Here is a 236,919-nt window from a genome sequence, read left to right as displayed (position 1 = left end):
GATGTGTCGAACTTTAACTGGTTTTTTTTTTAAATGAAACGTTCATATAAATGTGCTGAAACCAGGTTCCTTCTAGCTCTAGGTCTCTGATCCAGTCCCTATTACCTACGCATATTTTTCTAAACTATGATCTAAATAAAGCCCGGCTTCATTATCAAAGTAACTAGAGTGGCTAACAGACTAGATTTTGCCAGTCCTTAAAGCCATTAAAAATAATAATAATAAAACAGGTTGCTTTGCCAGATCCTGTTCTGAACAAAAGACAGGCTAGCAGATGTGTTTCATAATGAATTATTGGTTGACATTGGTTATTTAAGCTACTAAACAAGAAACCATTTCTTTCCATTTGCACATTTCATAAATGAGTGCTAACCTTAGAAGTAACTGAAATTTTAGCATTTGGTTTCAGCACGTTTGTATAACTATTTAATTTAAAAAAAACAGTTAAGTTCAACACATATCTAAGTTCAATATTCCTTACATTTTCTATTGGTAGGTAAGGTAAATATATAGATAATCAGATAGAAAGAGAGGGAGAGGGACAGAGTGGGAGACAGAGAAATTCTAGAAATAGGATTCTACATTTACTCTGTATTTTACAGATCTGGAAATAAGATGCTTTTGTGGAATTTTGCTACAGTGTTGTCAAGCAATTAAATACATTTTCCCCAGCCATTATATTCCAAATTAAATCTGTGGCTTACAAAAGTGAAATGTATGACAGGACAGGTGACCAGCCAATTACAAAAACATGGATTGCTCAATGCTGCCATCTATAGGGAAATTTGATATAACACAATATACTATTCAATCATCTATCTAATCGTGTCATTTTAAAGCTAAAAGCCAATCCAACCTTTATAAAAGGAATTAAAAAAAAAACCCATAGGTGAAGCAGATCATCATTAAGTCTTTCTTGCTGCTTGGTCCTTCTCTAAATTGTGTTCCAGTTCTTGCAACCAGTCACTGTTTCTCAAATACTATGACCACACTGCCATGTTCTATTTCCACCCTAATAGCTAGCTCCATTTCTTATTCCTTTATATCCAAATCCTTGCCTTTGGCACTATGACCCGTTCCTTAGTTCCTCTGGAGCTGAAGCACTCCCTTGTCTTTGCCAGGTCTCTTAGAGACTAGACCCCTGCCCCAAGCCACAGCTTCTGTCACTGTTCCACAGAAGTCTCTGGAACCTTCCAAGACCTCACTAATTGCCTACCACCAGACTACGTTGGTCAGCAAATGGACGGAATGAATGAATGAAGCATTTATTAAATCCTTAATATATGCGAAGCTTTGTATTTTGAGATCTTTCAAATCTGCTGCAGTCTTGGACCTGGGCATTTTGTGATGTCTATTCACTGTTGAGATCCTTTCAGATTACTGGTCCTACCCCTGCCCTTGCAGTTTGGGTATTGCAGATGACCCATACCATCACCCAAGTCACAGGCCTGACAATGTGAAGACTGGGATCATGAAGGATAGAGCAGAACTACTCTAACTCTCAAGCTAGAGGACTCTTGAAATGGAGGTCCTTATGGCCTTCTTCACCATCTTGCCATGTAGGACTCTGATTTCACTGTAGGACTAAGCCTTTAAGTAGGCACATTTGCCTGGTCAAGGTAGCAGTCTATAGGATCTAGAGTTGGAAGGCAGGTAAGATATTATATATTTAGAGCTGGAAGGGTCACAGCCCATCCAATCCAAACCTTTCATTTTACGGGTGGAGCAACCTAGGCACAGGGAGGTCAAGTGTCAAACTGGTATAAGCATCAGAGGTGGGATCTGAGCCCAGGTTCCCCTGCCTCCACAATCAGTGATCTTGCAGCACACCGAGATCATCTAATTTAATCTTTTTCATTTTTAACATTGAGGGAGACTGAGGCTCAGAGACACAAAATGACTTCCTGGTGTTACTAAGGAAGTAAGTAAGAACTGAGCATTGAGCCCAGGTCTTTTTACTCTACATTCAGTGCTCTTTCTATTACACCATGAGGGAGTCTGACAAACCATTAGAAGGCTACTGCTTAGCCCTACTCTAGTGTCTGGATCCAACCCTAGATCCTAAAGGCCCATAGACCAAATCATTCTTGCTTCTAGTACAGAAGTGATCTCACATGTTGCCTTTTTTTTTTAATACAATCAAGTTTAAGGGACTTGCCCAGCATCACACAGCTAGTAAGTGTCTGAGGCTGGTTTTGAACTCAGGTCCTCTTGACTCCAGGGCTGGTACTCTACCCACTGCACTGCTTACCTGCCCTGTTGCCTTTTGATTTTAAAGCAACCAAGCACAAGAACCACTTGTAGTAATTGGCTCACTCCCGTCCCCTGAATACCCTCATTTTCCCCTTGCCATTTAAATCCTTTATCCTTTAATAATAATTATTATACTTTTTTAAAGCTAGTAAAAGGAAGGGAATTAAAATTGAGTTGAGTTAAAACCCAATTGGAAAGCCAGATTTGGCACTGAGAATATGTTAAATTGTTGAAGATTAATTATAAAGCCTAATAAAATTATGATGTGGAATAGAAATGAGTTAATTTGGAGACTTATTTGGTAATATGGACATGAAAAGATAGCACCAACAAAAATCCCACTTAAGGAAGGCATAATTATTCTTTGTTCCCATGTTTGAGATAATAGATACCAAATCATTCTGACAAATATCACGAGGAGTTGTTTTAACTCCTTAAAAATTAACTATAAGCTTAAGCTACAAAAATGTATTTAATTAGGTACAGTTGTGGCTGGCAACACAGTTGTGAGGCCAACCTCACCTGATTAACTAAACTTTCAAATCTGGGCTGTTACTTATATTCATGACAAAAAAACACTGGGCATCATTGCCACATGTAGTGTGGGCCACAGTAGTAGCAGACTAGGGTTCCCTCCTTGAAAACTATTGGTAGCTCAAGTTTTTTTCTTTGTTTTTTTGTTTTTGGTAGCTCAAGTTTGAGGGTGATAACAATGTGGTTCCTTAATTGCCACCCCTCACTTCCTTCACTTTCCCATATGACCTTAGAGTTCTGCTTTCTTTCCCAATTTGTCCTCTAGTTTCAGTGTCTGAACCTCTTTCCTGTGATCTGGACAACTGGAAATGTGGAGCTAGACATCTCTACCTCAGTGTACCTTAAGCACTTTAAATTGAATACCCAAAATCAAATCCATCTTTCTCCTAAAATCTGCCTCTTCACTTGACTTCTCAATTTATGTTAATGACACCACCATTCTCTCATTAACTCAGGCTCCACATGTGAGTCATCTCTGAGTTCTTCTCCTTCTCGAAATATAATTTTATTAGTTTTCAAGTCCTATCAATACTGTCTTCATCATTGTTCTTTGATCTCCATCCTTTCAATTCCTTGGAGCTAGCACCCTGGTCCAGGTCCTCATCCCCTCTCATCTGACTTGTACTGATCTCTCAATCTAAACAGTCTTCCCAGCTCTAATCCCCCTCCTACCTCATTGCCAGGTTAATCTTCCTGATGAGAAAATGTGATATTCTTACTACACTACTCCAGAATCTTCCACAGTTGCCTTTTACTTACTCAAAAAAATCCATATTCATAAAAATACAAGTCATTCTCCAAATGATAAATGGTCAAAGGATATGAACAAGCAGTTTTCAGACAAAGAAATCAAAAGTTATCCATAGTCATATGAAAAAATGCTCTAAATCATTATTGATTAGAGAAATGCAAATTAAAACAACTCCAAGGTGCCACTTTACACCTATCAGATTGGCTAATATAACAAAGAAAAGGGAGAAAATGTTGGATGTTGGAGAGGATGTGGGGTAACTGGGACACTAATGCATTATTGGTAGAGTTGTGAACTGATCCAACCATTCTGGAGAGCAATTTGGAATTATGCCGAAAGGGCTATACAACTGTACATACCTTTTGGTCTAGCAATACCACTGCTAGGTCTATATCCCAAAGACATCTAAAAAAGGGAAAAGGACCTATTTGTACAAAAAATGTTTATAGCAGCTCTTCTTGTGGTGGCTAAGAATTGGAAATCAAAGGGATGCCCATCAATCGAGGAATGGTTGAACAAGTTGTGGTTTAATGTAATTGTAATGGAATATTATTGTGCTATAAGAAATGACAAGAGGAAAAAAATTTTAAAAATGGCAAGCAGGATGATTTCAGAAAAACCTGGAAAGACTTACATGAACTGATACACAATGGAGTGAATAGAACGAGGAGAACGTTCAGTGAAGAACTGTGAATGGCTTAGCTATTCGCCACAATACAACTATCCAAGGCAATCCCAAAAGACTAATGATTAAGTGTACTATCTGCCTCCAGAGAAAGAACTGATAATGATTGAGAACATACTGAAGCATGCTATTTTTCACTTTCTTTCATTTTTTTCTTTTATTCAAATCTTCTTGTATGAAATGACGGATATGGAAATGTTTTATATAATTGTACATGTATGATTGCTTACCATCTCAGGGAGGGGGGAGGAAGGGAGGGAAGGAGGGATAGAATTTGGTTAAATGACTTATCCAGGATAACAAAGGGAGTAAATTTCAGAGGTGGGATTTTATTCCAGGTTTGTTAAGTCCAGTACTCTATCCAATACTCCCTGTGATATTCCTATGACATTTTGGTGGTTGTTGCTACCATTATTAACATATAAATATTTTTGTTGTTGTTGCTCAGTCATTTCAGTTACATCCGACTCATTGTGACCCCATTTGGGGTTTTCTTGGCAGGGATACTAGAGTGGTTTGCCATTTCCTTCTCCAGTTCATTTTATAGATGAGGAAACTGAGGCAAACAGGATGAAGTGACTTGTCTGGGATAACACAGCTAGTAAGGGCCAGATTTGAACTCAGGAAGATGAGTCATTCTGACTTCAGGATCAGCACTCTATCCGCTGTACCACCTAGCTGTCCTAACATATAAATATATTATAATAGAAATAATGAATAGTCTTGTTTTTCTCATCTTTTTGGATGGAGTTGAAGATAGAAACAGCCCTACAAAGACAAGTTGTTATCCTGAAATTATTCTTTTACTATTTCATGGTTGCACAGGTGGATAAAATAACCTGTTTTTTATAAATAAGTAAAAATATTTGGAAGTAAGATTATTTTCAGTCAGCTCACTGAAAGTTGTTGTTGTTGTATTTGTCCTTCGTTCTAGAAGAGAACCATGACATTAGGGAAATGATGACGTGACTTGCAGTTGACTTTGATTTGAGTGAGGGAGGGCTGTGCAAGGTCACTAGCCTCACTTTCTCCTCCAGAGCCAACTGGGTCCAGTGTCAAGTTATGAGGCAGGATGACTAGAGATGGCCCCCATTGTGCTATGAGACATGCTGAAGGGAATAGTTTCAAAGAAATATGAGAAGACATGTATGAATTGATGCAAAGTGAAGGGAGCAGAACTAGGAAAACAATTTATGACAATAGCAACAATATTGTAAAGACAAACAACTTTGAAATACTTAGGAACTCTAATTAATCAATAAACATTTGTTAAACACCTACTATGTTATAGAAAGGAACTGTGTCAAATAATGAGTTTTTATTCTAAAAGCTTAGATCTTTGGGTTTATCACATAATAGATTACTATGGTAATTTACTATAATATAATTTATACCTAATCTATTCCATGGGTTCACCACTCTATTTCTTAGCCAGTACCAGATTGTTTTGATAATTACCATTTTATAATACAGTTTGAGATCTGTTACAGATAGATCACCTACTTTTGCATTTTTTTCATTGATTACCTTGATATCCTTGAGCTTTTGTTCTTCCAGATGAATTTTTTAAAAAATTTTTCTACCTCTATAAAATAATTTTTTGATAGTTTGATTGGTATGGCACTGAACAGATTAATTTAGGTAGAACCATCATTTTTATTATTATATTGGCTCAGTCTACTCATGAACAATTAATATTTTTCAGTTGTTTAGATGTGACTTTATTTGTGTGAAAAGAGTCTTACAGTTGTGCAGATAGTGTTCATATAGTCCCTGAATTTGTTTTGGCAGGAAGACTCCCAAGTATTTTATATTGTCTACAGTTATTTTAAGTGGAATTTCCCTTTCTGTCTCTTGCTTTTGGATTTTGTTGATAATATATAGAAATGCTGATGATTTGTGTGGATTTAATTTGTATCCTGCAATTTTACTGAAGTTGTTAATAATTTCAAATAGTTTTTTAATTGATTCTCTAGGATTTTCTAAGTGTAATATCATATCATCTGCAAAGAATGATAGTTTCATTTCCTAATTGACTATTCTAATTCCTTTAATTTATTTTTCTTCTCTTGTGGCTATAGCTAACATTTCTATTACATTGGAGATTTTAAATTTGTTCTTTTTCAATTTTTTTTAGTTGCATGCCCAATTCAAAGATCTGTTTTTTCTCTATTTTATTGGTGTAAGCAATTAGAGACATAAATTTTCCCATAAGTATTGCTTTGGCTGCATCACATAAATTTTGGTATGTTGTCTCATTGTTATCATTTTTTTAATGAAATTATTGATTGTTTCTATGATTTGTTCTTTGACCACTTGTTTTTAGGATTAGATTACTTAATTTCCAATTTCTAAAATCTCTCTTTCTATTGTTGATTACTGAATGTAATTTTTATTGCATTATTATCTGAAAAGGATTTCTGCTTTTCTACATTTGGTTGTGAGGTTTTTATGGCCAAATATATGGTCAGTTTTTGTGTAGGTGCCAGGTATTTCTGAGAAAAAAAATGCTTATTGCTTTCTATTTCCATTCATTTTTCTCCAGAGATCTAGCATATCTAACTTTTCCAGAATTTCTTTCACCTCCTTAACTTCTTGCTTGTTTATTTTTTTGGTTAAATTTATCTAGTTCTGAGAGGGGAAAGTGGAAGTCCCCCTCTACTATAGTTTTACTATCTGTTTCCTCCTGTAACTCATTCAACTTCTCCTTCAAAAATTTTAGATGCTATACCATTTAGCGCATATATGTTTACTATTGATATGACTTCATTGTCTATGGAAACTTTCAGCAAGATATAGTTTCTTTCCTTATGTCTTTTAATTAGATCTATTTTTTGCTTTGAGATCAGGATTGCTACCAATGTTTACTTTGCCTCAGATGAAGCATAATAGATTCTGCTCCAGCCCCTTACCTTTACCCCGTATCTCTGTGCTTTAAAATTTCTCGTAAACATTATTGTAGGATTCTTGTTTATAATTCATTCTGCCATCCTCTTATATTTTGTGGGTGAGTTCATTCCATTTACATTTATACTTCTGATAACTGTGTATTTCCCTTCATGCTATTTTCCCCTTGTTTATCCCCTTCTCTTTCTTAGTCCTCACACTTTTCCTCCTCACAAGTGTTTTACTTCTGATCACCACCTTCCCCAATTTACCCTAACTTTTATCAGTAATCCCTCCTCCTTCTATTATCCATGTTCCTTTTTATTTATAATAATAAAGTAAAATAGATTTCTGTATACTACTGAGTGTGTATGTTATTGCCTCTTTGAGGCAATTTTGATGTGAGTAAGGTTTCAGCTTTGCCTGCCATGCCCCTTCATTTCCCCCTCCATTATAATAGCTCTCTCATGCCTCTTTTATGTGGGATAATTTATTCCATTAAATCCCATCCCTCCTCTTCTAGTACAGTTTTCTTTCTCACTCCTTTATTTTGTTTTTTTGGGGCATCCTCTTATCAAAGTCACCTTATATCTACCTCTATCTACATGTTTTCCTAAATGCTTTTATAGTAACTTAAGAATTACAAATATTGGGCAGAGCCAAGATGGCAGTTGGAAAGCAGGGACTTGCCTAAAGCTCTCCCCAGGCCATGGAAGAGCTCAAAAAGGATTTGGAAAAGCAAGTAAGAGAAGTAGAGGAAAAATTGGGGAGAGAAATGAGAGTGATGTGAGAAAACCATCAAAAACAAGTCTTGCTAAAGGAGACCCAAAAAATACCGAAGAAAACAACACCTTAAAAAAATAGACTAACTCAAATGGCGAAAGAGCTCCAAAAAACCAATGAGGAGAAGAATGCCTTGAGAGGCAGAATTAGCCAAATGGAAAAGGAAGTCCAAAAGACCACTGAAGAAAATACTACCTCAAAAATTAGATTGGAGCAAGTGGAAGCTGGTGACTTTATGAGAAATCAAGATATTATAAAACAGAACCAAAGGAATGAAAAAAATGGAAGATGATGTGAACTATCTCATTGGAAAGACCACTGACCTGGAAAATAGATCCAGGAGAGATAATTTAAAAATTACTGGACTACATGAAAGCCATGACCAAAAAAAGAGCCTAGTTATCATCTTTCAAGAAGTTATCAAGGAAAGCTGCCCTGATATTCTAGAGCCAGAGAGTAAAATAGAAATTGAAAGAATCCATCAATTGCCTCCTGAAAAAGATCCCAAAAAGAAAATTCCTAGGAATATTGTCACCAAATTCCAGAGCTCCCAGATCAAGGAGAAAATACTGCAAGAAGCCAGGAAGAAACAATTTGAGTATTGTGGAAACACAATCAGGATAACACAAGATCTAGCAGCTTCTACATTAAGGGATCGAAGGGCTTGGAATAGGATATTCTGGAGGTCAATGGAGCTAGGATTAAAACCAAGAATCACCTTCCCAGAAAAACTGAGTATAATGCTCCAAGGCAAAATATGGATTTTCAATAAAATAGAAGACTTTCAAACTTTCTCAGTGAAAAGACCAGAGCTGAATAGAAAATTTGACTTTCAAACAAAAGAATCAAGAGAAGCATGAAAAGGTAAACAAGAAAGAGAAATCACAAGGGACTTACTAAAGTTGAACTGTTTTGTTTACATTCCTACATGGAATGATGATGTGTATGATTCATGACACCTCAGTATTAGGGTAGCTGAAGGGAATATACATGCATACACACACACACGCACTCACACACACACACATACATACACACACACACAGTGGGCACAGGGTGAGTTGAACATGAAGGGATGATATCTAAAAAAAAATCAAATTAAGGGATGAGAGAGGAACATATTGAGAGAGGGAAAAAGGGAGAGATAGAATAGGGTAAATTATTTCACATAAAAGTGGCAAGAAAAAGCAGTTCTGTTGGAAGAGAAGAGAAAGCAGGTGATGGGGAATGAGTGAATCTTGCTCTCATCAGAACTGACCCGTGGAGGGAATAGCATACACACTCAATTGGGTATCTTACCCCACAGGAAAGAAGGAGGAAGGAGATAAAAAGGGGGATGACAGAAGGGAGGGCAAATAAGGGGAGGAAGTAATCAAAAGTAAACACATTTGAAAAGGGACAGGGTCAAGGGAGAAAAATAAAGGTGGATAGAATAGGAAGGAGCAAAATATAGTTAGTCTTTCACAACATGAGTATTGTGGAAGGATTTTACATAATGATACACATGTGCCCTATGATGAATTGCTTGCCTTCTTAGGGAGGGTGGTTGGGGAGGGAAGAGGGGAGAGAATTTGGAACTCAAAGTTTTAAAAGCAGATGTTCAAAAAAAAAGGTTTTGCACACAACTAGGAAATAAGATATACAGGCAATGGGGCATAGAAATCTCTCTTGCCCTACAAGAAAGTAGGGGAAAAGGGGATGTGGGGGAGTGGGGTGATGGAAGGGAGGGCTGACTGGGGAACAGGGCAATCAGAATATATGTCATCTTGAAGTGGGGGGAGGGTAGAAATGGGGAGAAAATTTGTAATTCAAACTCTTGTGGAAATCAATGCTGAAAACCAAAAATATTAAATAAATAACTAAATAAATAATGATTTTTTTTTAAGAAAAATTACAAATATTATCTTGCCATACGGAAATATAAACAGTTTATCCTTATTGAATTTCTTACGTTCTCTCTTTCTTGTTTCTTTTTTACCTTTTTATGTTTCCCTTGCGTCTTGTATTTGGAAGTCAAATTTTTTAATGAGCTCTGGTCTTTTAATTAGGAAATCTTAAAAGTCCTCTATTTCATTAAGTATCCATTTTTCTCCCTGAAACATTATATTCAGTTTTACTGGGTAGGTGATTCTTGGTTGTAATCCTAACTTTTTTTGTCTTCTGGTATATCACATTTCAGTCCCTCCTCTTCTTTAATGTAGAAGCTGCCAAATACTGTGTAATCCTGACTCTAATGTATCTGAATTCTTTTTGATGGCTTGCAGTACTTTCTCCTTGTCTGTGAGCTGTGAAATTTGGCTATGATGTTTTGGGAATTTTTGTTTTGGGATCTCTTTCAGACAGTGATTGGTGGAGTCTTTCAATTTCTATTTTGCCCTCTGGTTCTAATATATCAGGGCAGTTTTCTTTGATAATTTCCTGAAAGTTGTTGTCCAGGTCTTTTTAAAAAAATTTGTGATCATAGCTTTCAGGTAGTCCAGTAATTCTTATGTTATCTCTCCTGTATCTGTTTTTTAGATCATTTGTTTTTCCAATGAGAAATTTCACATTTTCTTCTTCTTTTAACTTTTTTGATTTTGTTTTATTGTACCTTAATATCTCATAGAGCCATTAGCTTCCACTTGCTAAATTATGATTTTTAAGTAATTATTTCTTCAGTGAGCTTTTGTACTTCCTTTTCCATTTGTCCAATTCTACTTTTAGGAAGTTAATTTCCTCAGTAAATTTTTGTAAATTTTTCACCATGCTATTGACTCTTTTTTCATGCTTCTCTTGCATTACTCTCATTTCTTTTCCCAATTTTTCTTCTACTTCTCTAATTTGCTTTTTAAAATCCTTTTTTAAGCTACCTTCCAGGAATTCTTTTTGGGCCTGAAACCAAATTACACTTTTCTTTAAGGCTTCACATGTCATTTTGATGCTATTGCCCTCTTCTAAGTTTATGCCTTAATAGTAACTTTCTATAGTCAAGTTTTTTTTTGGTTGGGGGTGGGGTTTGTTCACTTTTTCTGCCTTTTTTATGACTTGGTGTTTTTGTGTGAGAGCTGGGCTCTGGTTTTGCACTGTCCCAAGTTTTTTATGCTGGGACTCAGGGCCTTACTGCGGGCTTTACTGGACTTCAGGTCTTAACTGCTAGCTTTCACTGGAGGCTAGGCTTCTCTCCTGGCTTATACTGGGGGATGGAACCTCTCTGTTGGCCTGCCCAGGGGTGGGGCCCTGATGCTTGGTTGCTATGGAAACATCCTCTTTGCTAGCAGGCCCTAGAGTAGAGCTTCTTAAACTTTTTCCACTTGTGACCCCTCCAGTGCTTCTTAACTTGTGGGTTGAGACCCCATGTATGGGGTTGTGACCCACAGTTTAAGAAGTTCTACCTAGAGGAATAATCTTGGTGCTAGTCTGGGTTGCTATGGAAACAGGGTCTCTCTGCTGGCAGGCTTCAAGGGTGGGGTCTTGATGTTGGCCAGCCCTGGGGTGAGGCTTCACTACTGGTCAGAAATGGGGTCAAGGCCTAGCTGGTGACTTGTGCTGGGGGTGGGGCCTTGCTGTGCTGCACAGACTGCTCACTTGCCTAGGGGGCTGCTGGTTTGCAGGAGGGCCTTGCTGGTGGATTGTCCCAGGCTTGGAGCCTGCTGTGAGGCTGGTGGCAGCTGCTCTTGGACCTTGCTCCCCTCCCACCCTAGTGAGGCAGACCTTTCCTGCCAGGCTGGAAAGCTGCTTCCCTGCTCCTAGATCAATTCTCAGGCAGTTTTCTAGTTGTTTGGAGGGGAATTTAGGAGGGCTTCAGAGGGTTCCTTCATCATTGTCTATTTTGGCATCAGAAGTGACATCTTCTATTCACTTTTTAAAATGCTTCATTGACCTCTTTTTTTTTTTTACTTTTTTGGGATGAAGCAACCTACTGTTAACCCTCCTATCTCTATGACCCCCACCCATTAAAAAAAAAGATAAAACACTTGAAACAAATATGCATAGTCAAGCAAGACACATTTCCACATTGGCAGTGTCTAAAAATGCATGTCTCATTCCATACCTAGAATCTATCACTTCTCTGTCAGGACATGCTTAGACTGTGTCATTATCAGCCCTCTGGAATGAATGTCGGTCACGACAGTGGTCAGAATCCTTAAGTCTTTGAACTGCTCCATGTTCTGGATTGTCTTTTACGTTATAATGTTAGCTCCTTGAAGGCAGGAACTGTTTCTGACTTTTATATGTTTCCCCAGCACACTGCTTGGCACACAGTAGGCACTTAATAGTGTGGTTTTTTTTTATTCATTCAATGTTGTTGTTACCAGATAAATTGTTCTCCTGGTTCTGTTTTCTTCCCATTGTATCAATTCATAGAAGTCTTCCCAGGTTTCTCTGAAACCATCCCTTTCATCATTTCTTATGGTATCATAATATCCTTTTTATTTATTTTTGTGGGCTGAGTCTTACTCAGGATAGTCTCCTGATAGTTTAGGCCCAAAATGGGAATAAAATAAGGCACTAGCAATCCATCAAACAATGAACAAAAGGAGGGTTCAAAACAGGGGAAGGACATTCAGAGCAGAGAAGGGGTAGTCATAAGGAATTGATTCAATTAAGCCCAGCCTCCCAGGATAGTTTATATCACTGGTCTGTGATCACAAGCCTAAGTGGGGGCATGGGGAAGAATTTGTGTTCTGTTGTTATCTTTATAACCAAATTACCACAATGACCCAAGCCTTAATCCACTAAGTCAATATTTTTGAGGATAGTTCCATTACAGGGCAGGCAGGCTGTACATTGGGCCTGGAATCAGGAAGGTTCATCTTCCTGAGTTCAAATCTGGTCTCAAACCCTTCCAGCTGTGAGACCCAGGGCAAGTCACTTAACCCTGTTCCTTATCTGTAAAATGAGCTGGAGAAGGAAATGGCAAAACCACTCCAATATCTCTGCCAAGAAAACCCCAAACGGGGTCAAAAAGAGTCGAACATGACTGAACAAATAGTTACAATACCTTTTAGGGAAAACCTAGCCTTATTTGTACAGGGGAGGGGCCATGAGTATTTTGCTCCCATCACAATATAATGCAGCATGTTAAGCCATTCCCCAGATGATAGGCACCCCCTTAGTTTCCAGTTCTTTGCTAGAACAAAAAAACAAAGAATATGAATATTATTGTACATATATATCTGTGATAGGCTTTTACCAGGCCCTACTGCAACCCCCAACAGAAACCCATTTGCTGTATATAGATGAGTACTCTGAGGGACGTGGGCATATTAAGAATCTAACCAGATGGAATCAGTTAAACAGGACTAAAGCTGGGAAGGAAGTCCAGAAAAACAAGGTTGTAAAATAAAAAGGGGAGGGGTGGGAGTCCTGTAGAACCTGTTTCGGCTGTCACCCATGTGAACCACCTGCTGATGTGATCTGAAGGAACAAAAACAGTCCCAAGGAGAAGGATCATTATTCTTCCAAACGACTGACAGCCTCACCGCATGCTGGCTCTTGCTTTTGGGATGTGGGATAAACCTCTCTGCAGGGAACAGAGCAAGGCACAGGGAGTCAATCTGTTGACTCCTGTGATTATAGGCCCAATTCTGCATCATACATCCTACCTTTCTATGTCTTCTTACCTATATCTTATCAGTCATTTGTGACATCCCAAAACCTGGGGTCAGGATACTTTCCTGTGCGTAGGACAGGATTTATTTCCTCTTTCTTTGATTCATTTAGGCTTTAGGCCTACTATTGGTGTTTCTGGTTCAAAGGGTATGCACAGTTTACTGATTTTTAGGGCATAGTTTCAAATTGCCGTGCAGAAGAGCTGGAACATTTCATAGCCCCTTCAACAATTGTCACTTTCCTTTTTTGTCATCTTTGCCATCTGTTAGGTAGAGGTAGAACCTAAGAGGTATTTTGATTTTCATTTCCTCTAATTATTAGGATCTGGATCATCTTTCTCCTCATTTGTTCACTGATAGCTTAGATTTCTTTTTTTTTTTTTTTGAGAACTGCCTATTCATTTCCCTTGATCACTTATCTATTGGGAAATGGCTCTCATTCTTACATATTTGAATAAATTCCTTATTATAGGTCTTGGCTATCAGCTGTTATCAGAAACTTTCTGCATAGATTTTTTTTCCCCAATTAACAATTTCCCTTTTAATTTTAAATTCACTGGTTTTGTTTGTGTAGGACGTTTTTATTTTATGTAATCAAAATTGTCCATCTTATCTGCTGTGATCCTCTCTTTCCTTTGTTTGGTTGTGAAGTTTTCCCTTATCATAGTTACAAAAGATTTCCTTCCTTGCTCCTCTAATTTTCTATGATATAATCTTTTATTACTAAGTCATGTATCCATTTGGAGCCTATCTTGGTCTCCTTCATCCACTGGTTCGATTTGATCTCTGGAATCAAGTTTGAAGTCTTCAGTCTCTATTTTTTCTTGGCATACATTAAGAATCTTACACTTAATGAAATCAAATTACATTTTTTAAAAAATCAATGGGGAATGAGTCCATTAGCTGTAGCTGTTTAACATAGTTTTTTGGGGGGACTGTATGACTGATGTCATCTATGCATGCCAAGTGACCAATAAGATGTTTTGTCCTAACTCCCTCTTTTGGGTGAAAGCAATACTTCATTGTATTTAGGAGAGATCAGATTAGTTTTAAGGCAAAGTAGAACCATAATGGGCTTCAGCTGTCTTCTTCAGTGACATCAGATTTTGTATCAATTGTCCTTAATAGTTTATGGTCATAGGATCATATACTGAGAGCTGGACCCAACCCCCTCATTTTGTTGATGCGGTACTAAAGCCAAAAAAGGTTAAGTGGCTTATTCAAGATCATACTGCTAGTAAGTATCTGAGGCTGAATTTAAACCCAGGTCTTCCTGTCTCCACATTGAATGTTATTCCATTCATTATTTATTAATTAATTATCAATCCATTAATTAATCTATCATTAATCCATTCATTATGCCATGTGTTTCAACAGTTTGGATAACAGCTGCTGTGGGGGTGAAAAACCAACAACAACCAGCTCACAGAACTCTGCAAGCCCAGGCTCTTTTGATCTGCTTTACTAAGGAAAGCAATGTTAAGGGGTTAACAATCTTACTTTAATCCAGCATACAAATATCATTCACTTAGTTCAGGGGAAAAGCCAGAACCCTGAACTTAAGAGCAAATACAAACAAATTACAAACATACATTTATGAACAGACCAAATATAATTCATAGTTACCACCATCTGAGTTCAGCCGGGAGCTTGACAAGGGCTGGCCCAGAGTCATGCAATACTCCTGCTGTGAGTCAGAGCTCTGAAAAAAGAAAGCCAACCCCTGGTTTTATATCTTTTTCAGGGTCAAGGGTGAGTCACACATGCAACTCACCCACATAACCTAAAATCGTCACAAAAATGCGACTTAAACCCACGTGGTCTAAAAGCCTCTGATGTCACGAACTAGGCTTTCCCTGGAGGCAAGGAGGTCATCAAGGAGTCCTAATTTAATCAAGGAAATAAAGGCCAAACTCTTCAAGGAGTTGAATTAAGTGCTAAAAGCCCATTTTGATTGCCAATACACCATGCTAGCTCATCATTGTGTTTATGGAGTATTTTAAAAAGATAACAGTTTTTGACATGGATGTTGAATACTCCCCATCATACTTAGGTCAGTTTTGTGTGTTTGTAGTATATAAACAAGCAATGAGTACAAAACTCAATCAAAAGCTTTATGATGATAAATGCAATGTAAATATTATAAGGCATATTATATTATATTATATTTAATATTTTTATTTATTTATTGTATTCTTTTATTTTATTTAATATTTATTTATTTTATTTAATTAATATTATATTTTGGGGAACTATGTTTAATTGTACCAAATTGATAATACATTTCTTTTTACTCCCCTGGGATTTTTTTGATGTATCTTTTATGGTCCATAGTCAATATATTGTTTTTATAATAAATATTTTTAGATTTTATATATGGGAGGGGGTGATGTGGAGTGAGTTGGGGGAGAGGGGACTTTGTTTAAGGTACATAAATGTGAGTTAAAATCCAGCCTCAGACACTTACTAGCCGTGTGACCTTGAGCAAGTCACTTAACCTCTGACTCAATTCACTGGAGAAGGAAATGGCAAACCATTCCAGTATCTTTGCTGAGAAAACCCCATGGACAGGAGTGGCATGCTATGGTCCGCAGATTCACCAAGAGTTAAATACAACTAAACAAGTGAACAACAGCAAATATGTCTTAGAATCATAGAATTATAGGTTTTGGGCAAGAAGGAACCTCAGAGGTCGTCTGTCCCACATTTTATAGATAAGACTGAGCACCAGAAAGATGATGATTCAACCACGAGCCTGAATCCCTGAATTCCTTTTCAACAACTTACTATATTGACTTTAAAGGATGTGATTCAGTGACTAACACTGAGTGTGATCAGACAAAAGTGTTTAGAATAGATGCCACGGATCAATCAATACCTGTCTGCCCACTATGACCAGCTAATGCCTCACAGTGCCCAAGATCCAGCTTCTCTGGAGGGTCTCTGAGGTCAGACAGGACCTATGATTTGGGGTTAGTCTTCTAGCCACACAAAGCTAGGTTCAAACAATATGAATAAATAACAACGTACTTCTCCATACTTCTTGCTATCAAACACAAAAAGGGATTTTTTTGGAGGGGGGTAGGCAGAACAGTTGGGGTTAAGTAACTTGCCCAAGGTAACACAGCTAGTAAGTGTGTCAAATGTCTGAGGCCAGATTTGAACACAGGTCCTCCTGACTCCAGGGCCGGTGCTCTACTCACTGTGCCACCTAGCTACCCCTCAAAAAGGGATTTTTGAATTCCTAAATATAGTCATCTCCTTTTCAAAATTATCTGAGATTTTTTTTAAAAAACAATATTTTGTTTTAGATAAAATTGCTAGAGTTGTGAAAATTTCCACTTGCCTCAGAATCTTTAACTTTTCCTACTTCAGAATTTAGTAACTTTTCCATTTTATTTTTTATTTCATCTAATCTAGGCTTAGAGATGAAGTCACTTTTTACAATTATCCTGTACTTGTCAACAATACATTGTTGTGACACCTCAAGCTTAGGGTACCACGAACAAGAAAATAGTGAGAAGATTTGTCTATAATTGTTTAGATCTATTTCCAATTTTGTTATGTTATAGTACTAACACCTAAGGAAAGTATTGTTTTCCATCCATTTCATATGAACTCTTGTTTTATACATTTTAGTGGTCATCACCATTTGCATGGAGACATTTTCAGTAGGTGGGTATTGGTATTTCTGATTCATTCAGGTTTAGCTTGCTTTCTTGTGGTACCGAGATAGGAAGGAGCACTCCTCATTCTCCTCTCCTCTGTGACAAACTGAAGATCATAATGATTTCATGTAGGGCTTGCAGTTCCAATTCTAGGCCACCCCATCTCAAAGGAGCAGTAGCATCTCACTAGCTGGGGTGCTAACTCAATGTGAGCAAAAAGAGGACCCACAGTCATTTTGACATCTTGAAGGACTAATCCCCCCACCACCTAGTGGCCTCACAACTGAAAGTTCTCAATCACTATCGAATAAGAAATAATATGGAAGGAAATAGTAAAACAGATGGTCATCCATTGTCGAAATAGCTATTTGTTGTCCTTCGATAAGAGGGGCTTGCAGCCTTGTTCACAGGGTCACCTCGACACTGCCGTTTTGCCTAAATGGACTTCTTTAATGACCACAAAAGTATTTGGTTATCTCCCCTTGAATTCTGCCCTTGAACTGGGAATGTTTTCTCATTCTGACTGCAAACCCTGACCGCAGCATGGCAAATCTGACTCTGAAATTTCAATTCATTGTCAAACTACCAAAAAAATTATTTTACGGAGCTGAATAGAATAATAACAAAATTCATATAGAAGAACAAAAGGTCCAGCATATCAAGGGAATTAATGCAAAGAAATGCTAGGGAAGGTGGCCTAGCCATATCAGATATTAAACTGTACTATAAAGCAGCAGTCATCAAAACTACTTGGTACTGGCTAAGAAACAGAGGAGTAGAATGAGTGGAATAGGTTAGGTACACAAGACGGAGTAGGCAATGACTATAGTAATGTACTCTTTGATAAACCCAAGAGTGCAGTTTCTGGGTTAAGAATTCACTATTTCACAAAAACTGCTTGGAAAACCGTATGGCAGAAACTGGGCAGAAATCAATATCTTACACCATATACCAAAATAAAGTTAAAAATGGGTTCATGATTTAGGTATAAAGGCTGATAACTATAAGCAATTTGAGAGAGCAAGGAATAGTTTACCTGTCAGATTTATGGAGAAGGGAAGAATTTATGACCAAACAAGAGATAGAGAGTCTTACAAAATGCAAAATGGTAATTTTGATTATGTTAAATTGAAAAGTTTTTGTACAAACAAAGCCAATGCAACAAAGATTAGGAGGGAAGCAGAAAATTACGAAAGAATTTTTATAATCAGTGTCTCTGAGAAAGGCCTCATCTCTAAAATATACAGGGAACTGAGTCAAATTTATAGGAATACAAGTCATTCCCCAATTGATAAATGGTCAAAGGATAAAAACAGGCAGTTTTCAGAGGTAGTAATTAAAAATATCTATAGTAATATGAAAAAATGCTCTAAATCACTATTGATTAGAGAAATGCAAATCAAAACAACTCTTTGGTACCATATCTCTCCTGTCAGATTGGCCAACATGACAAAACAGGAAAATCATAAATGCTGGAGAGGATGTGGGAAAATTGGAACACTGTTACATTGCTGGTGAAGTTGCAAACTGATCCAGCCATTCTGGAGAGCAATTTGGAACTATGCCCAAAGAGCTATTAAAAAAACGTGCATATCCTTTGACCCAGCAATACCACTTCTATGCCTGTATCCCAAAGAGATCGCCTAAGTGGGAAAGGGACCCGTATGTACAAAGAATTGGAAATCAAGGGGATGCCCATCAATTGGGAATAGCTAAACAAGTTGTGGCATATGAATGTAATGGAATACTATTGTGCTACAAGAAATGGGGAGCAGACGAACTTCATAATAACCTGGAAAGACTTACGTGATCTGATGCTAAGTGAGGGGAGCAGAACCAGGAGAACATTATACACTGTTACTGATGACTAACTTTGATAGATTTGGCTCTTCTCAGCAATACAGGGCTCAAAGACAGCTCCAAAGGACTCATGATGGAGAGAGCTATCTACATCCAGAGAAAGCACTATGGAGTCTGAATGCAGATTCAGGCAAACTATTTGCTCTCTCTTTTTTTTCTTTTCTTCTTTTTTGCTTTTGTTTCTTCTTTCTCATGATTCATTCCACTGGTTGTAATTCTTCTTTACAACTTGACTATTGTGTAAATAATTTTAATGTGAAGGTATATGTAGAACCTATATCAGACTGCATGCCATCTTGGCGGGGGGAAGGGGGAGGAGAGGGAGAGGGAGAAAATTTGTAACTCAAAAACTTGTGGAACCGAGGGTTGTAAACTAAAAATAAAAAAGAAATAAAAAAAAAAGAAATTTCAATTCATTGGCCCTAATTCTGCCTTCTGGAGCCAAACAGAACAAGTCTGGTCTCTCTTCTCCGGGTTTCTGTTCTTGCTCCCTAATTCTACCTGCTAATCAATCTGATTAAGTTTTCTATGTGATCCCATTAGATCAGTCTTCCTCCAGGAAGATTCATCTGTGACTAATAAGCAGATATCCTTTTAGTTACCTCAAGATGTATATTTGGCTGGCATAATCTCAAGCAAGAATCTTTGGGAGAAAGATATGATTTTTTTTGAAGATTTTGAAGAAAATGCGATCATTGTTCAGGGAGTAATACAATCATTTTTAACCCAAAATAGATTTTGGTGAAACTGTAAGGCTATGAATAACTTAGTCATTTAAATTTCTGGCTATACCAATGTTTTACCTACAAACTCTTAAATTCTTCCCATCACAGCTAACATTTGCTAAATTTTGTTTTTCTTGAAGCAAATGGAATTTAACATAAACTATTATATATCCTACCCATCCGTCTCATAATATTTCATTTTAATGAATTGGATCATTGTGGGGCAAGGATGATGTGCAAAGAAAAGACCCTCATTTAGTTTTTCATTTAGATTAAAATTTGAAGCTTAAGTTTGAATGAATGAATTCTCCATATTCTTAAAAATCAAGAGCCATTTAGGGGTAAAAATGGTTTTATTACCTACAGAAAAATGATTCCATTTTCCACAAAAGATGTTTGCTGCCAGCTGTCCTGGAGTGGCTTGGAGAGTCTCAGACTATTAGGCAAAAGTAGGTCTTTCTGGATCTCATACCTCAAATTCTGTCTGGAAGTAGTACAGGGAACTGCTTGTGCTTAAGTAAACTTGGCTTTTTTTACCTCAAAAAATTTGAGCAACAAATGTAAATGATAGCTTTACTCATTTTTAGTTGAAGAAAGCTACAGAAATGAATATGACTTACAGAGTGAGAGAATGACCCCATGATCAGAGGCTGTGGACACATTTTTTTAAAAAAATCTAACAACTCCCCCCAAAAAGAACCACCCAGCCCTAATTTAATTTTTTTTTTGCCCTATGTCTTCCAATTCTTACCCCAAGTCATTTTTTTCCTTGTACATTGATTAAAATTTAAAATCATTTGGGGATGAAATCATTTTTCTATAATTTTTATACTACATACCCAAATTATTATTCTTGAAAGTTTCCTGAATACCAAATAGTAATTTTTGTATTTTTTTATATTGTGAATGAATTTAAAAGAAATTACTACATTCAAAGGACAAATATTGCCAACCTCAGTTTTGAATGGGTCAATTACAAATAAGCCTTCTGAAAACTCAATGCTTACATGTAATCATGTCAAATAACAAAAAAATGCCTTCATAACAAATACGAAATGTCGAGTTATTCTCAGAAGATAATTCTCACATCCAAATGCCCATGGCCTTAGTGAATTTTCCACCAAATGAGGAATTCATGAGGGAAAAGATGGTCCTGGTGTTGTTGGACAACATGCATTCAAAAGAGCCACTGCCTGTCCAGTAAAACAGAATGAATCCATTTATCTGGAATCCTCTGGGAATGAGTCATTCTAGATAATCAAATTTTCTGGATACATGAGTGTTTACCAAGAAAACCCTTGAAGAACTCTTTTTAAAATGTATTACTTCTTGCCTTCTTAAAGAACATAATGTCATCTTTTCTTGATGATTCAGTCATCATGGTGAATCAATTACTATATTGAACTGTAAATTCAGTGATATAAGTCCTTGGAGGCTGTTGAAGCCAATAAGAACTCAGACTGCTGAGCATTTTCAGTTCTTGTGTCCGCTTTTTTGTTTGTTTATTTTCTTGTCTTTTTTTCTTTCTGAAATAATAACATCTGGATTTTATGTAGAACTTTAAGTTTTGCAAAGCAGTTTGTCAATATTATCTCCTTTGGTCCTCACAACAACCCTAGGAGATAGGTGCTGTGATTATTCTCATTTTACAGAAGAAGAAACTGAGGCTGAGAGAGGTAAAGTGACTCACCCAGGGCCACACAGCTAGTTTATGAGGCAGGATTTGAACTCAGATCTTTCCGACTCCAGATTCAGCATCCTATCTGCTATGCCGCCTGGTGGCCACCTGACAGCAAGTCCACTAGCTATCACTTTTTGATGTCTTTAGAATATTTGCTTACAACAACCCTCTCAGCCTTTCTAATCTGCTGCTTCTAATTTCCTATGGCCTTAGAAGACAACTAAACATATTTATTAAAGCTGTAAATGGATGATGAGTGAGGACTTAAAGACCTCTCCTAAGAATAAAGTGTTTTATTTTGCAAATGATATCTCCTCCATATAATCTCAGGGCATTCCTCTTATGCATTTATCAAATTATAATTTCTATTGTAGTTACCCATCAGTTCCTTATTACTCATACTAGACTGTAAATATTTTGAAAGCAGCAATCATATTCTATTTATCTTTTTATCCTCCACAGTAACTATCATGATATAGGCATGTAGTAAGTAGCTGATATATATTTGTTAAAGAGGTGAATAAATGAATGAACTTTATGGCCCCTCAACGTTTTTCTTCTTTTCTCAGTTTATTGACTGTGTTTCAGGTAGGTGAAGTTACTAGATGTTGAAGGTGAGCCTAACTCAGGCCAGCTCCCTCTCAGTTCAGGTTCAATGTTAGAAGAGTTGGCAGTTTACAACAGGAGAGTTACTTAGCTAGCATAGAAAGGATATTCGACAAAGATGTAGCAGCATTCAGAGTGAGTAGATGCAGGCCCATCCTTGTTTCCACATAGATATAGACGGTCGACAGGACAAGGTATGGTGACTTCCAAGGTCTTGGGACACCAAGGACCCTCTCTCCATGTGTATGGACCTTTTTATGCCCTTATGTGAAAAGTCATGATGGTAATATCATAGGTTACCTGGAAGCTGCATGAAGGGAGATACAGCTTGAGTCTTGGGCCCCTTGGGCCAATCAAGTCTCAAGGCAAGCTCAACTTTGTCATCTTTCAGAGAAAAACTAGGCTAATTGGCATGGGGGAAGAGGTTAAGATATTGTTCTTATCATAGTCCACTCCTTAATACACGATCCTTCAAGTTTTCGAGAGAACCTTCTACCACCTAAATTACTTTAGGCCTGTTACTAGCCAACCTTGATTTCTTGTATTTAAGAAACTCTATATAGGAGGAAAAGACAATCTAAATTGGAAACATAGCAAAAACAGAATAAAGCAAAACAATGTAATAGCTCCCTGAAGGAATAATTGAATCCAGGAGATCCCTGGAAGGCCATAGTCCCAGTTGCATGAGATCAGTGATGCCAAATCTGTGCAGTTTGCAGTGGGTCTCTCAATGGAAAAATGTGGTTGTAAGTAGAAGCATCCCAGGAAGCATCAGGAGTATGGCCAAGATGATGATACTTATTGTAAAGTCAACAGTCATGATCGAAAGTCAGGGAGAATTTGCCAGTAAGACCATAGAGAAAACCCGTCCCAGCTGGGAGCCCCATGGTATGGGAGAGGCAGGTGTAAAGTGGACAGGGAATATAAAATCTTCATTAGAGGCCTGTCAAGGACTGCTCCCCCTTCTTCCATGGGGGCTGGCTAGACACCTTCACCGCCTCTTTGCTGCCAGAAATTAAGCCCCTCCCAATATCACCCCACCATCCTCCAATTTTGAGAGGGGTGGGTTTACAATGATCAATGGGTATTATATTGGCAGTGATGTGAGGGGCCTGATCAGTTTTATATTACAGTAAGCAATGGGCTGCCATGGGTCTTCATTTTGCCACTGTACATGCCAGTGCCCACTCTTCTGCCTCTAGGAACTGCTCCCCTATCTACCCTTTCTGGGGCCCACACCTCTGCCCACTAACCCAGCCACCACTGCTGTGGCCTACATCTGTGCCACTCTCCTCTAGTCAACACTACTGGGGCTTGTATCTTTGTTTGCTGCCTTCTCTGCCAGGGTCAGCTGCTGCCCCATGTGCCCAGGCAGGATAACGGCTACTCTTAGGGCCTTACCAGGGGACACAACGCTGTCCAAGGCTTGAATGCTTCTGTTGCTTTTACATTAGGACCTGACTCCACCCTATGGCAAGCCCAACTTTGGCTGTACTTCAGAAGGTAGCTAAGAGCCTGTGCTGCCACTGCCCTCTTGTGCTCAGTAGGAACACAGTGGGAGTTCCTATTGCTGGGGCCTGACTGCCCTTCAGTACTTGGGGGAGTGTGCCTCACACCTGAGTTCTGCAATGGTGTCGCCCTCTGGTTCATAATCTAGGGATGAGAGTAGAAACTTTTTAAACTGATGCAGTTCCCTCCCCTATCCTTAGCAAATTGATGGAGGTATAATTGTCATATTGGTTTATATTCCAACACTGCTTCTTGGGGGAATTAAGCATTATCCTTTCAACTGCTTTTCCAAATGACTTGCACAAAGGAATCACAACAAATTCCATGGGGCAGAATTCCTTTAGATCTATCAAATAATAATAATAATAAAACAGATTTCAAACAACTTTTTCAGAACAGCTGTTAGACAATCCTAAAACTCTGGGGATCTGCCTTGATTTGTTAGGGTCCCTCATGACACCCCTCAATGCTTAGCTATGTTTATATACAGTTGTAGTCCTGATAACTGCTTTTTTTCCAGTTACATTGCTATTTCCAAAAAGCCACTCAAAATGAAACAGTTCTTTCCCTATTCATACTCACACACACACACACACACACACACACACACACACACACACACACACACACACACAACTCCCTTTAATGGGGAGGAGTCTTCTTTCAATAAGCTTTTTCTAAGTGAATTGGGTGATAATTACCATTAGCAGCCAGTCCCAAGAAGGGCAAAGCACAACTCTTCTGAATTTTTCCTTTTCAGGTAAGGATGGTCAACGATGGACCTATCAGGGATGGGGCACCTGTGGCCCTCTAAGTCCTCAAGTGTGACCCTTTTATTTAGTACATCTTAGTACTTTTGTTCAATAATAAAAAGGAGTTATTTTTGCCAGTGGTGCAATGGTGTGCCAGACATTGAACATTGAGTGTGACTGTGGGCAAATGCTTTCACTTGCCAGCAACTTGGTTTCTTTTACTGTGAAATGGGGAGAGTAAACTGGAGGTATTTGTGCTACCTGCTTCACAAGGTTGTTGTAAATCTCCAAGCACTACAGAAATATGAGCCATTATCATTCCCCTCTGTTTGTCAGTGGTTTAGAACACAAAGGCAGCTTTCATAATGTTTCTTAACAGTAGTCCCATGAAAGCCTGAAAACCTGGGATAAACATAATGAAAATTTTAATAACTACCATTAAAACAGTAGTGATGAAAATCCTTGTAATTAATATTTCCCCCAAATAATCAATGATTCTCCTGGGATAATCCCCAAACCAGATAAAAATGTAATTGGGAAATATGTAACAAAATAAATAAAAATACAATAGAGACAATGTTGATACTTGCTTTTCTAAGTCAACATGAAGCTCACAGGGACCCTTATATACAGTTTAGCAGCCTGGTTTCTTTTTGACTTTGACAACACTGCTATGGAGCCCCAAGAGGTTGTGCAATTTGCCCAAGGTCACACTGTCAGCATGTGTCTGTCTCTTGTACCAGTGGGCTGTATATACCCTGATAATGCTAATTCTTTCTTTTGGAGGGGCAGGATGTTTCAGCAGCACTCCAGAGATTTTTATCTATGCTTCTTTAAATCCTTTGAAAATATATCCTTGCTAGATTATAAGTTCCATGAAGGTAGAGTCTATGTCATCTAAATTTAATATCTTCCCTAGAACAATGCTCTAGACAGAGTAGGTGTTTAATAAATGTTTGCTGAATTAATTAATATCACTTCTTAGTTATTCGACAACCTCAAGCCTCTCTTCCCTAAATTGTAGTGTGGGACAAGATGGAGAAGGGAGTACTTTACCTGAGGTTAAGTAGACATCATGCATAGATTTCAAAGGGTCTGTGAACTTGAATGGGGGAAAATTTGCATATTTTTCTCTAACCACTAACTGAAATTTACATTTCCTTCAATTATTTTAGAACATTCTTGAGATATAAAAGGACACCCCCAATCCACCCACCTCTTCATGGAGGTAGGAGGTCCACAGGTTTTGCACATTGCAAGTTTCCAAGATTTTTTCATTTTTTCGATCAGTTGCATTTCTTTTGTTTTCTTTCTTTTTTTGTCTTGAAAAATAATATTGTTATAAGGAATGACTCTCCAGGAGGATGGGGAAGGATACTGGGAAAACTATGATGATGTAAAAGTGGAAGAAGTCAATAAAAACTTATTTATTAAAAAAAAAGACATTCTTCTAAGAAGAGGTCCAAAGATTTCACCAGACTGCCAAAGGGCTCTATCTCACACACACACACACACACACACACACACACACACACACAAGTTAAAAACTCCTCAACTAGATAATCACTAAGGTTTCATTCTCCTCTAAACTCTATGATCCTATGATCTAGTTAATAACAAAGACCCTTTTAAAAATTTTGTATTTTATAAATTAAGGCCTAGGAAGGCCTTCCTAGGTCATCACATATAGTAATTAAGGATCATGTATAGTAAAGACTTAGAAAAAGCCATAGATAAAAAGCAGATATTCCATTTTCTAGGTCACTTCTATAATCAGAAGGTATTCTCTATATTCCCTCCCCAAGGTTCACAACATACTGTAGAAAAATCATGCAATTCAAGAACTGTCATTATGGTTAGTATTTGATAAAGCTAAAGGTTTTCTTTTTTTCAATACTCATAGGAGATAGTAGACTTTAAATATTTCCCATCTATTCCTTAGTATATTTGCCATATAAATTTAACTCTGAGCTACTTACCTTTTTTACTATATTATTCTTCAGAAGTGAAAATGAAGGTCAACACTTTGGTTGGAAGGTATGGAAGGGGAGGGAAAAGATAGAGGACAATTACAGTTTAAAAACCCATTCTTGCAAGAATCGTCAGCCCTCTGTGTTACCACAGTCTGCATAATCATGCTGATGACCCAGCTACTGGCTTACAGGTAGGGTTACATGTGTCAAAGCAGACCAGTTTAATCTGAGAGGTGAATTCAATCATGGAATGCTGACTTGCAGTCTGTAGTGCCTCTGATTAAGGGTCATCACATCTGGTACCTGATTTTATGTCAGGAGCTGACCTCTTTTTCACCTTATTCCCTGAGGATCTCCTAACTCAGTATTCCTAAAGATATTATACTGTGTCATCTTGCTGACCTCGACTAGGCAGTGACAAATTTGATGTTGCCTCACCTCTGCTAAGAGTAAATTCAAGACCCATTGCTGTGTCTGGAAGCCCAAGGTCTTATTTGAATATTCTAAAGGAAGGGTCTCATTGCATTAGTCAGAACTGTATGCAAATGATAAGAAAGAAAGGACAAGATGAGACGAGGACTTTTACTGTTCCAGGTTGTAAAAATTTTGACCAGAATTAGAGGAGAATGGAGGCTATGACCCTGCACAATTATTGCTAGGGAGGAGAATCATAACCTAAAAGAATCAGGGGAATGCACAAAAGACAAAATAGACAATCTCGATTATATAAAATTAACAATGATTTTTTAATACACAAAATCAATGCAGCTGGAATAAGAAGAGAAATGAATAAGTGGTAAAAATGATCTCTATAAAGTATCTCTGACTTTATAGTCTAATATCTATATCTAAGAAAGAAACTGATATACATACATACACACACACACATACACACACACACACACACACATATATATATATATATATATATATATATATATATATATATATATATATATATATGTATATTTATTTATTTATGACAAATATATGAGACCAGGAACCATTCCTAGATAGACTAAATGGTTAAAGGATATGAACAATTTTCTAAAGAAAAACATGCAAATAATCAACAACTACATGAAAGACTCTTTCACGTCACTAATTGGCATATAAATCAATGAACAAGCATTTATTAATTGCCTATGATTTGCCAAGCACAATGCCAGATAGCATAGTAGGCAGAAGGCTACCCTTGCAATCAGGAAGACCTTAGTTCAACATTGGCACATATTAGGTGTATAACCCCAGGCAAATCCCTGAACCTCCCTGTGATCCTAGTCAACTGTACAACTATAAATTGCAAAAGAGTTGTCGATCTGCATGGGTAGAGGGTGTTCCTTACATTAATGAAATAGAAGGTCTGGAATTACAACAACCACCTTAAAGTTTCACCTTAGGTTCCCTCAAAGTGACAAATATGACAAAAGTTCTAACTACAGCTAGGTCCCAATTAGTGCCGCCAAAGCAAAGAATCCCCATGAAGTGGTTGCATTATTTGAATTCCCACTGCGTATTTCCACTGGGCTAGAACCAGTGATCCCTTTTTACATAATTATCACTTGGAAGAGTATTTGAATACATGGGAGAATTTCTGGGGATTCATTATTTGTACAGTACAAAGTAGAGGTGCTATAGAAAGACAAACATACCAATACGGTGCTACTGTGGGAACTCATTCTGTCATCAGCAGGCTGAACCAATCTATGACTTAGTAGTTAAGTCCTAAGCAGTTGTCTGAAGCACAAAGAGTGAAGTTACTTGCCCAAGGTCACATATACAGTATATGTCCAAGGCAGTATTTTGGCCCAGGTCTTCCTGACTCCAAAGCCAGCATGCTGCCTCTATGTGAATTATACACATACAATTATTCCTATTAGAAAACTGATTTTACTTAGAAATCTTAGAACTTTTGCTTTACACAGTGTCACAAGCTCATCTTCTCCCTATAAAATTAATCAATATATTTTCATTATTTAATGAAGTTTTTTATCTTTTCTTTCCAGATGCCTATTTGGTATGACTAGGGAGAGAGGTGATAAAAAGATTAGATCTCTATGAGCCTATTAGTTTAGTTAGGTATTTAGAATAACTACTCCATAATAAGAATATCTCAATATGTTTCAGGCTGTGCCTACAGATGTGCTCTCATTTTAGGAAAATCTTATATAATTTTGAACTTAATAAACAGATAAATTAGAATTATTTTCATTTTGAAGGATCCTTTATGATAGTTTTTTATTATAACATTCTCTAATATATTGAAAATATGATGTGATCCTTTTAAATTGGACACATTCAATTTTTCAGGAACACCTTGATTTCCACCTAGCTAACATGCATTCCATTGTAAAATGAGTGATTTGGACTAGAGAGTCTCTCAGGTCTTTTGAGCTCTAAAATCCTGTGAATCAGACAGATGTGATCTCCAATTTTTATAGCTGCCTCTAGTCTCTTCTTCTTTCCAACTCATCCTACATATGGTTGCCAAAATAATCTTCCTAACATACAGATATTAGCATATCTCGTACTTAAAAACCTCCAATGACTCCCTTTTGACTCTACTATAAAATTGAAACTCCTTAGCCTGGCATTTAAGCCCATCTGCAATCTGGCTCCAGACTACCTTCCCTGCCTTACTTCACATTTCTCCCCTTCATACTCTCTACATTGCAGCCAAACTGAACCACCAGCTGTTCCCTAAACTTGGCATTTCATCTTCAGCCTCTGCATTTACACAGGCTACCCACCTATGCCTGCAATGAACTCTGTCCTCATTTTTGCCCTTTATGATTGATCCTCTCCTACCTCAGGATTAATCTTTCTTCAAAAGGGCTACCTCCTCTGTTTTGTATTGATTCTGTTTGTATTTATTCTGTATATTTTATATGTGGACTTGTCTTCCACATTAAAATGAGACGTCCTTGTCAGCCAAAATTATTTCATTCATTGTATTTGTATCCTCAGTGCCTAGCACATAGTAGGTACATAATAAATGCTTGCTGATTGTGGTTGCTGCACAATTTTCCTACAGTACTCTGGTCCTCTCTTTCACTCACAACAAAATCTATTTTTTGTTACATTTATCCATGCACATGCTATTGTCCTCCTAATTAGATTATAGGTAACCTTGAAAGCAGAGACTATGTCATTTGTTATCTTTGGATCAATGCTTTTTTAAATCATATATCTAGTACACTGCCTTAACACATAGTAAATATTTAATAAATGTTTTTTCATTCAGTCATTCATTCAACAGCAAACATATAATAAGCATGTACTATATGCCAGCCACTACTAGACAATGGGGATGTAGAAATTAAAAATGGCATCAGAGAACATATCATCTAATTAGGGGGTGTTATATCTTTTCACGTTTATACACACAGGATAAATCGTGATAAGGGGAAAGAAGAGAAGCAGATGAAGTGCTATAAGGAGATTTAAGGAGGAAAAAGACCACTGTGGTTTTAATAAAGTATTGCTTGTAGGCTGCTAAGTGGGAGCTACTGGAGCATAGGAATTTTGAGATCTCTTCTAGCATCGTGGCCACCTAGATTCATTTCTTCTCCCTTATACACAGGCCCCTTGTTCAGGAAACATCATGAAGCAGCATTGAATCAAAACCATAGTTGATGAGCCTCTACCAACATATTTCTTTTGTCAGCTAATCAAAAAATTATTTAAAGTAAAAGATACTTAATTAAGTAACATAGCAAAATAAATGATGATGATGATTCCCACCCTCCACACCCCTGAATGCACACAATACACATAGAAGTATATACTCTTTGGCAGGTTATCAGTGCATTAGAAGGACAAGAATGACAGAGAACTCTCTGGGAATTCGTGGCTCTGATACTTTTGCTTGTTCCCCTGAAGAGTTGCTAATGTCCTTTGGTAAAGGTATCAGGTAAACTACTTTCTTTCTTGATCTGAGGTCCTTTGCTCATCTCCTGGTATTTCCCATGAGCTGCTCTCTACGGAGTATTTCTAAGTTATTGCTACTCTCTACTGCCATCTTTTGGTCTTCAGCTGCCATGTAGCCTTTTCTTTCTTCCTTCAGGGGAAAGGGCACATCAGCTCTTTTTGCTCACAGCCCCAGGGGTTATTTCAGCACCTTTGTGTTGTAAACTTCAGACATATAGCTGCACCAGGTTTTGTATCTAGAAAACCCTTAGGTACTGTAGTCTATACTTTTTGAACTGAAGTCTTCTGCTGCTATTTAATATATTTGAATTATGATCAGTAAGAAGACTGGAAAGGTGGCAAGGGATCAAGGTATGAAGAGTTTTGAATGCCTTAAAGAGGTCCCCATTTGACCCTAGAAATGATACAGAGCAACTGGGGTTTATTGGCAGGGCAAGAGAAGGGAGAGTTGACATGAAATATTTTTTTAGAAAAATCACCCTAGCATTTGAAGAGGGAGGGACTGGAGTGGGGACAGACTTGAAGCACGGAAGGGGTGTTGTGGGAACCAAAAGAGAAAGTTGTGGTGAATTGTATTAAGAATCAATTACCAGGCTCAGATTCAATTTAATTCAGTAGGTTGAATCTGGCCACTTGTGGAAACAGGTGTTACAAAGGGTGGGATTTCTTAAGACAACCCATTATGGTGAATCCCTAATAAACTTTGTCTTTTCCCTTGGCTGAGAAAAAAAAAAAGAATCAATTACCAGATAGAATGATTTTGTCCCCTCAGTGGAGGTCCAGTTGAACTGGCATTCTTAAGATTAGCCACAAAAGGAAGGAAGGCCAGTGGAACAAGCATTGGTGGCCACTAGTGCCAAGCACTTTGCAAATATTATCTCATTGCTCTGTGATGTAAGTGCTTTTTTTTTTTTACAGTTGAGGAAATTGAGGCAGACAGAGATTAAGTGACTTGCTGAGGATCACACAGCCAGTAAGCAACTCGGATCTTCCTGACTCCAGGCCCAGCAGTCTAGTCACTGCACTACTACCTGGCTACCTCCAGCTGTGAGCTAGAGGGGAAGGATAACTTTCAAGAACTATCCGATCCTTGGCTCATCTCAGCAATGCAAGGTTCTGAGACCACTCCAAAAGGCTCATGATGGAAAATGCTGTCCACATCCAGAGAAAGAATTGCGGAGTCTGCATGCAGATCGAAGCATACAATTTGCTCTCTCTCCTTTTTGTTTTGTTTCTTCTTTCTCGTGATTCATTCCATTGGTTATAATAATTCTTTACATCATAACTAATGTGGTAATGTGTTTAATATGAATGTATATGTAGATAGAGCCTATGTCAGATTACATGCAGTCTTGGGGAGGGGGAAAATTTGAAACTCAAAAGCTTGTGGAACTGAATGTTCTAAACTAAAAATAAATAAATTAACTAAAATTTTTTTAAAAAGAAAAATACCTTTTGACTGCTATCCTACTCCAGTCATCCTGACCTGTGTCCTGCCACTGGACTCAGATGACTTTGGAGGAGAGAGTGAGGCCGATGACTTTGAACAGCCCTGCCTCACTTAAATCCAATTCACTTGCAAGTCAAGACATCACCCTCTTGATGCCATTGGTCCTCTTCGAGAATGAAGGACAAACAACAACAACTCATGGCTGCCAAACTTGGTCCTTGAAAAATCATCCTGAGAGTTCTATTCAGCAAATCTACAAAGGAACAGAGTAGAGTCTTGCTGAGAAGATTCTTTTGAAGCCTGATGATACCCCATCTATGTTCAATAAAATTATCTTGGGAGCAAGACCAAAAGTTTGGGTGGAGCTAGTAAAGCTAGTAACCTTTGCCCTGCTTTCCCCTAGCAACCAAATTTTTCCATTACAGATCTGGCAACCTTTGTCCTACTCCCCCCAAGAAGCCAAAATCACTGTATTTCCTGCCCAAGTCCTTATGATTTGTTAGAGTCTAAGAATGCCAGCAAAAAGGGAACAGCTGTGCATTGAAGGTAATGGAGTTGCACAGCTGCTCACAGCTGCCTGTATGTTCTGGGCCTATGCAGAAAGCATCACAATATACCTAGGCACTGGTGCAAGAGGCATGGTAGGAGAAACTAGCCCTTGGGTGTGTGAAAGAAGAGTCTTAATGTAACTATCAAAATGACTGAACCAGTGTGGTGGATGAGTGGGGGAGAGAGCAGTATCATGAAGCAGGGGGATCAAAGTCAAATATAAATGGGGGCCGCTAAATCAGAAGGGTCATTCTTGTCCCTCCTATGGTCTGATAACCTGGCAAAGGATATTTATATATACAGTGTGTGTATCATCATTGTTTATTTTGCTATGCTCTTTAATAAAATATCTTTCACTTTAAACTGTTTTTCTTACACATAATTCTTTTCTTTGGGCTGCATATTGGCTTGTTTTAAAATGTAATATTATCTATGTTCTGTTGTATTTTTATTTATTTTGTTAAATACTTCCCAATTACATTGAAATCTGTTTCCCACAGCACTTGGGAGTGTTGAAGACCACAATGCAGCCTGTGGCCACCTGTTTCTCACCTTAATGTAAAGCATAGCTATTTTAGCATGTGCAAAAGAGTGTTGAAAACCCTGGCAGTTGGTGGGGGGTGGGGGTGGGGAGGTGGTGTTAAGTAGAATGAGTAAATTTGTGTTCATAATAAGGAGAGTGTGTGGATGAGAAGTAAACTTATGTGCATGTAAAAAAAAAAAAGAATTGAGACTAGCAGTGATGTGGGTTATGGTTAAGGTCTGCATCTCTAGGAGGGTTGGAGGGAGCCAGTACAAGTGTGGGTGTGTATGGCAAGTGGGCTGCCTTCTTTGTCCTGGTGCTTCCTCTATACCTCAGTACCATTACTGTGAAGCTGTGACAAGAAGCCTGGTGAGATGCTGTATCACACAGTATATCTGAATAACAACTTTCTGAGTTACCAGTCATCTCCACATGGGGAGAGTGTGCCAAGAGAGTCACAAAGGGAAATGACAGCATGGGGTGGGAGTGAGAACAGGGCTACTGAATGACGGATCCCTAACAATGATCGTGACTTTTGTCTTTTTTTATTACCTTAGAGGCTATTTTAAACTCAATTTGTTTTGAGAATTATTTGATCACAAAGACTGACATTTCATGTTCAGACTTGTTTTACCCAGCTCCCCTGGGGTGCCTATACTACAGTTCTTGGGCAGAATCCAGCCTAATTCAGCTAAAGAATAGCCCAGTGCCCATTAATTAAGCAAAAATCTAACTCAAGTTTCTACAAGGGCTACACAAAGTGCCAAGTTGATGTGAAGCAGATCCAGCATTTTGGGATATTGGGGGGGGGAATAATTTGCAGAGAATGTTATTTTACAGGAAAGAAAGATGATTCTGTTACCAGGAAAAGTCATCAAAAAATAAAGTTGTTGTTTTCAATTAAAAGATGACTGGTATTTTTTAAAAGTCTATTTTATATTTTAAAAAATAGCAAATCTTACAAAAGAGCCTAATAAAGAGCAAACCACAAATTGTTGTCATCTTACAGAAAATATTGATACTTCAAATGTTTAATTTGTATCTTTGTATGAAATATCAATAAATGATATGCACTGTTTTTCTACATAGACCAAACAAAACCCAGGAACCAAGAAAGTGATCCAAAAGGTTCTAGATTAGAAAAAATATAGAAGACCTCAATGCTACCTTGTTGACTGGAACACATGGGCAGAACTGGGAATATATGGCAGATAGCCATTGCCCAAAGGTGGTCTAAAAATTCCACCAATTGACAACAAGAGAAATAATTATTACCACTACCTAATGGGGTGAGGGAATGAAGTAAAGGACAAATATCATCAGCAAAGGATAGAGCAGGGTACTGGCCATGGTACTGACAATGCCTGGCATGCAGACATTTACTTATGTGGGATTCTCTGGAAAAGAAGTATACCTAGAACATTTACTACTACCGAGGGCTTCAAGGGCTCTGACTATCCTGGTGGACAATTTGAAGCCAACATGGAGGTCATACCCATTGCCAGTTATTATATATTAGAGCAGTGTGTTTCCTAATCCAAATTATGATGCATCCCCATTAAATATCAAATTCTCTACCTAGAACCCAAAGAGGATCCTAGATTCAGAGTTGGAAGGGAACTCAAAGGCTGTCAAGTTCAACTCCCCCAGCTTAAAGGTGAGATAACTAAAGCTTTGGAAGGTTAAATGGTTTTTTGCTGCCTCGTTTTAGGACAGTTTCAGGGAATAAAGGTGAGAAGTTGACAAAGAGAGAATAGGAATGGTGAGAAAAAATCAGCATAGAGGAAGAAGGAGGTGTCAGATGTTTAAAGTTATAGATTTTAAGAGGACATCTGCTAGTTAAATTTGTATACTAGTAAAATGGGAGAGTAGCTGGATACAAAATATGTATACACATAAGAAGCAATGTATCATTTGAGGAATCATAAGATTTAAAGCTGGAAGGAGCTTCAGAGATCATCTAGTCTGACTTTGTTACTTGACTAATGAAGAAACCGATGCAAAGAGGTTGTGATTTGCTCAAGGTCACATAGGTGGTAGAGGTGGGATTCAAACCCAGGTCCACGAAAATTCTTTCCATTATATACCTCTCTCTCTCTCTCTCTCTCTCTCTCTCTCTCTCTCTCTCTCTCTCTCTCTCTCCCTCTCTTTCTCTCTCTCTCTCTGTCTCTCTCTCCTTCTCTCTCTCCCTCCCCCTTCTCTTCTTTTCTCTTCTCTTCTCTCTCACTCTGCCCCCCTCCCTCTCCCTCTCCCTCTCCCTCTCCTCCCTCCTTCCCTTTCTTTCTCCCTCTCTCCTCCTTCCATTTGTCGATAACATACTGCATCTCACTCAAGAGAAATAAATATATTGCATCTCACTCAAGAGAAATAAATACTTTGAAAGCTAACAGTCATTCTAAACTGCTAATTGAATGGTGGTTCAACTAACAACTAACAAGAACAGGCAAAAACTCTAACTTCTGAAATATATATAGAACAGACCAGCACATACAAACTAACAAAACTCCATGAGGAAACCCTATGGTCCAGAGCACAGAAAAAACAACACTTTGTAGCCTAAGAGTAGAATGTACAGATCTCACAACACTAAGAATGAAAGACTGAATCATGAGACGTTGCTGGGGTAGAAATCTTCAATTGGCAAAATTTCATATTTATGTGTGTATCTTGTATTCTAAAATCAATTCTATATCTCGGAGATCATACTTTTAGCTGATATGTTTGTTACAAAAATCTTTTCCTATACCAAAATTTCTTTTTTTATTTTAATGATACTGATTCCATTCTTCTAAAACTGTTTAGTTTTATATAATCAAAATCGCTTATTTTTTTCTATCTTGTTCTTGGTCAAGAATTTTCCTCTTTGCCATACTTTTGAAGGGAACCTCTTTCCATTCTCCTCTAATTTCTTTATGTAATGATTTTTACACACACACACACACACACACACACACACACACACACACACACCCCAAACTTATGATTTTGAGATTTATTGCAAATATATGGTGCAAAATGCTGAACTAAGCCCATTTTCTGCCAAATTGTTTTCCAATGTTCCCAATAGTTCCTGTTGAATGAAAATTTCTCCCCCTCAGTAGATTATTTTTCTAACTTACTAGACTACTATATTCATTTGCTTCTAGATTTTGTTTATCTATTCTATTACACTGATTTACTCTTCTATTTTCAAACTGCTATCAGGTTGTTTTCTTGAATCCTGCTTTATACTATGATTTGAGGCCCATTTCATCTTTATTTTTGTCTGAATCCATAATTAAGTTGATATGCGGAACTCATGATGAGGAAACATTTTCCCTTCCTGAGATCAATTGTAAATTCCTCTCTATGCTGTTTGAAGACTTTCACAATCTGGCTCCTATCTATATTTTCACATTTATTATACATTACTCTCTTTCATGCATCCTATCATTCAAGCAAACTGGCCTTCTTACTGTTCCTCATTAGTGTCATTCTACATCTCATCTCCATCTCTGTAATGCAATTTTTCCCTCATCTTTTTCTCTTAGAACCACTAATTTCCTTCAAAACTTAGCTCAGACAATGCTTTTGACATGAGGCTTTTTCTGATCCAACTAGCCAGTTTTGTGTGCCTTTCCCATAAAATTACTTTGCACGAATTTTGTGTATACTTATATATGTACATATTATCTCCCCGAAAATGTTTAAAGGTCCTTGAGGGCAGGGATTATTTCTATCTATGCATTCCTAGCACTGAGAACACTAGGTGGCATATAGGTAATTAATAAACAGATGTGTGTTGATTGGCTGAAAGTGAAGACTGACAATTGAACTGCAACTTATAGTCTTGGAGAGCTGTCGGGGATACTCAGAGGTTAAATGACTTGTTCGGGGGCACACAGCCAGTCTTTTTCTTGTCTCCAAGGTCAGCTCACTATTATACCATTCTGCCCTACCTTCTTTTATAGCACATAAATAATAATATGAAATTTGTAGCATCCAGAGGCACCCCATCTAGTCACCCACCCACACGTAACATTTTGTGATCCAATTAAAGCCATTCCAGGTTTGAGGTTGTATTAGCAAGACAATAATCACAATATAGATGATAATTGTAAGTAGGTCTATGTAGTTCTGTATCACAAAATATAAGAGACTCTCCATATAGAAGGTAGAAAAAGTAAACCATTTATTCAGACACAAGAGAACCAGATCCCCAAACCAATAAGTCCAATCCGTCATAACATCATAGCATACATTATCACAGCAGAGAATGACTCCATCTCAAAACCATTCCTGCCCCCTGCTGAGGCCTTGCCACCCACAGACACTCACAGCACAGCTAGCACACATCTGCTCTCTCCCTCACCTCTAATGGCTCTGAGCATTTCTTGCTCTACCCTTTCCTGTTCCTTTTGTTCAGCAAGCCCCTCCCACTACATGTGACTTAGGCTTCCTCTGACATAAGCAGGTCACATGGGCCTATTAATGGGTGGGAAAGATCTTCAAATTTAAATTACCATTACAGAGGTGCAGTGGAAAGTCAATATCTATGCATAACTTACAATTCTTCATCCACATGGTTCTATTACCAGGCATACAAAGTTCACATCATTCCAAAGCAAAGGGCATCAAATTAAATAGCATAACAAAATAAATGACAAGATAAATGATGAATAGCATAGCAAATAAATGACTCCCCCTATATACTCATGGTCCCATTTTTCTATACGTTACCACACCACCAGTGGGAAAGTTCCCAGCGTCCTCTGGTCACATCATAAGGGTACTGAGCTACTTTCATCTTTCAACTTCCAGACTTTCATTATACTGTGTAGCCTCTTCCCACCTAGGAGCTCTTTTAACTCAAAGCCTCAGGGAGTATTTCAGCTCTTTTCTGATTCAGACTCCAGTTGTAATCATTCAGAGCAGTCCTTAGACATTATCTTTTGAACTGAACTCTTATACTGCCACTGGGACTCAAGGAATCATAAAATTTCTAGACTTGGAGGGGATCTCACCTGGCCATTTATTCCAAACCATACCAGAAAGTAATCTCCACTGTCACATACATGAAAATAGGCATCCAGATTCTACTTGAAGACATTCATCAAAGGGAAAAACACTACCTCCAGAGGCCTCCTGTCTCCTTTTTAGGCAACTCTGATGGAAAATTTCACCCCGTGCTCCAGGTCCTCTTTTCTGGGGCCAAATAGGACAAGTTCAATTTCTCCTCCACGTGAGAGCTCTTCAAATACTTGAAGATAGCTACAATGCACTCCCACTGGAGTTTTCTTTTTTGCAGGATAAACATGCCCAATTCCTTCATAACCAATGAATCCCATAACTACATTACTAGATTTAATCTCTGTCCTGAAATCCAGTCCTGCATTTCTAACTGCCTGCTATGTATCTCCACAAGGATGTGCCATTTGGGGGGTGGCGAAAGAAAAGAGGGAGGGAAAAGAGAGAAAGAGGGGGAATAGGAGGAGGAAGAGGAGAAGGAAAATAGTGAGAAACCAGAGAATTTGCATTCCAAGTTGGCAGAACCAAGCCTGGAGGAAAAGTAAACATGTTTATATATCTGATTTGTGTCTTTAAAACTATTGTCATTTACTGTGTTTTCAAAAAATTATCAGATAATAGGTTCATTTGGCTACAGCTAGGTGGCACAGTATATAGAGAGCCAGGCCTGGAGACAGGAAAACTCATCTTCCTGAATTCAAATCCAACCTCAGATACTACTACTTGTGTGACCATGGGCAAGTGACTTAACCCTGTTTGCCTCAGTTTCCTCATCTGTAAAATGAGCTGGAGAGGGAAATGGCAAACCACTCTAGTATCTTTGCCAAGAAAATCCCAAGTAGGGTCACAAAGAGTTAAGCATGACGGAACAAAACCCAGAGATGAGGGTGTTCAACGGAGTCAGATGCATCAGTGAGGTGAAGAACAATGAGAATGGAGGTCATTAGATGTGGCAAATTAAGAAGTACCTGGTGAATTTGAAGAGAGCAGTTTCAGTTCAGGGCTGATGTCAGTAACCAGGCTGCAGAGGGTTTACAAAAGGTATAGAGAAGTGGAAGGAGGCATAGAATGTAATAGATTTTTAAGGAATTTGACTAAGGAAGGATGGAGGAGGGGCAGACAGAAGAATAACCAACAGAGATGGTGAGATCCAATGAGGGATTTTTAAGGATGGGGGAAGGGGGATCTTGGATATGTAGAATCCCATCTAGAATGTCCCCATAAGGATGAAATTATCAAATCAAGAAGCTACACTGCTTTGGAAAAGAAAGTGTTCCAGCAGATGTCTGGATAATTAAAATCTCCTTTAACTACTGTATCATGTTTCTGTGCCAGCCTCATAAGCCGTTTCCTGAACTCATCTAGTTTCTCTCTCTGTACACGTAGCCTGTGATGCATTCCAATGACAAAGGCACTTCTGTTTCTTCCTCCATTGACCCTTTGCCCGCTGTCATGCCGCCTCCCTTTGGTTCCTACATTTCCTCACATTACCGGATCTTCTTAATATACCACGATTACTCTTCCTTTGACCTACCCTGTTCCTTTTGATAAGGCAAACCCAACCAGAGCCATATTTCAATCATAGACTTTATCCTATCAGGCTCAGTTATACCAATGAGGTCAAATTTGCATCCATGTGCTGGGACCTCGGATCTCAACTACTACTTTCCTTCTTTCATTTTTACTACTTTCAGTGGTTTCTTGCTAGGTGGCTATACACAGGCAGTTTTCTCCCCTTTCCTTTTTGTTCTAAAGCCTTTTTGATTAGACTTGAAAGACACCGGGCAAATGCATTCTTACTGGCCTTTGGGGAGTTCATTCCATCCCTGGTTAGAAGTCTGTCATTTTTAGTTGCAATCTAAATTTTAGCTAAGGTGGGAATATTCTTTTTAAGGACTATCATACTTCTTGTTGCCAGTGTGGGTCCTGCAAATCATCCCAGGACCTAACGGAGATGAGTGGAATGTATGAAGCTTGTAATCTTTGTCTTACTTCCCAACCCCCACCCCCAACAACCAAATTGTTGCTCCGTGGTGGCGTTGATGACCTTTGTCCTACTTCATTCAAGGATTGAATTCCCTATTTCCCTATATGTTTGTTGAAGACTTTTCATTATCTGGAATATTCTAGCACAACTTTTCTGTATTATCTTTTCATATTTTATAGAATATTTTTATTATTCTGTGACCATCCAAGTGTACAAATGTAGGTACAAAGGAATATAATTTTATTATTGATAAGGAACTTAGAGATTAGCTAGTTTAGGAGTTCTTAATTTTTTTTTTGGTGTCATGGACCCCTTGGGGTCTCACAATCACGTTTTTAAATGTATAAAATAAGACATTTAGGATTACAAAGGAGACCAATTACATTGAAATAAGATTACCAAAATAATAAAAAAGTTTACAAGCCCTAGGTTAAGAACCCCTGATTCTAATTGAATCCTATCCTGCTACTAATGAAGAAACTGAGACTTGGAAAGGTTAAGTGATTTGCAAAAGATCACAGGGCCAAGAATAATCCTAAAGGCTAGGATTTATACAGTGCTTTAAGGTTTGCCAAGTACTTTACTAATATCATTTCATTTGATCCTCACAACAACCCTGGAAGGTAGGTGCTATATTTTCCATTCTGTAAAAGGGAAAGTTGAGCCAGACTTGAGGTTAAGTGATTTACGTGGCATTTCCGAGGCTAGATTTGAACTCAAGTCTTCTGGATTCGAGGTCCAATACTCTATTCACTGCACCACCCAGCTGCCCACGCAATAAGCAGGGTAGCCCAGCCTAGGACTCAATTCTTCTCATCTTCCCATTACACTGTAGTTCTTCAATGCTGGGGTCCTAAGATGCTTTGATATCCAACTACTTAAAATGGATGGAATGGTAGCAATTTCAGATCAGTAATTCTTTCTTTAAAAAATTGGCAGAAATTAATATTTGTCATAGGTGGACGGCGCATTGGACCTAGAGTCAGAAAGACTCAGTTTCCTGGGTTCAAATCTAGCCTCAGACACACTGAAACCTCTTTGCCTCACTTTCCTCATCTAGAAAATGGGCTGGAGAAGGAAATGGAAAACTACTCTAGTATCTTTGCCAAGAAAACCCCAAATGGGGTCACAAAGAGTTGGACACAATTGAAAAAAAAACAAGAAAATGTTTCATGCTCTGGTATCTACCTAAAATCTGGCATCTCCATGACTTAACAAAAAGTATCACCACTAAATGGTTTAAAAATGTTTTCTACTTGTATATATTTACCACTGGATCATAAATGACATCTAGATCCTTAATTTGTAGTTATTTCTCTATTAGGGAAGCCTCTGGGAATGAAGCTCCTTTTTGTGAAATCATCTGTATTATTGTTTTTATCTGCACAAATCATTCTAAGCAGAGCTATCTGCATTTGTACCTTCAGGACAAAATTCCCTCTGTACCTAGGCTGGTACAACAGAGATAGCACCAACTTGGAGTCAGGAAACTAGGTTCTATGCTAGTTTCCCAGGAAACTATCTCATATATGCTGTTCTTTGACCCTATTGATCTTTTAACCCCTCCCAGTTACATTTAAAAATATGTAGGGAGGGGCCTGATAACCAATCAATTATACTTGGTGGTGTGACTGATCTGCTTTGATAATACATTCTCACATATGTGTTTCAATCAGCCCTTGTCTGTAGCTGATACTCAAAAAAGTGATTTCCTTAGTGGTGGAGCTCTCTCCCCTGCTGCAGATGGTGATGTATCTATAACTGATATTTTTAAGAAATCAGAGGAGTGACTTGTCTATAACTACACAGCAACCATGTGATGGAGACAAGGTTCTAATTCAGATAGTCTTGATTCCAAGTGTATCACTGGTCCCAGTTACTGGAATGTATAAAATGAGATGGTTGGACTAGATGGCTTCCGAGATTTTTCTGGAGTCAAAGGACAGAGGTTCAAATCTTTGTCTCTGCCACTTATTTTCTGCGTGACCTTGAGAAAGTCACTTATCCACCTTGGGCCTCACTTTCCTCAGTTGTAAAATGAGAGGGTTGGACTAAATGACTTTTGAGGCATGGCATACTTGCGATGGAGGTCTTTAATTATCTAGGCATATACTAGAGCTCTCTCTCCCCTAGGAGAGTACCCAACAACTTCTTTACTTACTAATAATTTCATCCTGCAAAACCACCCTTCCCAGAATTTTATTCTGCATCCTATTCTAACTAAGAAGGCAGGGAATAGTGTGTTGTGGTAGGAAAGATGCTAACCTTGAGATATCATCCTAGTGTTTGGGATAGAGGAGAGAAAATATGGGTATAGTATAATTCCTTAGATTTTGAGAAAGTAGATTTCACAGGGCTCAGATTAAAAATTAATCAGATTAAAATTAATTATTTAATATTAATTATTAATTAATCAGATTTTAAAAATCAGATTAAAAAAGATTAAAATAATGTCAGGAAAACTAAAACTTAGAGAGAGGCAAGGCTGACAATATCTATCAAGTTTCTCCCCTGCTTCCCTCCCCCACATGAATTAAGCTAGTTTCCCCTAAAAGCCAACAAATTTGGGACTTGATGGGGAGGGGAGAGGAAGGGGAACTCTATCCCCCTTAATGAAAGCTTTCTGGTAGCCTCTGGCTGTGTTGCTTACTGGTAATATAAGGGCATAAATGGTCACATACATTTACAATAGGCCCTTCAGACTTAAAAGAGATGTTCCAAGATCTTGTGAGTCACCAACCCCTGCCCCGACCAGATGCTTTTCCATATGGAAATGAAGAGAGTAGGGTACTTCTGGCCAAGCTAAGTGCTACTATCCTTCTCTGTGTGATGCAGAGTAAGTCTTTTACCAACTGTTGAATGACTTTTATGACTACCTTATTTCATCTCAACATCAAACCTGAACTAACAAGGTACTGACATCAGGGCTACCCCTAACATTTGTTATGGTCAATAATCAAGATGGCATGGCCTCATGACTCACATCCATGTTGTGGTAGGGGAAAAGCACTACAGAGAAGAAGGTTGGGTGATTGGATAGCTGAATGCAGCCCTGTGGCATCCTATGGCAAATGCCCTTCTGGTGGTATATAGGAAATCTTCTCCATGACACAGGCTCCTGCTCACACAGACTGATAAACTCTTTGGGTGCCAGAGGAGGCTGCCAGGGAAGGTTAAAAAAAAGCCCCAAACACACATCCACACATGCAGAAAACACACACACACACACCTCAAAAGTCAAGCGCTCTCTGGTTAGTGTCGACCATCTTGCAGAAGCCAGACTACAATCATAATATGACTGGAAGGTAATTGGCCCAGTTCATTCAGCAACTGGACATAAACTTCTCAGCTTTGAAGCACCATGTGATGAAGACAAGGGGCATCTAATGGATCTAGAGGCCACACAAATGAAGGGACCTCTTCTGATGGAGGTGGGGACCAACAGGTCACAGCCAAGAGATGGAAGCATTTATAACATGCTTTTCATTTTCCTATGAAATGCAGAGGTTTCACTGAGATCAGAGTGATAATACAGGAGAATAAAAGCAAATTGAGAAAGAGAGTTGGGAACTGTCACCGGTGGTGAGAAAGGAAGGAAGGAAGGAAAGAAGGGAGGGAGGGAGGGGAGAGGGAGGGAGAAAGAAAGAAAGAAAAAAGAAAGAAAGAAAGAAAGAAAGAAAGAAAGAAAGAAAGGGAAGGAAGAAAGAGCTTCACACTTATTATTATTCTGGAGAGAAGGGTGATTTCCTCACTGAGGGAGGAAGGAGTGGGCAGGCCACTGCCAAGGCACTAGTGAGCTTGTAGGAGAAGTTCAAAGAGCAATCTGATGAATCACTGGCAAATTGCCCCTGAGAGCACAGTCTAATGGAGCCAGGGCTGGGACACGCTGCAGGAGAGCTTCAGAGACTTAGGGAGCTCTGAGATATTACTGTTACTGATTCAATAAATCATTTAGAGGCTCCAAATGGGGACTGCCCTTTGACTCTATTTAGGTGGCTGAGATGAGGAGTTACTCATATCTGGCCCCAGAAAGATGAATTCGCATTTTAACTCATTCCATGATGGGGACCTCCTAGAGAAAGGGTGAAGTTCCTGAAGGAAACAGACTTGATAGATTGGATCAATGTGGGGCTGCCACACACATACACCTGCTATATACCCTATGACCAGCATGCTTCATGGGCAATTAGATCCCACCTTCCGGGTGGAATCCTACCCAAAGGGCTTCAGACATCCGCTATAGGTCTCACCTGCCACATAACTATACAAATGTGGGCTGATTAACTGGTGAAATTTGAGCAGGAATTTGGAACAGCTGTTGTGGCTTGGGCAATACTGCTGTCAGTGCAAATAGGCGTTCAGGGAATGAGGGTAGGGGGAGGAATCACACAGCTTATACCCTGCTAAGTGGGCAGAATGTGAGAACACATTCTGTGCATGTGGCTCCTGAAACACAGGTTTGGTAAGAAAGCAAATCTATGGAGGTGATAATAAGACTGTAAAGGGAAATTCAGGAATAGAGATGGTTAGGGTCCTTCAGTCCCACACATATGTCTAAAATATCCCCTAAAATCTCTGCTCCATTTCAACCACTCAGAGAAGGCTACATACAGAGTGTGGAAGGGTTATTGTGGGCTCTAGGTGGTTTCTTTCAGCAACTTCTAAATAAGTTATCATGGGCAGGGCCAAAGAAAAACCCCTGGAGTTGCCTAAATCATCCCATGGATTTAAGAATAAACAATGCTGAGTCACCAGGGTTAGGAGTGGGAGGAGGTGGGGCTGGAAAGATATTTCTTCTCACAAAAAGAAATTAAACAAGCAATAAATGAGCCTCCAAAGCAGGGAAAATGCTGGAACAGATATGTTTACAAAGTGAATTCTAACCAACATACAAAGAACAATAATTTTATTACTATATTATAAGCATTTTTCAATGGTAAGAAAAAAGATACCCTTTCCATTTATTTCTATGCTACAAATATGGTGTTTATACCTGAACCAGGAAGAGAAGAGGCATGGAAAGAAAACTACAGACAAATGTCTTTAATGAATATTAATGCAAAAAATGTAATCACATATTAGTAAGTAAGCTACAACATCATATTAACAAGATTATACACTAGGACCACATTGGGTTTCTACCTGGACTTCAGAGTTGTTTCAACATTAGGAAGACTATAAATATACTAAACCATGTGAATGATATGCAATAAAAACTACATGATCATACCAATAGATGCTGAAAAAACTTCTGACAAAATCCAATACCTCTTTCTATTAAAACTCTAGCAATCATAAGAATAAATGGACCTTCCCTTGATATGATAAATAAATATCTAAAGCTAAGAAAAATATTATTTATTGGAGAAAAGTTAAAGGCTTTTACAGTAAGATCTAATGTAAAGCCAAGATGTCCATTATCATTGCTACTATTTAACAGTGCAAGAAATGTAAACTATAGCAATAAGACAAGAAAAAGAAGCAGAGAGAATATGGATAGGCACCCTATGCTCTATATTATTATAGAGAAAAACAAATTGGAAAGACTTTAGAACTCTGAGCAACAAAATGATAAAACATAAGTCCAAAAGAATAAAGAGAAAAGATGTTATTTCCCTCCTTCCAGAAAAATGATCATGCAGAAAAAGATAAAACATTTCTGGACATGGATATGTTGGGCTTTGTTTTGCTGGACAGGGCATGTATTCATTAAGGGCTTTATTTTTTAGGATTTAAATTAAAAGTTAAAATTAATTTAATTTAATTAATAATTAATATTTATTTAAAATTAACTTTTAAAATTTGCTTGATCGAGTGTAGGGTAAGAGGGAGGGTAATAAGAGAGATGGTAAAAAAAACAAAATAATGTAAAATTTTTAAAGATATTTCTTTTCTAATGATGGAGATGAAGAATGCTTTGTTATGCCAGCTTTCTTTTCAATATTCTATGCTGTCAGTGAGAAAAGCAAGTGGCACCTGGCAGCTTATGGTGGACTACAGGGAACTGAACAGTCATGCCTCTATTACTGTCATTGTAGTTGTTCCTGATGTTCTGACCGCACAAATATCACAGACCAGATATCTCAGACAAAGATGAGTGCAATGGGGTTACTGACCTCCCCAACGCTTTTTTCTCTATCCCAGTGGCTGAGACTAGCCAGGTTCACAAGTATAAGAACAGGAAGGCAGGAATAGATAGTGGTTTTCCTAAAAGATCCTAGGATTTTAGTGGACTGCAAGCACAGTAAGAGACAGAAGCATAACATAGCAGCCAAAAATAACTAATGTGCTCTTCAGCTTGTTTAGAAGGGCTTGTTACTCCTTCTAGAAAATAGGGAGGTGACACTCTCCCTCTATTCTGCTCTTATGAGACTTCAGTGAGAATATCGGGTTTGATTCTAGGCACCGTGATTTAGGACATCGATGAGATGAAGAATGTCCAGAGGAAGACAACCGAAATGGTCAGGCAAGGTGCCTGAGTCCATGACATACGAGGAGCAGTTCAACGAAATGAGGCATGTTTAGTTTGGATAAAAGAAACCTCAGGGAGGACGTGAGAGCTGTCCTCAAGTATCCGAAGGGCTGTCTTGTGGAGGAGTGATAAGGCACGCTCTATTTGGCCCCAGAGGGAAGGACTTAGATGCATGCATGGAACTGGCAAAAAGGTAAATTGGTAAAAAGGTAAAATGTGTTGCCTAGAGAAGAGGGGTGTTCCCTCTCCTCAAAGGTCTTCAAGCAGCGACTGGATTACACTTGCTAGGTACGTTATAATGGGGGCACTCTATCCAGGGAGCCACCCACCTACCCCATCCTTTCATATATAAGATAGGCTAGATGGTCACAGAGGTCCCTTCCAAGTCTCAGATTCTGTGATTCCCTCCTCTCCATCTTTAGATCTTTAAGCCTATGAATATACACCACGATGTAAGGTTTTAAGATTTGAATAGTACTTTCCTCACAGCAATCCTCTGAAGTGGCTACAATAAGTATTATTAATCCCATTTTACAGATGTAGAAATAGAGAAGCGATTTGCCCTAAGGCATATTACTAGCAAATGTTGGAGCCATGTATAAGCCTGATTTCAAGTCTAGCACTCATCATATCCTACATTATCTTGCTGCTTCTGCTCAACAGCCATGTGCCATGGGACAAGTCACTTGGTTGACTCAAGTCTCCTCATCTGCAAAATGAAGGGAATAATTCTTGCTCTACTGACCTCAGGGGACTGTTGTGAGGAAAAAGCTTTATGAACCTCAAATTCAAACATGTATGAGCTGCCAGACGGAGGCTCAATGATACATAGTCACATCTTAAAGTTTTTTTTTATTTTTAAATTAATCAATAGACTCTATACAAGTATCACTATTTCATTAATTTTCTAAATTAAATATTAACACCCAAAAGTCAACTTTTTATGTTAGAATCATTTTAACTGATTCCATGTCATTTAAGGAGCCTATTTTTTCCTTTAGGAAGTTTTTTTTCCTATTAACGATTTTATAAATAGTCTTTTTTTGTCTAGTATTAACTCATGATTTCTAACTAAAACTGGAAGTGCATTTACAGAGGTCCCATTGTTTTGATATTTACAGGGACATGGGGAATTTTTTTCTTTTTATTTGCTTGTTCCTTTGAAGCACTAAACCCTAAATCTGTAGTTTCTTCTTAAAATAAAACTTTCAAATAGCGTTATTTTGACATCCGTGATGCTGCATTTTTAATATCAGCTAAAATGCAGTTGTTTCACAGATTAAAATGTACAATTTTCATTTTAAACTTTACAAACTCATTTCCTAGATGCCATTTAAAGATGCATGCTGGCCTTTCAAACCACAGTTTCTTAAATCTGGCAGAGTGTATTATGAAAGGTGGACACGTCCTACGAAAAAAAAATTATTGAAATAATGAGTTTTAAAAAGCCAGTTGTGAAGGATTCTAGGTGGGTGAGGGGTGCATGGAGAGAGGATACATATAAAAAGATTTTACAAAGAATATGTGAACAAATGCTTTTTATCTCCTCTTGGGAAAATATATTTTAGTTAGCATTAATAACTGTAACTTGTCATTACATTACTCCAGCTATAAATGTCAGCAGTTCAATAAATAACTTTATGCTAGAAGTTTATAGGCCAATGATGTGGGCTAAAACTTGAAAAAGGAATAACCTTGAGATGAGATTTTTCAAAGCAAAAGTCAGCCCATTGAACGCAAAGCATGACAGGAGAGATGGGGAACAATGGATATAGAATAGTCCATATACTGCCAGACACCATTAAAACATTTTCTGATTTTACTGAATTGCTTTTTAAAAAAGTTTTTAATCTGGGAAAGAGATGATCTGAAGTGGCGATGTAAAATTTTTTAAAAGAAGGCAGACAAAGCATTTTTCTGTATTATTTTTATGACAATGCTACTGCATTTTTGTTTTAATCAGATCTAATAATGTAAGACATCTTTTTGTTAACTTGTATAATTTAAACCCCTTTTTTCCAGATAATATAATAAAACTGGTGGTGAGATGCAGAAAAAAATGAAACGTATAGTTGGGAGCTGTTAGGAGAACATTCCATATGGCTAACTAATGGTGTGTTGAATATACCAAGGGCAAACACCTAGGAAAGGCATTCCCAGGGATTATTTTATATAGTGTTACTAGAATAATCTTTCACATGTATAGCTCATCACGCTATGCCTCTACTCAAAAATCTCCCTATTGTCTTCTGGGTAAAAGGTCAAAATCTGTTTCTGGTATTCCAAGGTCTCCACAGTTCATTTCCATCATAACTTTCCAACTGTTTTGGAAGACAGATCTGGACTTTAAACCCAAGAGCCTTGGGAATAGGAATATCCTCCAAGCCACTGGACGTACTTTTGACTTATCTCTGCTAAGTTTTTTTTAAATCTCTTCAGTGAGGTGAAAAACCTGGTGGAGAAGGAGATCACCTTCCTTATCATCACCAGCAACAACTGCCTACCAAGTGCCGCTAACAGGCAGATGAGCATAAGAACCTCAGAAGTGGCAGCCCTCTCAAACCATCTTTATGACTTCTAGCCCTCCCAGTCATCATCTGTGGAGAGGGGGCCAGCTATGCCCACCAATATTCAACCAACTTCCATCCATATAGCAGGCAAGTCAGCCTTGCTGAAGCAGTGGGGCACTCTGAGGGAGAGACAGCTTGGAGCATGAGCCAGCCAAATCAAAAACCACCACTACTACTTTAACCATAATCTCCTCTCGGAGGAGAGATGGTCCAGTGCCTTGACCCCACAAGCCTTTGGGAAAGCAATGCTGCCAGACTCATGCCTGCCGCTATCTTCCTGGAAAGCGACCCTGTGGAAATGTAGCCTGGAAACTGCTCCTTCCTGCCGGTACTGCAGTCACATCTGTTGAAGACCCAGAAAAGAAAATTCTTGCCACCTGAGTCATTGCCACTGCCACTGCCAAATAGTTCAACATCAGAAACTGATGTGATTTTACCGGTGCAAATGACATGAACAAAGAGGTTTGCCATTTGATTTGCTGCTGCACCCTAAGGAGTGTGGGATCTTTTCTGTATGACTTGCAGCTAAAACCTTCCAAATGCCTCATCTTCTCCATTAGAATGTGAGCTCCTTGAGAGCATGGTTTGTCTTTTCTATTTGCATCCTCAAGGCCTAACACAGTTCTTTGCATATAGTAAATGCCTGATATATTCTTCATTCATTAGTTCTCTGTGCCTCTTTGCTTCTTTAACTTCCTTGAAGTCTCAGCTAAAACCTCCCTTTCTGCAAGAAGCCTTTCCTAGTCCTTAATGCTGGCACCTTCCCTATGAGATTACATTCAATTTATCCCGTATATATCTTGTTTGTACATAGTTGTTTGCACTTTGTCTCTCCCGCATTAAACCTTGAGAGCAGGGGCTATTTTATTTTGCCTTTCATTCTTTTTTAAAAAATTTTATTTTTAGTTTTCAACATTCACTTATATAAGATTTTGAGTTCTAATTTTTCCCCCCTTCTCTCCTCTCCTCAAGACAGCATGCAATCTGATATAGGCTATACATGTACTATCATATTAACGTCTTTCCACATTAGTCATGCTCTGAAAGAAGAATCAGAGCAAAAGGGAAAAACCAAGATTAGAAGGGAAGCAGAAAGCTGGGAAACATTTTTTTTTCCTTTCTTTCTAACACTTAGCACAGTGTTTGGCACATAGTAGGCACCTAATAAATACTTGTTGACTCACGCAGTTTTGGAGACAACATTTCAGAAAGGACATTGATAATATGAAGGGCATCCAGAGGCAGGTAACCAGGATGGCAAGAAGAATCAAGACTATGCCAATATGAAGATTAACTGATGGAGCTGTCTATCTTTAGCCTGGGAAGAGAAGATTTGTGGGGGCGGGGAACATCAAGATGTCATTCAAGTGCTTAGAGGAACATCATCTGGAAGTAGAATTAGATTTGTTCCACTTGGTCCAAGTGGGCAAATCTAGAAACCATGAGCAGAAATTACAAAGGAGAACTGGCTTGATAGGAGAAAAACTTGCAAAGACTTAGAGCTATATAAAAGTGCAATGGCCGGTCTGGGTAGGGAGTGGGCCTCCCTTCTCTAGAAGTCTTCAAAGTAAAGCTTGAGGACCAATAGCTGGGGATGTTATAAAGAAGATTATTGTTCAGATAGGAGATGGAATATGGTGTGCCCTCAATTCAGTTTAACAATAAGTTATTCTCTACCTACTACGAAGAAGGCACTGTGAATAAAAAGACAAAAATGAAAAGCAGTCCCTACCCTCAGAAAGCTTGCTTTCTACTTACATTCTTCCAACTGTGAGGTTATTAAATTCTAACTATTATGAAATTTGTTCTCTGACACTTACCAGCTGTTTGACTCTGGGAAAGTCACTTAACTCTGTCTGCCTCAGTTTTCTCATCTGTCAAATGAGCTGGAGAAAGAAATGAGAAACCACTTCAGTATCTTTGCCAAGAAACCCCTAAATAGGGACACAAAGAGTTGGACAGGATTGAAACAACCAAACTATGATCTTACTAAAAAGTAGAGGATGAAATGATTGAAGGATTTCTTTGAATCTGGATCAGCTCCATGACCCTGGCATACCGCGCTACTTCTACCACAGTGGCCTTCTTATGCTGACAGTCTCCACTCCTATAACCTTTTTCTCTGATTGGTAAGTTCTTTCCCAGAATTTCAATTTGAGGAAAGATCACGCATGTGCTACTAAACATTTAAACCCAGAAAAGACAGGACACCCTTTCAAATTTAATCTTCATTATTAACATTTTCTCCTATAACCTCTTCCTCTGATCGGTGAGTTCTTCCCCAGAATTTCTATTTGAGGAAGGACCAAGCATGTGCAAGTAAATATCCCATCCACTTAAAAGTAATTACCTTTGTTAGGTAAGAACACCTGTTGATCAAACCCACCACTCAATTGCTCCCACCAGGTGGGCCTGGGGCCAGAAGCAACTGCAGCTGTAGTTCTGTAGCTGCACCACCCCTGGGGCCGGTGGCCCAACCATGAACTCCTTTCACTCTATCCCCTGCAGTTTTTGCCCACTAACCTTCTCTGTTGTCTTTGGTGTTTGTGGGTTGAGAAACCTAGGGTGGATACGATCTGAAAATTTATATAAAAGGAAGGAGCTTTTTCTATTTTTTTTAATCATTTATTTATTTATTTGATATTTTTAGTTTTCCGCATTGATTTTCACAAGAGTTTGAATTACAAATTTACTCCCCATTTCTACCCTCCCCCCACTCCAAGATGGCATATATTCTGGTTGCCCCATTCCCCAGTCAGCCCTCCCTCCTGTCACCCCACTCCCCACCATCCCCTTTTCCCTTACTTTCTTGTAGGGCAAGATAGATTTCTATGCCCTATTGCCTGTATATCTTATTTCCTAGTTGCATGCAAAAACTTTTTTTTGAACATCTGCTTTTAAAACTTTGAGTTCCAAATTCTCTCCCCTCTTCCCTCCCATCCACCCTCCCTAATGGCAAGCAATTCAACATAGGTCACATGTGTATCATTATGTAAAACCCTTCTACAATACTCATGTTGTCAAAGACTAACTATATTTTGCTCCTTCCTATCCTATCCCCCTTTATTCAATTCTCTCCCTTGACCCTGTCCCTTTTCAAAAGTGTTTGCTTTTGAGTACCTCCTCCCCCTATCTGCCCTCCCTGCTATCATCCTCCCTTTTTTAATCTCCTTCCTCCTTTCCTGTGGGGTAAGATACCCAATTAACTGTGTATGTTATTCCCTCCTCAGGTCAAATACGATGAGAGCAAGATTCACTCATTCCCCCTCACCTGCCCCCTCTTCCCTTCCAATGAACTGCTTTTTCTTGCCAGTTTCATGTGAGATAATTTACCCCATTCTATCTCTCCCTTTCTCCCTCTCTCAATATATTCCTCTCTAATCCCTTAATTTGATTTTTTTTAGATATCATCCCTTCATATTCAACTCACCCTGTGCCTTCTATCTATATATATATGCATATTCCCTTCAGCTACCCTAATACTGATGTCTCATGAATTATACACATCATCTTCCCATGTAGGAATGTAAACAAAACAGTTCAACTTTAGTAAGTCCCTTATGATTTCTCTTTCTTGTTTACCTTTTCATGATTCTCTTGATTCTTGTGTCTGAAAGTCAAATTTTCTATTCAGCTCTGGTCTTTTCACTGAGAAAGCTTGAGAGTGTTCTATTTTATTGAAAATCCATATTTTGCCTTAGAGCATGATACTCAGTTTTGCTGGATAGGTGATTCTTGGTTTTAATCCTAGCTCCATTGACCTCTGGAATATCATATTCCAAGGCCTTTAATCCCTTAAGGTAGAAGCTGTTAGATCTTGTATTATTCTGATTGTGTTTCCACAATACTCAAATTGTTTCTTTCTGGCTGCTTACTATATTTTCTCCTTGATCTGGGAACTCTGGAATTTGGCAACAATATTCCCAGGAGTTTTCTTTTTGGAATCTTTTTCAGTAGGCAATTAGTGGATTCTTTCAATTTCTATTTTACCCTCTGGCTCTAGAATATCAGGGTAGTTCTTTTTGATAATTTCTTGAAAGATGATATCTAGGCTCTTTTTTTGATCATGGCTTTCATGTAGTCCAATAATTTTAAAATTTTCTCTCCTGGAGCTATTCTCCAGGTCAATAGTTTTTCCAATGAGATATTTCACATTGTCTTCCACTTTTTCATTCCTTTGGTTCTGTTTTATAATATCTTGCTTTCTCCTAAAGTCACTAGCTTCCACTTGCTCCAATTTCATTTTTAAGGTGGTATTTTCTTCAGTGGTCTTTTGGACCTCCTTTTCCATTTGGCAAATTCTGCCTTTCAAGGCATTCTTCTCCTCATTGGTTTTTTGGAGCTCTTTTGCCATCTGAGTTTGTCTATTTTTTTAAGGTGTTATTTTCTTCAGTATTTTTGGGTCTCTTTTAGCAAGTCATTGACTTGTTCTTCATGGTTTTCTCACATCACTCTCATTTCTCTTCCCAATTTTTCCTCTACTCCTCTTCCTTGCTTTTCCAAATCCTTTTTGAGCTCTTTCATGGCCTGAGGCCAGTTCATGTTTTTCTTGGAGGCTTTTGATGTAGGCTCTTTGACTTTGCTGACTTCTTCTGTCTGTATGTTTTGGTCTTCTTTATCACCAAAGAAAGTTTCCAGAGTCTGAATCTGAGTCCATTTTCGCTGCCTGGCCATGTTCCCAACCAACTACTTGACCCTTGAGTTGTTTTGTTGGGGGTATGACTGCTTGTAGAGTAGAGAGTACTTTGATCCAAGCTTGAGAGGCTGTGCCATTGTTTTCAGAGCTATTTCAACACAGCAAGCTCTGCCACACCAGCCCTACTCCTCCCCCAAGAACCGCCAACCTGGACCATGACTCAGATCTGAGCAGGCTTTGTAGTCCCCCTCTGATCTGCCACTTAATTCCTCCCACCAGGTGGGCCTGGGGCTGGAAGCAACTGCAGCTGTAGCTCTGTACCTGCATCACCTCTGCTGTCCCCCCTCCCCTGGGGTGGTGGCCAAACTGTGAATTCCTTTCACTCTGTCCCCGAAGGTTTTCCCCAGTAAACTTCTCTGTTGTCTTTGGTGTTTGTGGGTTGAGAAGTCTGGAAACTGCCACAGCTCACTGATTCAGGGTGCTCAGGCCTGTTCTGCCTGACTCTTGGTCTGGTTGGTCCAGGTGCAGCCCACGCTAGGCTCTGTTCCGCTCCCAGCTCCATGCGATAGACATTACCTAGTGATCATACTGGCTGTCCTGGCCTGGAGCCCTGCTTCCCTCTGCTATTTCTTGGGTTCTGCAGTTCTAGAATTTGTTCAGAGCCATTTTTATAGATGTTTGGAGGGTCCTGGGGGACAGCTTTAGGCAAGTCCCTGCTTTCCAGCCGCCATCTTGGCTCTGCCCCCCCCCCCACCCTGGAAGGAGCTTTTGTTGAATTACAGAAAGATTATGAGTCCCAGAAAGTGTAAGGGTTGCTGCATGTGTGGAGTCATGAAACTGCGTAAGGTAAGACTAAACTGTAGCACTGAAGTGATATTTCCCTTTTCCTACCTTCTTTCTCTGCCCAAAGAGATGGCCCATATTGTTTTCTTTTTAAAAAAGAGGAAATCATCAAAAGTGATCAACACGTAAAAAAAAACCACACACTTGATATTATAAACAATATTCTAACACCCATGGAAAGGAGCGGGGAGAGAGGTGTCTTCTTTGAGACCAAGCTTTTTTCTTCATAATTTCACAGTAAGTTTTGAGTGTTTTGTGATTTGTTCTTTCTGATGTTGTCACACTCCATTGTCTTCCTATCTCTACTTACTTCACTTTGCACCAGTTCACGTGAATCATTCCTCAATTCTCTGTATTTAGTCAGTCATCAAGCATTTTTCAAGCGGCTAGTATGTGCCAGGCACTATGCTAAGTGCTGGGATTACAAAAAGAGGCAAAAACCAAACAGTCTATTACAGTCTTGTATCACTATTTGTTTAGCCATTCCCCAATCAAAGGGCATCTCTTTTGTTTTCATTTCTTTCTTATTGCAAAAAACTGCTGATATAAAGATTTTGGTATATATGGGGGCTTTCTTTTTGTTGATGACTCCTTTAGGATATATGACTAATAGTGGCATCTATAGGTCAAGAGGTATGGACGTTTTAGCCACTTTATTTACACAACTTTAAATATCTCTGCCAACTATACATTAGTGTGTCTGCCTGTCCCCAAGCTCTTCAACATTAAATCTTTTGTCAAATCTCTGCCAATTTGCTGGGTGTGAAGTGAAACCTCAAGATTGTTTTGATTTTCATTTTTCTTATTATTAGTGATTTGGAGCATTCTTTCATATGGGTCATAGTTTGTAATTGGTCTTTTGAGAGCTGTTTTTTCATAACCTTTGACTAACCATTATTCCTCTATAATATTCTTATGTATTAGTCTGTCCATTTGTTCTTTGGCATTAATGAACAGGCAAGATGCTGACTGTTCATGATCACAGCATTTAAGATATGTGAGACTCTAAAAGCGATTCAATTGCAAATTTAAATGGTATTTGAACAAGATAGAGTATGTCCGTTTCAACAGTGACTGTAAAAGATCCAGTCTATTCACTGAATGATAGAGTCGAGCAGGTAAGGTCATATAGGACAGCAGACCAATTTTATGGTCTCTAAAATGTGCACGAAATTTTCACTGACATTGCTTCGAGTTGGTCACAATTACCTAAGAATAGAATTTGTTCCTGTCTATAATTAACTTTTGCATGAGGTTCTTTTGTTAAGAATGTATGATTTGTAGTCCTGCTTAAGACCACCTTTGCATTTGATGTATGATGATAAGAATAAGAAAGATGATGCAATTACAAGAAAGGGCAGTGGGTTGTTGAGTTCAGAAGAAAGACGAGATTAGTATTTAATTGAATTGAGGAGTATATTTTTGGGTCAGGAAGAGATCGTGCACACAGGAAATTCCTTGCTTTTGGGGGAGTTGCTCTTTGTTTTCAAAAGAAAATATTTTTAAAGCACCTATTAGCAACCCACACTCTCTGGGAACTTAAACTCATGCCTTCAGCTCATTCCCTGTTTCCCCAACTCCCTTCTCTTCCTAAGTCTCTTGAAGTCAGCAAGGCTTTCTTACCTGGATGTTGCATTTGGAAGAGACTACAATTTTCATGAAGGTTTTATGACAGATATTTGCAATTTGTGGCATACACGGTCAGGAAGACCAGGCAGGCAATTTGCCTCATCTTTGCTCTTTATCTCAGGGTATGTGACCCTAGGCAAGTCACTTGATGCTGTTTGCCTTGGTTTCCCCATCTGTAAAATGAACTGAAGAAGGAAATGACAAACCACTTCAGTATCTTTCCCAAGAAAACCCCAAATGGGGTCACAAAAAGTCAGACAGGACTGAAAAACGACACAACAAAATCAGGGAGGCTCCATTTTTAGCCTTTTTACTCCCTACCATCAAAACCTTTTAAATCACCTTGCCTTTGATGCCTCCTTTCCCTTCCCTTCCCTTCCCTTCCCCCTCCAGTTTTGAGCCCAAGATCAAATAATCTTGCCTTTGTTCTTATGTTGTAGCTTTCCATTAAGATGATGTAAACTCCTGGAGGTCAGGGGTTGCTTTTATCTACTTGTATCCACCAAGCTTAGCACAGAGTTAGCACTTAGTAAATGCTCATCCATTCATCCAAAACAGGCTAAGTTCAACCTCTGACACATACCAACTCTGCAGCCAGGGACGAGTCAAGTTTAATTGGTGTATGCCTGGCAACTCTTTAAGATTCAGTTACCTCCACTTTTCAAAATTCCTCATTGGAAGTTCCTTACACTAATGAAATCACAAGTCAGGATCCAAATTTCAAAAATCTTCACTATAACTCACAAACCTGGGTTATATGCCACATTTATGTATATTTGTACACACACATATATGCACATGAATATATATGATTCATTAACTTCCCATGTGAATTTTTTTAAAATATAAAATTTTTTAACCTGTAAATTTTTTAAAAATAAACTGCTAAATTTGTGTTCCCGAAACACTCGGTACCTTGAATTTTTTAAAATTCAAAGTGCTCAAACTGACATATAGTTGGAGAGAAAATAATTCTAAATGGCTTTGTATCATTTACATTAATCAGAAATTTTCCTGATTCCTTAGTCCAAAATGCCCAAACCCAGGATTCCATGAGTAATGGTTTGAACGACTAGTTACTGAGAAGGCAATCTGGCATAGTAGATGGTGTACATGGTTTAGAGCCAAGAAAACCTGGTTTATTTTTCTAATACACAACAATAAAGATAATTTAAATTCATATGAGAGCAGCATTTGCCTTAGAAAAATAGGCCAATCTCATCAGTGCCAGTAACCTCAATAAATAAAATGGCATAAAACCGATAGCATGTCCTACTAGCATGGGCATTAATCAAATGGGAGTCCTAAGAAAAGGAACATGTTTACCTTCGTCATCTGAATATTGTATCCAACCAGGAGATAACTTTTTGTATTGGAAAATAAATATTGCAGCTGGCACCTACAACTCTATGTAAAATTGGCTACAGGTGAGCATGATTGGAAAGCGAAATTTAAGTGAAAAAAAATAGACATATAGATCAAAAAGCAGGACACCCAGTTCCTTCAAATGGAAACGATAAAAGAGATGAATAAGGTCTCAACCTAGATTGCAAAAGTCTTCAAGGCCACAGGTGATCTTGTCTCTCAAGCATTACCTACAAACTGGGTCAGAGATTAAAAAAAAAAAAAACAAAACCTGTGTCTCCACCGAGTCTGTGGGTACAAAAATCCAAAGTCCATTTCATAAGCTGCCTTAGACTCAAGACACCCCCATCACTGGCAGTCATGCTTCTAGTAATTCCATTTCTTAGAGAAACCACCGGTCAGGAGCCCTTTCTGGGTCCTCTCCCATTCAAAGCAAGGCTGTTCCCCGGGGTCTTATGGGCAGGGAGGGGAGGCCTTTTTCAATGAAAAAAATCCCACGTCGTCTACTTCTGTTTTAGCACCTTCCAAAACAGCCAATGGTTTTCCAGGCTATCAGCCTCTCGGCAAACACACCCTTATAGGCTCATAAAACTTTAGAGGTGGAAGGAACCTGAGAAATTTTCTAGAAGAGATTCGTAACCTGTAGTCCGAGAACTCGCTAGTCAAACACACATATGTGTATAATATATACATGATATATATACACACACATACTCTATCTATCTATCTATATACATACACACCATAGTGCATATATACTGTTGGTTTCCTTTGTGATCCTGCGGATTTTATTTTAAGCATTTAAAAATGCTATTGAGGAGTTCATCGGACTGCAGAGGTTGTCCGTGACAAGTTAAGAGCTCCAGATCTAGATCAACTCCTTCCCCACCCCTGGTTTTTACAGATGGGGAAACTGTGGCCCAGAGAGAAAAAAAGGTCATACGGGTATTTATGGAGCAGAGGCTGGATTCGAGCCGTCCTTTAGAGTAACCCTCCCTTCTCGAAAGCCACGTGTGTTCAGCTGTTTGCGTAAATGGAATCGAATCCAGAGTTATGGGGGCGGGAGAACGTCTATATTGTCCTCGAGCAGTCCCGGTCCTCCGTTCCCCTTTCCCAAGCCCGCCTCCGGCCCTGGCAGAGCTGGAAACTAAAAGGTTGAAAGAGACCAGAGGCTGAAAGCTACAAGCGTAGCCCCAGCAGAGTGCGGGGCTCGGAGCGCAGCGGGCACACTCATTGGCCAGACCCCGGCATTATGGGCGGCTCCCACCGAGCCAGCCACGCCCACTCCCTCGCTTGGGAACAAATGAAAAACGAGGACCTCTCGGAAAGTCCCCAGTGGCGCGGTGATGCAAGCGCGTGTAAGGAGACGTGAGGACGCGCGCATGCGAAAGAGAAAGCGTGAGTTCCTTGTTTCTTTTCCTTCGTTCCCCCCATCGGGACTGTTGTTTCCGCCTTCTCGGTTTTCCGGGACCCTGGGTTTGGGGGCGAGCTAGACGCCCCCCGTGGCGAGGAAGCTCGGGTGTCGGTTGGGAGCTGGAGTCTCCCCCCGGGAGCTTTTGAGATGTGGGAGTTTGCTTCCTAGACCTAATTCTGCTGTCATTCCCTGAAAAATTAGCGCAGGAAAATGTGAGAGACCCCTAGTGCGAAACCTGGCCAAAGCTCAGACGGTGATGGTGCTTAATATTTTAAAATAAATGATACTGCTGAAAGAAGAAAGAATCAGCAGCAGCAAGCTTTCCAGGCCGGCGCGGTCAGCCCTCTTAGAAGGGATGTCGAAACCTCTTCTTTACAACGCAGAGTGTTCACTTTGCCAAAGTACTCTCGATCTCAGAAAAATAACTTAATTATTCACTTCTGTGATGGAGAATCCACAGGCAGTGAGAGATTGTGGAAAGAGAGCTTGGCTTGGAGTCAGCCTTGGTCCTGACTCTGTAGTTCCAGTTTTGCCTCTGAGGCTTAATTAACCCCCCCTGGGTCTCTACTTATCCACTTAGTCTCATGTAAGTCTCTTAAAGACTTATCTGCCATGTCGCATAGGTGGGTTGGGCCTGTAGGTCTAAGAACCCTTCCCTGATGAAATCTCAAATCTCAAGCCTCAGTGGCGTTTTCCAGCCATCTAAAATTTCATTTCATTACCTACTTAAAATATTCGAACCACTTTGAAAGGAAAACTTAAGGGAAAAAAGAATGTAGGCTTCCACGATTGTACTGTCCAAATCTAAATGGAATGCAGAATCTAATTCAGCCTTTTCTTGGTGAACCAGGGTCAGCATGTTGAACTTGAAATGAATTATTTTGTGCACAATACTATGGAACCCTCTGGGCCCTTAACTTGCAAGGATAGGGTTCTTTGTCTCCATGCGCATTGACCAACACTGAAGAGGTACCTAGGGCCTTTAAAATACATATATACATATATATATATCTATATCTATCTATCTATCTATCTATCTATCTATATATATATGTGTGTGTGTGTGTGTGTGTGTGTATATATGTGTGTGTATATATATATGTATATATGTATATATATATATATATATACATATATATATATATATTTTTTTTTTTTTTTGGCAGTTGTTCTGACTGATTTTAATATCTTCTGATTTGCCCCTTCTCTTCTGTGACCTGGGAGTAGAAACATCTCCTGAGTGTAGCTCCTTTTAGGTTTTGTTTTTTTTTTTTTTTTTTTTTTTGAGGAGGGAAGGCAGGGCAGTTAGTAAGGCAACTAGTTAAGTGTGTCAATTGTCTGAGGTCACATTTGAACTCAGGTTCTCCTGACTCCAAGGCCTTTGCTTTACTCACTGTGCCACCTAGCAGCCCCTCCAAAATACTTTGCATACATGAATTGGCATACATTAGACAAGGGTGTCCCAAAAGTTCTAGAGAAGCTTTGTTTTAATAGATTAAAATTCATTAAGAATTTTGGGATGCCATATATTGGATCCCACAGGTATTAGCATTGCCATTTTAATGATGAGGAAAGAGGTTTGAAGAATATATGTGACTTGGGTTAAATACCTTGAAGAGGCATTGTGGTTCAGGGAGGCAGAAGACCATGGGTTTGAATATTGGTTTTATTTTTTTCTCCTTTGCTGCCTGTGTGACATTAACTTCTTTGGACCCTATTTTCTTCATCTAAAACGAGAAGGATGGAGTATGTGACCCCTGAGGTCCCTGACAATTTTATATCCCTAATCCTATCCCCTAATAGCTAGGAGTTACTAGAAGAAGGATTGGAGTCCAGGCCTCCCCTGATTCCACATCTAGGACCTTTTCCACTCCATCATTGTCTCCCAGCTGGGAAGCAATCTTGTTTGACATCTGTGCCCAAAGCTTTTAGCTTTTGCTTTTAGCTGCTTAGAGGCCTTTTTTGGGGTTTGTTTCTGGGTTCTCGCCTGTCACAAATCTTGCTGAACAAATGACCTCCTGATGAAGCTGAGCATGACTGTACACACATACTTCAAAATTATTGTTGACCAATTTTTAAAAATTGGTGGATTTTGTTTATAAGTCACCTTTATTTCCAAATTGAGACTTCTCCTCTCCCCATCTCCTCTACCTATCCAGACATTTCTTGTAACATAGCTTGAGAAAGAAGAAAAATTCAGAAAAATTAATCAACCCATCAGTTGTGTCTGATTTCATATGCAGTGCTCCTTGTCCATAGTCCTTCTTTGTTTGATAAAGGGAGGGAAATGCATTTTTCTTTTCTTTATCTAAAATAAATTTTTCTGATAATTTCTTATTTTTATTGTGGTGGGTGAAAGATGAAATGATGGAGGAAACAAAGGTTTGAGCTTCTGAGTGTATTGATTATTATGCAATGAATGCCAGTTGCCCAACCTACTGGGACCAGTAGCTTTCCTCAGCTTTGGCACTGGACCTGGACACCGGAGAAGACAGACTTGAATACATTAAAAACAATTAATGAAATGAAACTAATTAATTAAAAGAAAACAATCAGGATACATTAGATAATTTGATTTCTAAATGGAGGAATGATTAAGGACTTTCTAAGTTGGGAGGGGGAGAGTGGACAGGTACAATTCCCTGAAATCGGAAAAAGAGGTGTCCCACTCTCCCCCCCCCACCCGCCCCAGTATCTATAAACAGTCAAGGGAATATGAACAATAATCGATTGATTGGTATGGGGACAGTTTTCAGATAAGTCATATGGGTTGCTCGAGATACACAATTGTGAGAAAACTCCTTGCATCAGTCTTTGGATCTGACATAACCTAGGTCCTGAGTTAAGGGTCTCTAAGCAGTACGTAGAGGTAGTCCAGCCTCCCAGCCACACAGGACCAGGTTCAAATAATACAATAAGGTTTTCTTCCAGTTCCCACAATTGAATAAAGTTTTCCTACAAGGTGGAAGTTGGACTAGACCCATAATTAAATAGTAAGGGAACTGAGCTGGTTTTAGAATTGAGTCACGAGATGGAGCTAGCGTGGTTCACCCAATTCCCACAATTAACACTTCTGGTCTAATCTTCCCAATTCCCTCATTATATCACCTACATTTCCTGTAAAATGAAGACTAGAGAGGGGAAAAAGCAACAATTCACCCCAACTGATGCATCAAAAAAATCTGACACATGTAGTTTCACATACATAGGACCCCTCAGTGAAGAAGATGGTAAAGATGCTTCTTTTGGGCCCGCACTTCCTCTACGATCTTACAGCATTCAGGTTACATCAGTGGCATCAAACTCAAATGAACTGTACGTAAGGATCCCTGCAGGCTGCATATTGATTCAAAAAACCACATTGGCATTATCTAAGTTTCTATGGTATTTTTTTATTTATTTTATTAAATATTTCCCAATTACATTTTAAATCTGGTTAGGGCTACATATGTTTAACACCTGTGGTCTAGATTGTCTTATTCTTTCCATTTGCGGTATTGTAAATTTGTATTGTTTTCCTGGTTCTTATTACTCTGTACCACTTATAATAAGTCTTCACGTGTTTCTCTGGCTTCTTCATAGTCAGTCTTATTCCATTATAATTACATATAGCAATTTATTGAGCTACTACCATTGTTAAGGGTAACCAATGATGCAGGTGACCTCATGAAAGAGGATTTTTCCCCCAAAAGTTATCAATGCCTTTCTGCTTTTATAAACTCTATAGGTGTGTAACTGATCGCAAGTAGGAGTGATTGGAAACTTAGCATCATCCAACAGGGGTGGGGAACCTGTGGCCTTCTGACTGAGTCCACATTTTACAGAGCAAATCCTCTTATTAATGGGATTTGTTCTGTGAAGTTTGGATTCAGTCAAAGCGCCGCACTTGAGGACCTAGAGGGCCACATGTGGCCTTGAAGCCACAGGCTCCTCACCCCTGATTCTAACACATGCCACCATATTAGATACTACTACAGTGTCACTAATGGAACTTAATGAGAGAATTTGCTTTGAGCATCCCAAAGCTTTGTGGTCTTGAATTTCAGTTACAATAATATCTCTTGGGTATTATATTCTAAAATGAGCACCTTGCCATCATATAATGTTTATCTTTCAAAAATGTATAATATGGCACTGAAAAAAAATGTTTGTTACCTCCTCCACTAGAATCCCCTCGCTTCCTTCTCCCATTGTCCTGGTTTAAAATAAGGGGCTTGCCATGATTTTAGAAACAGATGAAAGGTCAGAGTTTTACTCGCTGTGAGTGAGACATTTTTTTAAATAAAGGAAGCACACCTTGAAAGGTAAAAGTCCATGTCTGGGAGTTAAATGCCATCGTCACTCCAATCACCAGGATAACAGAGTTGACCCTCACATATTGTTTTGGGAAGTGGATGGGAATCCAAGGTCAGGGAACTTGGTATTTTGAATACCAAATGGAGAATTGACGGGTAGAGAATGGTATCTTAACTCCCAGATGATCAAGGGGGCTTCACTCAAATTTTGTCTGAAATTGGTGTGAATGCTTTGATCAGTGTCAGAAGCTGCTGTTTTCCTCGGTTTTTATTTCTCAGTATGGATGCTAAATAACAGCTTGCACCCTGTTCAGTGTTTCACCAGCAAAAGGAGAATTCTATGCAAATTTATGAGCTCTAATCTAAATTGTTTCCCGTTTTTGTGAATTGTGACAGCTGTGTCATTCTTAAAAGCTATTTAGTATTGCAACTGGCTGCTGCTTAGCATTACAAATGACTCTGGAATAATAATAATAATAATAAAAAACCCATGGACTAGAGGGAAATACAGTACTTGTATTTACTGGTTCCAAGTTTTTTTGTTGTGTGAAAACAGCTGGTTTGCATTCATGTTTTATGATATTTTAAAATAGTTGACTTTTAATTAATAAGCATTTAGCACTTTGTGCTGTCGTAAAGGAAAATACTTTGAAATGCCTGTTATTATTAATTGTTATTATTTCGGGGCTGGCCTTGGAGTTAGGAAGACCTTTGTTCAAGTTTGCCTCTATATATTAGCTGCGTGGCTGTGGATAAATCACTTAGCTTCACAGTGACTCTTGAAAATGTAGATGAGTTGTTCCTCTCCATGAATAGAGGGAGTTTTTACACCAGAACTCCCTATACCTGTGAAATAATAGGTCCAGACTCCTCCAGATTGCTGTTATTGGTGTGGTCATAGTTATAGTCAACTTCCTTTTCTATATTGGGGAGGTTCACTAGGGGATAGCTCAAGTACCCCTTTCTTCTACCAGTTTCATTGGACTCTATTGTGGTAAAGCTAGTTAAAGTCCTATGGGTGATTTTGGTAGTACCCAGCATGTAGTACACATTGGATTGATCATGCTTTTGAGAAACTACCATGTTGTTGGCAGTGAGTCTTTGGATTAAGACAAGTGTCCATACAATGGGGACATTTTTCAACTTGGATGACTCCTGGAAGTCAGTAACAAAGTTTTGGTATTTTGTGTAGGCTGTATTATATATAACATACAATATATTATGTGTTTATATATATATATATATCTATGTATATATATACACACATTTAATATATGATATATTTCAACTTTTCAAGAAACCTATATTTAGCTCCTAATACACACACACACACACACACACACACACACACACACACAGACACGTGTGTATTTGAGGGAGATGTAAGGGTAAAGTAAGATGCTACCCATGATCATGAGGCAGCCTGTTAGGAGAGTAGATAGTACCTGTCTTGGAGTCAGGAAGACCTGAAATTGAATCCTGACCCAGACATTTACTAGCTGGATCCCCCTGGGCAAGTCACCCTCATTGGACTGAAGAAGAGACTGAGGCTAATACCAGCACCTACCTCACAGGATTGTGCTGAGGATCATGTGAGATAATTGTAAAGTGCTTTGCAAGACTTTTAAGAGCTATTTTAAATGTGTATGAAGTCTGTAAAGTAAGGAGATGGATTTCCATCAGCCACGTAAGAGAAATCTTACTGCTTTATTTCAGATGCTACCGTGGAAAGGCACAGATGATGGCTTGTTTGCGTTCTTTAGCAGTGATCATAGCACAGTATCTACTCCAAGGGTGGTTCTCTATCACGTCATGGAGCACTTCAGCAGTCTGGCCTTGCTTGTAGACGTCTTCTTGGAAGACTATTTTAAAATGCAAAAATTATAAAGGAAACCATTTATATTGAATTACAGTTATCAAAATATGTGTAGTTATCAAAATATATATAGTTGTCATATATATAGTTGTCAAATATCTATATAGTTGTCAAATATATATAGTTGTCAAATATATATATGGTTGTCATATATATGGTTGTCATATATATGTGTGGTTGTCAAATATGTATATATGGTTGTCAAATATGTATATGTGGTTGTCAAATATATGTAGTTGTCAAATATCTATATAGTTGTCAAATATATCTATATAGTTGTCAAATGTATATAATTGTCAAATATATATAGTTGTCAAATACATATATATATATATGGTTGTCATATATATGGTTGTCAAATATGTATATGTGGTTGTCAAATATATGTAGTTGTCAAATATCTATATAGTTGTCAAATATATCTATATAGTTGTCAAATATATATAGTTTCAAATGTATATATGGTTGTCAAATATATATATGTGGTTGTCATATATATATAGTTGTCAAATATATATATATGGTTGTCAAATATATATGTGGTTGTCAGATATGTATACATAGTTGTCAAATATATATATAGTTGTCATATATAGTTGTCATATATATATAGCTGTCAAGTATATATTTATATATATATAGTTATCAAAATCTATTTATTAAAAAAAGTTCACAAATCTTAGATTAAGGACCTCTGCTGCAACGAATTACAAGTACCTAGAAATATCAGCAACTATGAATGACTCACAATAAGTTTTATGACATCACCTGCTGAAGATCTGAGCTGGTTGTACTTACATCATGGGACTTCTCTTGCCCCTGTCTCAGGCAACCATTTGAAACATCATCATCATCATGATTTGGCAAATAATCCAAACTTGAAATTTAGGAGACATCACTGTATGCCCTGGTGACTCAGAAGTTTTCCCACATTTGCCGTGATGTATTGCTCTTATGAAAAAACACTGCCCATCCCTATCTTGCTTTGTATGAAGGCTTACCAGGAGAGGACAACTTTAGTTTTTTTACTTGGAGACCTGGTGTTGTCCTTGGTACAGTTTACCAAGGCCTTTTCTGAAATATTTGCTGGGGGAGGATCCCACAATTTCAAAGTTCTATCTTGTGGCCATTGATTAATCAAACCACTTTGGCGAAGATCATTATCTTTAATGAAGCTTGATAGTCCACATCAACTCTTTCAATCCTGAGAAAAAGCACTGGGGGTTTGGACCATGTATATGATTCTTTTCCTTCATTGCTAGAGGTAAGTGTGTTGTTCAGTTATTCAGTTGCACCTGACTCGTTGTGACCCCCGTGCACCATGACACACCAGTACTGTCTGTGGGGTTTTCTTGGCAAATATATTCTGTGTGTGTGTGTCTCTCTCTTTCTGTGTGCGTGTGTCTCTCTCTCTCTGTGTGCGTGTGTCTCTCTGTGTGAGTGTGTCTCTGTGTGTGTCTCTCTGTGTGTGTATGTGTGTGTCTCTGTCTCACTCTGTGTCTGTCTGTCTCTCTCTGTGTGTGTTTCCCTCTGTCTCTCTGTGTATGTGTGTGTGTGTCTGTCTGTCTGTGTGTGTGTGTATTTCTCTGTGTGTGTATTTCTGTGTGTGTGTGTGTCTCCCTCTCTCTCTCTGTCTCCCTCCTTCTCTCTCTCTGTCTCCCTCCCTCTCTGTGTCTCCCTCCCTCTCTGTCCCCCTCCCTCTCTGTCTCCCTCTCTCTCTCTGTCTCCCTCTCACTCTCTGCCTCTCTGTTTCTGTATCTGTCTCTCTCTGTGTCTCTCTCTCTCTTTCTCGCTCTCTCTCGCTGTCTGTGTCCGTCTCGCCGTGTGTGTGTGTGTGTGTGTGTGTGTCTATGTGTCTATCTGTCTGTCTGTCTCTCAATCTCTCAATTCTGGGCTCATCATTAGAGAAATGTGATGGTGCATGTCCCACCAGATCATCTGGTGGTGCTAAATCTTTTTTTAGGAAGTGATGCTTTCCTTCTCCCAGCTCTTGGCTGGTGGCTCTCAGGTTCACCGATAAGCCCTGACTGTCTAGTTTCTTGGCTCTGTTTACCTGGATGAGACATAGGGCATTGTTGGAGTCTTCTGGTTTGAGCTTTCACGTATCGATGGGGATAATGATGTCACTTATCTCACAGGGTGATGTTGAGGATCAAACGATAGAACATATGGAAAGTACTTTGCAAACCCAAACGTGCAGTCTAAGTGCTGGGCGTTAATGTTATGTTATGGAAATCTTTCCATCAGTGAAGGGTACCTGTATCTTAATCCCTTTTTCCTATGGCATCACTTAAAATTTTTGATCTATGTAACCCTTATCCCCAGACCTTCGATCTTTTCTTCTTCAGGCTAAATATTCCTGGTTCCTTCCCTAGCACTTCCTATTGACATGGGCCAGGCCTTTGACAGTTTTTATTGTCCTGCTCCAGACAAAATCAGTCAACAAGAATTTATTAAGCTCTCGATCACTGTGTGAGGCACTGTGGATATAAAGGCCCAAAAAAGGAAACAGTCCCTGCTCTCAAGGACCCTACATTCCTTGAGGGAAGACCCCATGTGCACATTGAATGTCAGAATAGGGATAGAGCCTTGTTAAGTAACCTGCCCAGGGATGTAGGAGGAGAAGTGGGAGAGAAGAGAAGGCAGAATCTGTATCTATGATGAGATCAAAGGCAGACTCAGCTTATCAATATCTGTGGGACCCAGAATGGAACTCAGTTCTCTAGGTATGACCTGACCAGGGTTCTTTGTTGTTCTCCATGTGTAATTTTGTGGGCTCAGGGAACTCATAATAAGGAAATGTCATCCACCAAGGCAGATTTGCAGCTCTTCTGCAATTACAGTCTTAGAGAGTTTTCTTGGGGTCACACAGCCAGCACGTGTTCAAGGCTATGCTTGGACCTGGGCCTTCCTGTCTCAGGACCCAACATTCTCTACATTAGGTTCCTTCTCCACAGGAGGAACATAATCTTCCTACACTTGGAAGCCTCTCAATGGATCCCAAAATTAATTTGTGTTTTTTTTTTGTGGGAGAAGACTTTATCTACAATAACAATAATAGTATTTACATAGCACTTCAAGCAGGTGTTACCTCATCTCATCCGCATCACAGCTCTGGGTGGTAGAGGCTATTGCTGTCCCCGTTTCACAGATGGGGAAACTGAGGAAGGAAGAGGTTAAAGGGCTTGTCTAAGGTTACAAACTGAGTCAACGCCTGACGCAGAAATCGAACTCGATTTCCCTGACGTCAGGGCCGGCTCTCTGTCCGCTGTACCCCTTCCTAGCCTTGTCACACTGTTGTCTCACATTGAACTTCCATTCTGTTCAACACAAATCTATTTAGGCCTTGCTCTGTGCCAGGCACTGTGAAGAGAGCCTTACCATGATGATGTCATTTGATCGTCATAGCAACCCTGGGAGGGTAGGCGCCCTTATGATCCGCATATTACAGATGAGGAAACTGAGGCAAACCGATGAAGTGACTTGTTCAGGGTCACGCAACTAGTAAAGTGTCTGAGGCCTGAGAGAGCAATGCAGTCCTCTAAAAACCCCAGACCTTCAGACTGGCGTATCTAACCAGGCTTCCTCCAACTTGTATCTGTGAAGTGGGGCTTTCTTTGGACACAAGTGTAATAAGACTTTCTATTTAAGTCTGTTTTGTTCAGACTGACTCTCTGTGCCCCCATTTGGAGTTTTCTTGGCAAAGAGACAGGAGTGTTTTGCCATTTCCTTCTCCGGCTCATTTTACAGATGAGGAAGCTGAGGCAAATGGGGTTAAGTGCCTTGCCCAGGGTCACCCAGCCAGTAAGTGTCTGAGGCCGGATTTAAACTTGGGAAGATAAGTCTTCCTGACTTCAAGCCTGGCACTCTATCTGGATGTACCACCTAGCTGCCCCTTAGGGCTGTTAGGTTTCATCTTTTTAGATTCTAGCCCATCTAGAGCTTTTGGGATCTTGGCTGTGCGTACAAACAGCCTTATGTCATTTTCAGATTGTATAAGCATGCCGATTTTTGCCTTTAAATCATTGACAGAAGTGATTAACTGTACGTGGCCAAATACGGATCTTTTGGGTCAATTACAAGTTGAAGTAGAACCGTTTAGGATTGCTCTTTTAGCCTGGCTGCTCAGCCAATTTATTCTCATTCTGTTCCCATCTAGCCCACATCTCCGCCTCTCCACAAAAATAGCCAGAGATGTTGTATCCAATGCTTTGCTTACAACTGCATAAACTACGTCTATGCTACATCTCGCCAGAGTCTACGGTTCCTTCCACCACCCTTTGCCTATTATGTTTCTTTTGAATAAATCATAGCCATTCAGAGCCGAATTCTAGTCAAGGGTTTCCTTTCCCGTAAGGTCAAATTTACCTCCTTGCATCTGGAGTATCGTCTAGATTTTGTGCATTATATCTTTGAGACCACGTCTTCCTCCTTGGATCCTTGTCCCTTGTCAGTTTTGAGCATCTCTGCCGTTGTCTTCCTATGCTGCACCTACTCTCAGGGATCTGGCTTGGTGGATAGACAGAGGCAATTTTCCTCCTTCCCTTCTCTCCCTGGTTGACTAACTTTCCAATTTGTTATCCAGGGCACATTTCTTTCTCCCCCATTCCCTACCCAATCTAGGCTGGTCATAGAGGGGATATTAAACACAACCACTGGGAGGAATGTCACATGCTTTAATAATGCCTTAAGAAATCTTGTCCAGGGGATAATGTGAATGGTGGAGTTGTGTGTTTTCATTGACTTTGGGGAAAGGATATAAGGAAGTTGGGTGCAGGATAAACCTGAGTGCTGAATTTCTTAAATCAGCATGAAGCCCATGATCTAGGGATGTTGCCCTCACTGCTCCCTGTGTGGCTTCAGTGTTAAGGACTGAGAGCCTTGAGGACTGTCACTTTGAAAACTTTAATGAGCGCTCATTACACTAAAACCTGTGTCCTATGAGCAGTAGAGCCAGCTCGAGATTGATACAGGAAATCATTGGTGGTGATGGACAAAAATTGGACTTGGCACTAATTCACCTGGCTGTGGAACAAAATTTGAGATTATCTACAAACTCCACCAGTTACATGTTTCAGTCATTATTTTTCATGTATAAAGGTGATTGTAATAATTTCTGTTAAGCATACGTCACTTTAAAAAAATAGAGGAGGGCATATGAATTTTGGAAAACTGACACCGCTGTTTTTCAAAATGGAGCCTCATTAAATTCCCAAAGAACTTCCAGATAATCCTGACAGCAGCTCTGGTGTGAAAAGTGGGTTTTTTGTGTGTGTGTGTGTGTATGCACAGTTTATTTCAATTAAAAATTAAAATTAAAAATCTCCCCATCCTGCTATGCAGCCTTCATATTATGTGTCCATTTAAAAAAATCACTTAATCCCACCAGTACTAACTTATTTACTTAATATTTATATATGGGATTTGACCGGGGGGTGGAGGGTGGGGTGGGGTGGGGATGGTGATTAGTTGTTATGTTGCAGAAAAAAATTTTAATTATTTAAAAAACTTCAATACTGATAATTATTTTCATTCATTTTCAAGTGGACTGAAAGAATATGATTTCCCCCCAATACTTGACTACACGGTAATATGGCATATTATTTATGATTGGTCATTAGCTCCCTTATCAAAGCAACATTTGCAGTAGAGCAAATTGTGAAATATTACCCAAATAGTCCAAATTTTAAAATTACTTAAGTAAGGAGTTAATATTGATAACCCTTGTTTGCATGTCCTTTACTGTAATGTACGTATTCAGCCTAGATTCTAGACCCTGAAAGGTGTTTCTGTTTTCACATCTTGCTTCTTTTGTTGGCTGTAAACAGATATGGAGTTGCAGTGGTCTCTACTTTGTGAAATCCTTTATCTTTTGATCTTAGAGTAGCCTGGCAGGTAATAAAGCTGCAGTGGATGGCTTTTTTTTTTTTTTTTTGCTTTCCAAGTTGAAAAAAAAATTAAATGTTATTTGAGATGTTTGATTAACAAGAAGCTGTTCTGTGTAAATTAATTGCTGCTTTAATGATGTCACAGCCTTGTCTTTTCTTATTAGCCAGATAATTGACCAGAAGTCTCGAAGCTTATTGTAACTGACAGTCGTCTGACCTTGTAGGCTATGTTCAAATGACACGTGTACAGTGAATGTAAATGTAGCTTGTTCATTGTTTGTATAGTTTGTAGGGCACCTGATCCGGCCTTCTCCGTTTTCACTCTTGCGTTACTTTTCCTTTGAAGTCCGTGGTCAAGAAATGGAATCTTTCACTTATTTCTTACACTAAATAAACTCCAAGACAAGATGAAAGAAAAAAAATTGTTCTGTCAACCAATTTAAACCACTACTGGCCAAGAGAATGCTAGCCTATTTAGGACTTGTAAATAAGGGAGCAGACATAGCAGTGAATGAATGAATAAATGAATTAATGAATGAAAAAGAATTTAAGTTTTTACTTGTGCCAAGCACTTTGCTAAGCACTAGGAAGACACACACACACACACACACACACACACACACACACACACACACACACACACGACTGGCCTTGTTCTCAAGCAGCTTATATTCTAATGGGGGGGGGGCTGTTATATTACAGTCGTATTTTATATGTGTATGTATGTGTATATATATTATATATATGTTTATATAATTATATTTTAATAATAAAGAGGAAGACAGTGTTTTGGTTTGGAAAATCATAGGGATGCTGAGTGGAATCACTGAGAAGTAGGTTGATTCAACCTTTCTAGTAACAATGTCGGTTTGGATTTGACTGTTCTTGAATGTGAAGAGAGGGGAGGAGGAAGAGTACTGGGGAGAACATGGCTGGGATGTAAGGTAAAAGACAGCCAGGGCCGGCTTAGAGCTAGTGGATCTTGGGAGGCACTCTCCAATAAGGATATCATGGTTCCCCGTTCTGGAACTCAAAGATTTAAGTCACTTAGGGCAAAGTCTCTGGTCTGAGGGTTCAACCACTTGAGGGCTGGCAAGAGGATGACTGAGGCATAGTACGTTTTTACATGTTTGCACATCATCTGTAACGTCATCGGTTTGCTTCAAAACAAAGGACAGCAAGAACAATAACGTGTTTGCCTGAGTTGAAGAGGGAGCTATCACAAGGCAAGGTTTCCATATTTAGGTCGCTTGGGGAGGAGGATTCACTGCGTCTCTTATTTTCAAGGGGGCTGTCTTAATAACAAAAGAGAATACCGTCGGTGACCTGAGCTGGGGAAGCATGCTCTCAAGAATAGAGTATGACTTAGGAGAAAGCCCAGCAGAAGTAGGTTGAGTAACTTTCTTTGGGAGGAAGAGAATGAGAGGGAGATCTGTTAAGTGAGGCATGACAGAGAGGCCTAATGAAGACCACTGAAGCAAGAGTTAAAATCCTTACCTTTGAGACGGAGAAAAGGGGAGGAGATTGGTTGAAGAAGTGAAAAGATCAAGTGGCCTTTGGAGGTGACCTCGAAGGTTGACCTGTAGAACGTCAGTCAATGAGAAAGGAGCTTGTGGTGTGGTCAGTTTAATTCAGCAAGTATTTTTGGAGGTTGTGTTCAGGGGTCTGTGATAGATGCTGAGGATTCAGAAACAAGAGTCCCTGTTCTCAAGGAGGTTACATTCTAGTAACCAAATAAACCTAGTCTTTCTGGAAGTCTCCAAGTGGAGGTTGTATGAGTGCTTAGCAGAATTGTTCGAGAGGAGACTCCTGCTGGAGAGTTTTCCACGAGGTAGGCTCTTTCTTTGTGCCTTCTTAGCCCTGAGATTATATCATCCTTTGTACCCAGGTGAGTATATGCAATGTGATTTGAGTAAGGGGGTGGGAGGGGAAAGAGACAAGGGGGGGGGGAAGGAGGGGGAGGGAGAGAGAAATGGAGGCCAAAGGAAAGAGAGGGGGAAGAAGGGGAGAGAGTGTGAGTGTTGGGGGGGCAGGGAATCCAAGGAAGATTGAACAGGAGAGATGGAGGTGAAAGGAGAATACCTTCTAATCATTTGAGGCTGCTTGGGCCAGTCCTGGAAATGGGACATGAGATGTTAAGTTTGGAGAACTGTGAGTCCACTTTGGCCCGAACATATAGTATTTCTAAAGCATTAATGTGAAATCAACATGGTAGGTGGGAGCTGAATTGTAGATGGCCTTAAATGCCAGGCTGAAGATTCTTTATGTAGTCCTAGATATTATGCTAGGGAGCCAGTGAAGTTTTTTTGTTTGTTTTGTTTTTTAAGCAAAGGCGTGGTCTCCTATCCAGGAGAGGCTAGAAGCATGAAGATCAATTAGGAGGCGATGACACTGGTCCAAGTGAGAGGTGATAAAGGCTTGTATAGAGAGGACAAAGATGCAAGAGATGGCATGTGGGAAAACTGCCCTGACTTAGTGACTCATTGGATAAAGGGAGAGAGAGAAAGGAAAAAGAGCAGCATGCCTCTGATGTTAGGAATCTGGATAAATGGGATCATGGGATTGTGGACTTGGAAGTCGGAGGGCCACTAGCTGTCTTAGTCCAGCTTATCTTTTTTTTTTTTCCCTTAACCTGTGAGGATACTGGAACCCAACTAGACCAAGTTCTTTGTAAGTAGCAGAGCCTGGAGGCGAACCCAGAACCTCTAGCTCCAAACCACTTTGTTTAGTTCATTCCCAGTTTTTCTGTAGAGCTGGCCAGTTTCTGAATTAAGGGAGAGTAGTTTTTATTAATAAGAGGAAGGTGAAGATTTGGGAGATCTAATTTTATTTTATTTTGAGGGTTTTTAAATTTATAATTTAATTTTTTTAATTAACCAAAATTTCTTCCTCCCTTCCCCTCCCATCCAGAAAACAAAACAAAACAAAGCCCTTGTAACAAATATTCATTGTTATACAAAACAAATACCCTTGTTGGCCACGTCCAAAGATATGTTCCATTCTGCACCCTGCATTCTGCACCCATCACCTTTCTGTCAGGAGGTGGGTAGCATGCTTCAGCCACTGGTGAAAGGAATCCTATCTATAACATACGAGTCTAGAGCCCCTCCAGCCTCTGTTTGAAGACCTCCAAGGAGGAGGAACCCATTACCCCTGAGGCAGCCCTTTCCACCTGAGGACAGGAAGATTTCCTGACATCAAACCAAAATCTGACCCTTCACAATTTTTACCCAAGGCTCCAGGCTCTACCTTCTGGTCCGAAACTGAACAATTCCAATCCTTCTTCCATGGTAACCCTTCAGCTACTTGAGGACAGCTTTCTGCTCCTCTTCCCTCAACCCCACCTTTGCCTTAAAGCTAAACATCCCTAGTTGCTTCAGTTGATTCCCTTGTGAAATATACTCAAGAGCCTTCACTGTCATGGTTGTCCTTCCTTGACCCTTTCCAACTTATCAATATTCTTCTTAAACTGAGACCTGGGACAAGACTTCAGATGTTGTCTGACTACAAAGGAGAAGTCACTGAATCTGGAGTCAGTAGGACTTGCTGACTCTTACCACGGGTGTGACTGTGGTCAAGTCACCTCAACTACCTGGACCTCACTTTTCTGTAAAGAATTACCTGAACTACATGGCCCCGGAGGTCTTTTTCTACCCTAGATCTGGGAGAATCTACTGTTAGCAGTCCTCTCCTTCTTCCTGCCTCTTCTAATGCAACCCAAGACCCTATAAGCCCTTTTGTCTGACCATCATACTGTTGACTCACACTGAGCATGCATGCCTCCAAGGCGCAGATAAAGTGTTCTGTGCCCCCTGAGATAGGGAAACTGAACTCAGGGTGACTCATGGGAGTGGAGGGTGGAGAAAGGCTGCACAAGAAGGTTCTGGGAGATTAGAAGCAAGATAGAGAAGACCTGAAATCATTGGACCAGCCACACGTGCTCAGTGAACCCCTCCCAGGAGGGTGGTGTAATCATTAAACCTTCACCTACTGTGCTGTATGGAGAGAACCCAGGAAGCGTTTGGCTGGTACCTAAAGAGTAGTTATTGAACAATAACAACAAAGCAACAAAATTTAAGTTTGTTGTGTAGCTAAGATTCAGTAATATCTCCTGAAGGGATATCATGGGATCTCTGAAACAGTATGCCAGTCCATTAAATTAATACTAATGATACTTTGACCATGTTAGATGTATAATACACAAAGTTCAAACACAACATACACCCTTGTGAGATGGGGAGGGTTATTTGAAAGAAAAGGAAACGGAGGTGCAAAGAAATTGTGCCTTATGGTCATTTAACTTTTTAAATGATGGAGCCATAATCTGAAACCGTGACTCCTGTCTCTTCGCTTATGTTCTTCCCACATGGACCTCAGACCCTTAAGATAAGGGCTGGAAGTATTTTTGTCTGATAAGGTTTGTACAGTGCATATAGGCGCCAGTGACCAAAGTGTAGAAGAATAGGAACCAGGAATTTTTATTGAAGACCAGAAAAGTGCCTCCAACAGTGCTCTGTGTTTACCCTTAGTGACCCAAGTGGCATTGGAAGCTACCTCGAAAGAAAGGTGACTGTGCCCATGGACTTTGGTTTAGAAAATGAGTAGGGATACCAGGAGACTTCCATTTATTCTGTTTGTGAAATTTTTGTGAGAGAAGAATGCGTTTCTTTAGTTTAGAGTGGCATCCTCTTCTGTGGGACGGAAGAAAGGTCATTTTTTTTTCTTTTGCCATTTTCACCCATGTAGAGCATGTCTATGCTGATGGGATTTATATGAGGCTTTGTAGGAGGGGGTGACAATCTCTTGATGAAACCACTGATGACAGAGAGGTGATAGACTCGGGCTGCAGAATGACACTTATTTTTTGGACATGGCCAATGTGGAAATTTGTTTGGCTTCACTCTGCATGTTTATTGCAAACCCATGCTGCTGTCCTTTGGTAGGGGGAGTCTCCTCACTGAGAGCTCCTTGTACAGTCAAGTCCAAATGAAAATGCCTTTAACTAATAGCTCTGTGCCTTAGATTATAAATTGCCATAGACTATAAGCTCCTAGAGTAGGGGTAGGAAAATTAGTTTAGGGCCAAGATGCCACTTATTTTTTGTTCTTTGTGAAAGCTAAAAATGGTTTTGGTTTTTTTACATTTTAAAATAAAGTTTTATTGTATTTTAAAATGTAAAAATCATTCTTAGCTTCATGGCAACACACACATACACACACAAATATAGGCTGCTGGCATTCTATGAGCAATTTACAACTATGCCCAAAGGGCCATAAAACCATGAATATATACCCTTTGACCAAGCAACACTACTACTAGGTGTGTATCCCAAAAGAGATTAAAAAAAAAAAACAAAAAGGAAAAGGACCTATATGTATGAAAATATTTATAGCAGCTCTTTTCTGGGGGTAAAGAATTAGAAATTGAGGGGATGCCCATCAATTGGGGGATGACTGAACAAGTTGTGATATGTAATTATGATGGAATAATGTTGTATTTTAAGAAATGATGAGCCAGATGCTCTCAGAAAAACCTGGGAAGACTTGCATGGGCTGATGCAAAGTGAAATGTACTGCGTGCAAAGTAACAGCAATATTGTAAGATGATCAGCTGTGAGTGACTTAGCTCTTCTCAGCAATACAATGATCCAAGGCACTCTGAAGGACTTAGGATGAAAAATGCTTTCCATCCCCAGAGAAAGAACTGATGGTGTCTGAATACAGATTGAAGCTTTTTTTTTAACTTTCTTTATTTTTCTTGAGTTTTTTTCTGTTTTCTTTCACAACATGATTATTATGGGTATGTTTTGCATGTCTACACATGTATAACCTACATGGAATTTTTTGTCTTCTCATTGCAGCTGGAGGGAGGAAGGAAGGGAGAGAATTTGGAACGCAAAGTGTTAAAAGCACATGTTAAAAATTGTTTTTACATGTAACTGGGGAAGAATTAAATACTAAATAAATAAAAATAGGCTGTTGGTAGGATTTTCACCTTCAGGTGTAGTTTGATGATCCTTGCTCTAGAGGACTGAACTGTGCCCATTTCAGTAAGAAATGTAGTATCACCCATAGACTCCATCCTGAGATAAAAGATGGCTGAATTATTTTTGTTCTTGTTTTGTTGTTTGTCCTTTGTTCTCCGAGGACCAATGACATCAGGAGGGTGATGTTGACTTGCAAGTGAATTGGACTTAAGTGAGGCAGAGCTGTGGGAAAAGTCACCAGCCTCACTCTCTCCTCCAGGGTCATCTGAGTCCAGTGGCACGATATAGATCAGGACCATTAGAGATGATTCCAGATGCAGTGGGAGACCTCGGCCTTTTTAAGCTAAAGGCCTTCCCAGGTCTTAATTTGTTTGAGGCAACACCCATTCAGTGATTTAAGGCTAGGTAAGACATGAGGCTTTAAAAGATGACCTACTTGCCTTCTTTAAAAAAAAAAAAATCAAACTGGGAGGGGAAGACCCTCAGGGTTTCTGGCCCGAACAGAAATCCTTGCTATTTACACTCACTCTGAGCTGGCAAAACCCAAACACTGACCAAGTGAGGCTTGGGCTGGGACCCATTGGCCAGTCAGTGAGAGCCAGGGTGATTTGGGTTTAAGGCATGGTCAAGTAGCTCCATTTCAAATGGAATTATAGGCATCTCTTCCAAAATGCCCTTGGAGCTTGAAGTCCAAAGAGCAGTACCAAGCCAGGCCTGGAGATACTGAAAGTTATTTAGATTGTCATTGAGTGGGGAAGCTTCCTGTGTCATGCAGTAGGGTCAGCAATTTTGGTTTTCTGTCTTGTTCTGAACTTAATTAGTAGGGAGTTTCAGGAAAATTTTGGTCATTTCCTCCCTAGATTTTCAATTGGCAAGTGCTTACAGCGTGTAAGGTACTACTAGCTATGTGATGGGAATACACAGACAAAAAACAAACAGCATCTGTCCTCAGGAAGCATGATTATGTTCTATTGGAGTGGGGTGGTGGTAGGAGACAATATAACACTCAAGCAGATGAGTAAATGTGAAGTTATCCTGCATAATTTCAGTTAAGTGGGGAATTGGGAAAGACCCCGTAAAGGAGAGGATGTTTGAACTGTACTTTGAAGGACACTAGGGGTTTTAAGACAAGGTGAAAGGTTAATGCTGAGAACACCTGTGCAATGGAATGAAGATGGCCTTTTCTTTTTAAAAACAGAAATAAAAAATTATTCCATTTATAGGAGACCTTTCTTCCTTCCTCAAAAGCCAGGAATGATAGTTGATCCTCTAAAATGTATTGACACAGATTTTTTTCACATTTGTCCTCGTAGGAAACACCAACATAAGAAAAATGATAGACAGTGCCGGGCTGTTGCTCTGAAATGCTATTCATTTTAAACACAAAGTTCTTTCAGCAATCTCAAACATTCTTCTCCCAGCCTCTACAGCATTTGTTAAAAGGCTAGTGAGATTGGAGACAATGACAAACTTATTCTGTTTTTCATCCATTGATTTCCCAAACATGCCACAACCTCCAAAATGTACAAATTTTCAAACTGGACTTGAAGTAAACATTTGTCTTAAATAGAGCCTGCCACATGGATGCATTTTTTGTCACCTACTCAAAATAAATGGAAAGTTTTAGAGAGTTCCATAAGGGAAATACGTTGGGTTCCCCTATGAAAGCAACAAAGGCTTCCTTAGCATTCCAGGAATTTTGTTTTGGTTTATTTTTTACTCACCCAACGAAGAGCATTTGAAAAGTCTGAACAGAAAAAAATTCTTTTGTAGGCTGAGGAAAAGAAAGACTGCTTCCACTTCTATAGTAAGTTATGGTTAAAGACCTTGCTTCAGTTAATAACTTTCTCTGAAGGATTTTGTTGATGTAACCTATTCCCAGTTCCTTAACTGTTGAGTCTTCCCCTGAAAGCTTGGCAACTTAAGCAGCTGTTTCAAACCCTTTTCTGCTGCCTCTCCTTTTATTGGAGATAACTGACCATTAGCAAAATGGGCCTTTCTGCTGCTATAACCATACAATGGATAGGAAGTCCATAAGATACCTCAGCTGTGAATAATTTGGTGATTGATTTGTGGGATATAAGTGATATAGGAGGAGAGAGCAATGGGGGTTATGTTGGTCTGGAACAGCCTCATTGAGGAGCAGGAATTTGAACTAGGCTTTGAAGGCTGGGTGAGATTTGAATCGGCAGAGAGGAAAAAGGGAAGGTATTCCAGGTAGAGAGACGAGGGAAGAGATGGTGTAAGTGTGGTAATGAGCTTTGGGCAGAGGTCCTATCTTAATTCTCATCTCTCCCAACATCTACTTAGTACATGGTTATGAGAGAATTAATTAATTTTCTAGGGAGATAAAACTAACACTTGGAATAATTTAACTTTCATGAAATGAAGAGGAAGGCTGGCTAGAAGTTCTTAGGAAATGACTTTGGGGTGGCAAGCAGTTGCAAATTTTAAAAATTTGGGGTCCCAAAGGAAGCATTTCAGAAGCATTACCCTTACCCTGTAAGGAACATTCTAAGGTCTCAAACATGTCTACTTCTTTCTGTTCTCATGGCTTCTGCCCCTATCCCCTCCTTGCCAGTCATTTACAGCTGCCTCCAAATGGATATTTCCTGTCTCCAGGCTCATTGTTCCTCCATCCATCATTGAAGATTATTCTTCATTTTGCATAGACCTGATTATGTCACTCATCCACTTAAAACCATTTGCAGGCCTCTTGTTGTTTGGGAAGATAAAATTCAACCTTCTTACCCCCTCTTTCAAGGCCTTCCTCCTTCACCTGATGTCTCCTACCTTCCCAACTTCTCCAGGTGCCTGTACTCCAGTCATATGGAGCTGTTCATTGTCCTTTGGATACATGTAGACCATCCCCATCCCTACCTTTTTAATGTGATGCAATGGGAAGAGTGCTGAGTTTGTAGTCAAGGAACCTGGGTTCAAATCCTGGCTCAAGGCTTGCCCAACTTGGTGCATTCTAGTGGTATAACTTGGGTGATGCGGGCATCTACCCTCTCTGGGTCTCCATTATCTGAAATATAAAAAGTGGAGGAGGGGGAAGAGGTGAACTAGATGTTCTAGAAGGTGTTTTCTTTCTTTAAATCCATGGTTCTGTGAACATTCTCACTAACTGCTTCTCTCCTTACCCCTCCTTCTGCTCTTTGGAATCCTTTATAGTCCTTAAGACTCAGCTCAGTAGGATCCCCTTTAGAATGTTTTCTCTTATTCCTTCAATCAGAAATAATTCTTCCTTCCTCTGTTGCATAGTCTATACCAGTCAGCACTATAGTTATTTGACATATGTAATAATATAAACTCTCGAGGTCATTATCCCAGCTTGGGTCCCCAGAAGGTGGCTAGCTCGGCTTCTCTGTCAGGGTTTTAAGGGCAGCAAGGCTCTTTGGATTGGTTTGCACTCCCTCCTCACCCCCACCCCCATTCTAGTGTGTATTCTCCAATACCAGTCTCAAGTGTGATTTGATATCTCCTTGATATCATTGAAAAGAAATTGATACCAATTAGTTTTTACAAAGAGATATTAATAAAAGAATACAGTGAGGATAGAAGTTACAAAGAATTGCCCCCTTCCTACAAGGGCTTATCATCCCTTTTAATACTTTAGTGTCTAGGGAGAAAAGGCTCACATTGAAAAAAGTTGCCACAAAGCATTTGCCACCACATCACATCCTGGTGGATGGAGCTGTACCCTGGCTTGCTTCTCGGTTTCCAGGCTGATTCACTGCTGGGCTAGATCCCATGATTCTCTCCAGAGGGGAGTTCTACTGGCCCCCTGGCTGGACTGCCTGAAAACTCTGGCATGCAGAAGTCTAGGACCTCTAGGTAGGGGAACTTTCTTCTGACCTTCAGAAGTTTCTAAGATTGTGGCCTAATCCGTTCTGACTCAGCCAACTTTTTCCCCTAAGAATAGGAAAGAATAGACCCACCAGGGACAGAAGCAATATGGCTATGAGTCCACAGGCCCCATGTTGGCCCATGTGGGGAGCATGTATCACTGGCACCTCCTCTCTCTCCTCACTGAAATACATACAACAGTTCTGGCCTTAGTCACAGTGAGGAAAAAGAGCCCAATTTGTCCAGTTATTGCCTTTTGCATGGACCCTCAGTCCTGGCTCAGCAGCCAATCAGAAGGATTTTCTTCATCACACAGTAATCCGACAGAAAACAGTCACAGGCTATCTACATGTGCTGTGGAGTGGAGAGTGGAGCCTTCTCTTCTGATTTTCTAGAAACAGGCTCCCCAAGCATCCAACAGGGTTGTTGTCACCAGACAAAGCACACTGTGCATGATCTGAAGCTGAGAGCTTGTTGTTCAGTCATTTAGTCGTGTACGACTTTTTGTGACCCTGTAGGCCATAGCATACCAATGCTGTACTTGGGGGTTTTCTTGGCAAAGATACTAGAGTATGCCATTTCCTTCTCCAGGGGACTAAGGCAAACAGAGGTTAAGTGACTTGCCTAGGGTCACACACGTAGTAAATGTCTGGGTCTGGATTTGAATCCAGCCCTTCCTGACTCCAGGCCCAGCACTCTATCCACTGAGCCTCCTAGCTATCTCCGAAGTAGAGAGGTAGGCCCCTTCGTTCGGTGTGATCACACCCTTTAAAAAGCAGGTTCAGAACCATGAGGGTCCCCAGAGCGTGCTTCCAGGGTAGGCTTTTCATTGGCCCATTATATATATGTTTTGCGTAATGTGAATTTATGTGTTGTATTCCCTGTGCTATACTAGTGAACCCAACCAGGACAGAGGTCATGTCAGTTTGTGTCTGCTTAATAAAACGGTTGTGAAAGAATAAATTATCTAGGAAAACAGAACACTCAAAATGGTTTAATTTAACAAACTTTTCAGAACCTAGTCTGTATCAGATATTCTACCTAGGTTCAAGAGCGTAAAGATGAAAAGTGATACCGTCCCTGACCTCAAGGAGTTTATAGTTGACCAAGTAGGATAGGGCCTGTATGATAAAATAGGAGAGGGAACCCCGAAGTCAAAAAAACTTTCGATATCAGTGGTACAAACTGCTGCAACTTACAATCATGGATAATTGGCTAGAGCACCGAGCTTGGCCAGGCTCAACGTCCCTACGTGTCTGGGGGAGGACTTATCCCCAGGTCCTCTGAACTTTGAGCTCCGCCCTCTTACCTGGCCACGTTGTCTCTGTTACATGTGCTGTAAGGCAGAATGTGATCAGGACAGTGGAGTGATCCAGACAAAGCACTAAAGAGATCCTTTGAGAAGGGAGGAGCACATAGGAGCAAAGAGAACAAAGAAGGTTTCATGGAACAGGTAAAGTACCTGGCCTGGAACCTGAGGGAAGAAAAAGATTTTATGAGGCTGGAGTGAGGAAGACAAGCATAGGGGATAGCTTTCGTGGATGCATGGGGGCAGTTCGGCTGGACGCTCGAATGTGTGGAAGGGGAGTCAGGTGAATCAAAGCGGAGTCTCTCAAATGCTCTGCTAACAGGCTTGGGTTTTCTCCTATAAGCTACAAAGGCCAACGGTCCAAGACAGTTCATGATGAATGCCAGGCTATCCCATATAAACTACTTTGAATGAATGCCCTCTAAAATCTCACAGTCAAAGACTCTTAGACTTGAGTGTTACAGGGAATCTGGGGGATCCACTCAGAGGAGAGGATGGGTTAGAATAAATAGGAAAAGGTTCATGGAAGTGGTCATTGTTGAGTTGATCCTTGAAGGATAGGTTTGTCTAGTCAGGGGTGGAGAACCTGTGGCCCCGAGCCACATGTAGCCCTCTAGGTCCTCAAGTGCGGCCCTTTGACTGAATCTAAACTTCACAGAACGAATCCCCTTAATAAAAGGATTTGTTCAGTAAAACTTGGGCTCAGTCAAAAGGCTGCACCTGAGGACCTAGAATGCCACATGTGGCCTTGAGGTCACAGGTTCCCCACCTCTGGAGAAGAGGGCATTTCAGACAGGCATGAAGGCCCAGAGGTAATAATGAGATGCCTTATTTGATATACAGAGAGAAGAATTTGTTGGTGATTTATAAGGGGAGTTTGATTAAGGATGATATATACAAAGCACATAGTAGGTGCTTACTGAGGTGCTGCTGCCCGATAAATATGAGAGCCTGCCCTGTGTATGAGAGAGGGACTCAGAGTCAAGACTGCTGGGTTCAGTTCTGGCTCTGACATAAGCAGTGTGACCTTGGACAAGTTGCTAAACCACAATTTTCTTACCTTCACATTGGGATGACACACATTTATTCTCTACCTCAGGATTGTCGTGAAGAAAATGTTTTGTAAGCTTTAAAAGTGTTGTATCAATCAGAGCTCCTATTTCTTATTATTCCTAAGGGTGGGCATTTAGAGGTAAAATTTGCAATTTCTGCTTCAGAGTCAGAAAATATCAGAAACAGTAAGAATGGTAGATTGTTTTAAAGCATTGAGGCTAAGAAAATGAAGTAGGATCATTTTGAAGTAGTAGTCATTTAAAATATCGCTCCGCAACAATTTAGCAGTGAATGTTTTAGGACTTTAAACCATGAGCCCCTTTGGACAGCCCAGGGTATATGTAGGGGAAAGAGTCCATTTTTAAGGATCCACTTCTCATTCAGGATGAACGACTAAAAATAAATGGGGAAAAAAAAGTTTTAGTTGCTTCCAGCGTACCTAGGGTGCAGGAAGACAGAGCACAAGACCTTTGTGTGTTCTCAGGGAGGCGTGGAAATTGTGCCTCCTTTGTTCTAAAATTGTGTCTTTTGGTCCCCCGGAGCCTTAAGTCTTCCTTCAACAAAGGGGCATGACTTGTCACAATAAATACTTGTTTGCTGACCTAGGAAGTGGAATTTCTTGGAATTAAAATGTACAGTTTTTTTTTTAAAGCATGAAATAGCAATGGCTGAACAAGTTGTGGTGTATGATTGTGATGGAATACTACTGGGCTGTAAGAAATAATGAGTTCAGTGATCTTAGAAACATATGGAAAGACTTGCATGAAATAATGAAGAGTGAAATGAGCAGAACCAAGAGAACATTGTGTGCAGTAACAGTTATTTGACTATTATAAATACCCAAATTATGAAGGACATCTCAAGAAAGACAATATCTGCGTCCAGAGAAAGAACTGATAAATAGAAGTATGCATGGAGTAATTTTGCATACACATACATTTGTATCAAATGGTGACCTTCTCTAGGGTGGAGAGTAGGGAGGAAGGAAGGAGAAAAAAAGGAAAAAAAAAGAAATTTGCATGATAGCTTTGTTGTATATTTAAAAAGAATAGCAAGTTGTATAGATTTACAGTTTCATGTGCAATCATCTTTTTATTATACTATGTTATGGAAATGCTTATTTTATTCCATAAATTAATAATAAAATAAACTTTGAAAAAAAGTGTGAAGAATGTGACCAAAGAAATTTATGATAAGGAAAACAATATGTTAATCAGGTATCCAGAATGAGTTCATGACCAGCCCATCTTCACTGATCCATTGGGATGCATACAGTCTGAAGAGGATTCATGGAGTATTGGGAAGACTCGTGGGATAAAAGTGGATGTTGTGATCTGTATTGTGGAAGGAACAGCCATTTTTAGATTCCAATTTCATCTCATTCTGTTCCCATCTAGCCTACATCTCCATTTTTCCACAAAAATAGGCCTTCTACTATAAATCCTAACCATCCTTCACTTTTCTAATGCCACCTTATCATGGTATGGTGGAAAAAAAAATACAAATCACTGTCTCTGGAGACAGATAACCTAGGTTCAGATCATGCATCTACCATATTTCCCAATGTATAAGACACACATTAATTTTGGAGCCTGAAATTTGAAAAAAAAATGTATTACATAAAATTATTGAACTCAAGTTTACTCATCATAAAATTCATACAATAATACACTGAAATTCAAGGATCCATAGCTTTCAGGCATCATCTGGGCAAGTCTGGTGCTTGTATACATGCTTAGTCCATTCTGTTTCATGAATCTGAAGCACCATTTGTGTCCTCCTTTGAAATCAGTAACTTCTTTTTCATCAGTAATTCTAATTGCCTCATGCTGAACCATCTTTGTGGACACAGGAATTCCAGTTGCCCTTTGCTCTTCAATCCATATCTTCAATTCCCTCTGTAAATCAGACCATTTGGCTGACTTTCCTTTCATGGCCTTCTTCCGCCTTGGCATTTTCAGTAGGGTTTCTTCTTCCCGTAGCCAGTCTTGGATTGTTTTCTCAGTTGGAGAAGGACCAAACTTATGTTCAGCAGCACAATTTCCATTCACTTTTGCAAACTGGGTTCACTTTTAACTTGAATTCAGCACTGTATGAAAATCTTTTCTGAGTCATTTCTGGGCAGAATGTGGCAAAACGTAACCTAATATACTGGTAACAAATGTGAAACAATGAGCCCAGAGACAACAAGCGTGAAAAAGTGGGAAATGCGAGTAAAAAAGTCTACAACAATGAGCGCAAAAACAAGTGCGAAAAAGCGAGAAATGCAAGTAAAAAAAATCTACAACCACTGTATAAGACACACCCAGTTTTTAGACCCCAAATTTTTCGAAAAAGGGTGCATCTTATACATGGGGAAATATGGTATAGTGAATGTTATATGGGTAGAGATTAAAAAGTAAAAACAGAAACGAAACTGTTATCATTATATTATGGACCACTTGGATCCACAGAAAGATGCATGGAAAGATGAGGAATGTTGGAAACAGCCTGACATGGTGATGGGAAACTTATTTTGTCATTTGCTGAAACTTTTAGCCCAAAATAGAGGTAATTAATGGACTTGCCTTAATGATAATTCCATCCTTCAGAAAGAAAAGGAAATGAGGAAAATGTCTTGTCTACATCTGGTCCTCACCAAGGAGGAACTGTTTACTGGAGTGAAAATGGGTACCTTGAGAGGGGGAAAAGACCACTCGCTGCTAGAGTTTGTCATCATCGAAGAGAGGAAAACCAGACATAGTCTGACATGCACATTAGTTTTTGGGAAAGCAGATTTCAAAGAGTTCAAAGGGAGGATGTGGTAGGATGACATTGTCTAAACTTCCACAGGCAACACAAGCCCAAGTGGGATGAAAACTCTCAAGAAAGAAATCCCAAAGGCACCTAGACTCAATTCCAATGAATAGGTATGGTGGCTAAAGAGGCAATATTAATGCACAAGGAACTCATCAACCAACTTAGATTTTTAGAAAGACACAGAGAAGATAGAAGTAGGATAGATAAAAGAGACTGAATTTAAAAGCATGTCTCATGAGAAAAGTGTCATTGCTAAAGCTTAGAATGAGCAGATTCTTCTTTGGATGCTGATTGGAAGAGGCAGCCTGGGAGGTTTCCTTCTTGTTCTTAGATCGTGTGATTGTATAATGGGTAACCATGAATACTATGAGAAGAATCTTGAATTTTAGCAGATCTATAGGGGCTATAGTATAAAATCTTAGGATGTTAAAGCAAGAAGAAACCTCGGGTAAGCCAGTCTCATTTTATAGATGAAGAAAAGAGGTTCAGGAAGGTGAATATCTTGGGATCCAAAGCAGAGAAATAATATGAAGAAAAAAAACATTTGAGCGAAGCTAAAACACTAGTCTATAGTGTGGATTATAGGAGGGAGAAACTAGAGTCATTGACAGCCATATTAATCCAGCTGTGAGGTCCTGAGGTCCTACACCAAGGTAGTGGATGGCAGCAGGAAATCACACCTTTTCTATGTAGCCTTTCTTAACTCATTGAGACATGGTGTTGAAGACATCTGTTTCTCTGTCTCTCTCCCCACATAAACCTAAAATTCTTATGATTCATGGGATCATAGGTTCAGTGGTAGAAGATCCTTTAAAAATTTTCTAGTTCAACCCTCTCTTACATATAAGGAAAACAGAAGTCTGTTATACAGACAGTGAGTTGTCCAGAATCATAGAACTAATCATCGGCAACATTGGGACTTGAGATGGGTCCTCTGTCTCCAAATTGCTTGTTCGTGCTACAGCATCACTGACTTTTTGCCCTATGGTTTACCATTGGCCATTCTGCATGTACATCTCAAATGATATTAACATTATTTTTTGACTTAATGATTGTATTTCATTGCTCATTTTCCCATATGTCCTTTATCTCTCATGTCACTGTTGTGTGTCTTAGATGACAGTTTCCAGAAATTAGGGACTGCATCTGTTAACTCTCTTTTTTTCTGAACATTCTTACGACATACCATGTCAAAGGTCAATTAAGTCTTCGTCAGTAGTCTATGGTATAGTCTGTACTTCTTTATTCGAAGAGAAGAGAAGGGAGGGTATAGGGAGTAGGGAGCCTGGTATTTTCTGCAATTCTCTGCTTGATAACCAGGTACTGTAAGAATCTGTCCATCTTGCCTTATGTGGAGGTCTAATATTGGAGTCACCCATAAACCCAGAGTTTGATTTATTTAAACAAAAAAAAATTAAGGGGGGGGTGGTGTTAATGATGACTAGGGGATCTTAGGATTAATGAAAGGCTCAGTGGGGCAGATGGGAGGCCTTCCAGGCAGAAAACAGCTTCCACTGCTCCTGATTTCTTTTGGAGCATAGCCAAAGTTGGAGGTACCTCAATTAATGGGCTGCCTCAATCTCTGAAATGTAATTACTGAAAGCTTTACAGTATTCATAGAAATCCCATGCCCCCTTAACCTCTGACACTCTTGTATCCCAATCTTCATTTCTTATTCATGAAATCTGTTTGCATTCAGTTGATTTCTACCTTTTCATATATTTTTTGCTTTTAGTAGCAGGCAAATAAAACAACAAACCCTGGCCCGATTTCCCTGGGTTTTAACTTTTAATGTAGCTCGTCAGGTCACAGTGGTTTAGGGAGCCAGGAGACCGTTTTTCATGTCATCGCAGAATTATCATGCTTCTGTTAATGGAAACAAGAGGCAATTCCATATTGTACCCCCAGGACTCTCTGCCTAATAACCTTCTTGGGTATATTAGGACTTCTGGGAAATTGAGTGCATTGTGGTGGTATACAGCCACGCTATATGCTGTTACATCAAATGCATTAAATATAATATTTTAAATGTATAATTTCTATAGTATTAATAGGATACATTCCCATAGCTCTCTATATATTTCGTCATTTTTTATGTAGTCTGTGAAGTACCTACAAGCGCCACAAAGCAGTAACTTATGAAGCCCTTAAACATAATTTTGAAATGGTGAGGCAATTTTCTTTGCTAAAATTTAGTTTAAAAACTCATTCATTTTTCACTGAGCTGACACACCCTTTATTGTATACCATTTTCTTCTAAGAAAATTTCACAAGTCTTCATTCTCTATGCAGGGTTCTTTTGGGGGCCCTAAGGAGGGCAGAATGCTCCAGGAAAAATACAAATGCCCTAGAAAAAGTTGTCCTGTGGAAAGGGCAAAGTCTGTTCAAAGCTGCTCTCAACTTGGGCTCAGTGTCAGTTTGGGATGGAAAAACCATGTGGTGCTTAAGGCTCGTTCTCGTGATTGTCGTTTGGTAGAGATTTACAGAGATTCATGAGCCACCTCTGAGTTAAGAAGAAACTGGCTTGAGGTGTCTAATAATAAGGCAGAGAGACATAGAGAGGAGACAGAGAACAGAGACAGACCATCCTGTACTCAGAGTGTATTTTGAATCAGTGAGTAAGTCAGTTAAGTGGCCCTAGACTGTTGTCCAGCTTGTTTGTTTAAGAAGCAAGGGACATTTTGTACCTAATGTAAACCATTGGCCACTTCTTTTTTTTTTTAAGCACTGCTTCTGCTTTTGTTCAGGGTACTTAAAAAGCACCCGTCTTCTTGTTTCCTTCAAAATGAAATGTTTTTCTTTATTGTGTTTACACTGTAATTTGTGTGAGTAAGGACATTCTCAAGCTATTGGAGCCCACTAATGTTCCTTGTATGTGTGTGCCCACCCATCCTATTAGCAGAGTCTAGGGAGTCAGAAACCAAAACTAAAACATCAGCATTCGTGACCCTGGTTAAATCACTCAGATATCTCACATCCTCTGTGTAATGGGAATGAATAATAACTGTAGGACTTATCTCCCGAGATTATCATGAACATTGGATGAGCGAGGAGGATACCTTAAACACTTTATGTTCCTTGAGAGTAGGGCCTGTTTCGTTTCTTTCTTAACTTTTTTTGTATACGTATTCCCACTGTCTGCTAGCACTAGCTAGCACTACACCTGGCAATAAGGAGGGGCTGCAAAAATGCTTGCTGATTTAATTGAGTGATTGTAGAAATTAAAAAGCTATGCATATATCAGTTAGGATTGTCACTTTATGTTAGGGTAATGATGGAGCTCCACTTTTAAAGCATTGTCATCTGTTGGTGACCTGGGCCTTCTCATCCTGGGGCATTCTTTTCCAAAATTCCTGAATAAATAATAGGATTTATTGGCTCTTAAAGTGCATCTAGTACAGTGTCCTCACTCGCTGCCAAAGGTGAAGAAACTGAGGCCCAGAGAGATGAAAGTTCGTCTAGGCAAAGTTAATCTAGATGAGATCTGAAATTGGGTTTTCTGACACTGAATCCTGTGTTCTTTTTGCCATACCCCAGACCAATTCTTCTAATTGAGAATGCCGACGTAGCACTCATTGATCACATTATCATAGCATGTAGAACTAATCAAACCCCCTCATTTTGCAGAGGAAATCCAGCTCCAGAGAGGTTTAATAAGGTTACACAATAAATACCAGATGCAGGATTTGAACTCTTCTTCTGGTCTTTCTAACTGGCATCAGTCATTCCAGTGCTTTCTCCATTTGGGGAGAGGGCAAAATATTTATACTATTTATATTATGATATATAATATATAACTTTTGTTCAGTCATTTTTAGTTGTGTCTGAATCTGTGACCCCATTTGAGGTTTTCTTGACAAAGTTACTGGAGTGTTTTGCCATTTTCTCCTTCAGCTCACTTTATAGATGAGGAACTAAAGCACACAGGACTATGTGGCTTACCCAGGGTCACACAGCTAGCAAGTATCTGGATTGGAACTCAGGAAGATGAGTTTTTCTGACTTCAGACCCAGCACTATATCCAATGGGCCATGTAGCTGTCTTATATATAATATATAAGCATAATCCTATTGCTAATGTTCCCATAATATCATAAAGCATTTATAATAATAATAATAATATTAGCTAGCATTTATATAGCTCTTACTACGTGCCAGGCACTCAGCCAAGTGCTTTACGGTTGTTATATCATTTGATGCTCACTACAACTCTGGGAGGTAGGTGCTATTATTATCCTCATTTTAAACTGAGGAAACTGAGGCAAACAGGGTGAAGTGACTTGCCCAGGGTCACATACTTAGCAAACATCTGAGCCTGGATTTGAATTTGGGTCTTCCTGACCCCAGGGCCGGTATTCTATCTATCCACTGTGCCACCTGGCTGCCCCAGCTTTACTACTTTCCATCTTTATGATCTTTGCCCTCTCGTGTATGAAACGAGGTGTTGGATGAAGTTATCTTTTGTTCCATTTTAATTAGATTCCAATTAGATTTAATTAGATTCCAATCTAATATGATTCCCCTCCCCCAATTAAATCTGTGTGGTTTCTAAACTTTTGAGATGAGTAAGTTACTATGGGACCATAGTGACAATAGAATTCATAACTAAAGAACGTAGCTTCTCTCCTCCAGAGCAAATCACATACCTCACGGCAGGTCAGGAACTTAGTAGATATCTTAAAATATTAGGCTTGGAACTAGCCTGATGGCTCATTTAGCAAGTGTCAGGAAAAAGATTTGAACTCGGGTCTTCTTGGCTTAGAGTAGTAGCCTTCCCAGACATCATTCTGCCTCTCCATAGAATTTTTTTATATATTTATTGATTAATTAGTCTGTATTAGTTTAGGTAAGAGGCAGCGAGGTGGTACAGTGAATTGAGTGCCAGGCTGGGAGTCAGCAAGACCGGAGTTCAAATGTGGCCTCAGATACTTGCTAGCTGTGTGACTCTGGGCAAGTTTCTTAACCCTGTTTGCCTCAGTTTCCTCATCTGTAAAATGAGCAGGAGAAGGAAATGGAAAACCATTCCAATGTATTTGCCAAGAAAAGCCCAAACAGGGTCACAAGAGTAGGACTCAACTGAACAGCAATCTGTTTAGGAACCTTACAGTATGAAAATTCTTTCTACCAATACAATTAGCAGTTCTTCTGTAAAATCTCAGAATCTCTGAATTTGAAAGGACCTCAAAGGCTATCTATTCCAACCCATACCTCAAAAGGAATCCCCCCTGGAACATACTAGATGGTTATCTAGCCCCTACCTAAACCACCAAATTCTAATGAGGAGCGACTGGCTTCCTCCTCAAGAAACCCACTTAACTTTTGAACAGCTAGCTTGTTTGGAAGTTTTCCCTGATATCAATCCCAAATTTGCCCCTTTGCAACTTTCCCCCAGGATTCCAGGCTCTACCCTCTGGGGCCAAACAGAATGAGCCTACTCCCTCTTCTTCATTCCAGCCTTTGAGATGCTTGAAGACAGCCACCATGTTTCCCCTGAAATTGTGTCTTTCCCAGGTTAAACATACCCAGCTCCTTCACCCCATCCTCTTAAGCTGTGTACTGAAGGCCTTTCCCCATCCTGGAATCCTTTCCAGCTTATCAAAGCCCTTCCTTAACTCTGGCCCCAGAACTGACCGTAGTAATTCTGGTGTGACCAGATCAGGGCAGCACAAAGAACTATCATCTCTTTGTCTAAAAGTCTAGAACAATGTTTCCCATCCACTTGAGCCAACTTTTCCCAAAGAATTTTAATCCATGGGGTCCTACTTGTCTTTCTGAACCCTTTGAAATCTATTCCTCCTGAATCTAGGGGCATGTCAGACATTCCCTTGCTTCCTCTGCTCTATTAAAAAACTCTTTAAGAAGGAATAATCACTTCCCACCATGGTCCCCATCATTTCCATCCCAACATTCAATTCCTCCAGAACCGAATTTGTCTTTATTGGTTCCTTCATCTTGTGAATGGTGATCTTACCATTAAGGCAAGTCAAGAGGTTAATAGATTCTCTGTATTTAGTAGAGAAAGCACACCGGCAAATGGCTGAATAACTGTCCCCATCTTTTTTGGACCAGCCAGGCTTATTGCTGTTTTCTGAATTCTTCATCTATTTCTAGTGCTTAGCACAGTCCCTGGCACATAGTAGGTGCGTAATAAACATTGATTTTTTTCATTTCTGCCCAGATGGTCTATACTTTGATGACAGAAATACTTCTGTTCTCCCCCTATAAATCAAACAATCAGGCATTTTTTTGAGTGCCTGCTGTGTGGTTGGTGTTTCAGACATAAAGACCAACAGAATCAGCCCTCACGAATGTTAAGTTCTTTCAGAGGAAACAACATGTATACCTATAAATAAATAATAAACAAAATCAATATGGTCTTCACCCAAATGTTGTCCACCATGCTTCCCCACTTAAGTGGATTTCCTTATGTGAATGAATGTACATTCAACTATAAGGTCCTTGTGAAGGCAGAGACTGTCTTTTGCCCTTGTTTGTATCCCCAGTGCTTAACATAGTGCCTGGCACTTAGTAGTCACTTAATAAATGTTTGACTGACTAACCTTCTTATTATATATTATGACTACCTATCCCCACTTTTCCTTATCTTGTTTCTTTGAATGAAGTCTGTGCATCGAGAGTTATTTGTTGTCATTATGGATTTCATCCCACCAAGTCTCAGTGATACCTCTAAGATCCATGTATTAGAGCCTCTAATAAAAGAATTCTTACTTCTATTAGAAACTCTGTTTTTTCTTGCCTTTCACCCAAATTTTGTGCATTTCTATTTAGATATTTGAGATCATGAATTTTTATTATCATCTGTTTTCATAGATATTGTCACCTGTGAAATCAGGGTCTTTAAATGTCATTCTGTGTGTGTGTGTGTGTGTGTGTAGTTGCTTGGGGGACCTGAAAGGTTAAACGAGTTGCCTATGGTCACACAGCTATGAAGCAGCACTTGAACCCACGTTTTACTGATTCTAAGATGGCCCCCTGTCCCCTATGCCATGGTGTTCTCCTTTTCTAAGGTCTTATAAGTTGGTAAGCTTTCATTCTTACTGGATGTCTGAAATGTGAAAATTGAGATATTTTCATTCTCTTGTTAAATGATAATATTGAAATATTTTTTCTGCTCACAAAGAAGGAGCTGAAAATCCCTCCCATTCATTCCTCTTTCCATTTCTACTTTAGCCTTCTCCCCTGGGACCCATCCAGTTTCCAAGTTATAAACTTCCTTTCTCATGTTGGTTCTAGCCACTTAGATTTTATTACATTCCCGTTTAATTTTTAATTTCTCATTAAAGTAAATATGGCTCATTTTTCCGATCAGTATTCCTAGAAGCTCTCCATTTCTTCCTGACACAATGCTGGCCAGCAAGCATAACTGAAAAGTGAGGCTTTAGCAAGCGAACTCATTCACAGATTCACACAGGGCATTGAGGTTTGTTTCTGTGGTAGGCACCCCATGTTATAGACGCTGCCTGTAGAACTTAGATTTTGGATGTGAGAAAATGATACCCACAGCCTGACTAAAAATCAAGCATTACTTATTGGTTTTCGAAATTTCAAGCAAAATACTTAAGGTTGAAGGAACGTAGCTTTTTATACTTTTTATGTTTTCAGCCAATCCCATTGGGTATCCATCTACAACCACTCACAGTGTGATGAGTGGGGCAGCTAGGTGTTGTGGTGCACACAGTGCCAGGTTTGGAGTCAGGAAGACTCATCTTCCTGAGTTCAAACGTGGCCTCAGACACTTACTAGCTGTGTGACCCTAGACAAGTCACTTAACCCTGTTTGTCTCAGTTTCCTCATCTATAAAACAAGCTGGAGAAGTAAACGGCAAACCACTCCAGCGTCTTTGCCAAGAAAATCCCAAATGGGGTCACAAAGAGTTGGACACAACTGAAAAACAACTGAACAAAGCGTGCCAAGCACTGTGTTATTAGGGGAAGAGCCAAGGAGGTGTTAAAAAGATTTTTAAAGCCCAAATAGTCCTTGCCCTTACGGAGCCTATTATGTACCCAGATAAACAAATATTAAGAAAATCTCAATAACAGAATGATTTAAGAGGGAATGAGCATGAATGAGTTGGGGAAGAAGGAGGTTTAGAGAGCCCATAGGTAGGAGGTGGCACCGGGTGTATGCTTTGAAGCTTTCTGGCCATTCCGCCTCTCTAAGCCTCATTTTTCTGGTCTGCAGATGGGGATAATAACACCTGAATTATGAATTGCCACAGGGTTAAATGATATTGCCTTGTAAGCCATAAAACATTATATATACCCCAGCTGTTATTATTTTTTTTATATATTAACATAGATATCCATTAAAAAAAATCCCTTTGCGTCCTGCTTGGGAGGCAGGGTGGAGAGATGGGGGAGCCTGGGAGTGAAATGGACATCACATAATTTCCCAAAGCACTGACCCTGAGCTACAAACTGTTTGATCGATCGTTACTTTTGTAGTCCTAGCCCAAAAGGGATTATTCTGGCTATCAACCTCTGATTGACTGTTCTACCATCGTTTTTACACACAGCAGTGTTCTCTGAGGATTTTCATGAACTCGACAGGTCAGGCAGAATATTAATTTCACATTCAACGAACATATATTGAGTGCCTTCCTATGTACACAGCAGCACAGTGGCTGGTTAGCCCAGTGGATCAGAGCCCTATACTAATAAAGCTGAAATTGTAGCCTCATGTAAACCATCACGTGGGCCAGGTGCTTTTGCTCTGTCCCCTGATCCTGGACTCGCCGGCTTAGCCGCAAGCAGCCAGCGCATTCCCTTGGTTGTGATGAGGTCTAAGCCTAGAAAGTAGAGATGGAGCTGTGTTAATCCATATTTGATCATGCAAAAAACAATTACCTCCAAATGATGTTCCTCCTGGGCCCTCAGCATCATGTTAGTTGAAAGGTACAGAACTACTAGACTATGAACTTCATGCCATTTTGGAGAAGCTTTCTTCTATTACCTGTATGGAGGAACGATTGAAGTGTGTGTGTGTGTGTGTGTGTGTGTGTGTGTGTGTGTGTGTGTGGAGGGGGGGGAGGGAGGGGGAGAGAGAGAGAGAGAGAGAAAGAGAGAGAGAGAGAGAGAGGGAGACAGAAGGAAGAAGAAGCAGCAGGAGGAGGAAGAGGAGGATTGAATGAGGCTAGATGTCAAAAGGTAGAGGAAAAGTCTAGGATAAGATTGTTGTAAGAAAAGCATTCTGTAAACTATAAGGCTCTCTAGGATTGTTTTTTAGAATGGGATATGGAATGTAAGAGGTCAGAAAATCTGGAAATAAAGATTTGGGAATCTGCCTGCTGGAATTAGTTGTAACTGTGACAGTGAATGAGCGTCCTTGATGAAATGATCAGCCAGCTAGGGGGGATGCCTGCAGTTGAAGATTTAGCCAGGATAGAGCAGTAAAAAGGAGAAAGGGAAAGTGGGCAGAATGATGGGTGGAGAGCTTTCCCAGTGAGAGGACAGACTTTTTTTCCATGTCCAAGTCTATAATGGTATTTGCCTTTTACCTTTTTAAAGAATTGCATTTATTTTTTTTTCAGTTAACAAGCCTGTACCCTCTGTCTTCCCACCTCGCCTTTCCCTTTTCACTCACTAAAAAAAGAGAGAAAAGCAAAACCCTTACAACAAATACTCATAGTCAAAATACATTTCCAAGTTGACAATATCCAAAAAAAATATGTCCTTATCCCTCTCCGTCTCCATCATCTCTTTCTCTCTGTGCATTCTACATTAGTCCTTTGGAATTGTGGGTGGGTATCATGCCGTTCAGAGTTCTGAAGTCTTTCAGAATTCTTTGCCTTTACAGTATCATTGTTGTAGCATACCTTGTTCTGATCCTTCTCACTTCACTTGACATCAGTTTATTTTTATTTTATTTTTATTTTTGGCAGCAATAGGGGTTAAGTGACTTGCTCAGGGTCACACAGCTAGTAAATGTCTGAGGCCACATTTGAACTCAGGTCCTTCTGACTCCAGGGCTGGTGCTTTTATCCACTGCACCATTGGCATCAGTTTAAAATGAAATCCAGTATCACCTATTACCCCCCAGAATTGTTTAAAGTTTTAAATGACAGGGTAATGTATGTAAAATGCTTTGCAAATCTTAAAGCACTATATCAATGCTATTATTATTATTATTATTATTATTATTGTTAATATTAGTATAGCGATTCCCACTCTCCCCTTCCCCATTTGTATAGAATCATTTGTACTTTACCTTTCTTTGACCAGTTTGGATAAAAGTGAGTTTCAAGTGATGATTTCCCCTCCACCCCTTCCTCATTTGTACTTGTTTCTACTTGTACCCCTTTATCATGTGAGACAAGCCCCTCTTCTCTTGCTCCCTTTTTCTCCTTTGTGTGTCCCAACCTTGACCCTTCCTTTCTTCTCTTTTCAAGATCATCAAAACATTACAAAAATCACTCTCAGATCATCCATCTTATATGACTCCCTCTGTGACCCTCGCTGATGTCTTGGTTCTTAGGGGATCCTATCATCCTTCTCTATTAGTATTCAACCACTTTGTTTTTTAAAGTCTTTTCTGATTGCTTACTAATATTTGTTTTCTCTTTTCTTCCATGTTTGTACTTCAAACTTTCTACAAAGCTCCAGGCTCCTTTTTTTTTTTAAATCAGAAATGCTTGGAAGTCCTCTACTTCACTAAAAGTCTTACTTCTCTCCTCTGTAGGATTATACTCAAGTACAGGCCTTCATCACCTCATGCTGGACTATTGGAATAGCCCTGCTGGTTGGTCACCATGACTCAGTTCTTTCCAGTCCATCCTCTCCTCAGCTGTCAGATTTATCTTCCTAAAAAAGCAAGTCTGACTATGTCATACCGCTCTCCCTCCCCCAATTAAATCGATTCTAGCGTCTCCTTATCATCTCCAGGATCCAATATAAAATATTCTGTTTGTTTTTTAAATTATTAGTTTTCAACATTCATTAGTTGTAAATTTTTCCCCACTCCCTTCTCTCCACCCTCCCCAAAGCAGCATGCAATCTGATATGGGTTGTACATGTACAATCATACTAAACATATTTCCACATTAGTCATGCTGTGAAGTAGAATCAGAAAAAAAGGGGAAAACCACAAGAAATTTAAAAAAAAAGAAAGAAAAAATAGTATGTTTCAGTCTGCATTCAGACTCCATATTTCTTTCTCTGGATGCGGATAGCATTTTTCACCATGAGTGTTCTGGAATTGTCTTAGATCATTGCATATTAGAAGAGCTAAGTCTGTCAAAGTTGGTCATCGCACAATGTTGCTGTTACTGTGTATGATGTTCTCCTGGTTCTGCTCAGTTCAGTCCGTATCAGTTCATGTAAGTCTTTCCAGGTTTTTCTGAAGTCCACCTGCTCATCATTTCTTATGGAACAGTAGTATTCCATTACATTCATATACCATGTCTTGTTCAGCCATTCCCCAATTGATGGGCATCCCCTCAATTTCCAATTCTTTGCTATTCTGTTTGCTTTTTAAAGCTCTTCATAACCTGGCCCATTCCTTCCTTTCCAGACTTCTAATACCTTGTGTTTTTCCCCATTTTCCATGAAACAGTGACAATGACTTCCTCGCTACTCCTTGCACAAGACAATCCACCTCCTGACTCCTGGCATTTTCACTGGCTGTCTCCCATGCCTAGAATGCTCTTTGTCCTCTTTTCTGTCTCCTGGCTTTCTTTAAGTTTGCAAGAAGCTTTCTCAAGCCTCCTTAATCTCATTATTCAAGTGATAATCTGTAAAAAAAAAGTGCTTCCGTGCCTTCTTTCTGAGACTACACTGAATTTATCATGTATATATCTTGTTTGCACACATTTTGCATATTTCATATTATCTCCACCACTAGACTCTGAGATCCTTGAGAGCAGAAATTGTTTTTGCTTCTCCTTGAATCCCCAGTACTTAGCACTAGGTGATTAATAAATGTTTGTTGGCTTGACTTTTTGAACCCCCTCCGAACCAGGTGAAAATTGAGTGTGAAGTCAAATCCTTCGCAACTGGACTTTTTTTTTCCCTCATCATCCCAAATACGTTCCCTGCTTGTCTCTGCTACCATTTCAAATTCTAGGACCTCACCCCTTCCTCCACACTCTACTGCTTCCCACTAGGAAAGCTGTTTTCTGTACCAACTGACTATTTTTAGCTGTTATGTAATACCCTGGAACAACCTTCATTAGGAATGCTTTCGCTAGATCTTTTGGTCATCTTACCATCCACTGGGCTTTGTAGCCATTGACACTCCTTTCAATCTACTGTCTCCACAGTAGCCCTTGGCTACTTCTGGGTCACCTGTAACACAGGCTTCTAACTGCTGCTGGTGAGATGTTGTGATTAGCAAGCTTCTTCCTGCCAGAGAAGGCTTCACCTTTCCTTAGCCAATGCTCTTATCCAGTAATTATGAAGCTCTGTTCTTCTCAGGCAGAATTCTCAGCCAGTAGCCATAATGCTTTTTATTTTTATTTTGTAAAATTTCCAGGCAGTGGCTGCACTAGAAGTTAGAAGCTTAGATTTAAAATCAGACCCAATCCGACGAACTCTTCTTAGAACCATTCTATTAAACTGATTTTCTGAACTTCTTTTTATTTCCTTGAGCTCTTCCGGTGTCTATGAGACTCAACTATCACCCCACTCACAATCAGAGAACCAATTTTACTTTCTTAGGTCTTCTGTCTCTCTTCAGGGGTCTATTTTTGTGAAAATGAAAAAAAGATTGAGAAGACACTGGTAATGAAACATCACCCCAGCACCCCTCAGCCCTATGCAAATAGCAACGGGCTGTGTCGGCTAGAGAATCTGAAAGGCTGTTTACTTTTGTCCCACTTCCTTTAAGCAACATATTTGAGCCTCTTTCAAACCTTTCTACAAATATATATTTTTTTCTTCTTAAGGCATATTTTCTGACAACAGTAGTAAACATTATGTTTTTTTAAAGAGGGTTTTACAGCAAAGAATCTGTTGAAGTTTTGTGTTAAAGTTGAAGGATTTTACCACTACTCAAAGTTTGAAAAACAGCTTTAGCCCAGCCCCTTCATTTTACAGTCAGAGAAGTTGAAAGCCTCAGAAACTGTGATTTCCCAAGAAGACCCAGCTAGCTAGGTTAGAGGATAGCAGGAATTAATTAAAATCACCCCCACCTTTGACTGTGACTTAATTTATTAATTGCCTACTTTGTTCAAGGCTCTATTTGATACAAAAGAAACTATCTTTACCCATCCGGAACTTACCTTCTCTTGAGTTGAGTCAACATTTCAATGAAGAAGTACAGAGCACTGGCAGACAAAAAGGTGATCAGGGAAGTCTTCACAAAGCAGGTAGCACCGCACCTGAGCCTTGACCGAACATATGTATTCTGACAGGTAGAGATGGGGAGGAACAAAGTGTATTCCAGGCACGGGGGCTGATAAGTGCTCTTTGAAAATGGCAGAGACTAAAAATAAAGATAAATTCATGACTTACCATCGTAACCATGGGCCTTAGTTTTCTTGTCTGTAAAATCAGGGGATTGGACTACAGGACTTCTAAAGACCCTTCCAGCTCGAAGTCAATCAGTCATTCAATCAAATACTAAACATCCAGCTGGGTGGCCCAGTGGATCGAGCGCCAGGCCTGGAGTCAGGAAGACTCATCTACCTGAGTTCAAATGTGGCCTCAGGTGCTTCCTAGCAGTGTGACGTTGGGCAAGTCACTCAACCTTGTTTGCCTCAGTTGCCTCATCTGTAAAACGAGCTGGAGAGGAAAATGGCAAACCACTGCAGTATCTTTGCCAACAAAACCCCAATTGGGGTCACGAAGAGTTGAACAATGAGCAACAACTAAACATCCACTTTGTGCCAGGAACTAAATTGTGATCTTTTGACCTGATTCTAGTAAACCAGCTTCTCTTAATCCCAACCACAATATTGTCTCACTGTCTTTAACCACTGGTAACATTTCTCTGACTCAATCTTGGACTTTCTAATTTGTACTAGTGAGCACATCTACAACTTCCCTCTCCTCCTTCCTACCTCTCCTTTTTAGGGCTCCCCTCTACCAAATGTTGACTTTGTCTTATCCTCCTGAGTACTATCCATGGTTGGTATGAACTGGAAGATCTGAATTCCTTTCCTGGTCCAGATCTACTACCCCTGGCATTTTCTGGACAGGCAGCTAGCTTAATCTGAGAGCTGTTTGCCCTAGATTCTGGCTCTTACGTTCTCTCTATTGGCCATTTGTAGCATTACCCCAACCTGGTCCACAAGCCAACCCTCTGGGTGTATTTATCTAGGCCTGATATTTGGTTTTGGGTACAGGTCCTGATGGAATAAGGGCTTGGCTTTGTTCATATCGGAAGGGACCCTGGGTGTCATGAAGTCTAACTGTCTTCCCAATGCACGAATCCCTTTTATGGTCCCCTGCCAAGTGAAGACTCAAACCCCTGGATTTCCCAAGTGATACAAACCCTGCCACTTCTCGATGCCTCATCCATTTATACCTCTTTTCATCAGGCAGATTTGTTTGTCAGGTTGCAGTCACCCTGGAAGTTAGAACTTTGCACAGTCTGCTCAACAATTGCCTAACTTATGGGCAGAAAACCCATTTTAGTTTAGTCTGCCAGCCGACCTTCCTAGCCTTTCTGCCCATAATTCCATTTAAGCTTCTCCTTGTTACAGTCAAAAGGGACGCCCAGCCATTTGCCAATATTGTCTTGCTCCTCTGCTTGCACAAACTCTTCTCTGTGATTGGAATCCATTGCTTCCTCATCTCTACCTGTCAGAATCTTTATCTTCCTTCAAGGCTCCACTCTTCAGTGAAGTCATTGGAGATTCTTGCCCTTTACCTCCACTCCGGTTCTCTCCCTCAGATCACCCTATTATATGGGATTTAGAACTGGAAAAGACCTTAGAAACCTAGTGCAACCTTCTCCACATATTTATATGAATTCAAAACAACTTCTCAGACGTAGAATGGGGGAGAAGCACCAAACAGCAATTTATGTAAGGGGAAAAAAAAGTCCAGTTTTAGTTCAATACACTTCAGCAGTGTGGTTTGGCCAGTGACGGCAACTATAGCAATAATAAAGGCTAATCTGATCTTAAGCAGCACGATAGCACTCTGAAAAAAGAGGTAAGAGATAAAAGATAGTCTGGTTTTTACTGGCCATACCTTGAATATGGGTGGCAGTGGATGCTTTGACCTGAAGTCCAAGGAGGTGGATCTACAACCAGAGATGTCAAGGAAACATCTGCTGAGTGCTCGGGATAAAAGTAGGATAGGCCAGCAAAGCACAGCGCACAGAATAATGAGCCCCAGATCCATGGGGTATTTGGAAATAGATGGCGAGTGACAACAAGAAGGGGCTGGAAGGCATTATTCAATGCTTTAGTCTTCTTGTTCCATACAATATACCATATGCTCCGTTACCCTCCACCCCCATGGAAGCTTCTTGAAAGTAGGCATTATTTTGTTTTCAGGTGCTTAATGAATGCTTGTTGGGTTGAACTGAACCAGCCCCCCCCCCTTGATTCTGCCCCTTTATTCTAGTTCTGCCCTCTGGGACTGAACAGGGTATGGCTAATTCTCCTTCCTAAATTCCTTAAATGTTTGAACACAGCTAAGACACGCTGCTGAAATTTTCTCTTTTCCAGCCTGCATATACCCAGCTCCTCCCAGAATGTGCCATCGGGGCTCCTCACCAGCTACACTCCTCCTTCCAGTTTGTCAGCATCTCACTTAAGAGGTGGGCCTACAGTGAAATCTTTCCCAGGATCAAAGATAGAGAGTCAGAATGGAGCTTAGAGATCACTTTTACCAAGGGCCAGAGAATGTGAGCTCCTTGAAGGCAGGGCTTGTCTTTTGCCTCTTTTTGTATCTCTTAACACTTAGCACGGTGCTTGGCATACAGCAGGCATTTAATAAATATTGATTAATCGATTAAGTGATTTGCCCATATATAGATAATAAGTAGCAGGCTGGATTTGAAACCAGCTCCTCCGACTTCACATGTGGGTCCTCTTTGCATCGTGCCACTGCCTCCCTATTTGGCCTTGCAATCTCAAGACTGTAAAATGATGATAAAGATCAGGAAGTTTGAATAATTCCTTCCAGGCACTTCTTGCTCTCACTCATCACCTATTTCCACATACCCTATGGGTCTGGAGTTCATTATTTTGTGTGCTGTGTTTTGCTGCTGCCCCCTATTTTTATTTTATCCCAAGGACTTGGCATATGTTTCCTTGGCATCTTTGGCTGTAGATCCATTTCCTTTGACTTCAGATCAAAGCATCCACTGCTACCCGTATTCAACGCATTACTTCCCCAAAATACATTGTCTCTTTACTTCTGTCTTGTACCTCTCTTGTTCCAAATACTATACTAACATTAGTACGGTCTAAGATCAGCAGCTAGGTTGTGCAGTAGATAATGCCAGACCTGAAGTAAGGAAGGGGAGTCTGAAGTTCAAATGCAGCCTCAGACACTGTCTAGCTATGTGACCCTGGGTGAGCCACTTAACCCTGTTTGCCTCAGTTTCCTCATCTGTAAAATGATCTGGAGAAGGACGTGGAAAACCACTCCAGTGTCTTTGCCAAGAAAACCCCAAATGGGCTCACAAAGAGCAGAACAGGACTAAATGACTGAACAGCCACAAAAATCAACTTAGCTTTTATTGTTATCGCTGTTAAAACCACCTGTTGAAGTGTTTTGAACTAAAACCCAAGTCTCTCCCCCACACACACATAAATTGCTGTCTGACCACTTCTCTCCCATTCACCATTTGAGCAACAGTTTTGAAATGAAGCGTTGAATTTCGGATTTGTCCTGTTAGAGCTGGCTCTTTGAGATCTTTTGGGATCCTGATTCTATCATCGAATGAATATGGTCAGTCTTGTGGTAGACCCCTAGAGGACGTCTCTTTTCAAGTTGGCATCAGTCCATTCGCATGCACTTGTTTAATTGGTAATCACAACTTCTAGCCCACATTTCTGCATCTTGTTCCCAAGGATATTGGAAAAGACCAGCAGATGTCTTAACGAAATCCTCTGTGCTGTATCTATGCCATTGGCCTTTTCTGACCGAATCAGCAGCCAATACCCTTCCTGAGACTATTTCTCATTTATTCTCTATCTACTTAGAGATGGATATGCATGTTGTTTCCCAGACAGACTGCAATCTTCTCGAAGGCAGGGACTATTCCATTTGTGCCTTTTATCCCCAAAAGCTGTTACATAACATTCTGTATTGACTGTATGTTATATTTGTTTCACAGTCGAGTTCATCTTTGGTGTTCAAACCTGTGATTTAATGATATAAGAAACTCTCACTACCCATGTACATTGGTAACTGTGCACATTTTTTTAAGAGAGTTGCTGGAGAGATTAAGTGATTTACACAGGGTCACCTAGGCATCGTGTGTCAGAGAAGGCACGTGAACCCAGGTCATCTGACTCTGAGGTTCTCTATCCACTACGCTATGAAGCTTTGGTGTTATAAGCAGTTTTGTTATATGGTCAAAATGGGAAATGGAATGAGTATGAAGTCTCTCTAATGGCTATGAATCATTCCAGGGGTGTCTCAGGGTATCTGAATGGAGTTAATTCCCTACAGTGGATTAAAGCTTCTTTTAAAGTATTTTTTTCCTATAAAAATACTTTGATGGATCTGTGATCCCTTCAACAGTGCAGATTGCATCCCATCCATTCCCTCTCATCCCATGTGAGATTGTTGGCCATGTTCTCCTGTAAATCCTTCACAGGGGTTCCACTAATACACTGGGGGAACTCCCACCAGTTCCTTTGACACAGGGTAAACAACAATGGATCATGAATACTGCCAGCTTTTCCCTTGTTGTCCCCAGCAAGGACATTTATATTTCTATATTTCTTTGAAAAAATAGTGATCAAAATGACAGTGTACAAGTTGGGTAAACCCAAATTACCTATTTTTACATACATGCTGTACCAAGTGGTAAACTGAAGCAAGATATAAAGAAATACAATATCAAGGCACAGATTACTGCCCTCTTTCTCTAATCTCGTGTGTTTTCACATCACTGATTAACTTATTTTAATTCTTTCACCAAGATAATATAAAAAGACTCTATATATAAATCTTTTCTCATTGTCAATGACTAGGTCTTACTAAAATTTAAACATATAACAAGCTGCTTTTTTCTTCTAAGTTTATTTTCTCTAAGCCAAGTGGCATAGTGAATAGAGAGGCAGACCTGGAGCCAGCAAGACCTTGAGTTCAAAGCTAAACATAGGCACTTACTTGCTCTGGGTGACCCTAGGCAGGTCATTTAAACTCTGTCTACCTCAATTTCTTTCTTTGTGAAAGGGGGATGATAATGATAGCACTGACCTCCTCCCAGGGTTGTTATGAGGATCTAGTGAACTTTTAAAAATGCTTTGAAAAACCTTAAAGTGCTATATAAATGCCACCTGTTTTGATAAACCATTCTATTTGAGAGTTTATGTAGCTTCCTAATCAGAGGCTTGAATTTCACCCAAGAGAATTTTACTTTTTTCTCCAAGAGGCTTCTTTGTACATCCTGTCCCCTGACCTTGCCAGCTCCATTCCTTTACCCCATTCCTTTCTCAGAATCTGGTGCCAAATACCCCCAAATGGAGGGATATTGTGCAAGAGTTCCCCAAAATGTGGATAATTACTGGAAGGCAAAACACCTTGTAACAGACATACATAGCCAAGCAAAACATATTCTCAAACAAGTCATACTGAAGTGTTATCAACAGAAGGTTTTGAAATACTCTAGAAGTGACCCCATCTGCATTGTATAATTTTGCAAAAAGCCTCCATTCTAATGGACTGTTTATTTTTTTATGACATTATTTACTCTTGTAACTAAAATACTTTGTAGCTCTCTACTTGTATTTCTTGATACAAGTAATGGTAAAGCTTTTAATGTGCCCAAAATGTACAAAGGGTCACATTTTTAACCAGGGCTGAAGGACTGATGTGTTTTCCTGACATTGATTATGCTCCATTCGCGCAAAGTCCAATAGAATTCTTCCATATTATGAAATGATAATAAAGTTTATAAATCACTTTGTGTGTTTTCTTATTGAGATCCTTAAAGCAAGGGGTATGGGGTGGGAAATACTGATATTCTCTCCATTTTACAGATAAGGAAACTCTTGAGGTTGGTAATGGTTTTATAGCTAAGTGGGACAGAATTCAAACTTGGGTCCTCTTGACCACAAGATTGAGTACTCCACCTGCCGTGCCAACTAATTGTCTTTATCATTTTCATTTAAAAAGAAATACAATCTTGCTCTTATGTTGAAATTTTCTCATGCAATAGATTTGCAAAGTAAACAGATTTTCTTTAACGTAAGTTTCAAAAAATGTTTTTTTACATGTATAATCAAATGAACATCTTTAATTTCATTTTTGCTTCATCAGCTTTGCTATGTAAAAGAGAAAGATTTTGGTTTCTCAGCTAATTGATAATAAAGGCCTTCAGTGAAGTGGGTAACTCTACTTCCCGTTATATATATCAATCTGTATTATTCCCGCTGTATTAATTAATACATATTAGTTAATCTAGAAGGAGAATCACTTGGATCTTTTTTATATATGATTCCTCAAGCATTGTTTTGACCTTTGCAGTGTCTTCAGGCGGCACCGGTTTATTATGTTGAATGAGACTTTTTACAGTTTACAATTCTCAATTGCTTATTTCAGTAAATGCAAGCCAACTCTTTGACCACAGACATCAGATTTTGCCTCTTCTTATGAAAAGCAGCTAATTTTCTCTGGAAAAAATGTCTTAACAACATAGTCACCATTTATACTTTCAGTGTATTTCAACCTATACACTAAAGCATTTATACAAAGCAAATGTAGTGGCCTTTCCACTTCCAAAATAGCACTTGTGAGTCCCAATGATAAATAGAGTGGATTATATTTTCTGGATTTGGGCTTTTTTCACTTTGTATTTTCATATTTCTGCTATTGAAACTACCTCTCGTCTTTGCTTATATTAGCCTTAGCTCCTCAAGTGGATTTTCTCTTCAAGCCTGCTATTATGTATATATGTATGTATGTATGTATGTATGTGTATTTATCAATCATGAAAGAATATTAACTTTGCTTTAAAAGTCCAAGACAATTAAAACTTGAAGAAATTGAATTTGAGCTTAGTCATCTAAAATACCATGATTATCTATGACCATTCTTGAGTAATTTCAGCTTTTCGAAATTTGCAGGGTTTTGTTTGTTTTTTTGAAAGTGGCTTATAATGTGTGTCACAAAATGAATGACCTATAGAAAGATAACATTATGATGCTTTTTAATTTCTACACAACTACTGTTTAACTTTCAATTTACATATTGCAATGCAGCATGACATTTAGCTGCGTTATGAACCTATGTTGTAGCCGAAAACAGTCAGTAATTTTGGTTGTTGCATCCTGCAACAACCCAATTTTGAAAACTGTACAAAGTGGGCCTTTCTCCTATTATGTGATAGGACATCAGTAGGATTTCAACTCATTGCCAGAATTTGAAACAACTTGTAATTCTTTTTTTTTTAAATGAGCACACACAAAAATAAACATTTCTATATACAATGTGGAACATAAAAAGAGGGTTGGGTATGGCGAAACTGAAGTTCTTTACATAATAAAATTATAGCCTGAGGTCTAGGAGCCCACTGACTTCTGGGGCTACAATTTTGTCACTGAATCTCATCTTCTTCCAGATCCTCCCATTTCCATTCCTCCAAAAAATAAAAATCCATAAGAATAGACATCTATAGAAGGAAGACTTTGGAGTTGGAGGACCTTGCCTCTGATATTTACTGCCTCTGTGGCTTTGGGCAAGCGACCCCTTTGTCCCTCATTTTCCGTATCTGTAAAAGGAGAGCTAAGTGTCCTCTACAGTGCCTTCTAGCTCCAAATCGATAATCCATTGAGAATCCATCAGGCCTCTACTGTTATCAAGTCTTAACAGGAATGGTTCTCCAGTCCTTGGGTACTTGCTTTGTTACTCGTTTTTGCTTACCACAAGTGATGGTATGGATATTTTTCTGCACCTGGTTTCTAACCAAGGGCTTTCCTTGAAGGGGGAACTTACAGAAAATGTATTTCCCATAAGCAGACCTGCTTCCTGCTCTGGTCTGACACTATTCCAGTTTTCATATCTTGTCAGGATATTATATTCTATTTCCATTTCAGGGAGAACCTAATAGTCCAGAGGACATTTTATAGTTTTCCCCCAAAGAACCTTCGCATGCATCATCTTGGGAGAAGAGCCTGGATCGGGAGCCAAGGCTCTGCCAGTGATGAACTATATGACCTTAGATCACTCTTATAGATCATCTTTCTGACCCTCAGACTTCCTCATCTGCAAGATGAAGGGATGGTTATAGAACTCTGATGCTGTGAATTGGTAAGGGTGTGGCGTCAGAGCACAAGATCAAGACAGAAATGCATATTCGATCAGGAAACATTGTTTTGACTTCTATTTCATTTTTATTTCAGATATAATTGCTAGTAGACTCCTTTTGGATTTTGAAAATCCCGTCATATTTCGCTCCCATTGGGTTGGTCTCCTGAACTTTTAGGCACCATGCAGCGGAGGTCAAGAGGAATTCATCAAGGCCTGCTTTTACTTTTTTTTCAAATGATGCACGTTGGGATCACCAATATCCCCCCTGTCACTTTGGCATGTATAGCCCTCAACATCTGGCTTTTCCTCAACCCCATGAAGTCTTCCTACTGGCTTTGCCTAAGTGTGGAATTGTGTTATGAAAGAAAAGATTGGCAGCGCCTGCTGCTTTCCCCTTTCCACCATGCAGATGACTGGCATCTATATTTCAACATGGTGTCCATGCTGTGGAAAGGACTGATGCTGGAAAGAAGACTGGGAAGTATTTGGTTTGCCTACATCATAGCAGTCTTCTCCTTGCTTACTGGTGTGGTATACCTGGTGTTGGAATATACTGTTGCGGAACTTCTGGACCAGCCTGCCTTCAAAATACACTGTGCTATCGGTTTCTCAGGTAAGGCAGGATAACCTTTGGAACAGCATTTATGAAGATCCTCGAGCAGGGGTGATGGATTGTATCCTCTCACTAGGTGTATGTTCTCCATGGGTAATGGCCATTTCATTACTATCTAGGAAGGGCATTGGGAAGGTAGAGAGAACATTCTGAGGAGGGTAACCAGAAATGGTAGAAGTCCTCGAGTCTTGCCCTTATGATGATTGCTCGAAGGAACTGGGTATGGTCAGCCTAATAAAAGTGGCTGGATTCAAGTATTTGAAGGGCTGCCATGGAGAAGAGGGAATTCTTTTTGATCTGCTTATGCCCAGAAGGCAGAACCAGGAACAGAACAGTGAGTAGAAGATGCAGAGAGGCAAATTTGATGTCAGGAAAAATATCCCAACAGTTAGAGGTGTCCAAAAATGAAATGGACTCCCTGGGAAGGGAATGCATGAATGAAAAATATACATTAAGCACCTACTATCTGTCAAGTACTGTGCTAAACACTGAGGATTCAAAGATTAAAAAGAAAAGTAGATAAAGATAATGCATAGAGGTGATCGGGGAGGGGGACTCTAGTTGTAAAATGATAAGGGATAGAGACTGGGCCATAGAGGCAATAGATTGGAAATAGCCCAACTATAAGAGACTAGGTGTCTGGGATAGAAGAGAAGCTGGCCAGGAAGGTAGGAGTGAAGTGCAGCATGGCTGGAGTGTTTGCTGAAAGAGTGGTCCAAGAGAGGTATTGAAAAATATAAGTGCATTTCTTTCCTCCCCACCCCTACCCTCCATACTCAGGAGGAACTCAAGCAGAAGCTAGATGATCACTTCTTGGGCATATTGCAGTGGAGAACTTTGTGGAAAGAGAGAGGTGGTGTATGGGTGGGAAAAGATGGTCTTTGAGATACCTTCTAACTTTGACATTCTCTGATTCAGGGATAGAGTCGTGAGTGACCAGCATCCTAGGGAAGGGAAAGAAGCTTAGTACTGCAGACAAAGCCTGGTTTGGAGTCAGAAGCTTTTGGGTCACCTACCCACTTCTGTCACTCAGCTGTGTGAGACTCCTGTCCAATTCAGCCTGTTTCCTCATCAGCAAAGGTTAAACTAGATGGTCTTTAAGGTCCCTACCAGGGTTAACATGGGAGCAAGGTGGAACATTGTCAGCAGTGATGAATCTGAAATAAGGCCAGGAAGAACATAGTTGTTTTTCTTCAGTTCTTTCACCTGTGGCTCTCACTGTTATATAGATCTTAGGCCGTAGAAAGTGGTTTGGTGCTCAGTGATAGGCTAGAATCCTAGAAGTCTGCTTTGGGCATCACCAAATGATGCTGGAATGTAGGAGGGTTATTTTATGCCAATGGCATTCATAGAGTCAGGAGGACCTGGGTTCACATCCCTTCTCTGATACGGGATGCCCAGATGACCCTTGGCATTTATTCTAATGGCATTCGTAAGAATCATTAGATGTTGGTGTTAATTGCTTGTGATGAGGATTTTTTCAAAGCTGTTGAGTATCCCTTTGACCATCTCCTATTTCTTAGCTTTTCCCTTTTTTTAAGAATACAGATTTTCTTGTGCTGAAATTGTTAGCATTATGTAAGTTGTGTATTTTAAGATTTAGGATATTGATTGAAGGAGGAGAAAAATGCTTCATGGGAATGAATTCCTCCTTCCCCAGCTCTATTTTATCCAGAACATCCCTCCCTTCTCCAAGGCCTTATACCATGTTAAGTCTGAGAAATACTTTCTGATGTTGGGATACAATAATTAATAATAATAGTGACTATCATTTATATAGCACTTTAAAGTTTGCAAAGAGCCTCTTGTGTATTATTTCATTTGATCTTCAAATACTATTATCCCCCTTTTACAGATAAGGAAACTGAAACTAAAAGAGGATAAATAACTTGCCCAGAGTCACATAGGTAGAAAGGGTCTCAGGTAGGGTTTGAATCCAGGCCTACCTGCTTCCAGGCCGAGTGTTGTATCTACAAGGCCTCTAGTTTCCCACTTCTACTTGAAGTCAGGAAGGTAGCATATGGTTGTGGACTTAATGTACTACCAATGGGCTCTTAACTTCTGAATTAAATTAGCTAGAGGGATACTTTCATTGAATCATTGTGTTCCTCCAAAAAGTCAGCTTGACAGATTTAGGGGAAATATAGAATTGTTCCTAGCAGTAAGTTGTGGGGAATAGAGTAGGCCTTCTTTTGCTTTGAATTGGTTTTGTTTATACAGTTGTTGACACCATCTGTGTGTAGTGTGTTTTTCATTTTTTAAATAATGTGTTTGTGCTTTTTTTTTTCCTTTTTAGGAGTCTTGTTTGCTTTGAAGGTTCTTAGCAACAATTATAACCCCGGAGGACGCACAAATGTTATGGGCATGTACATACCCAACAAGTATGCCTGTTGGGTAGAACTGGTGATGATTCATTTGTTCTCCCCAAAGTAAGTGTTCACTTTTTTTTGGAGAATCAAAATGGAGGAGCTCAGTGTGGGCCGTGAAATGCTTCAGGAGAAAAGGGGTTAACTCCTATGTAATTGGTGGAGAGTGTTAACATGGTTACCTCTAATGATGAGAAGACTCACAGAGTGTTTGCACTGGAAGGGACCATAGAGCTCATCCAGTTTGGCCTTATCATTTTACAGATAAAGAAACTGAAACTCCCAGAGATTCAATGGGTTAGACAAGGTCGCACAACCAGTGGCAGAACCAGGGCTAGAATCTAGGCCTCCTGTTGGCACAATACCGTGATCCCTGCTTTGTTTTGTTATTGGGTCCTTACTGCACTATCAATTGGTTAACCAACATGCATTTTGTACTGGGACAGCGAGGTGGCACAGAGGATCGAGTCAGGAAGATCTGAGCTCAGATTCAGGTGGCTCAGTGGATCGAGTCAGGAAGATCTGAGCTCAGATTCAGGTAGCACAGAGGATCGAGTCAGGAAGATCTGAGCTCAGATTCAGGTGGCACAGAGGATCGAGTCAGGAAGATCTGAGCCCAGATTCAGGTGGCACAGAGGATCGAGTCAGGAAGATCTGAGCTCAGATTCAGGTGGCACAGACGATCGAGTCAGGAAGATCTGAGCTCAGATTCAGGTGGCTCAGTGGATCGAGTCAGGAAGATCTGAGCTCAGATTCAGGTGGCACAGACGATCGAGTCAGGAAGATCTGAGCTCAGATTCAGGTGGCACAGTGGATCGAGTCAGGAAGATCTGAGCTCAGATTCAGGTGGCACAGTGGATCGAGTCAGGAAGATCTGAGCGCAGATTCAGGTGGCACAGACGATCGAGTCAGGAAGATCTGAGCTCAGATTCAGGTGGCACAGTGGATCGAGTCAGGAAGATCTGAGCTCAGATTCAGGTGGCACAGTGGATCGAGTCAGGAAGATCTGAGCTCAGATTCAGGTGGCACAGAGGATCGAGTCAGGAAGATCTGAGCCCAGATTCAGGTGGCACAGAGGATCGAGTCAGGAAGATCTGAGCTCAGATTCAGGTGGCACAGACGATCGAGTCAGGAAGATCTGAGCTCAGATTCAGGTGGCTCAGTGGATCGAGTCAGGAAGATCTGAGCTCAGATTCAGGTGGCACAGACGATCGAGTCAGGAAGATCTGAGCTCAGATTCAGGTGGCACAGTGGATCGAGTCAGGAAGATCTGAGCTCAGATTCAGGTGGCACAGTGGATCGAGTCAGGAAGATCTGAGCGCAGATTCAGGTGGCACAGTGGATCGAGTCAGGAAGATCTGAGCGCAGATTCAGGTGGCACAGTGGATCGGGTCAGGAAGATCTGAGCTCAGATTCAGGTGGCACAGTGGATCGGGTCAGGAAGATCTGAGCTCAGATTCAGGTGGCACAGTGGATCGAGTCAGGAAGATCTGAGCGCAGATTCAGGTGGCACAGTGGATCGGGTCAGGAAGATCTGAGCTCAGATTCAGGTGGCACAGAGGATCGGGTCAGGAAGATCTGAGCTCAGATTCAGGTGGCACAGAGGATCGGGTCAGGAAGATCTGAGCTCAGATCCAGGTGGCACAGAGGATCGGGTCAGGAAGATCTGAGCTCAGATCCAGGTGGCACAGTGGATCGGGTCAGGAAGATCTGAGCTCAGATCCAGGTGGCACAGTGGATCGAGTCAGGAAGATCTGAGCGCAGATTCAGGTGGCACAGTGGATCGAGTCAGGAAGATCTGAGCGCAGATTCAGGTGGCACAGTGGATCGAGTCAGGAAGATCTGAGCTCAGATTCAGGTGGCACAGAGGATCGAGTCAGGAAGATCTGAGCTCAGATTCAGGTGGCACAGAGGATCGAGTCAGGAAGATCTGAGCTCAGATTCAGGTGGCACAGAGGATCGAGTCAGGAAGATCTGAGCGCAGATTCAGGTGGCACAGAGGATCGAGTCAGGAAGATCTGAGCGCAGATTCAGGTGGCACAGTGGATCGAGTCAGGAAGATCTGAGCTCAGATTCAGGTGGCACAGAGGATCGAGTCAGGAAGATCTGAGCTCAGATTCAGGTGGCACAGAGGATCGAGTCAGGAAGATCTGAGCTCAGATTCAGGTGGCACAGAGGATTGAGTCAGGAAGATCTGAGCTCAGATTCAACTTCAGATGCTTACTAGCTCGGTGACCCTGGGCAAGACACTTAACCCCTGTTAATCTTAGTTTCCTCACCTGTAAAGTGGGCATGATAATAACAGCACCTATCTTAAAGAATTGTCAAGTGAATTAGATGAGATAGTATTTATGAAGTGCTATGTAAATGCTATCATCATCATCATCATTGTGGTCATTAATTATTATTATCCTATTATGTACCAGACAATTTGCTGGGAGTAAAACGACAAAAGTGAGACAGTCTGTGCCCTCATGGTACTTAATGTTTTATTGGAGGAGATAACATATATATGTATATGCAAAGCAGTTTGAGAGGGTAGACTGTTACTATGACAGTAGATTCATTTTTGTTGTGAGCACCCTACAACATTGCTTGGGAAAGAGAAGAGACTATGGGATAAAGGGGGAGAAATTAGAGATGAAAGAAGAAATCATGAGAGAAGGGATCATGAGTTCAGAGATACAGAGCAGAAGGGGGCCCTGGAAGGCATCTAGTCCAACCTGACGTACCCCAAGTGACTGAGCCAGGATTGGAACGCAGGGTCATCTGACTTCAAATTCAGTTCTCTCTCCCCTGTGTCTTGCTGCCTCTCAACACTTTTTCTCAATCGGGGGAATTTTTATACATTTGATAAGAGCACGTTTACCTTTATTTGAGAATATTCTTTCTCTGCAGTCCCGACCGGCTATGAGATTGTGTAGTTTTCCAGCCTCCAGTCTCCCTTTAGTGCTGATTCCTAGTCTTGGACAGCCATCATTTGAAACGTATTGTTCTCCAGTGGCAGTTTAGCTAAGAGAGCATAACAGAATCATCAAAGTTTTCCCTTTAAAAAAAGTCCAATAATGTCTGACCTTTTATCATGTGAATAGTTCTTTCTCACCTTGTCACACCAAAGGGCCTCTGACGGGTTTGATCGAGCTGGGATGGAAAGCAGTGTCTTTCTCTAGAGACACTTACAGATGACAGTCTCCCGCTAATATTCATATGCAAATTAGCTTTCTTGGCACTTGAACTTTGAGATCATGTCAGGAATCTATTGAACAGCAAGGTCCTTTAGCATTCTTACGGCACTATATCTGAAGAATTCTGCCACACTTCTTTCTTATCATTAAAAAGGCATGGCCTTGTTTTAAGTGGTTTGCCCTCTGTATGGGGAAAGACTTGACATACTGATCAGGGAAATGGTGTCAAATTTCTCTTTTAGATTTTCAAGAATAGGGGCTTTGAAAGGTAAATTTGTATATGCAGGCATCTGCATATGGATTTATACAGATGAGGTCTCAGGAAAACAATGGACAAGGGGAGGGGGTTGGGAGTAGCTGACAACCGTCCAATGGGAACATGAAAGTGGAAACTTTTTCTTTGTTTTATGATTTTTATTCTGATAACCAATCAAAATTGTCATTAGACATGCTCTATATTTCTTTAGATTAGAGCCTGCTTTTGTCAGGAGAATCCATAGCTTGCCCTTTGGAAGCAAAGGATAGCCTTCTGACATGAATATGTTAGTGGAATGCTGGCCTGAAGAAAACAAGGTTAGGGTCAGGTTGTAGTCTATGCTTCTGGCTTTACCAAACACACCAACTGCCACTTCAGAAGGTCAGCCATTAGCCCTGCTAAGGTATATGAAAGCCATTAGACAGGTTATATTGGCAGGCAGATATCCTATCATTAACTTGTGTACTGCCCTCTGAAGTCATATTGTATAGAAATACTGTCTTTTATTTAAATAAGGCTTATTATACTTAATGGAATGCTTTCATTGTACATTACTTCTGGAGAAGATTCACCAGCTTTATGGAGGGAGGAAATGCTTTTCAATTCCCCAAAGATTTGTGATCACTGAGATAAATCACCTACTATGTGCCAGGCACTGGGGGGGGGGGTACAAAAGACAAAGTGAAGCAAAACACTGATCCCCAAAATTGGACATTCTACTGGGGAGAAATAGCATATATTACAGATGAGTGCCAGAGAAGCTCATCATGGTGTATGTAGGGCAGGGGTTCCTAATCTGGGGGGTCCATGAATTTGTGATGTTTTAGAAAAAAAAAACAGGTATTTCAAAGTAGTCTTGTGCCTTTGTAATTCTATGTGTTTTATGCTTTTAAAAACCTCATTCTGAGAAGGGCTGGCAAGGCTTCAGCAGGCTGCCGAGGGGTCCATAACACACACAAAAGACTAAGAACCCCTGGGGCAGTGGCAAGAACACAGAATCTGCAATCAGAAGGCCTGGGACTTTGGGTGAGCCCCTTACTTTTCTCATCTCCAAATTGAGGGCTGTGTAGCTCTCAGGTTTCTTTTAACTCTAAATCCTATGGCTTCCGAGGAGGAAGAGGATTGCTAATGGGCTGAACTTGGTGGGGTGGGGGATGCTAAGGTGGAGGCTTCTGGACAGCTTCATCCTCCCCCCCATCCCGCCTTCTAAACCTGCCATAAATTTGGAGGCAGGAACATCATAGGAGCTGCCGTTTCACAACTGACCAAGTTGGTCACCTGAATTATCTTATTGGATCCTCAGAACTGCCCCTGTGAGGCGTATTGGGTAGGTATTACTACCCTTATTCTGGATTGGACCTCACTCAGGCCAAGTCCAGTGGTTTAGACCACAATGCAGGATTGGAACAAAATGAGACTCTCATAGACCATCTGATGTTTAACAAAAAAAAATTGTTTCCTTAATGGTAGCAGAAGGCAGCCCTCCTCAATCCCATGTGAAAATGTATCTGATTAGAAGGCATGTGCTGACTCACTTCCTTGGCATCACTACATATATCTAGTCTGAGGGACTAGACTCCCTGTGAACTAGCCTTTTTGTGCCCCGAGCAACCCAGAAGCTTCCACAATGGCTTGAGTGACCCCTACTTCCCTTGAAACAGTCAAGGCTCAGGTATGGCTTCCCTACCTGTCAGGGAAAAACTAGCCCAGCCCACGTGTCAAGGCCCCCAGTCAGCGTGGCTCCTACCACAAGCTCGGTCTGGAAGATGAGGAAGCTAAGACTCAGGTTGTGGCTTTCTCAAAATAACACAGCTAACTTGTTGATAGAACTCAGACTTCCTGACTCCTAGCCCAGTCCCCTTACCGCAATATCACATACCAGCATCATATAAACACTCAGTGTTCACAGAAAAAATAACACTTATGCAGCATACCCACAAACAGGCCTCTGAAAGACCTCCTCATTTACAAGTCTTCCAGTTGGACTCCATGTTGTACTTTCTTCATGATGGTGTCGAATACCTTTGGTGACCACATATCTCTCTTTTTTATGCCCTTAATGATATTTGGAGGATTGTTGAGCAAAGTCCCCTTTCCCATAACACTTAACACTTTCCTTGAAATAATTCTGTGAATTGGGCAGCTTGAATATTTTCATTGCTACAGTACAGTTACAGTACAGTACAGAAGCTGAAGCCCAGGGCATAGAGGTGGCTCGCCTGAGGCCGCATCTCGTAATGGTAGACCCTGAATCGGAATCTGGAAATAGCATCTATGGGTCCAGTGTTCTTTCTCCTACATTATGGCCACCTCCCACGTTGCTATGATCAATCACTCCTGAGACCGTAGACCGCTTGGCAGCACCGTAATTGGGATGTCGCTGATTTGTAATGAGCCATTGAACTTTGGCCCTCCTCAAAAAGTATTCGCTGAATGAATGAATGATTGGATTAGTGCCTTGCTTCCATCATTATAAAAGTAAGTGATAAAACCTGCTGGCACTTACGGATAGATTCCCATGTTATAACTGACTGTGAATTTCATATTCTCGTATGATTCTCCTGTGTGACCATAGGAATGTTCTTTAACAGTTTTTAGAAAGATAAAATGGAGGTGATAACATAGTCCTTTGTACCTTGAGGTCTTAAGAATTCAAGGATGAGAGGACAAACCTTGGTTCCAGAACGGCAGAATATTTATCTATAACTGAATCAGGGCCCCCAGGGGGCTCCAGCAAAAGAAAAAGTTTGGGATCCATTGATGTCTCAGGCATGTCAAAATGGAGTGAAAATGATGCTGGAAAGGATGTAGCCCAATTCCCATACACCCAGTGGCATGATCTGGTCCTCCTAGTGTTTAGTGCATTGGTAGAGTAAGAAATCAGGCAGACCAGGTGGTTGTTGTGGACCTGGAAGGGCCGAGCTCACAATCAATATTCATTTGTGATCTTGGCCATTAGCATTCTCATCAAGTATTTTGTCACTGTCTCTACAGCTTGCCAGTAGCCAGAACTAAGTGAGAGAGTGAGCGGGACTACTCTGTCCTTGAACAGAAATCTGTTGTCACAAACAGAGGCAGAATTCACCTCTGCTAGAGTTCTTGCTGAGTCGTGTATTAATGACCAGATGGACACCTTCTCCATCCAGGTCTTCCTTCAACCAGTGTAGAACCCAAACCCTTCATTCCATTTAGTGAGTGGTTTGGTTAGCTGCAGTGACCCTCTCCCCTTCCCCTCTCAAAAAAAAAAAAATCGAGGCCTGGTTGCCAGCCCTTCTGGTGATAAGGAGAGTTTCTTGGTCCTTTCCATCTTTGAAGAGCTTTGGAAACTTAAATTCCTGTGGCATAGCTTCCACACCACCATGAAGCCTTGTAAATAGGACTTTCATAGGGGGGTCAGGAATGAAGTAGGGTTATGGGTAAGAGTCTCCAAAGACCCAGGAAGGCAGGGTCCTTCTGTACAAAGGGGAAAATAATGAGTGATACTTTAGTGAGAGCAACTCGTTCCCATGAAAAGGTTAATCAAGAGACATTTGGTGGCCATAAAGTAAACTGCAGTATATTTACCCATCAATCAGCACACATTTATTGAGCATCTAATATGCTCTAAGCACTATGCTAGATACTATGCGTATAAATAAAAAAGTGAGACCACTCCTGCCCTCAAGAAGCTTATGTTCTAAGTACAAAAACCAGAATATCCTTGCCTTGAAGGAATTTAAGTTCTAATTTACAAACAGGAAGTAGCCTAAGGAGGGATAGATCACTGGCATATTATAATGGAACCAGGTGGTGACCTGGTGAGGGTGAGAGAGTGAGGGGTACCAGATGGATGTTGTTGTATTAGTTTTCATAGAATGTCAAGACACCTAGAGGAAGAAGATCTCCAAGTATACTGGGTAAGACCTTTATTGAGGACCACTGGAGGAATGTGGATAAAGAATCACACTGGATAAGAAGACAAGCTCAGCCTCTTCATTTTATAAATAGAGAAACTAAGGGCCAGAGAAGGAAGTAAGTTATCCAAGGTCCCATGGATTTCAGATGTCAGAGGTGGGTCTTAAACCCAGTTTTACTAACTCCAGATTCAGTGAACTTTATACTGTACCATAGAGATTCTTTCCCCACTTCCCTGCTTCCCCCTTTCCCCCCTTCCCCCCTTTTCCTCTTCTTTTCTTCCTCCCTTCTTTCCTTCCTCCTTTTTGCTTTCCTCCCTCCCTCCCACTTTCCTCCCTTCCTACCTCTTGCTTTCCTCCCTTCCTTCCTCTTTATATCTGCAGTGCCTACCACACACAGAGATCACGCCTGTCATTTCACTGATAGAGGAAAACTCAAATGAGGAACTCCCTCCCCGATGCAGAACAGCAACTTCTCAGCCACTTACAGACCTAGTAAGTTGTCTAAAGCACCCAGAGTTCTCAGGGCTTTAGATGATTTTCCCAGAATCCCACAGCTGCTGTGTATCCCAGGTGGCTCTGAGGTCAGCTCTGTCCCTACTGTGCCAGAGCAGGCACTTAATAAATGCTTGTTGATTGATTGATGGGTAGTGATGTGTCCTGGTGGTAGAAATACCCACATTGATGAAATGACAGCACCATGGAAGTATACCTCCTCAAGAGACTGCATACATGGGGTGCTGTGGAGATAGGTACGTGTGTGAGTGTGCTGTGATGATGCTTTAAATCATTACTGGATGAATATTTGTGTGATCATTAGCTTCTTCCACCCTTGCATTCACATGCTTTCAGAAGAAGTCTTCAATTAGTTACCTAGCATGATTTCTAAGTAAGTTTTAATTTGGTAACAGGAGGACATATTGCCTCATGTAATTGGACAGACCTGCTGTGGCTCTATTTGGAAATACATATGTCATTCACAGAGGTTAAATTAAACCTTGTTGGCTTAAGAAATTTCACTTCTGGAGTATGAGGACCAAAAAAAAAAAAATGGAGGACTTTCATAGTATTAACTAGACAGTCCACAATTTAAGGCATGTTTTACCTAATGGCTTGCCTTCCAGTAAAGGAGGTAAGCCCCCTGTGGAAATAGGGAAGCAGCTGTTTTTTTCCAATGGACCACACTGCTGACTTGAAACCAGAGTTTGCTACCCAGGCTTCAACTAATTGGCTGTCATGCTGTGATGTAATTGTGGGTGTGTAGATGATAACACCTACCTAATCTCTGCTTTAACTAAGAGCGTTGTTAACGATCAATAAAAGGGTTGTGGTGACAGGTGTGGATATGTCAGATAATGATGACTATAGGTTATTTTAAGGAGATTAAATTGACATAAGAAAAATCATTTGTCCCTGCTTAGAAACGATGCCAGTGAGCGTGGCTAATTAAACTGTAGAGCCAGTGTGTTTTGTGAAAAATGTGATTCTTTTTTAATCATAAAACCAAGAGCTAAATGTGGCAATTATTTTGACTTGCTTTTTTTCCTTCTTACTAATATTTTTTCATTAAAAAACGATAACGAAGCTGGGGAAGTTCAGTTATTTCCCTTTGGAGTATTTAGGACTTTGCACTTTGGCCTCCTTGGAAGTATCTCTGGGAGAAACTGTTGTAGACACGTGTTATACAATTAAATATTCTCTTTCTCCTAATAAGATGAAAAATAGGATCTCTGGGGATTTTTTTTTCGTGTTTACTGAATCCTTCCCATTTCAGTGTAGAAAAGAATATTTGATAGTTAGCTCTTTTATATATTTGCCTTTTTTGCCTCCTCTTTTGAAGTATTAAATGATTTTTAGTTTAGAAAACATGAGAGTCTGAGCTGTTTTATTTTTTAATTTAGCTTTGGTTCAGATTATGTAGAATTAAGACCGTCTGTACTGCAAAGTCTCTTCATTAGTTCATCAATTATTCTGTGGTAAGCAGCTGAGAACCAGCCACAGTGTGAATGGTGCTACCATTAGAAGGTGGTTTCCCATTAGCTCTCTGAGAAAGAAAACAATAAAGCTCCAATTTATCTCTTTTTAGATGGCCCTCATATTCCCTTCTGAATTCAGGAGGCTAGAGTTTTATTTTCCAAGGCAATCTGTGACTTCAAGGTCAAATAAATAACACTTTTTTCATTTTTTTTTAGAAAAACTTGTCTTTTTGTTATTATAGAGCTATTGTCATCTTGAAAGATATAAATGGTAGCTATGACTGTTAGAGCAAGCTCATTTTAAACAGTAAATTAACTACTTGACTTACCAGGGAGATATTATTTCTCACACAAAATTCAATAAAATGTTCTATTTCCTGCATTGTTTTTTAAAAACTGACTTGAAATTCAGATTTCTCCTCTCCTCTCTCACCACAAGCGAAAAAGTTCATAATGGGTTTGTTGTCAATGGTAGTTGGTGATACCAAGAATTTAAATATATCTCCTGTGACTAGTAAACTTTATAGGAGATTAAAACAGGTTCTTTTAAGTATTTTCTGGGAAAAAAATCACTTTTTTGTTTTAAAAATTCAGTGGCCTCTTGACACCTATTTTTCTCTTAAAGTAAAAAGAACACAATTAAGATTTTATGATTCAAAAGGCATTTTCTACAGCATTAAAAAAAAAATAAAAGCATGTAGTTAAACTGTTCACCTGGTAACGCATCCAAAGTGACAGAATAAGCTTTTGTTTGCTTTGCTTTTGCAAAGGAGCCCTCCATCACTGTAGTAGTTACTGGTTAATAAAGATTGTTCCAGTTATTAGAGAGAATGTGAAGAAAGGCCTCCAATACAAGTCAATCTTTAAGGCTCATATGGGAAAGCTCGTAACTGAGAAATGTTTGTACTTGAGGAAAGAGCTCATTGAATGATAGAGACCAAATAATTGAAAATCTTTGGACATGAGGGTCCCATTTCTTTCTATCTCTGTTGTTTTTGAGTCATTTCAGTCGTGTTTGATTCTCCATGACCCCATTTGGGTTTTCTTGGCAAAGATACTGGAGTGGTTTGTCTTTTCCTTCTCACTTTACAGATGAGGAAACTGAGGCAAACAGGGTTAAGTGGCTTGCCCAGGGTCACACACTTAGTGTCTGAGACAGATTTGAACTCAGGTCTTCCTAACCCCAGGTGGGGCAGTCAGTCCCCTGTGCCACTGGGATTTTATGAAACATTAGTTGGTAAATATACTCTGCGACTCCCTAATGAAAGACTGTGTGTGTGTATGGAGTCGGCTTTCATTGCACATATTTTCATAGATCCTGAAGATGCTGTTGACAAACAGTATTTTAAAAACTGTCAGGTGTATGTGTGTGTATTTTTCAGATGAGTGTTAAATAATTCAGTACTGTGTGCAATGGGGAGAAAAATGACTTTATAAACTACGAATGCTCTTTTGTACTAAAAATGCAACCAAAGGCTCTGAATCGGAAGTGGGGTAGCATCTGTTCCTTCTTTTTGCTTATGACCAGTATTGTATTGATGGAAACCTGTCTGACCTGTGCTCCCCTTAGATTAGCTTAGGGTAATTTAAATACAGAAGTGGTATGTGTTCTTTGTGGAATAAGTTACCAGCAGCAAGCCTGGTCTCTGGCACTGATCTAAAACAATGCTACCGACTAGATCTGTGTCACCAGGGCTGGCAGCTGGAGCTCTATTATGGGATTCATTGCCCCATCCTCATCCACCAACCTTATGGATGCCGCTGAATCCAAAGTGAGGGGGAGGGCAAAAGGTGTCAGGCATCTTTGCAGGGAGGCATGGAGAGTGGCTGCCCCAAATCTTTTGGCTTCTCAGAAGTTCGACCCTCCAAAGTGGACGGATAACAAGCTTGTTTATTGTGTACTGCAGCTCTGTACAGAGAGATACCAAAGAATTAAAAACACCTCCACTGCTCTGGAGGAGCATTCAGACTCATCAGAAGCGAGAAATCAGGAGGCTTGGGAGTAAACATGGCTATGAATCGTTCGTAATTGCTCTCCTTTCTTCCACCCCTCCTATTTGACAGGGCTCTGCACATGAAAAATGGTGTGTTGATGTGAAAAGGCGTTTATATGAAATAGCTAAGTGTACATAGTACAAATGACACTATCACTCAATCCTGAATCCTTTGCAGTCTGGCATTCATCTCCCCCCGCCCCCCATCCCGAAACTACTCTCCCCAAGGTCTCCAGTGAGCTCAGGTGCCAAATCCAATGAATGGCCTTCTCTCGGGCCTTATCCCCCCTGACCTTTTGGTAACATTGCGTGCTATAGACCCACCCCCTCCTTCTAATACTCTCTCTGCCCTTGGATTCAGAGATACGGTTTTCTGGTTTTCTTTTTCTTCTCTCCTTTTCTTCTCCTTTTTATTTTAAATTTTCTAAATCTAAATTTTAAATAACCTTAAATTAAAATTTTAAAATCAGTCTGACCTCTTTTGTTTTTAATTTTCCTTTAAAAAAAATAATGGACTTGACAAATGTCAACAAATAAAAACATTTCCAAATACAAAGAATAGAAAAGAAGATTGAGAACTGTATATGAAACCAGGTATACCCAATACATGCAGACATACATACACACATAGGTATACACACACACACACACACACACACACACACACACACGCACACACACACACACACATATATATATATACCTATATGTATATATACATACACACGCATATATATACACACACACATATATATACACACATATGTATATATCCACACCTTTTTTCCTAATATTTCAAATTTCACTTGATAAGATAATTCCATCACTACTTTGCTTTTCCATGTCCCCTTCAGATCTTCCCTTCTCTCTTTTATTTTTTTAATGATTCCCTGACGTTCTTTTCTCCCCCGCTCTTTCCCCCTTTTTTTTAGTATGACTGTCACTGCCCACCTTTTCCTGTCCCAACCTCAGCCCCCAAAAGCTCTCTCTCTTTTATAGTCACACAGCAAATGCTCACGTTGTCAGTCTCTGAAAACGTTTGCCTCATTTTGCAGTTTTAGTCCATTGCCACTTTGCCAAGAGGTAGGAAATGTAATTCTTCATCAGTCTTCTGGAGTTGTGATTGACTCTCTGACCTTTTCTTGCTATCTTTTGCCATGCCAAAGTGAGTGTCACCCAAAGCTTTGGCCTCATAATTCTTTATTTTTTTTAATTGCTCTGCCTTCTTTCCTTTGCTGAACTCTCCAACTCCCATGTCAACAGTTATCACTTGTAATTCCTGCCAGCACGCTAACCCCATCATGTCCGATGCTGAACTCATCCCTCCCCGACACCCCTCTTTTCATCTTACTCATTTCACCTATGATTCCATGGTCCTCTCTCATCCAGGCTTGAAACCTTTCAGTCATTTTTAATTCTGCCCAATCCCATGCTATTCCAATCTGATTATTTGTTAACTGTAGACTACATACATAGTATGTCTTGTGTGAATTCCCTCACCTTCATTAATAGTGCCACCATACTGGTTCAGAACCTCATCGTTTGTTTTTAAATAAAGAAAAATTTTTTTCACGTCTTTTTTTTTTTAACATCGGTCATTTTTGGATATCCTCCCCACCACCATCACCACCACTAGCACCTTGGCCAACCCAGTGAGACTTCCTCATAACAAAAATATTTAAACCAAACTGTCACTGGAATCATGTCCGACAGTTCGTGCCATGTTCCATATCTCTAGTTGCCCACTTCTCCAAAACAAAAGAGGGAGGAAAATTTCCTTACGTGTTCTCTGGGCCCTAGATTGGTCATTGCAATTATACAGCCTTTGGCTTTATGGTAATATTTTTATTGTGTTTGTGGCTTTCCTCATTCTGATCACTTTGTTCAGCTTCAGTGCTCACAGGTCTTCCCATGTTCCTCTGAATTCCTCAACCCATCATTTCTTCATGGTATAATTAGATTGGATTTATATATCTATATATATCTATATGCATATAGACACACATATTCACTTATATATCACAATTTGTATAGCCATCTCCCAATTGATCGGCACCAACTTTGTTTCTGATTTTTGCTACCACAAGCTGCTATGAATATTTTGCTATACGTGAGACCTTTTTTCTATACCTCCTGGGGATATATGCCCATTCATAGATTCTCTTGGTCAAAGGATATGGTCAAAGCGGGTTAGTGACTTTTCTTGCTCAATTCCTAATTGTTTTTCTGGGTGGTTGGTCTGATTCACAGCTTCACTTACAATGTTTTAGGGTGTCTGTGTTTCTCCTAATTCTTGCCTTTTATAATCTTTGCCAATTTGCCGGATGCAGGGTGAAACCGTAGAATTAATTTCCATTTCTCTTATTATTAATAGTTTGGAGCAGTCATCTATATGATTGTTTATAATTAGCAGTTTTTCCATTGAAAAGCTCTTCTTGTCTTTGGACTCCTCATATATGTGGGAACTCATCACCTCGAGCCTGAACTACTATAATAATGTTCAAACTAGTCTTCCTCCAGTTTTTTTCTTCTCTCACATCAGTCTTTCATAGTCGAAGTAATATTTACACAAACATATAGGAAAAATATCATCTTACCTTCTCAGAAATCTTCAGTAGCTCCCATCATCTCTAGGATAATATATGAGCTCCTCAGCTTGGCATTAAAAGCCTTTCTGTAATCTGGCTCGAATTTACCTTTCCATCCTTTTTTATTCTGTCTCACACTGTGCTACTCAAATAGTACGACTTGCTTGAACTTCTATGTAATGCTCCTGCCACCATCCATGAATACAAGCTGACCACATGTCCTTCTTTATTTCTCTGCCTTTCAGAATCTTTCTCTTTTAAAGCCATTTCAGGTACCATTTCTTCTCACTAGGACCTCAGAGGCCATCTAAAATCTAACCCACATCTAGACAACAATCTCATCTCTGTCATCCCTGGAAAATGGTCTTTCAACCCTTGCTGAGACTCTCAAGAGTGTCATTCTTCATTTGTATAGCTTTGATTGTTAGGTAGCTGTTTCGTCTTTTTTTAAAAAATTATATTTTTATATTATTTTATTTCTTTACATACTTATTTATTATTCTCATTCCTCTAAATTTGCCTCTCTTTAATTTCCACCCTTTGCTCTGGGGCCCAAGCAGAGTGTCTTCCAAATCGCTCACGTACGACTGTTGTGACTCCATGGCATTATTTCTTCTGCAGGTTAAGTATTCCCTGAAATAAGATGGAGATTGTGCCAGCTGAGAGCAGTTGATCTTTCAGATTCCCATATAGCACTTTATCTAGAGATCTCCTTCTCTGTTTTCATATTCTATAATGTAACATGCCTCTGTGCATGTATTGGATTCCTTCAGTAGACTCTTTAAGTTTCCAAGGACAAAGGAGTATTAGGTTTTTTGTCTATTTGTCTGCAATGGTATTTAAATGTAATTTTGAATTGAATTTTTTTCTTTAATATATTTTTATTTAGTTAAATATTTCCAGTTATAATAAAAAATAGGTATTTCCAATTATAATAAAATTTAACAATAAATTTAATTGTTAAGAGAAAAAAACAGGTATAAAAGATATTAAGGAATTGAATGTTAGGAAGAGAACATGGGAGAATTACATGCCAAAGCCAAAGAATGATGTATAGACTGCCCAGACACTGTACTCTGATACTATATTGATGTCAGAAGAAATCGAGGAAGACCTCCTGTGGTCGGTTGGCCCTCCTGTGGTGAGTTTATGGGAGGACATGGATAACAGGTGCCATAGGGTGGGCAGGCATGAATGGTTTGTGAGGTAACGTCATAATCGGGATCACAGATCCGTTTAAGGATCTAAGTATTAGGTGATTTGCTTATCACTGGAATATGCCCCGTATAAAACAATCTGTCTTCTGTGAAGGATTACATAAACATCCTTGGATTTTTCTCAACATTTCCTGATGGCAGCGCAGCATTAAACAATAACACCAGTCATATTCAGGGACTACCCAAATCATCAATTAGGCCACCACAGGGTTTACAAGATCAAGTGTAGTTTCCTTCTTGGCAAAACTTAGTTCACACGCTCAGGGCCTAAATCCCAGGGAAACAAGATCCTTTCCGTAGAGATATGGGAAATGGTTACAGTCACATCCACACAGATTATAGTATTGTAGTCGGACGTGGAAAGCATGGGAACACCTGTTTTGGCGTATTAACTTTAAAGCCTTCTGCCTCGCTGCAGCAGTTTTATAGATCTGCCCAGAGAAACTATAAACGTTCATTTAAAATTCACAAAATTCCACCCCAGTGTCCCTCTGTGCGCCGCGCATATCATCACTGTGGAGTGTCTGGGGCGCCCTGATTATATACTGTTTAATGGACTTTATATCAATTACACATTGATTGCTTTAGAAGACACCAGGGCTGTTAGACCTTGGATGATCTCCTCAGGCCCCTACCAGTCCCGTCTGGGTTAGGTAAACCTTACGCTCTGCTGATGAGAGTAACATTCCTAATATTCTTCTTAGCTTGCTGAGAGAATGTCTTCAAAGCTCTTCATTTTTTTTTTTCATGATGGCTAGAAATTCACTTTTGACCTGGATTTCATAGTTTCTGCATGCCGGCCTTATTAGTTCACTCTTCCAAAGTTTTTGTAATTAAATAAGGGAGTGGAATGGGAGAGAAGGGAAGAAAAAAAATGCAAAAAGGAATAAAGGCAGTTAAAGTAGGATTTTTTTTGGCGGGGGGGGGAGATAACCAAATGAACCTTTCTTACATCCATCAATAAACATTTATTAAACACTTTCTGTGGGCTAAAGAAGCAAAATGGTCCTGCCCTTCAGGTTCACTCCTCCTCTCCTAAGTTTACAGATCAAGAAACTGAGTCCTGGAGAAGGGAAGGGACTTTCTTCCGTGGTCCCTTCTAGTTCTAAATCTGTGACTCCTATGATGTCCCTGACATTGTTTGGACCTATCTAAGCTTTATTTGACGCTGAATAGTCAAGATACCAGCACAGCTAGGTGGATGCCATAGCGCACAAAGTCCTGGAGTTGGGAAGACCTGAGTTCAAATGCAACCTCAGACTCTTAACTAAGCTTAACTTAGCAAGTCACTCAGCCTCTGTTTGCCTCAGTTTCCTCAGCTGTTAAAATGAGGATAAGAACAGCACCTACCTCCCAGAGTTGTCATGAGTCTCAAATGAGATATTTGTAAAGTATTTAGTGCGGTGTCTGGCACATAATAGGTGCTGTGTAAATACTCGTCTTCCACTCCTTTCCCAGAATGCCGTTGTAATGTTCCTCTGGATAAAATGAATCCAATTTTTGTTGGCTTATTTTACAGCATTGTTTCTAGTCATAATTTGGTTGGGGCAAAAGGATGAGGTGTTTGTGACTGGCTGGTCATAGTAGGCATAGAGGCATTGACACGTCCATTGCTGTGTATCTATCACATATGCTTTTGTCTGATCACAGCGTTGGTCTCCAAATCACAGTCTGAAAGCAATGTAGGAAGTCATTGAAAAGGGGGAAAACTGGGCAAAACTAGTTCAGGGATTCAGGTTTGTGGCTAAGTACACTAAATGCATTTGATACCTTTCCTGATTCCAGAGTCCCCATAGAGCACATGCTTAGTACCTACACATGTTTCCAGATACAGCCTTTAATATGGCATTTAAGTCATTTTTCTCCATTTGATTTCTAAATCCTTTTTTTTATTCCTAACTTTGAAAACACCTAATAAATCAAGCATTTCCATAGTAAAAGAGAAGAAAGAAGATTGTCCATGAAACTTTGAATCTATTCTGCATGGCTTGCTTTTAAGTAATAGAATAATTTCAGCATGTAACTTTCAAAACTGCCCTTGTCTGTGATTGCCATCGAAACATTTTTTTAAATACAAAGAAAAAAATGTCAGGACTCTTTTTTTCTTTTCCTTTTCATTTTTTCAATTTTCTTCTCCTTGTATCACCTCTTCCTTCCTCCTTCCCACATTCTCCAAACTGGAAAAAAAGACACATGACTCTTTTTTAAAAAAGAAAAAACACTCACATAGACGTTTATATATATGTGTGTGTGAGCGTTTATGTATACACACACACACACACACACACACACACAAACAAACACACACACATACATACATATATAGGAAAGCAAAACAAATTCCCACAATAGCCATGTCCAGAAATCAATGTCTTATTTTACATCCTCATTCTGTCACTGATCCATTAGGACGTAGGTAACATGCTTCATCATCGGTCCTCTGAAATTGTGGTTAGTTACTGAATTGATCAGAGCTGTTAAGTTTTTCAGAGTTGTTTGTCTTTACTCTATTTTTCTGCCTACTTCACTCTACATCAATTCACATAAGTCCTGCCAGGTTTCTCTGAAACTGTCTTTTTTCATCATTTCTTATGGAACAGTTTTATTCCATTACATTCATATGCCATAATCTGTTTGGTCATTCCTTAATAGATAGGCACCCCTTAGTTTCTGGTCTTTGCCACTTCAAAGAGAAAGGCTATAAAAATTTTTGCACATATGGATCCTTCTCTTCTTTCTTTGATGTCTTTGGGGTGCACTAAAACCATTCTGCTAATGGTTGCTCATTTCGCCAGCTCATCACAGAACAATGGAAAGGCTGCCATCCATTCTTCTAGACATGTGCTAACAGGGCTGTGTTGCGGTCATCCTAGCCTTTTATGTTGGTGGTCGTTTCAAGGACTTGGGTTGTAATCTATCCTGACTTCTGCAGCTTAATGTTACATATATGTCTTAGAAACACAAAATCATAGAGTAAGAGCAAGAAGGGGCCTCGGAGGTCATGTTGTCCACCACCCGTTTTATTGGCAAGACTGAGCGCTGGAAAGACTGAGATTCGGCCACCAGCCTGAATCTCTGCACTGGTTTTGCCCATTCCCCCCTGGGCAAGTCGCTTAACCCCTGTTTGCCTTGGTTTCTTTGTTAGTAGAATAGGGTTAATAACAGTACCTACCTCCCAGGGTTATTGTGTTATCATTGTGTATTATCCAATGAGATAATGATGGTAAATGCCTAGTGAGGGGCCTGGCGTGTACTAAGTGCTATGTAAATGTTAGCTATCTTCATTATTATCTTTGTTGTCATTATTAACATTACTATCATGATTTGAACCCAGATCTCCTCTGACTCCAAGTCCTTTATACTTACCAGGCTGCCTGGAATGATAGAGGGAGGGGGTGTAATCCTGTGAATGAGCTATGGTTTAAAAGAAAAAAAATGAACTGCCTGCCCCAAAATACCTTTGGCGTGATGGCATGATGTATTTCCTGCCTTTTAGAGACACAACCATTGATTTTAGGCATTTCTTTCTTGTATTCCCTCCACATGATGTAAATGCATGACCTGGTAGGGGTAATAGATTAATTTTTCATTCGGCTTTGTTTGAAGTAGAAGAAGTAAGAGCCCTTTTGTAAGACACTTACTAGGGGCCCAAGAATTTCCAGCAATCTCCCTGCTTGGGAAAGTTTTTCCCTCAGCTGCATATTTTCACTTCATAACAGTAGCACATGGCCGTGTTGTGCCAGACTTGATCCAACTTCCCTTTCATTTCCTATTAGCTTTCTAGAAGTGATGTGAAAAATAGCCATTCATGTGGCATCTAGAAATGTTTGTTGTCTCTAGTAATAACAGATGGCCGAATACTTTTCACATGCCAGGCTGCATTTCTTACACCGCAGCGCAATGTGGAAGCCATCATGGGGTCTTTCAAATGCTCTCCCTCTCCATGTGCAGTACAGTTGTCCTGGATGAGAGTGTATCAGGTGAGGACGTTGCCGATTTCTTGTGGACTCTATCCTTGGAATTGCAGTGAGGTTGGCCAGGTTGTAGGTAATACCTTTGTTCTAGTGTAGCTGTTAATGGCATTCCCTTGTTTTAAAGGGAGAGCGTGTTTAGATGCCTGATGATCGCATTTATGTCCCCAATAAGTCATTAAATAAGCGATTAAATACTCAGAAGTGTACCACAGGGATGTGGAATCCCTGGTGAGTCATACCAGAAAGGCTGTTTTCCCCTAAAGAATTTCACTGAATCTTTAACATCTGTTTCAAAATTAAATGGTTGACTTTGTTATTCATTTTTGATGTCGTTTTATTTACCTATCCCTTTCATTTTGTTTGGGGGAAGGGAAAGGGACAATTTAATACCAGGAACTACAGAGAAATGGAAGAGCTATGTTCAGTGCGAGTGATTAAGGTTTTCTTCAGGGGTGTTACTTTAGAATAATTGTATGGACTGCAAATTTTTCTAACCTAGACAAAACATGTTAGATGCACCCACTGGCATGTCCAAGGTAATGTAACCTTGACCCAGCTCAGGTAATTTTCTTAGGTCAGGCCATAGCACAGAGAGGCCAAGGCAGTTTGTAAGCAGCTTCTTTTATTATATGAAGTAGAAATCAGCAGGTACCCCAGAACCTCTTTGACCATGACTTTTTTCTGTTTCTAGTAATAGCTATGTTTTGGGTCCTGATCTTGCTTTTGCTAACTGTTGGGGGACTTAATATAAACTTAAAGGGATCAACCTCCATTATATCCCCTACCTTAGGGGATCAGTATATGTGTTCCCTCCAGTGGGAGAGATGGCCACTCATCCGTACCCTCTTATCTTTTGGGACCTTGTTCATGTCTGGCATCAGGTTCCACCCATGGTCTGGGCACCTTTCTCTACATCTCACTGCTTTGCTTGGAAGCACAGAGACTGTCTAGTGATCATCTTTTGCTCTTCCCTGGTGCTGATTCCCCTAGCTGGTCTCGCATCTTGGGTGATACCCTTTATATCTCTTCCCCTATATAATTCTTCATTAGTAATATGTCGTAGCCTATCCACACATACCTGCCACTTCTCCATTGCCCTTTGGGTGACATGCAATTTTAATTCCTATAGTACTCATGCTGTGACTTGCAGCCATACCTCATCACCAGAAGGAAGGATTGATGTTCACAAGCTACATCTTTGTTTCAGGGAGAAGGGAGATCATTCTAAGCAGTAAGCAACTTTCCAAAGGTAATCCAAGCCATATTCTTCCTCCTACTCAATTTTAGTCCCAGTTCCTTATCTCCCTGCAATGCCTCTCTACCCACCATGCCAGGCTGCCTCTCTAGGAATAACCTCCCATTTCTCTAGGACTCTCAAGGCTTTTAAAGTGTTTCCCTCACATCCACCTTACAAGATAGGTGAATGCATGTTGTCAGCCTCATTTTACCGAGGTGGAAGCTGAGGCCAAGAGGGACCAAGAGACCTTCTCAAAGTCACATCTCTGTTAAGCAGCACGGCTGAGGATTTTGACCCAAACTCTCCAGGTCCCAAGGTGGCAGCTTCCTATCCGCCGGAACTTGCTGCCTCCCAAGACTGTGGACCCATTCTCAGTTTCTTCCAGTGCTGCTGTGGTCAGCATTCTCTGAGATGTCAATCTCTTGGTATTTCTTATGACTTTAGTCCATAGCCAGGACCAGCTGTCTTAGAGTTGCTGTTGTTTCTAGCTTTTGCCCAGGATCCTGGAACTGCAGCCCTTTTAATCTTTGGGTCTTGCCTGAGCCAGACTGAGAGATAAGCATTCTTCTACTGATGACTTTGATAGGAATGAGTTATGAAAAGCACAATAAACCACTTCCAGTTAACTGCGTAGGTCTTTTACCTTATCCTCTTCTCTTACTTTGTATAGTAAGGGCTTCATTCTTAATGAGGTCATTTATCCTGCATAGGCAACGAGGTTGTCTCCTGGTAATATATTTCGACTCTGGGAGCTGAGCCTAAGAGGGGCAGCCTCTTCAAACTGCTGAAAGAATTAGCCTTTTAACTGAGGGGATCCTTTGTTGCTTGTCATAGCTTTCATTCACATCTCTAGTTTCTGATTTTTAAGGATGTCACTAATGAGAGAAGGAACACTTTACATAACTACATGGCTCAACTCTGCTTAGGGCCCCTTAGCAATAGTGAATATTAATCCATGGTAGGGGGATGGGAGAACAGGCTGGTTTGGGTTCAGTTTTGATAGCTACAGTCAATCCACAGGTAAATAAAAGTACAAAAGGAAGTTGGAAGGCATTGATGGCTCATCATTTTCTTAATATATCTGTAAATCTCATTCAGCAACTTGTAGATGTTCATCCCATTAATATCTCCTTATCTCAAACTTACTCTTATTAGTTGCCCGTATTGCCCAAGGCCTAACCATGCCTCTTTGCTCGTGTGTGCGCGCGCGAGCGTGTGTGTGTGTGTGTGTGTGTGTGTGTGTGTGTGTAGCATAATTGCTAGACTGAGGGGTATAACTTGAGGGCTAATGAGAAAAACCCTTTACTTCAAAATATTCCTGTTGGCCTGTTGCCTACCACTGGGGACTCAGAGTTGTCCTTTTTAAAACTTCAGATTAAGGGTATAGGGGGAAGGAGAAGAGACACATTGAGCTATTTTCCATCTTATTTTAAAAAACCATTCACAGAATGGAGGAGACTCCAGAGACCATTCAGCTGTAACCCCTCCTATGATATAGACATTGCTGGCAAGTGGTTGGCCATCCATTTTCTTCGTCTTCACTCTCAATCTGCCTCTATCCAACCTCTAGCCATTGGTCCTAGTTCTGTCCTCTAGGTCAAGAAGAAGAACTCTAATCTGTCTTTCAAGTGACAACTCTTCAAGCAGCAATAGTCTGGGGGTACCCCACCGTTCAAATCTTCTACAGGCTAAAAATGAACCCATTTCCTTCAGTCAGTTCTTATATGTCATGGTTTCAAGATCCTTTCAAGACTCTTCATTTGTCCCTCCCATCTGAAGGAGGGGTTCTGAGATGATTGGTAGGAAATGTTTAATTAAGTCTGTAAATATCCATTAAGTATCATCTTGGTGTCTGGCCTTATATTAGGTTCAAAGAGATGAAAAAAGGTAGAAAGAAAAGACTTCTTCCCTTCCTCTGAAAAGCTTTCCCTGGGGTTGGAGAGACAAGTCTAAAATGCATAAAAGCATTAGAAAATGGTATAAGAAAGTGTAGAATTGAGGGTTCTAGGTGACATGAAATTTTTCCTGACACCAAGCCTAAATTTGCATCTTAGTAGCAATAGAAAAGGGTGGAAATACAGTGGGATTCAGGGGGGCGGTGAATGGAGGGACTCTGGATGAGGGCTGGGGGGGGCGGGGTACAAGTAATTCAAGTTTTGTTTCTAAAAGAGAAGGTTTTATAGCAGTGTAGAGACTAGAGAAGGGCTTGAATTTCATGTGAAAAAGGAAATAATGAAGGTGATTGGGAAGCGGGGAGCAGCGTGGCATTTGAGTTTATGAAGGTCCAAGACTGAATCTGAGGTGGAGAAATTTGGGGGAACTTGAGGAAAAGTTGAAGGAGAACACTTCATCTGATGAAAAAAGGGCTTAATTTAATCCGAATGAGAAAAAAGACTGAGTAGAAGGAATCTGAAGAAATTTCAAGGAGAAGATGGTTGATCCAGAAAGGTAAATAAAAACAAAGTTAACTGGTAAAATGAAATTTGTAGTGATAAAAGGGTGGACTTAGGAGGTGAGTTGGAAATCCCCACAAGCAGTTTGAAAGACAGAGCTGAGGCTCATGGAAAGCCAGGAGAATTTTCAGTGGCTTGAATTGACTATGTATTTCTGCTACAGTTTTTAAAATTAAATTTTATATTTTTTTTAACCAATGTTTATTTTCTTTCTTTCCCACCTTTCCCTGGAGGGACGGGGGGATAAAATAAAATCTACATAAAAATGTGAATAGTGAAACCAAACCAATTCTCACATTGACTGTGCCCAGAGGTGTGTATCTCATCCTGCATATCAGTCCTTCACTTCTCTTTCAGGAGATGAGCAGAATCCTGTCATTAGTCATCTGGGACCACATGGACTTGGTCAGAGTTCATAAGTCTCTCTAAGTTGTGCCTTTTATTGTTTATTTTTATTATTATAAATAATTATGTTATTTTATTAGGTTTTGTTATATTATTATATGCTTACTATTATTGCATAAATTGTTCTCCAGCTCATGCTCACTTCAGTCTGCATCATTTCATACAGGTTTTCCTTCTCTGAAACCGTCCCCTTCATTGTTTTTCATGGCACAGTAACATTCCATGCCATGATTTTTACATGCCATAATTTGCTCAGCTATTCCCCGATGGATAGGCATCCACTGAGTTTCCAGTTCTTTGTCACCACAAAAAGAGCTTCAAAGTAAACGATGCTGAGGGTGTTAAGAGTTCTAAAGAGCAGGAGTGGGGAACCTGCAGCCTCAAGGCCACACGTGGCCCTCCAGGTCCTCAAGTGCTGCCCTTTGACTGAATCCAAACTTCACAGAACAAATGCCCTTAATAAAAGGATTTGTTCTGTAAAACTTGGACTCAGTCAAAAGGCCGTACCCAAGGACCTAGAGGGCCATATGTGACCTGTGAAAGGATCTCCACCATTCCAGGTTATAAGAAACCATAATACATTCCTGGGAAATCCGGAAGCCAAAGACAAAGTAGGAAAAGGGGTTAAAGTGAAAATGAAAGAAACTCTGCCCTGGTGAAGCCACATAGAGAGTATTGCTCTCACTTCTGGACTCTTCACTTAGGTAAGACATTGACACACTAGAGGAAGTCCAGGCAAAGGTAATCTGGGATGATGAAGGACCTTGAGTCCATGTCACACAAAGCCCATTGCAAGAAACTGGGCATAGTTAGTTCATTGAAGAGAAGATTCAGAGGGAATATGATAGCTGTCCTCAAGAATTTGAAGTGAAAGAAAAATTAGTCTTGTTCTCTTTGGCATCAGAGGGCAAAACTAGGAATATTAAGTGAAAGTTTCAAAGAAGCAAATTTGGGCTTGATACTTGGTTTCCTTAATGATTATAGATATCCAGAAGTAGAATGAGGTGCCTTAGGAGGGAGTGGGTTCTCACATCTGTGGGTGACCACTTTTTTCCCCAATGTTTTTTTAACATTTTTAAAGTTTTGAGTTCCAAATTCTATCCCTCCCTTCCTCCATCTCCTCCTCCCTCCCTGAGGTGGTGAGCAATCAGATATAGGTTATACATATGCAATTATGTAAAGCATTTTCATATTGGTCATTTTATACAGGAAGACCAAATAAAAGAAAATCAAAGAAAGTGAAAAATAGCATGCTTTAGTCTGCATTCAGACAATATCAGTTCTTTCTCTGGTGATGGATAGTATGCTTCATCATTAGTTCTTTAGAATTGTCTTGGATCATTGTATTGCTGAGAGTAGCAAAGTCATTCACAGTTCTTCATTGAGCAATATTGCTTGCTGTTACTGTGTACAATGTTCTCTTGGTTCTGTTCACTTCACTCTGCATCAGTTCATGTAAGTCTTTCCAGGTTTTTCTGAAATCATCCTGCTTATCATATCTTACAGCCCAATAGTATTCCATTACAATCATATACCACAGCATGTTTAGCCATTCCCCAGTTGATGGGCGTTCCTTTGATATCCATTAGCCACCACAAAAAGAGCTGCTATAAAAAAGAGCTTATTTTGTACAAATAAGTCCTTTTCCCTTTTTTGTATGGGTGACTACTTTTTATATATGTTCTCATGAAGATTTTTTTTGGGAGGGGGGAATGAGTTGGATTAGATGGCTACTCACTGTGTCCTTCCTAAAATGTGGTACCCAGATTTGGCTTAATTAGGGCAGAATTCAGCAGTACTTTTGCCTCTCTAGTTCTAAATTCTTTGTTTCAATGAAGCTTCCTGCCATATCACACTGATGAGTCATATTGAGTTTTGTAGTCAGTTAAAACCTCAGGAATCTTTTTTTAATAGTATTTTATTTTTTCCCAATTACATATCAAGACAATTTTTAGCATTTATTTTTATAAGATGTTGAAATCCAAATTTTTCTCCCTCCCTCCCCTGCCTACTTCCTAAAATGGTAGGCAATTTGATATGGGTTATGCATGCACTATTATGCAAAATGTATTTCCATATTAGTCACAGTTGTGAAAGAAGAAACAGATCAAAAGAAAAAAAAACATGAAAAAGAATAAAATAAGTGAAAAAAAGTATGCTTCGATCTGCATTCAGAGTCTATCAGTTCTTTATCTAGATATGGATAGCATTTTCCTTCCTGAGTCCTTTGTACTTGTCTTAGAACATTGTGCTGCTGAGAAGAGCTGAATCATTCATAGCTGATCATCACACAGCATTGCTGATACTGTGTACAATGTTTTCCTGGTTCTGTTCATTTCACTTTCCATCAGCTCCTACAAATCTTTCCAGGTTTTTCTGAAATCTGCCTGTTTATCATTTCTGATTGCATAATAGTATTCCATTACATTCATATACCACAGCTTGTTCAGCCATTCCCCAATTGGTAGAGATCCCCTCAATTTCCAATATTTGGCCACTATGAGAAAGGCTGCTATAAATATTTTTTACACATGTAGGTCTTTTCCCCTTTTTTATTATTTCTTCGTGATACAGACCTAGTTAGTGGTATTGCTGGATCAAAGGGTATGCCTTGGTTGGCCCTTTGGGCATAGTCCCAAATTTCTTTCTAGAATGGTTGAATCAGTTCACAACTCTACCAACAGTGCATTAGTGTCCCAACTTTCTCACATCCTTGTCAACATTTATCATTTTCCTTTTCTGTCATATTAGCCAATCTGATAAGTGTGAGGTGGTGCCTAAGAGTTGTTTTTATTTGCATTTCTCTAATCAAAAGTGATTTAGAGCACTTCTTCATATGCCTATAGATAGCTTTGATTTCTTCATCTGAAAACTGGCTGTTCATATCCTTTGACTATTTACCACTTGGGTATGACTTGTATTCTTATAAAATTGACTCACTTCTCTACATGTTTGAGAAATAAGGCCTCTCTCAGAGATACTTGCTGTAAAGACTTTTCCCAGCTTTTTGCTTTCCATTTAATCTTGGTTGTATTGGTTTTGTTTTTCAAAAGTTTTTAAATTTAATATAATCAAAATTATCTATTTTGCATTTTGTAATGCTCTCTGTCTCTTCTTTGGTCATGAACCTGTGACTCATTTAACTCAGGAATCTTTTTCAGATAGCCTGATGTCTAGCCATACCTCTCTCATCTTGTTTTGTGAAATTGATTTTTTTTTTAAACTTGTATAAGACTTTATATTTATCCTAATTAAGTTTCCTCCCATTAGATTTGACCCAGCATGCTACTAGCCTGTTTAGATCTTTTTAGTTCCTAATTTTCTTCTTCTCAGTTTGATATCCCACCATCTTTGTGCCAATCTACAAATTGGGGTGATCATGACATCAAATGGCAGTTTTATGGTTACCTTCTTAGATGCCTTTCATGTTTTGCAGGGCATAAACATCCTCCTCAAAACAAACAAACTCAAAAAACACTTGGCGGCCGACCTGCATCACTGGAACTGTCCTGAAAGCCTGTCTGGCCTTTGTGGTGCTCTGGAATAGGGTGTCAAGGTCACCTCTGTCCATTTATGAAGCACTGGACTAGGACATCAGTGGAATCATTACATTTTAATGGGACAGCTGAATCAAATTCTTTCTAATGGCATCTGAGAGCAGTCTTTAATGGGAAGCTATGGAGAAATAGATGTAGGGAACAGGTCAGGCCTGGATGGTTGACCCTAGGGAGACAAGGGCATCCAGGTATTGGGAATGTGATGGGAGAAGCGCAAGGGGGATTAGAAGGAACAAAAGGATAAAGAGACACTGAAAGGGAACGTGAGAGGGGCTACCCATGACCAAATATGGCCAATGCATAATTTTTCCTGGCCCTGGCCCTGCACGTGTGAGAAGCATACCCAAATACTATATGTAGAAAATCTTATTTCCTTTCTATTTTATTCCTTTCTACTTTCTACCTAGCTGTTATTGATTTATTGTATTAACACAGATAATCTAGGTTTGATTTTTTTGATTGATTTTTTGGCTTTCCATAGAAAATTACATACTTTAACCACTCAAGAAAATGAAGTTCCAAATTAATAATTCTAGAGGATAATCTGATCTGATTTCTTTATTATTTTCTTCAGCTAGATGCAGGAATTTTGTTTAATAAGGTGATGAAAGGAGGTAAACCCCACTTAAATCTGATCAATACCCTTCCCTAGTATAGTTTGTAATTTTTGATGCTAAAATAGTAGTTATTCAGAGTCTCTATGCAGTCTGAATTTTTATAATGCTTTTCTAGAATGCAAAGAAACATAACCACAGTCATATATAGTTTTCAAAATCATTCACCTGCTCATCACCTTATTTCAAGTATTTGTTCAAATTTGTTTGAAAGAAGGGAAGGAGTAGAAGTCATAGCTAAGTTATTGATCCTAACCAAGAACCTTGTGGGTGAGAGGGAGGGGTTGTTATGAATTGGAGGATGTGGAGAATCAACCAGAATAGGTATTTATATTTATAATGTGAACCACAGAACTTAAATTCAATAATAGAGTAAAAAAGCCACATATCCAATGGACCTTGTAACTACCCTTCATAAAAAAATTATTAAAATCATGTCAGTGTAAAAAACTACAAGAGAAATATTCCCCTTTTCATAAGCAGACCAAGTGCTTCATCTTAGAGACAGGATCTCTCCAAATCTCCCTGCCACGAATATCTTCCTGCCCCATGCTGGTGTTTAGGATGCTGGTCTTACCCCTTGTTGTTCAGTCCTTTCAGGCGTGTCTGCCTCTTCGTTTGGGGTTTTCTTTTGGGGTTTTCTTGGCAAAGATACTGAAGTGGTTTGCCATTTCCCTCTCTTTTTACAGGTGGGGAAACTAAGGCAAGCAGAAGTGAGACTTGCCCAGGATCACCGGTCTACTCTGTACCTTATGTATATGACCTGGGCAGAGGAGAGAGATACAGAGAGACAGACAGAGAGAGAGAGAGAGAGAGAGAGAGAGGGAGAGAGGAAGAGAGGGAAAGAGAGGGAGAGAGGGAGGGAAATAGAGGGGGGGAGAGAGAGGGAGGGGGGAGAGAGGGAGAGAGAGAGGGAGAGAGGGAGAGAGAGAGAGGGAGAGCGGGGGAGAGAGAGAGAGAAAGGGAGAGGGGGGGAGAGAGAGAGGGAGAGGGGGGGAGAGAGAAAGAGAGAGAGAGAGAGAGAGAGAGAGGAGAGAGAGAGAGAGAGAGAGCAAGCAGGCTCCTCATTACTCCAAAGATGCTGTGACACTGGATTTATTTGAGTCTCCTGCCCATGAGTTTCTACTTACTGAGTTTCTAATTATACCTATGGTTGCAGAAACACAACCAACTCAAGCAGCGCATAAGAATAGCTCTGATAGGGATGTTCTGAAATGTGTCTTCCCCCCCACCCCCTGCCGCCCAAATTGCTATTGGTACCCTGTAGCCCCACAACATGGCCTCTTCTTGATCAAGAATGAGTACCCTTATTTGGGAACAACCCAATATCTGATCAACCAGCCAAGCACTGGTCTACCAACTTTTTTTTTTTTAAACCCAGTAGTGCTTAAATTTAGTGGGTAAGTTCTTATGCCTGCACTGATGATGCAGTGTCCAGATATTGACCTGATTTTTCGAGGAAAGAAGAAATAATTTTCTTACCCTTTGGAAGTACGTTACCTCTCACAGGACATTAGGTACCTTTCTGTGAACTAAAGGAATTAATTTGCTAAATTGACTATTGGCGGTGTGAAAAAAAAGGTGATGTCTCTGTGCAGGTGAGTGTTACTTCCTTCTCACTGCTAGTATCAGTCGATCTACTTTCCTCCTCCCTCTGACCCTGCCTCCCCCAGATATTCAATTCTGATGGCTCCCATATTCCTCAGTCTTCTTTTGTATTTTTGTTTGCAGCCCTTTTAAGCCGATGGTTCAGACAGTAAGACTTTTTTAAATCATTGAAATTAAACACTTTTGCATAAAGTCATTATGTTTGAAGATGACCCAAGACTTTCTTTTGTTGGCTTGACTTCTCTGCCATAGATAGCTCCCTCCATTCTATTAGCACTTCAGCTTCTAAAAAGTTATTTAGAGAGTTAAGAAATTAATTTTGTTAAATTGTTTTGAACTTGGATTTCTAAATGAGGTTTAAGATGAAGCACTTGGTTTGCTTATAAAATGGGAGATATTTCTTTTACATTGATATGATGTTAATAATTTTCTATGAAGGGTGGTTACACGGTACATCAGATATGCATGTGTTTTTTTACTCTATTATTGAATTCAAGTTCAGTGCTTTACACTATAAAAATAAACACCAATCCTGGTTGATTCTCCACATCCACCAATTCATAACAATTCCTCCCTCTCTCTTTCTTTTTCTTCTCTGAAAATAGTATTGGGGTTTCATCCAGCTTTAAACAAACAATTTATTAAATTCCTCTGGAAAAGCTGAGGGCCAAAGAATACAGGTTTCATGCTGTTCCCCTTAGGAAGTGATGTGCTAAGTGTGTGATCCCATAGCTCTTTCACTAAGTGGTTTATGCCATTCAACGTGTTTAAGAAAAGGAACAAGTCTCTAACCTGAACCATTAGGTATGCTGTGGGAGGTGTGTAGTAAGCACTTAACAAATTTTTTTGTAATTTAGTCACATATTTGAAGAACTGATTGTCCTCTTAACTGTCTTATTTATGTGTCTGGGAGTTTATTTTTTTCAGCTGTGAAGACTTGACTGGATAATGGGAACAAATATTGATTTACCAAGCTTCTAGATTCTCTACCCTCCTTTTCCCCACTTCAGAAGACTTGGGATTGTCCCATTTCTCTCCAAATTAAGCTCCTTCCCCGTTGACCAAATCGTTCCTTACAGGGTATCATTCCTATCGTCACATTCAACGTCTGGTGAAAATAACTTCAATGATCCTTCAGATGCTGTTTCAGATACTAAGGAAAAGCCTGTGGGTGGGAGCTTACTCCTTTTCACATTTCAGAGGGCTGCAGAATTTAGCACTAGGATAGTTTTTAAAGATCAGCCAGCGTAACCCCTTCATTTTAGAGGCGCAGAGAAATGAAGTAATGTTATGGTTGTACAGGTTCTGGAGCAAAATGAGGCTTCCAGCCTAGGTCCTGTGACCCCACATCTACTCTTTCTACTCCACCACACATTTGTTGACTTTGTGTATTCTGGAATCCAGTCAAATCAATAAACATTTATTAAGAGCCAGGTGTATATAAGGTGTTGGGGAGGGTGGGGAGGCGCGGGGCTAGTGTCTCTGGTGTGAGGGCTTGCCGAACCCTTCTCAGGGCTGCTCATCCCCCTTTGGTGTCCACCTTCACCCACCTCACCTCTAGCTCCAAGAAACCATAGCATGTACAGCAACCACACCTCAATAAAACTCTCTCTGCAGGCAGGCTAAACCAGGTTGAAGGGAACTGATAGGCCTCAAACCCCTCGGCGAGTTAGAGGAATGTCTGCCCGAAGCATGTGAAGGCTTCCCCTGGCCCAATGGGTGGATGAGAACTATTTGTTCCAATGGCCTTGAGATTGGCTCAGGCAGGCGCTGTGGAGCGCTTAGGTCTTGGTCAGACAGCAAAGACACTAAAGTCATCATCTCAGGACATCATCAGTTGTCCTGACTTTTGTCCTGTCACTGGACTTTAGTCACCCTGGAGGAGTGAGCGAGACTGATGACTTCGTGCAACTTTGCCTCTCTTAAATCTGATTCTCAAATGAGACGACATCACCCTGTGATGTCATTGGTCCTTTTCAAAAATGGACAAACAACATGAAGAGCCTACTATGTGCCAGGCACTATGCTAAGCATTGGGGATACAAAAAGAGGCAAAAGACAGTCCTTGCCCTCTAAGAGATCACAGTCTACTGGAAAATATCTCTTATTTGTTTTTATTATAAATTGATTGGTGAGGATTGTAGTATGGTTCGGTAGAAAGCTCTGTGTTTGGAGTAAGAGAAAAAAATGAATAAAAAATAAAACTTATTCAAACAAGTCAAAGAGAGAATCTGGGTTTGAATCCTTGGATGAGTCCCTTGACCTCTTGGGGCTTCACTTTTCTCATCTGTAAAATGAAGAGCCCATACCAGATGACTCCTAAGGACCCTTCCCACTCTGAATTGTAACCCAGGTTGTTTCTGCCTAGCACCAACCTTCAGAAAACCCTCAAAGTGCTAAGATATTGCTGAGCCCTATTATCTACCACGAATGTCTTTGCAATCAAAATGGGCCTTTGAGGAGTCCCAAATACAAGCCTTCCGCCATCAAAGGTTTCCTCTCCAACTGGGGCCACCCAAATTCAGCTATGATATTCCCTGTGGTCATTCTCCCCCTTGAGCAGTTTTTCTTCCATCATGCAAATTCAGTGAGCTGAATAGGGTGTCCAAACTGTCTTTTTTTGCTGTGCAGAAACTTTGGGTTTTAAGGTTATAGGATCCTAGATTAAGAGCTTCAAAGGAATTCATAGGCCCAATAGCCCAACCCTCCTTATTTCAAAGATAAGGAAACTGTGAGGCTTCCTATGATTAAGTGACTTGCCCAAGGTCACACAGAAAATAACTGACAAGGCCAGAATTCTTAGCCCCATCTTCAACCTGCAAACCATTACTCTTTATTCTCCCGGACTGAACATGACAATGTAATTTCTTTAACCTCCACGTGCTTTTACTCTCAGTCTAAACTCACGAGCCAGCTCCCTCAGTCTTCAAAGCATGCCCCACTTCCTTGACTTTCTCCTTCCCTCCTTCTTTCCGTATCTCTTTGCTCCTGTGATTACCAACAAAACAAGGTCCTCTCTAGTTTGCTTCACAAGTATAAACTGTCTACTCTGGCTCTAGATCTGACCTGTGATTCTTGATTTACCCTGAATTAGTGTTATTCTCCCTCCTTTGGTATTTCACCCAGTCAGCATCCTTGAATTATCCTGCCCTTTTGGGTACGGAGCCTACGAAATTAAGGCTTCTGTACTCTGACCCCATTTTCCTCATCTCCTCCCTCTGCCTAGTAATGTGATAACAGGTTTGCGAGCTATTTCCAGGTGAATTGTCTTTGACCAAATGATGTGTAATGTTTTCTTTGCATTAAATCATTCTGATATCTGATGTAGTTTCTCCAAATATTTCTATTTTGTTTTTCCCTCTTTTTATCACTCCTCCCTCCCTCCATCCCTAGTTCCTACTAATCAGTCAACTAGTATTTATTAAGTGGCAATACAAAAAACAGTTCTTGTACTCTAGGATCTTTCGTTGTGTTTAGAGAAACATCTAGGTAAATACAACATACACACACAGTCAATACAAGGTAATGGGGGGTGGGGTGGCACACTGCAGCTTTGGGGTACAGTCCTGTGGAATTCTGGTAGCACTTGAGCTGTACTTTGAAGGGAATCTGGGATTCCAGCAGGCAGAGAGGAGGAGAAAGCATAAGAGTATATAAGTATTTAAGAAGTAAAAGGAGACAGCCTGTGCACATAGGTGGAGTGTTGTGTTTGAGCAACAACAAGTTGGCCAATTTGGCTGGAATAAGGGGTGGATAACAGGGAGTTACATGTCCTAAGCCTGGAGATGTAAGCTGAAGCCAGATTGTGAAGTGTTTTGAGCATCCCCCTTTCATCTTAAAGGCAGTATGGAGCCACTGGAGTTTTCTTTGAGCGGGCAAGAGACAGAGCCGGGCTTTGATTTAGGAATATCCCTCTGACAGCTGTTTCGAGGCTGGATTAAAGAGAGGGGAGGCTTGGGGCAGGGGGACTAATCATCACTGAGAGGTACCTTGACAAAGGTAGAAACAATGAGATTTAGCAGCTGATTGGATACATGCAATGAGGAAGAGTGAAGAGCTGAGGGTAGCTTTGAGGTTGCGAACATGAGTGATGAGAAGAGTGGTGATGTCCTTAACAGATAGTGACATTTGAAAGAGGAGTGTATTTGGGGGAAGAGATAAGAGTTCTTTTGTGGATACGTTGGGAATTGATGTCCTGGGGATATCTCATCTGAAATGTACAGTTGACAATTAATGATAGTGGACTGGAGTTCGGGAGAGTTCCCATATAATTTTAGGTCTAGATATATGGATCTGAGGAATATCGGCGTAAAGATGATCAGTCAGTCCCTGAGAACCGATGAGATGACAGAGAGAATGTTGAGAGAAAAGAAGAGGGCCCAGGAAGAAGCATTGGGGTATGCCCGCTGGGAGAGGGAGGGACGTGTGTGATGAAAGGAATCTGAGAAGCAGCGTTACTGGATTTGGTGATTGAGAGACATCGGAAGCTCCTGCCTCTCCATTGCCCTCTTACCTACCTGTGGATTCTGACAACATTCCTATATGCCCCTCTTTCATGTTTGATAGGTTCATGTACTGCAAAACAGGTATAGTATACACCTTCAGCAGCTTGGGAGGTAAGGGACTTGGGAACTTCCCAAAATTTTTCAACATTTCCTTTTCTGCTTTGTACACATAATTGGGCCTTATGCTAAGTTTGATCATAAATGTCACTGGTGTGCAGTTTATAGCAGTGGGTCAGAAAAGTTGTTTGGTTTTTTTTTTCCTATTCTTCCATCTTTTCTTGGCTTTTGGTGAATGCCCTAAATGCAGGTAGCGATTTTATGTTTGTTTTGTTTTTTTATTCAACAAGTATTTATTAAGCTCTGGACATGCTCTACCATAGAGAATAACTGCTCAATTAAGACATGTCAGGAAGAGATAGGATGTCTGTAATAATCATAACAATGATATTTTATTGATTTTGTCCTTATGAAAATTCTGTGGAATAGCAGACAGTTGCATTTTGCAGATATGCTCATGAAATAAGCAGAGAACGGCACAGGACACTTACAGTCGATGCTGTGAGAACTCAGAGATACTTGTTCTTTTCTCACTCTTCTTGCCTATCACATTTATGGTCCCTTTCCTTCCCCAAACATATTTGAAGCATGGGGAAAATCATGGATGGGATATTGTGGTTGGGTGGTTGGACTGAAGACTTAAAAAACTATCAGAGGCTTGGGAGATGGAGGAAATGGGCTTCTGTGAAGAACTGGCCAAATGCTGCCATGGTGGCTACCACCAGTCAAACTGTGAAATTATTCCATTCTCCCCAAAGCTACTGTTTGGATATTTTTGAGATTAGAGAAGGTTGGGGAACCTTTGAGAGGAGCTTATTTGAAAGCAAATTTATCTGAAAATCAATTCAAATCTCTTGAGTTCTGGAACCCCAAGCTACAGTGGGTTATACTGATCAGGCATCTACACTGTTTGACATTAATATGGTAAATATCTGGGAGTGGAGGACCACCAGGATGCATAAGAGGGTGAATCTGTTTATACTTCTGTCCTGGAGAAGGGAGGAAGGAAGGACAGAAGGAAGATTTTGAAAAATTATTGTGAAGTAACGGCTTATTTGATAGATGTTACAAATAGGAAATTGATAGGACTTGGCATCAGATTGGGAGATGGGGTATGGAGTGTGTGTGTGTTGGGGGGAGGGCGGCTGTCTGAGATGACACTTAAGTTGTAAGTGTAAGACGATGGTACCATTGGGAAGTTAGGAAGAGGGGAGAGTTTAGTGGAAAGATAATGAGTTCACTTTTGGATGTGTCAAGTTTAAAATCTCTACAACACGGTCTTCGAGAGGTACCTACAGTACTGAGAGACTGTGACTTACCTAGGGTCCCACAGCTAGCATGTGTTAGAAGAAGGGCTTGGCTTCTAGGAACACAGGAGGAAATTTAAGTGCGTTATCAAACCACCCAAGTTTCAGTATGATTTTCAGCTTTAAATTGTAGAGAAGGCCCAGCAGACGCAGACCCAGACCCAGACCCAGGCTGGTTTTGGTTTGGGAACGGGGGAGGGAATCACAGTCTTTTTTTACTCTCCATGCGCTGCTTTCAGAACTCCCCAATGTGCACACATGTAGCAGTCATCAGTGCTTTGAAAACAAATAGATAACCCATCCCTCCCATTGGCGGACTGATGCAGCATTCAGCCCTGAGCAAAGCAAACCGACTTCGTGTGACTATGGGGAGAAGGCATCCTGGATCAGGATGAAAGCCCAGTGATTGACTGGAGTAGACTTCTCCCGTTTCATCTCTGCCGAAGGATCCACATCAATCCTTGTCACCCTGCCAGCTCCTCTGTCCTCCCCGCTCCTGCCTTCCTCGCCCCCCACCCCGGCTTGGTCTGGGTGTTTCCCTTTCAGCATGTTGTGATTCATCTAGCATTAAAAGAAAAACAGAAAGGTGGGAAATGTTGTTCTTTGGACCGCCCGGCACAAAAGGCGTCCTAGGGAACAAAGGCTGCCAGCTGAGAATAATTGACGTGCCTCAGAATAATGAGAGGACAGAATGTGTCTAATCAGCAGCAGCGCAAACACTCACAAAGGGTTTCCTTTCCTCCTAGTGCTTCCTTTGCCGGGCATCTGGCTGGTATTATCGTTGGACTCATGTACACTCTGGGGCCTCTGAAGAGGATCATGGAAGCCTGTGCAGGTACTGAGCAAACATCTTTTACAGGACAGGAAGCTGGAAGCCCATCTTCATTTTAAAGGGGGCGAGGGCAGACCCATATTTCTCATTGTGCAGGGTTTTCCCTACCTGCCCATTTGTTTTACAGCTAAAAATAATCCACCCCAGCCCATGCCCTGTTAGCACAAAAATAAACATAGCTGTTGTCTGATATTTCTTAAGCAGCGTGGAAGATGCAGAGCTGCAAATTTGAGTTTCAAGTCTCACGTTCTCCAGGTAGAGGGATGAAAATGTAAATTCTCAGTCGTAGATCTACCCTAGGAAGCTCTGAGATGTTCTGGAAAATGCCAGGTGCTGAGGGTCTTTAAAACGTGCCATTTTATGGGCTTCTCTAAGGATGGGGACTGGACTTGGGATTTCATTGGTGTAAGACACTCCTGGGGGAGGAAATTCCTCCGCCTGTCAGTTCAGGTCAGCACCTTTGCTCCAGCTCAGTTGTCTTAAAGAATTACATATGAATGAAAGGAAAACTCAGCATTTATTAAGTGCCTACTATATGCCAAGTACTCTGCTATGCAGAAAACACAGAATTTATTAAGGACCTACTATATGCCAAGCACTCTGCTACCAAAAATCCCAGAATTTATTAAAGACCTACCATGTGCCAAGCTCTCTATGCACTTTATAAATACTGTCTTATTCAATCCTCATGGTAACCCTGGGAGATAGGTGCTATAATTATCTCCATTGTATAACTGAGGAAACTGTGGCAAACAGAGGTTAGATGACTTGCCCAGGGTCACCCAGCTAGAAAGTACCTAAGGTCAGGTTTAAACTTAGGTCTTCCTGACCCCAACACCAGTGCTCTATAGCAGCTAGTATGGTTCAAAGACAGAATTCAAATCCAGGTCTTCCAACTGGAAGGCCAAAAGTCTAGCCCCTAGACCACACTGCTTCTCATTAATGTTATACAAATTGCCCATGTGCAAGCCTGTCCCAAAATGGGATGGAAAGCCAGCTACCTGGTATTTAGGATTCCTGTGTGATAGAGATTTGCTCAGGCTAAGAAAAAATAAACAACCCTGGAAGTTATTTTTGCCTACAATTATCATTATTATTTTCATTTTCAATGAATCCCCCTCCCATTTTGGAAAATAGGAAATTTTCTTCTCCGCTTTCCATCTAGAACATATATTAGTTGCATTTACAACATTTAGAGAAACTATTACATTAAAAAGTTGACTTAGAGGAAATATGAAAGGTGTTACATTTCATCTTTTTGAGAGTATTTTACCTTTTCTTGATTGATAAATAAGTAGCTTTCACCAGTTTTGTTTATGATCATTTACAAAAAGTATTCATAATATCAGAAAGTTTGCAGACCATCCATCGTTTCTTTTTTAATGTTGGGTTGGTTTCCCTTTGCTCAGAGGCCTTGTAGCCAGCCCACCGTGATACATTCAGGGGTCTGATATTTGCTTGTTGCAATATTGAAACAGGCATATTTGGGGAAGGTCAAGTTGTTTGATGAAAGGGCTGTCCATCTTTATTTTCTTTGAGAGGACATGTGGTTATGGAAACCTCTTAACAAGTTTTATTTTCTGAAAGCTCAGTATTTGGACTGCAAAAGTGATCTAGTTCCCAATAGCATATGCTTTGTTTTAGTGTGGGTTTTTGTAGCTAAGGGATTTATTTACAGGGGTGATAAATCTAGGTAAGTTTTTTTTTTCAGATACTCAAAACTTTTAAAAGATTTTTAAGGTTTTGATTTTTTTCTTAGAAGTTTTAAAATTTTCTCTGAAGTCCAATTTATGTATTCATCCTGGGATCCTAAGTTTAAAAGATAAAAGGAATCATGGAAACGGTCTTATCCAACTCCATTTTACGCATTAAGAAGCTGAGGCATAGAAGGGTCACACAGTAGCAAAGTGGCAAAGCTGGGACCCAGAAATTACCAAAAAAAAAATATTAGGTGTTAGTGGTAGAATCAAAAATTAATTTCTCTTCAGGTGATGGGTCTGTAAACACTTTGGACCACCTGTCTGAAGATCTGCACTTGAATCACAGCTCTGCTATCTAATATGTCCATGAGCATGGATAATCACATATCTAGGCCTCACTTTTCCTGGTCTGGCCCTTTCATCTTATAGATAAGGAAACCTGAGATCTGGAAAGATTAAGTGACTTCTCCAGTCACCCAATACTGTCACAGGTAGAATCTAAACTCACCTCTTTTGCCAAAGCCAGTGCACTTTCTCATTCATTCTTTGTAGAATGAGGGGATTGGAATAGATCAGGGGTGGGGAACCTGCGGCCTCGAGGCCACATGTGGCCCTCTAGGTCCTCAAGTGTGGTCCCTTGACTGAATTCAAACTTAATTTGTTCTGTGAAGTTTGGATTCACGTAAAGGGTAGCACTTGAAGACCTAGAGGACCACATGTGGCCTTGAGGCCTCAGGTTCCCCACCCCTGCGATACATGATCTCCAAGGTTATTTCTAGCCCTAAGACAGAGGCACTTACTATGTGCTGGGGCCCTGTGCACAACTGGGAAAAGCTGAAATAAAGACAATCCTTATGCTCAAGGAATTTACATTCTAATTGGGGAAGATAACCCATAAAAGGGAGCTGAAAAGTGTTGGGAAAGGTACCCATTCGGGGGCAAGGTGGAGAAGTAGTCCAAAGGAGTAAAGCACTTTTTGTGGTTGTTGAGTCATTTTTCAGGAGTTTTCTTGGCAAAGATACTTAAATGGTTTTGCCATTGTCTTCTCCAGTTCATTTGACAGATGAGGAAACTGAGGCAAAGAGGGTTAAGTGACTTGCCTGGGGTCACAAAGCTATTAAGTGTCAGAGGCCAGATTTGAGCTCAGTAAGATGAGTTTTCCTGACTCCAGGCCCTGCAGTGTATTCACTGTATCCCCTAGCTGCCCAGCGCCACCTAGCTAGTAAAGCACAGAGGCACTTAATAAATGTTTTTAATTTGCACTATGCTAGGTGCTTAATCAATAAAAAATAAAGCACTTTGCAAACCTTAAAATGCTATAGGAATGCTCGCTGTTGTGGTTATTAGTCCAGGCATGGGTTGAAATAAGCATGGTGGCCTGGGTGCTTCCTCAAATGGAGGGTCAGGGAGAAACTGGCCAGTTGGAGGAAGAGGCTATACTGTGAGAAGAGGCTGTTGGGGAAGAACCTATAGTCCTGAGAGAGGGCACCGCACAGGGTCTTTATCAGAAATGTCCAGTATTTCTAAGAGGTCCATTGCAGTCACCATCTCTTCCTCTTGAAGACCATCATTGCACCTGCTGAGGATGACCTCATACCACTCTGCTCGGTCCTACCTTGCCTTTCACTGGGGGCAGGGATGTGGGACTCGGGATGTGTGGAGAGGAAGTTCAGATAGCACTTTTTGGTGACAGGTTCTATCTGCAGTGGGCTCATCTCCACTATTACAATTCTAGTTAAACATGTCCAGCTTGCTCCAGGAAGTCCACCCAGAGGTCAGCTTCGTCAGCAGGAATGAGCAGGGCAAGATCAGAGTCCTTGTTTTTCCCACATCGTCTATTTCTTTTGCAGCAGATGGCAAATTAGCATGTCAGCAGCCATAATCATTTTAAAATTTCTCCATGTGTCCCCCCCACCAAAAAAAATTGCCAGCTCGTTGAAGGATGAATAGTGGGCACCTAGGTTATGCAGTGGGTGAAACAGTGAGCATAGAGTCAGGAAGTCCTGAGTTCAAATCTGGCCTCAGACGCTTAGTAGCTGAGTGACTGGGTGAGTCACCTAACTCCTGTTTGCCTCAGTTTTTTCATAAGTAAGAGCATCTACTTCCCAGGGTTGTTGTGAGGCTCCAAAGAGATAATAATTATGAATTATTTAGGCACAGTGCCTACGTGGCACATAGTATGTGCTTTATGGATGTTAGCAATGCTGTTGAGAATGAGAACTCGAATTTTTACCAGTGAGTATTCTGGCTTCTGTCAATCTTTCTCTTTTTGTGGATATTATAAATAGAGTTAGATATTCTTTTAAAAAATACATTTATTCCATCTTCAGAAACACAGTGAATTTGTACTCAGAGTATTTTCAAATAATGCAGTCATGGATCATAGGATAATGTCTGGAGATTGGAGGCACCTAAGAGACCATTGAGCACAACCCTTTTGTTTTTGAGTCAGGGAAACTGAACCCCAGCGGGTTGAGTCAAATGACTTGACCAAGGTCGCTTAGTGAATGTTAGAGGTCAGAGATGAACCCAGGTTTTCTGACTACACAGCCAGCGAGCTTTGCACCATTCTTTGCTGCTGCCTAGACATTCTGGATGAGGACTTATTCATTTAACCTGTTATCACCTACAGACAATGTAGCAACACCAATTCTACAAGGAATGAATTGTATAAGGGAGAAAATAAACCTTTCCTTTTTCCTGGAAAAGTTGAAGACATTAAAAATTTTTTGCAGTTCACCCCAAGTATCAGCAAAATGATTATAATTTTGAATTATGCTTTTTTTATTATGAACTTAGCCATCATTACCAAACACAAATATTTCAATATTCGAGGAAGAACAAAGTAGGCCCATGTATATGAAACCAGGAATTTCTGTCACCGACTGTGGTTTTTAAAATTGAACAAGGTAGTAACAAAATGGCCCTGATACGTGTGTATCCCTTTTTGAATTTTTTTGTTTTCTTCTCTATATTTTAAATGTGAGTATGATTTATAAAGTATAAAAATACCTCATGCCCCTTTTTATTTTTCTTGATTTAGGTATATTTTCCTTCAACACCCATTACCCAGGACAGCAATATTACTTCAGTAATACAGGTAAGTACCTTATGAAAATGGCTTCAACAATAGTTTTTTTAAATTTTTTTTACATGATTTCATCTGTACGGGAACCTTCTCCACCCAAGATTAGTCAGGGTTAAATGACTTGCCCTCGGTCCCTTAGCTGGTAAGTGTCAGAAGTGAGACTTGAACCGAGGTCTTCTGGACTCCAAGTCCAAGGGGTCTATTCACTATAACACAAAACCTATTGTTGCTTATTCCATTTATTAAATGAATCAATTTACTGTTTTATTGATAATTCTCAGGGTCCTGATTGATTGCTGTATTATTACTATAACTGGTTATTCCATTTATTATAATTTATTGAGAAACAGAATAAAGCTTCCTGCTTTACAATAGTACCACTAAGATATCTCGTTGTGGCATAGAGGTGACCCTGGTTTCTAAAAGGCTCTTCCAGGGAAGCTCAAGTTCTGCCTGATCCTAGTAAGCTGGGGAGGCTGTGACTACCGTCTCATTGATGGACTGTGTACCTGTGGACTGAGGGTCCCCCTGCCTACATACAGAGGTGCTTATCACCGGCTTGGCCGTAGGGTATGGCTTTTTTCGGCCCTAACCACCCTTGAGGATGTCTAGCAGTTGTAACGTTTTAGAGCAGTTCTAGCATTCTTGAGGACTTCCCATTGTTCTAGAGAAGTTCCCATTGATATTGGAGAAGTGAATGCTCACACCAGTAAAATCAGATCTTTGAAGGGTTGACACAAAGAATGGCTACTCCAGTCTGCTATATTTCATATAATAATGGTGATGATGATAAGAATAATACTCTATTCTAATGTGGGACTCCAAGCTCCTTCAGACACATGATAAGAGTATTTCATTTGTCCCTGAAAGGAAGCTAAAAATAAAGTTATTAAAGTGGGGGGGGGGGCAGTGGACTAGGAAGACGAGTTGGTAATAGGAATGGTGAATAGGAGTCTTAGGCATGAAAAAATGTGTAACAGAAAGCCACAGACGTGGTGAAGTCCAAGCTAGAACATGGGATATCTCATTCCTAGCCCAGAGGCCTTTCCATTTAGCTCATACTGCTGAGTGTTAGGGACTGTCTTCAATGAAACAAGACTCCTCTAGCACATTTTCTAAATATCATTACCAAACTGAGAGAGTGCCTCTGAAATTAAGTGACGTTAGATGGGTGAACAGAATGCATTGCTTCTTCTCCCTACTTTCCAGTAGGTAGGTGGGGCAGAATGCCTGGTTCAAATGCATAGGTCAAGGGCTGCATGTACCACATTCCAGCTACCCCAGAGAGCACTAGGGTAACTGGAGCATTGCCAGATGACGTGCTAGGGAAGCAGCAGGCTCGGGAAGTACTCTATGTACTTTGCATGCATGCCAATTTAGAATAGCTATACAGTTCAAAATAGATGGTTGTGGATTTATTTTCAAGAGTGTGTCCAAAGGACATGCTCTTTAAAATGAGCCTATATTTTGATCTGCTGATCCAGATCTGCTGCCTTTTCTTTATTTGATCATAAAGTATTAAAGATTTTTTTTTATCCATCAGTCAATTACACTTATCAAGTGAGCCCTGCAGAAAGAGACAAAAGTAGAAAGATAACCCATATCCTCAAGAAATTTATAATCTAATTGGTGACACAGGACCAACACATAACGGAGAAACACAGTCCTGGACAAATAACATATTTTGCCTAATGGACTGTAGAATAATGAAAATTGATTTATTCCAGGTATAGTTAATGAGGACTAGGTGAGAGAGAGCAGTGTGGGTGGGATGCAGATAGCATGTGCGGAAGGAAGCATGGTTTTCCATGTTTTGAAAATTGAGGATATTTAGCTTGAAGAAGAGGGGACATTATAGCTGTCTTCAAGTATTTTTGAAAGGCAGCCACTTAAAAAAAAAAGGTGAAATAGAATGTGTTCTGCTTGGCCCCAGGTGGCAGAATGAGAAGCAATGGTTAGAAATCACAAAGATTTTTTTTTTCCTTTTCAATTAATAAGCATTTATTTTCCTTTCCTCTCCATCCAGGTTTTCCCCCTCCCTCAGGGTGATAGGTTGCTTCTCTGGTAACTGGCAGAACTGAGAAAATAGTAATATTCTTTAAATAGTCAAGTTCTAAACTATCCCTCACAAATAAAAAAAAATCCATAGTCGAGAAAAACAAAATTCTGCACTGGCCGTATCTAAAAATATATGTCTCATTCTGCATCTTGAATCTATCACCTTTCCGTCAGGATATATGGTATGACTTATCATTAGTCCTCTGGAATTAAGTTCTTAAGTCTTTCAAATTTGTTTATCTTTACAATTAGTATAAATTTCACTTCACTCTGCTTCAGTTTATATAGTACATCTTCCCAGATTTCTCTGAAGCTGCCTCTTATGTCATTTCCAGTGGCACAGTGGTATTCTATTCCATTCATAGAACATAATTTCTTTAGTCATTCTCCAACCCATGGCATGATGCAGAGAATAATTGTAATTTTCAATTGTTCTTTTGTATGCTTAGCTTGGTCATCATAACCAAATCAAAATATTTCAGCTTATCAGGAAGAACAAAGTAGAGGAGTATATGAAAGCATGAACGATGCTAGCACTGTCCCAAGTGGAAGAAGCATTTTCCCTTCCTGGAGCTCTAAAAGCAATGAGCAGACAACCACTCACTGGGTATGTGGTAGAGGGGGTCTCCAGGTCAAATGGCGTAGAATAGATTACCATCAAGCCTCCTTCCAGTTCTGGTAACCCGTGAACCGTGGTAATTGTCTAGTTTGCCTGTTGAATTTTTTATCGATTTTAAAGCCCCGCTGATAAGGTTGTTTCAGTCATTATGAAAAGACTAGTGTCCAGCCACGTTCACACCGTATGACAGTAAAGACCATGCATTGGCTGGCTTCCTGCAGCTGTTGGTAGTGGCTTAGCTTTTTATATATATGTACACGAATGCTTGTTATTCATAAACCAAGAGCACAGGGCATTTTTTGGCAGTGGATGGGACAGAATATTTTATAAAACTGACAGTAACAAAAGCTTTTTTTTTTTTAACACTCTTCTGTCAGTGTTAAATCAGAAACAGTGAGTGTGTTCACAGCTTATTTCTGGTTGTGACAGTCAGGGTGACAGCAGGTTTGCTTCCCTGTGTTTTCATTACCTCTGGTAACTAGGCACCATTGACTTAACCTAGCAGAATTAAGAATAATTCTTTAAATAGTCAGTTCACAAGATACCCCATTTGGTAATTGGAAAAGGGAAAAATGAGACCAGTTCTCACCATTATAACTTTGAGGAAATAATAATTTAGCCTGCAGGCTCTGTTTGCAGGATAGCAAAAGATGCAGGAGAGAGAGAACCATGGGGAGGGATCATGAATGGAATGATAAATCTGGGATTCATCAATGTGAGGGTTATAATCAAGGCCATGGGAATGGATGAGATCACCCAGGGTGTAGATAGGGAGAATCATCCTTGAAAATGTGTAGCAGCCCTAACCTCCCTTGGCACAGTACGCTGATCCTTCACTAACATTATAGTCAGAACGGTCTTGATTTCAAAAAAACACTTTCAAAGCCAAACTTTTTCTGTGGCCTTGTCCCATATTCATTCAAGAAACATTTTATTAAGTACCCGGTATGTGTAAGGAACTGTGTGAGACACCGGGGGCCACAAAGACAAAAATTTTATAGACCCTACCTTTAATATACTCATCTTGTACTGGGGAGAATGTCACGTACAAAAATAAAACACAACACGGGGAATGAAGGGGACCAAGTGCTGTAGGAACATCAGGGGAATGAGAGAATACTTTCAGCCTGGAGAATCAGGGAAGGTGTCACCTGGAGGAGGCTCTTGAGCTAAGCCTTTGAAGGAAGAGAAGCATTCTGAACAATAAAAATTAGAAGAGCGTGTGCATTCCAGGCATGGGGAATGACTTCAGTGAATGCATGGAAGCCAGAGGTGACATGTTGCATTTGGGGGAGCACCTGATGGTCACATTTGGCTGTAATGTGATGTATGGGAAGGATAGTAATGTGAAATAAAGTACTGTAGGTGTCCTAGAGTCAGAGCTGTAAGGAACTTTAAGGAACATTTAGCCAGATATCGAAGTACTTAATGCAGTGCCTGGCGTGTAGCAAGCCCTTAATCAATATTGGTTAATTGATTGATTGGAAGACCTTTATTGAGTTTGTATTTTAATACTAGAAGCAATAGGGAGCAATGGAAGATTTTGTTTTTTGTTTTTAATCAGATAATTGACAGTCAGGTTTGGTGCCTTAGAGAAGCTTGGTAAAGAATGGATTGGAGGTGGGAGATATGGGATACTGATTTAGAAGCTAATGCAGTAGTTCAGTCAGGAGGTGATGAAGCTGCCGACAAGTCTGGTAATAGCATGGATGGAGAGAAGGGACATGATGTAGCTAGATGTGATGGGTATTGGCAGCCAGGGGCAGAAGGACATGAGAAGGTCAGATCACAGAATCCTATCTGGAAGGGCTCTTAAGTCTAACATCTACTCTTCCCCCCTCACTTAATTTTTTTAAATTAATTTATTTTTTATTATTTTTAATTAAATTTTTATGAATTTATTGTTTTTATTAATTTATTTTTAGTTTTCAGCATTTACTTCCAAAAGATCTCGAGTTTCAAATTTTCTCCCCATCTCTCCCCTCCCCCCACCCCAAGATGGTGTGCATTCTGATTATCCCTTCCCCCAATCTGCTCTCCTTTCATTTTATGGATGAAGAAACTGAGATACAGAGAAATTAAATGGCCTACGGTCACACAGAACTAGTAAGTGACTAAGGTCTTGCTTACTCCGAGTTCAGAACTGTGTCTACTTTTCCATGCTGCCTCTAAAATTCCAAGATGATGCGGTTTCAGATCTGGATGACTGGGGGGAAGGTGATGCCTTCAACAAAAATAGGGAAATTCGCAGGAGGGGCCAATTATGATGGGAAGATGATGAGATTCATCTTAGAAGGGATGAGTTTGAGGTGACACACTGCCCAGCAGGCAGTTGGAAATTCAGGACTGTATTTCTGGAGAAAAATTAGGGCTAACGTAGGGATACAGGCACATCTAGCCTCAGAGGGGCAGAGGAAGACATGGTAGCCATCTCCAAGTATTTGAAGGGAGAGACTTTGGGTGAAAGAGGGAAGGACTAGAATTGTTTTGTTTTTGGCCCTGGTGAGAAGAGCCAGTAGCAGTGGGTGACCAAGAGGCCACTGTCATCTGGACATCGGGAAAAGCTTCCTCACAATCAGAGTGATCCTCAAAGTGGAGGTGGCCTCCTTGGGAGATGATGGCTTCTCCCTCTTTGTCAATCTTCAGCCAGAAGCCAATGACCACTTGTCAGGTATGTTATGGTAGAAGGTGCCTTTCTCATATGGATTGGACCAGAGAAATGACTGCCAAGGTCCCTTCCAGATGTCAGATTCTGCAGTTCTGCATCTTAGGAATAATAGCCCTTCAAGAGCCAGGTGAAAAATGGGTTGAAGGAGGAAAGCAGGGAGGCCAGTTGGGAGGATATTGCAGATAGATTTATAAGTATGAATGGCATGGCAGGTAGAGAGTCAGACTCACAGCCAGAAAAGTATGGGGTCAATTGGCTGTGTGACCCTGGGCAGGTCACTGAACCTCTCAGTGCTCCAGGCAACTCTCTTAAGATGAGAAGTTTTGGGGAAGATGCCAACTCACCTTGGTACAAGTAGTGTCTTCACTTGAGATTTCTCTGTGTCAAGGAAATCATACATCCAGGGCGTATCCCTTAAGAGCAGAAGAGCACCTTGTCCCAGGATCATTTCTATCAGAAATCCGCCAAGGACCTGGTCTTCTTATGCCTCTTGCCTTCTACTGAGCTATCTTTTGTACATCTATATTGATTCCACTCAATAATTTGTTTATCTATGTCTTTCCCCTCTGATCACTTCTGAGTACACCTGCCACATTAATCTTTCTTAAACACATTTTCATTTGGACTTGGTGAGAGTCGGAGGTCCTGGGTTCTGGGTCCCAACTCTGCCATTTGTCTCTTTCACATATGGACAAGTTATTGACTCTGGCCCTCAGTTTCCACAGCTGTAAAATGAGAGGTGTTGGGCTGGGTCCGTAAAATTCTGTGATCCTCTCCTTAGAAACCTGCTCCTTGTTGCCTGCTCTATCAAATACAAATGTCCCTACTAGTTTTCCCAGGTTTTTTGCCCTTTGGACTTGTCCCATTTGTCCCAATTTTCTCTCTCCTCCCAAGCTTGAATCTTTTGCCTAGTTTAAGCTAGTCTCATTCTCATCTATTCTATCTGTTTGTCTTAGTTTCATTCATTCATTTAAAAAAATTTATTAGCTCCGAGTTCGTGCCAGGTTCTGTGCTGGGCCCTGGGGAGACAAGACAAAGAAAACAAAACAAAATGTAAATAACAATCCTTGCTCTCAAGGCACCCCCCCCCCCATTGTATTGGAGGGAAACAAATTAACCAAAGAAAGTGACTTGATTTATACAAAATAATTTCCACTGTGGGGACGGGGAGGGCACTAGCACCTGGATGAGGAGGGAGACCACTTGCAGGAGGTGTCCCTTATGTTTTGAAAGAAATGAGGAATTCTGTGAAGAAGAGGTAAGGATCAAGAGAGGGCATTCCTGGCATGGGGAACAGAGCAAAGGCATGGGGTTGAGAAATGAGTGGAATGTCAAATTCTTGGAAGAGCCAATAAGCCAATTTGGCTGGAATTTCAAGTGCAAAAGGTGATCTGTAACCACATCATAAGGGACTTTAAACCCTAAACAGAGGAGTTAGTATTTTATTTTAGATAGTAGGGAAGCCACTGGAGCTCATGGAGAAGGGGTGACATGGATAGACCTGCACTTAAGGAATATCAATATGGCAGCCATTTGGGAGATGTGGATCGGAGAGGGAAGAGACTAGAAGCAGAGACTGTGCCCTTGTCATTTCTCTTCATTATCCTTGAAGACTCCGGTCAAGTTACTTCTCTATCAAGGCTTCCTTGACCCCATTTATTTGTGACATCGCTGAACTCCTACAGGGCTTAAAACATGAAGCAGCAACCCCACACTTATTTATGTATTGTTTCCTGAATGTTTAAGGTATCTTTCTTTTTCTCTCATAAACTAGATTTTGAACTGCTTTGGGCATCTAGAGTTCATGGCGTCTTTGGCATCCTCTGTAGCACCTAGTATAATGAAGAGCACATAGTAGGCCTGCCCCAAACATTTGATTTAAGCCAGTTTTTCCCAGAGGTCTCCAGATGGGAGGTCTAGGCTAGACCAGGGGCAGTTTCTGCCAGAATCTGGGTACAGCTGCATTTCTGGTAAAATCCCTATTGATCTTTTCATAATAAACCTCTATGGGGGAGGTCAGATTGACCCAGATTTGTCATCATTGTAGCTCACTTTGGCTCCAAGATGTCTACAGCAGAGCTGGGTCTCAGTGACACGCTGAAAGTAGATGGCTGTCTGGATAAGTATCATAGGCCAAACTGGCAACATCAAATGTGTGGCACAAAGTGTCCTTAGAATTTACCATTCTTATAGAGCTTAGGAACTACTCTTACTCAGCTCTTAGCAAGAAGCTCATGGAACATGACATACCCAACTCAAGTCTTCTCACAGTAACTATGGGTTTGGATGGTTGGGACTTCTCTGGATCGAGGAGAGAGTGAGGCTGATGACTTTGCAGAGCTCTGCCTCACTTAAACTTGCAAGTCAAGACATCACCCTCCTGGTGTCATTGGTCCTGTTTGAGAATGAAGGACAAACAAAAATCTGTGAGTAGTAGTAGCTGCTCCACCAGGGACCCAATTGGCCACTTTCAGTTGGACGATGTTCCTTCCTTCCTTCCTTCCCTCCCTCCCTCCCTCCTTCCTTCCCTCCCTCTTTCCCTTTCCTTCTCCTTTTCCCTCTCCTCCTCCTCCTCCTCCTTCTCCTCCTTTTCCCCCTCCTCCTCCTCCTTCTTCTCCTTCTCCTCCTCCTCCTTCCTTTCCTTCTTCCTCTCCTTCCTCTTCCTTTCTCCTCTCCTTTTTCTCACTCTGTCCACATGGAGAATCATACCCTTACCTGTGGGGGCTTTGGCCAAAGGAATATAAACTTTTCTGATACCTCACAAGGTATCTTGGGATTTATGGGCTAGATTTTTTTCTCTTCCTATTTATTTATTATATCATTTAAAAAAAAACTGGGACAATTGAACTTTTTTGCCCCAGGTAGTTTCATTTATGATTTCTTAAAATACAGCCCTGGAAAACCAAGACTTGATAAAGCCCATTGGGATTCAAATGGACCTACTAGATCATGCCTCAAATCCAAATCACTTTGGCTCTCACATTATTGGCCCACAATAGGTCCCAGCCCAACCTTCAGTTGGTCATTGTTTGGGTTTTGATGGCTCTGAGTGTAAATAGCAATTATTTCTGTTCTGACTGGGAACCCTGAAGGTCTTCTCCTCCCAGTTTGATTTTTTTTTTTAAGTATGCACACTAGGCCATCTTTTGTTTTGAATCACTGAATGGGTGTTGCCTCAGACAATCAGAGACCTGTTAATGACCTTAGCTGAAAAAGGCCAAGGTCCCCCACTGAATCCAGGGCCATCTCCAGTCATGCTGATCTTTTTCTTGCCAGTGGACCCAGATGACCCTGGAAGAGAGAGTGAGGCTGATGACTTTGTACAGCTCTGTGTAACAACAATGTTGCTAGCAGCTACTGTGGCTGTGTGACCAATAAACACCAGCACACAGAAGAGCTTCCAGCACAGGTTCTTTTGATCTGCTTTTCTAAGGAAAGCAACTTAAAGGGGTTAACATCTCACTTTAATCAAACATACATATATCATTCACTTAGTTCAGAGGGGAAAGCCAGCACCCTGAACTTCAGAGCAAATAAAAATAGAAATTACAGAGACAATGTAAACAGAACAAACAACACAAACCAGTCTATTCATAGCAATACTGCCAGAGAAGCACCAACGTCTGGGTTTCTTCAAAGCCGGGGGTGGGGGTGGGGAGTGCTCTTAACAATGGCTGCCCAGAGTCTCATCTAGTCAAATCACAGGACACTCTTCCAGTGAGTGAGAACCCCAAACAAAATGCTAACCTCTGAGTTTTATGCCCTGCTTAGGGCCTGAAGGCTTCACACCTAATCAGCAAAAGGGTGTGGGCCTGGGGCTTAGCACCTAGCAAGACTTAATCAGAGGCACTTGATTACTTTAACATTCTAAAAGAGAAAACAGTAAAAAAAAAAAAGTCCCACCCTGCTTAATATTACACTCTGCTTCACTTAAATCCAGTTCACTTGCAAGTCAAGACATCTCCTTCCTGATGTCATTGGTCTTCTTCAAGAATGAAGGACAAACAACAAGATCTGGAAACCATAAGACCACTATGAGGGATCTAAGCATCACAGGAAGACCTGAATTCAAGTCTCAGATCCTTACTAAGTGGGTGACTCTCAGCAAGTTACTTAACTTCTGTTTTATTCAGTTCCTCATCTGTAAAATGAGCATAGTAATAGCACCCATATCCTAGGACTGGGGCAGCTAGGTGGCAAAGTAGGTAGAATGCTGGGCCTGGAGTCAGCAAAACTCATCTTCCTGAGTTCAGATCTGGCCTCAGACACTTACTAGCTGGGCAAGTTACTTAAGTTTGCCTCAGTTTCCTCATCTGTAAAATGAGCTGGAGAAGGAAATGGCAAACCACTGCCGTATCTCTGACAAGAAGCCCCAAATGCGGTCATGAAGAGTCAGACAGACTGATACAACTAAACGACAATAACCAACCTCCCAGGGTCATTAAGATAAAATAAGATATTTCTAAAATGCTTTGTAAGTCCTACAGCACTACACCAATGCCTCAAGGCCACATGTGGCCCTTTGACTGAATCTGAACGTCACAGAACAAATCCTTGAGGCCACAGGTTCCCTACCCCTGACTTAGACCTAATTCCATCTGGGAAAAATTCATTTTCTGCTGGGAATATTTGAACCTCAGGTTAGATGCATGGGGAATGGGTTCATCTGCATTACATTGTTTTTAAAGTCAGTACTTATGAATTCCTTGATGGGGAGAACTCTTCAGTATAGAGATTCCCCCTCCCAATGCAAATCCACAGCTCAGCTGTAATGTACTACCTTGGAGAGTTCCCTGGGAGAAACTTCCATATGGGCATACTATATTATGTGTCAGAGACAGGACTGGAACTCAGGTCTCTTCCTGATGCCAGAACTACTCTCTCCACCTACTGCACTGTGGTGCTTGTCATATAGTAGGCATTTAATAAATATCTGATCACAATCCATTAGATTGTGAGCTCCTTGAGGGTGAGGATTGTCTTTTGCCTCCTTCTCTATTACTAGTGCTTAGCGCAGTCCCTGGTACATAGTAGGTGCTTAATAAATGTTTGATCTCAATTGTACTCATGTTGAGTACAAGGATAGCTCTTGGTCCTGTAGAATCATTATACAGTACTTTTTATGCCTATGTGTGATAGGTCTTTTTCCCCTTTGTCTCCATTGTCCATTTTTAGACCACACGATTCTAGAGGGCATTGATTATGTTTGTTTGTTTTTAACCTTTCCTAACAATACACTTGTGCACCTAGAATGGGGGCAGCTGGGTGGCACAGGGTATAGAGCCTGGTATCAGGAAAACCTGAGTTCAAACTGGCCTCAGATACTTAGTAGCTTGTGACCCTGGACAAGGCACTTGACCCTGTTTGCCTCAGTTTCCACATCTGTAAAATGAGCTGGAGAAGGAAATGACAAACCACTCTAGTATCTTTGCCAAGAAACCCCAAATGGGGTCATGAAGAGTCAGACACAACTGAAATAACTGGATAACCAAAAAAACCCCTAGATCTGGGGTTATTTGGTTTGGCTTTTCGGTTGGAGGATCTGGATTTAAATCCCACCCCTAGAGCTTACTACTATGTGACCTTTGGCCTCAGCTTCCTCTCCTGTAAAATGGGCGATGGAGCTAGATGACCTCTGTGGCCCCTTCTGGTTATAGCTCGATGAACCTGTGATCCATGGTTTTTTCCTCTCAGTCTGGATTCTTAAAGAGAAGTCATGACTGCCAAAGGCTAATTTAACTGTCAATTCGTCCCTTTTATTTGTTTGCTCCTCCTATGACTCACCTGTCCGCTCTGTAAAAAGGGAACCCACTTCATAACTCCCTCCCATAGAAGATGCTCAGGATCCACAAACCAGACCGTTAGCAGGACAAAATAAAGGGCCCCATTTCCCTTCTTTGAAACATTTTTGCAGCCCCTTCACCCCATACAAAAAGCACCACATCTGCATTTTTTTCATATGGCTTGGGCACAGATACTGGGTGGCCATGGGAAAATCACTTAACCTCTCTGATCTTCATGGTCCTCATCCCTAATATGAGGAATTTGGACCAAATGATTGCCAGAGTCCCTTCCAGCTCTAGCGTTCAGTGATTCCAGGAAAGAATTTTAGCTTTGCAAAAAGCAACATCCTATAAAGCAACCAGCCGAGGAATATTTTAAGAGTGGATCTCTTGTGAGTACAGACTTATTGTTAATATGGCCATTCCCAGCTAAGAAAGGTTTCATAAGCCAATGAACCTCATGAATGTAAAAAAAAATCTGTGACCAATTTTTCTAATCTCGGTATTGTTTCTTGATCTCCTTTGCCATGAAAATCTGGTATGTCTATAAGGAACAGATGGAAAGCTAATGGAATAATGATAACCAGAATTTCTTTTAACATAGTGCCAAAGTATATAGCTATGAAAGAATGTTCAACTAGGTTTGGTTTTTAAATATAATTTAAATGTAATTCTCTTAAGTGTTTGTTAGAGTTTTCCAGGAATATAAATTATAGAGCTATAAAAAGAAAGCTAATTGGACCAGCAGAACTGTTAGAGAATGTTCCTGGTACCCGAAGGCCCATTCTCTTTGTTGCACATGTTATTGAGATTCTCAGGGTTATTGATGACTCAGATATAATACCTTTAATCACACAGGTCTTTGATTTACACACTGCAAGTTCCTCCCATCCCTCCCCCTCCCTCCTTTGTCTGACAAGTACCAAAATTAGGTTTTGTAGTATTCAGATGTTCAGGCTTGTAAACTATATTTCAGTAAGGCATTGGCCGGGATGTTTGAATGGGAAGTAACATGAGGAAAAAGGCATTTTCTAAATCAAGAAAATGTTCCCTCAAGTCACTGTAAATATATATATATGACAGATTATGAAGATACAAGACTGAGTAATCAGAGGCATTCAGGCATTTTAGATTTTAATTTAACTGAATGTTAAACAGCAAAAAATACCTCCCCCACCCCCCAAAAAGAGCCCCCTGCCGAAATGACACAAAAATTCCCAAAACACATCAGGAAAGAACTTTTGTGAGAGAATGACTTTTTGTAAGAGCGTGAAACTGGTCATAAGTGAGACTAGTAACTGCCCAATATGCTTTTTCTATTTATAATAACAATAATAATGTTGTTATTTAGTTATTTCAATTGCGTCTGACTCTTTATGACCCATTTGGAGTTTTCTTGGCAAAAATACTGGAGTGGTTTGCCATTTCCTTCTCTGGCTCATTTTACAAATGAGGAAACTGAGTGAGATAGGTTAAGTGACTGGCCCAGTGTCACATAGCTAGTTCTGAGACTGAATTTGAACACGGATCTTCCTGACTCCAGAACTGGAGCTCTATCCACTGCACCACCTAGCTGCACCTAAATGATAATAGTAGCTGATATTCATATAGAGCTTTAAGATTTACAAAGCGATCTGCATAAGTTGTCTCAATTTGGTCCCCACAATAGCTGTTTATACAGATTTGGAAACTGAGGTTCAGAGAGTTTCAATGACTTCCCCATGGCTACACAGGTAGGAAGTGCCCTCACTCTAAGTAAAAGGCCCTTTCTGCCACACCATAATGGTTGGGGGCCATTAGGGAAGCAGGCTTCATCTCCTCCAGCCCCAGGAATGATTAGCCTTCCTTCAGCAAATTCAGATTCCTGTTGGTAAGCATTTTGCTCATTTTTCTTTTAGGGCTAACTTACTTATTGCTCTTTTGTTCTGAGTTCAATGTTAATTGCGTTTCCAACACTTGCCCCCATGGAAGCGGCTCTAATTTTAGAGTGAAATGTGAAAAATTGATATTTGGTCTCTTGAGAAAATATTCATTATTTCATTCACCAACCATTTGTTAAATGTCCATTGTGTATAAGTCCCTGGGCTATTATGAATGCAAATAGGACTTGGGTTAAGAGCTTGCTAGTAAGTGCAATAAGACATTTACAGATAAATAGACATTTACAGGTAAAGGTAGATATCGACGTGCAGCAGGGCTTCACGGCGGGCCATTGATTATCCACCTGACTGTAGTACGTTTTTCCCATTGGTGTTTCCCATTACAGTAGGAGAAGCCCGTGCTTCCTATGCCTGAAGGTCGATTTGTGGAGGATTGCAGTTTTAAGAAATTATATCCAGATCCTTCTGCTTCCCCAGGCTATTGTGATGACTTAGAAAATGGTGTTTACTTCATCTTCTTGGGCAATAGTAGCTAAGACTTTGCATTTGGGGAAGACAAAGAAATTAAATTGTTTAGGATGGAGTAACTTAGCCTCCCAGCTTTGGATAAGGGGAGCCAGTTTGGCTAGATTAGGGTCACAGTGTCACAGAGGTAGCGCTAGAGAGAACCTCAGAGGCCAGCTATCCCAGCCCCCTTATTTCTCACGAAAGAAAACTGAGGCCCACGGAGATTAAATGATGTCACACAGGTAGCAAGTGTTATAGGTGGGCTTTGAACCTGAGTCTTCTGACTCCGAGAAGCTAGTGTTATTTCCAATTTAACAAAGCAAAATAAAATGACACTGTAGAATCTTCTTGAAAAAAGACAGGTTTATTACGAATTTTAATTAGGCTGCCTAAAAGGGGTCTTTTTTAAGGAAGGCAGCATGTGACAGTGGATGGAGTGGTGAACTTGGAGTGAGGCAGATCTGGAATTTACCACCTCAGTTCTGTGACAAGTCATTTGCCTTCTCTGTCTGTGTTCTCATCTGTAAAATGGAGACTTTTAAAATTTTTGATGGAGGTTTACAAAAGTACCTACTTCACGTGGTTGTGGTAAGGAGAAAATAATGTTTTAGGCAAAGTGCTTTGGAAACCATGAAGCCCAATGTAAATGTTAACTGCAGTTTATCATGATTCATTTGCATTAGGATGACTTAAGCAGGGCTCACCTACTAATGCTCTTGACATAGGTACATGTGTATAAATGGACACTTGTTTAATGCTAACTGTATTAAGCAATTCTTTAATAAAACAGAAAGCATGACAGTAATTGTCCTTTCATCCGCTCCATCCAGACTGTCTGCTTACTGTTGCCTATATATGATATCATGTCTCCCCAGTCTTTGCCCCTGTGCAGACTATCCCTCATGCCTAGAATGCTCTCTCTGCTCATCTGCATTTCTTGGAACCCATCATGTGGTAGAATAAAATAGGCATTCTTTTGAAAAAGTTTTTAAAAAAAGACATTTTAGAACTGGTCTTTGTCCAGCAGGTAAATTTGTTACTAGGACCAATGGGTTTCTTAAAGTGGAATTGAATAGCTGACTTGTCTCTTCCCTACTTTTTCCTCCTTTGAGAAAATAGAGAATCAATTATGCTTCTAAGGAAATTGACAGTTATAAACTTTATTCTGTTCCATGCTTCTCCACCATCTTGTCCGTCACAGAGAGCCTATGAGTCAGGTAACAGACTGTGACAGATTCTTCTTCTATAGAATCATGGGGTCAGTCACAAAGGCTCACTAAGTATCTTTTAGTTCATTCCTCTGGCTCCGTGCAGCCCTGCGTTAAAATCCTTCCAAACTTTTAGTTTTGTTTTCACCAAATCATCCCAGTGTTCTACACCAATGTCTTCCTCTCCCATCCTTCCAAATCCAATTTAAATCGATTTCTTCTTGTAATAGGAAGAAAAACATGGTAAATGCAGATATCCCTCATTCAGTTACATATTCCTAATTTTTAAAACTGTTAGGACATTTTAAAGCAGGAAATGGCCTTGCTGGCAAGGTGGAGTATTATGTCACACATGAGATCAGCAATGATTTCTGGTATTTTGTTCTTTCCATGCTTAAAACTATAGTGAAACTGAGTTCAGACTCCCCTCTCACTCTTAAAAACTTCATAATTGTGGGCAATGTAGTCTTCTTTGAGCTTCAGTTTCCCATTCTATAAAATGAGTATAATCATAAGCATAGTTCTTAGTTCACAGGGTCATTGTGATCATCAGATAAAGTAATGCACGTAAAGCTTTGTGTGCTTGGCATTAGTACATTTTTTGGTTTGTTTATTTGAACTCCTAAAGGCTACAACGGATATCAGGAGGACTCGTTCGACAGGCAGCCTTACCAAGAAGTCCCAAGGAACTATGACGTCTATACAGCAGGGCTCACCGAAGAGGAGCAGCTGGAAAGAGCTCTCAGAAACAGCCTCCGTGACCGAGGTAAGAGTCTCGTGGCCTTGCTTGTTTTCAAATATGGATCACATGGTGAGATAATGTCTGCACAAGGACTGTTTTGCAGAGCAGCAAACTTAAAATAGTTTGTAAAAAGCATATGTAGGTGAAGAGATGTGTGCAGAATGTGATTACAAGGAATGTGGTGTGATGCCATATTGCCACCAGCCTGATCTGATAAAGTGCTAGACTATGTATGGACGCATTGTTAACATTGTTCCTTTTATAGGCCCTCTCGGCTCAATTCCTCTGACAACAATAAAGTCAGGAAACTTCAAAAAAAAAAAAGCCTCTGCTAAAGGGCATGCAGTGGGTTCAGAGTGAAGCACACTGCTGTAAAATAGGTTGTGTATCATTCTACTGCCTTTCTTTTTGACTAGCCTTATTAGGATTTTGTTGTTGATTTCTTCCTTATTGCTTTTAACATCACAGGACTGCCTGGCATAGCCCTTGAGAACCCAAAGTGTAGCATCAGAACAGGATGTTAGTGAAGCCTGCTTTTTGGTAGGGGTGGTCCATCCACTGAACTGATGTGGCCACCTAAGGAACTCTCTGATGACCTTGGTATTTAAAAAAATGTGTAGAAAATATGGAGAGAGAGGCACAAAACCACAAGTGACAACAACTCCTGGAAAGCAGGGACTGTTTGCTTTTTTCCTGGCACGTCCTAGGAACGTAGTAATTGCTTAGTTAGTTAATTGACTCTAATCTCAGACAGACTTACTTAGCTGTTTAAAGATGGCATCACTCCCATGAAGTTACCTTTTTTCCTGGCTAAATATTTTCATTTTCTTAACAGCTTTTCATAGGCTTTCCTTTTTCCCAAGTGCTCTTCCTGCCCTGGTTGTCTTTCTCTAGCTTATCCTTAGCCATCAGTTTAGTTTCACAAAAAACATGCCATTATGAACAAATTTTATTTATTTTATTTATCCTTTATCCTTATTTATTTATTTTATTTATCCTTTTTTGACATCTACCTTGGTAGATGAGGTTATACTGATAGATGGGAAATGTGAGTCAATAAGCATTTATTGCATGCCTCCTACATACCAGGCATTGTGCTCAGTTCTGGGGATACAAGTAGGGGGATATCTATCTGGGGATAGATAGATGGATAGATAGATGAATGGATAGACAGACAGATAGGTAGATAGATAGGTAGATAGATATAATTATGTAAAAGGTAGATAGATGAATAGGTAAATAAATACAGATAATTATATAAAAGATAGATGTGGATAATTATATAAGCAAAGCAGTTGACAGGGTTTGTTAGGGTATCTCTGAGGACAAGATAAAGAAATATGAGCCAAGCGATTCCAGTTGGGTGTGTTTGTAGCAACACAACCTTCTCCCATACCTCCCTGTTACTGTCAAGGGCACCATCCTTTTTCCTGTAGCCCAAGTTTGTAACTTCAGCATCATCCTCAAGGCCGCACTCTTGTTCATTGCACCAGTCCAGACCATCTCCACATCTCTTCATTTCTACCTTCACGACACAACGTCTCTAACCTACTTCTCCTCCTCTGCACTCACCCAGGCCTAATTCAGGCCGTCATCAATCTCTTCTTGCCCGCACTATGACAGTAGCTTTCTGATTCGGCTCCCTGACTCGTTTCTCCTCACTCTAATTCATCATCCACACAGCTGCCAAAGGGATTCTTCTAAAGTATGGGTCCTACTCCGTCCTTCCACCCCCACCTCCAGTAAATTCTCATGGCTCCAAATTGCATCCAGAATCACATAGCCATTCTGCCTTGCTCTACACAGTCTTTGCTATGCCCACGCTTGCCGTTCCTCACATACCCTACTCCATCTCCCACCTCTCTGCTTTTGCTCTCTCTGTCTTCTCCACCTGGAATGTTCTTCCTCCATACCTCAAAATCAGAAAATCCTACCTACCTTTAAGAATCGGTTCAAGCATCATCTCCTCCAGGGGACCTGTCCTGGTCCCTCTCAGATGCTAATGCCATGGAAGATTATTTTCTACTTTCTGGATACACGCACATACACACACACACAAATACACACACACACACAGACATATATACACACACACAAATATATACATACACACAGACATATGTACACACACACACAAATATACACACACACAAAAATATATACATACACACAGACACAAATATATCCATACACACAGACATACAGACACACACACACATTTATTCATTTATTTATGAAAGCATAAGCTGCTCAAAGGCAGTGACTTATTTTTTTCCTTATATCAACAGAACGCAGTCTAATGCCCAACCCACGGTAAACACTTAATGAGTGCATGTTGATTCATTGTTGACTGATTATACATTCCTTGGTGAGAGAGCTCTATCTATGGTGGCATCTCACAGGATTCTCTTCTGAGGCCTCTGATAGTTGCCATATTTTTTTCCATAATGTAAGGAAGGTGCATTATTAAATTTGAAGATGAGATAAAGTCAAGGACTCTTATTTATCGGATCAAAGTTCTTTGTAACAGTTTTAATCTTCAGCAAAAACCAATGAGGTGAACTTTTATTAGGGATAAATGTAAAGTCCTAAAATTTCTTTTTAAGAGCGTGCTGTAAAAAAAATAAAATAAAAATAAAAATCAGCTGTAAAAAGCACGTTTTGGAGAAGACCCAATTTAACAGTAGCTCCTTAGATAAGACGACATGGCATAGTGGGAAATACACTGGACATGGAGTCATGAGAGATCCAGTTTTATTCTTGCCTCTAAAATTTACTTCCTGTGTGGCACTGGACAAGATCCTTGACCTTTCTGAGTCTCAGTTATCCAGTCTGTAAAATGGAGATTATAAAGCTTGCAATACTTACCTCACAGGACTGTTGGGAAGATCAAGCAGTATGCCATTCATGTATGTGAAGTATTTTATAAACCTCAAATGTAAATGTCATTCAGCAAATTTTAGTTGACCACAACCTCAGTATTAATCAACAGTGTGACATGGCTGCCAGTCATAGGCTTCATCTTCATTAATAGAGTCATAATGTCCCCAACAAGGGAGGCAGTAGACTGTCATCAGATCACACCTGATTGTAGTATTTCTTTTCAGGATGCCGTATTTTAAGGAGAATAGTGAAAGTGTAGATACAGTGTGTCTAGAACCTGGATTCAAACCCAGCTCCTCTGAATCCACATCCATTATTCTCAGCTTTGAAGAAGAAGGAGGCATGAATAATGCTTAAGCTGGAAAGTAGCTGGACTTGGATCTGAGTCCTGCTTCTGACATATTAGCGATGTGCCCTTAGGCAAATCCCTTTAGGTAACTCTCCAAAGACTACAAGTCACAGGCAAGGTGTTCTGCAAAGGAAGGCATTTTCACGCATGGAGTACTCTGGATTTCATAGTGAGTGAGGAAGTCACAGGTCCAGTTCCCATTTCTCTCTCCTGCAAAGAAACACTGCCCCTCCCTCCCCCCAAAAAAATCTTTTAGGTGTTTCATTGTTGATTGTTGTTATTTCTAAAATTTTCTGTTTTCACAAATGATAATCTTGGAATTGATTTTTATAGTCTTGTATATTGTTTTTATTAAATGATGAACAGATTTATTTTCAAATCATTATGTGAATAAAGGTGCAAATGAGATTTTAATTTGTTCCGGTGGAAACGAATGACGCTTAGCAGATTAAGGAGCCAAACATTGCTGAGTAGACACATTTGTAGCGTCTGACGAGTGCCCTTTAACACTTGTTGCAGTTGGAGTGAATCCGGATTGTTGGGACGTGAATTTTGACAAAACGTTTATTCCCCTTGTTGGGTGGCACAGTGGATAGAGTGCCAGACCTGGAGTCAGGAAGAGCTGGGTTCCAATGTGGCCTCAGACACTTACTAGCTGTGTGATCCTGGGCACATCACTTGACCACTGTGTGCCTCAATTTCCTCGTCTGTGAAATGGGGGTAATGATAGCACATGCCTCGCAGGGTATTTGAGGATCAGATGAGATATTTGTAGAGCATTCAGCGGCGTCTGGCTCAGTAGGTGCTATATAAATGTTCATTCCCTCCTCTCCTTTATTTATCCCCCCTTTTATCAAAGTACTTAATCAGATCATGAGGTTAGCTCACCGAATAATGACATATAATACCTCAAATTTCCAGAGTGGCTTTTCTTCTGAACTGCATTTTCATGAAAAAATTACATTGGGTGATGATGACATTGGTATAGCCGTTTATAATTACAAAATCTCATTTGCTCCTTACTATACTCCTGACGCAAGTTTTCATCCTATAAAGAGTAATTGAGTCTCAGAGAGGCTGAGGGGCTTCTCCAAGGTCACACAGCATCACCAAGTGGGAGGTCCAGAGTTCTCATTGAGGTCTTTTGACTTTAAGCTCCGTGTTCTTTGCACTAACTCTCTAGGAAATAATTAAAAGATTTGGGGAAAAAAAACCTTTAAAGGAAATAACATTTTTTCAGGTGCACATGATTGAGACTGACAGAAAGGGAAGGGGAGAAATAGAGATAATTCATTTTTTAAACACAATTGTCCTGTTTTCATTAAGCACTAAATATTTACAAGTCTTTCGTTTGCTTAGAGGAAATTTTGGTTTTTGGGTTTACCAGTCGACCTTGAATTTCCCCGTACCCACTGGTTTTGTTCCCACCCTGCGGCTTACTCGACTCTATTTACCTGGCAGGCTGTACTATTTTGTATCCTCAGTAGATTGTGTAATAACTTCCCTGCCAGGGATGTGCATGCTCTTTGCTGTTCTCTAGGATGAGCTCGAGGTGGGGGTGAGCCGGGAGTGTGTGTGGGGTGGGGGCAAGAGAAAGGAAGGCAGATATGTATCAAATTCCCTTTTGTATTTGTAAGTCATGCCATTTCCTAGATTATAAAAACCTGTCAGTTAAAGACTTCCTTAAGAAACCACAGGTAATAAAATAGCATAGAGTCTAGGACTGATCAATTAAATTAAAAGCATTTATAAAGATCTTCCCTGTACAAGGCACTGTGCTAGGTGCTGTTTGCTGCTAATGAGTTGGCTACTCATCAGACCCAAGCACTGAGTGGAGGGCACTCTCTAGGCAAGCTGCCTCCTGGCTCTATAACATGCTCAGCCCCAGCCCGTGTGGGCAGCTTGACTTATTTTTCAGTGCCACCAAAAGCCAAAAGGGAACTATTGGAAGTGGTGCCGTGGAGCACCATTGGAGCCAAGCATTAATTACTGCCAATCTCAACGCCTATCCCTCCCAGTGACCAAGACAGCCCAGAAGCAAGGTTTTGCTAGCCATTTGGTTGAGAACAGCCTTTAAACATGGGGATATTAATTTCACTCTCCCGGCGTTTAATAGGGTGCTGTTGACCCGGAGTTGCCACTACTAAGCCTCTACCCTTCCTCCCAAAGATCAAGAAACAAACAAAAAAAAATGACACATCTGTACAAAAATATTTTAAACACTCTTTTTGTAGTAGCAAAGAACATGAAGCTAAGGAGGTGTTCATTAGTCGGGGAATGGTTGAGCAAGTTCTAGTATAGGAATGTAGCGGAATATTTTTTGTGCTGCAAGAAATATTAAAAAGGGACAATGGTGTTGAAACTTTGGAAGAATCCTAAGTGATGTAGCTGATGGAGAGTGAAATGAGCAGACCAAGAGAACAATCCGGACAAGAACAGCCTTCTAAAAGCAAACAACTTTGAAAGACTTAAGAATTAGCAACTCGGTGACCCAACCACCATAGGAGACCACTAATGAAGGATGCTAATCACCTCTCAACAGAGAGGTGATAGACTCTAGCCACAGAATGAAACAGATATTTTTTTTAATTAGAAATTAACAGTATGGGAATTTGTTTTGCTTGACTATGAATATTGTTGCAAAGGTTTTGTTTTTATTTTCCCAGTGCATGGGGAGGGGCTGGTAGTGGGAGAGAAGATGGGTTTTTGTTACTTGAAAAAAAATTTTAATTTAAACAAGACCAGATAAAAAGTATTTACTAGTGGGAAAGAGTTTGACTAGGAGAGAAAGTCAGAGGGAGTACAAGTAGATAGGGTATGCTAAACTGAAAATAGAATGTATACCCCGGATAGTCAGTAAGTATTTATCAAGCACAGAGTGTGCCAGGCACCGGCCCGAACTCTATTTCACGTTTGTCTTCGTTCTACATTTCCTAGCTGTTGGTTGGGTTTGTCCTTCGTTCTCTAAGAGGACCATGACATGAGGGAAATGATGACGTGACTTGCAGTTAACTTTGATCTGAGTGAGGGAGGGCTGTGCAAGGTCACCAGCCTCACTTTCTCCTCCAGAGCCATCTGGGTCCAGCCTGCTGTTCACCAGGATGACTGGAGATGGCTCTGGATGCATTGGGAGACCCTGGCCCTTGCAGGCCAAGGTCTTTTCAGGTTCTCACTTTGAGGGAGGTAACACCCATTCAGTGAATAGACCTCTTTAAGAAGTTAATCAAGGGATGGCCCCTTTAATCAAAACTGCCCGCCCCCCCCCCCAAAAAAAATCAAACTGGGAGGGGGAGACCCTCAGGGTTTCTGGCCAAAAGAGAAGCAGTTACTATTTGGTATTTCTACTTCCTAGCACAGCGCCTGACACAGAGTAGGTGCTTTTGTTGTCCTTCATCCTTCGTTCCAGAAGAGAACCAGTGAAATCATGGAAGGATGTCTTGACTCACATGTGAATTGGATTTAAGTGAGGCAGAGCTGTGGAAAAGTCATTGAATGGCCAAAAATAACCACTTAATACATGTTTGTCAGATGATTGATGTGAGGCAGGAGAAAGGGAAATGGGGATTACTTTAACTGGTGACAAATTTGGTGCCTCTTATCCCCAGGAATCTTCCTCCACTGTATATAGATATGTGTATATATCCTATCCCTTCTACTAGAATATAAGCTCCTTGAAAGCAAGGACTCATTCTTGTCATAGTGCCTCATAGTACCACATACGTAGTAGGTACTCAATGAAAGTTTATTGGCTTAGATGGTATAAGGAATTAGTGACTCCATTGTAGGAAAAAGTGGTAAAGCTACTAGCGTCTAGTAGGTTAGCCCTCAGGAAAGCCTTTTATCAATCTAAGCGTGGGGTCATTTTTAAATTAACTTTCTTGTAGTATACATTTAAGAAACAGATTATTGGTCTATCACCTTAACTTTTGCCCTTGTGATACTTGGTACTTGTTTGAACCCCTTCATCCTAACCCACAGAGTTCTCGGGAGCCAGGCTAACAGTGTAGGCATCATATTTGATGCCATGTGTGACAGTCCTCTCACAGAAGTCATGCTGAAGAGAGAGTAGGTTGCAGAGTTGGAGCAAGGAAGACCTGAATTCACATCCCATCTGTGACACCAACCACTTATGTGGACAAACCATCCATTCATTCAACATTCAACACACACACATACACACATGTATATGCACATATATGTATATGTGTATTTATATGTACGTGTGTACATACATATATACATGTATACATACATGTATATAAAAAATCAGGCATTTACCCTGTGGCAGGTATTAGTGTTATTAGACAACAAGAAAGTAGTCTCTGGACTCAAGCTTACTACTTCTCTTGGGAGAAGCGAAGTGTATACTGATATTTAAATGCAAAATAAGAATCATTAGCATTCCTGGGTGTTTTAAGGTTGGCACAGCACTTTCCATTATTGTATCATTTTATAAAGGTTTCATTTGTGAAATAAATGCAGATAAACTCCTAGGGTTGAGTTGAGATGGTGCTAGCAACTGCAGAGATGATGAAAGGCCTTCTAAGGAGTTGAGATGAGGAAAGAGTGCATTTCAGGCAAGGAGGACAGACAGCCTGGGCAGATGAGTGGGGGTAGGAGATAGAGTGCCTTGGACAGGCAACAAAAGGGCCAATTTGGCTACATCTTCTGGCTTCTTGAGCTGGGGTGTGATATGGCCAGTCCTGTATTAGTGTTTCTTCCACTATGGTTTGGTCTGCACTTGTGATTTCATCAGGGGATGGAAATCCCCTTTAGTAATAGAAACTGGCATTTTTCCTGCAAGTTATTGTCTTAGGGAGAGTTGCCTGGGACCCTAAGAGACTAGCCCAGGGTGGCACAGCCAGGATATGTCAGAAGGGGAACATAAATCCATGCCTTGCTGCCTTGGAGATCAGTTCTTTGTGTGCTATGCCAGGCTGCCTCACACTTTACTTACCCTCTCTGAAACCAAGGTTTTTCATCTATAAAATAGAGATAATGGTAATATTCACCTCCTACAGTTCTCATGAAAATCAACATCGGCTACTGTGTGAAATGTGGTTTGGAAACCTGAAAAGTGCTTAAAAGTCCTTTTTTGTAAGAAACGCCGATATCCCCAGATTTCAAGTGGATTAAGCATTTAATGCTCTTTTAAAACAATCTTGTCTCCTCCTGTTGGCAATCTCAGATTTTATAAACATGTGTCCAAAAGGCAGCTGATGCCCCCATAACCAAGAGAATGGTCCTGGATAAGTGCCATCTTTTTTTTTCCTTTTTTTTTTTTTGGAGTCCAAAGGCTGACACCAGCTTATGACACAAGCTTGTGGTTTTTGCTTGTCCCTTGTGATGAATCATGCACGCCTTTTGTGGGTTCAAGGGTAGCCTGCCACCCAGGTCCAGCTGGAAGCAAGGCCATTTTCTACCGCTGCCTGCCAGCCCAACACGCATGATGTGTTTAATGCCGGAAATCCTCTTTGACACATGGAGTAACTAGTGATTCTCATCAACCCTTTTCAGCATGCTCAGTGGGCACAGAATCATATTTACATAGACTGCCCTTGATATCCAACATTTGTACACCACCCCCTCCCCCCACCCAATTCATTTTAGACCTTGATAGAAGAAAAGGCCTAATTTATTGAAATACAATTCCCTCTACTTCTTCTCCCTCCTTCCCTCTCCTCCTTCCATCTCCCCCACTCCTTTCCTCTCCTTTTCCCTTCTCTCCTTCTCTTACTGTCCTCCTTCCCTTTCTCTTTCTCCTCCCCCCAGTACCAGCTGCCTTAAAGCACTTTTAGAAATTGAACCTAATTTTTGATACTGTTATTTTCTAGGAAATTTTCAGACAAGATATTTGAATTTTTTTCTAGAAATTTCCATTAAGTATTTGTATTCTTTTCATTAATATTTTCTCAAGAATCATCAAATAGATATTCAAATTTTAAGTCACATTGGAAATAAATTTAATATGCCCTATTATCTTGTATTTAGTTTGTAATAGGAATTGGCATTTGGAGTTGAATTAAGAATATTGTGTGCACTTTGGAGTGGAGGGCTATGTTTATGTTGTGTAAGACTACTGTGGTAGGCAGGAGAATTGGCAGCCTAAGAGTTAGAAAAGCTATGCTAGCTGATCATGAATTAGTTGACTGCTTAACTTAACATGGTCAGGAAAGTTAGTCCCTGTGGGCCTCTAATACTTTATCTTCAAAATGAGGAGTTGTGCTAAATGGCCCTTGAGATCCCTCCTTAGGGCAAGATTCTATGAGTATAACCCACAAGGTATGTAGAAAGTAGGTGGGTGTAACTAGGAGGTGATTGAAAGCGTATTGGGGATTGTCAGCATGGCTCTTAGGAATCTTGGAGGTGGGTCCTCGTTTCCTCTTGGCAACCTTATAGGTTGGTCTGGATTTTTGCAGCACAAAGGTCATTTTCTGCAAGGCCAGTACACATCGCATCACTTATGTAACCCAGCATCTCAACGGTTCGTGCATTGCCAGTAGACTCAAATATTATTCATTTATAAGCTTGTGTTGAGCTTAGTTGGCTCATGTTAAGCATGCTGCCATCAGGAGTCTCTGCCAAATGCAGATGTCCTTGTGTGGCCTGGCTTGGTTAGTAGGAGTGGTGTAGTCCAAGCCCAGAACGTTCAGCTAATTCTGTGGCACCGCTTAATTTTTTTTTCCTTCAGTCATTTAATGGTGCATAGTTTCCCCCAGGAAAACCTTCTACTCACCAGAAAAAGCAGCACCTGCCAAATGGATTGGCAAAGGGCAGTATCAAAAGCAGACCGACTCCTCCATGCTGATGACTGTTTCTTGAATTGTTTCTCTACTTAATGAACCATTGACATGCTATAAAATACCTTCTCCCCTGTTGCTGCTTGGAAACACGTGTCACTGATGACTTGTTAAACAGATATTTTATGTGCACGTGTATACGTGTACTTCATGTTGCATTGTATTTATGTGCCTTCATATGTAGATATGCCTGTGTGTTATAGGAGCCTAGATCCGGAACTGGAAGAAATCTTAGAGGTTGTTTAGTCCCATCTTACAGATGAATAAACTGTTGTCCAGGAAGAGGAAAGAGGAAATTACTAAACCACAGTCACACTGCCAGCAAGTTGTAGATCCAAGTCTGCTGCCTTCAGATCAGTGCTTTACTCTGCATCGACACATTCATGTGTGTCGGTGTGTGCAGAGATTGTCCAAGTGTGCAAAAAGTGTACTTTTGCGCGTGTACTGTTTGTATGTACATGCATGTTATGTATGGTACATGTAGATTTGGGGATTGATACATGGCAGAGAGACAAGGGTGGGGGATGGAAGGGCTTGACCTTGGCTAGGAAAAGGGCCATTTCCTTATCAGAGACTCTAGCAAAGGAGGAAAAAGCAAGAGGTGATGTCAGGGGTTTTGAGGTGAAGAGAAGGGGGAAGAAAAGGTAAATCGAGGAGAATGGCCTCAGTTTTTTCATCTCATAAACACTCAGTTTCCTAAACAATTCTGTTTCAGATCAACACTGATAAAGGGAATCACCCCCACCAATGAAATCACAGGTCCAGATCCCCTCTCCCCGTCAATTTTTTTTTTCTATCAAATATATGCAGTTTTCTTTGTAAAAGTCAGTGAACCGCAGATTGGTGAAGACTGACTGATTTGAAGTCCCCATATGTGAGACTGTCGCCTATAACTGGATCCCAACTGGAATGAAAATACTACATCTAAAAGGAAAAAACAAAATCCCAAAATGGTGTGCTTTCTACTGAGTGGTACAAATTCTAGTAAATATTTGTTGAATTAATAATAATAAATATTTTAATAAATGTTAACAAATAACTTAGTAATACATAATAAATATAATAAATGTTTGTTGAACTAATTATAATTCACCTGTACATATGAAGTTCCTAGGACAGGGCTGTCCAACCTTAAGTTTTTGTTGAAACAATAGACAATATATTTTGACTTGCCATTTTAATGAGAGCTCTGTGATAGCTCAACTTCATTTACTAAAGTATTTATGTAAATTTCTACGCTTGAAGGCAAGCGGCACAAATTGCACTGCAGGCTGCATTTTGGACAGCCCTGTCTTAGGACATAGATTTAGCACCAAGAGGGCCCTTGGAAGTCATGTGTCCCAAATTGCTCATATTACAGATGAAGAAACTGGAGTGGCTTACCCAAAGTCACATAGTTAATAAATCATAGAGTTTGGGTTTGATACCAGGTCTTCTGACCTCAAGTATTCTTTCACTTGTACTACACACATTATCATTTCCTGGAAGCTTCTGATAACTCTAATGGAAACAAAATGTAGTTCAAACAAATCATTGGCATTGACAGTAAAAGTGTAATGAGAACCCTAATTAATGGAAGCAAATTTTAGTGGAAAAAGCACAGGGTTCTGTTGGGAAATCTGTGTTCAAATCATAGCTCATTGGACAGTCGTGGATAAGGTGCTCAACCTCTGGAGGCTCCACTCTGTAAAATCAAGGATCAGAGAGTTTTTATTAAAAAGTTCTTTGGTAAACTTGTTCGTTTTTTTAGCTAGCACATAGTAAGTGCTTAATAATTGTTTATCGATTGAATGATTTGTCTGGATATATCATTCGTGAGCATCTTAGTTGTAACTGTCCTCTCATTAATCTACTCAGTTTAACAAGCAGTAACCTTTATTTTATAGCAGCACAGAGACTTTAAATAACAAGTCAGATCAGATAGGTATTTGATTCAGGAAAGAATTATGAGATCTCCTGAATTTGTCCGTCCACCATCTTCCATGTGCGTTACCAAGCTATGGAATCTATTGTATTGAATAAGTATTAATCATTGAATTATAGAATTGTAAGTTCATAAAATTTAGAGCTAGAAGTAAGCTTGGAGTTAATTTAGCTTCACTCTTTCATTTTATTCAACTTCTTGTTTTTAATAAGTTTTATTAATGCCTTATTTTTCTTATCACTCACTTCCTGGCTCCCTCCCCTCCGATTGTGATTTCCTTTGGGGCTGAATCTCAAAGTATCTCAGCCTCCTCCCACACTAAGCAATTCATGGTTCACCAGCCTACATCTCTGCACCAAATAAATTTTGGCTGGTCAGAACTGTCCTCAGTTGGATGCTGTTCTCTTTTCCTGAGACTTGAAATAGTGCTGCACAGCTCCCCACATGCACAGTGTGTCTTGTTCTGATAACCTGTGCCACTCCCTCTGCTTCTTAATTCTCTGAGCTGGCCCATCTGTTTAGAGCCTGTTTTCTCTGGTGTTGGCAGTTCAAAGACTGCTTTCCCCAGTTCTGGCAATTAAGAGCCAGTTTTCCCTTGGCCTAGGCTGGTCAGAGCTTTACAGCACTGGTGCTTTCAGGTTGTGGCTCCCAGCAGGTTTTTACCTCTAAAGGATGATGGCCTAGCTGGCTGTCAAAGCCCCAGTGAACTTCTTCATCCTGGAGCCAGGATCTGGCAGAAGAAATTGGGAAAAGGAAATAGGTATAGGCGTGGGTTCTGGTGTAAGCCTGTGTTGTATCCTTGAGTCTGCTAGTTCAGTTTTGATGCTGGTAGTATAGGAGGTGAGGGACGGGTACTGAGTGAGCTCAGGATCAGTGAACCATTTATTAAGATTCAGGTTACATTTATTAAGTAGTTTTGTGAAAAAAGTCCCAACAAATTAAATGTCCTTTGGTGTTTCTGTAAGATCTCTGTCAAGGGGTGCTCTGGCATAGTTTGGAAGCTTATAAATGATAGAGAGGGATCTGAACCCAAGTGAATAGACTCCAAATCCTATTCTTTCTTCTGTACTACATAGGATACTTCTTCTAAGTATGAGAAACTTGCCAAGCTTATGATTTGTCACTGAAGTAAATACCCTTGTAGAATTCAATCTAATCCAGGAAGTATTGACCAAGCACAATAAGCTGGGCCCAGAGTTGAAAAAGAGAAGAATAGCCTGGATTGCTTTCAGAAAGTTGCAAAGCACTTTTACTGATTTCTCAAAGATTCCCATAACAGCCAAGTGCCATTTTTTTTCCCTACCAACATTTTACCCATGCTTCTATGTGATAGGGAGACTTCAAACTAAAGCCCAAGAACTAAAGATGAGTGTCACACAGAAGGCAATGGAAAGGCACTTGGCCAGTGTGAGTAGAACAAGACTAAAAGATTTTATCAGGGAATCATGTGACAGAAAGAGAGAATGAAATGACCATGTAGCAAGAAGGGCCGCCAGCATATTAAGTCCCCTTCCCCACCCCACTTTTGGCAGACATTTTGGGGAACACAGACTCCATTCACACAGAATGGGCAAGCCCAAATTAGTTGTGAATTCTCTTATTGAGGTGGGAACTCTAAAACTGATGAGATCACAGATTGATTTGGGAATTTTAATACGTGTAAGATACTGGACTAGGTGCTGGGGGTTATATTTTACTGATTTTAGCCCCAAGAAACTCTAACTGAGGTCCATATAATATGTACATGAGTAATTAATAGTTCTAAAAAAAAATTGAGAAGGAGACAGAATAGCAACAAGTGACAGCGGTAAGGAAGGTATTCCTGCATGGAGTGGGCCATGCAGTACCAATCTGGAGAAACAGGTTGTAGGCCAGTTTGGCTAGAAAGTAAAATGTATGAATGAGAGTGATATGAAATAAGGTTGAAAAGGTGGGTGGAAGCCATTTTTTGGAGGGCCTTAAATTCCATACTAAGAAGTTACATATACATACCTGATACACACACATACGCAAATGCACACATACACACTCTACAGTGTTTGACAAGATTAAAAGAAGAAATGGACAAATGTGGCTCAAGCACTTAGTTTAAGAGAAATAATACCCTTTTTCTAAAGAGAACTTACAATTGTCCCAGTTCAGGAGAGAAAAAACCAGATAATTTTCATACAAACTAAACAATCGTGAATTTATACAAGTTTCAAATTCTGTGTGCCTATGTTCTGAACCCAGCGTTTAAAAGTCAGTGAATACCGAAGTTTGTTTTATGAACAGAGTTGAAACTTTAAGTGACATGAAGCTTTCTTTTTAAATCTTGGTGTACTGAAAATGAGATTATTGTCAAAACTACACTAGCACCCCCTCATACTGTGTGTAACATTTTACACTTCTGCATATAATGTTACCTTGATGTTTTAAAATATGAATTGAGGTCAATTTGTGGTGCTTGTGGGAAAGCAGCATTATGGGATATATTGACTTCCACGCAGCTTAAATCTCTCAGAAAAACCATTGTTACTGTGATTCTTGGCAATATACGTGTATATATACATATGTGGAGAGAGAGAGAGATACATATCTATTTCTCTATACACACACACACATACATATCCATCCACCATGTATAAATTTTTTGAGGGGGAGCAGGAGACCAGGGAGGAAAGATAAAGCCACAGCTTTCAAACTGAATCTTAAATGTCATAGAAGGAAACCTAAGGGTAATTTATTCTAACCAAACACTCTTATTTCTCAGAAGAGGAAAACAGAATGAGGAGAGTATCTCTGGCAGCCTTAGGTCCTAGAATTGGAAGGGACCTCAGAATCGTGTAGGACATATAGTCCCTTTATTTTACAGGTGGGGAAAATAAGGCCAGGGCTAACTAATCCATCCAAAGTCACATAGGTTGTGGCAGAATTAGAATTCAAAGCCTTGCTGAGAGGATCTGAACGGGTCACAATATGCCTCATTAGAGACAGTAGCTGCACTGATGAGACCCCGGATCTATCCAAGTATCAGAAGTCAGGCAAAGCACATGGGTGTTCAGTGTTTCTGGTTCCTAAGGGAGTACAGAGGTCTGGCAACAGGAAGTCTCCTGATGGAACATCGTGTCGTAGAAGCCAAGTCAGTTAACAGGCTTTCATTAAGTGCCTACTATGTGCTAGACACTGTGCAAAGTGCTGTGGATACAGAAACTCACCTATACATGTCTTTATATAGTTATGTATACACACATACATATGCATATGTATTTAGAGAGATTTTATATCTACGCATTTACATGTATACATCCATGTATATGCATATGCATAACATGTATATGTCTATATTTTGGAAATAAACAACAGAGAGAAGGCACTAATATTAAAGGGTACTGGGAAAGGCTTCTTGCCGAAGGTGGGGATTTTAGCTGGGACTTGAAAGAAGCCGGGAGGTGGAGATAAAGTGGATAAAAATGAGAAAAAAAATATCGCATGACTCTTAATTCAGACGTGAATTCTTTTTATAACATTTCTCACCCACAGACACAACTAATAATAATAGCTAGTATTCGTATAGCACTTTCCGGTTTGCCGAGCACTTTACAAAGTCCTGTAGGGCAGGCCCTTATTATCCACATTTTAGAGAGAAGACTGAAGCCCCGAGAGGTTAAGTGAAAGGTTTGCCCACTGGGTCGCACTGCCAGTCCCTGTCTTGAGGCAGGATTCAAACCCACGTCTTCCTAACTCTCAAGTCCAGCTTCCCGTCCACTTCACCCCCTCATTGCCTCATAACTCGATTATGTGGAAAACTCAATAGTTGCCCTCACGAGAATAAAAAGAAGCTATTTACATTGGATTGGCAGTATAAATAAAAAGCAAATAAAAGCAAATATAGCCAGCCCCTCTATATATAAATATATATAAATAAATATGTGTATATGTGTGTGTATGTGTATGTATGTGTATATATTTGTATATGTATGTATACACACAGTAATGTGGTGCACCTGCTTTCTTCACTGGGATTTAGAAAAACTTGCATCTCATAGGACAACAGTCTCTCCCCCCCACCATTATGCCATGTTATGGTTTTGACAAAGATCAATCTTAAACCTCTACAAATAATTTATTGTCACTTAGAGTATCCTTTTTGGTGCAAAGTGAGGAGGGGACCAATCTTTGCCAATGCATAGAGGCACATGACTGACTGCTTGATAACTGAGGCCCAGCGAGGTGTGTTCTAACCCTTAATTTGATGCTACAGCATTCATCAGATCATGGGAGTCCCTTTTCTGATGTGTTAATGCTAATTGAGGTCATTTGCATTTTTTGTGTAATAGAAATAGAACACGCAGAACCCATTTCTTGGTGCCAAGACCTAGCTCAGTCTTGGCGATTTTTGGCCTTGTTTGGCACAATTTCAGAAGCCCGGTTTGATAGCCATTGTATAAAGCCCCTGTTTGCCTTTCTAGTTTTGTTCTGCTTGTATTCAACCCAGTCTTGGATTCTTGGGAGGAGGAGCAAGGGGTATCAGTGAACCGAAGTGAGAGGGAGATCCTCCCAGGACTCCTTCCATCCACTGCTGTCTTGGCAGGTTACCATGTAACCAAGAGCAATTTCCATAAAATGAGTAGTCTAGGAGAACCTAGCAGACCCGGCTAATGGTATTAATCAGGGCTGCGGTTCATATCATTAGCTGGGGGATGGGGGTGGTGAGGATGATGCAGAGAACTATCCAAATTCTACTGTATCTTGGATAAATTTATTGTAGCCGGCACATCTCTGTTATTTAGCTATGTAAATATAATGTGGTGAGCCTCAGAGAAACAGCAGTAGGCAGCTGCCTGCACTGTGTGTCTCCTCAGACCCTGACACAACTCACAGGATACATTGACAGCGCTAATGAGCAATTAGGATGTTCTTCCCTGTCAATTAGCTTGAAGAGTAATGAGACTCAATGAGCACTGTCCTTTTCAGAGGATGTGTATTTCCTAAAAGCACGTCATTCTCTGCTGTTTACAATTATACGGCTAGCGGAACAGCTTCTTAACACGAGTAAGAATTCAATTGTGGCACTTGAAACAGATGGATGAGAGATGTACAGACAGGTACTACTTGCAAGTTGGAATTTCCTGAATTTCTTTCCTCTTCTAGTTGTCATGACATCTGAACTCCTGCTTTCACCATAGCTGTCGGGAGGTGATTGTAGTTAGCCCTTCACTCTCTCTTTCTTTTTCTATCCCCAGAGCTTAGCACAGTGCCGGGCACAAACTCACTCCGTAAATGTTTGATTGATTATTGATTGGTGAACAAAGGCGTAGTCTCTGTTTTGGCCTGCAGGGTATTGATCCCAGAGTTGGATCTCTTTTTATCATATAATACACTAGTGTTTTACTTGTTCACCTAAACAGTCTGGGTTATTTCTGCTAAATCAAAGATTGTAGAAATCGATGGACAAATGCCACACACAGACTCAGAGAACCTTTTAAAAATGCAGATGGCAACATGTGAAGGCAGGAATTTGGACACTTGGAACAGTAATCGTGGTAAAATTAGGCTCAGAATACATTGAGTTAACATTAATAAACATCCTTTCTTAGAGCTTAATTACGTTTGTAGCATTTGCCTTTACCGTGATACAGTGCCGTGGGCCCTACACTCAATTCATAAATGTTAAACTGAATTTAAGTAGTTTACCCAAGTCTGAGAGTGATGAAGCCACTGAAAGTAATCTGAGGGTCCACCCTTTGGGAGGTTTATGAAATGGGTCTTCCGAAATGCCAGATCTGGCGAATGGTGACATTTATGTTTAATAACATTTAGAAGATGTATTACATGCTTTCTCCAAAATTATTCTTGCTGATTTTTCTTTAGTTTTTGAAGGCTAGCCACCTGTCTCTATCTTCCTCACAAAGATGTCACAGACTAACTCATTTTAGAGCCTTATTCCCACTCAAGTTTTCCTGTTGACTGGCTAAGGCCGGGATATAGGAGGGAAGCAAACAGTAGTCTCATATATTATTGCCTTTTTAGGGCTCTGAAGCATCTTAATTTTTCTCCCTGCCACTTTCTATCTGATGTACAAATTTAAAAAAAAAAAATCCCTTTGGTGCCTTTATAATTCATTTTGAGTTTTTATTGGTACTCTCCAAATAGTTTCTGAGTCTAATCTTATATTCTGACCTGTATTGGCCTTTTAGGCCAGAGCTGGTTGACTTTCAAAAGAAAACAATTTATCTTAGGGCATATATAAGGGTGGCATTCCTTTAGTTGGATTTCTTGCCATTTGCTGCTGCCAATTTTTATTTTCAGTCCCACCCCTCCATTTCCCAGAACAAGAACCTGATTCTTTGATAGAAATCATATCCCAGTCAGCACTACCAAGGCTTTCCTGATGTTGGGCCTACTTTGGCCTCTTGGCACCTCCCACTTGCTCCTGGCTCTTCCCTCTAGGGCCCAAAAAAATGAGTCCAGACCCTCCTGCACATGGCAGTCCTTCAGATGCATGAAGACAGTATTGCGTCCCCATCAAGTTTTCTCTTTGAGCTCATAAAAGTGAAGAAGCATGTTCAAGATCAAGCAACCAGTCAGTTTCAGAGCCAGGACTCTAGATTTTCACCCCATTGCACCTTCTATCACTCTCAAATGTGTCTGGGTTCATTTTCAGTTGTAGGGATTGATTTTCAGAAAATAAATCAGGTTCCCAGTATAGGTGGGGGGCATGGGGGTGGGGAATGTTACTTAGATTCAATGAACATTACTGCCCATTGATGGTATTACCCAAATGCCCATAATACTTTTCACCCTTAGAGAGTATGATCAGTTGGTTCTTCTCTCCATTAGCCTTGGAAGTCTGTAAGTGATCACACAGTGTGAGTAGGGTTGGAGAAAAGGATTAATTGAAATAAGTTTTAACATATTCCAAAAAAAAGTTTTTGCAGCCTACCAGATATCTTTGAGGCACCCAACTGCCACCATCAGTTGGTACTGAAATTACAGAAACTTCCATTGGCTTTTAGTCTCTGCTCTTTTCCAGTCTATCCTTCACACTGCTAGCTTGTCTTCCCACTGCAGAGGTTGGCCTTTCCCTATAGGTAACCCTTAAGGCTTCCCTCTGGATCTACATTATAAAATATAAACTCCTCTACCTGGCATTCAGCGCCTTCTACAGTCAGACCTCAGCCTACGTCTTCAGCTCTAGTTCATGCTCTTCCTTTTCATGGATGTTGTGGTGAAGCCCACTTGTAGCCTGATCTCACACTGCACTTCTTTCTTAGGCAATGCTTCCTCAGTGAAACCTTTCATGATTTCTCCCCCTACTTGTCTTCCCAGCGCCCGGCCGGAAGTGAATCCTCTCTTGAATCTTACAGGTGGTTGTAGTTTATCTCATGCACTTACTGATTCTAACATCTGGTAAGCTTGTTTGGGTACATCTCATTCACCTTACTGGTTTGTTTGCACTTTGAGGGTAGAGATAGGGATTGCCGTTTTCATGTTCGTATGGCTGAGGCTTGGTAGGGTGCTTTGTGCATCGAATCATCATGGTGTAGTAGTTGGAAAACTGGTCTTGCGAGCTGAGAAGATGTTCAAATCCTGCCTCAGACACTTCTTATCTATCTGTGTTACCTTAGACAAGTCAACCCCTCTAAGCCTCATTTTCATTTTCATAGCACCTACCTTGCAGGTTGTTGTAAAGATGAAATAATGTTAATACACACTTGCAAAGAACTCGGGAAATTGTCCTGTACTACATAAATGTCATCTGTTAGTAGTAGTCTTATTACGTATCTGGCGCCTAATAAATGTTTCAATTGCATTGGCCAAGGTTAAACTGATGGTGACCCATCCAGAATCCAGGCTTCATATTTCCTTGTGGAATCGAATTGTTGATAATGTAACAGGAGCCCTGGACCAGGAGTCTCTTCCCAGCTCGGCCTCCAACTGGCAGTGGGACCTTGGGCAATTCAGTTCAACAAACACTTACTGGGTTTCTGCTCTGGGCAAGGCACTGTTCATTCATCCACTCATTTATTTATTTACGGATTCATTCATTTATTTGTTCATTTATCCATTCATTTATTTATATAAGGGAGGGCCATGCAGCGTGTTCTTTGTAAGTTCTGTTTTCTGTTATTGAAGCATTGTAAAAATTACATACGGAGAGAGTAATCTTCCAGTGCTCGCGCAGCAAGGCCTGAGGGATCGCTTTCTTGGAGAAACATCATTCTGAGTTCTTACGTAGGGGAGAGAGACGAGTTCCAAACGAAAACCATTCAGTATTGCTATTGGCAGGAATTGCTGTTGAAGGACTGACAAGGCTGGCTTCCTACCACAAGGTCAAGACACTTCTTATTGAAATTAGTTTTTGTTCTAAGCAGATTTTCTTCACGTAAGTTTTATTTCAAGGGCGACTGTATTCTAAATTATCCCTGCCTTACTGTCTGATTTCAACACAATTCATCATTTCACTATCCCCCCCCCAAAATAATTCCCATTAGTTACTAGATATCATTTAAACAAGAAGACAAATTGGTTGATTGCATTCATTGTTTTCCATCCAGTTTTTTGACCACCCTAATTTTGATGATTAATTATTCCCACCTCTCCAGTTCTGCAAAGAGAAACATATTATATTCTCTATTCTCTTTTCTTTGTAAATGTAAATGTCAGTGATTGTAGGCATTGAGCTTAGTATCGATGGCCACTGCTGAATGGATGGGTGTTTATTCACTGTTGTTGTTTGTCCTTCATTCTCAAAGAGGACCATGACATCAGGAAGGTGATGCTTGCAAGTGAATTGGACTTAAGTGAGGCAGGGCTGTGCAAAGTCACCAGCCTCACTCTCTCTCCCAGTGCCATTTGGGTCCAGTGACCAGATGTAGATCAGGACAACTGGAGATGGCCCCCTAGTATTTATATTGAGTGTCCTATTGGTTACTAGACCAAATTTAGGTTTGGCAGGTTGTAAACTAATAAACATCAGCCTCAGTAACATAGTCTATCCAGTCTTTCCAGGCTTCAAATCTCACAATCCTATGACATGCTGAAAATTCGTTAATGAAATTCTTTCAACTAGGCAAGTTTGCTTAGCCAGTCAATAAGCATTTATTAAGTGCCGTATGCCATGCAAAAATAGCCCCTACCCTCAGAAAGCTCCCATTCTAATAGAGAAGACAATATAATTATCTAGGTACACACAACATATATAGAGCAGATAGAAAGTCATCTCAGAGGGGGAAGGTAACAATGGCCTCAGGGACCTGGAAGGCCTCTTATCGAAGGTGGGATTTGAACCAAGACTTGAAGCTGAGGGACAGCCAGTGATCATTTTGGGGTGGTTTTTCTAATTACGTCATTGTAGTCATTTTGCATATTGTTTTCTTGTCTCCGCCTATATCCTTCTGCATTAGATCGTGTAAATTTTGCCATGCTTTTTGGTATTTATTGCATGTGTGGTTTCTTACAGTCTGGTAATATTACATTCATGGACCATGTATTAGGGCACAGCAATATGGCAAATAAATGTAAAGAGACAAAAATGGTAAACACGTCCTTTATGTAATAAATGTAGTTTATATATACCGTGTGTGTGTGTGTGTGTGTGTGTGTGTATACATATATATATATATACACACACACATACAGAGAGAGAGAGAGAGCATAGTAATCAAAGTAGTAATCAGTCAGTCAACAAGCATTTATTAAGATCCAACTATGTGCCAGGAACTAAACTAAATGCTAGGGTTACAAAGAAAGAAAAAAGACAAGTCTCTCCTCTTAAGGAGCTCATGGTCTAGTGGGAGAGACAGCATAGACAGAAAAGATATATACCGAATAAATTGGAGATAAGCAAGACACTCACATTAAGGGGGGTTAGGAAGGAAGGATGCATATATCAAGCACCTGTTGTATGCCAGGAGCTCTACGAAGTGCTTTATAATTATTAACCCATTCAATCCTCGCAACAACCCTGGGATGGTAGGTGCTATTATTATCCCCACTTTACAAATGAGGAAACTGAGGTAGACAGAATTAAGTGATTTGCCCAAGGTCAGATAGCTAGGTAAGCATTTGAGGCCAGATTTTGACTCAGGTCTTCTAGTCTCCAAGCCCAGTGCACTATCCACTGTGCCACCTAGGAACCCTCAGGACCAGCTTCTCATAAAAGGTGTAATTTTAGTCTGGGATATGAAGGAAGCCAGAAGTCAGAAATGAGGAGAGGGAATTCCAGGCATGGGAGATAGCCGTCAGTTCAGGGAGCCCAAACAAACACAGACTTTAATAGAGACTTAACAATAAAATTCTAAATGAGTGGGTCATAGGTAAAGGGTTTACTATGTGTCAGACACAGTACCAAGCACTGAGGGTAAAATGGAAAGCAAATAAGTCCTTGTCCTCAGGGGGCTTCCCTTCAAATGGGGGAAGGTGATGCATATAGTTCTGCAGGAAAGCTGGAGTTTGAGAATTGGGAGAGATGGAAATGTCATGGTGGATTGGTATCCACCAAGGTGAGATTCATCCATCAGAGATGGAATCTAGAGATGGAGTTCAAATTTCTGGTAGGGTGGATGTGATAAAGGAGTGAGACAGAGGCAAGGAGACTGCAGGATGTAAAGGAAATTCTCCAGTATGATTTCAGAGGGGAGGTCAGCATGCAGTAAGAGCCCATGGATGTGTCCTTTGCCTCTGGGTTGCCAGGTACCGCATATACGCCTTTTCATAGGTCCCTTCTCTGGGCATCTTTTGTCTTTATTTATTTATTGAGCACTTATAGATGGTGTGGAGGAATTCACAAGCTGGTTATCAGAGGACCCTTGGGTCAGCTAGGCAGGGTCAGAGAGCACAAGTGTCCTGAGATGTCCAAGGCCCACAGGAAACTCTGGTTCATGATCACATCCTGAACAATCAGGTGGTTTTGTCTCCAGACAATATTGTCTTCTGGATAACCATGGTGCCCCAGTCAGTTTATTAAGGAGCAAGTGCCAAGGGTCAGGTCAGCTTTGTGGGATTCAGCTCTACACTTTAATATTCCCTAAGTTCTTTGGGCATCCTGAGAACATTCCTGCCATTCCATGGTCTATTGTGCTCTACAATAACTGTTAGATCACATGGCCATGGCAAAAGCTCCCAGTTCTCTGCTTGACTTAAGAAACTATGTTCATTTTGAGTACTCACTGTTAAATATCTAGGACTCAAGCAACATCATAACTATTAAGAACCTGATACCTTTTCCTTTGACTAATTTGATGAGTCAGCCAGTCTTTTTCAGTTCTTTACTCTGTAATAAAAAAGATATTATCATCATTTAAATTATTTTGGCTATTTTTTTCTCTTTCAAAAACTTCAGTGTTTCATAATATTAGTCGCTACTTATTTTTAAAAGCATACAATTATTTTTATTGATAGCTTCATTTCTATCGCTTTCTATTTTTATATTTATATATTTATTATTTTATCACTTTTATTTATAAGTACAAGGTATACCAAAAGTCTTAATGCATTATTAAGCTATTATAGCTTAAAAGTGCCTTAAGACTTGTCGGATACCCGGTATGTCCTTCCTCCTTCCCTTACCAGTGAACCATCTCTTACAACAAAGAATAAAAAAGAAGAGGGGTAGTAATATGTGTGTGTGTCGGGGAGGGGAGGATCATTTTAACAAAGCTATCCAACACATCCACTGAGGGTAGGCGTTGCTCCACACCCATAATCCCACACCTCTGCTAAAATGAGAGGGATGTGCATTGTCTCTTTTCTTCAGGGCCAAGTCTGTTCATTACAGTTAGCTGCATTTCATTTTTTTGGTGTTATTATTTCCGTTAACATGGTTGAAATCATTCTTTCACAGTTATTTTAAAGTTAAGATGATGACCAAACTGATATCTCAGGAAGCAGAAATTAGGTAATACCCCCAAAATATATATTTTATTCAGTGCATCCATAAGCAAGTTTGAAAAAGAAATGGGTTACTAGCAAAGCAGATCTAAGCTGGAAAGGACCTCAGAGGTTATCTAATCCAGGAATCTCATCGACAATGCTCTCCACAGGTGAACATTCAGCCTTTCTCTGAAGACCTCCAGTGTCTGGGAACGCACTCCTGCCAGGGGCAGCACAGTCTCCTTTTAGACTGCTTTAATTGTTAGGAAGTTTTTCTTTTTATTGAGCGGGTCTGCCTCCCAGCAGGACCCCTCGGTAGGACTGCTCGGTGCCAGTTCTGATCACTGGGGCCAAGCAAACCGTGGCTAATCTCTCTTCCACATGACAACCCTTCAATCATCCGGAGACAGCAATCATGTACACCATAAGTCTTCAGCTGAAATATCCACTCTAAAGTTGACTCCTTTCTGTATTCAAGAAAATGGAATGTTGGAAGTGAAAGGGACCCGAGAGTTCATTTATTGCACTCTCTCATCCAAAACGGGAATCTTCGCTACATCTCCTTTAAGAAATGCTTGTCTGGCCTCTGCTAGAAAGGTTTTAGGCATCGGAATCATCGGCAGGACTTTGGGAGAGAAAGTAACTCTCTCTCCACATGTACACATACACGCACGTATATACACATACACGTGTGTGTGTATATATATACGTGTGTGTATATGTACACACATGTGTATATACATGCACATGTGTGTATATGTGTGCAGTTGAATTAGATGAGAGTAGATAAATAGATGATAGACATAGATGATAAATAGATGAATAGATATAGATGAGTAATAAATAGATGAAAGACATAGATAATAAATGGATAGTAGATAAATAGATGAGAGAGAAAGAGAGGTAGATGAGAGATAAATAGCTGAGCGACAGACATAGATTATATATAGATGGTAGGAGATAAATAGAAGAGAGATAGTTAGACGTAGATAGGTGGATAAGAAGAATGGACCCATGGTTTCATCAATAAAACAAACCTCCCAGTGAGAAATGCCCTTCTACCATTGCAAAAGTCAGTACCTTCTCTGCACCGTATAGTGTTGGACAGATGCCTAGTGCCCTGGAAGGTTAAGTCACTTGCCCAGAATCCCGCAGCCACTGTCAGAGGCAGGACTTGAATCTGGGTCTTCCTGATTCTGCTTCTCATATAGTCTCTCTGTCCACTATGCCACTCTTTCCGCCCCCTCCCGCCCCCGCCCCTGCCCCATCTATATGCAGTGTATTCATAAGTGATCATTTTCTAGATTGTGTCATTCTTGGACCTAACACAAGCCCATTTCCTCTTCTGTGTGATAACATTTCAGATGCATGCAGACAACAAATCATGTGTGCTCCCTCCCCACCCACCCAAATCTCTTATATCCTGGGTTAAACATGCCTACTTCCTTGAGCAGATCCTTACGTGAGCTGGTATCCTGTCCTCTCCCTATTCTAGTCTGTGACCTCTGTCTATGATCCAGTTTGACAATGCCCCTCAGAAAAAGTGACCAGAACTGAATGTAATACTCTAGATGTGGTCTATCTCCTTAGTCAATAAGCATTTATTAAGTGCCTACCATGTGCCAGGCACTGTGCTTAGTACTGGGGATACAAATGTTAAAAAGCACTATAATATCTGCCCTCGGGGGTCATCTTATAGGCTAATGGGGGAAGAAAGCACACTAAAGGAGGCTGAAAAGGGAAGGGAAGAGAAGATACCTGGTGAGGTGGGGAATCATGAAGGCCAAAGGGATGCATCCAGTGGGGAATGAAGAGATGGCTGCCCTGGGCACCCTCCTTAATTGAAGGTTTTGAGAGGCACTCTCCATGCCTGCCTTCTTTCCGAGGGATTTCCGGGAGCAGCAGGTGTGAGTGACCTCAGTCATTTGTTGTCCATAAGAATATCACAAGACCCTCTGGTGAAATCCAGGAAAGCTTCGTCTGAAGTGCCCTTTTGTGGTGCTGATGAAGCAACCCTGTCAGGAAATAAGGCTGAAGAGGACGTGATCTGTTCTTGACGAACCCATCCTAGCTCTCAGTGAGCCCTGCTTCCATTTCCAAGTGACCATTAATGTTCTTGAAATGTTGCTGAGAATCAAAATCAAGCTTATTTGATGATTAATGTAATAAACTCCAAAAGAGTCAAGAAGGAAGAACAACCTTGCAGAGAGGGGTCAGCCTTAGTGGAGCAGAGTCACCTCAACCTCTGATCATGGAAGAAACAGTTGATGACAATCTAAGGAGGTTTTGAGATTGAAGACAATTGTGGCAGGTCAGGGGTGGAAATGAGAACGCTCATGACAAATGACCATGTATTGTTAAAACAAAAGGTGAGACTGATGATTGAGGAAGAGGGGGTCATTGTAGTGGAGTTGGGGGCTTATAAAGAATATTTATAACAGGGAGCCAAAAGGAAATGAAAAAAAGGTTTGTTTTGCAGCAAAGAGGGCCCAGGAGAGGTGAGAGAGAACATAACATTTGTAATGCCCCCAGTTGCATGGTTTTGTGCCTTCCTCCATCAGTGTTCAGTTGGTAAGAAACAGTAGACTCCAGCCTTCTGGCTTCATAGCCAGTGATTTTTTTTTCCATTAAACCACATTGAATGAGAAGGTCATCATGGAAGGCCAGTACCTCACCACCCACTCATCACTATAACAAGAAATATTATTTCAACCTATTCATACATTTCAAATTTTATAACTACCATGAAGCTGATGGACAGGAGGAGCAGCAGATTCATACTGTTAGAGCTTCTCTCCATTAACATGGATAATTGACAGCTGCTGATATTGCAGGACCAAGCCACTACAGTATGTTCTTTTTTGAAGAAAATGTTACAGTAATTGGATGAATATAAATGATATGTTAAGTACCTTGTCCCTGAATTATTTTCATAATACTAGTGAGCATATTCCTTCCTGAAGCTTCCTTTTCTCTTCTAGATTCAGATGCCTTTTCTAGTGGTCTGATTTCAAAAGAATTCAGTTTATTTTGAAAGTTCTTTCTGTGTATTTTCAAAATTAGGGACAAAAAAGTAAGGTAAAATCTCTAGACCTGCCTAAGACTAGAGGAATACAAGTTCAAATGCATTTAACAAAAATTTATGAAAAAGCTTAGACTAGTATTTTTTTCAGTGTGTCCATATTTCGTTTGATTTTGAAATACCCTAAAAAGTTCTCTTAATATTAGGCATTTCTTTCTGCAACTGGCCATGTTTCATCAAATGGACCCCATTCTAAGAAACACTGGGCCATTTCCTTTGCTTTTAAAAGCTACTTTAAAAGTATTCGGCAGAGTTCTGTTTCACTGTGGAGATGTGTTTACTCTTGAATGAAACCATGGGGGAAAAAAAGCAATCATGGGTTTTGTCATTGTATGGGTATCTGAAAATTGAAGGTGTGTGAGAATCAGATACCTATAAAAAACAAAATTGCGAGCATCCCGATCACTTAATTTCTCTAGTCGATGTGCTGAAATGCGTTGGATTAACACTGCCCACTTGAGAAAGCCAATGTGGTCATTCTAAACTGGTAGACTTTCTCACTCTGACTACATATAAATGGGCACTCCCTACCCAAAAGTGAACTGATCTTTTTGCCTTCCGATAAAAATGATAGCTGGTGTGTATATAGCATTTGTGTAGCATTGGAGTATTTACAAAGTACATTACCAGCATCATTTGAATGTCTGTTCCTACTGTAATTAACCTGTTATTTGGATATCTGATGACCACCTTTCAAAGGTTTGTTTTTTTTGACACTTTGGCTATTTTGAATCCATTTCAGTTCAACATTTCTTTGTAAACATATTTAGGTAAGCCTAGGGGAGAATCAAAGCTGAAGTAAGGCATGATCCCTGCCGTAGTGGACTTTACCTTCTTGTAGATGATCCTAAATGGTTCCCTGAATTTGCATGATCTGAGAGAGAATATTAAAAATGATGATGATGAATTGTGTAGTAATTTAAGGCTGATATTATTTGATATTCATAGTAACCCCTTGGGGTAATTGCTGTTATCATCCTAATTTTATAAGTGAAGGAGCTGGGGCACACAAAGTTTAAGTGATTTGCCCAAGGTGTGTGTGGGGAGCTGGATTTGAATTCACGTCTTCATGATTCCAAGTCCATTCTCTTTCTACTCTACCACTTGAGCATTTTAAAAGGAAACTAGAGATTCCTCACAGGTGAGAGTACCTGGCATTAAAGTAGACCGTGGAGTGTCATTTGTGAGGAATAGTAGTAATAAAGCCAGTTTGGCGCTAAGCCACAGACCAAGGGAATGGGGAAGTTGGGGCTGAGTTGTGAAGGGCTTTAAAGATGGTGAGGGAGTAGAGAGGTCAGTGTAGGAAAGGCTGTAAGTATCGGATGGGCAGTTTATTAAAAATACAATGAGGCTTCCATAGGGCCCAATGGAGAGGGACGGTAGAGTTGCACAGGATTGAGATCAGAACCCAAGGAGGTTAGGACTGATATAGATGTCTGTTGGGGAGCTGGCAGTGGTAGCCAAGGAAGGCCACTATGGAGGAAGCAATCTATAGCCCAAATAAGAAACCCTGCGAATGGAGTCATGCCCTAATTAACTCCATTTGACCGACTCTGGAACCCAGAGAAGGGAACTTGCCGCTTGTCACTCAACCCATGAGTGTCAGAGATGGGATTTGAATGCAGGCCCCTCCTGGGCCGAGGTCCAACACTTTCTCTACTTTACCACACGGATGCATTGACCATCCTTCCTTCATTAGGAAAGATCATTAAAATGACTTCAAAGAAAATAGCTCCCAACTTTTTTTTTTTTTAAGGTAATGACTAATAAGTCAGCAAACAGGAACATCTGGCCATCGAGGCCGATCAAAATAGGAATCCCGTTGGCCTGTGTCAGACATCTTTCCAATTTTTCAGCGTGGAGTGGGGGTCTACAAACCCAAACTTATTTTGCCCAGCAGTTCCTCAATTTTTAAACCCATATGTATTCTGAAGGAAATTTAATCCATATGTTTCTGAGTCACTTGTGCTTAAGTCATTAAAATGTTATTTCCTAAATGTAATATTCTGTTTGAAGCACTTTTAAAAATTTATTTTTAGTAAATTTTCATTTTTCATAATGTTCAATCTTTCAGGATTGTGTGCCTTGTGCATGTGTGGGTTTTTTTTAATGATCTATTTAAATACACAGTAGATCATCTTAACACACATCCTGTGGTGAGACACAAAGAAAATACCAAAAGCTGGGGAAGGGGCCCCTCAACCCCTGGGGGTGGGGAGCACTTCCAAGGGAGTCAGCTTCTATTCTGAAAAGTTCACAGCTCCAGCTTCTCTTTCATTCCTTTATGACATCCTGGACTATAGTTAACCTGGCCCTTTGCTCTCAGGGATGAGGCAGGCTAGGGAAGGAAGCACACGCCTTCAAGGACATGTGTCCATGAACAGTAGAGAGATTGTTGAGGGCTGCTAGTGTGTGTGTGCATGTGTGTGTGTGTGTGTGTGTGTGCGCGCATGCATGTGTTCCCAGGCCTCAGGTTAAGAATTCCTGATCTTAAAGGTTCTACAGATTTGTATGCTTAGACCGAACACCTGGAATTGTACGCTTGTGACAACTTTCTAATGGAACCAAGTGTTGCTTGGACTAAAATAAGCTTGTTTAACTTTGACCTCCCTAGAGTTTCCTATTACAGATGAAGGTTTTGCTAGATGCAGAGACCTTGAATATGCAAGTCTGTCTGTCTGGCAGGTCGTCAATTGGCTCGACGGGAGACTCTCAGTGAATGGTGGAGATTGGTCTTTGCTGGGAGTACTCGTCAGGGCTCATGATATTGTCTGTCATGTATGTTCATAGTGGTTGTTGCCTCCCCTGAGTCTGGGAGCTGCTTGAGGATAGAGACCTTATTTTTGCCTCCTCCGTATCCCCAGTGCTTAGGACATTGCCCAGTACAGAGTGAGTCCCTGGTGAGTCCAACTCACTGATTGGTCTGTAGCAGCTCTACACTTTGCTAAGTGTTCTCTTCCCAGGCATTCTGTGAGACGGATATAGGTAAAATAAGTGTTACTGGCTCTTTTGTAGGTGAAGGAATTCAGATTCAGCGATGTTAAGGCCCTGCTCTAGCCAGGGAGAGTTCAAGCCTGGACTCAAAACCAGAGAGTCTGTCAAACTTTCTTTCCCGACACTCCATGGTATGGTATGAAATACATTGATAAAGATCAGATGGAGGGAGTGGAAATTCAGGGAGGCTGTGACTGACCGCTCAAAGACCACACAGGAAGCCCTTGGTGGACCTGAGAGGACACATGAGCTCCGTTTTCCAAGACCATCTCTTCTAGCTCTTTCCAAATTTCCTTTTCTGTGCCAGCCCCTTTTCTCTGATAATATGGTTGCGTTACAAGAGCAGTCAGATATTAGGAATATAGTTCTTGGCAGTTCTCAGAATCGTCTTATGATCAGCCAGAGTCACAATTAAGTGTCCATTTTAAAGAAAAATATTTACTCCATAGGGCTTCAGAGTATCGTTTCAGGCATATGGGACCATTTTAGCTATAAATGTTCCAATGTTCTGGAGTATTCTGTTCATTTAAAGGAGCCCGGGTGTTAATGACCTTGGACATTTCTAGGCTACGCTTTTATTTTAATGAGATTTTTATTTTATACACAACAGCAATTTTTATTGCTTTCCAAATATGCCTTTACAATGTGTATTATTTATCATATAGGCTTTCTTGAAATGAAAAGCTATTATATATTTTGAAAGAAAAATTAAAAAAAATAAATAATATTAAAGAAAAAATACCACATAAAAATAAATAAAAATTTTAAAAAATTTTTAAAATAATAAAAAAATATAAAAAAACCCACATATGCCTTTAATGCACATCTCCTGGCTCTGACACTTAATGACTTTGGCAACACCCGTAGGTCACTCACTCAATCTTTCTGAGCCTCCATTCTCTCAGTTATAAAGTGGGGACAATTATACTTCCACTCTCTCGGTCATGGGTTTGTCGTGAGAAGACAGAGTACATTGCAAATCTCAAAATGCTACATAAAATCTGAACTGCTGTAATTTTAGAACCCTCAATTTTCTGCAGAGATTAAGCCAGGGACTTATTTGGTTGGCAACTAAAAATAAGGAAATAGTACAAATTGTCGAAGGGGACCTCACTCCTACTAGGCAGGCACTATTCTGCCTCATAATGGAACAGGCAGGGATCAGGAAAGTAGAAAAGATATAGACAAATTGATTCCCAAAGTGGAGGGGGGCAGGGAAATTCAGCTATTCTACCTTCTCCTCCCTACTTCTCTCTTCCCCAGTACCTCCCCACAATCCTCTGTAGGGTTACTGGAATAAGTTGGTTTTCAGATCCCTCTGAACTATCAGAACTTGCCCATACCCCAGACTATACCTCACAAAATGTCTATGAACAGATTTTCCCAGGGATCCCTTAGGGGTCCAGAATTTCCAAGCTTAGGCAAGGGTGGGAGACCCCTCATGCTTGCCATATGATCAGCCCACATCTTTTTCTTGGACATCCATCTGTCTGATAAATACCCTTTGCACCATTTTTCCTCATTGGCCATATACCGCCCTCTGTTTAATCCCACCATGTACCTCTTTATTGGCCTTTGGGTGATCTGAATTATTTCTTTGGAGACCAGTGGTCTGTGGCTTATAGCCAGTATTAATAACTATCTTCTTCAAAATGTCCTTGGGGGACTTCCCATCTTTCCTCCAAACTCATCGGGGCCTGTTAGCATCAGTTGGCTATATGGAGGAAGCCTGAGTAGACGACTCATTTGGAAGGGAGGGAGAGAGGGAGAAAGAGACAGAGACAGAGAGATCTGGATTTTTTTTGTAGACTCCATCCTCAGTGATGCAAGGGAAAGAGAATAAGCGTTGATGTGGCACCTACTATGTGCCAGGCATTGTGCTAAATACTTTTCACAAATATTATCCCCTTTGAGCCTCACAACAACCCTACAAAGTAGGTGCTATTATTATCCCATTTTAGAGTTGAGGAAACTGAGGAAAATAGAGATGGAATGACCTTCCCTAGGGTCATGCAGCTAATGAGTGACTGAGGCCAAATTTGAGGCCAGGCCTTCCTGACTCCAGGCCCGGACTCTATCCACTGTGCTACCGGCTATATACTCGCTGTGTGCCAGGCAAAAACCAGCCCTTTCCCTCAAGGAACTCACATTCTAATGGGGGCAGGGGGTAAAGATAACATGTAAATTACTAGTTACCTTGTTCTTTTTTGGAAACTAGTTGTTTGCATGTGATCTCTTCCTATTTTACATATATATATATATATATATATACACACACACACACACACACACACACACATATAATGTATACAACATATTGCATGTTGTATATATCTTATGTAGATACAAGATCTATGCAGAGTGAATGAAAATAACCCAAAAAGGAAAGGCTTTAGCAACTGTGGGGGAGCCAGAAAGGCTTCCTGCAAAAGGTAGGATGTGAACTGGGTCTTGAAGGAGCCAGGGAAGCTGAGACAGAAATGAAGGGGCAGAGCATCCCAGGAATGGAGGATGGCCACGGCCAAAGGCATGGAGGTGGGAGATGGAGGGTCAGAAAGGAAGGCCCATGTAGCTGGATCATAGAGGGAAGTAACAGATTGAAAAACAGGAGAAGCAGGAAGGTGGAAGGTTATGAAGAGCTTTTTTTTTTTAATGAAGTTTTATTTTATCTTAAGTTCCCACCTCTTCCATCCATTGAGAAAACAAGAAAAACAAAATCTGTTGCATATATGTGTGGTCAAGCAAAACAAATTCCCCCATCAGCCATATCCAAAAGAAAAAAAAAAAACTTCAATTTGTCCTCTTCAGTCCATCACCTCTCTCTCTGGAAGGAGATAGCATTGTGAAGAACTTTAGATGACAAATAACAGGCTTGATATTTGATCTTGGAGGTACTGGGGAGTCACTACAGTTCATGGAGCAGAGAGATGACGTGGTGAGACCAGCCATCTAGACCAAGTCACCTTGACAGATGAGTGAAGGATGGGTTGGAGTGGGGGACAGACCTGACCCAGGGAGACCAGTTAGAAGGCTGCTACTATAGTAGTTGAGGTGATGGAGCCCTGAGCTAGAGTTATGGCTGTATGAGTGGGGGAAAGGTGGCATATCTAAGTGTGATATTGTAAAGGTAGGAAAAAAAAGACAGATTTGGCAATGAACTGGATACATGAGATGAGAGAGGGTTGAGTATGACTTCGAAGTTGAAAGCCTTTGTCGTTCAGAGATTGGTGATGCTCTCGATGGTAATATTGAAGTTTGGGAGAGAGGATGGTTTGGGTGGAAAGATAATGAGTTCTGTATATGTTGAGTTTGAGATATCTGTGGGACATCCTCAACCGAGATACCCAAGAGACAGTTGGAGATATGTGAATAACTATAACTTCTCAGACAGTGAGATCGATTAATCAATAAATATTTATTAGGTAGATGGCTATTTATTAGACATATAGATATTTTTGTTATATGTTTATATATTATACATAGATGTAAATATATGTTATATATTTATTAGATATCTAGATCTTGGAATAATGTACATAGAAAATAATGGAAGCCATGAGCGCTGATGAGGTCACCTGATGAGATAAAATAGGAACCAAAAAGGAAGCATAGGACAACGGCTTGGTCAGCACACATGGAGAACAGATGTGACAAGGATGAACAGCCACATTGGGGTATTTGAGGGGGCTTAGCATATACATCGAAGTCCCCTAGTATGAGGGCAGGAGATGGAGAGAAGAGCCAAGCACTGATCTCACTGGGGAAGGAGAATGTCTGAGAGGTCTGTAAATAATAGTCACCACGATCTGAGATAAATATGGGTTAGCATGAATCTCAAAGGAGGGGAAATTGCTTAGTGAAGGTGGACAAAGGAAGGTTTGAAAGTGGCAATGAGGAGCCAAGATATTCCAACTCCCCTGTTAGATACATTGAGTCAGGGCACGAAAGAAAGAGAATCCAGTTTTGAAAAAGATTAGCAAGGGAATCAGTGTTATCAGGAGGATGCTATGTCTCAGTGAGGGCCAGAAGACCTAAAAGTGCAAAAGAAGGAGGTGTAGGATGAAAGGGAGTTAATGGTGCAAGCATTCCAGAGGGCACAGATGAAAGGAGAGCAAGCAAGTCCAGAGTGTAACATTGAGGGTGGAGGTGGAGGTGGGGAAGGGCGGTGCCCAGGCACAGGAGAGAAGAGGGCGAAGAAGAGAGAAGCATGAGAAAGTGGTTAGTTGAGGATTGAGAACGGGCTTTGTACCCTGGCAGCCAGAAGTTCAAGGATCACTGGGGCAGGGTGAATAGAAAGGGATGGAAGTTATATTAACTAACCATTTAATAGCAAGTTCAGGCATAGTATCAGTGGTGAGGGAGGTGTTTCTTGAGGAAGGCATGTAATCCCTAAGTCCTTCCTTGAGGTTCAGCCTCCTGGCCTGTGAGACCCAAGAAGGCTGCTAACAATAATGTCATATTCGATTGCTGACATGGATTTGAAATATTCAAGTATAAAATCTTTAAATCATCTTCCCAAGTCTGAAGGTCACTGGGGCCATGATTAAACAAACTTTAAACTTTCAAAGATTTTAGCTCTGTTGGAAACTCCAAACCTTTCCATTTTGAAATGAGTATATAGCCCTTGTGGATCTTAAATTGAACCTTTGGCCTGGTTTACTGGATGCCAGAATGAGTGTGATATCTTGTACCATATCTGTGAGTCGTTGAATGGCCCTGGGGTCTGTTAGGTGGGTGGAAAATTTCAATCCAAGAACTAAGTTCATGCTGCTGCTTCTTATTAGATGTTAACCCCTAAGATTCTCTTTTTTAAAGTGATTTTGTAGTAGATTGGGTGAGCACTTTCTTTGCAGTTGGGAGCCTTTAAAATATGGGATAAATTCAATTTTTCTTGTGGTCTTTCATGGGCCCTGCCTCTGGCAGACAGCCAATGAATGCACTTTTTCATCCAAGTGTAAATTTTACCCAGCACTACATGTAACTGTTTGAGTCAACAGCTGGGACCCAGTCTTGTCAGCCTTCCATGCACTCTCCCAAAAGTCCCTGGCAGTTTCTGAGAGTTGTTTGCTGTCAACCGTTGGTCTTAAATTAGGTTTGAAGTTGGGTGAGCCATTTGGTCACTGTTGAAGCAGGTGGGAGGACGAGTCAGTTGAGGAACACAGAATTCTTTGATGGAAGGTGAGTTACCTGCCAAATGCACGTTTGAGTGTTTGTGGCCCAGCTTCAAAGACTCACAGAACTTTTCTAACCGACTCATGTTATTTGCAGTTTTTGACTTGACTGACGGTGCTTTGTGGGTGGCTGAGCAATTTTAGAGTTTTGGGGGGTTTTTTGCTTAAAAGTGTGATGAAAGGATTTATTACTCTTGTGGTAGAAAAAGCAGTGGAATTAGCATCGAGGGACCTGGGTTCTAGTCCCACCTCTGTGCTCTCCATGTGACTTGAAGTAAGTTACTTCACCCAAAAAGAACTGAACCCCATTTCCCCAGCCATACAATGCAAGGTTATCATACAATGCAGTGGCAACTTTATTTTTTATTTTTTACAGTTATCAAAATATTCCTCTTTTTAAAAAATTAATTTAGTTTTAACATTCATTTTTTAAAATTTTGAGTTCCAAATTCTCTCCCTCTCTCCAGTCCCTCCCCCACCCATTGAGAAGGGAAGCAATACGATACCTATTGTATATGTGAAGTCGTGCAAAAGCATATTTCCATACTAGATGTTTTGGGGGGGGGCGAGAGAAAAATAAAGAAAATGAAAAAAGTCTGCTTCAGTCTGCACTCAGAGTTCATAGCATAGGTTAATAAAGCAGTCTAGACAAGAAATGGGGGCCTGAACTTGGGTGATACCCACATGAATAGAGAGAAAGCAATGGATGCTGTGAGAACTAGAATGAATTCTCACTGGTCCTAGGATCATGCAGAGCTGAAAAAAGACCTCTCAGGTCAGATAGTCCACTACTTTACTTGAAGCAGTAATGCAGTTTCAAGGTTTCTAGTGACTAGAAATTCACTGCTTCTCTACGTCAGGACAATTTTAGGGATGGTGTCTCTTTTATCAAGCTGGTCTTAGGTCTGCCATTTTTAGGTCACCCATGTTTGTCCCCTTTAAATCATCTCTTCTCCAAGCTTAAATGGTAATGTTAGAGTGCTCAACTTTGAGTTGGGATGCCTAGGTTCAAACCCTGGCCCTGACCTTTGCTACTTGTGTCACCCTAGGAAAGTAGTTTCATCTCACTGACCCTCAGTTTCCTCTTATGTCAAATAGGAGTCAAATTATTTATATCCTTCCTTTGCCTCGCTAGGATATTGTATATAAAATGATTGTAAACCTTAAAGTGGTCCTTGAACAGGAGAAAGAAAGCCAGATGGGTTGTCTTCAGGAAATTGAAAAGCTCCTTTAAGACCCCAAACTCCTCCTAGAAACAAAGGCTCATCTTTTCAGCACCAGTACTAAAGTTGTATTTTATGGCAATTAGTCACAAAATGTGGAAATCTCTAAGGAATTCTGTGAACCACCCAAAGCCAGTGCATGAAAGGCACATGGTAGATGGGAGCAGTGTGTAGTATATGATAAATGAGGAACTTCGAAGAATTGGAGAAAAGGACATCATCTGGGAAGCAGCTGAATGAAAAAAGATGGGTGGTTCCTGTGGCTAGAGCAGCGGGTAACAGGCATGCAGCCAGAGTGCTCCCTCCAATGGCATCCTTCTGATGTCATGAGAACAAGGCCCTTGGTATGTTGAGTAGACCCCCTATGGCAGACTCAGGGGAAGAGGGCATTTCTTTCTCCAGCTCATTTTACAGATGAGGAAACTGAGGCAAACAGGTTAAGTGGCTTGTCCAGGGTCACACAACTAGCAAGTGTCTGAGGCCAGATTTGAACTCAGGAAGGTGAGTTTTCCAGACTCCAAGCTCCACACTCTATCCACTGTGATATCTACTTGCCCATAATGGAGATGGTATGACCCAGATAGGATGTGAACCCACAATCCCTAGTTCCGGAGACTGATGCTTTATCCATTAGGCCACTGGGTCACCACCTCGCTTCCTGATATTTGAATATAGTGCCATCTAAATGTGAGTTGGGATTTAACTAATCCTCATGTGGCTTAGGTTTGAGTTCCCTTAAAATATATACACCAGTGAGAATTATATAGCAGCTATTCTCAAAGTCTGGTCCAGGGACCACTGACAGTGCCTAAGATCCTTTTAGCCCTTTCAGGAGTCCCCAAGATCAAAACTCTTTTCGTAATAATACTAAGGCATTTTAATTTCTAATATGATAAGTATCAGTAAATATAATCCACATAAACAAAAACTCTTTGGGAAAGGGGTCCTTAATCATTTATGAGTGTAAAGGCCAGAAGGTTTGAGAACAACTATGTCCTACAATCCCAAGCAGTTAGGTGGCACAGTGGATAGAGTACCAGATCTGGAGTCAAGAAGATCTGAATTCAAGTCTAGCCTCAGACACTTACTAGCTGTGTGGCCCTGGGTAAGTCACTTAACTCTGTGTGCCTCAGTTTCCTCATCTATAAAATGAGCTGGAGAAGGAAATGGCAAACCCCTCCAGTATCTCTGCCAGGAAAACCCCAGATGGGGTCATAGAAAGTCAGACACAACTGAAACAACTCAACCACAAAATGGCTTGTAATATGGTATACGTTATTCCAAATACTGTTGTTCTGTTAATGCAGCCTGAGATCGCATCATCCTTTTTGTTGAATTATATTGAGCTTATAGTCTATAACCAGGCCCCCAGATTTTCTTTACATGAGCTGTTGTCCAGTTTTGTATCCCATATTCTGTACTCAGGCATTTGACTTTTTGAATTCAAGTAGAAGAACTTTACATTGTATTAATTACTGAAATTTCATATTATTTAATGCAGCAGACAGAACCTTGGAATTAGACCCAGGTTCTAATCCTGAACTCCTTGATTCTCAGTTATTTTTTGCTACTCTCTCCCTAAATCAGTATAGCTCGTGCCACCATAGATTTAAAGCTGAATGTCACCTTTGAGGTCATCTGGTCCATTCCCCTCATTTTATAGACAAGGAAACTGAAGTCCCAGTACTTAAGTCACTTGCCCAAGATTACACAGTAATAGATGTCAGGGCCCCCATTCAAACCCAAATCCTCTGACTCCAAGTCTCTGTCCGGCTCTGTCTCTGTCTCTTTCTATCCCCCTCTCCTCCCCTTTCTCTCTCCCTCTCCCTCTCCCTCTCCCTCTCCCTCTCCCTCTCCCTCTCCCTCTCCCTCTCCCTCTCCCTCTCCCTCTCTCTCCCCCTCACCCCCCCCCTCTCCGTCTCTCTCTCTCCGTCTCTCTCTCTCTGTCTCTCACTCTCTCTCTCTCTCTCTCTCTCTCTCTCTCTCTCCCTCTCCCTCTCCGTCTCCATCTCCGTCTCTGTCTCTGTCTCTGTCTGTCTTTCTCTGTTTCTCTGTCTCTCTCTCTCTATTTCTCTCTCTTTCTGTCTCTCTGTCCCTGTCTCTCTCTCTGTCTCTCTCATACTGTACTACAGCTTGATGAGATTCTGAAGATAAAACACACATCTTTGCCTACAAACCTGCCTTCCACCACTATGTGCCATACTGAGGGGAGATTCTCTCCAACTTATAGATGTTTTATCCAAAGAGGGAGGAAGAATCATGAAAAGGCCCATGAAGCTTGTTTCTACTGAGGCAGATCAAACATCTCCCCTACGTCCCTTAATAGGTGATTCTTTATGACAAAACACTTTTCGGTCACCCTTCAGAGGACACACACACGGTGTCCATCATCCAGACCATACTTGTAGCTTTCCTAAGCCTTCCAGAACCTAGGGCTCAGCTGTTATTGCTTTCAGGATCCCAGGGTTACCTCCACAGCATGATATTGCCTTGGAGTAGGACTCGGGGGAAAAGGACATTTCATTCTTTATAGTTTGGCAAGCTGGTTCATTAAGGTTATTGAAGTCCCCTTCCAGGCAGAAAGCTATTTTGTAATAGTTCCTGTTTGACTTTCTGGTGAGAGAGGTGAATGAAAACAAACCAGGATGAATCTTATATCTCATTTTTCTGCCTTGGTATTGTTGGCAGCAGATGGCTCACCTGGCTTCTTGGTGTTTATCCTTGAGGGCAGGAACTGTATCTTCTGTATGTTGGGTACACTCCTTTGTAAGGTATCTGGAACACTGTGGGCACTTAGCCCATGCCAGCGATCTTTGATAATAGTGTTTGCCTTGTAATCCCTTTCTACCATTAAAAAAAAAAAAGTCCAAGGATAGGATTTCATAAGATTCAGATAGAGTAACCTTGTGGTCTTGTCTTTTAGTTGTTTTCTTCTCTTTCTTTTTTCTTCTATTTTTTTTAATGCCATCTGCTGTTTTCTGAAAATCAAGACTGCGAGAGAGGTGCTTTTGGTCACGATTGGAGCTAGGGACCTGGCCTCTATTTTTCTGTCCTTCTTTTAGTCTTTGCTAAAGCAATTTTTGTCATCCTGGACATTGCCCTGCTTCTGTCTAGGAGAATTCTAGAATCCTAGGATATCAGGGTTGGAGGGGAGCAGAGAAATCATCCAGCCTTCTCAGTTTTTTAAGAAAGTAAAGTGAGGACCAGGAAGGTGAAGAAATAATTTTCTATAAGTCACACAATTAGCTCAGTAGCAGGGCCAGTGGAAGAACCCAGATCTCTTCCTCCTATCTCCTCTTTATAGCATGAAAAGTATTTGACCTCCCAACTTGGATTCTTTCCTCCTTTTTTTTTCCTGTATGTTAATGTAGTCTTGGCCTAATAACTACCTCCTTTCTTCCCTTGTAAACATTAAGATGAAGTATATTTTTGCTTTGATTTTCAGCCTTCCTGCCCTCTATGTGTCCAGAATAGCTGGCTGGAATTCATGAGAATGCTACGTCTTCAGATGTTTATAATCTGAAAGAATCCCTTATGGTTTTTATAATAAAACTCCTTGAATGTCGGTATTTTTTATGTTGGAAAGGCATGCCAAGTTCACAATACAGCAATTACAGTGTAATGCATTATGTATAATTTGTACCATGCCCAGGAGCAATTTGTGAACTCTGAAATACTGTCCTGGTACTCCAGCATAATTAGCAGGATCAAACGTCGTTAGCAGAAGGATTGCAGTATATGTCATTGGAGGTAAATAACAGGAAGGAGGCTTAAGTTTTAGTAGAGGCAGGTCAACCCATGTGGTGCATGCGGGTTTTGGTTCATCAGACCCACATTCCAGTCAGATACCTAGATGCCTTCATCAGTCGTCTGGGGGCAAAAAACCTTTTAGGTCTGACTGGCCTTGCTTTATCAGCGGGAATCACCCCCTTGTTGGGAAGGTTGGGCGTTTTGTCTTTGAAATTTAACAACGCTGCGTTTAAGGGGCTTACTTCTAATAGTACCATCATAAACATGAAAAGTTTCCTTTTTTTCTCTCCCCAAAGCTGAATAATGTAATTTTATAGGGGAGGGATTACCACATCAAATGAAAGGCAGTTTCTGTGTGTGTGTTGGATTTTTTTTTTTACTCATTTCTTTTTTCTACATGGTATTTAAAGCTACAAATGACTCATGGAAATGTGTCCTTTTTAGAATAGTCATTGGTTCACGGCCCTTGCTGAAGATTCACCCCTCCTCATTTTTTCTATACCAGGATAGATGCATCTTTGCTTCTTTGTATTTCCGGCTTTATATACTGCCTTTCTAATCAAAGTAATAAGCCTCTCGATGTTATTATAACTTAAACCACAACTGATGACTCTGCCCTTTTCCAAGCTCATTGTCTCTCTCTCCATATATCTATACATAGATAAAGAAATATATCTATATATCTATATACGTGTACACACATACATACATATATTCATATGTGGAGATGGAGACGTAGACATAGATATCTCAATATATCTAGATCTAGACAGATAGATAGAGAGGATATAGATAGATGGGTGTATCCAGATATAGATGTCTGTGTCTAGATACAGATGCATAAACATAGATGTATAGATACAGATGTATCTATACACATGTGTATATATGTATGTATATAGATAGGTAGGGGGCAGCTGAGTGGGACGGCGGATAGAGCACTCAGCTTGGAATCAGAAAGACTTGTTTTCCTGAGTTCAAACCCAGCCTCAGATACTTACAAGCTGTGTGACCCGGGCAAGTCGCTTAAGCCTGTTTGCCTCAGTTTTCTCATCTGTAGAAGAATGTGGGGAAGGAAATGGCAAACCACTCCTTACCTCTGCCAAGAAAACCCCAAATGGGGTCACAACGAGTCAGACACGACTGAGATGACTGAACAACAACAAAATGCCCCAGTGCTTGAAGGCACAGTACTTGGTCTGGAGGAGGCACCTAATCAGTGTTGATTGAGGGATTGATTGAGGTACATACGGACATAGGCAGGTAGCCCTCCAATTTGAATTCCCAATAGTCACTGATTCCCCCCACACTATTTCCTCCAGCAGTGACCCTGGGTTTTTTTTTCTGAATTTCATGGGGCAAAGAACCACTTGAGTGAAGATTGAGAGAGTGAGAGTGGGAGGCTGTAGACTCCTGAAAGGTGCTGTGTCCTCCATCTGTCATTCTGGGAGGTTCAGGAGGACAATAGCCTGGAGGAGTAGGCAGGGAGCACCAGAAAACCCCACTGCTACCCTGCCCTCTCTGTGGGCCCCCTCTGAGCCTGCCTCATATTCTAAGAGGAGATTTTAACCCCTATTTCAAAATGCAGGTAGTCTTAGGAAAAGGCTAAGAATATTTACTGGTCATTCACTGTCAGTCAATAAATAGTTCTTAAGCACCTACTCTATGCCCTGGCACTGTGTTAAGCTCTAGGCAAAGAAAGGTAAAACTCAGTCCCTGCCCTCCAGGAGCTCACGTGTAGTGCCGGTTGCCTTTGTCAGAGCGAGTCAGAGCTCAGCATTAGTGACCTAGAAGGTTTGATTTCCGATTGGTGGGGGTGCGTGGGATAGACAGAAGAGGAGACAAGTGGACTGCTCTCCCCTGATCCCTGCTCATGCACAAGACTGTGTGTGTGTGTGTGTGTGTGTGTGTGTGTGTGTGTGTGTGTGTGTGTAGACAGAGAAAGACAGAGAGATGGATAGATATAAATATGGGTATTTTTGTTTACTTCCAAGGTCTTAGGATAGAAACAGTTCTCATCAGCAGTTGGAGTTCTTAGGAAGCACAGCTCTCTGTCATAGAATGTAAACTACTTCCTTAGAATGTCAGCTTCTCTGATAGACTCTAAGCTCCTTGAGGGCAGGAACTGGTTGTTTTGCGGGTTTTTTTTTTTGGTCTACAGATTTTTCCCCACCCCAAACCTTTCACAATGTCTCCCACTTAGTAGGATCGATGCTTTTCAATTGATCAAAGAAAACCTTATCAGCTTACTCAGGATTCTGGGTGATTTTTCTTACCTTTGATGACCGAAGGCCTTCAGTTCTCTGATACATCCCTCGCTGCAGATTTCCTTAGACTCTTTTGGCCTTTCAGCATGCACATAGATTGGTTACTTTTTAGAAATAAGGTTTTTCTCTTCTGTTTTCAAAGCAGAGTGGTGTAGTCAGAGGACCTGGGATCAAATCCTCATTCTTCCACTTGGTACCTGTGCATTCAGTTGTTTTTAGGCCATGTCCAGCTCTCCATGAACCCATTTGGGGTTTTCTGGGCAAAGATACTGGAGTGGTTTGCCATTTCCTTCTTTAGCTCATTTTACAGATGAGGAAACTGAGGCAAACAGGGTTAAGTGAGTTGCCCAGGGTCATGCAGTTAGTGTCTGAGACCAGATTTGAACTCAGGTCTTCCTGCCTCCAGGTTGGCACTCTATCCACTGTGCCACCTGGCTTCTCTGTCTGTTGCCTCCTATGTAAAATGATGCGGTCAGCTTGGTCCAGCAGGGTGATTTTTAAAGTTCCTCCCAGCCCTTAAGTCCTGGGGTTGCATGTGTCGGTCACTTGAAGTAGGAAGGCCTGGCTGGATTTTCTTCTTTCTTTAACCATCTTGGGACAAAGTCACCTGCATGTTATCTCTCCCATTAGGCTAAACTTTGTGAGAAAAGGGTCTATTTTTTGCCTTTCTTTGTGTCCCCAGTGCCTAGAACAGAGCGAGTGGTTAATACGTGCACTTTAACTGATTGACTGACTGGACTCTTCTCTCCGCCAGTCAGTGGGCCAACACTAGCAGAGCAAGACACCCGAGCTGGAGGAATTAAAACAAGACACTTGTAGAATCACAGAGATAAAGCAAAGTCTGTGTGTACAGTTAATCGAATGGGCCGAGGCTACGTAGGAAACACGGTTCAGGCATAGGATTTTGAAGCCTTAAACTAGCATGAACTTGCTTATTTGAGGCTCACTTGGGGAAATGGGGGCAGTGTGGGACAGTGGAAAGCACACTTGACAGCTTCAGAATAATGAAAACAACAACTCACCTTGACAGAGCACTTTGGGGTCGGCAGATCTTCTTCACCACAGCTACCAGGGTCCAATTCAAGTCTACAAACATTTATCCAGGGTCTGCAAAGTCCGGGACCTGCCTGTGCTAGGAGACAAAAATGCGCCAGTCCCTGCCCTCACGTCACCCTTGTAAACTCCAGCGGTTCCCTCTGGCCTCCTGCATCACATATAACCCCTCCACTGTTTAAAGCTCTTCTCAAGCTGGCTCCCAGTTACCCTTCTCGTATGCCCCTTCTCTCTCTAGACTCTACAATCCCTCTGCACCAGTCTGCTTGCTGCTCCTAATATATGATATCCCATTTCCCACCTCAGTGCCTTTTCCCTGGTAGTCCCTCCCACCTAGAATGTTTTTTCTTCCTTTGTTTCCCAGCTTCTCTGGCTTCTTATATTTCTCAAGTCAAATCCTACCTTCTCCAGGAAGCCTTCCCCAGTCTCCCACCTCACCCCACTGTTGGTATCTTCTGCTCTGAGAATCTTCCATCTGCTTGGTATAAACCTCAGATATACCTAATTCTTGACATACCATCTTCCCCATAAGACTGTGAGCTCCTTAAAGGCAAGGATGTTTTTGCCTTTCTCTGTGTGCCCAGCACTGAGCACAGTACCTGGCATATATGAAGAGCTTTTTGATTGATTTACAGCCCTCCAGGAGCATACAGTTTACTAGAAAGATGTAATATGTTAATAAACAGTTAATCAAAAATGTATTAAGTTCCTGTCACTGTGCTAGGCACTGGGGATACAAAGGCAATCATGAAACACCTCTTTCTTTTTTTTTTTTTTGAGGCAATCTGGGTTAAGTGACTTGCCCAGGGTCACACAGCCAGTAAGTATCTGAGGCCAGATTCGAACTTAGGTCCTTTCTGATTCTAGGGCCAGAGCTCTATGCACTGAGCCACCTAGCCACCCCTCACCTCTTGCCCTATAAGAGCTTACGTGTTCCCAGGGTAGATAATGTTCCTGCATATCAACAGACGCATAAATACAAGAGAGGGAGAGAGAGAGAGAGAGCATTGTAAAATCAATAAATAAGCACATACTGAGTGCCTTCTGTGTGCCAGGCACTGTACAAGACACTGGGAATACAAATACAAAGAATGAAGGAGTTTACAGCCGAGCTCGCCAATGAGCACTTAAAAATTAAAAATAAATAAAAATAAATACAAGGTAGTGAGGAAGAGAGGGTGCTAGCAGTAGGAGGAATCTAGAAGGGATCCATCAGAAGATGGTGCTTGAGCTGGAATTCTGGTAGGTGGAATTGAGGAAGATTTCCATTCCAAGCAGGGAGATGGCTGGCAGAAAGGCTCCTATTATGTGTGAATGATAAGGAGAACACCAGGTTGGTTGGATTGAAGTATCTAGGAGGAGGAGTGATACCCAGTGAGGCTGGAAAGGTGGGTTGAAAGCCTGATGTAAAGGACTTAAGATGATGAGTTTCTATTTTGTCCCATAGGCAAGAAGGAAATGCCAAAGTTAGTTGACTTAAGGGAGTGGCACAGGCAGAACCGCACCTAAGGAAAGGCACTGGCAGTACACAGTGCCCTGAAGGAGGGAGATGGGCATTCTTGGAGATGGGCAATGAGCTGTTGAACTAAGGTCATGGCTGCGTGAATAGAGAGGAGCCAGATTCGAGTGAGGAATGGGGTAGGTGTGGGGGCCTAGAAATGGCAAGATGTGACAGCCGATGGGGTGAGGGAGAGTGAAGAATCAAACTTAACAGTGAGGTTGCAAACTTAGGAGACTGGAAGCGGATGGTGCTTTCAGCAGAAATAGTTATTTGGAAGAGGGGAACATTTTGGAGGAAATATCACTAAGTCAATACAATCTGAGGAGGATCTGGAGGGATCAGAGTAGAAAGTAGTGCTTAAGCCGAGCCTTGAAGGATGCCAGTAATTCTAAAAGAAGTGAGGAGGGAGTGCACCAGGCAAGGGGGAAAGACAACACAACAGCATGGAGATGCGTGATAAAGAGTCCTGGGGAAGGAATAGCAGTAAGGCCAGTTTCACTGGACCATAAAATGAGGGAAGGGGACTGATGTAAAATAAGGGGGGAAAAGTAGGCAGATAAATAAGTATAAAATATATTGTATTGATCCCAGCTTCTATGTCTTTCAGAATTGTTTCTCTTTTACCGTATTGTTGAATTGTTCTCCTGGTTCTGTTCACCTTCCCCCAATACGTGGAGAGTCTTCTTAGGTTTCCCTGAAACTATCCCTCCCCTTCATCATTTCTTACAGCACAATAGCATTCCATCAAATCCATATACCATAATTTGTTCAGCCATTCCGCAGTGGATGGGCACCCCTCAGTCTGCTAGTTTTTGGCCATTACAAAAAGAGCTGGTAAAAATATTTTTGTATCTATGGATCCTTTCCCTCTTTCATTGGTCTCTTTGTTGTATAGACCTAGTAGTGGTAGTGCTATATGGAAGGGTATGCACAGTTTAATGATCTTTTGGGGGGGGGGGGGGCGGGGCGCGGAAGCTTAGTTCCAAATTGCTTTCCAGAATGGCCAGATCAGTTCGCAGTGCCGCCGGTGCATTAATATCTATTTTCTCACAGCCCCTCCAGCTATTGTCATTTTTCTCTCCTTGGTCAATTTTGCAAATCTGATTGGTATAAGCTGGAATCCCAGAGTTGTGTGAATTTGCATTTCCCTCATTATTAGCGATTTGGAGCATTTTTCCGTATTACTGTGGATAGCTTGGATTTCATCTTCTGCAGACTCTCCTGTTTCCTTTATTTCTCTGAGCTTCAGTTTGTAAAATTGGGGAGGAGGGAATGGATTATTTAATCTCTAGGGTCCCTTTACCTCTGGCTTTCTGTGATTCTACCCTCTGCCTTATGATAGCACCTATCATACAGCACTTTAAAAGCCCAACCTTTAGTAATGCAGGATCCTTATTACCAAACCCCAGCATGTACCCACATCTTTCAGAGAAGCTGGGTGAGCAATGTCCTTATCCTCCCTTATTATCTAAATTGCCCACTCTCCAAGGTAAATAGGATTCTACTTAGTATGTCTCTAACTGTGAATTCAAAGAAAAATAAAATTTAGTGAGATGTTTCTTCTTCTAGGCAGATGACACTTTTTAGTGTTGTTAGGCAGTGTATGTTTCAGGATATGATCTCTAGCTGGGGGTTGAGCACCTTTCTCTAGACTTGATCCCTTAGAAGTGATCCATTGCCCGGTGTGGTGCTGTTCAAGTCCTAGATGCCGAAGTGCTTTCTCGAGCTGAACTGCCCAGTACTTAAACTCTGCCTCAGAGAGAGCAACTCTGATGGGCTGACCACGTTGTTTGAATGCCAAACACACGTTTGCCTAAAAGATTTTCTTACAGAGAACTCATACAAGGCAAGCCCTCACACGGAAGTCAGAAGAAGTGATACAAGGACACTCTCAAGGTCTCTCTAAAGAACTTTGGAATCGATTGCATGACATGGGAGACACTGGCAAAGGACAGCCAACGTGGCGTGCCCGCATCAAGGAAGGTGCCATGCCCCTGTGATCAAAGCAGAATTGCAGTAGCTCAAAAGAAATGTGAGATGTGCAGATTTAGAGATATCTCCCCTCCAGATGTTCATATGGACTACATGTGCCTGACCTGTGGTAGAACCTTCTGAGCCCATACGGATCACATTCAGACACAATGTACCTTGACCTCAACAGAGTGATGTCGTTTTGGTCCTCTTCAAGCATGAAGGACGACAACCGACCAGCAACTAGACTTGACAAGTTAATAAGCAGTGAAATGGGAGTCTTGCCTCCCTTGAAATGGGGAGGAATATCCCTGAGCATAGAGAAGCTCGGGCATGGAGTTAGGGAGTACTCAGCACACATTTGCCATCCCAATGCTTCCCCCTTCCTGTCTCACTCTTGTTCTCTTTCAGAGATACCTCCCGCCCTATTCTCATCCACCTCTTCTCCTCCTTACTTCTTCACTTCAAAAATACTTCCTTCCAGCCTTCTTTTTCACTTCTTCCATAATCTTGCCTCACCCCAGATTTTACCGCTATCTCACCACCAATAATAATAATCGTTATCATTACTATTATTGCTTATAATTATCTTATTACAGCTAGTATTCCTATGGCACTTTAAGGTTTACAAAGTACACTAACTCATTTAATCCTCAACAACCCCAGGAAGTAGTAATAATTAATAAATAACATTCCTATCATGCTTTAAGGTTTGCAAAGAGCTTTACAAACATTATTTTATCCTCACAACAACATTGGTACCTAGTTGCTGTTGTTATCCACATTTTACATTTGAGGAAACTGAGGCATGAGTGACTTGCCTAGAGTCACATAGCTAGTATGTGTCTAAGTCTCCCTGACTCCAGCTCCAGTGTTCTTTCCATGGTACCAGCCCTCAGTGACCATTACTCCTGGCCTCTTCCTCTGGAAGATAATTTTCTGTCTTTCATATAGCTGGTACTTATATAGAAATTCAGGTTTGGATTGAGATGAGAGATAGCCCCGCATGCCTAAGAAATGCTGAGAAGGGCCATTTTGACTAGACTAAGCAAAAAAAATTACTGGGGGGGCAGTTAGTTCCGTTGGAACAGTGTTATAGGTGGGTGGCCAAATGTAGTTACTGCCAGATTTCACAACTCTAAAGTAGGATTTGTTTATAATGAACTAACAATGTTATTGTAAAAAGCTTTTGGTTGAGACACCTTTACATGAGGGTATGCCTGTAATGTTCAACATTTGTCTGTTGAATACTTTGGGTGATTATGGAAGAATTATGATTTCATCTGTTTTTCTATAGTTTCAGGGGGTTTAATCTCCACTTCATGCCTGCTGGTATTCTTGGGTTGTTTGTTTGAAATTCAACATGATTTTCCTCCCACAGAAATGGCATTGTACCTGGTAGCTCAGTTCTTTGCACCAGCCCTCAAAAAACAGAAAAAGCCCACTAGACTCATAACATACCCAAAGTACTGTTACCATGTTGAACTTGACCACCACATGTGAAAATATTTCTGTGGAAAATATGTACATTGTTCAGTTTGGGATGGCAAGAATGGATTTACTCTCTCTTTCTCTCCCCCACCCCTCCTTCGAAACAGAAAGCAGGATTTTAGGACTGTAGATTCTTGGATCATGGATCTAGGACTAGAAGGGATATGAGAGGCCATCTAGTCCCAGCCTGTCTTTTTACAGACTTTTTCTTCCCTCACCTTGCTTCTGTCCCCAAGGCCTGGTGATAAAAGAATGGGAGAGGGATTCTTCCATCTTACCATCCTCCTGTCCCACTACATACCAGGCCATGGCTGCCACCTCTCCCCTCTACTCTTCCCTCCTCTTCTTCCTCCTCCTCCCCCCTCAAAGCTCTCATCCTTACAGCCTACACCACCAAAGGGTATGTTGAGGCTGCTTGCTGGGGGTGGTATGTGCAGGCTGGTATAAGCCAAGAGTCATTGAGACTCAAGGATAGAAGTGGTGCCTTACCAAGCACCAAATATATACTCAGGCATGTCCAAAAAGGATCACCTTGCTCCTGGGTTAGTGGCTGAGGTGTCCGTGCCTTCTACCCAAGTCTCAGAAATCTGTGCTAAGTCCCAAATCACTCCTCAGCAAACACAAGGACCTCTCAGATCTTCCATTCAGCCTCCGAGTTTACAGATTCCAGAAGCCCACACATGGTGGATGATATGGGAACTCCACTTATCTCTCATGAGAGAATAAAAGGTTAAGTCACTGATGACATTCCAGGAAGCTCACCCCACCCCCACCAGGTCCAACGTGCCCCGAGTTAGGCGGTAGGAGTACAGAAATAGAATCCCCCTGTGGTGAGCTCCATTCTCGTGTTCACTGACAGGCAGCCCACCCTCTAGGGGCATTTACAATCAGCTGGTGCCTGGGTCTGGCACAACAGCGCATGTTTAGCCTTCTTTTCTTCTGTTATTACTGTGCCGTATTATTCTCAGCTCATACCCTTAGCCAAGGCCTTACTGATTGGCTTACCCTCTGATACCCAGTGGTGACGCACTATAACTGCAGATTACAGATTTATACTGGAACAGTTTGTCTCTGTCAGGCTCCACCTGCATTCAGCTCTTAAGAAAGGCTTTGAACTGAGGTGTTTTTCCTTAGATTACAAGGACTTTAGGCATGTTTCCCTAGGTCAGGGATGTTTTGTGTAGTTATATGCAGATAGTAGTATCTCTACCTAGAGCTGGGAACAAGCCATTCTTGCTTTACTCTAGAGAACAAATTGTCTCAATAGAGGAGGTTGAGATGACCATTGTCCTGTTCCCTAACTGATCCCTCCAGTCCTACAACAGAATTGTAGAATTTCAGATTTGGAAGGGACCTCGGTGCCTCTCTAGTCCAACTCGGACCTGAAAAAAAAGCCATTATAACTTTCATTGGCCCTGCCTTGTTAGGATTCCTTCTGAGGCAATTCCTATTCTTCCTGACTTTTCTCACTGCCTGGCCCTGAGCAGGGTGGGAAAGCATTCTGGCACAGGAGGGGTGGGAGGGAAATGGAGAATCATCAGTAAGTTGAAGGTAGTGTGAGGTGGTACCTTATTCCCACCCTCTCTGAGTAGGTGCCTGTTTCTTAGGAACAAGAATGAAGAGAGTTCTCCAGAATGCTACTGGAAATGGAAGGATGTTTACCGTGAGGTATCTCCATCCAAGCGTAAGGACAAGATCATGGCAGAAGAAGTGGGGAGTTCCACTGGCACCTCCCAGTGTGAGGCTGAGAGGGGACTGCCCCTATCACTGGTCCATCCTGCCAACTACAGGAATGTTAACTAAAGAAGCGTCTGGTGCTTTGGAAAGAAGATTCATGATGGTCCAGGGTCATGGCTGCCTTTCCCAGACCAATATTGTTCTCCCTAGAAAGAAGACTTTAGTTCTTGTTCAGAGGATTCGAATAGGAAGTCTAGAAGCCTGGATTCTGGTCGTCTGACTCTCTCCATAAGTACTGGCTAGGTGACTTCCAGCAAGCTGATTAACCTCCCAGATCTCATTTCTTCCTGTAAAATAAGGCCAGTCAGGAAATTGCAGGTCCATAGGTAAGTCCTCCAAGCTGTTGAATACATTGCTTGGTCCCTCCACTCATTTCCACCATTCATACCATGGACCAGATGATCTTTCAAAGGCCTTAAAGCTCTAAAATCTCAGATTCTATACATTGTCCTACAGTAGGGTATTAATAATAAAGTAGGTGAGCTAAAATCACATCAGTAGGTCCACAGTTTCAGAAGCCATTGACAAGTCAACTTGCGTATCCATTGATAACAGGAAATGATTACCAAGTGGAAATTGGGTATTCTCTATTCTAGAAACCCAGTCAAAAGAGAATTAAAACAAAATACAGGTGTCCAGATACAGTTAACACTGCTTCTGGGAAACCTCCCCTAGAAAAGAAAGGCTAGAGCCTAGATGACAAGACCAGTGTTCAAGATTTTGTGGTTTTGTGAAGATATGATGGGACCATCCACCACCTGTCAGAGGAGGGACCTTGTTGAAGGCACTTGTAGACCTACTAGCTTTTGACAGGCCCCAGCCAGAAGGAACAGAGTCTTCCTGCAGATCCCTAGACACGGGGGAAGTAAGACAGCCAGAACCTGCTGAAGCACCGCCCTGCCAAAAATGCAACATCAAAGAGTGCTCTTTGGCAGCTCCTGAGCCTGGTCCCACCAGGGCAGAAGCAGCCGATTCACTTAAGGTTATCAGCCAAGTAATTAAGGGAAAAGAAAAAAAAGAGAAAAAAAACTTCCCCTGGCAGGAAATGTCAAGTTAATGCTGGAGGCATTGATAGATTTCCAGGATTCATCACACTAACAGCTATCCCCCAGAGCCCTACCTATGCAAATGAGCATAGGCTGAGGTCTAGAGGGGAACTGGTCTGTGTCTCTCAAAAAACCTCTTTGATGGACCCCACCATAGAAAAATTGATATGGAATTAAGAGCAAGAACACATACCCAGATCCTGACATCGGGAGAACTGGAAGAAAGATACAAGGAGATAAGATTCTTGGAGAAGAATTGGCGTAAAGAGGAGTTTTTGGAGAATGCGCAGAAACATTTTGTAAAGGCTATGGATTTTTTAATTGTTTTAAAAAATTAATAATAATAATAAATCATTTGCTAAATCAATAATCAACCAAGATTCAACAAAGGTGCTATGGGGGCAAGGGTGGGGTTAGTCGAGTCTTAGATTCCTAATTGGGATCTGGAATGGTGGAGAGCCTACAGATAACTCTAGGAAAAGCCTCCAGTACCAGGTAGGGTGCATAATAGCAAGTGTAAGTTCTAGGTCTAGTTCTGAATCCTGATTGGTTATTTGGCTTTGTCGTGTTTTGTTTGGGGGAGGAGCGCAGCAAGCTATGTATTTATGTATGTCAGTGAACTTTCTCTTTACCCTGCTGTAGAGGTAACCTGATGTGACAGAAACTGCTAGATGCTGGCAAATTGTCCCTGGGTATCAGACCAACTAGACAATAAACAACCTCATAGTACCCAGTGCAGCAGCTTCCGTAGGGCCCATCTGCTTCAAAATAACCCGAATTCTGCTTACTGTGCGGAATGCTTTGTTGACTGGAATTTGTCCTAGTTTCTTTCAGCAGTGTCCTCTGCGAGACTTTGCTTCCATCTGCTGGAAGATGGAAATAGTGAGAGGCCCTGGAATTCAGACTGTGTGTTGTTAGGCTCCTACTATGTGCAGGACATTTGGGGATAAAAAGAAAAGACAGAGACAGATGGAGAGAGAGGGGGGAAAGACAGTGAAAGAGCAAGAAGGAAAGAGAGTAGGAAGAAGAGAGGAGAGGAGAGAGAGAGCGAGAGAGCTTTGCCCTCAAGAAACTTACAGTTATTTTTGCAGATTAGGACTTGTACCAGGATGGTTGAGGGTGATCAGGGCAAAGAGAGTAATCTTGGGAAATCTGAGGAGGGGAGAGATGTGGATTTAGGGAAGGATTATAGATCTAACCAGAAGAGACCTCAGAGGTCACTGATACCTGAGGAGTCAACCACTCCCAAGTATGACTGAAACCAGATTAAGATATAATTGGGAAATATTTAATAAAATAAATAAAAATACAAGAAAATGTAGACAGTGTTACAATTTGAAAACTAAGGCAATATGCAGCCAGCAGGGATCCTTCTATATGGTTTGGTGTCTCCCATTTCTGTATGAGTTTGACAATGCTGACCTGAACTACCACCATGATTTTAGAGATGAGGAAATCAAAGCCCAGGAAAATTGCCTCTTGGATGTTGACGATCTCTAAGAAGGGAGGTTTTGACCTTTGCCTACTGAAGCAGTACTGAGAGCACTAAAGAGAATATGTGTGTATGTGTGGTGTATGTTCATGCGTGTGTGTGTGTGTGTGTGTGTGTGTGTGTGTGTGTGTGTGTGTGCAGGCAGATTACATGCTTCAGAGTGATGTGGAAGAGTCCTATAGGACTAGAGCTCCTACTGATACTGAGGTTTTTGTATTTGTAACAATAGAGTGAGACGTTTTGCATGCATCTCCTCATTCCATCCTCCCAACAGCCTTGGACTGTAGGTGCTATAGGTATCATTCCTCCCATTTTATAGATGGGGAAACAGGCTCGGAGAGATTAGGCACCTTGCCCAGCATCGCACAGCTACAAAGCATCCGAGACATGATTCGAAATCAGGTTTCCTCAAGACCGATTTTTTTTTTCTTTTTTCTAACGTAAAATTAGCTTTTGGCTTATGCTTCCTTTAATCTTCCAGTCCATGCCATTTATTCCTTCTGAGATCATCCCAAGCTTACTTTTTAATTGGGAGACATTTCCAGGCCAGAAGAACTCCCAAAGGGGAAAAGCAATCTTTTGAAGCTCCCCATGACCTCTTTGCAACTTACTGACACACCAGATGTGATGGGCTCAGCCAGGGCAACTTTGGACCGTTGACCAAAGACACTTTTTATAGGACAGGGGAACACTGGAACTTCCCCAAAGCATTGCTAATTGACACAGTTTCCTAGCTAGAGCACCACTAACCACACGCATCATCCTCAGCTGTCTGACAGGCTTCAGAAAGCTTTCCCCCAAATACACGTCATTCCCCTTTGCTAAAATTTGCACAGCAGTGGGTTTTTAGAAAGATAAAAGAAAGTTGATACATTCAAAGGGGAACTCCAGAACCCTACATTTACAAAACATATTCGTTTGCATCCAGAAATATGGGATTATTTTTTCCTGCTGAAAATTTACCTGTCTCCATACACGAATAAAGTGTTCAGGCCTTGGCCTGCTTTTAGCAGTGGGGGCTGGTTGCCCACTTCTCTCCCCAAGTAGATGTTAATCAAAAATATTCACTTTAATCTTAATAGCACTGAATATTGCTGGAGCTCTCAAAATACATGAGAAGAGTTAGGGAGTCATAGGCTGTCACACAGTACTGGGAAAAACCTTAAAGGGTCTTGGGTATAATAACCCCCTCATTTTACAGATTAATAAACAGAGGCCCAGAGAGGACAAGTTATCTAAGTGATAGATAGTACTTACCTCCTAGGATTGTCTGAGCCTCAAATGAGATCGCATTCGTAGAGTGCTAGCTATGTAAATTCTATCAGTGAAGCAGTCGTTGGCTTAGCTGCTGTTTAGTTCAGAAAGGGGGAAAAGGCTCCAGAATGATTGACCTAGTAACCTTAATCATCAAATTGGTCTTGATTGTTCTTGATTAATCATACGCTTTAAGAGAGCCCACAGAAGTAATTGGCTTAAAAGCCAGTGGTCATGGGTGCACCAAGCCTTGGTCTGTGTGCGGGCTCTCTGATTTCTTCTTTTCAACCTTTGCCCCCAAATCAAGACACAGCAGCGTGGTGATTTTATAAATTTAGGAGGTAAAGTTGAATGGGTTCTCTCATTTTCTTTCAGGAGTTCTTAACCTGGATTCTGTGAGTTTTGTTGTTGCTATTATCATAACAACAGTATTTCAATATATGTGTTTCCTTTGCGATCCTATATATTTTATTTTATTCATTTAAAAACATTATTCTGAGAAGAAGGTCCATAGGCTACGTCAGATACTGCCTCCAAAGGTTAGAATAAATTGCAAAAATAAAAATGAAAACTAAAACTAAAAAAATAAGTTGTACTTTGCAAAACTTAAGAGCTCTTTAAATGCTGGCCGTAATCATCATCATCATCATCATTATTATATTGCTATTTTAAAGCAAACACTACAGAAAGATTAAGAATCCCTGAATTTTAAATGGTTCTTCCTTTGTACATTGTAATGAAGTGTTGGTACACGTAATGATTATGGGTTTCCTTTGAGTGAGATGAGGTGACTAACTACATAAAATCATACTTCCTAAGCTATTCAAGGAATGAATACCTTCTTACTGTTATTAAAAATTTCCTTTTCTTTCTCAGAAAAGTCAGCTTCATGGTTGGTCCCAAGTTCTTAGGTTGAATTTTTTTTTTATTTTTGTCAGTGAATTAAAAGATTTGACACTCCTCCCTTCAGGGAGTGGTTTTTTTTTAGATGTTTTTTTTTCCTTTGCAATCCATGGAATTCGATCAAAGTAACAACCTTGAAAGAGAAAGAGAATTTGAATCATCCACTGCCCTTACTCGACAATAGCAAACCCAAAGGATGGCGGTGATTTATTCGGATGCTTATCTGGCAAAAAAAAAAAAATGACATTTAAGCCACCTCATTTGAGGGGAAGGTGTAATGCCCTCTGATCTCATTTTAGTAGGATTTCACTGTTCGGTGCAGAGCTATTGTCAGGTCATCAATGAGGGCTGTGACTCCCAGCCAATCAAAAGCCTTTGCAGCGCTGATAGGGGCAGTGAGCGAAATTGAAACTTGTCAGCTTCTAAATTTGCTCGCTCTTTTTAGCAATTCTTATCAGGATGGAATTGTGGCTGCCCTTTGGAAGGAGAATAGGAAGGTCGGCCATTGCATTATGCATCAGGTTGGAGATCTGAAGCATCTTTGATAAAGTGCTAGGAGCAGATGGAATGAGTCAGTAGATCTTAATATCCAACTTCTGGTGAGATCATGGAGCTAAATCATTTTAATCTGGACTCGTGTCCTGAGGTCCTTCAAAGCAGACTCCATTCTTCTCCAAGTCAGGCTGGATTCGTTCCTGACCCTGCATTTTATAGCTGCCTATTATGGAGCCTTATGATATTAGTGCTTCACCCTCCACAAACCTGTAAAACAGTCTTGGAGAATGTGTCAGGCCTTTGTTGGATGCTCTTGTGTGGTGTAAGGTGTAGGGTGCAGGATGAAAAGCTGGAAGAAGAATCTGACAGTCTAGGCCCAGAATCCCACCTCTGCCCCTTTACTACCTAGATGACTTCAGGCAAGCTGCTTAACCCCTTGGGCTCCAGGCCCAATGCTCTATCCACTGTACCACCTGTCTGCCTAGAATTGAGAAGATCTGAGTTCTAATGTGGCCTCAGATACTTACTAGCTATGTGACCCTGGGTAAGTCACTTAACCCTGTTTGCCTCAGTTTCCTCATCTGTAAAATTAGCTGGCGAAGGAAATGGCAAACCACTGCAGTATCTTTGCCAAGAAAACCCCAAATGAGGTCACCAAGAGTTGGGCACGGCTGAACAACAACTTTCTGATTCCAGGCCTATCTACTATGCCATCTAGATGCCCTCTCGAAAATGTGAGAAGTAGCTATTGTTAAGTCTAATCATCTTGTTTTACAGGGGAGGAAATCGAGGTCTACAGAGAGGGGAGTGCCTTACCCAATGTTGCACAGGGGGAGAGATGTCTCTTTTCCACATGCACAGTTTTGTAGTGCTTATATTTTCGAGCAAGGATACTTTGGGTTCTTGCTAAATGCCTTGATTGGATGTATTTTAATGAAAACAATCAATCTTTAAAAAAAAGAACATAGCTGAAAATCTTTGGATCGGTGGTAGGCTCCATATTTTTAGCCTGCTTTGAATGGAATCCCAGTCACCCTTCTACAGATGCCATCCACCCTAGAGCAGTCATTATGTCAAATAGAGCAAACTTGATGTCCCAAGTTCTTGCTGGTACCTAGTAAGGTTAGAGGTGGGAAAAGGAGGTTCTGTCAGCCAAATGTTTGATGGACAGTCCCTGTATCAAGTCAGTGATAGGTAGGTTGTTTGTCCTTGGACAAAATACTTGTTGATGCTAATGGTGACACCATCTGTTCAAGCTAAAGCCACCTTTGTTGGTCTTTCTCAATTAAAATGGTTCTCACATTAAAACATTGACCAGAGAGTTTAAAAAGGTCTGGTTCTAGAACCCTGTGAGAAGGTGTCTGAATCCTACATGCCCAAGTTCCTTTTCTCCGCATCAATATCTAAAGAAATCCCATGTGTCACAGAGGAAGAAGGCTGGATCCTGGGGTGTTGGTGAAGGAGCCAAATAAGTGGGGGATAAAAAGGAGCCAGAGGGCCAGGCTGGCTCCCAGCAGCCACTTGGGAAACAGTGTTGATGGACTAAGTGACAAAGCAGGCACCCGAGAAACAAGGTGTTGACGGACTGACTGACATCAAATTTGCTGTTCCCAGGGAAGCAGCAGAGGTCAAAATTCAGCTGAAAATATTCAAAGCAAAAGAAGGAAAGCAGAAAGCCCAGCCCAGTGCCTGGGTATGAAGTAATCCAGACTCCACACGTCATGTGAAGAACTCCAGAGTGTTGGGTCAGAGCATTCAAGAGTAGGTTTCCTAGGAACCCAGGAGAACCCTGAGGTCAAGGTCTAAGGGGTTTAATTAACCACCCCCAGCAGAGGAAATAATCATATGGAGAACAAACCACCACATGTGATGAGATAAAGTATTACCCTGAAGTAATGTGACTGAATCAGACTAAAGAGACAGTTAACAGCGGGTGGAGATTGGAATCTCAGAAATAGAATGCCTGTGCGTCTTATTGTATTGTGTCTATTTAATCCTCTCATTGATCAAGCCCTTCCTTACTTGTTTTTCTCTCATTTGTTCATTCTAGGCAGTGTAACCATTGTTAGCCTCATTTGACAACTAAGGGGATTGGGGCTGAAGAATAACCTCAGAGTGACTCGTTCATGGTCACAAGGCTTTTGGAAGGCAGGGCTGACACTAGAACCCAGGTCTTTCTTAAACATAGGATCATAGATTTAGAGCAGCAAAGGACTTGAGCGGTCAACTAGCTGGGTGGTGCAGCAGATGGAATGCTGAGCTTGGAGTTGGGAAATCCTGTGTTCAAATCCTGCCTTAGACATTTACTACTCATGTGATCCTGGGCAAGATCCTTAAGGGCTCATACTGTGTAAGATGTGGTAAATCACATGGGAAAAGAAGTTTTCTTTCCTTTCTTGCTTTCTTCCTTCCTTTCTTCTTTTCTTCCTTCCTTCTTCTTTCTTCTCTTCTTCCCTCCTCTCCCTCCCCCTTCTCTCCTCTCTCCCTCCATCCCTTCCTTCAGGCACTAAAGATAAAAGGGAGCATGACAAGATGGATAGTGTTCTGGCCTTGGAATCAAGATAGCCTGAGTTTAAGTGCTGCCTGACATATACTAACTGTGTGACCAAGAACAAGCTATGTATCCTCTCATGGGCTCTCTTCAAAGGCCACTCTTTAAGATTATAAGACTCAGGTAGGAGAGGGAGTTACCATTCCAAGAGTTCCCACGCCAACGAAATCACAGGTCTAAGTCAAAATAAGGAAAAAAAAAAGATGGCCAGTCTATTTTATATCTTCCTTTCTTGTCAGTTGAAAAAGAACATCCCCCTCTCTGCTTGTTGTACATAGGATGGATGGGTCTGCTCTTTTGACTTGCCACACGGCTCACTTATGTACTTCTGTGTGTTGGTGGAGCCTTTCTTCCGTCTGCCCAGCTTCCAGTCCCCTTCTGTACCAGGCATGTCAGTCCCAGCCATAGTCTTCTTCAGCCTTCCCCATGACTCCTTCCAAGCCCTGGAGCTTAAAGGTAACTCCACGATCTGCCCTTTTGTCCTTCCCATTTCAGGGAAATATGTATTTCTACGCCCTTCCTTTTCAGAGCTAGCTGAAGAAAAGGCCAGAGTACGATGCGGGCCCCTCTGGGACCTCGCAGTCGACTTGAGCCTGCGTGAGCTCATTCCCTGTGACGCTCCAGAGTGAGGTTGCCACGTTGAACTTGCTTCTGAATCTGCTCACAGCCAGTTGCGAGTTCCATGGACATCTGGAATGGGTTGCCGCATGTTGAACCACAGTCACCAGTGCAATAGAAAATATTTAGTTGTTATTATTAAAAGCAACTGTTAGAACAGTTAGCAGAAGGAGAATCTGGACATCATCATACGAATGAGTTCTTAAATGGAATAACTTAGGTTGCTGACCATACCATTCACAGGTGTATCTGGAATTCCGAACCTCTGATGAGCATCCCCTTCAGAGGAGGGGCTGCTATATGAAGTAGAGGTTACTTGAGTCTAAGCCCCTTGGGGTAGGACTTTTCATCTTTGTACCCTTCCCCACACCTCTGGCAGTGTGCTCTGTACATAGAAAGTTATAGCAGAACCTCCTGGAATACTTCCGATCTTATTCCTTCACTAGATCTATGCATCCAAGATCCACGCCCTCTTGTTCCATGCAGTGTTCGTCCAGGTCTTTCTTTGGATCGTAGATCTAGGTTTGGAAGGGACCTTCGAAGTTCAGTCCAGGCTTAAGAACTCTGCTTAATTTAGTGACCAACCATCATTTCAGAGGACTGATGATCATGTGTGCCACTTAGTTCCTGGCAGAGATGGTCAACTCAGGGCATGGAATGAAATCTATTTCTCAGACCTGGCCAAAATTGTTTTTAAAAAAGTTGTCTAGTCTCACCTCCTCATTTTACAGGTGAGGAAAGCTGTGAAGGTGAGGGGACCTAGAAAGGTTAATTGATTTGACCAAGGTCATAGAGATAGTAAATTGCATAGCCAGCATTTGAACTCAGGTCTAGGTCTCTGTAGAGAAGATCCAAGATCCATCCAACCAGCCATAGGCCTCCCTCTAAATTTTGTTTTTTGTATATCGTGTGTGCCAATGTAATTCGGTTCCACTCAGGAAATATTTATTAAGCTCCTCTTGTCTGCAAGATACTATGTTTAGGACACAAGGAACTAAACCTCCAAAAGGCCGGACTACTTTGTGTCCTCAAGGCAGTGATTTTCACGGGGGGTGGGGGGGGGAGATCGGGGAGGATGCCAGATGTATTCACAGATAAGTAAATCTGAAGTAATTTAAGGAACAAGAGAGAATTCACAATGGTGGAGAGGAGAGAAGGCTTCATGGGTGATGTGATGTTTGATCTGTACCTTGAAGACGACGAGGAGGGAATCATTCCCATCATGAGTAACAGCCTTTTGTAAATGTGCCAAAGTGCAAGGTGGAATGTCAGGTTCAGGGAACTTGAATAATGGAAAAATCTGGGTGAGTCATAGGATTGTAGTGCTCTCTATAGAAATAAGGAAGTTAGGGCTTTGGTGGGGGAAGGTGTGGACCCCCTCCCCGACCCCTGATCTCCTCTCTCCCACCCCCTTCTCCTCCCTCCACTCCGTTTCCCCCCCCACCCCATTGAAGGCTGTGGCCACTCCCAGGTACCAATTTAACTGGATGGCCTATAAAACCTCTTCCAACTGAGATTCTGGGATTACAGAAGGCCTTGAATGCCAGGCTGAGGAGCTCAGACATTACTCTCTAGGGAGTGGAAAGTTGCTTGGCTCGCTGCTCCATTTACTTAGACCCTGTTTTGTGATTCTAGCAGCATCCCCTCCCTCCCCCCTACCGTATGACTCACCCCCAAAGAAGATGGAAGTCATTTGATTAGATTAGACGGTTAACTCCTTAAAGGAAGGGGGCCATCTGTACCCCTCTCCCCATGCCTGGTCCACCCTCAGCAACAGACAACGAGCACTTAGTGGGGTTGCCATGGGGAGGTCTGCAGTGTTGAACCACCCTGGATCAGCAAATACTCTATTGTTACCTGTTTGCCAAAGCAGGGGAGTCTTCTCGGTACTGTTTTAGTAATGAGAAAGGCCACAGGATCTCTTGCAAACATTCTGGCTGCATTTCTCATTTGCCAGCCTGAATGTACTGATCAATACACAAGCGCAGCATCCCAGCATATGGGCGAGGGTCCCCTGTGGGTACTTGTGCGAGATTCAAGCAGGTGGAGTCCAAGCCGGCAGGGGAGGTTGGGAAAGCTGGAGGCCAACAGGGGAAAGGAGGGCTCTGAGGAGGGGGAGGGGAAGGAGGAAGAAGAAGAGGGGGAGGGGGAGGAGACACCGAAGGGCATATGATATGGGGAAAGCCATGTATTTCTTCTGCCCACTGGAAGCTCTGAGACCTGATTCTTAACATCAGTGCATCAACAGCTCAAAATAAATACCCTCGTGCCAGGAGTATTGTAATTTTCTGGCACTTGCAGATATCTTTTAAAAAATATTTTTTAAATTCCATTTTAAGTCCCTCCCTTCACCTTCCTTACCACCACCCCCCAAAGACCCTTGTTGTGAAGTATTTGACTACTTTGCCTGCCTACCTCTGGTGGGCAGGAGCCTTGCATAGGCAACGTTTGGCAAGTCACATCCTAGGACATCTGACTGTTCCACCTTGGCTGACCAGCCTGAAGCGGCTTAGCAGTGCAATGGCTAGAGCCCTGGGATTGGAGGCAGGAAGGGCTGAATTCAAATCCTTCATCAGACGCTGACTAGCGGTGTGACCCTGGCAAGTCAGCCAACCTCTGTGGGTCTCAGTTTCCTCATCTGTAAAATGAGAGGTTTGACCTTAATGGTCTCCAGGGTCATCCAGCCTCCAAGGCAGATATAGCTTCAGTTGGTTGTTGTCGTTGTTAAAATAAAAATGGCACCGAAGTAAAATACTAGCGGGTTTCAGCGCCCAGGCACGGACACTGAATGGTAAGGACACAGGGACTGCCTCGGGGTCCTCCGATTCTCACTCTGCTTTTCTTTTTTTAAATTACAGTTGGTGTTAACAATGGCCCCTCACCCTATGGATTCAGAATTCCTCCAGAAGATGAAATGAGAAGGCAAAGACTCAACAGATTTGACCGGCACTGAAATTACCCAGCATCTTGTGAATCATCAGTCCAGTTTCCCAAGTGTCAACCACCAGATTCATTCCAGAAGCCTCTGGTTTGCTCTGAAGAAAACCAAAGCACTCTCCTTGAAGCACTCCCCCAACTTGAGTGACTCATTCAATGGTCCTTGCAATCTCAGAGTCACATGCCCAATTTGCTCTCTTCAACTCCACGAGAAGCTAAATACCACTGGCAGCTTTGTGAAAAGGGCTCCTTCTTGATCACATAGATATCAGCAGCATCCTGGGAAAAGAGCACTGCCTCTCCTGTTGGATGCCCCCACTGCCAATGTGGAAGGCTCATAGAGTCTGTGACTTTCCATGCTGAATTTCGAAGATCATCCCCTCATTCTGGACGGTGGATCTGATCTTAGAGGTAGCCAGAGGTTTGGTTCCATCCTCATCTTCCTGGCAGGCCACCTTAAGAGACCGAATGAAGCCACCTTGACTTGACCTACAGACCTCCCATTCTCTGCAGGCGTCTTTGGATGGGTGTGGTGTTCACATTTTAGTTCCTTCCTTTGTGTGTGTTGCTGTTATTCAAACAACACATTTCACTGAAAAGATCTCAGGAAGAACTTGAGGACAGAGTTACACATATTAACCATTATGAGAGACCATCATTTTGTACCTATCAGCTCTGCCTCAAGTATAAATGTGTGTAAGTTTTCTGAACGCCCTCAGGGAACCGAGAGTTGAAAAGTCGTTTTTAGAGCAAGGGTTATCTTGTAAAATTAAAAGACTCCTGATTCGGTCACCGTAACAAGCTCCACATTCAGTTGTCTTGACCTGACACCCCCAGCAGGTATCCGTCAATTAGTGTCATCACCATTTTTAAGCTGCCCACGTGCTAATGCTCTCCACCACCTCAAAGACAAAGCCAGAGTAACCTTGATGTGTTCTTAGAGTTAGTCTTAGTAAAAGTTGGAAGCAGGTGTCTCCAAAGAGAATTTTCCCAATTTGGTTTTAATCACGGGTTCTCAAATGCTACACTAGACACACTGAAGAAATATCTGCCCAGGAGTGTGATGTATGTGTCCCAGGAGCACCTGGCTGTGATGGTAAGGGGGAGGGAGGCATGGTGGATGGCCAGTAGGGCTCAGAGACAGGAAGACCGGGGATCGAATCCTTCCAGTCATTCTCTTACATTTCAGTAGGATGAATGCTCCTGCTGTGGGACGGAAGCTCTTGAAGAGCAAAGACTGTCTTGTGTCTTTTTTACTTTTCATCTGCAGTGCCCAGCACCTAGTGGGTTTTTAACAAGCATTTCTTAAATGAATGAATGATACCGAGTAGACGTATGAATGTGGACAACTCACTGAACCTCTCTAAGCTCGTCTCCTTTTCTATAAAATGGCAGCACCTTTAGTATCTACCTCACAGGACTGTTGTGGGGTTAAAATGATGCTTGTAAAGCCCTTTGTAAGCCTTAATCCGCTATTTAGATTTCTATTATTGTTTTAATCTCTGACAGATCAATAGAGGATCAGCTGAGCTTCTTTATCATATGTACATGTACATGCATGTATATATACACACACATATACATATACATATACATATATATATATATACATATATAACTTGAGTAGAATTTGCCCACAATATTACCGATGTTGTGCCTTAGCTTCATATGTTTTCAGCTGAGAAAAGGAGTGTGATCACTGTGCTGCAGAATCGGGGGGTGAGCGATGGCTTCTTTCTTTGCATTGAAAATACCTGTTGCTCAACACAACAATATTACTGATGGACAAAGACACAAGACCTGAATTTTTGATACTAAGAAATGTAGCATTGGAGGGGAATTCCTCACTGGGGAAGCAGAGACTAGCCAATCACCGAGATCACCTCCTCTCCCCAAACGAAAACAAGCAGAAGACAGTATCAACCCCCATCATGTGCTTTGTTTTGACCCTCTCAAGGAAGCCGTCTTCTAAAAAATAATCACAGTTATTTTGTTAAGCCAGAAGGCCTTTCTAGTGCTGAGGCATATGATTTTTTTATATTCTTTCATTTCCCTCTGAACTCTGGGTTAGCAGTATGATGCAGGCACCATAGGAGATTACCTGGATGACCTTTCCCAACATGGCAGCCCCACAGACTTGGTCTGTTATTCAGAGGTGGGACTCGAGTTCTCAAGCGGTCAGATTCCCACCCTGTTGTTTAGTGGTTCCATTTTGACTCAGGGTCCCTCTAATCCCACCAGCCTTTACTTCTCTTCTCCTTGGGATTTTAGAACTAGTTTTGCAATGGTATTATTTGCGCTTAATGACTGAGCATCTCACATGCAACCAACGCCAAAGGGATGTTGTGCACCTTTTTTATTCTTTTTTTTCTTTTTCAACAGTGGCTCCTCTTTTTGAATGCAGGATAGTGCTGGCACCGGGCTCAGTAGTCAGTGACCAAAAGTGGGTGTTCTGGTTTTGGTCCATGGCATTTCTTGTGTCTGTTTCCAGCATCCACCAAAACAAGTGCCTTGAGGGTTAATCCATGACCCCAGCAAAGGGAAAGGCAAAGAGGTTATCATAGGCTTGGCCTTTCTGCTCCTCCTGTTGGTTTCCTCGGAGAGCTTTTTGAATATTTTAAGAAAGGGTACTGTCGATTTAGGCCCTGAATATGCTGCCTCTGCAATGGCCTTTGCGCCTCTCCTTTCCTTTCTGGGACATCACTCAGGTCAAGCCCTCATAACTCACACCTGCACTATCGAAGTCATCTTTTGGTCAGTCACTCGAAGACCCATCCTCCTTTCCCCCACTGTCCTCCTTCATCCTAAAACACTGCCCACAAAACCTTAACAGCTTCCCATTATTTGGGAAGATAGGCCAGGGCCAGATTGGATTTGGCTGAGGAGTCTGGACTTTCTCCTAGAGAATATATGTGTGTGTGCATGTGTATATGTTTATTTATATATACATATATATTTATATGTACACATACACACACACACCCCTTCCCATCTTCTTCACTCTCCCTTGAATGGGACATGGGCACACTCCACTCCTCCGCCCCCTCCTTCATACCTCCCAGCTTTCTTTTTGTACTGTTCGTTCCAATTAGACCATCCTCTCCTTTCCTTTGTGTGTATTGATATCATAATTGTTCTTTGAAGTCCGACTCAGTCTCACCTCTCACATTAAGCTTTCCCTGACCCCACCTCCCACCCACAACACACTTTCCCTTCCCTAATCCGACATCAACCTTTTTTTAAAAAGCCTATATTACTCACTTGACCCTTGTCATACATAGCCTTACAGTATTGGTTTCTGATGTTGCTCTGCCTTGTCTCCCTATCTAGACTATAAGCTTCTTGAGGGCAGTGACTGTCTTAGACTTCCTTTTGTCCTCCGGTGTGTGACCAGTCATTAAATGTCCATGAAAAGAAATGAAAGTACTCAGTCTTACGGTCACCAGAAAGATGAATAAAAACACTCAAACCCAGTTTCTTCCTGGTATATGTTCCCTTCTCTTTTCTTCCCGCTCCATGTGGGGAAGGGGCAAAAGGAGGATGCGAGGCTCATAGGCACGCACACCCCATCAGGACACACATTCCAATCTGACATTACGATTCATCTTGGCTTCAGCTTCAGTGTGTGAATAATTCACACATCACATTTGCAGCAACATGTGGAGAGAATCCTTTGCCCATGGGGAAAGGAAGTATCAGAGCTATTCCTAAATCTTCAGAAGATGCCGCGCTTGCCGGTCGATGGTACGAGAGCACCTCGGATGTGATAAGTCAGTCCAGGTGGCATCACCTTTCTTCACGGGCATCTGATCACACAACACTGCAAACTCAGCAATTCCATTCAACACAATGAGGGATCCTTGAAGGAGCACTCAGATCTGGTAGCATCTCCTTGTTTCTAGGCATTTAGTCTGCAGGCAGCGTTTTCCTACTGAAGCAGCATTTGATGACAACATGGTGAGGTATTATGGGGTAGGGGAGCAGTGACATAAGACCCAACAGCCCAGTCAAGTTGCCACATTGCTCAGGGAGACAATTTCCTGCTTGGTTTCATTAGGAAACTCTGTATGTGTGTGTGTACGCATGCACCTGCATGGATATATCTTAAGAAAGAGTGCTGGTTTAGTTTAGACTGTTCATCTTCATGGTTTTTCCCCCTTATGAGAACAGAGGATCAGCCATAGAGTTGGTAGTTCCCAGAGCTCTGAAGACATTGGGAGGAGTCAGAGGTCATGGAAGCAGTCCTGCTCTCCATGCACGAAGCATCTGGATAGTCTATCAACAATACTCACAAAGGGGTGCTAGCATAGGGCAAATTGAAATGTTTGCCTGCTGTTAGAAGTTTTGACAGGAAGGTACATAGACACTTGCCCCACTGGATGAGAAGGGGTCAATAGATTGTATTCTGTGCCGTTCATTGAGGGGAGCAGCCACAACAGTGAGATCATGGATATGTATAGAAGATGTAAAAGTCTCCACATTCCCCACCCCCAGGTCTCCCCATCTCACCTTCTAAAATGTTCATCTCCCAAAGGTGAGGAGCTGAGGACAAAGTACACAGGCTGGCCGATGGGAATATTTATAATAACTCCACATTCATCATGGGTGGGGGCTTTTTCTTGCCTTTATAAGAGCCACCTAACAAGTTTCTCAGACCTAAGATTATCAGAGATAGACTGATAAAATACAACATATGCTTATAACACAATGTTCATTCATCAAGTACTTACTGTGTGCCTAGTACCATGGCGGGTACTAGGAGACTACCAAGTTTTGGTAAGATATAATCCCTGTCCTCATGGAGCACAAGGACTAGAAGAAATCTGAGACATTCACATGGGTAGAGAGAGAGAGATGGGCATAGGGACTGGACTCAGAATTTCATTGGCATAGGGAACTCCTTGGAGAAGGAGACCCTCCACCAATCAGAGTAGTACCTTCCCAAAAATGTATATGGTCTAACTTGCCTAGAGCACTGAGAGGTCTTGCACAGAGCCACATAATTAACATGTGTCCAAGGCTGGACTTCAACCCACCTCTTTCTGGCTTTGAGACCATCTCTCTCCACCACACCATGCTGTCCCTTATATGGATAGCTTTAAGTTACCCAATAAACTCATTAATAATAGTTTTTTAAAACTAACATCCTGTACAGCTTCTCACAGATTGGTACCATGTTCTGAGAGTATGGCAGCCTGTCAGTGTGACATTTTGGCACTCACCCCCTCCGCCCTTTGGCTGCTTTTCCCTAGTCGGGTGCACACTATGATGTCGGGATAATACCTGCTCTGTACTCTGCCCTGGCCTCGCCTCTGGGTGGCATTTCACATTTATGCCATTAGCTCTCCGTGCTTTCCAAAGTTCTTCCACCTAATCTCATTTTCACCTGCTTGAATTGGATCAACCTTCTCTGAGGTCCATTTGGCAGTTTCATTTTGTACACGCCCATGCCTTGCACATTTAATTGGGGAGTGCACCCAGGAAACATTCATATAATTTTTTGAAAGGATTCATATTATCTTTAAAATTTATTGAATGCACATCACAAAGGGCATTCTCTTTATTGCTCAAGTTAAACTCTCTGTTGTTTGTCGTTTGTTCATTTTCAACAACAAGCTAAAGAAACTTAAACTCCTTTTAAATTAACAATTAAAATCTTATTTTAAAAATACAAACTTTGCAAAAGACTCTTTTTAATCAAACTTCTTCACCCTGTGATAGAGAACACTTTCAGTTTTATATTACAGGCTAAAAAAGAATTTTCCAACTCCCCAAACCCTGTATTTTGGCATGATGGGCCTCAGGATGGAGTTTAAGACCTGGTGACCTTAAGGGGTGGCCTTTTGAAATTTTAACTCTCTTGTCTTCCTTGTAGCATCCAGAGCCCCTCAGGACCACAGAATCCAGACTGGACCATAGAAAACAAAATGACCGGAGGAGTCAGATGTCTAGTTTGGGGCTTCTTAAACCTGGGATCCATGAACTTTTTTTTAATGTTTTTAATAACTATTGCAAAACATTGGGTTTCCTTGGTAATCCTATTTGATGCATTTTAGAACATTATTCTGAGCAGGGGTCCAGAGGCTTTACCAGACTGCCAGAGGGGTTCAGGACACAGGAAAAAGATAATGAGAACAAGGTCTAGTGGGTTTCTCCCTGACCTGGCTGCAGCCAGCTAGAGTCCACAGGCAGATGTGGGGAACCCCCAAGGGATGAGGAGGAGGAGGAGGGTAGAGAGCCCACCTTTGCCCAATAGCAGTTAGGTGCCACTGAAGCAGGTCAGACAGTTCTGAGAAGGCACTGGTAAAGGGACCCTGGATTGTGGGGCTACAAGAGTCCAGGAAAGTCTCCTTTTTCCTCCTAGTTCAGAGCTGTGTGGAAGTTGAGCAGAGGGGCTATCTGTAGTAACTGGGGGTCTGAGAGCCTGGGAAAGCCACCCCCACCTACCTCTGGGGGGCTCTGGATTGCCAGTCATCCTCACGGCAGCTTTGGGGCTGGAGCCCAGACATACCCTCAGTGGATGCCCGTTATTTTATAGATGAGGAGTCTGAGGCCCTGGAAAGGTGAGGTGGTTAAATACCCAGTCATTCAGGCTAGAATCTGGCTTTCAGACTTTGTCTGGGAATTCTTTCCACTCCATCATGCTAAAAGGAAGGAACTACTTGAAGTGGGAATAATGATCACCATTGAGGGAAACAATTTCCCCAATGCAACAGGTCATATTCTTTCTTGAAAACAGTCGGCCTGACATGCCTGTGAAATATTATCGCGCAAGTAACTTGGGGAGTTGGATAGTCTATCTGTGACACACTTAAGTACTCAGTGTGGAAGTTGCTATAGCTGTAACTTATTTATCGGGAGAACAGATTTAGGTGTAACAACGCAACCCAAATCATCAGCATTGACAGAAACTACAGCTTTGGGCCTGAGGAACTTAACCTTCCCTTTGTCCACCCCTCACCCCCAATACAAATGGAAGAAAACAGCTAGTTTGTATCCGCCCCCCACCCATAGTTTTTTTTCTGATTCACTTGGGGTATTTAGTTGTAATGCCAATGAATAACAAATGTGTAATCAGTGAGAATGATGCCCAGGCTCTGAATAGATATCGAATGAAAAGTTGAAATGGTGATAAATGTCATAATTGTAGTTGTAGCCAGTGTGCCAGCCTACAGCCAATATGGTATGTACTTGACCTTTGGCATCTACATTCCACAGCCACAGAATGGGGACCATCTGGGGATGGCTTGACTGAAGGATAACCTTGGCAGTGCTGGACCTTTAGAAGTTTTGGGCAATTGCAAGGCAGCTTTGGGAAGTCTGATCTGCTTTGGTTTGGGGTTCCTATTAGCTACAGGATTTTTGAGGCTCTGCAAAAAAGCAGCTGGGCTGCTAAATTTTCTCTATGGACCCTTGAACCACTTGAACCCACGGCAGGTCAGAGCAGCTGTATACAAGAGTGCACCTGCCCTTGGAATGGACCCACACTCCGGCCAAAGTAAGCCAGGGGTCTGACTTCCATGGGGAATTCACAGCAATCCCATGTGGCACAGGGATTCAGGGTACCATGATCCATCTAGAATAGAGATTCATTTCTTGGTGTCATGGACCCCTTAGGCAGTCTGGTGAAGCCTACAGACCCCTTTTCAGGATATTTTAAATTTAACTATTCTAATAAAAATGTATAAAATTAAATAGGGATATAAAGAAAACCAATTATATTAAAAATAGTTATCAAATAATAATTTAAAAATTCACAGTCTTCATGTTGTAAACTCTTGATGTAGAACTTCATGGAGTCAGACCTGAGTTCAAATATAACCTCAGGCATTTATTAATTGTATGACCCTGGGCAAGTCACTTAACTGTCTCAGTTTCCTCCTCTGTAATTTGGGATTCATGATAGCATCAACCTCGAGGGTTCTCGTGAGGATCAAATAAGATAACCATTGTAAAAGGGCTTAGCACAGTGCCTGGCACATGTAAGCACTATATAAATGTTAGCCATCATATTAGATTGGAGTAGGCTTTAGACAGAAGTAGGAGAACCCATTATGAAAAACTGCTGGTGTTGGGGAAAAAAAATCAAGAACCAAAAAATATATTTTGAAAGCCCACTAAGTGCCCAGCTGGGCTGCGCTAGGTAGGTACAAATGCAAAAGAAAGCCTGACTCTGGAGCTCGCTAAGCTGTGTGACCTTGGGCTTTCTAGTACTACCTGCTTCAGAGGCTTCATGGGAGAAACACGCTCTGCCAACATCAAAACACTGTGAAATAGGAGGAACTAATCATGAAACCCAGCCTCTGCCTCTGAGGAACTGCCTCAGTGTTGAGAAGACTCAGCAACCACTCAAAGATCTTTCCAAATCTCACCTTTCTTCTCATTAGATTCAAGGTGACTCCTTCTTCCCCGTTCCTCCTATAAGAGAGTCTGTTTTTCCTCCCATTGGCTTCTCCCACATGGAATCTTCCCTCTTAACCATTTTAAGAGCTAGGTGAAAGGTGAGTGACTAATGTTGGCTTGGGAGGAATATATGGGAGCAGACAGAGCAGGGTTGTTTTTGGAGACTGTCATAGTATTTTATACAAGACAAGCCGGGCTGCTAGATGGAAATACAACAGCTTTCACCAGCAATTGCTGAATTTTATCACCGAGCAGACATTATGTGTTAAGAGATTTTCTAATTTTACAGCCACAAGTTAGAGAAAGTGATACAATTTATTGCACATATTTTGCATTCTTCCTCATGAATCATTAAATATTTAAGCACTATAAAAATTCAAGCATTTCAAGTGTGTGCACCAGTCAGCCTTGGTGTTTTTAAATGCATTAGGCAGAGTGCTGAGCCTTGAACAGCAACGACGGTTGCGAAATACAAATTTCAATTCAGATTTTGTTCAGTTCCCTGCAGAACCTCATGACACTCTCACCACGGGGAATTACAGTCATCTTTCCAGTAGAGTGACTTTGAGAATTGAAATCTGATATAATGGAATGCTAAAAAGCTTTTTACAAGGGAGGGTTCAAGTGGGGAGGGGGGAAGGAAGGTGAATTTTTTTTAAAAGATATCAATAAAACTTATTTTGAAAAGTTAAACCACAAAGAAAAAAGTATCAGTCAAGAATCTGGGGAATTAGCAAGAGGAACTCCAGTGATACACAATGACCTTTCCCTGGGGAATTATTTTCAAGCTGGTTGAAAATCACAAGTTTTTGTTTCTTTAAGATATTGATGCTGATTTTGAAGAATAAGAGAAGACCTTAAGATAATGGTGTTTTGAATAATTCCAATGACACTGTTCCAGACATACTACAGAACAAATTGGCCGCTGATTTAAGACTTTATTTTTGTGTATCTGAAATAGAAATAGAATGTTGTAAAGCCAATGTTTGGGAAAATGTTTGACTTCACATGTGACGTGCCAATGTTTGTCTGTTTACCCCATACTTATAAGAACCAAAAAGGGCTCACAAAAGTCCATATTTAAGCACTCTGAAGTCCTTTTAGGAAGTTTGCCACTTTGCAATGGGCAAATGATTTATGAAATTAAATTCCATAAACATATCCAGGTGATTTTCCTTAACAGGGAAAAAT

At 40.8% G+C, this 236,919-nt stretch overlaps 1 protein-coding gene across 1 annotated transcript; it reads left to right on the top strand.

Moving 5' to 3' along the window:
• Positions 1-58,552: 58,552 nt before the first annotated feature.
• RHBDD1 (rhomboid domain containing 1) lies at positions 58,553-232,893 on the top strand. Its single transcript, XM_036756349.1, has 7 exons — positions 58,553-58,616; positions 107,180-107,700; positions 109,997-110,129; positions 145,639-145,727; positions 150,468-150,524; positions 165,864-166,001; positions 227,247-232,893. Exons 2-7 carry the CDS (start codon positions 107,268-107,270, stop codon positions 227,339-227,341), a joined length of 945 nt encoding a protein of 314 aa, XP_036612244.1. The 5' UTR covers positions 58,553-58,616; positions 107,180-107,267; the 3' UTR covers positions 227,342-232,893.
• Positions 232,894-236,919: the final 4,026 nt, after the last annotated feature.

Source organism: Trichosurus vulpecula, chromosome 4 (genome assembly GCF_011100635.1).
Source record: "Trichosurus vulpecula isolate mTriVul1 chromosome 4, mTriVul1.pri, whole genome shotgun sequence".
Taxonomy (NCBI): Eukaryota; Metazoa; Chordata; class Mammalia; order Diprotodontia; family Phalangeridae; genus Trichosurus; species Trichosurus vulpecula.
The sequence above is the reverse complement of the archived record's forward strand: the minus strand, read 5'-3'. Positions and strand labels throughout refer to the sequence as shown.

Coding starts and splice junctions, on each gene's coding strand:
- RHBDD1 (XM_036756349.1), top strand. CDS start 107,268: ATGCAGCGGAGGTCAAGAGGAATTCATCAAGGCCTGCTTTTACTTTTT. Junction 107,701..109,996: donor CTGTGCTATCGGTTTCTCAG/GTAAGGCAGGAT, acceptor TTTCCTTTTTAG/GAGTCTTGTTTGCTTTGAAG. Junction 110,130..145,638: donor ATTCATTTGTTCTCCCCAAA/GTAAGTGTTCAC, acceptor CTTTCCTCCTAG/TGCTTCCTTTGCCGGGCATC.